The 288,358-nt window shown below is 41.5% G+C and overlaps 5 protein-coding genes across 5 annotated transcripts; 2 read left to right on the top strand and 3 right to left on the bottom strand.

The window, feature by feature from the left end:
- Nucleotides 1-131,404: 131,404 nt before the first annotated feature.
- Nucleotides 131,405-151,812, top strand: LOC117526010 (CCN family member 1-like). The gene is made up of 6 exons (XM_034187996.1): nucleotides 131,405-131,537; nucleotides 138,007-138,220; nucleotides 142,749-142,996; nucleotides 148,803-148,911; nucleotides 149,001-149,179; nucleotides 150,675-151,812. The coding sequence occupies exons 1-6, from the start codon at nucleotides 131,487-131,489 to the stop codon at nucleotides 150,978-150,980; spliced, it is 1,107 nt and encodes a 368-aa protein (XP_034043887.1). The 5' UTR covers nucleotides 131,405-131,486; the 3' UTR covers nucleotides 150,981-151,812.
- Nucleotides 151,813-151,865: 53 nt separating this feature from the next.
- Nucleotides 151,866-171,871, bottom strand: LOC117526009 (ATP-dependent RNA helicase DDX39A). Its single transcript, XM_034187994.1, has 10 exons — nucleotides 171,765-171,871; nucleotides 170,029-170,236; nucleotides 169,731-169,858; nucleotides 167,620-167,896; nucleotides 167,258-167,376; nucleotides 157,659-157,790; nucleotides 157,318-157,427; nucleotides 156,018-156,162; nucleotides 155,759-155,906; nucleotides 151,866-152,010 (listed from the first exon to the last, which is right to left on the bottom strand). The coding sequence occupies exons 2-10, from the start codon at nucleotides 170,234-170,236 to the stop codon at nucleotides 151,994-151,996; spliced, it is 1,284 nt and encodes a 427-aa protein (XP_034043885.1). The 5' UTR covers nucleotides 171,765-171,871; the 3' UTR covers nucleotides 151,866-151,993.
- Nucleotides 171,872-172,105: 234 nt separating this feature from the next.
- On the top strand, nucleotides 172,106-182,501 carry ten1 (TEN1 subunit of CST complex). The gene is made up of 3 exons (XM_034189085.1): nucleotides 172,106-172,305; nucleotides 176,426-176,583; nucleotides 181,851-182,501. Exons 1-3 carry the CDS (start codon nucleotides 172,217-172,219, stop codon nucleotides 182,000-182,002), a joined length of 399 nt encoding a protein of 132 aa, XP_034044976.1. The 5' UTR covers nucleotides 172,106-172,216; the 3' UTR covers nucleotides 182,003-182,501.
- Nucleotides 182,502-185,051: 2,550 nt separating this feature from the next.
- evpla (envoplakin a) lies at nucleotides 185,052-234,029 on the bottom strand. The gene is made up of 22 exons (XM_034189336.1): nucleotides 233,814-234,029; nucleotides 225,353-225,452; nucleotides 225,086-225,240; nucleotides 223,491-223,614; nucleotides 222,157-222,288; nucleotides 221,981-222,022; nucleotides 217,559-217,720; nucleotides 217,150-217,257; nucleotides 216,310-216,405; nucleotides 212,961-213,071; nucleotides 211,338-211,484; nucleotides 211,082-211,233; nucleotides 210,884-210,981; nucleotides 209,487-209,659; nucleotides 203,377-203,543; nucleotides 202,094-202,232; nucleotides 193,371-193,564; nucleotides 191,808-191,958; nucleotides 191,581-191,664; nucleotides 190,283-190,390; nucleotides 190,109-190,201; nucleotides 185,052-188,864 (listed from the first exon to the last, which is right to left on the bottom strand). The coding sequence occupies exons 1-22, from the start codon at nucleotides 233,852-233,854 to the stop codon at nucleotides 185,511-185,513; spliced, it is 5,931 nt and encodes a 1,976-aa protein (XP_034045227.1). The 5' UTR covers nucleotides 233,855-234,029; the 3' UTR covers nucleotides 185,052-185,510.
- A 17,113-nt stretch (nucleotides 234,030-251,142) lies between these two features.
- srp68 (signal recognition particle 68) lies at nucleotides 251,143-286,761 on the bottom strand. Its single transcript, XM_034189337.1, has 16 exons — nucleotides 286,674-286,761; nucleotides 286,192-286,258; nucleotides 282,827-282,940; nucleotides 280,393-280,588; nucleotides 276,787-276,869; nucleotides 270,397-270,506; nucleotides 270,165-270,244; nucleotides 269,928-270,068; nucleotides 262,793-262,891; nucleotides 262,590-262,654; nucleotides 258,003-258,156; nucleotides 257,775-257,869; nucleotides 256,949-257,078; nucleotides 256,794-256,869; nucleotides 256,626-256,678; nucleotides 251,143-253,572 (listed from the first exon to the last, which is right to left on the bottom strand). Exons 1-16 carry the CDS (start codon nucleotides 286,759-286,761, stop codon nucleotides 253,345-253,347), a joined length of 1,779 nt encoding a protein of 592 aa, XP_034045228.1. The 3' UTR covers nucleotides 251,143-253,344.
- Nucleotides 286,762-288,358: the final 1,597 nt, after the last annotated feature.

Raw genomic sequence — 288,358 nt, 5'->3', positions numbered from 1 at the left:
CTTATTATGCACTTGGAGCAAGATATACTAAGTCAAGCCATTGACTCAAGTAACTGAAAAGAAGTCATAAAAGTACAGATTTTTTTTCTTTCTATGTTGTTATTTATTTTTGGTTCCAAAGGTTCACACTTTTCTTTTACCTTTTTTGACAAGGAAGGACTTCAGTTCTCAGTTGAAGACTCTATGTTTACATTTTTACAAATAAGGACTTGATCTTGGAGAGACCATTATGTTTACATTTTACAGGCACTTTTTCCTTTAATTCTATCCACAAAGGAAGGACTTGATTTCACAGGTCTTTGTTTTTGAAATGTTTGAAAATATATCAAACTTGTTTTCAACATTCTGTCTTGTGATTTTTTTTTTTTAAATGCATTACACTCTTGTGTACATACAGTATGAGTAAACTTTAAGAATACTTTAAGGAGAATATTTTCAGTATATAAATAGTAAGCTACAAGTAATATGCCAAACAAAATTAAAGTATAAAAAGTAAAATAGTGAAATAACCAATGTGTATAACAGTATACTTTAAGTATACGATAATAAACTAAAAATAGGGACTCAAAGTATACAACTAGTACAATGGCAGTATATCGATAAGTGCACTTGTGGTATACTTTAAGCATAGGAGAGGGATATATCAACTACATAGGGATATATCAAGTGATAGTATATAGATGAGTGTACTTGTATATTTTAAAGTGTACTTTTGCAAACTTAAAACAAACTTTAAAATATACTTTTATAAACTTAAAATGTTCCAATTTAGTCTGAAAAAGTATTAAATTTGTGTACTTTCTAGTATACTAACAGTACACAATCTGTAGTATACTTACTATACTTATACTGAAGCATACTTAATAAAATGAACTTTAAGTATACTACTTTTTGCTAAGCAGCTAGCATATCATACAGTCAGCACTCACTACTAAATATCAGTTAAATTCCAGGGTTTGTGTTTACCAATGAGACATTTGCCTACAATATTGTGTCAGAAACAAGCAGACCACGAGGGCTTCATGTTTGTTTCTTTCTGTGTAGAAAATAATTTAAGAGGTACAGAGAGAGAAAGCAAAGTTGAGTTAGCTAATGCTAATGCAACAGAAAGCCCTGCACAAAACTTCACAAGTGTTTTCATCTTGACAACAAAATCAGATTGGTAGAATTTATGGAAACAAAATGAGACCACTGATGCAGTATGCTTATTTGTATTCCATGTGTCAAACTAACGATGCTAGGTGAGCCCGACAAACTAGTACTACAGTAAGAGAAAGATATGACTTCATATACATACAAAAAATAAGTGGTGAACAAACCTAAATGTTCATGACAAATACTGTTGTCTTGAATTGGACTATTTGCCCATAAAATGTCTTCCATGAGGGGCGGCATGGTGGGTTAGTGGTTGGCACTGTTGCCTCACTGCAAGAAGGTCATGGATTCACTTCCCATGTAGGGCCTTTCTGTGTGGAGTTTGCTTAAGGTCCTCCATGTTTGTGGGGATTCCTTCTATGTGCTCCGGCTTCCTCCACCATCCAAAGACATGCTGGTTAGATGGATTGGAAACTTTAAATTGACTGTAGGTGTGTGTGCGGATGTGGATATGTGTGTTTGTCTCTATGTTTCCCTGCTATCGACCACACACTATGGCATCAGATCGGTGCCAAAACGAGTCTCACGTAGAACGTGCATTCGGGCACATTTGTTCGGAGGAATATGTGACCAGTGTGCCCCCACTCTCTCGAAGTTGATTTCTTCTCACACGCGGTGGATTCTTGTTCTCTCGCTCGAAACTTGGTTGAAGGTTTTGGCACTATGGGGGAGGGAACCAGGGTTGGTACTAGTTCTACTGTGACAGGTTGTTTCTGAAGTGCGAGGTTTAATTGACAGCCCTCGCTATTTTAATGGGTTAGCGGCCCCTCACTTTTTGTTTAGGCATGACAACAAACATGGGATTCTCATGTGCAAAATGTGTCCAATGGCAGGTCATTTCATTTAACAAATAGCTGTGTAGGACAGGAAATAGGTAAGACAAATGGCATTTCATGTCTCCTGTGGCACATGATATGATTTGACATTTAATTTTATATTTTAATTAGTTTGGATTTGATCATGCCAACTCATTTTACCAAAACTTGATAAGGTTTTCTGTGAGTTAATAAAATGTAAAAGTATTCTTTATGATATATTCAGGAGTAATGAGGGCTTTTTGGAAGGCATTCGATTTAGATGGAAATTGATCACAAACATCCACAGGTCATAAAGCGTTAAATGAATTGGGGTCTGCATACCTCCTCACAGCCTGCAGTAATATGTAGCTAGAGGCAGATTTTGATAAAAGTGTGAGGGGTGGAGGGGAGGGGGGGAGGATGGGGGATTCAAAATAGCATTTGGTTTCTTTGAGATGCAGTGCACTGAGAGTTCTCCTTTTGCTGCTGCACATATGTGAGGTTAACCACCGTCCTATTACACCTGAACACTAACACCCATCTTAAATATCAAAACGGACCCAACAGAGAGCATGAAACGGTGAGTCAGTGACGACCTGAGCAATAACGGCAGGATATTCTCGAGATGTTTTTACCAACTGACAAAGAAATCAGGATGCCATTTATCATGACCCCAGAGTGTACTCATCTCCTGTGTTGCTGTCGGCCACAAGCAGCACAGAGGATATACCGGCTTTAACAGCTGTTGGTTCAGGATGCTCACAGAGGAGCAAGTAATAACCAAACACTTCAAAGAAGCTCCCTGTGGCACTAATGGCTGCATTACAGGCCTCCAGATCTGCTGCCTCTAACGCTGCAAGGTGACACTCATCCAAAACGGAGCAACTGACAGATTCATGAACAGATGTAAGTGAATAACTCAAATACTCCAGGACTGTCGCATAAAGTACAATTGTACATGTGGGTGATACAATGAATGGTTGCAGATATCCTTGTCATATATAACGGATGTATGCATAAACTCCATAGACTGTATGTATACTGGACAACCCCTCTGTGGTGTCACCCATAGTGATTCTGGACAGCAGATTTGAAACCGAAATGGGGCAGTATTATATTTTGCAATCTTGGCAGTGCCTGACTCCACCTAATTCATGGCCAAGCCATAAATACGTAACGGGATGGCACGCATACAAGACAGAAAGTGGAAAGTGCACTATCAGGACATTGAAGAGGAGCTGATAAAATGGTTCCAGGAAAGAAGGATGGCAGGTGTTTGCGTGATACATACAAGCATACAAGCAACATGGAAACCAGAACTTCAGAGCCTCAAATGCCTGGTATTTAAAGTTTTTGGAATGCATATCAAGGGTCCAGGTATTAAAATATATAGCTGGCATAATGCCTCAGTAACCACAGCATCAGTGCAGCAAATGTCACCAAGCTATCACCACCTACTAATCAGAGCTAACATACAAATTAAGTATTTCCTTGAAGCAGTCTGATCCCGCTGGGCTTCTTCTCAGCCATTTTGCATTTTAATTCCATGTTAGACACGTAGGGTTTAAGGGTTGCCTGGCTTTCTGCCTCCCTATATTAGGAAACCTGTGTCTCCACCTCAGTTGCACCTGAGTGCCTCCAGCTTGTGTCCTGATGGGTAGTACTAAGGAAAGGGCAGGGACTGGCCCACTCTCTCTGTTGAGTTTGGGTCCTTTTTGCAATCTGTCTGGGGACCTGTGTCCTAACTGCATTATTTCCTGGAGTGGCTGGTCTGTGGTCCCTGTGGTCAACTCACCACCTGGTCCCACTGCACTGCATATCCTCTACCACAGGGGTGAGATGATCTGCATGCTGTGGGGCTGCGCCAGTCTTTTGGGGACAGGTGGTGTTGATGTAACTCCTCACAGTCACTCACATGATCATACATCTTATTATATGCATTTCATCCTGTATGAAGAATTATAGTTTACCCTCACACATATGCACATATACATTAATTTAATACAGACTGACTAAATATGCCCTTTAACTTGTGCATAACTAAGTGCATCTGGAAAGTATTCGCAGTGCTTCACTTTTTCCACATTTTCGTATGTCACAACCTGATTCCAGAATGGATGAATTCATTTTTTCCTCAAAATTCTACACACAGTACCCCATAAAGATGATGTGAAAAAGGGTTTATTTGTTTTTTGTGTGTTTACGCGTGTGTTTGTGTGTGTGTGTGTGTGTTTTAGGTTTTTGCTAATTTATTACAAATAAAAAAAAATAACCTCGGATATCAAATGTACATAAGTATTTACACGCCTTTGCCATAAAGCTCAAAACTGAGCTCAGGTGCACCGTGAACACACACGCGGTCAGCTTTATATATTAGATGCATAACTGTGTAAAAAAAGGAAAGGCAAAAATTAAATAATACTAAAATTTCACTCAGTGAAAATACTGAAGCACAGAATATTTCAGTGGTCTGTTAGTACAATTTACAGCACAACACGCCATATTATCAGATAAAATATCTACACTCAACAAAAATATAAATGCAACACTTTTGGTTTTGCTCCCATTTTGTATGAGATGAACTCAAAGATCTAAAACTTTTTCTACATACACAATATCACCATTTCCCTCAAATATTGTTCACAAACCAGTCTAAATCTGTGATAGTGAGCACTTCTCCTTTGCTGAGATAATCCATCCCACCTCACAGGTGTGCCATATCAAGATGCTGATTAGACACCATGATTAGTGCACAGGTGTGCCTTAGACTGCCCACAATAAAAGGCCACTCTGAAAGGTGCAGTTTTATCACACAGCACAATGCCACAGATGTCACAAGATTTGAGGGAGCGTGCAATTGGCATGCTGACAGCAGGAATGTCAACCAGAGCTGTTGCTTGTGTATTGAATGTTCATTTCTCTACCATAAGCCGTCTCCAAAGGCGTTTCAGAGAATTTGGCAGTACATCCAACCAGCCTCACAACCGCAGACCACGTGTAACCACACCAGCCCAGGACCTCCACATCCAGCATGTTCACCTCAAAGATCGTCTGAGACCAGCCACTCGGACAGCTGCTGAAACAATCGGTTTGCATAACCAAAGAATTTCTGCACAAACTGTCAGAAACCGTCTCAGGGAAGCTCATCTGCATGCTCGTCGTCCTCATCGGGGTCTCGACCTGACTCCAGTTCGTCGTCGTAACCGATTTGAGTGGGCAAATGCTCACATTCGCTGGCGTTTGGCACGTTGGAGAGGTGTTCTCTTCACGGATGATGCGAAGGAGATGTGTTGCACTGCATGAGGCAAATGGTGGTCACACCAGATACTGACTGGTATCCCCCCCCAATAAAACAAAACTGCACCTTTCAGAGTGGCCTTTTATTGTGGGCAGTCTAAGGCACACCTGTGCACTAATCATGGTGTCTAATCAGCATCTTGATATGGCACACCTGTGAGGTGGGATGGATTATCTCAGCAAAGGAGAAGTGCTCATTATCACAGATTTAGACTGGTTTGTGAACAATATTTGAGGGAAATGGTGATATTGTGTATGTGGAAAAAGTTTTAGATCTTTGAGTTCATCTCATACAAAATGGGAGCAAAACCAAAAGTGTTGCGTTTATATTTTTGTTGAGTATAGTTCTGAGGGGATCCAAACAGAAGAACAACAGTCCTTCACAGGAGTTATTGGACAGCATTATCAAAATCCTGAACAACAGTAGTTGTGAATGGGAGTGTATAAATATCTACGCTGTCACCAAAAACTGAGATGTTGCAAGATAATTTACAAAGGTCAGTAAAATCTAAAATCAAAAACTGTGGTCGGAAGGCAAGATCTTAGAGGTCCAAACAAATATCAACTGATGTTCAGTGTCAACAAGCAGTTCAAAATATTGTTAACATATCAGTAATTGTTAAACAAATGCTCACACTAGAGGTGGGCGATACCGGGAATTTTGGTATTAAACCGATATCAAGTAAATACAGGCCCATTATCGCTGATATCGATACCAATACCAATACTTTTTCATATTTAAGCTTCATAGAGCCAAAGGATCCAAAAGACCTAGGATAGAATTTCGCCATACATTGTATGTGACAACAAAATACTTTATCACAATCAACATTTTTGTTTAAAAAAATATCACTCAACACAACTTAAAACAAAATCTCCTGAGGCTGAGGGCTGACAAACCACAATACAAGGGTTCACTGCTCCGTGTTGTGTGACACAGCGCAGCGCTGCTCTTACAGACAGAGAGTAGACTTTGATGAATCTGTGTGCGCAGCAGTCAGTGCGTGCGGGAGAGAAAAAAGCTTGAGTGTCGATCTTTTTACATGAGTATCGTTCAATATCAATACCAGCGTTGGTATCGATATTATCGATATTAGGATCGATCCGCCCACCTCTAGCTCACACTCATTCACTCACTCATCTTCAACCACTTACTCCAATTAAGGGTCACGGGAAACTGGATCCTATCCCAGCTGTCATAGGGCGTGAGGCGGAGTACACCCTGGACAGGATGCCAGCCCGTCATAGGGCAACATATAGACAAACAAACACATTCACACCTGCATGCACAATTTAAAGTTTCCTCTCCACCTAACCTGTGTGTCTTTGGATATGGGAGGAAGCGGGAGCACCCAGAGGGCATCTACGCAAACACGGAGAGAACTCCACACAGAAAATTAATAAATATTTGGCAAATCAGCATTGCCAAAATTAATGGCTTTGGGGCGCCGGAATATTAGCCCCTTGTGAAGTCTGAATATATCATCAGAGCAGTAAATTGATCAGTCCATGTGAACATCGTGCAGAACGCTGCTGTGTTCATGTATCGTCGGAAATTACAGGACTTTTTTGTTGTTTCAAACCCAGCAGTTGCTTCACAGCGTGAAGTATGTATTGTTTAGTTCTTTTGAAAGTGTTAATGTTTCATTATCAGGAAAATGAGGAAATGCTGCGGCGCATGGTTTTATTCATGTTACACAGAATAAAGACTTTCCTTAGAAACACTATGGCACAAGATCGGCTCATCTGGCTATGCGCTCCATAGAGAAAAAAGTGACATGGGACATTCCTGATTTTAACGCCAGAGTCACTGAGAAATTTGCCACACAGAAAGACAGACGAGCAAAGTTCTTATACAAATAAGAACCCTCCACCCCATTCACTCTTTTATTTCATTTACTCTCTCACACACACACACACACACACACACACACACACACACACACACACACACACACACACACACACACACACACACACACTTGCATACACACAAATACCCACATACTGACTCACACTCACCCACTTCAAAATTACATCATACTCTCTCCACACTCACTCACTCTATCACTACACAGTCCATCTTCAAAAACACACCACTCTCCCTGTGGAGTTTAGACAGAGGAGATTGATTCAATGAGTAAATCAAGGTGTAAACATAATGCCACTGTGGAATAAGAACTTACCTTAGAATTAGACACACACACCATATCTCTCTATCTCTCTCTCTCACACACACACACCATCTCTCTCTCTCTCTCTCTCTCTCACACACACACACCCATCTCTCTCTCTCTCTCTCTCTCACACACACACACACCCTCTCTCTCTCTCTCTCTCACACACACACACACCATCTCTCTCTCTCTCTCACACACACACACACCATCTCTCTCTCTCTCTCTCTCTCTCTCTCACACACACACACACACCATCTCTCTCTCTCTCTCACACACACACACACACACCATCTCTCTCTCTCTCTCTCTCTCACACACACACACACACCATCTCTCTCTCTCTCTCTCTCACACACACACACACCATCTCTCTCTCTCTCTCTCTCTCTCACACACACACACACACCATCTCTCTCTCTCTCTCTCTCTCTCTCTCACACACACACACACACCATCTCTCTCTCTCTCTCTCTCTCTCTCTCTCTCTCACACACACACACCATCTCTCTCTCTCTCACACACACACACACACCATCTCTCTCTCTCTCTCTCTCTCACACACACACACACACCATCTCTCTCTCTCTCTCTCACACACACACACACACACACACACACCATCTCTCTCTCTCTCACACACACACACACACACACACACACACACCATCTCTCTCTCCCATCTCTCTCTCTCTCTCTCACACACACACACACACACCATCTCTCTCTCTCTCTCTCACTCACTCACTCACTCACTCTCACACACACACACACACACACACACACACACACACACACACACACACACACACACACCATCTCTCTCTCTCACTCTCACGTACACACCTGTACACACCTGTTTGACACTGCTTCACACAACTTTTCAATTTGCAATCAGTCTGCAGCCTTAAAAGGTGCCATGTTGTGTGTGGTAACTTGCAAGCATGGATGGTCTAAGGCACATGAGAGGTAGAAGTAGAAGGCTCGGGGGAAGAGGAGTCCAAGGAAGAGGAGTCCGTGTGCGAGGTGGAGGTGTAGCTGGAAGGGCTCAAGTTACAGATGAAATTTGGACAACTGTGATTGATCATGTGGTAAATCATGGTCTTTCACTTAGAGAGGCTGGACAAAGACTCCAACCTGTTCTCAATAGAAACACGGTTACATCCATTGTCAGAGTTTTTCGACTGGAGAACAGGTAATGTTGCTTATACAGTATATACAGATATATCTGTAGTGATATACAGTATTTCATGTAATTTTTTCCACATGTCATGTATTCTTTATATAGAATCGAAAGGCTACCGGTCGGTGGTGGTAGACGCAGAATTTTGAATGCTGAGCAGGAGGCAGCCATTGTGAACATGGTTCTGGCAAATAATGCCATTAGGCTGCGTGAAATCAGGGCAGCAGTGATTGCAGATCACAGGGTATTTAGAAATGTAAATACTGTGAGTGAGACAACAATTACCCGTGTCCTCAGAAGGAACAATATGACAATGACACAGCTCTACAGAGTTCCCTTCCAGAGGAACTCTGATGCTGTGAAGGAGGCCAGATGCCAATATGTGGAGGTAAGGACACATTACAGTACTATACTCTTATGCCTTGGCATATCATGCAGTTACTGTCAACTGGAGTTACTGTTACTGTATGTAATTGTAATTTTGCTTTTTTTTTCTTTAGTGTATCATGGAGCTTAATGCTGAGGGGGCAGATCATAATTTCATCTATGTCGATGAAGCCGGCTTCAACCTCTGTAAAGTGAGGCGACGTGGGAGGAACCTCATTGGGCACAGGGCCACTATTACAGTTCCAGGGCAGAGGGGTGCCAACATTACTATGTGTGCTGCTATTTCTAATGATGGCGTCCTCTGCCATATTCCAGCTGTTGGCCCCTACAATAGTGAGCGCCTCATTGCATTCTTGAACACCCTGCATGACAGGCTCATCCCGCCTCAGGAAAGAGGGCTGTTGAGGCCTGGCATGCCACTGTTTGTAATCATCTGGGACAATGTGTCATTCCACCACTCTCGTGTGGTGAATGAGTGGTTTGTGGGGCACCCGAGGATGATGATGATGCAATTCCTTCCTCCATACGCTCCATTTTTAAATCCTATAGAGGAATTCTTCAGTGCATGGAGATGGAAGGTATACGACCACCGCCCCTATGAGCAGATGCCCTTGCTCGATGCAATGACCACTGCTGCCCAAGATATACGAGGTATCTTATAAAACTAACCGGCAGTTTTATAAAGAAAAAAACTATATGGATTTGAATGACGTGTGATTACACCAATCATGCTTGAACCCTCGTGCGCATGCGTGAGTTTTTTCACGTGTGTCGGTGACGTCATTTCCCTGTGGGCAGGCTTTGAGTGAGCACTGGTCTAGCCCTCTTGGCTGAATTCCTTTGTTTCACACGCTGCTCGAGACGGCGCACGTTGCTTTATCAAACTTTTTTCAGGACCTGTGAGGAATATCCGAGTGGACACTATTCAAGAAATTCAGCTGGTTTTCGGTGAAAAGTTTAACGGCTGATGAGAGATTATGGGGTGTTTCTGCCGCTTTAAGGACTTCCCACGGAGCGGGACGTCGCGCAGCGGTCCCAGGCAATGTCGTCTGGCTGTTTCGAGCTGAAATCATCCTAATTTAAGGCTCTGTTGACCCAGGACGTCGTGAGAGAACAGAAAAGATTCAGAAGAGGCCGGCATGAGGAGTTTATGCAGATATTCAATCAATCAATCAATTTTTTTTTATATAGCGCCAAATCACAACAGTTGCCCCAAGGCGCTTTATATTGTAAGGCAAGGCCATACAATAATTATGTAAAACCCCAACGGTCAAAACGACCCCCTGTGAGCAAGCACTTGGCTACAGTGGGAAGGAAAAACTCCCTTTTAACAGGAAGAAACCTCCAGCAGAACCAGGCTCAGGGAGGGGCAGTCTTCTGCTGAGACTGGTTGGGGCTGAGGGAGAGAACCAGGAAAAAGACATGCTGTGGAGGGGAGCAGAGATCGATCACTAATGATTAAATGCAGAGTGGTGCATACAGAGCAAAAAGAGAAAGAAACAGTGCATCATGGGAACCCCCCAGCAGTCTACGTCTATAGCAGCATAACTAAGGGATGGTTCAGGGTCACCCGATCCAGCCCTAACTATAAGCTTTAGCAAAAAGGAAAGTTTTAAGCCTAATCTTAAAAGTAGAGAGGGTGTCTGTCTCCCTGATCTGAATTGGGAGCTGATTCCACAGGAGAGGAGCCTGAAAGCTGAAGGCTCTGCCTCCCATTCTACTCTTACAAACCCTGGGAACTATAAGTAAGCCTGCAGTCTGAGAGCGAAGCGCTCTATTGGGGTGATATGGTACTACGAGGTCCCTAAGATAAGATGGGACCTGATTATTCAAAACCTTATAAGTAAGAAGAAGAATTTTAAATTCTATTCTAGAATTAACAGGAAGCCAATGAAGAGAGGCCAATATGGGTGAGATATGCTCTCTCCTTCTAGTCCCCGTCAGTACTCTAGCTGCAGCATTTTGAATTAACTGAAGGCTTTTTAGGGAACTTTTAGGACAACGTGATAATAATGAATTACAATAGTCCAGCCTAGAGGAAATAAATGCATGAATTAGTTTTTCAGCATCACTCTGAGACAAGACCTTTCTGATTTTAGAGATATTGCGTAAATGCAAAAAAGCAGTCCTACATATTTGTTTAATATGCGCTTTGAATGACATATCCTGATCAAAAATGACTCCAAGATTTCTCACAGTATTACTAGAGGCCAGGGCAATGCCATCCAGAGTAAGGATCTGGTTAGACACCATGTTTCTAAGATTTGTGGGGCCAAGTACAATAACTTCAGTTTTATCTGAGTTTAAAAGCAGGAAATTAGAGGTCATCCATGTCTTTATGTCTGTAAGACAATCCTGCAGTTTAGCTAATTGGTGTGTGTCCTCTGGCTTCATGGATAGATAAAGCTGGGTATCATCTGCGTAACAATGAAAATTTAAGCAATACCGTCTAATAATATTACCTAAGGGAAGCATGTATAAAGTGAATAAAATTGGTCCTAGCACAGAACCTTGTGGAACTCCATAATTAACCCTAGTCTGTGAAGAAGATTCCCCATGTACATGAACAAATTGTAATCTATTAGACAAATATGATTCAAACCACCGCAGTGCAGTGCCTTTAATACCTATGGCATGCTCTAATCTCGGTAATAAAATTTTATGGTCAACAGTATCAAAAGCAGCACTGAGGTCTAACAGAACAAGCACAGAGATGAGTCCACTGTCCGAGGCCATAAGAAGATCATTTGTAACCTTCACTAATGCTGTTTCTGTACTATGATGAATTCTAAAACCTGACTGAAACTCTTCAAATAGACCATTCCTCTGCAGATGATCAGTTAGCTGTTTTACAACTACCCTTTCAAGAATTTTTGAGAGAAAAGGAAGGTTGGAGATTGGCCTATAATTAGCTAAGATAGCTGGGTCAAGTGATGGCTTTTTAAGTAATGGTTTAATTACTGCCACCTTAAAAGCCTGTGGTACATAGCCAACTACAAAGATAGATTGATCATATTTAAGATCGAAGCATTAAATAATGGTAGGGCTTCCTTGAGCAGCCTGGTAGGAATGGGGTCTAATAAACATGTTGATGGTTTGGATGAAGTAACTAATGAAAATAACTCAGACAGAACAATCGGAGAGAATGAGTCTAACCAAATACCGGCATCACTGAAAGCAGCCAAAGATAACGATACGTCTTTGGGATGGTTATGAGTAATTTTTTCTCTAATAGTTAAAATTTTGTTAGCAAAGAAAGTCATGAAGTCATTACTAGTTAAAGTTAATGGAATACTCAGCTCAATAGAGCTCTGACTCTTTGTCAGCCTGGCTACAGTGCTGAAAAGAAACCTGGGGTTGTTCTTATTTTCTTCAATTAGTGATGAGTAGAAAGATGTCCTAGCTTTACGGAGGGCTTTTTTATAGAGCAACAGACTCTTTTTCCAGGCTAAGTGAAGATCTTCTAAATTAGTGAGACGCCATTTCCTCTCCAACTTACGGGTTATCTGCTTTAAGCTACGAGTTTGTGAGTTATACCACGGAGTCAGGCACTTCTGATTTAAAGCTCTCTTTTTCAGAGGAGCTACAGCATCCAAAGTTGTCTTCAATGAGGATGTAAAACTATTGACGAGATACTCTATCTCACTTACAGAGTTTAGGTAGCTACTCTGCACTGTGTTGGTATATGGCATTAGAGAACATAAAGAAGGAATCATATCCTTAAACCTAGTTACAGCACTTTCTGAAAGACTTCTTGTTATGTGTCGGACGCAGCTCGGAGAACCGACCAGCGTTTGAAGGACCCAGTATGAAATAAGCAGAGCACGGTACAAAGGCTAACTGAATTTAATACATAACAGTGATAATATAATAACAAAAGGTGCGGCCTGGCGTGGTGCGCTCCCAGCAGCGCTAACGGTCCGGAGCCAGAAGTTGTTTCGGACCCAAGGACCCCGCCGACACCCCCCAGGTGGCCGCAACAACCGAGTCTGTGAAAGAAGGAACCATTATGTGAGTCCACACTCTACACACAGAACACTTAAAGGTGTACAAACAGCAAACACTTCCTGGCTTGATTACTGATCAGCTTCCCAACCTGCAGGCATGGAACAATCAGTTCCCAAAACTCCACTGCAGTGAAAGCTGATACATGACTAACAAACAGCTCAATACAATAAGGTGTGAGGGACACCACATTTACTGACTGTATAAATGTTAGTCACAAAATCTAACGTACCTCAGGAAGTGTGCTGACGAGCGTGAAACCTCACCCCCTCCTCTTTCACAGACTGTGCATCAAACCTGGACGTTCTCAGCATCCGCTGTTGATGAGATGGCTCCCGAGACGACGATCTCACCCGTCTGGTCACAAGGTCGAGTCTCTGGCAAATACACACTGTGCACTCCAGTCTTAAATGCCAACATGTTCCAATCCATCCAGATGCACCACAGCTGTGAGTCCTGACGAGTCGCAGGTGATCAGGGTGAGGTCCTGACAGCCTCAGCAACACAGCCACTCAGTCCCAAACGCACGCCACCTGGGAGGAAAACCAAAAGACAGAAACAAACCGGCAGCCAGGCCCCCCCAGCCATATAACAGTACCCCACCCTCACGGGAAGCCTCCCGGCGACCACACACACCTGGCCCAGGAGAAACACCCCCCTCCAGGGACCATGGCTGGAAACCGTGTCTGCGTTCATCCTCCAACAGACTGGTTGAACTGGCTGCATCTTTGCCCTTGTTTCTGACAGTCTCTTAGCACAGGTGTGGCCAGGAGTTCCTACACCTGTGCGGTCAGCCTTTATCCAAACATGTGTAATTAGTCATAAAACAAAACACAAACAACCAAAACACCCCCCCCCCCTCCCCAGGGGACCGTCCCATCAAACCCCAGGGAAGGGGAGAAAAGAAAAACCCAAACTTGAGCTCACAAACAAAAATGCCAAAATACCCCCCCCCCCCCCCCCCCCCCAGAGGACCGTTCCATCAAACCCCAGGGAAGGGGAGAAAAGAAAAACCCAAACTTGAGCTCACAAACAAAAATGCCAAAATACCCCCCCTCCTCCCCCCAAACGACACGTAGGGACCAACACCCCCCAGAGGGCCTCCCGCCAGCTCCAGGAGTAATAACCACGGCCGAGGTCCCTCTGGGATCCAACGTCACCCACGGGGACTACCAGCGCCTCCCAGAGGACCACTCGTCAACCCCAGGAGACGCCTCCCCTCATGACCAATGGACCCAGCCCCGGCCGTCCACGGCTAGATGGACCCACAGCCCTTTCCCCCCCAGAGGACACCACAGTCAAACCCTGAGGGCGGAAACTGGGGGGGGGGGAAACAAAAAGATACCCCAAACCCCCCCCCCTCCCCTCCCGGGTGCAGAGGCTACCTGGGAAATGCCCAGCACAACCTAACTGCACCCCTCCAGCAATGCCGACACTACGGCACACCCGGCTGGAGTCAGAGGAGAAGAGAGGGCATAACAAAAAACAAAAAAACAACCCAAGTACCACCCCATCACCCCCCAGGGGACCGTTCCATCTAACCCTGGGGATGTGAAACAAAAAGAAATAAAAGAAAAAAACAAACAGACCAACACACAGTTGTTTGGGTCCCTTTTTTTTTTTTTTTTGTTCTTTTTCAGACAGGCTGCAGGGTCACAACCCCAGACAAATAGTGGACAACAAAAAATAAAATCCCACACAAAAACCAACTCAAAAAACACCCACACAAAATGAACTAACACAAAACAAATCAGTGAGTTATACCGTCAAGCTCAACCAAATGGAACACACCTGTTCCTACTCAAGAGCTTGACGGTAACGTGATTCAGTCACCACTAGGGGGAGCCAGAGTGCTAAAAAATGAAAAAAACCCTTTGGCGACAGAAAAAAACAAACGAGCTGCCTTTATGTGCGCAGCTGTGTGCAACACACAACCAAAATGTGCTCAACTAAATAACGCCGATGCTGATACAACAGACGCAGTAGTTACCTTTGTCCGGGGAAACGGGGCTACGACTGTAACACAGGAAGCCCAGCGACCCGTGCTAACAGAGCTCCGCCGTGCACGTGAACCCATTACAAACGCACTCTTGCAGCTCCCGTTTAAACCTCTTATCCGGTCGGAGTGTGATGCGAAGCCGTCGCCAGTCACACTCCACCACGACCCACGGATAAGGCACAACACAGGAACACGGCTGCAAGAGAGCACAAATCAGTATCCAGTAATGGGTTCTCAAACACGCACCTTCCGGGCGGAGAGCCCCGCAACTGATCTGGATAACCACTGAACGTCTGCTGCCGCCTTCCCGGCGCGTTACCGTCTCTGCTACCGCTGGGTCCGTGATGTTTGGCCAGAGACTACTGTTATGTGTCGGACGCAGCTCGGAGAACCGACCAGCGTTTGAAGGACCCAGTATGAAATAAGCAGAGCACGGTACAAAGGCTAACTGAATTTAATACATAACAGTGATAATATAATAACAAAAGGTGCGGCCTGGCGTGGTGCGCTCCCAGCAGCGCTAACGGTCCGGAGCCAGAAGTTGTTTCGGACCCAAGGACCCCGCCGACACCCCCCAGGTGGCCGCAACAACCGAGTCTGTGAAAGAAGGAACCATTATGTGAGTCCACACTCTACACACAGAACACTTAAAGGTGTACAAACAGCAAACACTTCCTGGCTTGATTACTGATCAGCTTCCCAACCTGCAGGCATGGAACAATCAGTTCACAAAACTCCACTGCAGTGAAAGCTGATACATGACTAACATACAGCTCAATACAATAAGGTGTGAGGGACACCACATTTACTGACTGTATAAATGTTAGTCACAAAATCTAACGTACCTCAGGAAGTGTGCTGACGAGCGTGAAACCTCATCCCCTCCTCTTTCACAGACTGTGCATCAAACCTGGACGTTCTCAGCATCCGCTGTTGATGAGATGGCTCCCGAGACGACGATCTCACCCGTCTGGTCACAAGGTCGAGTCTCTGGCAAATACACACTGTGCACTCTAGTCTTAAATGCCAACATGTTCCAATCCATCCAGATGCACCACAGCTGTGAGTCCTGACGAGTCGCAGGTGATCAGGGTGAGGTCCTGACAGCCTCAGCAACACAGCCACTCAGTCCCAAACGCACGCCACCTGGGAGGAAAACCAAAAGACAGAAACAAACCGGCAGCCAGGCCCCCCCAGCCATATAACACTTCTAGTGTAATGAAACTTATTCCCCACTGCTGGGTAGTCCATCAGAGTAAATGTAAATGTTATTAAGAAATGATCAGACAGCAGGGAGTTTTCAGGGAATACTGTTAAGTCTTCTATTTCCATACCATAAGTCAGAACAAGATCTAAGATATGATTAAAGTGGTGGGTGGACCCATTTACTTTTTGAGCAAAGCCAATAGAGTCTAATAATAGATTAAATGCAGTGTTGAGGCTGTCATTCTCAGCATCTGTGTGGATGTTAAAATCGCCCACTATAATTATCTTATCTGAGCTAAGCACTAAGTCAGACAAAAGGTCTGAAAATTCACAGAGAAACTCACAGTAACGACCAGGTGGACGATAGATAATAACAAATAAAACTGGTTTTTGGGACTTCCAATTTGGATGGACAAGACTAAGAGTCAAGCTTTCAAATGAATTAAAGCTCTGTCTGGGTTTTTGATTAATTAATAAGCTGGAATGGAAGATTGCTGCTAATCCTCCGCCCCGGCCCGTGCTACGAGCCTTCTGACAGTTAGTGTGACTCGGGGGTGTTGACTCATTTAAACTAACATATTCATCCTGCTGTAACCAGGTTTCTGTAAGGCAGAATAAATCAATATGTTGATCAATTATTATATCATTTACCAACAGGGACTTAGAAGAGAGAGACCTAATGTTTAATAGACCACATTTAACTGTTTTAGTCTGTGGTGCAGTTGAAGGTGCTATATTATTTTTTCTTTTTGAATTTTTATGCTTAAATAGATTTTTGCTGGTTATTGGTGGTCTGGGAGCAGGCACCGTCTCTACGGGGATGGGGTAATGAGGGGATGGCAGGGGGAGAGAAGCTGCAGAGAGGTGTGTAAGACTACAACTCTGCTTCCTGGTCCCAACCCTGGATAGTCACGGTTTGGAGGATTTAAGAAAATTGGCCAGATTTCTAGAAATGAGAGCTGCTCCATCCAAAGTGGGATGGATGCCGTCTCTCCTAACAAGAGCAGGTTTTCCCCAGAAGCTTTGCCAATTATCTATGAAGCCCACCTCATTTTTTGGACACCACTCAGACAGCCAGCAATTCAAGGAGAACATGCGGCTAAACATGTCACTCCCGGTCCGATTGGGGAGGGGCCCAGAGAAAACTACAGAGTCCGACATTGTTTTTGCAAAGTTACACACCGATTCAATGTTAATTTTAGTGACCTCCGATTGGCGTAACCGGGTGTCATTACTGCCGACGTGAATTACAATCTTACCAAATTTACGCTTAGCCTTAGCCAGCAGTTTCAAATTTCCTTCAATGTCGCCTGCTCTGGCCCCCGGAAGACAATTGACTATGGTTGCTGGTGTCGCTAACTTCACATTTCTCAAAACAGAGTCGCCAATAACCAGAGTTTGATCCTCGGCGGGTGTGTCGCCGAGTGGGGAAAAACGGTTAGAAATGTGAACGGGTTGGCGGTGTACACGGGGCTTCTGTTTAGAACTACGCTTCCTCCTCACAGTCACCCAGTCGGCCTGCTTTCCCAGCTGCTCGGGATCTGCCAGGGGGTAACTAACGGCGGCTAAGCTACCTTGGTCCGCACCGACTACAGGGGCCTGGCTAGCTGTAGAATTTTCCACGGTGCGGAGCCGAGTCTCCAATTCGCCCAGCCTGGCCTCCAAAGCTACGAATAAGCTACACTTATTACAAGTACCATTACTGCTAAAGGAGGCCGAGGAATAACTAAACATTTCACACCCAGAGCAGAAAAGTGCGGGAGAGACAGGAGAAGCCGCCATGCTAAATCGGCTAAGAGCTAGTAGCTGCGCTAAGCTAGCGGATTCCTAAAAACACACAAAGTGAATAATGTGTAAATAATTTAGAGGTGATTCAGCAGAAGGAGTGCTTTAGTTAAGGCACGTAAAGATTACACTGGGAAACAAATCGTAATCTAGATAACTAGATCAATCTAACTGCGCAGATTAAACAGCTAACAGATACAGAAAAACACCGCAGTGCTCCGGAACAGGAAGTGATACAATACCGCAGTGAGAGCCAACCATATTCCACTGTTAAAGGTCTTTTTGTAATGAAAGAACGTGCGCGCAAATTTGCAGAGTCGTTTCCGTGACGACGACGCAAATCTGTGTGCGCCGCGACAGGAAAAACACCTCCATGTTGAAAACTATTTGTAAAAGTCAGGCGGCTTTTGATGGCTTTCAACAAGTGAGTAACTGAGAAATTGTTTAACAGCTTGGGCATGTTCCAACTTGCCCGTTAAGTTTTCCAACGGAGGTGTTTTTCCTGTCGCGACCCCCCGCGGTCGGGTGCGGCCCGACATGCGACTCTGCCCGCACGTTCTTTCATTACAAAATGACCTTTAACAGTGGAATGTCCAAATAAACTCCTCATGCCGACTTCTTCTGAAAGTTCTCTGTTCTCTGACGACTTACTGGGTGAACAGAGGATGAAATGTGGAAGTTTTCAACTTGAAACAGCGAGATGACGCCGCCTCAGAGCGCAGATCGCCGTCAGGCACCGTGGGCTGTCCTTAAAGCGACACTATCAGACCAAAATCTCTCATCAGCCATTAAAATTTTCAACGAAAACCAGCTGAATTTATCGAATGGTGTCCACTCAGTTGTGCCTTACAGTTTTGAAAAAAATTTTATCAAACAAAGCAGCAGTCTCTGAGCCATTCCTAAACAATGAAAAAATCGACGAGAGGGTGGGCCACTCCTCACTCAAAGACTGCCCACAGGCGAATGACGTAACCGACAGGCGTGAAAAAACTCTTGCATGCCCACGAGGGTTCAAGCATGTCTGATGTAATCACACGTGATTCAAATCCATATGGTTTTTGAAAAAAATAATAAGGTCGGATACTTTTCTAATAGACCTCGTAGATGCAGAGGCATAGTAGAGAAGCTTGAATCTTCGACTGGACTGGGTTGCTTCATGTGAGGACGTTTCGCTTCAAATCACAGAAGCTTCCTCAGCTAAAATTCTTGCTCTGGTAGTCTGACTTCTGTCTTGACTCTTGTAGAGAAGAATAAACCAGAAGCCAACAAAAGCTGGAGTTTTTAACCTAACCAGACCCCTCCTACCGAGAGGCCGACTGCTATAGGCTAGTGACTAAACAATAGCTCAAATTAGCACCTATTGTGCACTCTCCTAATGATGGGATGGAAGCCTCCCCTGATGGCTCCCTTGACGACTCTCCTGATGACATGAATGACTCATTACCATGAACAAAAGACTGAAACTGCTTAGACCTGAGTACCCCATTGTAAACAGGGGACAAAGCGTGTCTGAGACCTGCCCCCCGGTTAAGGCTGGATTTCAACTGTTTTACAAAGAATGCTTCCTTGACACCTCTCTCAAACCATTTCTTCTCTCTGGCTAAGGTTTTAACTTCCTTGTCCTCAAACGTGTGGTTAGTGTCTTTCACGTGGAGATGAACTGCAGACTGAGGTCCACTGGTGCCCTCTCTGCGGTGCTGGTATAGCCTCTTGTTTAAAGGTTGCTTAGTCTCACCTATGTAGTGTTCATTACAGTTTTCCTGACATCTGATAGAATACACTACATTGCTCTGTTTGTAACTAGGGATCCTGTCCTTAGGGTGAACTAATTTCTGTCTCAAGGTGTTAACCGGTTTAAAGTAAACTGGGATTTTGTGCTGTCTGAAGATCCTCTGTAGTTTTTCCCCTACTCCTGCTAAATAAGGGAGAGACACTCCTCTTCTTCTTGTCTCCGTCTCCTGTCTATCTGGTCTCTTTGTTTTCTGGGACTTCTGCACTTTGTCCAGGGACCATCGTGGGTACCCACATACTATGAGGGCTTTCCGTACAAGTTGTTGTTCTTTAGCCCTTCCCTCTGCAGTTGTGGGCAACTGTAGGGCTCTGTGTTGAAGAGTCCTGATCACCCCATGCAGAGGCATGCCAAGGATGGATAAGGCATGCTAGAAGATTTTTCCCTAGGTGCATTGCAAGGGAAAATATTAAGTTTGATGTTGATGAGGCCAAGTGGCCTATTCGTCAAGAGAGAATAGACTAGAAGAGATTTTTTTTTTCTTGATTGTACAGAATTATTATTTTTATTTTCCTAATGTCTTACACAGTGATGGATTTTATTTTTTCTTTCATACTCTATATGTGGTTTCTGTTGGAATATTTCATTTGTTAGCCACAATCTAAAAAAGAAAAACAAGAATGAATACTGCAATCAATAAAATTTTCATCACAGCATATCTGATTCTGGATCTATTTTTTTTTTTGCAAGAAGGCAAATTTGACTACAAATGGCACTGACATGTAAGCTGCTCAGTCATTACTGTAGCTCAGTCATTAGGTACAATGACCAGTAATGCAGCACTGATTCACACTGAGTGCTGCATTTTGTATTTTGATGCCCCTTGTCTAATGACTGATTGGAAGCGCTTAAGCAACTTGTGTGCAAGTTGTGTTGTTTTAGGGCAAGATTTGCTTTTGGTGCATATTTTAAATGTTTTAGCAGAGTTAGAGCCTTTTGCAAGCAAAATGTGTCATTTTGACCAATGGTGCCACTGTTTAGGCCTCTGCGTTAACTGTTTTGAGAAATGTGGATTTTGAGTCGACTACTGCATCAAAGCAATCAATAAAAACTGTAATGGCAGTACAGTATGGTGTATGCCTACTTTGTGTGTTTGGTGACAAATGGTGAAATTGAGTGTTGTGTTTCATACTGTTCCTTTTCAAAGTACAAATAAGGCCTAATATAGCTGTAAATGGTTAACTCTATCTGTAAACTGCTGATTCTGAGAAGGGAATTAAATGATTATTGTGGAATTGTAGTAATTTTCCAACTTTTAATTTGGATGCATGTACTGGACTAGGCAGGGAAATCTATTGGCACACCAGCCCCACCAAGATTTTTTTTCACCAGCCGCCACTGGCACAGAGGATTCTCACAAGAGAAACCAGCACACTGTCCCAATTGCCATGGAAAAGACAACAAGAGATGACAGTGGGAGGTGAGAGATTGAATAGAGATAATCAGATATTCACTGTTAACGGGGGGAGAAACCCATGGAGGAAGAATGAGATGAACAATAGCTGCAATGGGTAAAAAGAAATAAAACCAAACACAAACAAAACTGCACATGGATCATAATGATGATGCTCTGGCGGCATTTTGAACCATTGAGTGTTTGTGACAGATAATTCTGAAAATAAATTGTGTTATTTCCTCATTTAAATCCTCTTTTTTTGGGGGGGGGGGGGGGGGGTGCTGGTGTGTGAGGTCGGTGGAACCGGGATGTCTTGCAAATTCTTGCTTTTAAATTTGGACAAGACTGAATGATGGTCCTTCTGTTGTGTGGGCCGCCAGAAGAGGAGGTACTGCTGGCCCACCACCAGAGGGCGCCCTGCCTGGAGCCCGCACTCCAGGCACCAGAGGGCGCAGCCGCCTCACAGGAGCAGCCAGGGTGACAGCTGTCACGCATCACCTGCAACAGCTGTTACCAATCAGCAGGGCTACACCTGCAACAGCTGTTACCAATCAGCAGGGCTACATCAGCAGGACGACGTCTCCACCTCTTTGCCGAGATATTGTTCTACCTGGAAGGTAATATTCTCAGCTGACTGCTTGACAGTAACCTTTTGTGATTTTTGTGAGTGATAACAGACCTTTTTTCCAACGAGAGGTGGAGGTAGCTTTCCTGCCGTGCGGATTACTGGGCGCAAACGCGCCCACCTTTAATTGTGTTTTTGTTCCTCGCCAGCAGTACCAGGTCCGACACGCGGAGGCAGTGACCACCTGGGAGTTTGGGACTTGGCGGCTCCAGTATTCCCGGGGTCTGGTGGCGGAGGAAATCGTGTGGTTCCGGTTCTGCTTTGGACAGGTGTCTCCTATCTTCGAGCCTGCCCACACGACACCTTTGTGAATTGATTCTGATCTATTGTTGTAATCTGTTGTATTTGTTGTGCACGTTCACAACAGTAAAGTGTTGTTATTTGACCTACTCCATTGTCCGTTCCTTTGCGCCCCCTGTTGTGGGTCCGTGTACCGACACTTTCCCAACACCTTCGTCCTGGAAGACATGCACATCAGTTTGAACAGCTAACGCTTAACCTAGACTCCTGCGGGTGGAGAGGGTGGAGGTGGGGACTGGTTAGATTTTGCCTCGGCCACCAGAACAGCCTGAAACAGCACTGACCCTAGTGGAGGTTTTGCCCAGTGCCACTTATTGTCATTTTCTCTTTTGCCAAGAATTTCTTTTAAGCTGCACACTTGTACTGCCATCCTCCACTGAAGATAAGACTGAGCTGAGTGGAATATCTCTACGGTTGAAGTACATTTCGACATAGTGATACTGATCAACATTTTGTTGTTTGGAATACTACAAACCTTGATACAAAAAATGCCCTATGAGCAATGTTTCGTCATACACAAATGCAGCACATGGCTGGATGCAGCTTTGTCACCTTGTGAGCTGTGAGCTCTGCTTGTGAAGAGACAATCGAGTCCCTGCTGAAAGACACGGATCCATCTGTTTTCACTGTGCGAGGTAAACACAGATGTTAACCCAGCCTCACACTCACAGCACAGTCACACAGATGAAAGATAAAGTCACCTGCATGCTGTCTACGGAGTAAAAGAGCCGAAACGCAGATCGATGTACTGGGTCCCAGGAGTGGGTGCAGTTGTGTGTAATGTCAGGAGTTGTGACATATGCAGTGTGTGCGCATGTGCGGTGAGAATGTTCAGATGAATTTGCATTAATCCATTCCAAGATGTTAAATTGTGCAATTATATTTAGCAACCAGGATGACTGGCAGTGCTAGAGAGAAAGAGAGAGAGAGAGAGAGGCTCACTCACTCATCTTCAACTGCTTACTCCAATTAAGGGTCGGTGGGGTGGGCACCCTATCCCAGCAGTCATAGGATGTGAGGTGGGGTAGACCCTGTGAGATCCCATCCCTCCTAGGGCCTTTCTTTGTGGAGTTTGCATGTTCTCCCTGTATTCCCTGAATTCCTTCTGGGTTCTCCGGCTTCTTCCCACATCCAAAGACATACAGATTAGGTGAAATGGAAATTTTAAATTGACAGTAGGTGAGTAGGACTGTGTTTGTCTGTCTATATGTGGCGCATTGTGACAGACTGCCGTCCTGCCCACGGTGTACCTCACCTCTCGCCTCGGGATAGGCTTCACGCTCCTCGTGACCCTACTTGGAGTAAGCGGATATAGAAAATGAATAATCATTTTCATCAAAAAATATGTTGCTCAACCCTCTCTGTCCTTAACAAAAAGTATATTAAGTTGATTTTATTAAATAAACTTAAGTAAACCACACGTCTGTTTCCTAAGTATACTTTATAGTATATAAGTTTACTAAGTGTAGTATTTCAAAAGTACTTGGGCCAGATTTAGTTTGTAAAAGCATACTTGTAAGAAGTCACATTTGCATACACAACTAGTTTTCTAAGAGTACTTATAGATAGTTATTATATATTGCCAGTGTACGTTCTAGGTTTATAGAAGTACACTTATCCAAAGGAACTTGTATTAAGTGAAGACGCTTGTTAAAGTTACAAGTAGAAGCCACTACAAGTATAATTGTTAGTTTACCCAACTATAATTCCATGCTACGCATGTTGGCCACTTCTAGCGTACTGTGTTCCCACGTAGCGAATCATCAGACGCAGTGACAAACCGGAAGTTGCTTGACAAAATGGAGCCGCCCTGAATAAGGTGAATACTGTCAGTATAAACCAAATTCACTTTTTTACACATTTTTACAAGGCCATCAAATATGGCCATCGGGTATTGCAAAGGCTTTTTGCCCGTCTGTCTGTGCTCAGCATAGGTCCAGTCCTATTACTACCACGGTCTTCAAATTGACATGGAACATTCTTGGGACACAGACCTTGGACAAGTTCAAACATGGCTAACCTTAATCTATTTTAAGAGGTTAAAAAAGTAACATTCTGTTTAAATATGTCCAGTTTTGTTTTTGAGTGGCGGGCATGACAGCCATTCAGAGTAGAGCTGCACCGCTATGTCAGTCACTTCATTTTGTGTGTGTGTCTATATATATATTTATTATTATATATAATATTATATAGATTAAAATATAATATATAATAATATATTATTATATATTATATATAATATATATATGTGTGTGTGTGTTTCTCATATATTATGCAAAAGCTAGCGAGAAATAAACACTTCTAAAACTGAAAACACTGTTTTTGGAATCTAATAACACCTCTGAACATATTTAAGACATTTCACTGACATTAACTTGGTGACGTCACAGTTGGTAGGTAGCTGCAAACCTCCATTTTGTTTGTGTGTAAATATATCGTCTTTGTCATATATTATGTAAAAACTAGTGAGAAATAAACACTTCTAAAATTGAAAACACTGTTTTTGTAACCTGATAACACCTCTGGAGTCATTTACAAGACATTTTGCAGGCATTAGTGTGCATGCTAACTTCTGCTAACTCAAAACTAACTTCCTATAGAGTTAAATTAGTCTCAGTAATACTTGCAAATGCACAGAGGGTGATCTACAAATATTCCTTGATTTGCACAGCTTCCACTCTTAAAACACATTGTTTATGATTGATTGATTGACTGATTGATTGAGGGGCTTTAATGAACATATACAATGTGTACGTAAGACAGTAGGATCGTATTATTTATTAAACAACTGCAAATTATAAAGAACACAATGCTCATACGGCTGAGGGTATTTTAGCATTGTGTTTTTTATATATATATATATAGTTCATACTTGTCAGTATAAACTAAGTATATTTTAAGTATAATATGTTTAGTATATATCTGATAAGTACAGAACAAGTAAACTGAAAGCATACTTGCTTAAAAACACATACCACTAGTAAACTTGAATAAACTTTTTTGTGAGGCTGATTAAAGGAACAAACGTCAACCTCCCGTTCTTGCTGACTTGACATCTTCTAAACCTCATCTGTGCACCTCAACCCACATTCACATACTACCCTCACAGGTTTTAAGATCAAAACAAGACATCCAGTGCAAGTATTTTTTTAAACAGAAAAACACCTTTCTCTTTTGCCAGATTGTATTTTCAATACTTGTTCTTTCAGCATTAGTGTGGCAGCATTTTGCACCCCACCCCCCAAACACACACACACACACACACACACAAATATCATTCATACAGATGCACAGTGAACTACTGTGTAAGTATGGGAGCATTTGTGCACAGTGTGTTGTGCAGTTTTGCATATATGTACTTATGCATACAGTATTAGTGCAGCTTTTGTGGTGCAGCTGCACTTTTAAGTCTGCATTCTGTGTGACTCAAGGAAGAGCTGGTGTTTACTTAAATACAGCTGAGAGAACAAGTGCTGACTCAGTGGCAGCGAGGTACTTCCAGAGAATCTTTGATGCTGAATAGAGGTGGCTCAGTGTCAATACAAGGCAAAAAGAAGCTTTTCCCTTTTCCTTTACTCAGTTAACACAACTTACTTCAGCAATGTTTGTATGAAACGCTCTAAATGCAAGTTACAGCAGTAGAACCTGAACCACAAAAGCTTGTGCAGATTACAGAGTTTCCGATACAGTATCACTATTTTGCTCACTGGTACAGTACTTGCTTGTGGGTTCCTGGGGGCACCTGTGGGTATAAAGTAGAGGTGGGCGAATCGATCCTAATATCGATAATATCGATACCAATGCTGGTATTGATATTGAACGATCCTCGTGTAAAAAGATCGATACTCAAGCTTTTTTCTCTCCACACGCACTGACTGCTGCACACAGATTAATCAAAGTCTACTCTCTGTCTGTAAGAGCACCGCTGCGCTGTGTCACACAACACGAAGCAGCACCCCCCTGGTATTATGGCTTGTCAGCCCTCTACCTCAGGAGATTTTGTTTTAAGTTGTGCTGAGTGATATTTTTTTAAACAAAAATGTTGATTGTGATAATAAAGTATTTTGTTGTCACATATAATGTTTGGCGAAATTCTGTCCTAGTACTTTTGGATCCTTTGGAGCTATGAAGCTTAAATGTGAAAAAGTATTGGTATTGGTATCGATATCGATATTGGTGATACTGGGCCTGTATTTACTTGGTGTTGGATCAATACCAAAATTCCCGGTATTGCCCACCTCTAGTATAAAGACAGGCAATTCTGGAATCCACCAAAGTGTGTGCCACATTTGGTCCAAATTGGGTTTAAAGTCAAAATGTCAACCCCAATGACGTCCTTAGTTTGGTTCTTAAATATAAAGTCACTGTCCTCAAAATCACAGTTGATAAATGATCTAATTATGGAACGCTGCCTAGACATGATTGGTTTATGTGAAATCTGGCTGAAACCTACCTTCATCCTCCCATTAAATGAAGCCTGCCCACCTGCAGAAACATTTAGTCGTGTCCCTCACAATACAAAGCAAGGTGGAGGCATTGCTTTAATTCATAAATCTGGGTTTATCTTAATGGCTCTTGGTAGTCCAAAATATAACTCATTTAAACATCTGACTTTCTGCTCTGTTCATAGGCATGAACACATATAGTCAAAGTCAGAAGAATGAATTTCAAGCATGCTACTTTGTCACTGTTTATAGGCCCCCAGCCCCATATTCTGAATTCTTAGATGTATTTGGTGAGTTTAACTCTAATTTGGCAACCCAAGCAGATAACATTCTGATTGTTGGTAACTTCAACATTCATGTAAACAAGCCTTCTGACCTCTACAAATCATTCATGGACATTATATATGAATTAGAATTCCAGCAATGAATTGAGGGTTCGACTCACATTAGCAGAAACACCCTGGATTTGGTCCTGGCTCCTAGTATTACCATATCATATACTGACATTGTGTCTCTTACGTTAGTAGTTTTACATCACTCATTTCTTACATTTACAGTCTCATGGCCTTGTCCACTGGGACAAGACACTTATTTATCATCATGGCATCACATCAACTCCTTAACTACAAATGAACTTGGAGCCAAACTGCCTGATGCACAGTAAAATCACCAGTGTAAAACTAACACTGACAGTGTTAAATTAACACTGCCAGTTCACTGGCAGTGGTAATTTAACACTGGTGATTTTACTGTGTACCTTAGCGTCACTTTAGACCAGATTAGATTAGATTAGATTAGATAGAACTTTATTAATCCCTTGGGAAGACTCCCTCAGGGAAATTGAAGTTCCAGCAGCATTGTATAGCAGCACACAGGAAAGAATCACACAGAGCATCAAACGTGAAAGTAAAAAACAAACAGTTTGTAAATATAAATATAAATACGCAAATATAAATACCAGATCATTCAGTAGATAGCCTGTGGACAGCATAAATTGAGCGCTCACGTGCACATTGGACATGATCCCTCCACCTACACCTACACCACAAGTCTCAAACTGATTCCAGAAAGGGCCAAGAGGGTGTATGTTTTCTTTGCAACCAACCACTCCGCCAGGTGATTTCACTGATTAACTGATTCCATCTGCTCAGAGTGATGTAAATCAGTTTTTCTTCTGTTTCTGTTTCTTCTGTTTGTTTGTTTTCTCATCTTTTGTAGAAAACCTTGTAATTGTTAGAATGGCCTAAGCAGTGGGTCACCCTCCCGAGTCTGGTCTGCTTGAGTTTTCTTCCTCAAAAATGCCAGAGGGAGTTTGTCCTTACCACGATCACCTGTGTGCTTGTTTAGGGGGATTGGTATGGTTAGACCTTGCTCGTATGAAGCTTCTTGAGGCAGTGTTGTTGTGATTTGGCACTTAATAAATTGAAATTGAAACTGAATTTAAAATTCCTTGACCTCTGTCAAAATAAATTCTTTCAGGGTAATTTTAAAACCAACTTAAATCGACAATGCCAGGTTCTGAAGGAATCAACAAAAAGACAGGGACACGTGACCTTGACCCTAATGATTGCCCTTGGTCAAATTTGACCTTTGACCAAATTTGAACTGACATCCCAGTGTATATATTTATATTTGTATATTTGTTACAAATCAGAATGAAAAATTTCAATTTTGACGTTTGACTCCAGTGACCTTGAACCCAGTGACTGACCTTTGATAGATTTGATCCTGCCTTGACAATACTAGAACTCACAGAAATACATATGTATGACAGGTTTGGTGGACATTAAAGTGAAAATCAAAATTTTGACCTTTGATTTCAATGAACATGACATTTGCCAAAACAATAGGGCAGTTCTGTCACCCCTTCATCCTTATACCAGGTTTGGTGATAATCCTGGTGACCTGGTGATTGAAATAGTTAATTTAAAGGGGTTATTTGTGTAGTTTTTCATCAGGTTAATATATTTAATTTCACCTGGTGTCTTAGTAACATATATACATACAAAAATTCCTGCAACAAGCCAAAACAGGTCCATTTACATTTGGTAGATGGGAATATGATACATTAAATAAGCAACTCAATCTTGCTTCTTTTCTATTGATGTGGTGCATCATTGCTAACCAAATTTTAATCAATTTATCTTCATCATATGTTATTTTAACTTGTTGACTTACAAGATGACAGTAGTTATTGTTTCTGAATTATTGTGTTATACATCTATTAATACAGCTGCATCCATCCATCCTACCATCTGCTCTCTCTTATTGTATTGTAAGGGTCACAAGCTGACATCAAGGCCCACAGGGTGAGAGGCACATTGGGTGAGAGGTAGGGTATACGATGGCCGGGATGACACATCTCAACGATTACTGACCAAACAATGTAATTTTTTTTCCCCAACATTGTCAGAAACTGAAATGTTGGTAATATGGTAACTCACTCCTCCTATACCTTAGTAACCACTGAGGCTATAAATCAAAATTTGGGTTTAAATTCCTCAGCAACGCTAAGTTTGTTCCCCCTCAGCATTTTTCCGAAAAATTACCCGAAATCCCCACTTTGACCTGTCGCTAGATTTGATCGTTGACTGAGCCTTTGCCGTATTCCGGTAGTACTTCATCAATACAATATATTCATCTTCATGTGCATAAAAGATAAACATAGCAGAATGTAAAGAATTACAGTTTAAGATTTATAATAGGAAAGCTTTATTGATCTTGACTTTGCAGACTATGCTGATGTTTGCGGAATCACTGGATAACCTGATTGAGAAGCTGAGTGAGGAATCTGAGGGTCTGCACTCTCAGAAATATTAACCCTAACTTTTAAGATTTATGTAATTTTATTACATGACTAATTCCCATTTACTTTTTTTTTTAGATAATTTTAATACAAACCTACCAAATAAACCTTACATGATGCATATTCATTACTGTAATAAATCCTATTTATTTGAAATGCATAATCCTCAGCTTTATCTATTTAGTATTAATAAAATATAATTACTCTAAATCAATAATAATGACAGTATTTATTTAAAATACATAAAGTATATTGTCTGAATTGCATAATAATTATGTTACCTATACAAGATAAATGGCATAGGTAACATAATTATTATGCAATTCAAACAATATACTTTATGTATTTTAAATAAATACTGTCATTATTATTGATTTAGAGTAATGTATTTTAATAACACTAAATACATAAAGCTGAGGATTATGCATTTCAAATAAACAGGATTAATGAATATGCATCATGTAAGGTTTATTTGGTAGGTTTGTATTAAAATTATCTAAAAAAAAAAGTAAACGGGAATTTGTCATGTAATAAAATTACATAAATCTTAAAAGTTAGGGTAAATATTTCTGTGAGTGTGGGTTTGTGATTGTTCTAGATCAAAACCAAGTTCCAGGCTTTCAGTGACTTTCTAGACTCAGCTATCAGAAGTGTATCTGTGTGCGGTAAAAGTGTTGAACGTGTTGAAACATAAACTTGTACACATTCATATCTCTGGGTCCTTTGCCTCTGAGATCAGGAAATTCCTGGGAAGAAATTCCGGAGGTGTTTGATGATATTGTTGCAGGAGAAAGAAGGTCCAAGTCTTTAGGGTCCCAGTGTTGCCTCTTACTGTATGGATGTGAGACTTGGACCAGTGATCTCAGGGTAGAAAAAAATGTCATTGGTACTAGAACTCTTCAGTAGATCCTCAGGTAACACTGCAAGGGTTAGGGTTAGGGTTATGGGTTAGGGTTAGGGAATCAACCCTTCCAGGTGCAAATCCTAATGTACACAAAGAATAGGGAACTTGAGGCACTGAATCAGGGACTTTCTTATTGGAAGGCAGGCATGCTCACCACACCTGCCACCAACCTTCTTGGTTCAGAGTAATGTGTCAAACAATGCAAAACTGGTGTTTGTTCAGGAGCATGAAAGTCCTTATCGTTTGTCTTTTCCTATTGACTGCTCAGCACAAGTTGTTCATTGCCCCAGTGAGACAGATGCTGTGAGAGGAGTTAAGCTCACGTTGGCAGTGAAGCTGAACGGGTCAACGCGTGTCAGCCCACTTTCATGCAAGAACATTACAACAGCTTCTTCTGACCTCCTCTAGAGACAGACGCAGCAAGAGGCAGCAGGAAAACAAAACTATGCATGTGTGGGCAAGCGAAAGTGAGCAGTCTGAGAATATAAGTACAACTGAAACACAGTTTTACTTCATAATTATATAAAGTCATTCTTTGTAAAGTGCATGACTGAACAACACTGCTGACAGGAAGCATACGGGATCCAGTAACCCTCATGTGGGTTTTATTACTTTTATACAAGTATAAGGGTTTATTACTAAAGTCTACATTGACACTGAGGTCCATTGGTGTCATTGCTTATACCCAGATTCAGTAGCATGAAGGGAGTCTGTAACTCTGATGCAGATTACTCTCCCAGCAAAGGGCAGCTGGTTAGGAAATTTGCAGGTTCACAGTTTCTTGTTTGTTTATTTGACAAGTAGTGTAACGAATGTCTCTGTTACTATTTTTGCAAGAGTCTATCTAGAGAGGAATGTAACTTCACCACCTCCCCAACCCCCCTTTTAAGAAAATATTGGAACAATGCTCAACTCTCATTGCCTGCATTACCTCAGGTTTGGCACCGGGGTCTTTGCCTAAGGGTCCTATCTCACTGGGCGCCACTGTTGGAGAGCAACAATTTATCAGAAAGATTTTCCCAGTTTAAAGACACATATGTGTGCTGTTGGAGCTGGAACTGAGCAGTGTGTCATTTATTGAAAGCATGGCATCATATTTCCTCAATGATCATGCGCTCTTCACAACAAGCACAGAGAACTCCCACCGCACATGCTTAGAGAGAGAGAGAGAGACAGAGACAGAGAGGTGGGGAGAGAGAGACAGAGAGAATGCTCCAGTTAAACAAAAAAAAAATGTTAAAAGCAACAGTGCTGTGCTCCACTCCTGCAGAGTTGTGTGCCTCAAAAAAAGAAAAAAAAAAAAAAACATAAAACGCATAAGTCTTGATGTCCTGCAACTGTGGCCAGGCTGGAAGCAGCGGCTGCTCATCTCCGATCGTCTCCGCTATATGCTCCCCTGCAGCTCTTGCGTGTGGTCAACTCCCCCTCCCACAGCTCTCTCATGAATCTTTCATGTTAGGAGTCACAGCGAGTGCATTTAGAGGGTTACGGGACACTAGCAATGGCTCTGGGAGCATATTGGAAGCATACTTGTCCACTCACCATCTTTGAAAAATTACAAATCCAGGCATGACGCTGGAGACACCCTGCTAATGAAGCAAGGGAAGAGTGCTACCCAGCAAACATCATGAGGGAAATCAAGTGATTTCCCTCACAACTGCTGTTCACAGACTGTCGCAGCCCATTCTTCTACTTCTTCTTCCTCTGGAGTATAAGTCATGTTTTTAACTAGTTTGGGAGATCCTACGACTTATACTCTGTATGATTTGTATACCAAAAAAAAAAATCATGTTCATTTTTAATAATAATAATAATAATAACTATTTATAGAGGACGTTCTAAAGAATCAAAGCACAAAACAAAAAAGAAAGTCTCTTCGGCTTTTATCACTCTGTCACCACAGCACATCCAAGATGGATCTACATTTTCATTTGGCAAACGTTTTACACTGTATGTCTGTCCTAACTCAACTCCATATTACTTGGACAATAGGCAGGGGTGTTCTTAAACTGGAAATTGTCTGATCTGGAAACTAGTGCACTAACTGCTTGTCCACTACGCATGCCCCAAAGCACTAAACCAAATAATCTCCAAACATAATAGGATAAATGCCAGTAATAAAAAGTACACTACAACAATGCACAGAAATAAAACATTAAAAAGGTGATATAATCCAGGGGGAAAAGTGCAACTCATACTCTGGTGTGACTTATTTAATTTTTCCTCTTCAAGAGGCATTTTTGACAAGTGTGACTTATACTTTGGAAGATACAGCATTGTTGTTGTTATTATTATTATTATTATTATTATTATATGGCTTGCTGTACAGTTAATTGTAGTAACAGATGAAAAAGAAGTTGGTGCTCCAGTATTTCCATTGAGTGTAAGTAAGTCCCTTCGGCTGCTCCCTTTGCACTTGGGGTCGCCACAGCAAATCCGAGATGGATCTGCATGTTGAATTGGCATAGGTTTTATGTTGGGAAGGTGTCGTAGCACGGACCCACAACAGGGGGCGCAAATGAACGGACAATGAGTAAGCCAAAAGGTAACAATTTAATGTTGTGACAACACACAACTAAACACACAAAATTTGTAAAGCCAATTAACACCAGGTGACGTGTGGGCAGGCTCGAAGATAGAAGACCCCGACGAGAGAGAAGCCGCGTCCCACACAGCCTCCACCACCAACGGTCTGAAGAACACCGGAGCCGCCAAGTCCCGTATCCCCAGATGACCTCTGTCTTCGGCTGTCGACCCTGGTACTGCTGGCAGGAAGCAGAGACAAGATGAATGAGTGTAAGTCCGCACACTCAGTGGTCCACGGTCTGTACACAGTTAGGAGGGGGAACCTCCACCTCCAAATCACACACTCGTGCAGCTCTTGATTAACCACTTATCTGTTTGGAGAGTGAGGCGCAGTCGTCGTAGTCACGCCAAACGCCAAAATCCCAGATAAGGCAACGACCACAGGACAATGGCTGCAAATGAGATCTAGATTAGTACACAACGTGTCAGTCAGCAGAGAAATTACCTCTTGGTAGTCGATTTCTCGGCGGGGAGGTGGAGTTGCAGTCCGGCTTAAGTAGTGGTGTAGATGAGTGACAGCTGGTGTGATGAGTGACAGCTGTCATTTCCTCTGCGTCTGGCACCCTCTCGTGCTTGGAGCCCGCACTCCAAGCAGGGCGCCCTCTGGTGGTAGTGGGCCAGCAGTACCTCCTCTTCAGCGGCCCACATAACAGGACCCCCCCCTCAACGGGCACCTCCTGGCGCCCGACCTGGCTTGTCCGGGTGTCTTCTGTAGAAATCGGCCAGGAGGGCCGGGTCCAGGATGAAGCTCCTCTTCACCCAGGAGCGTTCCTCAGGTCCATACCCCTCCCAGTCCACCAGATATTGGAACCCCCGGCCCTTACGACGGACGTCCAGGAGCCTGCGGACTGTCCAAGCAGGCTCCCCGTCGATGAGCCGGGCAGGAGGCGGCGTAGGTCCAGGTGCACAGAGGGGTGAGGTGTGGTGTGGCTTGATACGGGACACGTGGAATACAGGGTGGATCCGCAGTGAAGCTGGGAGTTGGAGCTTCACTGCGGCTGGGTTGATGATCTTGAGGATCGTGAATGGTCCGATGTATCTGTCCTTTAACTTGGGAGAGTCCACACAGAGGGGGATGTCCTTTGTCGAAAGCCACACCCCCTGCCCGGGCTGGTATGTGGGGGCCGGGGAACGTCGGCGGTCCGCATGGGTTTTAGCCCTCGTCCAGGCCTTTAACAGGGCAGAGCGGGCGGTCCGCCACACCCGGCGGCACCTCCTGAGGTGGGCCTGGACCGAGGGCACACCGACCTCTCCCTCCATCAGCGGGAACAATGGGGGCTGGAACCCCAAACATGCCTCAAAAGGGGAGAGGCCGGTAGCAGACGAAACTTGGCTGTTGTGGGCATACTCGATCCAGGCCAGATGGTGACTCCAGGCCGCCGGATGTGCGGAGGTGACACACCGAAGGGCCTGCTCCAACTCCTGGTTGGCCCGCTCTGCCTGGCCGTTGGTCTGGGGGTGGTATCCGGACGAGAGACTCACGGTGGCCCCCAGCTCCTTGCAGAAACTCTTCCACACCTGTGAAGAGAACTGGGGACCACGATCTGATACAATGTCCGATGGTATCCCATGCAGCCGCATGACGTGGTGAACCAGGAGGTCTGCCATCTCCTGGGCGGTCGGGAGCTTCGGGAGGGCCATGAAGTGGGCCGCCTTGGAGAACCGGTCCACTATCGTGAGAATCACGGTGTTGCCCTGGGACGGCGGGAGGCCCGTGATGAAATCCAGGCCGATGTGAGACCAGGGGCGATGAGGCACTGGCAGGGGTTGGAGGAGGCCCGTCGTCCTCCGATGGTCTGCCTTGCCCCTGGCGCAGATGGTACAGGCCTGGATGTAGTCCCGGACGTCGGTTTCCAGGGACGCCCACCAGAAGCGCTGCTGGACTACTGCCACGGTCCTACGCACTCCGGGATGACAGGAGAGCTTGGACCCGTGACAGAAGTCCCATACGGCAGCTCTAGCCTCTGGTGGGACGTACAGTCTGTTCTTGGGGCCAGTCCCCGGGTCCGGGCTCCTTGTCAGGGCCTCCCGGACGGTCTTCTCCACGTCCCAGGTAAGGGTGGCCACGACAGTGGACTCGGGGATGATGGTCTCGGTGGGGTTCGACAGCCCCGCTTTGGCTTCTTCTTCGTGCACCCGGGACAATGCATCTGATTTTTGGTTCTTGGTCCCGGGGCGATACGTGATCTGGAAGTCAAAGCGCCCGAAGAACAGAGACCAGCGGGCTTGCCTGGGGTTCAGCCGCTTGGCGGTCCGGATGTACTCCAGGTTCCGATGGTCCGTGAAAACCGTGAAGGGCAATGATGCCCCCTCCAGCAGGTGTCTCCACTCTTCAAGAGCCTCCTTCACCGCAAGAAGTTCCCGACTGCCGACGTCATAGTTCCGTTTAGCTGGGGTCAACCTGCGGGAATAAAAGGCACAAGGATGGAGAACTTTATCAGCCTCCACGCTCTGGGACAGCACGGCTCCTATCCCTGAGTCAGAGGCGTCCACTTCTACTATGTACTGGCGATCAGGATCAGGCTGCACCAGAACTGGTGCAGTCGAGAACCGGCGTTTCAACTCCTGGAACGCGGCTTCGCACCGATCCGACCAGGTGAAGGGGACCTTGGTGGAGGTCAGGGCAGTCAGGGGGCTAACTACCTGACTGTAACCTTTAATGAACCTCCTGTAAAAATATGCAAAGCTGAGGAACTGCTGTAGTTTCCTGCGGCTTGTTGGTTGGGGCCACTCTCTCACCGCCGCAACCTTAGCCGGATCAGGGGCGACGGAGTTGGAGGAGATGATGAACCCCAGGAAGGACAAAGAAGTGCGGTGGAACTCACACTTCTCGCCCTTCACAAACAGCCGGTTCTCCAACAACCGCTGTAGGACCTGACGTACATGCTGGACATGGGTCTCAGGGTCCGGGGAAAGATGAGTATATCGTCCAGATATACGAAGAAGAACCGATGCAGGAAGTCCCGCAAGACGTCATTTACCAAAGCTTGGAACGTCGCGGGGGCGTTAGTGAGGCCGAACGGCATGACCAGGTACTCAAAATGACCTAACGGGGTGTTGAATGCCGTCTTCCATTCGTCTCCCTTCCGGATCCGAACCAGGTGGTACGCGTTTCTAAGATCCAATTTCGTAAAGATTTGGGCTCCATGCAGGGGCGTGAACACTGAATCCAACAGAGGTAACGGGTATCGGTTGCGAACCGTGATCTCGTTCAGTCCTCTGTAATCAATGCATGGACGGAGTCCGCCGTCTTTTTTACCCACAAAAAAGAAACCAGCACCCATCGGGGAGGTGGAGTTCCGGATCAGCCCGGCAGCTAAGGAGTCCCGGATGTAGGTCTCCATTGATTCGCGTTCCGGATGTGAGAGGTTGTACAACCTACTGGATGGGTACTCAGCGCCCGGGACCAAATCGATGGCGCAATCATACGGTCTGTGCGGAGGAAGAGTGAGCGCCAGATCTTTGCTGAAAACGTCAGCAAGATCATGGTACTCCTTTGGCACCGCCGATAGATTGGGGGGGACTTTGACCTCCTCATTAGCCGTAGTGCCGGGAGGAACTGAGGATCCTAAACACTCCCGGTGGCAGGTTTCGCTCCACTGCGTCACAACCCCGGACGGCCAATCTATCCGGGGATTGTGCTTCACCATCCATGGAAAGCCCAAAATCACTCGGGAGGTAGATGGTGTTACATGGAACACCATCTCCTCCCTGTGATTCCCAGACACAACCAAAGTCACTGGTTGTGTCTGATGTGTGATTAATGGAAGCAGGGTGCCATCTAGTGCTCGCACCTGCAATGGTGCCGGCAGAGCCACCAGGGGGAGCCCTACTTCCTTTGCCCATCTGCTGTCCAGCAGATTCCCTTCTGACCCCGTGTCTACCAGTGCTGGGGCGTGAAGGGTTAAATCCCCACAAAGGATTGTTACTGGGATTCGTGCAGATTTGCGGGGTCTTTCCGCGTGTGTGTTATGGCCCACCCTTAGCCCAGTTTGTAAGGACGGGCATTGTAGTTTGACCGTTCAGGGCAGTCCTTCTGCATGTGCTCACAAGAGCCGCAGACAAAACACTCCCCGCGGGCCAGCCTCCTTTGTCTGACATTTGTTTTCACTTTGGCCCTGCTCGTATCCATAGCCTCCTCAGCAGGGGGAGCTGTAGCCACACGGAGCTCTCTGGCAGTGAAGCGTGGGGACGACGTCACCTTGTCGGAACCGGAAGGGGGAGGGACGGCTCGTGCCCGGTCACGCCCCCCGGCCTGCTCCCGACGATGCTCGTTTAAACGGTTGTCTAAGCGTATAACCAAATCGACAAGCCCGTCAAAATCCCGCGGTTCTTCCTTAGCCAGTAGGTGCTCCTTAAGGACCGGGGACAGTCCATTTACAAAGGCGGCGCGGAGCGCAACGTTATTCCAGCCGGACCTCGCTGCCGCGATGCGGAAGTCGACTGCATACTCGGCTGCGCTACGGCGCCCCTGTCTCATAGACAGCAGCACGTTCGAAGCGGTCTCGCCTCTGTTGGGATGATCAAACACTTGTTTGAACTCCCGTACAAACCCAGTATAAGACGTTAGGAGCCGTGAATTCTGCTCCCAAAGCACCGTAGCCCAAGCGCGTGCCTCTCCTCGAAGCAGATTAATAACATAAGCTACCCGGCTAGCGTCTGATGCGTACATGACAGGGCGCTGTGAAAAGACGAGCGAACACTGCATGAGGAAGTCTGCGCACGTCTCAACACAGCCCCCGTACGGTTCCGGAGGGCTTATGTATGCTTCAGGGGACGGTGGGGGGGGTCGTTGAACGACCAGTGGAACGTCTGATACAGGCCCAGGACCAGCCAGAGGAGGAGCTGCAGCAGCGCCCTGATCGCGCGCTTCCACCCTGGCGGCGAGAGCCTCCACCCTCCGATTAAGGAGGACATTCTGCTCGGTCACTAAATCTAACCGAGCCGTGAAGGCGGTTAAGATCTGCTGCAGCTCACTGAACATGCCTCCTGCTGACGCCTGCGCTCCTGGCTCTTCCATTGGCCGTTCACGCTCGGGCTGACGCCCCTCGGAATCCATGACGATTGGCCGAGAAATCCTGTTGGGAAGGTGTCGTAGCACGGACCCACAACAGGGGGCGCAAATGAACGGACAATGAGTAAGCCAAAAGGTAACAATTTAATGTTGTGACAACACACAACTAAACACACAAAATTTGTAAAGCCAATTAACACCAGGTGACGTGTGGGCAGGCTCGAAGATAGAAGACCCCGACGAGAGAGAAGCCGCGTCCCACACGGCCTCCACCACCAACGGTCTGAAGAACACCGGAGCCGCCAAGTCCCGTATCCCCAGGTGACCTCTGTCTTCAGCTGTCGACCCTGGTACTGCTGGCAGGAAGCAGAGACAAGATGAATGAGTGTAAATCCGCACACTCAGTGGTCCACGGTCTGTACACAGTTAGGAGGGGGAACCTCCACCTCCAAATCACACACTCGTGCAGCTCTTGATTAACCACTTATCTGTTTGGAGAGTGAGGCGCAGTCGTCGTAGTCACGCCAAACGCCAAAATCCCAGATAAGGCAACGACCACAGGACAATGGCTGCAAATGAGATCTAGATTAGTACACAACGTGTCAGTCAGCAGAGAAATTACCTCTTGGTAGTCGATTTCTCGGCGGGGAGGTGGAGTTGCAGTCCGGCTTAAGTAGTGGTGTAGATGAGTGACAGCTGGTGTGATGAGTGACAGCTGTCATTTCCTCTGGGTCTGGCGCCCTCTCGTGCTTGGAGCCCGCACTCCAAGCAGGGCGCCCTCTGGTGGTAGTGGGCCAGCAGTACCTCCTCTTCAGCGGCCCACATAACAGTTTTACGCCAGATGCCCTTCCTGATGCAACTCCACATTACATGGAGAAATGTGGCAGGGGTTGGATTTGAACCCGGAACCTTCTGCACTGAAACCAAGCGCAATAACCACTTGGCCACCACCCCTGTGGTATTTCCATTGAGTGATGCCTTTATATTTTTTTTGTTTGTTTATCAGCACTGTTAGCACTAATTAGCATTGATCAATAGCTCCACTGATGGTGCCATGGTTACTGAGGTAATATGTGGGTTATACCCACGTCCAAGATACCCATTATGAAAACCACAGCGAAGTCCAAAAAATTCTGCATTACTAAAACAACGCAATCAAAGTTGGTGTGTTAACCTTAGCTTGTTTGGTAACTGAAAACTGGGTGGGGGCGGGGCCTGTTTGTGTATCCTGATCCACCTCTATACCCATTTATGTGTTGGCTGGGAGTTTGACAGAGCTGGGCACTGCAAAGATGGCAACATCTGGAGCTGTCCCCTTTGAGATTCAAACTCACTGTTTAGAAAAACTGTAGGTGACATCACAAAGGGTTTTTGTCCAGTACAGTCTTCGGCCTTTGTACAGGTATGAACTCTGCCAAATGTCCTAGTTTACAACACATTAATTCACACTGGACGACTGCTTTAGTTTATACCGGTGTTATTTTAGTGAAAGAGCAATCTTGGTGACTAATTGTTTCTGTTTAAATGACCCCCTCTTCATTTTCTCCTTTCTATTCATTTTTTCTTCTTTGCAAATAAAGTACATTCTGAAATCTACTGTGGGTGTGTTACTGTTGTTAGCATGCACACATCTATTTCTGACATGTCAGAGATTGTCAGAAACAGAAGCATAATAACAGCAGTGAGGACAAACACACACCTCGTTACACGCCTGTGCACACATCTACACAAACAGTATTTGTCGCACACGGAGAGAAGTCGCACACCAAAATAGACCCACACAAGCATTAATTATGTAAAGTTCAAAACACATCATGGAAGCACAAACAATACACCCACATCTCAGTCACAAGGCTTTATTAATAAGCATATGTGTTTGTGTGTCTGTGGGGATGTAAGCTCAATACAGCACGACGCCACATCGCCAGAGTTCCATTGTCACTCAGACGGTTATGAACTCAGCCCCCCGCAGAAATCCACCTTTAATTAGAACAGCAACGCAGAGGCACAGCAGAGAGGGTCACCGGGGAAGGAACCAGAACACAGAGGTGTGTGTGGAAAATAAAGTCGTACTTGTGCAGAGAGGCACGATGAAAGGAAACGAGATGAACTGAAAAGGGGCGGCTTTTCTTCACCGAAATCTATTCAGTGCAGAGGGCAAATGAAAAGGTGCACTGATGGACTGGATGAGGCAGATAATACATCACACAATGCGGAATAATGTATGTTGGACACCACATTATGATCAGAAGGTCAGGATGCATTAGTTTGTGCATTTATAATGAAAAATGATGTTTCACTCTGTCACATCCTGAAACACTGTTTCTGGTCTTATTCATCAGCATTAAAGGGGTCGTGGGTCTAACATTGATGGTGACTGTAATGACTTTTGCATAGGGTGCAAGTGTCTTTGGGATGTGCTCCGGCACGCTTTACAATTTGAGCGGGTGTATTGTAGCGTGAGCATGATGCCAGTTTGTCTAAGTGGCATCTGTCCTTCCCTTTAAATTGGACAGACGTGTGCCGGCGTGTGCGTGGAGATCACAGCGGGCTGACCTGCTGTGTGTTCCAAAGGTTAGGAAGAAATTTGCAGATGGCAGTGTTAGGGTGCGATCTCACTGGGCTGCAACAGCTTGCGAACGGCATTTGTGCCAGAATTCGCGCAACGTTCGCTAGGTGTCGCTATCCCCTCACTTCAGTTGCAGGGCATCACTCGCATCGTGCCTGAATTTTGTACACTTCAAAACTGGTGAGGCGATAAAGGTCCTGGCAAAATACAGTGTCGTCGGGAGCGTCACAAAGCCATCTGTAAGTAGTCTCCGCGACTCATAACGTGCGAGAACTGTGAGAGAACTTTGTTAGGGGTTGACAGTGGATGAAACTACATTGTGAGTGATTGGAGACAAAAATGAGGATCTGTCGTTCCTCATGGGAGACATGCATGAGCATAGTGGAGACTACTAAAGGAACAGCTCTTCTGGAAGTGACCGAGCAAGTCTGCAATGTAACTATGTCACCAAGCCAAGCAAGTTTGCTCGGCTTGGTGACATAGTTACATTGCAGTTTGGTGGTGCTGCCTTTGATGCATGGCTCCGGGTTCTCCCACTTCACCGACAGGCGCACAGTCTCATGCACATCTTTGGAAGTGCGCTGCATGTCACCACCCATTGAAATTTCCGCTGTGCTTTCTGCTCCTGCGTGGCGCTGCGGTCACCCCCTGCTCCCATGCGGGCCCTTTGCCGCGGGCGCATGAGGAGACAGAGACCTGGTGCGCAGCCAAAAAACAGCAGTAGCCAAGATTCTTGATTGTGTTAAAATCCTCATCAGCTCTGCATTGATCTGGCATATGGCCCAATCGACGGAAATCCGTTGTAGCGACGGAGAACTTTAATCCCTGCTGATGTATGGGATAGCTGAGCACATTTTCAGCCTGACCCTGAAGCTTTAGAGTGCCACAGCTGTGGGAAACATCCTGTAAGAACCTCAAAAGCTACAGGCTGGTGGCACCAACACTGCACCTGGTGAAGTCTGTGGTGAGATAAGTGCTTGTCCATTTCTACCAGTAGTGAGCCCATTGATTGACCTGCTGTAGTTCACCTGGCATTTGGTTGGATGTATCTCCTCTATCTCGTACAGCTCAGCAAAATGCCACCTGATCATTCCACAGTCATTGTCTCATCACAGGTGGGAATGCTGTGAAATAAAGAGGACTACCTCAGGCCTTTGTGGACTGGTGCCAAGAAAACCATCTCCAGAAGGAAAACCAAAGAAATGGTGGTGGACATCCGTAAGCACAAACACTCTCCCTGCCTAATCTGTGAATATCTAAAAAAAATGGATATGAAGATGTTGAAATACTTAAGTACTTGGGAGTTAATTGCAATAAGAAACCAGATTGGACTCCAAGAAAAGCAGACTCAAGTCTTTTGAGGGTGCAGGTGGCACTCCTAGAGAGCTTTTATGACTCTGTGGTGGCATCACCTATCTTCTCTCTAGTGGTCTGCTGGGACAGCAGCATTTAGATTGCTGCCAGGAAAAGACTTAACAGGCTGGTTTAAGAAGACCAGCTTTGTCCTGGGATGCCCTCTAATCAGAGTGGAGGTGATGTCTGAAAGGACAATGATGGTGAAGATAGCATCCCTAATGAAGAGCATTTCCCGTCCCATACCAGACACCCTGACAGCTCTGGACAGCCCCTTCACTTCATCCAGCAGGTCCTTCCTTCCCACTGCTGTCAAGTGATAAGGTCACTAATATCCAATATCAGTGGACACAAAATGTACAATATGAATATTTTCTACATGCAGTAAAATGAATCCAACTCTCTGCCGTGAATGCAAATTTCCCAACAGCGGGATTATAAATGGATTATTTTGTTTTATTTACATTTGATGTCCGGGAGATGGAACTCTGCACATATTCAGTCAGATAATTCTATCATCCAACTTTGTTTGTAACGTAACATTTTTTTAAGACAGACAGTTGCAAAGGTCACAATTTAATTGTTTAATATTCAAGGCGCAAATACTTACGGAATCCATTATTTTATGTTTTACTTTTGCCAAATTTTGGTCAGCTTGAGACACAAAGGCATAATTTGAAGAACTGTATAAATATTTTTCCTTTTGCAAAGATGTTTTCAGTGATGATTGTCAGCAGGACAGCTCAATAAAACAATGGATTTCAATAGGGTTTTGTGGCGAGACCAGCCTCGGGTCAAAGAAGAGCTGGTAAATTATCTGTAACAGATGTAGAGACACAATAGCTTGTAATTATTTTTTAAATGTCTCCCAGTGATTTCTGTGTTGTTTGTTCTTTGGCGAAATACTGTCACCACCAACAGCATGCATGTAACCTTACAAAGGTTACGTGCATGCTCCATGTCTTCTTTGTGCTTTGTGGGAGTGTTACAGCGCCACACACAGGCCTGGCATATATACTACAGTGGTTTCAGTGGTAGTGCCAGTGGTAAGTCCAAATGAACTGATAGCAGGAGATAACATGGATAATGGGAAGTGACTGAGTACCTGTGTGATGGTTCTGAAGGCAAAATGGGGTCCAATCCAGTAATGTGTACCTAATGTAGTGGGCAGTCAGTGTGTCCTTGAGAACTTAACTGAAGGAACAAACAGGAAAAAGGTACAAATATGCAAACATACACATGCAAAGAAAATGTCAGGACATCATTATGTGGAGCTGGTTGTGGCTCGTGCTCAGCTAACCTTTTGGTATTTTCATTCTGTGTCTGCGTGTGTGTGTGTGCGTGTGTGTTTCCAGCAGATTCCATGCCACGGTAATGTTTATTTTGATAAGCCAGCGCTGCGGCTGCGGCCCAATCACTCTCAGCAATGCGGCGAGCACACAAAAGACATATAATGAGCAGAGATAGTATTGTGATGGGAAGATGAGAGAGACTAAAGGCATCGTGTGTGTGTGTGTTTGTGTATATGTATGTGTGTGTCTGTGAGGAAAGGGGGTGTCTAAAAGAAGAAGATATTCTAGAGGTGGTAGTGTGGGAGGAATGTTGTACTCCGGTTTGATTGTGTGTTAGACTGCTGCAGAGAAAGACGAAATGCGTGCGTGTCCAACAATCAGTCTTTACGATGACAGTCTGTTCTCAGTATTGTGTGTTTGTGTTCGTGCAGTGTGCACAAATACACACAACTTCATAAGAGGCTGATCAATAACCTGTTCAGGAGTAATGACATACCAGCAGGCACACGGTGGATCATAAAACACTCTCCAATACAAACTCTGTCAATCAAGTCCAAATCATTCCTGATATTTCTAAAAAGTATTTCGTCTATTCTGCATGTGGTACTTTGTGAAAATGCATGTAGTAGTGAAATGCATCCTGTACATAGTACCATGGTCTAGTGGTAAAAGCGTTGGGCTTGAGACCAGAGGATCCTCGGTTCAAATCCCAGCCTGACCGGAAAATCACTAAGGGCCCTTGGGCAAAGTCCTTAATCCCCTATTTGCTCCCGGTGTGTAGTGGGCGCCTTGCATGGCAGCCTCATATTGGGGTGAATGTGAGGCATTATTGTGAAGTGCTTTGAGCATCTGATGCAGATGGAAAAGTGCTATATAAATGCAGTCCATTTACCATTTACCAAAAGTTACTTAAAATGCTAAGACTTAAAATGAAACAAACTCAATATCCTTTATGTTTCCTTAAAAAACTGAATTGTTTTGAATGAACTACCTCATGGTTTTATTTGAACATCATATTGATGATTTCCTTATACATTGATCATTGTCCTCTGTTTATTCTTTTGGACTGTAAACCTGAGTTTGCCTGTTCTCCCATCGTGTCTGCATAGGTTCCCTCCAGGTGTTCTGGCTTTCTCCCACATCCATAGACATGTTATGACATATCAGGTGAATTGGAAACTTTAAATTGACCATACTGTAGGTGAATGTGTTTGTTTGTCTATACTTGGCCCTGCCTCACGCCCTATGACTGCTAGGATGGGCTCCAGCCCCTACGTGACCTTTGAATGAAATAAGTGGGTATGGTGAATTAATGAATAATAATAACTTTATTTAGATAGTGCTTTCAAGAATCCACATATCAAACAAAGTCACAAGCATTAGTAAAACAGACTCTTGAGACCTAATCTTGAAGATCTATGGCACACAAATTAAAGTGAATAACACAAGTACATTTGGGGCATGTTCAACTCTATTTGCTATTTAAAGGATGCGTAGTAGGAGCATGAGGCAAATGGGTCTTCTTTAGTCACTTAATTCATCTTAGATGTGTTTCAGGCATGACATGGAATAAACCAGAGTGTCACCTGTCATTGTCTTTAAGACACAAGTGCTCCACCTCCTGAGGCACTGTGAATGAGATGTGGAATTCAAAAGCAAGCACTTTGCTGTTGGTGAGATGTGCGATACACCACTGCTCCCAGAGGTAAGCATTTGAGAACCATTTCACCACAGCACCTCCTTGTTCTCCATATTAGTCTGCTTTGCCAACCCAGGAAGGAAGAAAACCAGTGTAAAAATATAGCACAAAAGGAAGGCATGAAAGTTTTATGTTTTCTATCATTTTGTACTTTTGTGTTCATTTTTGTTTTCAACATAGTACCCATTTGGTATTATGCTTTAAAGCAGTGCAAGTACATTCAAAGACTGTATGTGTTTCTCACATGACAGTGGTGATGGCTGTGAAAATTACAGTTACCTGAGCTGTTCATTGTGGTGTGCACTCCACGAACCTTGTTTCATGCTCATGAGAGACCCATAGAGTTGAACCATGGACAACTGTTATTTCTGGTGTATAGAAATAAATAGGCAGAATGCACAAATTATCATAATACATTGAAAATCCCATCAGAATAATGAGAGCGATGCAATAATCACATTCAAATTCTGCACATCCATTCTTCTGTTTTCTTAGATCAATCCTGCATTGGGTGGTTGGTGTGACCTTTTCCCAATATATTTTGGTGTTAAATGATCATTTATTTTTATGTGAGACCTCCACATTACCAAACTGCACATCAGGTATTTAAAAGAGAACGCAGTAAAGCCAGGGGAGGATGATAATTATTAAAATTATCCGGACATTAAATCATTGTGGTTTGTGGTGCATATAAAAACTAGAGTTATTGTGCAGTGTCCAGTAAATGTCTTTCAAGATGTGTTACAAATCCATTTACCTCCACCAAGAAGGTTGTGCACAGTGAATTTCACAGTGTTAAATTAACTAACTTCAGTGTTAATTCACTCTTTTCAGATCCTTGAGGCATTCACTTATCTCAGCAGTCACAGCCATGTCTCCAAGTCCTTGACCTTTAAGATCAAGAGATGCATGGGAAGAGTTTATTCAGTCATGAGGTCGGCAGATAGGGGTGTTTGACGGTGCTGATATGCTTGCAGGAGAATGAAGGACCAAGTCCAGATGCTTTCTGTTTTTCTGTATGATTGTGAGACTCGGATGCTAACCTGTGACCGAAGGCCAAGTCTTTATCAATCAATCAATCAACAATCAATCAATCAACATTTATTTATAAAACGCTTTACAGCACCAACTGGTGTCCAAAGTGCTTAACATTAAAAACACAAATTTACAAAAAATAAAACACATATAAAATAAAATTTTAAAACAACACATAAAAAAGAACATAAAAATAACAGAACATGTCACCTCCCCACTAAGTGTTAAAAGCCAGTTTAAATAAATAAGTCTTTAACTTAGATTTAAAAAGTGCTAGGTCAGGAATAGTACGTAACTCAAGAGGTAGCTCATTCCACAGTCTCGGGCCAGCTACCACGAAAGCATGATCACCCCAGCGTTTATATCTTGACCTTGGAACATCTAAGTAAAGCTGGCCAGACGCCCTTAATGTCCTACTGTAGGTGCGCAAAGTTAAAATTTCAGACAAGTAGGGAGGTGCAAGGCCATAAATAGCTTTAAAAACAAACATTAAAATTTTAAAATCAATTCTAAAACGAACTGGAAGCCAGTGGAGTGAGTACAGGATGGGCGTAATATGCTCACATCTAAAAGTGTTTGTCAAAAGACGAGCAGCAGCATTCTGCACCAACTGGAGACGTGCAAGAGACGACTGATTAATGCCCGAATAAAGTGCATTACAATAATCAAGTCTGGAGCTGATGAAAGCATGAATGGCTGTCTCAAGATCACGTCTACTGAGAAAGTGCTTTATTTTAGCCAAAAGGCGAAGTTGGAAAAAACTAGCTTTGACAACAGAATTTATCTGTTGATCGAACCTCAAACAGCTGTCAAATATCACTCCCAAATTCTTGACAGCTGGTTTTACATAGTTAGCCAAAGCACCAATGCACTTTAGCACTTTAGTACTACAGTAGTATTTTTCAGAGGCTCTTTGGGTACCACTGGAAGGACTTTATCTCAAATCAGCAGTTACTTGGAGAGACTCAGCTAAGGAGGTGACAATATGACAATGTGACTAGTTTCTCTGTCCATAATTCAGCACATAGGTGCCTCAGTGTTAAAGGGCTATTCCACAGAGCACCATTCCTACCCATTTAATCCTGAATAGCAAATTGGGGCACATTTTGAAGCATCATAGTAACTTCTTGATCCTTCTTTGCCAATCTTCAACAAACATTGTATATGTCGTAGTTATGGCCATCACTGGCACCAGATTTGAAATTGGGATCCAGTTTTTGAACTGTTCAAAAATTTCATCCTGATTCTTGAAATTGTTGATTGTACGTGGTAACTTCCGGGTATTCGTAGTCTTAATAGCTTCAGTCATGTTCGAACTTCTTAAATGGGGTATTCGTAGTGACTACAACTTGAAACTTGTTAGATCGTCCTCCATCAGGGGAAAAATTTTAAACCAAAGCAGCGTTTGTTGCTTCATTCTGGCCGAGGGCGCGGCTCCTTTTCTTTTGTTTTAGAATGGGTTACCAGGTCTGCGCATTATAAGCCAGCCTCTTAGGAGGCAAGCTGTTTCATGTCATTTTTGCACTTTTTTGGATCGTGGGTGATCGTAGTACAACAACATCCTGTGGAACAGGGGTGTTAAGGACCCCAGCAGCTGAAGAAGGCCAAGGGGATGCACATGTTTCACTGAGAACTGAGATGGCAGAGATGGTTACATTCTAGACCTGGGGATGGATCTGCTTGATTGTTGCCATCCACCAGCCACGGTGGATCAGTGATGTGGTGGATGTGTCTTGGCCTGACCTTCGGATATCCTAAGAGACAGGTAAATGTTAATAAAACCAAAAGTCCTGTTTACAGGATCAAAGCAATACGCATCATCAATGTACTCTGACTCTGGCTGCCTGAGTGGTTGGAATGTGTTTACCTATAATTAGGACGTTTAAATACAGAGCACCAATTTTATTACAAGTACTTACACTAATAAATAAAGGCTCTCCTTTTTCTTCGATCCTTATTGATTTTATCTTGATTATAGGATCAAAATAAGATAGACATACAGCTTCACAGAGAGGAACAGTGACTAAAATACAGCATAATGTTCTTCAGACATCAACGATCGGGATCAAAGAATGAAGGCTCGGGATCAAAGATCAGCGATCTAGAGCAAACTTCAGCTGTCATGTTCATGTGTCAATATCTGCCCCACTTCTAGTCACAGGGTGGCTGATATCAACATATGTGTTTTTACACAGCTGCTATAAGTACTTGTATAAATATGATTAACCAACAATGCAACGGTTGTCTTGGAAACTAACAGGAGAAAGTTGTGGTAAAAATAGATGTTCTTGTTTGGCTTCCTATTGTCATTCACACTCCTTCTCTCTGTTGTGAGGTTCAGAGGAGTAAAAGGTGCACATTGTGTGAAATGTGTCTGACGGAGCGATGGGATTTATTCAGTGAGCAAATCAAATCAAATCAATTTTATTTATATAGCGCCAAATCACAACAAACAGTTGCCCCAAGGCGCTTTATATTGTAAGGCAAAGCCATACAATAATTACGGAAAAACCCCAACAGTCAAAACGACCCCCTGTGAGCAAGCACTTGGCAACAGTGGGAAGGAAAAACTCCCTTTTAACAGGAAGAAACCTCCAGCAGAACCAGGCTCAGGGAGGGGCAGTCTTCTGCTGGGACTGGTTGGGGCTGAGGGAGAGAACCGGGAAAAAGACATGCTGTGGAGGGGAGCAGAGATCAATCACTAATGATTAAATGCAGAGTGGTGCATACAGAGCAAAAAGAGAAAGAAACACTCAATGCATTATGGGAACCCCCCAGCAGTCTAAGTCTATAGCAGCATAACTAAGGGATGGTTCAGGGTCACCCGATCCAGCCCTAACTATAAGCTTTAGCAAAAAGGAAAGTTTTAAGCCTAATCTTAAAAGTAGAGAGGGTGTCTGTCTCCCTGATCCGAATTGGGAGCTGGTTCCACAGGAGAGGAGCCTGAAAGCTGAAGGCTCTGCCTCCCATTCTACTCTTACAAACCCTAGGAACTACAAGTAAGCCTGCAGTCTGAGAGCGAAGCACTCTATTGGGGTGATATGGTACTATGAGGTCCCTAAGATAAGAAGGGACCTGACTATTCAAAACCTTATAAGTAAGAAGAAGAATTTTAAATTCTATTCTAGAATTAACAGGAAGCCAATGAAGAGAGGCCAATATATTTATTGATGTGAAAGAGAACATTTTTGGAGATTACACAATTAGTGTGAAGTGTGGTTGTGGAAAACACACGGTGTGTAGATGTCTGCTGATAGAACGTTAGCAATGGAACATTTCAGACAAAACCTGGTGGGTTGTGTGAAAAAATGATTAAGTAAGACAATGATGGATGAGTTCAGAAAAGTTGAAAACAGCAGTGAGTGAAAAGTGTGAGACTTTATTAAATTTAGTAGAGCAGGTAGCTCGGTGTGAGGAGTTGGGTAATCAATATGTTGACCTACGTTCAATTCTAGGTTCCATTACCTGTCTGTTTGGAATGTTATGGCATTTTACCAGACGATGACAATGAACAAATACCTTTATGATGTAATATTACTATGAAACACTGCCATATTAAAAAATTCAATTTTTATTGAAATCATGTCACTGTTGCATTTCATGTAATTAGTTTCATTTAGGTTCATACTGTGACTCATAGAATTAAATCTTGGAATCAAATTTTGTTAGCACAGAGGTATATAATACATACAGACAACATAATAAATATTGAACTGAATCATACATTATTTATTACACTGCACAGAATGTGTATCAACAATGTTGTTCACTAAGACATTATTAACTAATAGTATCTCTACAAGCATTTGTAAATAAAGAGTTATTTTATTATAAACCATAAGTGAAATTTATTGCACAAGTTACAAATGGTTGTCATGGTAACCAACAAACGTAGAGAAATGGGACTTTGAAAGGAAAAAATGACACTTGGTGTCAGTTCAGTGAGAACACAAAATACAAATAAATAAATACAAATGGTGGTTCAAGGCAGCACAGCAGCTTAGTGGTTAGCACTGTTACCTTACAGGAAGAAGGTCATGGGATTGATTCCCACCTGTAGCCTTTCTGTTTGCTTGGGTTCTCTCCGGGTGCTCTGGCTCCCTCCCATATCCAAAGACATGCAGGTTAGGTGGACTGGAAACATTAAATTGTCCATATGTGTGTGTGCGGGTGTGAATGTATTTGTTTATCCATATGTGGCCCTGCGACAGACTGGCATACTGTCCAGGGTGTACCCCACTTCACACCCTATGACTTCTGGGATAGACTCCAGCCACCCAGACCCTAATTTGGAGTAAGCAGTTGAAGATGAGTGAGAATTGATGGATCATATGAGATCATACTTTAGATCATACTTGAAATTAAATTGAAATAGTTTATTCAGTTTATTAATTTATTATCAGTGGTTGTTATTGGCTTTCTAATTGCAAGATAAAAGGCCAAGATAGGTCAGTTTGGAACAATGTGACACACGTATGTCAAGGAATCATTGTAGCGACTTTATAATGACTTTATAATGGGTTGTACGGGGTGTTGGTGGATGGCTAGTATCTCTGATGGGAGGATAAGGTGTGCTCTTTGGAGTAGTTCACCCACTTTAGTTCCCACCTGGCACCCATCTCTCACCTTTGGCTCCCGGTAGCTGTTTGCTTGCAACAGTGGCTACACCCCATGCAAATGTTTCAACTGGCCAAACCGTGGTGAGGGTAGCCAGCAGGTTGCCCCGTGGTGAGGGTAGCCAGCAGGCCTGTGTGAATCAATTCACAAATATCTATATTTATGGTAACAGTGTTTCCTGATCTTGGAACAATTCTCATGTAAAAGGATTCATATAGTAATATATATTCACCTCATAAATCACGAGGCCCCAATCGTCTTCTAGTCGTAATATCTACTAGACTTCTACTATCGCCACTTCATTTAAATATAAGCAAATAAAACAAAATAATTCATGTGATGATGGAGGTCATGGTCATCTTTGCCTGCAAAGTTCGAACATCAAAGTTTTGAACAGGGAAAGAGGTATTGTTTATGGAGCTGCCAAAACCCATGGGTTTCAGAAGTAATGGTAATTAGCTATGTGCTGTTCAGAGGGAACATAAAGATGAAATAAAGATCTCATCACTCATCTTCAACCGCTTTTCCGGTTCGGGTCGTGGGGGCAACAGCTCCAGCAGGGGACCCCAGACTTCCCTTTCCCAGGCCACATTGACCACCTCTGACTGGGCGATCCCGAGGCGTTCCCAGGCCATTGTGGAGATATAATCTCTCCACCTAGTCCTGGGTCTTTCCTAGGGTCTCCTCCCAGATGGACGTGCCTGGAACACCTCCCTTGGGAGGCGCCCAGGATGCATCCTTACCAAATGCCCGAACCACCTCAGCTGGCTCCTTTCAATGCAAAGGAGCAGCGACTCTACTCCGAGCTCCTCACTGATGAGCGACCTTCTCACCCTATCTCTAAGGGAGACACCAGCCACCCTCCTGAGGAAGCCCATTTCAGCCGCTTGTACCCGAGATCTAGTTCTTTTGGTCGTGACCCAACACTCATGACCAGTAGATCGAGAGCTTTGTCTTTTGGGTCAGCTCACATTTTGTCACAACAGTGCAGTAGAGCCGCCACTGCTGCGCTGACTCTCCGGCCAATGTCACGCTCCGTCATCCCCTCAGTCATGAACAAGACCCCGAGGTACTTGAACTGCTTCACTTGGGGCAAGGCCGTATTCCCTACCCGGAGTAGACAATCCATCGGTTTACTGCTGAGAACCATGGCCTCACATTTAGAGGTGCTGATCCTCATCCCAGCCGCTTCACTCTCGGCTGCGAACTGATCCAGTGAGTGTGGGAGGTCGCCGGCTGATGAAGCCAAGACAACCACATGATCTGCAAAAAGCAGTGATGAGACCCTGAGCCCACCATAGTGGAAACCCTACCCCCTGAGTACGCCTCGATATCCTGTCCATGAATATCACAAACAGGATTGGTGACAAGGTGCAGCCAACCTCCACTGGAAATGAGTCCGACTTACTGCCGAGCACATGAACACAGCTCTCGCTTTACAGAGTACAGAGATTGGATGGCCCTGAGAAGGGACCCCCTCACTCCATACTCCCGCAGCACCCCACAGTACCTCCCAGGGTACCCGATCATACGCCTTCTCCAAGTCCACAAAACACATGTAGACTGGGTGGGCATACTCCCAGGCATCCTCCAGGATCCTTGTGAGAATAAAGAGCTGGTCGGTTGTTCCACGACCAGGACGGAACCTGCATTGTTCCTCTTCAATCAGAGGTTCGACTATCGGCCAAACCCTCCTTTCCAGTACCCTGGAGTAGACTTTACTAGTTTGCATTGAGGCAGTGTCCCAGACCTCAACGCAATGTTGAAGAGACGTCTCATCCAAGACAATCCCTCCACACCCAGACCCTTCAGCATTTCTGGACAGATCTCATCAACCCCAGGGCCTTGCCACTGCGGAGTTGTTTGACTACCTCAGTGGCTTCCACCAGGGAAATTGATGAAAATCCTCCATCAGCTTCCAGCTCTGCCCCTACTATAGAGGGTGCTCTGGTCTGATGCAGGAGTTCCTCAAAGTGTTCCTTCCAGCACCGGATTTCAACCTCAGTTGAGGTCAACAGAGTCCCATCATTACTGTAGACAGCTTGGATGGTTCCCCATTTTCATCTCCTGAGGTGCCTCACGGTCTGCCAGAAACACCTTGTTGCCGACCGAAAGTCCTTCTCCATGGTTGCTCCAAACTCCTCCCACACCCACTGCTTTGCCTCCCCCACAGCAGAGGCTGCTGCCCTTCGAGCCTGTCGGTATTCATGTGAAGGAGCTTGTGGAAAGAACAGCTTTGCTGGAGCAACACATGGTAAATATGAAAGAATGGCTGGGGGAGACAGAAGACACGACAGTGCGGCTTGAAAGGTCTGTGACATTCTTATTCCACCAAGAGGGTAAGAGGCTGGTTCAAAATGCTGCTGCCAGACTCTTGACACAAAGTAGAAAGTTTGATCACATTACGCCCATTTTGGCATCCCTTCACTGGCTTCTTGTCTCTCTGAGATCAGATTTTAAGGTTCTGTTACTAGCCTATAAAACTGTTCATGGACTGGCACCTCCCTATCTGGCTGACCTGGTTAAGCCCTTCAGACTTCAGACAACTTTACTGATCCCAAAAAAGGGCAATTACGTTTACACTCCAATTACCTCAGACAAGATACAGCAATTAATCCACAGTTATTACTTGTTTACTGTAATAATGGCACACATCAAAATTAAAGACAACACATATACATTTGACATTGTTTATGTGCACTAAACTTGAAGCAGTCTGTCATCCGAATTGAGGTAAAGTGGGTGAAGGCCGCTGCAACTGGAGTCGCGCCGCCGCTAGCTTGGGGGAACGGGGACCTGGTGCAGCTTAAAAACCGTGCAACCGTGAGGGGTGGCGTGAGCGGTGGCCAGGATGGTGTAAAGAGATGGGGGAGCAGGACCCTTCCTGCTCCCCCATCTCATCTCCCCAGGTAAAGAGAAAAAAATATGGAGCATGCTTCAGTCTTGTCCATGTGTAAGTCTGTCAGTTTATTGTCTTTGTGGGTTGAGATAAGAAGGAGCTGAATAATCTCACCAGAGCCTGAAGACATTCCTCTGGAGGTAGACATTGGGCAATTTGTCCTTCAGGCTAGATAAGCCTGGAGTGTTGTGGTTGAGCAGTGAAAAACACTTTTAACAGTTCCACTTGCACAACCAAATCCCAATTATGAATTAAGAATATTCACCGGCCTCCGAAACCTTCAGCTTCAACTGCAAGGCACACATCAGCTCCAAGGTGTCATCCAATTTGCATCTGAGTTCAAGAGTCAACACAGTCTGAGAATGCACTGCCTTGCCAACCTCGTTAATCATGACGGACAAGCAAGGGGCCGTGGTTCTTGATGCCGCCATCTTGCCAGTTTTCCGGTAGATCAGGGCAGCACATAAGCCAAAAAGTACTGCTACCATGAGACCAAAAATGAATAAATCCTCGATGTCCTCAATGGAGAAAGGCGCCAGGCATGCAACACGCCAAGACCCCCAGGAGTCGAGGACATAGCCCGCAGGATACGTTCCATCTGGGCAGATAGGATCCCCCGGTCCTGGCCTTCTTGTGGAAAAAAATGGTGTCAATAACATTCAGTCACCAGCTGATCAATTCCATGGTTAGTCCAATAGTAGTGTTGGGAAAGTGTAGTGACACAGACCCACAACAGGGGGCGTAAATGAACGGACAATAGAGGAAGTTAAATGTGAACACTTTACTGTTGTGAATGTCACAACCACACACAGCAGATTATAGAATAGATACAAGTCAATGAATGAAGGTGTCGTGGGGCAGGCTCGACGATAGGAGACGTCCATCTGGAGATGAACCGGAACCACACGATTTCCATCGCCACCGAACCCGAAGGATACTGGAGCCGCCAAGTCCCGAAGTCCCCAGGTGGCCACCATCTCAGCGTGTCGGATCTGGTACTGCTGGCGGAGAACAAAGACAGTCAAGTGTGGGTGTGTATACACCCCGTAACAGTAACGGTGGGAATTTCCACCTCCACCTCAACACACACTCGTGCAGCTCCTGTCTCAGTACTTATCTGGTGGGAAGTAGGACGAAACAGTCACGACCCACGGCGGTCCTCTGAGTAGACAGCTGCAACACAATAGCTCTTGGAATCAATCAACACAGGCAGAGAAAGTACCTCTCAAAGGAAGTCGATATCTCGGCGACGTGGTGGAGGTGTCATCCTGCTTTTATCCAGGGTGAAGTGCAGATGATCGGTGACAGCTGTCATAGTTGATGAGTGACAGCTGTCACCTCGGCTGTTCCTGTAAGGCGGCAGCGCCCCCTCGTGCCTGAAGCCCGCACTTCAGGCAGGGCGCCCTCTGGTGGTGGGCCAGCAGTACCTCCTCTTCTGGCGGCCCACACAACAAGTAGTCCAATAGATCCAGAATCCAATATAATTTGAGGAATTCACAGTCTGGTGAAGTAGGGACTTGAAGGTTAAAGGCAGAGAACAGAGATAAGGGAGAGTGGAGGAGATGGGACTGCCCTCGTCGGAGTCCCAAGCAGCCCTATGTACCAGCTTGGGCCCTGTGTGTGCAGGGTGCAGGACTACTCTGTGTTCCTAGGGTGAATAAAAAAATCTGCGGGTCACAGAGCTTTCTCTTATCATGCCCCTGCTCTGTAGTACGATGTCCCTGCACACATAAGGCAGTTGGATTCTGTGGAGATTTTAAATCAAGATTTAAGACCCTTTTTTCCCCTGTTTTATCATTAGTATATTATGTTATGTGTTTTTTTTTTATTCTGTTTACTTTTTTTTATTAATTATTAATTATTTATTATTTTTTTTTTATCTTTTAATTCATTTTGTTCTGATTTTCCGTGTTGTGCTGTGCGAAGTGCCTTGAGGCGACCTTGTTGTGAATTGGCGCTATATAAATTAATAAATTTGAAAATTTGAATAGAAGTCCAGACGCAATATCCGGATACACGGTATTCCGGAGGGTTCTGAAAAAATTGGCAGGGTAGGATTTGATACCAATTTCATTTGTTCATTACTGACAATACATGAGGACATGGACATACAGACAGAGTGCATGGCTCGCTGGCTGACCCAACCCAAGAAGAGCATGGTTCCAACTATCATACTTTTTCTGGACTACTGCAGGAAAAAGCATGTGATTCAAAAGGCAAGGACAGAAAAAAATCTCTATGAAGGACAAACCATTTACTTCAATCAAGACTACAAAATGGATGTACAAAAGAAAAGGAAGCAGATGCAGGACATGATAAAAAATGATAGGAGAACATAAAAGTGCATTCCCTGTATCATGCACAGCTGGAAGTGTAAAAGTGAAGAGTCAGCTCTGAAGACATTCACTCCACTGATGGAGACTGTTCCAATGCTGAAGAACATGGGAATTCATGAGGATGAGACTGATACAGTCCAGAGGATGATGACACAAGCAGGGATTAAAGTTCTCCATCACTACGACAGATTTCTGTCATTTGGGCTGTGTTCATGCGTGACGCTGTCTTGATGCTGTCCTGATGTAAATCAAGGCTAAATGCAAAATCTAAAAATGACTGCGTTCAAACGTTCAAAAATCAACTTTTTGAATGTCTCCGTTTTCTTTTGTTTGTTTGTTTTTTCTCAAAGAGCAGAGTTTTACAAACATATTTTTAAACTTTTCTTTTCTTTTAAAGTCTGCTCTGAGAGTGTCTCTGTGAGTGTCCTCGCTGTGGTTAAATTAAAAACACAGCTGCAAGACCCGCAACACATTAGCAACAAATATTAATGCCGTTTTTCCCCAAAAATACACCTGACATCTCTTTCTGCTTACATCATGACATAAATGTACTGATAAAACCTTATTATCTCTCAATCAGGTCGCGCTTTCCACATAAATACACAAATTCTTGATTGTTCCTGTTCACAGACTGCAAACCAGGGCCGAATCCAGACGGAAAGAGGGTGTTGTGGGGGAGACGTGCACCCCACAACATCCCTTGATTAAAGGTCCACTTTGGAAGACATTCTTCATACTACTACTTATGATAATAATAGTAAGAATTTTAACAACTAAAATGTTTAAATCATTATTAATCTGGAATAAGCTATATAAGATATATATATATATATATATATATATATATATATATATATATATATATATATATATATATATATATATATATAAGATATATTAAGCTATATAAAAATAAAAAAAAATAAGTTTAGCTAATTTAACTTTTCTGCATAACTAAAGTGAGATGTGAAGCAATATCTTTTTTATGTTATGTCTGGTATTACTGGGTCTGTTTTGGGTACTAGCTTTAAAATAGGTCAGTTAGAATGAGGGAAGCCAAAAGTATTAAAGTATTAAATTAAGTATTGGTCGGGCTGTGCCCGGTGGTTCTGGTGGCTGCCTTTTCTGGCCCCTGTGCCCTTCCACTGCCCATTATCTCCTGGGGCCCTGCGTCCTGGACCCATTTCCGTCTGTTGCGTGCAGTCTGTTGGGAAGGTGTCGTAGCACGTACCCACAACAGGGGGCGCAAATGAACGGACAATGAGTAAGCCAAAAGGTAACAATTTAATGTTGTGATAATACACAACAAAACGTGCAGTAATCTTCACAGTCAATAAACACCAGGTGACGTGTGGGCAGGCTCGAAGATAGAAGACCCCTGACGAGATGGTAGTCGATTTCTCGGCGGGGAGGTGGAGTTGCAGTCCGGCTTAAGTAGTGGTGTAGATGAGTGACAGCTGGTGTGATGAGTGACAGCTGTCACTTCCTCTGGGTCTGGCGCCCTCTCGTGCTTGGAGCCCGCACTCCAAGCAGGGCGTCCTCTGGTGTTAGTGGGCCAGCAGTACCTCCTCTTCAGCGGCCCACATAACAGGACCCCCCCCCCCTCAACGGGCGCCTCCTGGCGCCCGACCTGGCTTGTCCGGGTGTCTTCTGTAGAAATCGGCCAGGAGGTCCGGGTCCAGGATGAAGCTCCTCTTCACCCAGGAGCGTTCTTCAGGTCCATACCCCTCCCAGTCCACCAGATATTGGAACCCCCGGCCCTTACAACGGACGTCCACGAGCCTGCGGACTGTCCAAGCAGGCTCCCCGTCGATGAGCCGGGCAGGAGGCGGCGTAGGTCCAGGTGCACAGAGGGGCGAGGTGTGGTGTGGCTTGATACGGGACACGTGGAATACAGGGTGGATCTGCAGTGAAGCTGGGAGTTGGAGCTTCACTGCGGCCGGGTTGATGATCTTGGGGATCTTAAAGGGTCCAATGAATCTGTCTTTCAACTTTGGGGAGTCGACACACAAAGGGATGTCCTTGGTCGAGAGCCACACCTCCTGCCCGGGCTGGTATGTGGGGGCCGGGGAACGCCGGCGGTCCGCATGGGCCTTGGCCCTCGTCTGGGCCTTTAACAGGGCAGAGCGGGCGACCCGCCACACCCGGCGGCACCTCCTGAGGTGGGCCTGGACTGAGGGCACACCGACCTCTCCCTCCACCAGCGGGAACAATGGGGGCTGGTACCCCAAACATGCCTCAAAAGGGGAGAGGCCGGTAGCAGACGAAACTTGGCTGTTGTGGGCATACTCGATCCAGGCCAGATGGTGACTCCAGGTCGCCGGATGCGCGGAGGTGACACGTCGAAGGGCCTGCTCCAACTCCTGGTTGGCCCGCTCTGCCTGGCCGTTTGTCTGGGGGTGGTACCCGGACGAGAGACTCACGGTGGCCCCCAGCTCCTTGCAGAAACTCTTCCACACCTGTGAAGAGAACTGGGGACCACGATCTGAAACGATGTCCGATGGTATCCCATGCAGCCGCATGACGTGGTGGAGCAGGAGGTCTGCCGTCTCCTGGGCCGTCGGGAGCTTCGGGAGGGCCACGAAGTGGGCCGCCTTGGAGAACCGGTCCACTATCGTGAGAATCACGGTGTTGCCCTGGGACGGCGGGAGGCCCGTGATGAAATCCAGGCCAATGTGAGACCAGGGGCGATGAGGCACTGGCAGGGGTTGGAGGAGTCCCGTCGTCCTCCGATGGTCTGCCTTGCCCCTGGCGCAGATGGTACAGGCCTGGACGTAATCCCGGACTCAACACGCCTCCCGCTGACGCCTGCGCTCCTGGCTCTTCCATTGGCCGTTCAAGCTCGGGTTGACGCCCCTCGGAATCCATGACGATGGCCGAGAAATCCTGTTGGGAAGGTGTCGTAGCACGGACCCACAACAGGGGGCGCAAATGAACGGACAATGAGTAAGCCAAAAGGTAACAATTTAATGTTGTGATAATACACAACGAAACGTGCAGTAATCTTCACAGTCAATAAACACCAGGTGACGTGTGGGCAGGCTCGAAGATAGAAGACCCCTGACGAGAGAGAAGCCGCGTCCCACACGGCTTCCACCACCAACGGTCTGAAGAACACCGGAGCCACCAAGTCCCGAGTCCCCAGGTGGCCTCTGTCTTCGGTTGTTGACCCTGGTACTGCTGGCAGAAAGCAGAGATATGATGTGTGAGTGTGAGTCCGCACACTCAGTAATTCACAGTCCAAACACAGTTAGGAGGGAGCACCTCCACCTCCAAATCACACACACTCGTGCAGCTCCTGGTCAACCACTTATCTGAGATGGGGTGTGAGGCGAAGCCGTCGCTGTCACACCAAACGCCAATCCTCCAGATAAGGCAACACTCCAGGAAAATGGCTGCAATAGAAGTTCAAGTTATTACACACACAGTGTTAGTCAGCAGAGAAATTACCTTGGTACTGGTAGTCGATTTCTCGGCGGGGAGGTGAAGTTGCAGTCCGGCTTAAGTAGTGGTGTAGATGAGTGACAGCTGGTGTGATGAGTGACAGCTGTCACTTCCTCTGGGTCTCGTGCTTGGAGCCCGCACTCCAAGCAGGGCGCCCTCTGGTGGTAGTGGGCCAGCAGTACCTCCTCTTCAGCGGCCCACATAACACAGTCGGCTGTATGGCTTCTGAGGCGCCAGAGTGGTCCACATCATATGGTAAGGTTCTGTACTTTTGTCTTGGCCCGCCACACCAGCCACAGTAGTGATCGAATAGCTGTGATCTGGGTCTCTGTGTGTGGATGGTTGTGTGTTTGCGACGTCACCTCAGTTCGGTTTTGGGTGCGCTCAAGTGGATCAAGACTCTGGTGTACTAGATTAAGGTATGGATGCTCACTAATTAGACAACAGACTGTTGCTGTCACTACTTGTTCATGTGTGGTTGTTTGTCCTGGTACGTTGTTTGGTTGGGGCCCTGTCTCCTTGGTGTCTCACTTCTCATCACTTCACAGTTATTTCCTTCACCACTTGTCTTTCATTCTTGTCTGTCTTTGTGTTGTTTTGGTGGTTGGCCCTTCCTGATAGAAGTTGTCAGCTGGCTTTGAGTAGGATGGGGTAGGCTAATGGGAAGGGCGGATGGGGGTCACACATGCACACCACGTTCACTCACGCACTACATACCTTCTGTCTTGCAAGAATAAATTTCATATATGTGTATTAATGTACATAAATTGTTCTGCCAGTGTGGCATTTACCATTACTATATATGCAGATGGGGGGGAGAAAACAAAGGTTGAATGCTGCAAAAACGGAAAGATGATAGGACAAATATTTTTAGAGAAAATAGCAATTTTAGCTACCCATTAAACAATGGACATTGTGCTGCAATGCACCATGGGACTTGGAGTTTATGGGGTTTCAAATGTTGTTATTGTGGTTCATATTAGTTTAACAGTGTTGTTAGTGTTATTGATTTATTGATTTTTGTAGTTCAATTGGTTTAGTCTGTTTAGTTAAGTGTCATGTTGTCATTACCATGAGTGAAAAGAGTATTGCTTTTGATGTCTACTGCCACCATCTCTGTTTGTGCATGTGTAAAAATTAAAAGCACCTGCTTGCAGCAGAATGCAGAAAAAACAAAAAGCTCTGTGTGTGTGCATATTGGTGACAGCTGACATTTGCTTTTGGCATGCTTATGTATTTTGGGTCAAGAATGAACAGTGCCAAAATGGAATACTGATAGGATTCATAGTTTTGGAGAAACTATGGTTAATAGCTAACATTGCTGGAGGAACACACCATTCCAGCAGGAGGCAGGAAGTCATCCTTATATTAAAAATGTGAGTGCGTACGTGTATGAGTTTATTTAGTAAGTTAAATGTAAGAACATAAGAGAATTATAAATATCTTACAAATACATGGATGACACAAGAAAGTGAAAGCATTTATTTCCATTGTGCATTTATTTCCATTGTGGCACAGTTAAAAACTGTGCCACAATGGAAATAAATGCTGTGATCAATCAAATTTCAAAATAGAAGTAATAATAAAATATAATAATAATAACACTGATAATAATAAGAATAATAGAGTGTACATCATAACAAGAACCTGAACAATTTATTTACAACATTTGGGCTGCGGTCATGCAGGTGTGCGTGACTCAGTCCGGACTGGATCCACCCACATTCTATGTGGTCGTCTGGCACTCGTGCATAGCTGTCCAACTGTCCCTCCCGACTGTGCCTTGAAGTTTGGGTTTTTTTTCCACTTCTGGCTGATTCTGCTTGATTCCTCTCATTCTTGCTATGTGTGACGGGGGTCTTACATTATCCAATTATAGACTTTTGATTTCGGTGTACCCGTGATTATGCGGACCTGATCAGGATAGGGTTCACAGGCCTCGCTGAACCCCATCCTGACCAGGTCCGCATAATCACGGGTACACCAAAATCAAAAGTCTATAACTGCTTTATTATATGGTAAACAAGAAAACTGGGAGTTTGTCAAACATACTAAAACTGAAAAATCAATCTGAAGTTTGAACTCTTTATTACTACTGTCATACTGCACCAACTGGCATCCCATTGATCGACTGGAGATGCCTGTTAAGTCCGTGACGAAGAGTCATCGGGCTTGTTTTCTTCTAAAGTTTGCCATTCACCTGTCTAGCTTCCACGTAAAATCGACAGAGTACTCCGTCAAGCATCCGTCTGTCATAAGTTTCAAAGTTGGGCGCTTGTCCCTTTTCAGTGATGTACTTGTGAAACAGGTTGGCTGCTGACTGTGTATTTCTGTGGGTGTTCTTCATATCTTTTTCATGTAAAATTTGTTTTAAGTCAGCGTCGCTAACAGATGCAAACCTGTCTTCTGCCATCTTGTCAACAAACTGACAGCCAAAGTAGGCGTTGTATCGCATTATCTGATTGCTCGTTATCGATAGAAGGCGTCGCTCAATTAGCTAGCGCTACGCTGCATGCGAGGTGTACTTGTTTCGCACGCGCAGTCTACTCGGCTCCAGCAGCGGTCAACTCGGCATGTGGTACAGTTCAGAAAGTGGCGAATGGGCCAATCAGAAGTTGGAAAAATCCCATACCATATAATAATTGTTAATATACATCCATTCCAGCATTTCAGGCCTGCATTACATTCCAAAATAAGTTTGGATGGTGAAGCATTCACCACATTATTTTGTTGCTATTCCTTCTCACAACACTTAAAAGATGTTTTGGCACTGAGAATACCAAGCAATGAAGCTTTTCAGGGGTAATTTTATCTCATTTTTTCATGCATATACATCTTAAGGTGTGCAATAGCACATGATAAACATTGCTGCATTTTTACCTCCGCCAAGGAGGTTATGTTTTCGGTCGCGTCCGTTTGTTTGTTGGTTGGTTGGTTTGTTAGCAAGATTACTCAAAAAAATCCTCAACAGATTTCAATGAAATTTTTACCAGGGGTGTATCTTGGCCTAACTTACAAGTCATTAAATTTTGGTAATGATCCGGAACACGATCCGGATCCAGTAATTTTTTTTAAGGATTCTTTATCATTGCAGTATAGGGCCAATTTTAACATTTTTGCAACTAACTTCATGAAGACGGGTCACAAAGACTGAACAAAAATTAAGTTACGACACAACAATAATTTAGCATTTGTTTCTCCTCATTGAATAAACTTATTAGAAAATATAAAAAACTTGTGTAGTTCATGCAGTTTCTCTTTATACATACATTTGCTGAAGATCTAAGGGTTTAACCACTGAATCTGAAACATGACGGTAGACGCGTGAAACGACGTGGAATAAGTCTCTTCGCCAAAGGGTATTCCATGTGACGTCAGTGACCCTATGGCCTTAGCAGAGGTTTGCGCTCTCCGAGTGCTTCTAATTTGTTTTGAAATTGTCCACACATTCTTTATTTCTATTCTGTTTCAAGACTGCATGCGAGCCAGTCCAGTATCCATACCCCTTTCTGCCACAGCCATGCCTTTGTAATGTTTTGAGGATGTGGTTTTGCAGCGTCTTGTTGGGAAAAAAAGCATCAACAAAAGGGTAAAAGATGTCTTGAAAGCTGTTGTTTTGTACCAAATCCAGATTACAATCACCTGTTGACCTCAACTTTTTGAAATAACATCACTGTTTAAAAAAATGTAATATCTCATTTACAGCCCAAATTGACCTAAACTGCCCCATCCCAACTTTTTAGGAATTCGTTACAGGCCAGAAATGAAGGAACTGATGTAAATTAACAAATGAAATGAAGTTGACCACACAGAATATGATCTTTCTTGTGTTCATACTGTGTGTAATGAACTAGAAATCAAAGTAAATGTAAAAGTCAGTGTTGTGGGGGTGGAGTGGGGGGCGTGTGATTTGGGGCACAGCATTGCTTTCTGTTTGGAACCGTGCATGTTCATGTTCACCGTTTTAAAGCAAAAACCACACTATGAACAGTGGGCACTGTTTTTTCCCATTTGGAGATAATGAAGGAGCTGTAAACTGTGTGCAATAGCAGCATGCAACCACTGCGTAGTGTTACTGACATATGACACAATGAAAATGAAAATTGCTGCCTGATGAGTTTTAAACTTCCAGAAACTTATGTGTAGTTATTCACCTATTTTATGTTTGTTTCACCTTGTCTCTGTGTTTCAATGCCCTGGAGCCTCATGTACAAAGGATGTGTACGCACAAAAATGTGGTACACGTCCATCTCCATGCTAACGTTAAGATGTATCAAAGATTAAATGACCGTGGAAATGTGCAGTGCGCCTTCATTTAAAGTTAGTAAGAAATATTGACTACATACTGTAGCTTAACTGACAGCTTGCATTCTGGCACTCAGGATATGCTGAGGTGCTTCCATCATCTCAGTCGTCCTTCACGTCATAGTTTCTTGGATCTGTAGCGCTTCTGCTTCCCAACAACCAGTGCCTAAGTGTCTTCAATAGCGCAACCAGTCACCATTTCATCTGAAGGCACCTTGACACTTGCATGAAATTGATCCCCACACTGGCATGCAATCTTGCGAGCCAATGAGTAAACTCATCATAAACTGTTGTAAACTGTGCGTGAACTATGTGCAGCTGCATGCCAGTGCACAAAGAAAATTTAGAAATTTCTGACATGCATAAATTTGTGTCACTTGCATGAACTAGTCAGGAACATTGCGCAACCTATTTCAAAACACTGCATGTGACTGCGTGTCACTGCGCTCAGGGCATCTGAACCTGAAATTAGATTATGAAGAGATGTTACATCTGTAATAAACATAACTTCACAGATACATTATCTAATTCATGAGAAGTTATGAAAATGCAACTGTTTTACCAATCGATCACGCAAAGACATTTGCCATTTGGTAAGTTTATGTATTTTGGGTCAAGGATGAACACTGCAAAAACAACAAGGTGATAGGTCTAATATTGGAATTTGCTCATTTTTTTTGGGAAATTAGCAATTTTAGCTAACCAATAGACAATGGATGTTGTGCTACAATGCACTATGGGAGTTTGGGGTTTTAAATGTTGTTATTGTGGTTCATGTTACTTTAACAGTGTTGTTAGTATTAGTGTTTGTTGTGATTTTACTGTTCAGTTGGTTTAGTCACTTTAGTTAAGTTATGTTGCCGTTGTAGTTGCCGTATGCAGTCTCATGTTGCTGACACCATGAGTGAAATGTGTATTATGTTTGATCTCCACCCTGTTTGTTTCTCAAATTAGAAGCACCTGCATGTGGTAAAGACAAACAGCTGTGCGTGCGTGCATGCAACTTCAATCAAGGACAAACATAGCACAGCTGGCATATGCTGTTTGATATGCTTATGTATTTTGGGTCAAGGATGAACGCCGCCCAAAGGGAACGCTAATAGGACTAATAGTTTTGCAGAGGCTATGAATATTAGCTAATGTTGTGAATTATATTTTGGACTCACACGTGTTTCCAGCAGGGGTCAGTAAATCTTCTTTATATTAAAAGCGTGAATGTAAGTGCATATAATTGTAAATACGTTAAAAATTCATGGATGACATAAGAAAGTGAAAACACTTATTTCCATTGTGGTGCATTTAAAAATCAAATGACAAAATAGAAGTAATAAAATAATAATAATAATAATGTGTATGTGATAGCATCCTAAACAATTTATAATACATTAAGACAGTAAACTAACATTAAAAATACATAATTAACAGCTATTGCTTGATGCATCAGGGATGACAGAGAGGAGGAGTACAGGAGCCTAGTGAAGGACTTTGCTGCCTGGTGCCACACAAACCATCTACAGCTCAACACCTCGAAGACAAAGGAGCTGGTCATTGACTTTGGGAAGTCCAGAACAAGTCCACGACCAGTTCTAATCAAGGGAGTTGAGGTGGAGGCTGTGAATTCCTATAAGTACCTCGGGCTGTGGCTGGACAGTAAACTGGACAACCCACACCAACAGGAAGAGATAGGCAGACTGCACTTTCTGAGGAGGTTGTGGTCATTTAACATCTGCAGGAAACTCCTGTGGATGTTCTTCCAGTCCGTAGTAGCCAGCATCCTCTTTTACACTGTGGTGTGCTGGGGGGCAGCACATCCAAGAAGGACACATCCAGACTGGACAAACTGATCAGGCAGGCTGGCTCTGTGGTTGGCATGAAGCTGGACTCTCTGGTAATGGTGGCAGAGAACACTGGACAAACTGCTAGACATTATGGATGATGCCAGTCACCCACTGCACACCGTCATCAGCAACCAGAGGAGCCTCTTCAGCCACAGACTGCTCCTTCCCAAGTGCAGGACCAACAGACTGAAAAACTCCTAATTCTGAAGTTTTGAACATTAACACACACAGATGCCAAACTGCATTATGGGTAAACTGAGCTTCAATTTCAGTTCAATTTATTCACTTTATATTGCGACAAATCACAAAAGCATCGCCTCAAGGCGCTTCATACAAAACAATTCAAAAAATAAAATAAAAGGAATTAAAAGATTAAAAGCATAGTAAAAGAGTAAAAAAGTATAAAGCATAGTAACATTATATATATATATATATATATATATATATATATATACATACAGTAGTGTTCAGAATAATAGTAGTGCTATGTGACTAAAAAGATTCATCCAGGTTTTGAATATATTTCTTATTGTTACATGGGAAACAAGGTAAACTGAGAGCTTTGCCTGAGTAGGGGGGCAAAGCTCTCGATTTACCAATCGATCTACGTTCCGATCCTCACCTATGGTCATGAGATTTGGCTCATGACCGAAAGACCGAGATCGCGAGTACAAGCGGCCGAGATGAGTTTCCTCCGCAGGGTGGCTGGGCGCTCCCTTAGAGATAGGGCGAGGAGCTCGGTCACTCGGGAGGAGCTCGGAGTCGAGCCGCTGCTCCTCCACGTCAAAAGGAGTCAGTTGAGGTGGCTCGGGCATCTTTTCCGGATGCCCCCTGGGCGCCTCGCTGGTGAGGTGTTCCGGGCAAGTCCCATTGGGAGGAGGCCCCGGGGAAGACCCAGGACATGCTGGAGGGACTACATCTCTCGGCTGGCTTGGGAACGCCTTGGGGTTCCCCCGGAGGAGCTTGGGGAGGTGTGTGTGGATCGGGAGGTCTGGGCAGCTTTGCTTGAGCTGCTGCCCCCTCGCCCCGACTCCGGATAAAATGGAAGAAAATGGATGGATGGATGGATGGATGGGTGGAAACAAGGTACCAGTAGATTCTCACAAATCCAACAAGACCAAGCATTCATGATATGCACACTCTTAAGGCTATGAAATTGGGCTATATAAAATAATTATTTAGTAGCGGATTAATCATTTGCTCTCAGAATCTGGTTCATGAAACCAACTTTAATTATTCCGGAATCACAGAGGAATTTTCTACAGCTGCAGCTGTTCTTGTGCACTTCATGACATGGAGAACACATTTGGAATCATCTCAAAGGTAATTATTAGTAATATTTATATTGTAACAACTTGGTAAAATAGTTGCATTTTCATTCCTTCTTATGAGCATCTGTAAAATTATGTTTATTATAGATTTAACATCTCATCATAATTGTTCAGATGTGCTGTGCTGTGATGCGCTGCGCTGATGCAATGACTTGCAGTGGCACAGAGTGTTTTTGAATTGGTTGCACAATGTTCACAGGTTGTTCACAATATGAATGTATGCCAGAGATTTTGAACATTTCAAAATTTTCTTTGTGCACTTGCACGCAGCCGTGCACAGTTGGGAAGCACTTCATAAGAGGAAAGCAATGGCAGATTGTAGGAAAAGTGTTTCCCTCTGCTGTGCATCAATGATGTTTAGCACATATGAGCACAATGAACACTAGTTACGTGCACCCCTGATTATATTGGAACTGCGAATCAGCAGACATTGTAGCTCCACTAGATGTTGGATGTGAGACACATACAGAATTTATATAGTGCACAAACACATTTGTACAGTCTGCTACCCCTCCATGTCTGAGCCGTCCATAAGCCCAAGCGAACTGTATTTGTAAGACAGCAAAAGGTGTTTCTTGTCTATATTAGTAGTTTTGGTTTTGGCACAAAGTCTGTACACCCAGTGACAGTGATGGAGCAGTCCATCTCAGCCAGGCTATAGAGTGCAGGTGCGGGGGGCGGGGGCTGGAAGCAGAGTGACCCACATCCTGTGAAGAGAGAGATTAATTTTATTACCAAAGTCCTCAGAAAAAGTAAGAGCGGGATGGGGGTAGAGAATCATTTCATTACAGAACCCTACAGCAGAAGCCCATCCCCGTGGTGACAGATCGCCACTGTGACCGCCTCTGATCTTCAGCAGGAAGCAGCAAGGCGCTCAGCGTGACACAGCCCTTTGATAAAGTCAGTAACACATCCAGAATGTTGCAGAGGAAAAAAAATCACTCTCATCTGCAGCAGTTCACTCGGAGAAGCTCAGTTTGATGATCAGTAAATGATCTCTACGTTTATACGAAAATAAATATCTTTTTTCTTTTCAAAACTCCAATCAACATTCAACAATGCTTCTCAGCCCTGCGCCTTATGCTGTCGACATGTGCTCAGTTTGTCTTCATTGTATTATGATCAGAAAAAGAAACAAGTCGTTTATCAGGAAAAGTTTTTTCTCTGATGGATCTATTCACTTTTCTGTCAAGCCATCTCCTCAGATCAAGCGCGCTGTTTTTCTTTAGTCCAGTGGGGGAGCTGATCAGCGTCTGGATTCATTCTGTTTCATTACTCCAGTCTGTCCCAGGAACCCAACAGGGGCGGGAGAGTGGCAGAGCTGCACATCCAGATGGCTGCAAGTGTCAGGAGGAGGAAAACGTAGCATACATCACACCGTGGTGACAATCCACGTGACAAAACGCGCTGTGCATAGACAGAAGGTAAGTGAGAGTTTGAGTTAGCTAAATAATATCGCTTCATGTACGTTGGCCAGAAGAAAGATCTGGGATACTAAAGCATGCACGCTTGCATTGAGGATGATCAGGGAGTGACGGGGAGGATTTCACAGCTCGAGGCTACAGCTTTAAAGCAAGAGCATTTAATTTAAAGCATCTGATGTATTTAATGTGCCTAGAAATGTTCAAAATCTAAACGACTGCTGTCTAATGTTTCGAAATAAATAAAAGTAACTCGATTGTGTGTCCGAATTTGTTGTTAATGGAGGCAGACAGTGAATCTGTGAATGACTCAGGAGGTCCACAATATTTCCACAAATAATGCTGTACAAACTACTGCACATTCAGCTCTGAAACTTTTGGTTTTGAAACATACTGATGAGGTATTAGTAGGTAACATCTTATTTTGGGTCATGCTGGCATCTTTTAATACAGTATACAAAATAACCATAATATAAAACTAAAGCCAGATGGGCCTATGAAGTTGCTTGTTGCTAGTCACTGGGTCGTGTTGGCCACCACAGGTACTGTGAATGCTGTACAGAGTGGCAGCAGAAAACTGGCATCCACCAAGGATGGGTTCTGGCACCGACACTGTTCCATGCTTGCATGGACTGGGTATTGGGTACAGCCGTGAAAACCAGTGGCTGTTGGTGAGGAAAGGTTTTCTGATCTTGACTTCACAGATGATGCTGAGACATTTGCAAAATCAATGGATACCCAAGATACTATTGTATTTTTGATGGATACCTTGAGTGCAGCCCTTGAAAAGCTGAGTGAGGAACTGGAGTGTCTGGGTTTGCAATGGTCCTGGATCATCCTTGCTGAAAATGACTACATTTATATAGCGCTTTTCCATCTGAATCAGATGCTCAAAGTGCTTTACAATTATGCCTCACATTCACCCATTCATACAAACACAATCACAAACCAATGTCAGGGTGCTGCCATGCAAGGTGTTCACTACACACAGGGAGAAACGTGGGGCTGAAGGACCATGCCCAAGGATCCTTAGTGAATTTCAGGTCAGGCAGTGTTTTGAATTGAGGATCCTCTGATCTCAAGCCCAACACTCAGAAGTGTCTTTGTTCACAGTGAAAGTGTTAAATTTGTGGAGAAGTTCACTTATCTAATCAGTGATGTTCATGCCTGAGTCCTCAGCCATTGAGACTAGGAGACACATAGGAAGTGCTTATGGAATCAGGAGGTCACTAGACAGAGATGTTTGGTGATGCTGATATCTTTTCAGGAAAATTAAGGTCCAATTCTTTCGGGACCCGGTGGTTGTGAGACCTGGATGCTAAACAGTAAGGTGAGAGCTGGATGTCCTTTTTGGGGGATCCTTGGGTAAGGCTAGAATGACTTTGTGCCAAACTGAAGGTTACTTGAAGAGGCTTCAATGAGGAGTTTCACCTGCATAGTGAGGTAGCATCAGCTATGACATTTTGGCCATGTGGTGAATTTCTTTTTTGCATGATCCAGCACACAGTTGCATTGGTGCTGAGAACCCCAACAGCTGGAGGACGTCAAGAGGGATGTGCACGTTTCACCTGGCTGCAGTAGACACATGATTATGTTTGAAAGGTGGTGATGGACCATTTGTCTGACTGAATGGTTGCCATCCAGTACCTGAGGTGGTTCCATGGTATGGAGAATGCCAAAGGACAGCACCAGTGCAGACCTGATCACCTTGGATCTTTTCCATTCCATGTCTGTCCTGCATCACAGTTAAGTGAAAAGTAGACATTACTAAATCAGCAATGACTTGGCCATAAATAGACCAAACCATTAGCTGGCAACTCCAGCTACTGTGTTGCATATGTACTCTTGACATGCCTCATACGCCACATAATCTAGCACACGCTCTCCACATATTCTACTAAACACCCGTCCAATTGGGAGGGCTAAAGATGCAGATTTCCAACCTGACAAACTGTGAATGCCACCACTCCTCCATCCACGCTGCTGCCTACTGTCAGCCCTGTCGCCATTAGTATAGGATCATTTGTAAGTTTGTGTTTGTTTTTCTTTTTACTTCTTCTTCTTCTTTTTTTTTTAAAAAGGGAAAAACTGACTTGATTTTGAAAGAAGATATCATAATCTTAAAAAATTATGGTGCCATTTTTTTCTTCACATTCTAAGGGTCCAAAATCCAAGATGGCATCCAAAATGGCCTCCGTTTAGCAATAATGCAATGTCTTTGCTAATACACAATTCAGTTCAATTTCAGTTTTTTCAATTTGTAGAGCGCCAACTCATGACAGCGTCGCCCCAAGGCGCTTCACACAAAACAACCCAAAAACAAATTAAAATGAATTTAAAATTAAAAAGCACAATTAAAAGACACAATTAAAAAAGTAAAAGAAATATTAAATATTAAAAGAAATAAAAAGCATAATAACAACAATAAAAAGCATTGTGACAAATATGCTAACTAAACGAGAGGGAGAACAGATGTGTCTTCAATCTGGCTTTAAAAGTGTCCACAGAATCTGACTGCTTTATTGACACTGGAAGACTGTTTCACAGAAAGGGGGCATGATAGGCGAAAGCTCTTTGCCCTGCAGACTTTTTATCCACCCTAGGAACACAAAATAGTCCTGCATCCTGCCAGCAACACAAGATATAATTACAAACAAAGTATCTAAATATAGCTTTTCTGCCACAAGGAAATCAATGGAATCATCAAATTACATAATTACATTACACAATTAACAGGATATACAAGGGTTGAGTTGTTCTTCTAAAAACTGTTGAGGTCTAAGGGTCTAAAAACATTCTGGACTCACATGCCATTCCAAGTCATTATAGAAACTGCATAATTTATTCCCACCCTTGAAAAATGACGGCTACCTATTTTATAAACACTATCCAATCAAGAGCCCGTGGATCCCCACGGACAACGTGCTAGCAGTCTGTATAATCTGTTTGTTTGCTGCTCAGCTGACAAATAAAGTAATGTCCAAAATCCACAGTTCTTGACTTCTTGTTCAATGAAAACTCTGTCATGTTGGGTAAAATACAGTGAGGCAAACACTGAAAAAAAGAGAATAGTTGAACCAACTTTAAAAAACACACACACATTACAGTTGGTAAAACCTGAATGATGTAAGTTGTTTGAACTTAAGTTTGTAAGTTAGATCAACTCTAGATCAACTCAAACTTACAAACTTAAGTTCAAGCAACTTAATTCATTCAGGTTTTACCAATTGTAATGTGTTTTTTAAGTTGGTTCTTTTTTCAGTGAATAAATATTCAATCCACTGTCAATTCTGCAAGTTTTCCCACCTGCAAAGAATGGAGAGGTGCGTATTTTTATTATTATTATTATTATTATTATTATTGTGGGTACACTTCAACTGTGAGAGATAGAATCTAAAAATTAAAAATTAAAAAAAATCCAGAAAATCACATTGTATGATTTTTTAAGTAATTAATTTGCATTTTATTGCAAACAAAAATGGCACCCTATTTTTTATGTTTAAGTAATATTCTAACAGAATCAGGTGAGTTTTTGCTTTTACTTAAAAAACAAAAAACAAAAAACAAAAAAACAAATTTTTATTTCATGACAAATGAGCCTACACTTCATCCCAGTTTGTACATGTGTTCTCCAACTGGGAAAAATGTGTATATCTAATCATCTCCATTCTTGCCAGTATTGCAAGTAATAATCTGCAGGCAGTGATGATGTCAGTGCCTCAATGCCAAACTCAAACTGTCTGGCTGTTGCGGCGATAAATATTCTCAAATGTGAGTTGTCTGACTGAACTATCAATAAAATGTATTTATAAAACTGTTCCATGCTTGATTTACATTTCCACCTGTATAAATAACAGCATTATGCTGTAGCTATCGACTATTTAATATGAAATGCAACTTCACATCAGATGAAAAATGGGTAAACCGTTATATTGGCAAATGACCTTTAACTTGTGTTTTCTACTGATAATGTGGGTTTTTTATTGGTTGTTGGTCTGTTTTGATAAGACCATGTGAGTCAACAATCAGCTGCCCTTTACAGAATGAGTTCAGAGAAAAATTAGCATAAGTAAACCAGTTTCACCCATGTGAATATCAAAGTAGCAGATTGCTTGCTTTTATCTGTTGAATTCTAATCGCTTTCCCTGTTTATATTTTTCAGCACAGCTGTCAGTCTGATTTAGTGCACAAGTCAGATTTTGTGTTTTCTTACTTCACTGTGGATTAAATGATGAAAAAAAAAAATCTCAGTTTGTATTCATGTGTTTACGTATTTATTTCCATTTGTTAAAACTATGGAAAACTAGCACAATAATGAATGTAGTCAGTTGAGTAATAGCATCATTTCATTCCCCATTCTGAAAGCCAAATCAGTTTGGTCTGATACCAGAAAACTCTATATCTCACTCATTCACTCACTTATGCCGACTGACTTCTTCTTTCTGCACATATTAGCATGACATTCTTTAGGGCCCCTTCACACAGAACATGACATTGGGCAAAGAAGCAAAAACTGGCAGAAAATCTGCAAACCATAAAATGAAATGGGGAACCACAAAACATTCCACCTGCTGTCGGGAGGGACACACAGTCGGACAGGTGTGCATGATACCTTGGCGATGGTTTCGTGCACTTGCACGCGCATGCAAAAACACAATGCGAGCACCTGGAAAACACACACCAAAAAAAATGCACCACAGTTTCTAATCCCTCTTATCAAGCAGACAATACAAGTATGATCCTTCTGTTCCTCTGTATATGACCCGTGGTTATAGATGTACAATCATGAAATGACATGAATGAATGTTGTTTCTGGGGGTTTTTGTTGTCATTTTGCCTTTGTTTTATTCTTTTCCCATTTTAGAGTTCTGCTTTAGTTTCTCTGCATTAGTCTTGTGTTAGGTATGTATTTATGGTTTGTTTCTCAGCCCGGTTTTATAAATCAGTCTAATCTTTTAGTCTATTAAACGTAGTTGGTCAACTACAGTTAGTCTACCAACATTAGCCATCTAATCACCGTTTCACATCGATGGCTAAACTTACAGATCAGCCATATGACGTTAGTTGATGATTTTCATGGGTATAATGGCCTCGCAAGCACTGTTGCCAAGAAACACCTCCAATGTGCGACAGTTTTGTTTACTCCCAGGTTGGTCGTTGTCATAAACTATCCAGCCTTTGTTTCGTTAACTGGCTTTATTAACATTTACGGACACATAGGAAATGTAGAAGGACGTCCTTAGCTCTTAGCCTAGTCCTTCTTCTTCTTCTACACTTAAGCCTTTTTGTACACACAACACTGCTCAGCGTAACAGCGACACCCAATGTGAAACTGTCACAAACACATCATGACAGTCGTCATCTGCTGCAGCCATGGTCAAAAGTGGAGGAAGCTCCTTTTGAAGGAAGACAAGTGATGTAGGGGTGTTCTTGAGAATTCCGTCAAGTGGTGGTACATGATAGCCGCCGTTTTTTGAAGTAAGACACTGATGTTTTGTTGACTAAAATAAGGTTAGCCTCCTCTGTACCAGGCTAAAAACTTTAGTTGGGTAATGCGAAACCTTAGCTGACTAAGCGCTTTGTGCAACGACTAAAAATTTCTCAAATAAGTGAGTTTATTCGACTAAACAAGATTAGATTGCTATATGAAACCAGGCCCATGATGTTTGTAGCTTCATGTTTCATTCAGTCTGCTGGCCTGTTTCTATTTGTTTGTGGGTGTAGTCCTGTCACCCTGTCTACCTCACAGCTGATTCACATCACATTCACCACACCTCTCGCTGTTCTCCTCGTTATGTGTCACTAGTTAAGTTTTCCACAGTGCTTCTTTAGTTGATGGATATGTCATTTCTGTCCATAGTGTTTTTTCATGTTATTCACTCCTGTTATTCATGGTCTAGCAAACACTTTCTGCATTGCATCTCACCCCTGCCCACCGGCTTTTTCCCCCCTTATTTTGAGTAATAAACCATTTATTTCTACACTTCCCGTGTGGTTGATTGTTTGCATTTTAGGCTCCATTTAACACAAATCATGATAAAAAAATATTCTACGTCAGTAGTGGACTCCATCACAACACAGACCCATTAGCTTTCTTCTCTCTCCCCCCCCCAATCAGGTCAGGTTAGTGTCATTAATCAACATATGTTTTTGCAGATCGGGTGACATGGATTGACTCTCATGATGGTTCAGGTGTGTGAGTGTTTAAAAATTTTTGATATAACACAATGCTAAAATACCCTCTTCCGTACGAGCATGTAATCATTGAAAGAGTGTGTAGAAAGAATATGACCTTTTGGCCCCTTAGAATAGGTCAAGGTTATCCATCTTTGAACTTGTCCAAGATCTGTGTCCCAAGAATGTTCCCTGTCAATTTGATGCCCATCAAGTGACATAATGGGAGACAAATGATCAAAAGTTGCTTTGCTTATGGAGAAAATGCATTTTGTCTTTTCCAAATTTAAAACCAATTTTAAATGATAAAAAGCATTTTGTAGGCAATGAAGAGAACATTGAAGATGGTGTACGATAATTCTGCCCGTGGGTGCTGACATATATAACACAGTGTCATCTGCATACATGTGAAGATTTGCATTTGAAACCACCTTATCCAAATCATTTCTATAAATAATAAAAACTAGAGGGCCAAGAATCGAACCCTGCGGTACACCAGAAGAGACAGTTTGAAATGTACATTTTTGGTCCTGGACCTTTACACATTGTGTCCTTTGCATTAGATAATTATCAAACTACTCAGCAGTGTGGTTTGACAGACCAATACAACACAATTTGTTTCAGCACTGCATGATCCACAGTATCAAAGGCTTTAGAGACATCAATAAAGAGGGCAGCACAATATAATGCTTGTTGTACTGTGTTGCTTCCTAAATCCTGATTGCATGGAACTTAAGACATTGGATTCAGCAAGGAAATCTTTCAGCTGAGAGCTTATTAAAGACTCTTAAACCTTGGCCAGAACACACAATTTTGAGATTGGACAATAATTATTTAAGTTTGAAGGGTCACCTCCCTTGAACAAAGGTGAGACATTTAGGAACAGTGTTTGTGGACAAAGACAAATTAAATAAATAGGTTAATGGCGGGGCAATAAAATCTGCTGCAAGTGTTAAAAAAAATGAGGATCCAACCCATCAGGACCTGCTGATTTCACTGGATCTAGAAGTTTAACAGCCCTTGACACTTCTGAAATTGTGAACGGGCAAAGAGAAAAGTCTGAAGATGAGCTTTCCTTATTTACAGTCTCAGGAATGTTAGGTATATTTGAATACTTTGTGGGATGAAGCAAAGATCCAGAAGCAATGAAGTGGTCATTAAAGACACAAAGGAAACAGAGTATGCAGCTACCTAGACCAGCCACTGACAGCACTGTGCTGCTCTATTCTGATCGACTGTTACCCCCGCCCCTCAAAAAAACAACAACAAAAGAACAGAATGTAACATTTAACTTCTTAAAATACCTCTTAAAATAGATCAAGGTTAGCCATCTCTGAACTTGTCCAAGGTCTGTGTCCCAAGAATGTTCCATGTGAATTTGAAGACCCTGGCAGTAATAGGACTGGATTTATGCTGAGCACAGACAGATGGACAGACAGACAGATAGACAGACGCAAAGTCTTCGCAATACCCCATAGCCATATTTGATGGCCTCGGGTAAAAACCCTGACCAGCGCATCAGACAGGCAACAGGAAAGCTTCACACACATTTAGAAAGAAGGGAGTGAGATGACAGCATATTTTATTTGGAAAGTTCTCATCAAACAGGTTAATCATCCTCATTAATCCACGTCAAGCCCTGTGATGTGTCCACTGTACGTCATCACAGTCACTTTTCCCTCCAAACTCTCGCAAAACTCTGTATGTCCGCTGTCATTGACCAAATGACCAAAATAAATGAATAATCTACTTCATTCATGCTAATGTCAACTGCCTGCTGCTGCCATTATTCACAAAACTCTGAACCTCCGCTGGCAATCACTGAAATTCAGACATCTGGGCTGATTGAAGTCAGGACAGACCTGCAGCAGATCAGAGAGGCCTGACATGACACCTGACACTCACGACACCATGAAGAAGAATGGAAGCCGCTAGAGCAGGGGTTGGACTGAAAGCAATAAGTCCTAATACTGAGCAAATCACAGGAGCGTGTCAGACACACGTGACTCTCTACACTGTGATGATGAATGGAAACTGATGCTTATAACAGTTTGGGCTGACAAAAACAGGGCCATTTAGCTCAATCCTCCAATTTTCAAGTGACTATTTGATACCGTTGCAGCACTTGGTAGTACAAAAGTTTAAAACACTATTCAAACAAGGTTAACAATATTAAAAGTATTTTATTTTATTTATTTATTTATTTTTTTTTGTAAAAGACAGAGACAACTTAGCCATTTTTCTGAAATTTTGGAATCCACCTGTGTGTGCCAAATTTGGTCCAAACTAGGTTGAAAAATCAAATTGACTAACCTTGACTTTTGCCAAAATTAAATATTCAAGCGCAATTTTGGGTTAAACCTTCACTGACATACCAGGGTTGGCAGGAATCATGGCAAGTAACTGACAAGGAGTAGGTACACAAACACACAGGCAGAAATGAGCTCATCCCGGTGATTGACCTTTGGCAGTTTTGACCTTGCTGTGCAGTTCCAGAACTCACCTCTGTATGTGTGCCAGGTTTGCTTGACATCAAAGTGAAAATCAATATTTTTACCCTTGACCTAAATGACTTTGACCTTTTCCCATACAAACCACTTGAAGGTAATTTCGGGCTCAACCTTCATCCACATACCAACTTTGGTGTAGATCTGCCCAAGTACCTAGGAGGGGTAAGGGAACAACATAGTACAACAAAACATCTGTATGATGTAAATATTCTCATTATCTAGTCTCCCAAATCATTTGTGTAACCTTTACATAGGTGGAAAACAGAATTAAAGTCATTAATTAAGCTGGGTTATCTTGTACGGGCTGCAGAAGATCCATCTGGAATACAGTATTTTCCTTTTGTTTATAGGAATGAAAGGTGCAATGCTTTTACAAGGGCTGAAGCTAAATCAATTAAAGAAATGAATACATTCAGAAAATCGTGGTATGTGGTCACATTAATATTTTGCATTTATTAAATTCAGTGAGGGAAACACTATACAGTAGTGTGGAAAAGGGAAGAATTTAACATTATATTTTGAAAAGCAACCAGCACTAAGGGATTTTTTAAGGGTAATGGCAGTCTTAAATAAAATTGAAAGTGTTTATCAGACGGGACTGGGTGTCGTATATTACTAATATGTTTAATGGGTGGAAATTAAAGTGAAAGAAGGTTATGTCTTCACATTAGAGTTTAAGGAGTCATAAATATGAGTACAGACAGTGCAGGCCTGAGAACCCATTAAAGCAGCTCATCACTCCAAATAGAAGGTATAAAAGTCACGTAATAAAGCGGGAGGGTGTGTGTACGCACAAATGTAATTACTTTGTACATGGGCTATAATAAGAATTCAAGAGCACTGTGCAGCTCACAGCACACACTGTGGCGTGTGTTCAAGCTGGACATATTAGTTTAATGACAAATGGTGACATAAAGTCTCTGGGTCCTCAGCCTGTGGGATCGAGAAACAGATGTTAAGAGCTTATGGGGTCATGAGGCCACTGAACAGAGGTGTTGGACAAGAATGAAATGCTTCCTGTCTGACTGTGTGGTTGTGAGACTTGGATGCTGACCTCTGACCTAATGCGATGACTAAATGTGTTTGATACCAGGTCCCTTCATAGGGTAACTGGAAGCTGCTGGAAGGACTTTGTATCAGACCCCTGCCCTGGTACTGCCTAAATTTGACCCATAACATAAATAACTCTTACTGTTGTAGAGCTGAACAACTTGAACACCCTGATAGCATCGATTGAACATTATAATGATTTATTTTCCTCGATTTGGAGTTGGACAAATTTGAATCCTAACACAGTTTGTTTTCCTCTGCAGAATTTACTGTGAGGGCTGATGTCTGTACTATATGTAATTAGTGGGGGGTGTTGTTGTTTTTTTACATAATGGATGACCTTACATGTGAATATTTTCAAAGTTAATTACCCACAATCACTGCATGATTAATGATTAATCACTGCAAACGAGCCAGGAGGAAAGCACCGAGATGAGCCATATATATATTTCAGCACTCCCACTGTACATGAGCATTAATCAAGTCATAAGCCAGAATTTGTCTGTGAGTGAAAATATTAAGGACAGAAAGGGCTTGCTGTTAGCACGTCATTGAGGGGTCATATCATAATTTACTGAGGCACGCAATTTATTTAATCATCTGTTTTATGTCAGTGACTGTAGGGAACAATGTAACCGTACAGTGACGGGCCAGTCAGCACCAAGTGGTCGGACACAAATGCAGGATTCAGGTTTCAGCTTCACAGAGTCTAATGTCAGGACTTGCGTGAGTCGGTACACAAACTTCTTTCTTGATCCAGAAGGAGCCGCATCACTGATCTTCGGCTGGGGATTTGAGTGCGTGGCTCGTGAGGACGAGCCTGATCGCGGCGCCGGTCAATCAGCCATCTGTCGATCGTTATGGCGAGAGCGATTAATGGGTTGAGATCTTCTGAGAGATAAACAGCAATCAGCCGATCCTTAACTTCATCGGCGAATCCTTGGATGAAAGCATCTGACAGCGCCGCAGTGTTCCACTCGCTTTGAGTGGCCAGGATGCGGAAGTCGATGGCGTAGTCCGTCACCCGCTCTCTGCCCTGTCGGAGGCACATGAGAGATCTTGCAGCCTCACGGCCTGGTGACGTGTGCTGATACACCTGCTTCAAAGCTGCAGTGAATCTCTGGAGCAATTAGCAGGTGTCAGAGCGGCAGTTCCACTCAGCGGTGGTCCAGGATGCAGCTCTCCCCGTCAGACTGGATATCATGAACACTATCTTCGCCCTGTCGGACGGGAGCGTAGATGACATCAGCTCAAAATGGAGTTCACACTGCGTAATGAATGGATGAATGTCTCCTGATTCCCCTGAGAATCGTTCGGGTGGGGAGAGCTGGTTACACATCACTGGGTTATAATAGGGTGACGGCATATCTGGAGCTGAACCCGGAAGTGGGTTAGCAATAGCTTCAGCTCCGGACGGCAGTGGGTGTGGCGCGTCCAAACGGCTCAGGAGCTGGCTCACCTGCGTGCTGAGGGATGAGAGGAGCAGGTCTTGTCGTTTGGATAGTTCACTGAGGCTGGTACGAAGAGTGAATAGTTTGTCTTCATGCTACGCCAGCTGGTGAGCTTGTGCGCGCAGCGTCAGACGAGTGGGATCTGAATCCGCTGTGTGCATTGTTGGCGAGATTGTTCTGACGGGCCAGACGGCACCAAGTGGTCGGACACAAATGCAGGATTCAGGTCTCAGCTTCGCAGAGTCTAATGTCAGGACTTACGTGAGTTGGTACACAAAAAGACAGTCCAAAAATAACAACAGTAACCAAAGCATTTGGCAGAGACAGGTTCCAGAAACAGGCGATACACGGTAAAGCAAAAACAGGACTGTGAAAACACTGAAGACAAACGCTCGAAAGAGGCACAAGGCACAACAATCTCGCAAGTGAGAGAGGAAGAAGGTGTGACTAATAAAGGGGATTTGAAATTGGAAAAAACGAAAAACAGTTTGCAAATATAAATATAAATACAAATACACAATATAAATACCAGACATTCTGATCAATACTCAGGTTAACTTTTCTTTACAAGTCAGAGGATGGATACATGAACAATTCCAAATCACTGAATATGTCTTGAACTTCATTTACAAGAAGAAATACACACAGTATTGTGCTGTATGGTAAATCTGTCTGGAATATTCACTTCTTAAAAATTGAGTAATCATGCAAAAAGTAGGCAGTGAGGGAAGCCACCAAAATGAAAAAGAAAATTATGATAACTCTGAAGTAGTTTTGAGTATCCATTCCTCTAACTGCAGAAACAAAACTGTTTGTTATTGTGCTCAGTCTGCTTTGAGACATCCTGAGAGGAATACAGGACCCAGGTGAAAACAGAATGAACAGGCTGAGCTCCGGCAGGGGTCTCCAGCCACTCCTGAATATCTTACATTTCAGCCACGCTTGACTAGCCAGGCTTGGTGTCTGCCAGCTTTTGGTTGTTTCAGCACACCTGACTTGAGTTAATTAGCTGTAGGCGAGACGGAAAACAAAGTAGAATATGCAGAGCAGCTGATCATCTGCAGGAGGAAGTCAGAACACCTGGGAGGTAGACCGACTCTGCTGGATTCTCAATGAGGACGTAACCACACAAATAAGTCGATTTAGCTTTTTTTTCTTTTTTTTTTTTTTGCTTGTTTAATATCATGAAATGTGTGGAGCTGTAGTAAACTGAGTTTGAAAGTCTTTAAGGCCTACACAAATAGGCGGCTATTGATATAGATGGTATGGTCAGTCACCTAGGGTGGCATCTTTTAGGGGACAGCATGAGTGCTTATTTTAAATGAACTTTTACTGATATTTTGCATGTTTTCTTTTTGGTTTTATTCTCTGGTTTATTTTGATGTGAAGCACCTTGTGATTTGCATCTTGAAAGGCGCTATTTTATATATTAAAAGCGAAGGGACCTCTGTATCCGTGTGTGTGTGTGTGTGTGTGTGTGTGTGTGTGTGTGTGTGTGTGTGTGTGTGTGTGTGTGTGTGTGTGTGTGTGTGTGTGTGTGTGTGTGTGTGTGTGTGAGAGAGAGACTTCAATCACAGAGAAACTGTGGAGAGCTGACATTTGCCATTTGGTATGTTTATGTATTTGGGGTCAAGGATGAGCACCACAAAAACAGAATGCTGATAGGACTAATATTTTTGGAGAAATTAAGGATATTGTTGGGAAGGTGTCGTAGCACGGACCCACAACAGGGGGCGCAAATGAACGGACAATGAATAAGCCAAAAAGTAACAATTTAATGTTGTGACAATACACAACTAAATACACAAAATTTGCAAAGTCAATTAACACCAGGTGACGTGTGGGCAGGCTCGAAGATAGAAGACCCCCGACGAGAGAGAAGCCGCGTCCCACACGGCTTCCACCACCAACGGTCTGAAGAACACCGGAGCCGCCAAGTCCCGAGTCCCCAGGTGGCCTCTGTCTTCGGCTGTCGACCCTGGTACTGCTGGCAGAAAACAAAGACAAGATGAATGAGTGTGAGTCCGCACACTCAGTAATCCACAGTCTGCACACAGTTAGGAGGGAGCACCTCCACCTCCAATCACACACTCGTGCAGCTCCTCTTTAATCCACTTATCTGGTTTGAGGTGTGAGGCGAAGCCGTCGCTGTCACACCAAACGCCAATCCCACAGATAAGGAAAGCACCAGGAAAATGGCTGCAACAGAAGTTCAGATTATTATTCAACGTATAAGTCAGCAGAGAAAATTACCTCTTCAGTAGTCGATTTCTCGGCGAGGAGGTGGAGTTGCAGTCTGGCCTTTATGGTGATGATGATGATGATGAACGAGTGACAGCTGGTGCAGAGGATGAATGACAGCTGTCACTTCTTCTGGGTCTGGCGCCCTCTCGTGCTTGGAGCCCGCACTCCAAGCAGGGCGCCCTCTGGTGGTGGTGGGCCAGCAGTACCTCCTCTTCAGCGGCCCACATAACAGATATTCTGTAACAACAGTGAGGGCCCCTTCACACATAGTACGAATGTGGTCGAATTGTGCATGAATTTGCACATGAAGCAGGAATCATACGCAATACGTGTAAAATCGTAGCTGCCTCCAACCCCTCGTACACCTGTTGGTACAACTATTTGAGCACACCAGCGGCTGAAAGACAGAGTGTGTGCTGTGAGAGCCCATTCGATCCCTCTCGCAGCAGATGTCGGCCAAGTTCCAGGTGACACACACGAACATCTACACCGTTCGCTTGGCACTTAGAAAATGTGTGGCCATTCACGCTGTCACCACGAAAACAGTCAGCAGACAATCAATGTCAAGCTGGCGGTGAAATTTGTCTAAGTGCCCCCACGAGTGTGAAGTTCACAAAGTACTTGTGTGGTGTCCCAGAGTGTTGGCTCCCCCACAACACATGTGTGCATGTGTTTTGCCCCTCCCCCTGCCAACACATGGCATGGGTCAAGGATGAACACTGTCAAATTGGAACACTGATAGAACTAATATTTTTGGAGAAATTACAGATATTACATAACAACGTGAACAATGGATGTTGATAATTACATTCTGGACTCACACACCACCAAATCATTTTAGAAACTTTGCATAATTTATTACCACCCTTGAAAAATGTCAGCTACCTATTTTATAAACACTACCCAATCTGGAGACCATGGATCTCCACGGGCAACACACTAGTAAGTAGTTAATTCACTAATAAGCTGTCCTATGTATTGTTGTAGACGCTCAGTTGCTGCCAGTTCTGCTTCAACTTTTCTCTTTTCTGTCAGCACTTTTCCGCGATGTGTTCAGAGACTTCTAGTGTTGGGGTTCAGTTTGGATGGAAGTGTCTCTGGGTTCTCTTTATGTGTGCCTGTCTCCTGTCATGTCTGAGTCCCTGCATGTGGAAGTGACCGTCATTGTGTCTCTATCTTGTGTGCGTGTGTATGAGTTCGTGTCTGGGTGTGGATGAACATGAGTGTGAGCGTGCATGTTTGTGGGTGTGTTTTTTTTCCTGCATTTTGACAGTTTCCTGTGGTTAGAGGGCTCCGCTCCTCAGGCTCTGATTGCGTTTTTCTCAGGTGTACTTTGTGTCTTATTTTTCACGCCGTGTTGTTATATTTCTTTTCCTTACCGTTTCACCAGCGCTTCAGGTTCTGTTAAGTTCTTGTTTTCCACTGTTATTTTTGATGTTTTTTTCACATGCTAGTTCTGTGCATCACTTTAAGTTCCCCCATGCTAGGGTCCCTTTATACAGAGGGTAGCGACAACTGAGAACACGGCGCCATTTTGGGTCCAATTGTGCTGAACTACTGAATAAAACTCTTATGTTTCCACATACAGCAACACATCCAGGTACAGGTACTATCAAAATAAATATAAAAATAGTTAAGCTATCAAAATGACATGAATTTAAAATTTATGATGACTTATTTAATTAATTTCAAGCCTGATATATGCTTTTGTAACTCTGTGTCATGATGTCGACATGCGTGACAGTTTGAAAGTTCTCTGTCGTTGGATTATGCTTTATTCTGGATTAATTTCACCTCCAATTCAAAGGTAAGCTGTACAGTTTCCTCTTTGTCCGACTCCGTGTTGTAAATTTGTGAACTTTTCTGCCAAATGTATGTGATCTCAAAATGTAATCGGTGTGTGCACTGCAAAAACTATTAAAATATGAGAGGAAAGAGTGAAAGCAGAAAAGTGTCAAATCACAGCCTTTTGCGCTGTCTGATTTAGCAGGTACATGTCCAGAATGCAGGTCCAAGTCTGAGACTCACTGCTGCAAAATACATAGTAGACAGGAGCAACAGGGATTCTAAATGTTTTTCAATGTTACTAGCTATGTAAAAAAAAACCTCAGAACTACTACTGAACTACTGATGCTTTTAAAACTTATCTGAAAAGCTAATCTGCTAACAAAAAACTTAGCTTTGATAATTATCGGTTATTGGATTAGCTGAACAGCGCCCACCACTGATTGTTTGACATACTGTCTCTCGTCTCTGCCACACCTGTGAGTTTTTCCATTTGCACTGTATGTGTTTGAATTGTGTCCTAATCACTTCGTTAATTTGTTCACTTTGTGTCTTGAAGCATTTTGGATTATCTTGTGGTTTTTGTATTCACTTCATTTGAAATCCTTTGCATTTTCACATTGTTTATTTGGTCACTTTGTCTGTTGAAGCCCTTTTTGATTTTTCATATTGTTTGTGAGTTTATTTTTCCTCACAGCCTGTTTGGAGGATTTTTGGGACTGGTTCACATTGGGAGTTGTTGTGTCACAGTTGAATGTTCACTGAGCGGTTTGAACATTAAAAACTTTTTTATTGGCACCGTACCCCTTTTTGTGTGGCTGTCTGCATCTTGAGTTCCAACCTAGTCCTTTAGTGGTTCCAACCATAACATCTATCATGCACTGTGCCGCGGGCATCTGGGGCCGCTGACAAAGATTTTTGTTTTCCTTCTTGAGGATTTGAATCCTCGCTGTCCTTTCATCTGTTATCTTTTCTCTAAATTGTGATTATTTGCTCACTTCTTATTACTTTCACAAATCTCACCTCTGCTATAGAGCCCTTTCCATTCTGGGCGTGATTAACTCATGATGCATCACCATTTTGTCGGGCAACGCGATGCAGACAAAAGCCGAAGCAGGAACGTTCAAAATGTCTTTTGAAAACACTGGAAACACCTCAGTTTCAATGACCTCATGCATGCTACAGCGATTCTTTGGATGAAGCAACATTTGCTCGCTACAAGCAGAAGCATTTAATGGCTTCAAACCATACGATGTAGAAGCTCGTGACTGGAGTTTGGATGTTATTTGTCATGACAAAAATATTTAAAGTTTTGAAAGTGATGAGTTTTGCCTACAATGTTCAGTTTTAATATTCCCAACATAGATTACCAGCTCAAATAAATCAAATAAGTGCATCACAGAAGCATCGACCCCTGACCCCATTGCCTAATCACATTATTAACCCACAACCACAATTAAAGTCTGAGGATTGAAATGTGTATATTTTTGATTATTTTAATGAAATTTGATGTTTAACGTTTGGGCTCCAGAGCAGACCAGTTAGCGGGTTAGCCTGTTAAAGAAAATCTCAATGTGGCCCTAAAACGTCATTGTACTTTAGAGATATTGTGAAATTTAGCTCAAATTAATTTAAAGACGCCTTCACTACGCTATATTTGGAGCGTCTTTAAATTAAATTGAGCTAAATTTCACAATATCTCTAAAGTACAATGATGTTTTAGGGCCACATTGAGATTTTCTTTAAGACTTCAAGAATAAAGTCATAACATAACAAGAATAAAGCTGAGAAAAACCTTGTAATTTTATGAGGAAAAAAAACTCAGAATATTACAAGAATAAACTCTGCATCTCAAAATGAGATCTGTGGAGCGCTTTGTTAAGTTGTATTTCAGTATAGGTTTTACAAATAAGGAAATACTTCATTTTTTTGGCCCATCTGCCCCACATGATCATTAGTACCAGAACTTTAAAAATAATATGTAAGAAAATGTGTCTATTCCAGAGGAGGAACCACATGGACTTCGCATGTAGTTCCAGTGATTAGTAGCTCCCAAAATCGCCTCTTTCATAAAGGAAAAGAAGGGTGGAACTGGCAGTCTGCAGGGTTATCGCTTCTCGTATAAATACAGCTTTATTCTTGTAATATTATGAGTTTTTTCTCATAAAATTATGACTTTATTCTCGTAATATTGCGACTTTATTCTCGTAAAGTCGTAATATTCTTTACGACTTTATTCTCGTAATATTACAAGTTTTTTTCTCATAAAATTATGACTTTATTCTCAAAGTCTTAAAAAAACTCAATGTGGCCCTAAAATGATGTCATACTAAAGCTATTACAACACACCAAATTATTTGTGCAAATGTTTCTGATGATCAAAAATAGGTGAAGGAAAAAAAAATCAGGGTCTGCAAAATGCCGTGGTAAATGGTGGGACAAATGGCCAAATTGCACCATTTTAAAGCTCACAATCGCCATATTGCATCTTATATTACTTTACTCATTCCAGAATTATTCACCAAAACACTTACCTGAGATAAAATGCTCAGTGATCACTTTGAAATGCCGTTTGCTTGGGTCAGGACTCAAATTTGCTCCACTGATCCGAGCTAAACCCAGCTGGCATCGCTCTCATGAGAGCTCCCCTGTCCTTAATCCTTGATGTACAATGACTATCAGAATGCCAAAAATCTTAGTGACTTGCCTGCATTTCCACAGTTTGTACACTTGAACACCGCGTATAAATGATCCATGGCTCAGAAGTACATAGCCTGCAGAATGAACTTTCCTGGCCCTGAATAAAGGTTCTGCAACATCACTTTTCAGGACGATGGAGACACATGCAAAGGTTTCATTGCCCTAAAATGGCCCATACGGGCCCTACGTTAGTGATAGCAAAATTAAGTATATGCTGTTTTTCTTTGCCCATTAGATGGTAATGTATGGTCTAAAACCAACTAAAATGGAATTTGCTTTGAACCCTTTTTTTTGCCCCCCCATCAATCTGACAGTGGGACACAAACATGCTGTCCCTCCGTCCGTGCATCTGTCTGAAATACTGTACTCCCTATAACTTTTCACAAGTTTACCAAATTTGCATCAGGGACGCATTCCTTGAAGGTCTAGGTCAAGTTCAATGATGAGTGCACTTGAGCAAATGTTGAAGGATACAGAGCCAAAACTATTCTGTACTCCCTATAACTTTGTCAGAGATTTGAGACAGGTTCATCAAATTTGTAGCAAACATTGCTCACTTCAAGGTCTAGGCCATCTTCAAAGATCACTGACCTTGACCTAATTCTGAAGGACGTAGAGCCAAAAATATCCACAACACTGTACTCCCATTAACTTTTCAAAATAACACAGGTTTACCAAACTGGGAGAAAGGATACGTCTCTTGAAGGTCTAGGTCAAGTTCAACGATGAATGACTTTCACCTGGTTTTGAAGGTTACAGAGTCAAAAACTGTATCCATGCAGGATGAGCACTGACCTCTCTATAACCTTCCAGGGATATCATTTGCAGCTAGGATGTATCCCCTAAAGTTCTCGGTCTAACTCCTACTGCAGCACTGTAGCTTTCATGCCCTTTTCACTCAGATTCCATCTCTTTCCCAACTTTTCCAAACTAATCAAATCATAGCTTACACACAAATAGTTCCTGAATGCCTTTTTTCTAGTGAAGTCTCCCCGAAGAACTTGGAAAGTAGTCTTCACAGTGATTATTACAGTACAGTATAAGATCCCTTGTTAGATTCTTAATATGCATATTTCACAGACATGAACAAGTGAAGCTCTTCAGCATCTCACCATGTCATTTAGGCCCTTCAGATTTTTTTAAGTAAATGCTTCAGGGAAGCATTAGCATGGCTAAAACCTTTTAGCTTTTTAAGCATTTTTCCTTATGTGCCTCTCATACGCCTGGAAGCTCCTTACCATCTAACCATCATTTAGGTCCTTCAGACTTTTTTTTTTTTGTAAAATGGTTCTTGGGAGCTTGAGCATGGCTAAAACCTTTCTGCTTCTGAGGGAACGCTGTCCCCCCAGACCCCACCTTTTTAATCTTTTTTTTTTTTTTTTACCTTTTAGCTTCTGGGGGGCTCCACCCCACAGACCCCCCTAATTACAGCCCTCTTAACCCACTGCCACTTTAAGCATTTTTTTTTAATGTAGATGTACAACCCCAATTCCAATGAAGCTGGGACTTTGTGTAAAATGTAAATAAAAACAGAATAAAATGATTTGCAAATCCTCTTAAACCTATATTCAATTGAATACACCACAAAGACAAGATATTTAATGTTCAAACTGATAAACTTTATTGTTTTTTGCGAATATTTGCTCATTTTGAAATGGATGCCTGTCCAGATTTTGTTAGATCGCCTACTGCAATCTACTAAACTCCTCTCTGGAAGGATTGTCAAGAAGGCACGGCAGATGCAACTCATATTTTCCGACGTTTATTTTCTTCACACACACTGTGCGCGCACACGCAGCAAATGCACATACAGCCGAGCTGCAGAAGCCTGATAACAGATTACACTTTGCTGGATCATAAGTTTGTTCACCAGCCAGAAAAATATTTATTATTCATTCATTCATTCATCTTCTACCGCTTAGTCCAATTAAGGGTCGCGGGGGGCTGGTGCCTATCCCAGCAGCCATAGAGCGCGAGACGGGGTACACCCAGGACAGGACGCCAGTCTGTCACAGGGCCACAAACAGACAAACAAACACAGACACACCTACGGACAATTTAAAGATTCCAATCCGCCTAACCCGCATGTCTTTGGATGTGGGAGGAAACCGGAGCACCCAGTGGAAACCCATGCAAACACAGGGAGAACATACAAACTCCACACAGAAAGGCCATGGGAATTGAACCCACGACCTTCTCGCTGTGAGGCAACAGTGCTAACCACTAATCCACCGTGCTGCCCAAAATATTTATCAATCAAACTCAATATTAGTTTGTTCGTTTGTTAGGTTGCAAACTGACAACGCGTGCCAGTCCTGACAATTAACCAAACTTGGGAGGTCAGACCATTATAACATCTGCTTCCTTTTGCAACCTGCGCATGCACCCCCCATACAGTCTCAGCCACTTATATAAATAAGTAAGATAACACACCCACATAACTACACACCTTGTGCGAGAATTATACTACATGAACTTAATCTAGTGGAAAGTTCTACAATGCCTGCAACATGTTTCAAAAAAGCTGGGACAGTGGTATGTTTACCACTGTGTTACATCAGCTTTCCTTCTAACAACACTCAATAAGCGTTTGGGAATTGGGGACACTAATTGTTGAAGCTTTGTAGGTGGAATTCTTTCCCATTCTTGCTTGATGTCTGACTTCAATTGTTCAACAGTCCAGGGTCTCCATTGTCCTATTTTGCACTTCATAATGTGCCATACGTTGTCAATGGCCGACAGGTCTGGACTGCAGGCAGGCCAGTCTAGCACCCGCACTCTTTTACTATGAAACCACACTGTTGTAACACTTGCAGAACTTGGCTTGGCATTGTCTTGCTGAAATGAGCAGGGATGTCCCTGAAAAAGACATTGCTTGGATGGCAGCATGTGTTGCTCTAAAACCTTTCTGAAAGGATGTACCTTTCAGCATTGATGGTGCCATCACAGATGTGTAAGTTGCCCATACCATGGGCACTAACACACCCCCATACCATCACAGATGCTGACTTTTGAACTTTGTGCTGGTAACAATCTGGATGGTCTTTTTCCTCTTTTGTCCAGAGGACACAACATCCATGATTTCCAAAAACAATTTGAAATGTGGACTCATAAGACCACAGCACACTTTTCCACTTTGCGTCTGTCTATTTCAAATGAGCTCGGGCCCATAGAAGGCGGCAGTGTTTCTGGATGTTGTTGATGTATGGCTTTCGCTTTCACTTTACATGGTAGAGTTTTAACTTACACTCGTAGATGTAGCGACGAACTGTGTTAACTGACAATGGTTTTCTAAAGTGTTCCTGAGCCCATGCGGTAAGATCCTTTACACACTGATGTTAGTTTTTAATGCAGTGCCACCTGAGGGATCGAAGGTCACGGGCATTCAATGTAGGTTTTCAGCCTTGCCACTTATGTGTAGAAAGTTCTTCAGATTCTCTGAATCTTCTGATTATATTATGAACTGTAGATGATGGAATCCCTAAATTCCTTGCAATTGAACATTGAGAAACATTGTTCTTAAACTGTTGGACTATTTTTTCACAAAGTGGTGATCCTCGCCCCATCTTTGCTTGTGAACAGCTGAGCGTTTTGGGGATGCTCCTTTTATACCCAATCGTGACACTCACCTGTTCCTAATTAACCTGTTCACCTGTGGAATGTTCCAAACAGGTGTTCTTTGAACATTCATCAACTTTCCCAGTCTTTTGTTGCCACTGTCCCAGCTTTTTTGAAATGTGTTGCAGGCATCCATTTCAAAATAAGCAGATATTTGCACAAAAACAAAAAAGTCTATCAGTTTTAACATTAAATATCTTGTCTTTGTGGTGTATTCAATTGAATATAGGTTGAAGAGGATTTGCAAATCATTTTATTCTGTTTTTATTTACATTTCACACAACATCCCAACTTCATTGGAATTGTACATGAAGAATGGGCAGGGGTGGCCTTGAACCAGGAACTTTCCACACGGGAAACAAGTTCACTTACCCGCTTGGTCACTACCATAAAAAAGCATTGTGTCCACATAGATTATAATATTATTATATTATATCACAATACCTGGGGATCACTGTCACGCAGGACCTCAAGTGGGAGCTGAACATCAGCTCCCACTTGGCAGAATCAAATTAAGTGTGGTGGTGGAGGCTACTGGTGAGAATTGTTTTTGTAATCAATAGTGGCCATACTGAGCCACGATAGTCGGCATGGCACCACCCAGGAAAACAGATAAACTCGAGGAAGATAAAGATAAAGACCTCATTAAACCGTATATCAAAAGACATGTCTAATTTAGACAAACTGATGGTGGAGATTAAAGAACTCCAAAATCTGGTTAAAGAGAAGGACAAGATCATTAAGAAACTTGAGCAACGTGTAGATGAACTTGAACAATTCACTAGAAAAGATGATGTTACAATATCTGGACTAGAAACAAAACATCGGACATATGCAAGAGTGGTGGATTCTGGTGGAGCTAGTGGGAAGGATGCACCACCTGAAGAACGACAATCATTGGAACAAGTTACAAACTTTTTATATCAAAAAGGTGTTGTCATCCATCAACACACGATATCAGACTGTTATACTATTCCAACTAAAGATAGAAAAAATAAACTATCTAACATTGTTATACGATTTACAAGCAGAAAATATAAAAATGAGTTATTAAGACAGGCAAAGAATTTGAAAGGAACGAGTGTCTTTATAAATGAGCATCTAATGAAAAAAAATGCAGATATTGCTAGGGAAGCAAGACTACTAAGAAAACAGAAACATATTGTTGCTACATGGGTCTGGAATTGTAGGGTGTGGATTAGAGTGAAAGAAGGAACAAATGGTATACAAATCAAAAACATGGAGGACCTTACGAAATACAGACCTGAATAGACAATCAAATATGACATCAAACATGGATCAAACATGGAAACAGATGATAAAATATATCAATCAATCAATCAATTTTTTTATATAGCGCCAAATCACAACAAACAGTTGCCCCAAGGCGCTTTATATTGTAAGGCAAGGCCATACAATAATTATGTAAAACCCCAACGGTCAAAACGACCCCCTGTGAGCAAGCACTTGGCTACAGTGGGAAGGAAAAACTCCCTTTTAACAGGAAGAAACCTCCAGCAGAACCAGGCTCAGGGAGGGGCAGTCTTCTGCTGGGACTGGTTGGGGCTGAGGGAGAGAACCAGGAAAAAGACATGCTGTGGAGGGGAGCAGAGATCGATCACTAATGATTAAATGCAGAGTGGTGCATACAGAGCAAAAAGAGAAAGAAACAGTGCATCATGGGAACCCCCCAGCAGTCTACGTCTATAGCAGCATAACTAAGGGATGGTTCAGGGTCACCTGATCCAGCCCTAACTATAAGCTTTAGCAAAAAGGAAAGTTTTAAGCCTAATCTTAAAAGTAGAGAGGGTGTCTGTCTCCCTGATCTGAATTGGGAGCTGGTTCCACAGGAGAGGAGCCTGAAAGCTGAAGGCTCTGCCTCCCATTCTACTCTTACAAACCCTAGGAACTACAAGTAAGCCTGCAGTCTGAGAGCGAAGCGCTCTATTGGGGTGATATGGTACTACGAGGTCCCTAAGATAAGATGGGACCTGATTATTCAAAACCTTATAAGTAAGAAGAAGAATTTTAAATTCTATTCTAGAATTAACAGGAAGCCAATGAAGAGAGGCCAATATGGGTGAGATATGCTCTCTCCTTCTAGTCCCCGTCAGTACTCTAGCTGCAGCATTTTGAATTAACTGAAGGCTTTTTAGGGAACTTTTAGGACAACCTGATAATAATGAATTACAATAGTCCAGCCTAGAGGAAATAAATGCATGAATTAGTTTTTCAGCATCACTCTGAGACAAGACCTTTCTGATTTTAGAGATATTGCGTAAATGCAAAAAAGCAGTCCTACATATTTGTTTAATATCCGCTTTGAATGACATATCCTGATCAAAAATGACTCCAAGATTTCTCACAGTATTACTAGAGGTCACTAGAAATGTGAACGGGTTGGCGGCGTACACGGGGCTTCTGTTTAGAACTACGCTTCCTCCTCACAGTCACCCAGTCGGCCTGCTTTCCCGGCTGCTCGGGATCTGCCAGGGGGTAACTAACAGCGGCTAAGCTACCTTGGTCCGCACCGACTACAGGGGCCTGGCTAGCTGTAGAATTTTCCACGGTGCGGAGCCGAGTCTCCAATTCGCCCAGCCTGGCCTCCAAAGCTACGAATAAGCTACACTTATTACAAGTACCGTTACTGCTAAAGGAGGCCGAGGAATAACTAAACATTTCACACCCAGAGCAGAAAAGTGCGGGAGAGACAGGAGAAGCCGCCATGCTAAATCGGCTAAGAGCTAGTAGCTACGCTAAGCTAGCGGATTCCTAAAAACACGCAAAGTGAATAATGTGTAAATAATTTAGAGGTGATTCAGCAGAAGGAGTGCTTTAGTTAAGGCACGTAAAGATTGCACTGGGAAACAAATCGTAATCTAGATAACTAGATCAATCTAACTGCGCAGATTAAACAGCTAACAGATACAGAAAAACACCGCTGTGCTCCGGAACAGGAAGTGATACAATACCGCAATGAGAGCCAACCACCAGTAGAGGCAAGCAAGAGAAGACATAGACACTAATATTGATGAAAGTATATTTGACTTAAAAACGATTGGTTGTGAGTATTATATGGTAGATCAGCTGAATAGTGAAAAACTTGCAGAAGACACCGTCACTCATACATATAAACAGCTGAAGCTTGTATTGTAAAATGTCACAAATAAAAGATTATTTAAATCAGTTTAAAAATAGATTTAGTATTGTTGCAATCACTGAATCTTGGCTTAAAGATGATCTCATGGATGAAGTTCAAACGGAGGGATATGAGCTGTATTTTGTAAACAGAAGATATAAAAAAGGCAGTGGTATTGCTCTGTATACAAAAACAGATCTGATGTGTACAATTGTTGAAGAAATGACAGTTATGAATGATGTCATAGAAATTGTAACAGTGGAACTTGTACATGAAACATCTAAGAATATTCTAATCAGTTGTGTATACAGAGCACCAGATTCTTGTGTTGTGAAATTTACAGATAAAATAATTGAATTATTCCATCAAATTAAAAACAAAACACTTTTTATGTGTGGGGACTTTAACATTAACATAGAAACCTCCAGTTGCCAAAGATTAAGTGATTTTGTGAATTCAATGTATAGTTTGGGGTTATTCCCCTTGATAACAAAACCAACCAGAATTACATTGCAAAGTGCAATGGTAATCGATAATATATTTACAAACAGAACAGATGAAATTATCAAGAATGGGATCTTCATGACAGATATTAGCGATCATTTACCAATTTTTCAATATTTAAATATAAAAACGGTTATAAACTTTAAAAGAGATAAGTCAGTAAAAGCCTTAGAGGCATTAAAATATGACCTTAAAAATCAAAATTGGGAAGAAGTTTATGTCAGTGATGTTAATGTAGCATATAACTCATTTATGAAAATATTGATGAAATCATACAATAAAAATTGTAAATTAATTGAAATTAGTAAGAAAAGAGTAAATAAACCATGGCTGACAAAGGGAATAAAAAATGCTTGTGCAAAGAAAAACTATTTATACAGGTGCTTTTTAAAATTGCAAACAAAGGAATCAGAACATAAATACAAAAAATATAAAAATAAACTATTAACAATAATTAGGAAACAAAAAAAAGATTATTACAGTGAACAACTAAATAAGAGTAAAGATAATATGAGGGTAACATGGGGAATTATAAAAAGTGTCATTGATAGTGATGGAGCGAAAGCAACTATTCCAAATTACTTTGTTAAGGAAAATAAAGAGATATATGATATAAAATAAGTTGCAAATGGGTTTAATGATTATTTTTCAAATGTAGGATCAAGTCTGGTGGGAAATAAACCAATAATAGAAGATAAATTACATACATTGGTACATACGGTCAATAGTATTTTCCTGGACAATGTGGAAAAAGATGAAATAAGAACTATTGTAAAAAACTGTGTAAGCAAAAGATCAACTGACCATGAAGATTTAGACATGATGACTGTAAAAAGTATAACAGAAACTGTTATTGAACCATTTACTTATATTTGTAATCTGTCTCTGTCAACTGGGATTTTTCCAGATGAAATGAAAATTGCTAAGGTAGTCCCATTATATAAAAATGGAGACAAACATAATTTTTCTAATTACAGGCCAGTATCATTGCTTCCACAGTTTTCTAAAATTATGGAAAAAGTTTTTGTGACAAGATTGGATAAATTTATTGAGAAACATCATATTTTAAATAATGCTCAGTATGGCTTTAGAACAAAACATTCAACAGCTATGGCAATTATGGAACTAATAGAGAAAATATCAACAACAATAGATAATAAGGATTATTTTGTAAGTATTTTTATCGACCTGAAAAAGGCTTTTGATGTTATAGACCACTCAAGATTGCTTCACAAGTTACAACAATATGGAATAAGAGGTGTTGCACATCAGTGGGTAAAAAGCTACTTAGAAAATAGAAAACAGTTTGTTCAGATAAATAATACCAAATCAGAATTGTGTAACATTATTTATGGAGTACCACAAGGATGGGTACTTGGACCCAAACTGTTTATTTTGTATATCAATGATTTTGTGAATGTATCCAATGTGCTTGGCAGCATTTTATTTGCTGATGATACAACGCTGTTTTACTCTGGATCAGATATACAGGAAGTAGCACAAGTGATAAATACGGAGTTGGAAAAAGTTAAACATTGGTTTGATATAAACAGATTGTCACTAAATATTAATAAGACAAATTTTATATTGTTTAATGATAGAGCGAAAAAACATAATGTGTCATTACAAATAGATGGAATGGATATACAAAGGGTAAAAGAAACGAAATTTTTAGGAGTCATGATTGATGAAGATCTTACATGGAAGTCACACATAAATTACATAAAAGGAAAAATAGCAAAAGCCATTGCTGTTTTGCATAAAGTAAAATATTCATTAAATAGTTATGGTTTATTAACATTGTACAATTCATTGATTGTCCCATATTTAACTTATTGTGTAGAAATCTGGGGATCAACATATACAACCTATATAAAACCTTTATTTATTTTGCAGAAAAGAGCTTTAAAAGTGATTAGTAACAGTGGTTTTAGAGATCCATCTAATCCATTGTTTATTAAGTATAGGATACTTAAATTTCATGATTTAGTCGATTTGAAAATATTACAATGTACCAAGTTAATAAAAATACTTTACTAACAAACATTCAAAATATGTTTGAAAAAAGAGTAAGTAGTTATACATTGAAAGGAATAGAAGTAGAATTGCAGTAAATGGTGTCAAATTATGGAACAATCACAATAAAGAAATTAAAGAATTAAGGTCGCTTAAATTATTTAAAAACATATTAAATTAGATGTATTAAGTAAGTATGAAACTATGAAATAAGTCAGTGGGCTGCAAGAAAGTAAAAAAAAAAAAAAAGTAAACCGTTAATAATGTTTGGAGTGTCTTAAGTTTAAATGTAACCTGTCAGAGATGTAATCTATTAATTAATGGTCATAATTATGAAATGGGTCAGTGGTATGTGACAAGTTAAAGAAATGCAATCTGTTAAATAATGTTGACTATGATGCTGGATATTGAAAGACTGTATTGTTAAAAGGGGCAGAAATCATAAGACTTGTTCTTCTTTCTGCTCCTTTTCATTCTGGTATTGTGGTGCTTTGTTTTTGCTTTTCTGTTTTTCTTTTAAATTAATTAAATAAATATTAAAGAATAAAAGAATAAAAAAATGTGTGAAATGCCAAGTGTTCCAGAACTTTTGAGTACACTTGAGAAACATTCTGTGGCATGTGTATTTTTAAGTGAAATGCATCATCCTGGTGTCACTCAGACAGCAAAATTAAGAGGTTATTTAATCAACAGCTGCCTGCTTGTTCAAAAATCATTGGAGATAACCCGAATTAAAGGAGGAATGCCACTTTTAACAACCTAGACCTCATTTCCGGCATAAAATACAGTTGTTTACTTACCAATATAACTTTGGTGTCATTATTAGCCCACGGTTCAAACGACGTGTTCAGTACAAATCTGAGGCAAACATTTTTCTTCTTCTACTAAAGTGAATTAGAACTTTTTGTGGTGCACAGCACCAATTACTGGACAGGAGGAACCTAGCAGTCAATGTGACTCACCGATTCCAAAATGCAGCTCTTTTCAACCAGACATGCGGTGCCGTGACATGTCAATCATCTGTGTCCAGTCAGATTTCAAGGGAGTCCAGTGCAACCCTGGCCTCCATTCTAGCTCCGCCCATGCCAGGAAGTGTTCAACATTTGACATTTCCTGTTTCACTGTGTACTCAAAATTTGGCACTTCCTGTTTCACTGTGGACTTGCCACTGACTTCCCACGAGATTCCATGGGATCTCATCTCTAAATCCAAGAAGTGTCAATCTAGGAAGTGTTTGACATTTAACATTTCCTGTTTCATTGTGGACTCAAAATTTGGCACTTCCTGTTTCGCTGTGGACTTGCCACTGACTTCCCACGAGATTCCATGGGATCTCATCTCTAAATCCAAGAAGTGTCAATCTAGGAAGTGTTTGACATTTAACATTTCCTGTTTCATTGTGGACTCAAATTTTGGCACTTCCTATTTGGGACCCCCTGTACCATAGAGCGAGATTTGCACTGCTGCGTGGTGCTTCGCTGGTATTATTATGACATGACTGCATGATAATATTGCCCACTCACAAATAGTTATGAGACTACACACATTACTGCAATGGGGACACAAGGCCATCAGGCCACTATCACATTTTTTGAAAACAGACCATCGTCTAGCAGGCTCAGAAAAAAAAAATCACAACTGAAATCTCACATAGCCATCAATACAAAATTGTATGTGCGGCTAATGTAGTGAAGCTAACAGCACAGCTAATGCTAATTATGTTTACAACCCCTGGCAAAAATTATGGAATCACCGGCCTTGGAGGATGTTCATTCAGTTGTTTAATTTTGTAGAAAAAAAGCAGATCATAGACGTGACACAAAACTAAAGTCATTTCAAATGGCAACTTTCTGGCTTTAAGAAACACTATAGGAAATCAAGAAAAAAAAATTGTGGCAGTCAGTAACGGTTACTTTTTTAGACCAAGCAGAGGGAAAAAAAAATATGGACTCACTCAATTCTGAGGAATAAATTATAGAATCACCCTGTAAATTTTCATCCCCAAAACTAAAACCTGCATCAAATCAGATCTGCTCGTTAGTCTGCATCTAAAAAGGAGTGATCACACCTTGGAGAGCTGTTGCACCAAGTGGACTGACATGAATCATGGCTCCAACACGAGAGATGTCAATTGAAACAAAGGAGAGGATTATCAAACTCTTAAAAGAGGGTAAATCATCATGCAATGTTGCAAAAGATGTTGGTTGTTCACAGTCAGCTGTGTCTAAACTCTGGACCAAATACAAACAACATGGGAAGGTTGTTAAAGGCAAACATACTGGTAGACCAAGGAAGACATCAAAGCGTCAAGACAGAAAACTTAAAGCAATATGTCTGAAAAATCGAAAATGCACAACAAAACAAATGAGGAACGAATGGGAGGAAACTGGAGTCAACGTCTGTGACCGAACTGTAAGAAACCGCCTAAAGGAAATTGGATTTACATACAGAAAAGCTAAACGAAAGCCATCATTAACACCTAAACAGAAAAAAACAAGGTTACAATGGGCAAAGGAAAAGCAATCGTGGACTGTGGATGACTGGATGAAAGTCATATTCAGTGATGAATCTTGAATCTGCATTGTGCAAGGTGATGATGCTGGAACTTTTGTTTGGTGCCGTTCCAATGAGATTTATAAAGATGACTGCCTGAAGAGAACATGTAAATTTCCACAGTCATTGATGATATGGGGCTGCAAGTCAGGTAAAGGCACTGGGGAGATGGCTGTCATTACATCATCAATAAATGCACAAGTTTACGTTGATATTTTGGACACTTTTCTTATCCCATCAATTGAAAGGATGTTTGGGGATGATGAAATCATTTTTCAAGATGATAATGCATCTTGCCATAGAGCAAAAACTGTGAAAACATTCCTTGCAAAAAGACACATAGGGTCAATGTCATGGCCTGCAAATAGTCCGGATCTTAATCCAATTGAAAATCTTTGGTGGAAGTTGAAGAAAATGGTCCATGACAAGGCTCCAACCTGCAAAGCTGATCTGGCAACAGCAATCAGAGAAAGTTGGAGCCAGACTGATGAAGAGTACTGTTTGTCACTCATTAAGTCCATGCCTCGGAGACTGCAAGCTGTTATAAAAGCCAGAGGTGGTGCAACAAAATACTAGTGATGTGTTGGAGTGTTCTTTTGTTTTTCATGATTCCATAATTTTTTTCTCAGAATTGAGTGATTCCATGTTTTTTTCCCTCTGCTTGGTCTAAAAAAGTAACCATTACTGACTGCCATAATTTTTTTTCCTGATTTCTTATAGTGTTTCTTAAAGCCAGAAAGTTGCCATTTGAAATGACTTTAGTTTTGTGTCATGTCTGTGATCTGCTTTTTTTCTACAAAATTAAACAACTGAATGAACATCCTCCGAGGTCGGTGATTCCATAATTTTTGACAGGGGTTGTAGTAGCAAAGCAGAAGAAAGTACTGCATGAATCGACTCTTCTAGGGTAGTAAAGAAAGATATGACAAGACCGATGCTGCAGGCAAAGGGCAGCACTGCAATACTGTGAACACACTTTAACACTGTTACAAGATTACTATGTCTGTGTATGTGAGCAGTGAGTACATGTCTGTACTTTGATCCTGTTTAATGTCTCTGCTTGAAATTTGGTCACGTAACTTTACCTCCGTGTTGGACCATGCACGCTTAATTTTATCACGATCGCACTACAGTTGTGAAAAGTTATTGGCGTGTCTTACAGCGAGCGGGTCAATTAAAAGAGGGTTGTTACATTAGGCTGTTTATGCTTGGCCACAACATAGTGCCATGAATCGTAGGCAGCACAATGAAACACATCTACAGTTGAAACTATACACACTCGTGATTTGCATTTCCAATGCTGTCATAAGACCTCACCAGTGAAATTATCAGTTATTAAGTTCATCACTGTATTATTTTGCACTGCACATTGCAAAATCTGGCAACCAGAGTTTGGCAACACACCCTGAAGAAAGGTGACTCAGCCTTCCCTATTGAAGCTCCTAATGTGCAGTACTCCACTCGAGACTAGACAAAAATAAACATTATTCTGTTTTAAAAGCCTTTTTCCAAGCATTTTCTTTTACTACGGGGCATTTCTTAAGGCATTCCCTCTCCGATCTGTGTGTATGCTTCCATCAATGTTTTGCCATCCCTCAGGAACTGTTAGGTTTATGGTCTTAGGTTTGCTGTCCAATTATTCGCAAGATATAAGTTTCTATAAACTCTTACTGAAAACCTTTTCAGAAAATGAAATGTTACCAAGGTTACAACTGAAAATAGCAAAATTCACCCTCTGCTCATCTTTGTTTGACACTAAGGCTAAAGAGCAGACCGTGGCCTTAAATTACTTCAGAGAGTCCACATTTCAATTTCAATAATTAACAATTACTCTTTTGAATTTCGAGCCCAGTGAAATGATTTCAGCAACAGGTCACTACATTGCAATGAAAAGAAAATTCAACCATGTTAAAAAAGTCTTCTTTCAATTTCTGATGATGTGATTCAGAAGACAGATGGCTTTGAATGTTGGGAATAATTTGACATCAACATCAAGATGACACACATCCAGTCCAAAAAAATCTGCTTGGAGGGTAGATTGTTTGTGATGTAGCAGGTTTACCATTTATCCCTGAAAATTAATTCTTTCATTCATTCATTTTGCTCTACATTATTATTATTATTATTATTATTATTATTATTATTCAGTGGTGGGCACAGTTCCGATAGTCCGATAACTGATAATTATCTTAGATAATGTTTTCATTATCGGATTATCTTTTTAGATAACTTTTAAAACCATTATCGGACTAATTATCTTGTGATAAATTTTTGTCTGATAATTTTTAGACCGATAACGTGGTAAATAAAGCTGAACAGCTACAAACATTTATAAAATTTAAAATCAGTTGAGCACTTACCTGTTAAATGTTTCATAGCTGATGTGTAGTTCTACCCTCTGCAAAACAGAGAAGGGCTGCTTCAAGAAGAAACCGCTTGATCCTCTGCAGGCAAAGGAGAACTGGTCCCAAAAAAAAATCTCATTTTTTTTTAACCCCATACTAATACAAGGGCAATATCACCTAAGTCATTTTTAACTTATTTTTAACTTGTATTTTTTACTTATGGTTCAACTTTTAACCAAACTAATTTCAGACAAGTTATTTAAATTAATGTCATGTCTGAAGTTTTATAAAGTGAAAATACCAGATATATGTTTTAGTTTTAAAGTAATGTGCTAATTTTTAAGGTTTTAGTGTAGATATGCTGTATCCAGGTGCATTATGGGTGATAGGGTAATCTCAGTATGTTCACGACATGAGAAATGCATTTGAAACACTGATCAGGCTCTACGGACAACAGCATTAAACTCTAGTGCCTAAAACTCTCATAAATATATTCTCTGGGTTTATAGATGTTGTTGTTGTGTCTGCGTTTATAACACGGATTATCTGGAATTTTGTTTTGGCAAGTTTGCAAGGTCTCTACTGCCATCTACTGGCCAGTAGTGTTCATGGCAGATATTCACCCTAAAGCTGGGAAGACACTGTATGATATTTTCAATCACTGTACTTGGCCACAGCTCAAACTGTACGAGAAAACCGTACGGTGTAAAAGTTCAGAGCGCACGATTTATGTTCTCACTCACATTGTACGTTCAAAAACCACACATCGGACTCATGTTTCCAGAAGCAAAACGTAAACAGAACCTTTTTTTCAGACTTAATTTACAAAAACTCTCGATGGGAGACATCAAAGTTTAAAAAAAAAAAACATTACAAGACAGGTCTGTGGAGGTTGGATGCTTGTAGCACTTCAGCAGCGGGATACCCTCATGACGGCTGACCAGAAAATCAAACAGGTTTGATTTTCATCTGACCATACGGTCGGCGATCAAAGGAGGTGGTCCTGAGATGTTAAACGCAGCTCGTTACTTCATGTATACTAAACAATGCAGGACGTGCGATTAACCTGAAACTCACTGCCATCCAAAAAATTCTCAGACGGTTATCTAATTACAACTTGGCTTCTCTTTTTTTTTTGAAAATGCCTGTTTTTACAAATAAAAAATGGAATATTATACAAAAGCACATTTATCTGTAAACACCAACACACGACACACGTCACATTAATGTGTTGGTTTACATAATGAATGACTCAACCAATCAGTGTTTAGCGGAGGCACAGTTTACCCAGAATCCTTTGTGATCTGTCTGTGTTTGTTACAAAACTTCAGAATTAGTGCATTATTCAACACTAAAAAATATATGTTACATTTTAACTTTGCACAAATGACAGAATTGACATTAATGGAGTTATTCTATCAGTATTAATTTTATTTATACACCAAACCATAACTCAGCATTGCTTTATTTTCCAAGACTTCTGCCTGATGGTCGCGTTGCGATTGAGTAGAGAGTTGGGCTTCATGGCTCCTCTCAGCTTGCATCTGTGCTGGAAGCCATGTAGTAAATAAGAGCTTCCAGCAGGGGGCAAGATGTTAATTTATAAAATGATAATGTTAATTTATTAATAATGTTAATTTATAAGATGATAATTTATAATGATAATTTATAAAATTAGCTACCTTAACCTCAAACTTAAAGGAAATCTCTACATCTTGATATAAATTAATTAAAAATATAAAAGCCAAGATGATGGGTTGCATAAGTAATGGAACGGTCTTGTTGTGGTGTGTCCTCTGTTCATGTCTGCGTCGTGTGTTTGTGTTTTCGGTGTCCAGTCCCCTGTCTGTTTCTGTGTCTATGTTTGTGTTTATTGTCTTCTGTCTGCGCCCCTTTTGTATTCACAGTGTGTTCTCCCCTGTCTTTGTCACTCATCTATGTGCATCCTCCTTGTGGTTTGTCCTCTGTCCGTGTCTGTGGTCTGTCTCTTCATTATTGCTGTGATCAGTCCTCTGTCTGTTTTGTCATCACATTTTCACCCTGTGGTCACCTGTTTTTCATGTTAAGTTCCCCCGGTTTGCACTCTGTTCACTTTTGAGTTTCATGTTAGCATTCTGCTTATATTTCTTTGATTTGGTTTTTGATTATTTTGCAGTTCCTGTTGTAGTGTGATTATTGTTTGCCTCTTATGTCCTCTTTATGTGTTCTTAGTTCTTTGTGTTGTCTCCCTGATTTTGCACTTTGCACGTTTTTGAGTTCCATGTTTGTTTTTGTCTTATGTAGTTGGATTTGTATTTTGGTTTTGTGGTTTTCTCTTGTGTTTTGTTGTCATTATGTTTTGTTCTTACTTACTTACTCTTTGTTAGATAAAAAGTACTGTACAAACATGATTAGCATTTATTATCTTTTATTACATCTGCTCTTTTTATCTTGTTCCTTAAATTCTGCAAACTGTTTCTCTCAGATATTCCCAGATAGATAGCACAGCTGCAGGAGCCAAGTCAGCCTGTTTACAGTTTGACATTTAGCAAGTTTCAGCAAAACCACTCACTAGTAGAGAAGCTTGAATCTTCGACTGGACTGGGTTGCTTGACGCGAGGACATTTCGCTTCAAATCGCAGAAGCTTCCTCAGCTAAAATTCTTGCTCTGGTGGTCTGACTTCTGTCTTGACTCTTGTAGAGAAGAATAATCAAGAAGTCACAAAAGCTGGAGTTTTAAACATAACCAGACCCCTCCTACCGAGAGGCAGACTGCTATAGGCTGGTGACTAAACAATAGCTCTAATTAGCACCTATTGTGCTCTAGTTAACACCCTCCTAATGACAGGGCAGCTGTCCCTCTCCTGATGGCTCCCTTGACGACTCTACTGATGATGTGAATGACTCATTACCATGAACAAAAGACTGAAACTGCTTTGACCTGAGTACCCCATTGTAAACAGGGGATAAAGCGTGTCTCAGACCCCCTCCCCGGTTAAGGCTAGGTTTCAAACGTTTCACAAAGAATGCTTCCTTGACCCCTCTCTCAAACCATTTCTTCTCTCTGGCTAATATTTTAACTTCCTTGTCCTCAAACGTGTGGTTAGTGTCTTTAAGGTGGAGATGAACTGCAGACTGAGGTCCAATGGCGCCCTCTCTGCAGTGCTGGTATCGCCTTTTGTGTAAAGGTTGCTTAGTCTCACCTATGTAGTGTTCGTTACAGTTTTCCTGACATCTGATAGAATACACTACATTGCTCTGTTTGTAACTAGGGATCCTGTCCTTAGGGTGAACTAATTTCTGTCTCAAGGTGTTAACCGGTTTAAAGTAAACTGGGATTTTGTGCTGTCTGAAGATCCTCTGTAGTTTTTCCCCTACTCCTGCTAAATAAGGGAGAGACACTCCTCTTCCTCTTGTCTCTGTCTCCTGTCTATCTGGTCTCTTTGTTCTCTGGGACTTCTGCACTTTGTCCAGGGACCATCGTGGGTACCCACATACTGTGAGGGCTTTCCGGACAAGTTGTTGTTCTTTAGCCCTTCCCTCTGCAGTTGTGGGCACCTGGCCTATTGTATGTAGCACAGATTCCATCACATACAATGTGGCCAAGCACCTCAAGTGGATTTTGGCTCCTCTAGTGGGTAACTCAGAACACCATGTGGAGAACACACAAGATTTTGTGAACAAGATCAAGGACCTGCAGCTGGAGGCAGATGAAACAATTGTGTCTTTTGATGTGACTTCGTTGTTCACCTGCATCCCCACCGCTGAGGCCATCTCAGCTGTGAGGCAGAGACTGCTGGAGGAAGTGTCTCTACTTGAAAGGACCAAACTCACACCAGACCACATCTGCCAGCTCTTGGAGATCTGTCTTAACACCACGTATTTCCTGTTTAGGGGGAATTACTACAGGCAGATTCATGGCTGTGCAATGGGGTCTCCGGTATCCCCCATTGTGGCCAATCGGTACATGGAGCGAGTTGCGAAGACAGCCTTGACGTCTTTCACGGGCATCTCTCCCAGTCACTGGTTCAGATATGTTGATGACACATGGGTTAAAATCAAGCAACAGGAAGTTGAGGACTTTACAGGACACATCAACTCGGTGGACGCCAATATCAAGTTCACACGTGAGGATGCCAGAAACAGCCATTTAGCCTTCTTGGACTGTGATGTTACGATTGGAGAGAACAGGCAGCTCCAGACAGGGGTTTACAGAAAACCAACTCACACTGAACAATATCTGCTCTTTGGCTCAATCCACCCCCTTGAACACAAGCTCGGGGTGATCAGGACGCTTCAACACAGAGCCCTACAGTTGCCCACAACTGCAGAGGGAAGGGCTAAAGAACAACAACTTGTCCAGAAAGCCCTCACAGTATGTGGGTACCCACGATGGTCCCTGGACAAAGTGCAGAAGTCCCAGAGAACAAAGAGACCAGATAGACAGGAGACGGAGACAAGAAGAAGAGGAGTGTCTCTCCTTTATTTAGCAGGAGTAGGGGAAAACTACAGAGGATCTTCAGACAGCACAAAATCCCAGTTTACTTTAAACCGGTTAACACCTTGAGACAGAAATTAGTTCACCCTAAGGACAGGATCCCTAGTTACAAACAGAGCAATGTAGTGTATTACATCAGATGTCAGGAAAACTGTAATGAACACTACATAGGTGAGACTAAGCAACCTTTAAACAAGACGCTATACCAGCACCGCAGAGAGGTCGCCAGTGGACCTCAGTCTGCAGTTCTTCTCCACCTTAAAGACACTAACCACACGTTTGAGGACAAGGAAGTTAAAATATTAGCCAGAGAGAAGAAATGGTTTGAGAGAGGGGTCAAAGGAGGCATTCTTTGTGAAACGTTTGAAACCTAGCCTTAACCGGGGAGGGGGTCTGAGACACGCTTTATCCCCTGTTTACAATGGGGTACTCAGGTCAAAGCAGTTTCAGTCTTTTGTTCATGGTAATGAGTCATTCACGTCATCAGCAGAGTCGTCAAGGGAGCCATCAGGAGAGGGACAGCTGCCCTGTCATTAGGAGGGTGTTAACTAGAGCACAATAGGTGCTAATTAGAGCTATTGTTTAGTCACCAGCCTATAGCAGTCTGCCTCTCGGTAGGAGGGGTCTGGTTAGGTTTAAAACTCCAGCTTTTGTGACTTCTTGATTATTCTTCTCTACAAGAGTCAAGACAGAATCAGACCACCAGAGCAAGAATTTTAGCTGAGGAAGCTTCTGCGATTTGAAGCGAAACGTCCTCGCATCAAGCAACCCAGTCCAGTCGAAGATTCAAGCTTCTCTACTATGGAAACCACCTGGACAACTGAGAGCCTACACAGAAACAAAACCACTCACTCTGTACCCAAGACTGGAATGATTCAGTTGATTGCAAATATATCTGCACATGACTAATAGCACGTTGTAACCGTGAACTCATGTAGCCCCCCACCCTTATTTTATCTTTGTTTTCTTTACACAATAAAAGAGCCTCGCGCAGAATGCCACAGTTGAACTGCACAAGCTGCCAGCCTCTGCTGTGTCTCCCCTTTGCAAAGCTCACTAAAGACATCTCAACTCTCTGAGTTCTTTCTTGTATGTCTAGGCGAGGTCAAACCTGACACTCTTACTTACCTAGATGTTTTTTAGCTTTAAGTCACCTTTTGGTTGTTTAGTTTGTCACGTTTGTTTCGACCCTGTCTCCCCTATTTCACACACCTGTTCATTAGTTCATTTGTGTATTTAAGCCGCACCTTTTTCCTGTTTGTTTTGACAGTTGATTCACGTTGGTCCCTCCTGTTGTTTGCATTTGTAAGTACTTTAAAATTATTGTCACCTCCTGTTTCTGCTGTGGTTAGTGTTGTGTTTTGTTCATTCATGTGTATCTTTGGCTTAGATTCCATTTTGTATTTGTTTTGGACTTGTTTCACCCACGTTCCATTTATGGCACTGGGTTGGATTGTTCGTCACTGATTGGATCATTAAATCACCTTGGTTTTGCAACTTACCTGTCTCTCTGCCTGCATATTGGGTTCACTCTGACATTGTTAAACGTAACAGCTTTAGTATAATACCTCTAAAAAAAACGGTTTTATTGCCAGTTTTCTTCAGACAAGTCAGAGGATGGATACATGAACATTTCCAAGTCACTGAATATGTCTGGGAATTTATTTACATCATATAGTGAGGAAAATAAGTATTTGAACACCCTGCGATTTTGCAAGTTCTCCCACTTAGAAGTCATGGAGGGGTCTGAAATTTTCATCTTTGGTGCACGTCCACTGTGAGAGACATAATCTAAAAAAAAAAAACATCCGGAAGTCACAATGTATGATTTTTTAATAATTTATTTGTATGTTACTGCTGCAAATAAGTATTTGATCACCTACCAACCAGCAAGAATTCTGTCTCTCACAGACCTGTTCATTTTTCTTTAAGAAGCCCTCTTATTCTGCACTCTTTACCTGTATTAATTGCACCTGTTTGAACTTGTTACCTGTATAAAAGACACCTGTTCACACACTCAATCAATCACACTCCAACCTGTCCACCATAGCCAAGACCAAAGAGCTGTCTAAGGACACCAGGGACAAAACTGTAGACCTGCACAAGACTGGGATGGACTACAGGACAACAGGCAAGCAGCTTGGTAAAAGACAATAACTGTTATGATTATTTATTAGAAAGTGGAAGAAACACAAGATGACTGTCAATCTCCCTCAGTCTGAGATTCCATGCAATATCTCACTTTGTGGGGTAAGGATGATTCTGAGAAAGCTCAGAACTACACAGCAGGACCTGGTCAATGACCTGAAGAGAGCTGGGACCACAGTCACAAAGATTACATTAGTAACACATGATGCTGTCATGGTTTAAAATCCTGCAGGGCAGCAAGGTCCCCCTGCTCAAGCCAGCACATGTCCAGGCCCGTTTGAAGTTCACCAGTGACCATCTGGATGATCCAGAGGAGGCATGGAAGAAGGTCATGTGGTCAGATGAGACCAGAATAGAGCTTTTTGGAATCAACTCCACTTACCATGTTTAGAGGATGAGAACAACCCCAAGAAAACCATCCCAACCATGAAGCATGGGGGTGGAAACATCATACTCTGGGGGTGCTCTTCTGCAAAGGGGACAGGACAACTGCACCGTATTGAAGGGAGGATGGATGGGGTCATGTATTGCGAGATTTTAGCAAACAACCTCCTTCCTTCAGTAAGAGCATTGAAGATGGGTCATGGCTGGGTCTTCCAGCATGACAATGACCCCAAACACACAGCCAGGGCAACTAAGGAGGGGCTCTATAAGAAGCATTTCAAGGACCTGGAGTGGCCTGGCCAGTCTCCAGACCTGAACTCAATAGAAAATCTTTGGAGGTAGCTGAGACTCCAAACCTGAAAGGGTGTTCAAATACTTATTTTCCTCACTGTATGTTTTAGTTTTAAAGTAATGCACTAATTTTGAAGGTTTTACCGTTTTGACATACATGCCACAATGCATTATGGGTAAATTAGGTTCCTGACATGAGTGGTTGGTTGGTCGGTACCACACAACTTACTGAAACATGTGTTGGGTTTTTTCAAATAAATCTGTATTTGTAAATATGTAAATGTTTTCATTTGTAAAAAAAAAAAAAAGCAATGTGAAAACTGAAAATTCGGTTTGTTCAGTGGATTCAGCACTTTTAGCGAATATGCGGCAGCAATTCTATTCACACTGCCATCTACTGGCCAGTAGATGGCAGTGTTCATGGCAGTACGAACAGCATTTGCCGCCATTCCCAAAGCCTGTGAATCAAGAGCGAAAAAGGAACAAAACAAAACCAAAACTAACAAAAGAAAAAAGTCAACCTCAAATTCAATTCAATTTAGTTAATTTATATAGCGCCAAATCACAACAAAGCTGCCTCAAGGCATTTCACACAAGTAAGGTCTAACCTTACCAACCCCTAGAACAAGTACAGAGGTGACAGTGGTAAGGAAAAACTCCCGCTGACGATATGAGGAAGAAACCCCAAGCAGACCAGACTCAAAGGGGCGACCCTCTGCTACTGACACACTTGACAATACAAATATACAGGAAATTTTGACCGTGACGCTTTAAACTAAATCCAAACGAAACATTCACAATGACTTGGCTGAAAGCAGGTATAAAACCGAACACAGTCAGACTTGTCCACATTTCCGCAGTACTTGCAGGATTTTGTTTGTCTTGACAACAGGTGAGAGATTTTGTTTGATGGGAAAGGTGCAAGATCTTGTCCACCTTTTCTTGACGATTTGTGACTTTTTTACTTTTTATCATTCGTCCAACTATCGCCGTTGCTGTGTGACCGTGCCCTTAGTCGTCTGTTTACTGATGCTCTGTAAATGAGTCATATTCATGTTTCCAAAAACAAAAATTTAAATTCTGCATGTTGTCAGATATTTTCTAGCAAAACTGCATCCTGTCCTTTGTACGACTTTAGCCTTCACAGTTGCTGCCTCTGCAAATTGCTCAAGGTGAACAGAACAGGACATTTTCCTTGAAGGCTGCTCTCTCTCTTCATTTTAAATTAAACATTCCTTTGCATTAGAACACAGAACATTCCTCTGTTGCATAAATTCATTTACATATACACTCATGTGGAGACACGCACTCATACAAGACTGCCAGACTTGTAAGAAGATTGCTCACTCTTTGATTTATTCACACCCTGCCACTCACTGACACTGGAAAGGGGAATTGAAATAACTACAGAACTTGGCCGCTTTTCCTCACACATTCATTCAAGTTAGAAATCCATTATAACAATGAAATCATATAATAATAAATGGTCTTGCACAGTTTGGAGAATATGGAATTCAGTAAGTCAGGGTTTTTTTTCTTTTAAAAAATTATACAGTTGAAGAATATTTGGCTGTGTTGGCTTTACATCAAAATCTCCTTTCTCAAAGGGCATTATCTTGACCATCTATAGCACTTTAGTCAAAAGTGCATGGAGCAAGAGCATTTGGGCCATTTCCAACTCCAAGGAAAAGACGACCGCAGTTATGATAGCAGTCCCAGCTGACAGCAACATCAGAAAGGAGCACAAGAAAACTGAGAAGTACCAGTGGCTGAAGGAACAACTAGAACAGATGTGAAAGGTGAAGTCCAGTTTGCAGATAATTCACGATCTGCAGCTGATTCACATTCTGGGGGTGAACACCTCTCCAGCAGAGGCACAATATATCATTCATCTCGGTGATGAACTATCTGCAGAATTTCAGGACCTCTGCAGGGATGCCATCTTTTCCAGGCGCTTTACCTAAAGCTGGAGAATCTAGGGTGTTGTTCAGTTTTGCAGCTGTTGGTTTACTGTGAACCTCTTCCAAAACAGGCACTCGATGTTCAGGGCGTTGTCAGAAACCACACTCTCTGGCATATAGCTCGGAGTAGTGTTCTGCACAGTGTCACATCTGCTGTGCCCGGTCCTGGATGACCTCACCTGTGGTGGACTTCAGAGAGTCCGTTTTCTTCTGTGCTGGGCTCAGGGCCTGCTTGATACCATCATACATTCCTCTGATGTTGCCTGTGTCAGCAGCAATCTGTATCTGGGAGCAGAGTCTGAGCTAATAGTCACTGACACAGCACTTGGCAGACTGCTAGGCCTCCGGGCAGCCTGGAGGACTTGCAGATTGCTTTTACTTGGATTGTCTCTGTACATAGTTACATATACACTTTTCCAAGTTTAAAACTCTGTTTTGTGTTTGTGTGATTTGGATTTCATTTCCATGAATCTATTGGTGAGGTTGCAGATTGCATTATGCTGTCACTGGCCATGATTTTAATTGTTTCCCTTCGGATTTTTGCTTCTTTGGTGATGGGGATTCATATACCTTGCCTTCTCTTGTGATAAGCAATCTGTATGATCCTCCATTTCCAAGAAATGAGGTTCTCAAACTTGTTAGCCAGCCCTGCTAACCAATAGAAAAACCAGTGATTCCTCTTCTTATTTCTTCAGTTGCACTACAAAATACTAAAGACAGAGTAAATTTGTACTTTTGGGCTACTTTATCAACATGGCAGTGCACTACGGCGGCCTCCATGAGGGTGCTCACTCCCATGTAGATGTGCACAGTGTTGTAAAATTCTTATATATGCTTAAATATAAATGCTTGAGTGTTACAGTGGACTCATAAATGCTTACGTTTTATTTTTTTGCCTTCATATAAAACGGCAGCTGGACAGTGCTGTCCTCGGGCACAAACTTAGCATAAACTTAGCATGCCTTCTTATTGATAATAAGCACATGCAGAGGCCCTTGCCGGTAGAGAAAATGTTCCAGACAGAAGGTTCTGTTCTGATATAAGTACACAGCTGTGAACGGATGTTTGTTATTCTGTTTCCAACTGTTTTCGCTGAGCTCATATCTTTAACTGTCCTGTGAAATTGGTAACATTATGCTCCTCGGAGCTCAATGTCTGTAACCACACCCCCTGGGGTGAGTTATGCTCTTGCAGCTTTAGGCCCCCCTGACACAAGCATGACTTTTGATTCATGCACTTGCACGCCCGTCATTGTGACGATCCCACCCTCTGTGTTCCCAGCTGGACACCGTTCTTTGTTCCACCACCTGCCATGTGCTCTGCACTAGACACTGTGTATATAAAATAATTATTTTGTGTTGGATTAATCAATTTCTCTGCAAATTGGCCGTTGAAAAACGCTTCCTGAATCACAGAGGACCACTTCAGCCATTCGAGCTGCAGAAAGCATTTTGAGCCGTGTAAAAAGGTAATTAATTATTTGTCATGTTTGCATTGTCATGGCTTGGTAAAAAAGTCATGTGTTCTTTCCTTCTTGTGTGCAGCTGTTAAAGTGTGTTTTTGATAGATTTAACATCTTGTTATAATCCTTCAGAGGAGCTGCGCTCTGATGCGATCCGCGGACATCGCCACTCCTCTGTTTACTTCTTCTTTACTCAACTTGACGAGCTGCACGTTGTGTTGGTGATAGATCACGCCACGTAACACAGCATTTATGCGTGAAGGAGTTTTTTGAACATTTCAAAATTCTCTTTGTACAATTGCACGTGCCGGCGTCCCTCTCACATTCAGTATACACCAGTTAAAGATGAGTTTACCTCTCCTGCATGAGACAGGTTGTGCAAGTGCGTGAATCAAAGTCATGCTCGTGTCAGGGGGCCTTTAGATGTGCTGACAGAGAGGGGAGGGAGGCCTCACCTCCCACAGACGTTCATATTCTGTGCGACTGTCGGCCTTCAAGATCTTGAATAAATTATTAAAAGACCATCGGAGACCTAAAGTGTTTATTTCACAGTGTTCAACAGGATATGGAACATTTTCTTCCACAACAATGGCTCATTCGAAACTCATGAAAACACATGGATTTGTTATTGTAGGTAATTATGCATTAATGCATAGATAGTAATAAATGCTATATTCTATTTCTGCAAATTAAATAAAGCCCCATATACTGCACACTGTAGCTTTAGCAAATGTCAAGAGTGTCGTACTATGTGGTAAATCTATGGAAGTAAATCTGTGCCATCAGAGTTTGAATTTGAATTTTTATGGTTGAATTTTTTTAGCATCAAAATAAGAGTTTGAAGTTGAATTTCTAAGGTTGAATTTGTTAAGCATCAAAATATTCAGCCTAAAAAACTTCAACCTAAAAAAAAAATAAAAATTTCAACCTCAAAAAAATAGAAAAGCAGGGAGAAGCAATCAATCCCTGTCTCAATCATCTAACATTCAGCAATGTATCACTTCTTCTTTTTCTTCTTCTTTTGATTTGGTCTCGGTATCACATGACCAATGGTGCAAAAACTTGATTGGCTGAATGTATCATGTCTTCTTCTTCCGATTTGGTCTTTGTGTCACATGACCAGTGGAGCAAAAGGTGATTGGCTGAACATTGGGCGATTGAGACAGGGATCAGTTGCTTCTCCCTGATTTTTTATTTTTTGAGGTTGAATGAGGTTGAAATTTTTTTAAGTTGAATTTTTTTTTTTTTTTTAGGTTAAGGTTTTTTTAGGCTGAATATTTTGATGCTAAACAAATTCAGCCTTAGAAATTCAACTTTAAACTCTAATTTTGATGCTAAAAAAAAAAATTCAAACTCTGATGGCACAGATTTACTTCCATAAGAAGGCGACCACTGAGGGAAGTGACTGTGACTGTTCTACAGAGCCGTTGATTTACAGGCTAGAGTTCCATTCTAGGTGTGTAATGAAATTTACCTGTCTGTGTCCTTGAACAAAGCAATTCATCCACATTGTCCCAGTCTACACAGCTGTAAATGGGTACCAGCCTTATGATGGGAAAATAACCTGTGATGGACTGGCGTCCCATCCAGGGGGAATCATAAACTCTCATCTACTTCATGTCACGGAATCCGCAGATAATCACTGGACAGATGAGCCTCGGGGCCTGGATAGGACTTACTGACTTCTTGCTACAGCTGTAACAAGAATGTGGCATCAGTTTATGAAAGGTGTCCAAAATTTGATGCAGAGACTCGTTTATTTGTAGTGACAAGTATAGGCTTTTTCTGGTGAAATTCTAAAACTGTTACCAAAAAAAAAACAAACAAAAAAAAAACGAAAATGTATTACTGGTGCTAAATCAGTGCTTTAGAGTTGTCCACATTGTCAATTCAATGATTTTAATTACAGCCTTGTGGAATGACCAAGATTGCCCAGATGTTTTCTGCCTCATCCAGTAAGTGTGTGATATTGATTCTGATTGCCATTAGATTGTCTTTTTATCTGCCAAGTCATATCAGATGTGCAACACCAAAAATATGCTCATTCAGCAGCCTTGATTAGCAAATAGCCTCTTCAGATTTTCACTTCATTTCCTCTGTAATTGAAATCTGATGAGCCTCAAGCCTCGTCCTTCTTAACGTCTCTACATATTCCAGTCAAGCATGCATTTGTTCTTCTGCAGTCCAAAAAAAAAATAAAAAAATTAGAAACAATGCTCCTGTGAAGCTGTCAGACCATGTACACTGAGGAACGAAAGAATTCCAAGGGAATTCCCCACTGCAGCTGCAGAGCTCCAAAAGCTGTGAAGGAAGCAGCTGGGAGCAGGCAGATGAAGCTAAGAGGGATCATTTTTCTTCATAAGATCCTCTGAGCAAGCAGGAGGAGAAAACACAGGAGAGGGAAGGGAAGGATGGAAGGAGGTGACATTATGAGGAGTGGGTTATCTGCTGTAGATTGCAATAAGCACCTGCTGCTGATGAAGAAGGCTATGATGGTGAAGAATTAAGTGGAGCAGTTATTCTGATGTGGTTATATCTTAATCTTTTCTTTTAGTCTTGTAATAAGCACAAACTGAAATAAACATGAGGGTAAATCCACCACATGTTCCCACAAAAACAAAAGGCTGTATGCGTTAGCAGCTGTGGCCAATGAAAATTCTACATAGGACTATAAAACATTCAGCAACTGCAGTTCATGAAAACCAAATCGTGCCACTGGAATTGCTTAGACAGAGATCCCCAGTGTAGAGAACCACACTGTTGTGTGGGCCGCCAGAAGAGAAGGTACTGCTGGCCCACCACCAGAGGGCGCCCTGCCTGAAGTGCGGGCTTCAGGCACGAGAGGGCGCTGCTGCCATGGACACAGCCGGGGGTGACAGCTGTCGCTCATTACCTCTTGACAGCTGTCACCCATCTACTCAACATCATCTCACTCCATAAAGACCAGACGTCATCTCCACCTCGTTGCCGAGATATCATACTTCATTGGAGGTAATATCCTCAGCCATTTGTGTTTCTAATAAGCTGTATATTGTGAGTGTTTGCAGGAGTACTGGTCCCTCTTCTTGTGGAGGCTGAGTGAATGCAGGACGGCACTCTTTTCCTCTGAGGGATCACTGTAAATACCTCAGCATTCTGAGTGAGAGGTGGAGGTGGCATTCCCACCGTTGTTGTTACTGGGTGTACACACACCCACACTTGACTGTCTTTGTTCTTCGCCAGCAGTACCAGATCCGACAGTCGGGGACGGTGATCACCTGGGAATTCGGGACTTGGCGGCTCCAGTATTCACCAGGTTCTGGGGCGGCGGAAATCGTGTGGTTCCGGCTCTTCTTAGGACAGACGTCTTCTATCCTCGAGCCTGCCCACACGTCACCTTTGTGTATTGACTGTTATGATATTCTGAGATTGTCTATGTTCGTTGTGCACATTTCACAACATTAAATTGTTATATTTTGGCTCATCTATTGACCGTTCATTTGCGCCCCCTGTTGTGGGTCCGTGTCACTACACTTTCCCAGCACACGGTAGGTAAAGGCCAATTTATTGTTGCACATGTAGTTATGACACTGTTTTCAACAACAGAAAACAAGCTTGGTTGTGACACAGGTTGAGGTCAACCACATGGGTGATCATTTATGACACTGGAATTCTCACGCTTGTCTTTAATGAGGGACTGGATGTACAGAAGCTCATTATACTGAAGCTATATGTATATATATAAAAAATATATAGATAGATATTAAAAAAAATTGCCTGATCTCCTAATTACAAGATCAAGGGAAACCTGATCTCATAATTACGAGATCTCGTACTTATGAGAATCTTGTAATTATGAGATCTTTTCTCATAATTACGAAATCAGGGATTTATTTTTTTGGTAACACTTTATATTAACTGCGCGCTATAAAGTATTAGTAAAGCATTTCAATCAATCAATCAATTTTTTTATATAGCGCCAAATCACAACAAACAGTTGCCCCAAGGCGCTTTATATTGTAAGGCAAGGCCATACAATAATTATGTAAAACCCCAACGGTCAAAACGACCCCCTGTGAGCAAGCACTTGGCTACAGTGGGAAGGAAAAACTCCCTTTTAACAGGAAGAAACCTCCAGCAGAACCAGGCTCAGGGAGGGGCAGTCTTCTGCTGGGACTGGTTGGGGCTGAGGGAGAGAACCAGGAAAAAGACATGCTGTGGAGGGGAGCAGAGATCGATCACTAATGATTAAATGCAGAGTGTCCATACAGAGCAAAAAGAGAAAGAACAGTGCATCATGGGAACCCCCCAGCAGTCTACGTCTATAGCAGCATAACTAAGGGATGGTTCAGGGTCACCTGATCCAGCCCTAACTATAAGCTTTAGCAAAAAGGAAAGTTTTAAGCCTAATCTTAAAAGTAGAGAGGGTGTCTGTCTCCCTGATCTGAATTGGGAGCTGGTTCCACAGGAGAGGAGCCTGAAAAAGTGAGCCATTTATAAAGTGTAAGTAAATGCTTAAGTAACTACTTGTAAAATATATACAAAGCTTTCTTTTTTATTAGCTACTCATTGGTAAGAACATAGCCTCCAATGGTAAACTATTAATAATGATCAACTTTTCTTGGATGGTTTATAGAGAATTGAAAAATTATTTATAAATGTTTTATAAAGACATTACAAATTTTGTTATTAATAATTATTAAGCCATCTATTTATGTTTATATATATATATATAAATCGCCTGATCTCCTAATTACAAGATCAAGGGACACCTAGTCTCATAATTACGAGATCTCGTACTTATGAGAATCTTGTAATTATGAGATCTTTTCTCATAATTACGAAATCAAGGGTTAATTTTTTTTTTTTTTGGTAACACTTTATATTAACTGCATGCTATAAAGCATTAGTAAAGCATTTATAAAGTGTATGTAAATGCTTAAGTAACTACTTGTAAAACATTTACAAAGCTTTCTTTTTTATTAGCTACTCATTGGTAGGAACATAGCCTCCAATGGTAAACTATTAATAATGATCAACTTTTCTTGAATGGTTTATAGAGAATAAAAAAAATTATAAATGTTTTATAAAGACATTACATATTTTGTTATTAATGTTGTGTGGGCCGCTGAAGAGGAGGTACTGCTGGCCCACCACCACCAGAGGGCGCCCTGCCTGGAGTGCGGGCTCCAGGCACCAGAGGGCGCTGCCGCCTCACGAGAGCAGCCATGATGGGTGATGGGTGACAGCTGTCACCCATCACTGGACACAGCTGTTCCACTCAGCACGGAGGTATATCAGCAGGACGGCGTCTCCACCTCAGTGCCGAGATATCGCCTTGAGATAGAGGTAACCTTCTCTGCAGCATATTCTGTGTTATCTGATAATACTTGTTAAACCTTTCAGGACAGCTGACTACCGAAAGCCGATTGCTTGGATAAGTACCCACCTTCCTGCTTTATTGTGACGAGAGGTGGAGGCGGCTTCTCCCCTCTCCGTGTTACTGGGTGCAGCCGCATCCACACCTGTGTGTTTGTTGCTCTCTCTTGCCAGCAGTACCGGATCCGACGAGCGGAGGCAGTGGCCACCTGGGAATTCGGGACTTGGCGGTTCCGGTACTTCCAGGGTTCGGTGGCAGAGGAGATCTGGGTGGTTCCGGTTCGACTTGGACGGACGTCTCCTACCTTCGAGCCTGCCCACACGACACCAGCAGAATTCGGCTTAACCCCAAATTGTTGATTATTGTATTGGTTGTGCTCGTTTCACAACAGTAAAACTTGTTATTTACCTTCTCCATTGTCCGTTCATTTGCGCCCCCTGTTGTGGGTCCGTGTTCCTACACTTTCACAACAATTAATAATTATTAAGCCATCTATTTATGTTTTTACCAATGAGTAGCTAATAAAAAAGAATGATTTGTAAAGGTTTTACAAGTAGTTACTTAAGCATTTACTTACACTTTATAAATGCTTTACTAATGCTTTATAGCGTGCAGTTAAGATAGTGTTACCATTTTTTTTACCCAGCAAATTCAATACGCTTCCGTAAAAAATAATCATTTTAATGAATTAATTTAAAAAGCAAGATCAAGGGACACCTGATCTTGTAATTATGAGATCTTTTCTCATAATTACGAAATCAGGGGTTCATTCAGAAGGAGAAACTTCGCACATATGACTGACATCATGGAGGCTTCCCTAGAAATGAATGGGTAGCCAGTTGTCACGGCTAAGTGCACGTGCTACGTGGTGAAGAATATAACTGCATTTTCTGCTACTAATTCTTGTGCTTATCTTTCAGAAACAACCAGAATAAATCATCCAGTCTGTATGATTAAAATGTATGTTTTTGACCTGATTCTGTTATGTTGACATTTGAGTAACGGCGTGAAGTTTCTGCCATAATCCTAAAACTCCTGTTTTATGATCATATTGTGTTCATGTATGCTTACACTGTCCAGTTCAATGTGATTAGACTCATATTAGTATAATATCCACTGTATTAGATTCAGGGCTTCTTTGTAAGACCACATTATGTGCTGAAGATATTGTACTCGTCACTCTACTTTGGACTAATTGTGGGAATAGTGTAACTGCTTATGCAGCCTGTTTGGTATCAGTGGAATGTCTAGACAAGATGTACCCCATCTATATTGTTGCTGTAAAACTAAGAGTTGTTTTAAATAAAACTCTGTTCTGAACGGTAAATCAGGCAGGGTGCAATCTGAACAGATTCTTTTGTGTCATGACTTCTTTGGTTCCACCTTCCCTGGGATCAACAACGCGTGGCGACTGGCGGACAAGGTCAAGGCTCTTGAGGGGCGAGTCTCCAACAGTGGAAATGAGACATAAAAACTTTCCTTTCAATGTCAAAGACATCTAAGATGCTGGTGTCCCCAACCCCTCCCCAACGGGGGAGGTGATGGTCTAGTGGTGTTGGGCTTGAGACCAGAAGATCCTCGGCTTAAATCCCTGCCTCACTGGAAAATCACTAAGGGCCCTTGGGCAAGGTCCTTAATCCCCTATTGCTCCCGGTGTGTGGTGAGCACCTTGCATGGCAGCACCCTGACATTGGGGTGAATGTGACGCATAATTGTAAAGCGCTTTGAGCGTCTGATGCAGATGGAAAAGCACTATATAAATGCAGTCCAACCCTACCCAACACCCAGCCCATGCAAACAACATTTAGATATAAGTCTGATCAATTTAAGGTTGGGTCTGGGAGCATGCGTTGGTGTTGCATGTCGCTGCATTCTCCACACTACATAACCGCCTCGAGTTCTGGATGGCAACCATCAGATACCAGCCAGTCCATCACCACCTCACGTTTTCAGGAATGGCAGTGGGTGGCAAGATAAGATCTCCTAAACTGCTTCAACACAGTATTTGCAATGTAGGTGAGGGCTACCTGTCAAACTACCCCATCCCAATGTTTGATGGAGATAAATGAGTAAAAGCGCCAGGAGGTTAAAATCAAAAACACCTAAAAGTCCTACATATGCTAAATACACCAGCTTGCATTATCCACGGTACTATATTTATTTTACGAAAGCAGACTTGGGTCTAACAGCTGGCCAAAGGCTGAGCTTCACCTTCCAAATGTGCAGAATAAGTCTGGAGGCTATGCAGCAGAGAAAAGTCTTTTTTTTTCCTCCTTCTCCCTGGTCTCCTGTCACTGGACCAGGTCGAGTCCCAGCTAACCGCTAATCAAGAGACCAGAGGTGATGGGAGACCGGAGCATGCTCCGAATAAAACCAGGTCGAAGAAAAATAGAGCAGAAGGTTTATTTAGCAAAGAACTTCATGAAGGTAAAAGGGAGGAAAACATACATCTATATACAGAGAGAAAACATTGCTCATAGCGCAGCCACCTACACACCGTCTGTCCAAGAGCTTCACAGCAGCAAGCAGCCAAGGTTTTCCTGAAATTAACTTTCTTTTCAAATTTCCACAAGCAGTCAGTTGATATTACTGATCAGCTTCCATCACAGCACGTGAAAACTGAAATCTGAACAGTGTCACACGCACGCCATCGGTTTGCTGACTGTTGGACTAGTGTATGTCTGTCCTGCTAATGGACACTTCCTGTCTTAGTACCTAATAAGAAGAAGAAGAGGAGGAATGTGTGAAGGGATCCTGTCATGGACGTGTATTATTTCATAATGTAGCATGTGGCTCCATCTTGTGGAGCTTGAAGGAAACAACACACACTGTGTGACATGAAAAACTAAAAAAAAGGTACACAAAACAAGATAGACAATGTTATTATACAGACAGATCTGTATATTACTGGTGACAGGGGCACTTAGAATTGGATTATTTTATACCATGTGCAAACAAAAAATTAGGTATTGTTCTGTACCTTCCATAGGAATCATGGAATAGAGACAGTACTAACAAAATTGGACAAGCAAAACAAGAGACAAAGTAGATGCTGTTCAGACAAATAATGATATACATCTGTACATGGTAAGGAGGAGCATTAGTACCATAAAATGCATTTAACCCAGCCTGGAGTTTCATCAAGACCACTTCAGGGGTGTTATAGGCTATGATGATATTGATTGCTGATTCTGCTACTATTCTGCTATACTATACTATACTACTATATTCAGAGACTAGATCAGACTAAGACAACCCCTAAGTACTATCATTTGGAGAAATGTATTGCTAAGACATCCATCTGTCCTTGAGCATTGTAAGCGCAACTCCTATAGCAGGTGGTGGATTTAACTGAAAGTTCATACTGTTGTGTGTTGGGGGGTTTGGCTGGATGTTTTTGTGTTGTTTTCTTTTCTTTGCTCTCCAGGTGGTATGCAAACTGGTTTTTGTCTGTGGAGAAGGTGCTGGCAGAAGAGTCCTTCACCCACATCAGCATTATTAGCTGCACCTGTGGAGGATGTTCACGTGTAAACTTAAAGACTTTCAGCTGAAGCAGATAATGAGATGGCGTTCTGCATTTAAGCCATGAGTGGTTCAAGCAGAATTGCCGGGAACTCGACCTTGTGACGTTCGTTTGTGAGACGCTGAGGACCGCGCCAGGGTTTGACACATCGTGCCTGTGAAGGAGGACGGGTGAGGGACACATGCTGTCAGCACACATCAGAGGTGATTATTGTCTGAATGATCGTTAATAGTAATTTGGCATTTTGTTACGCAGCATATTTGAACATTGATGAGAATTGTGCAGTTTGCTTCTCACTGCCGTGGCGTACGGACTGATGATCCTCCACCTGTTGTGAGAAGCTGCTCATTTACATAAAGCTTAAATTCAGACCTGAATGTGTTGCTGATAGTGTGTGCCTCTGAAAGATATTTGCTGTAGCTCTGTTGACTTACCTCACCTTTTCCATCCTACACAGAGTCAGTTTGTCGTGTCCACCTGGGGGTGTTTGGCAGTGAATCTGAGTCCAGAAACGCCGAGGCTTTGATCCTTTTGGGCGCTGGAGAGCGCGCCGTCCTTCACTCCGCCAGACAAACCCAATATTTATGTTATACACTAATTATTGCACCGGAGGGGAAATAAAATCGTTTTGTTTGTGGAACCGCTTTCTGGTTATTTAGCGCTGGGTTCGGTCAGACGTTGGTCCGCTCCTCAACCTGCGTCTGCACATAACAGTAGTTCCCGGCCATTCCAAAATGGACCCAGGGGCAGAAGCGGTTCCGTTTGCCGAAAGAGTTCAAGAACACTTGGAGAAAATGTGGGAGCAATTACAGCATCTCGCAAACTAAATTAAACAAACAGATGCCCACGTTACGGAGCTTGCAGCGCAAGCCGTTCCGCTTCCTGCTGCTCCAGCTGCGGCACCATCGATACCGGTGCAGATAACTCCGTCACCCAGAGATTCGGCTTCCGAACCAATCATTTGTCATCCGGAGCCTTATGCGGGAAACGTTGAAGCCTGTGCTCCGTTTTTGATGCAATGTTCTCTGGTTTTTGCTCAGCGACCGGCTTCCTTCTCTTCTGATGGTAGTCGTGTCTCATATGTGACAAATTTGCTCCGAGGTGACGCTTTAGCTTGGGTCACTGCATTGTGGAGTAATAACTCTCCATTGTTAGGATCCTTTAAGGATTTCTCTTGGGAGTTCCGCTTGGTTTTTGACCATCCGGTGAAAACAAATACCGTTGCCCAACGGTTGCTGAATCTCAGGCAGGGGAGGCAGAGTGCGACGGATTATTCCGTGGATTTCCAAATTTTTTCTGCTCAGTCCGGTTGGAATGCCGCAGCTTTAAGAGGAGTGTTTGTAGATGGTTTGAACGATCCATTAAAAGACGAGCTAGCAGTCCGTGATGAACCAAAAGATTTAGATGAACTAATATCTTTGGTTATTCGTCTAGATGATCGGATAAAGGAGCGTGGACGCGAGAGAGGACGGACATCAGAGTGGGTTTTTTCGTCTCGGGGCTTTCCCTGACACAGATCTGGGCTGCCTCTTCTTCGCCCCACTGAGACTCCTCCGACGGGACCTCTGGCTCCTCTTGCGGATGAGCCCATGCAGCTCGGACGAGCTGAAGCCGCCATATTGCCCCGGTCACATAAGCGTCAAGAAAGATAGTGATGACGTATCTCCAGGTGTTCTGGGACAGGCATAAAAATGGACACACAAAAAACAAACAAAAAAAACCCTTGGTTGTTTAGTTATTTGGGCTATTTTTGTTTTTTTTGTAAGGGGTTATAAATTGTTTGGGGATTTAGAGGCGGTTCTGGTGGAGTGAACGACTGGCAGTTCGGAGCTCGGCTGGACTCAGGTAATCATTTGTTTTCATTATTTGGACTTAGGTATTTTCTGTTTGAGGATTGGGTCATTTTGTTTTGTTGTTTTTTTATTTCCCTGCTTCCCTAACCCCAACCTCACATTGCTCTGAGACCGTTTTGTCTTTTGGGTTGTGGGGTGGTGCAGGTTGGTCACGCTGAGCGTTTCTCAGAAGACCTCTGCACCTAGGGGGGGGGGGTTGTCAGGGGCATTTATTTGGGTTTGGTTAGGGCCCGGTTCCTCTCCAGCCCCGGTGGGCCTTTGACCGTTCGTCATTGGTGTTACCGGGGTGTTGTGCAGCGGGAACATACCTCAGTCGGAGTGGTGGGCCGATCTGTTGCCGTTCGCCATTTCGGTAGTTCCACCCCTCCCGATAGGCTGGTGGTATGGTCGGGTTGGGGCACCGGACGTCTTTCCGGTTTTCTGCTGCGCTTCGGGGATGGGACCGGGTTAGTTTTTCCTGTTTCCTTCCCCAGCTTAGTAGTTTTGTGCCGTTTGCCAAAATTGGGCTAACGATAGGCTCTGGGAGTGATCTGGGGTCTTTCGGGGTGCTGGGGGGGGCTAACAGGGTTTGACAGTTGTTTTATTTTGCCCCCGGGGTGTTTTAATGAAGTCCGCCGGGGGTTGGATTTTTGTGTTGTTATGTTTCCTTCCAGGTTCCACCTCCAGGGTCGATGGGATGGTCCTCTGGGGGGGAATTGATTGTGGGGCCGATTAACCAAGTGTGGCCGGGTCTGGGGTTCCTGGGTTGTGGGGAGGATACCTCCTGGGGTTGATGGTACGGTCCTCTGGGGGGCGCTGTTCCTCCGTGTAAACCTGGGGACCTCTGTAAGATTCCGGTTTTGGTTGTTCTCTCCTGGAACTGGTGGTAAAGGTCTTCTGGGGGGGGGGGCTCTGCATATCGTTCTGGGGGGGGGGTTGATTGTTATTTTTCTTTGTGAATTTATGTTTGTCTTGTGTTGTTGGGGCTGTGTTGGGTTATTGCATTTGAGAGTTTTTCTTTTCTTCTTCTAAGACTGCTTTTTTGCATTTACACAATATCTCTAAAATTAGAAAGGTCTTGTCTCAGAGTGATGCTGAAAAACTAATTCATGCATTTAATTCCTCTAGGCTGGACTATTGTAATTCATTATTATCAGGTTGTCCTAAAAGTTCCCTGAAAAGCCTTCAGTTAATTCAAAATGCTGCAGCTAGAGTACTGACGGGGACTAGAAGGAAAGAGCATATCTCACCCATATTGGCCTCTCTTCATTGGCTTCCTGTTAATTCTAGAATAGAATTTAAAATTCTTCTTCTTACTTATAAGGTTTTGAATAATCAGGTCCCTTCTTATCTTAGGGACCATATCACCCCAATAGAGCGCTTCGCTCTCAGACTGCAGGCTTACTTGTAGTTCCTAGGGTTTGTAAGAGTAGAATGGGAGGCAGAGCCTTCAGCTTTCAGGCTCCTCTCCTGTGGAACCAGCTCCCAATTCGGATCAGGGAGACAGACACCCTCTCTACTTTTAAGATTAGGCTTAAAACTTTCCTTTTTGCTAAAGCTTATAGTTAGGGCTGGATCGGGTGACCCTGAACCATCCCTTAGTTATGCTGCTATAGACTTAGACTGCTGGGGGGTTCCCATAATGCACTGAGTGTTTCTTTCTCTTTTTGCTCTGTATGCACCACTCTGCATTTAATCATTAGTGATTGATCTCTGCTCCCCTCCACAGCATGTCTTTTTCCTGGTTCTCTCCCTCAGCCCCAACCAGTCCCAGCAGAAGACTGCCCCTCTCTGAGCCTGGTTCTGCTGGAGGTTTCTTCCTGTTAAAAGGGAGTTTTTCCTTCCCACTGTCGCCAAGTGCTTGCTCACAGGGGGTCATTTTGACCATTGGGGTTTTTACGTAATTATTGTATGGCCTTGCCTTACAATGTAAAGCGCCTTGGGGCAACTGTTTGTTGTGATTTGGCGCTATATAAATAAAATTGATTGAAATTGAATTGATTGATTCCCGGGGTTGGATGGGACGGTCCCCTGGGGAGGGTTTGGGGGGGTTTTGTGTTTTCTTCTATGTTGGGTTATATATGGGACTTGTTTGGGGTTTTTGTTGATGCCAGCCGGCCTTCCAGCCGCGGTGCCCTGTCCTGCCGTCTGCTTTCTGTCATGGACCCCGGAGGGAGGTGTTGTTCTTGGGCCTGGTCTGTTCCGGTGAGAAGGTCGCTGGGAGGCTTCCCGTTGATTGGGGGGGTACTGTTGTGTGTTGGGGGGTTTGGCTGGATGTTTTTGTGTTGTTTTCTTTTCTTTGCTCTCCAGGTGGTATGCAAACTGATTTTTGTCTGTGGAGACGGTGCTGGCAGAAGAGTCCTTCACCCTCATCAGCATTATTAGCAGCACCTGTGGATGATGCTCACGTGTAAACTTAAAGACTTTCAGCTGAAGCAGATAATGAGATGGCGTTCTGCATTTAAGCCATGAGTGGTTCAAGCAGAATTGCTGGGAACTCGACCTTGTGATGTTCGTTTGTGAGACGCTGAGGACCGCGCCAAGGTTTGACACATCGTGCCTGTGAAGGAGGACGGGTGAGGGACACATGCTGTCAGCACACATCAGAGGTGATTATTGTCTGAATGATCGTTAATAGTAATTTGGCATTTTGTTACGCAGTATATTTGAACATTGATGAGAATTGTGCAGTTTGCTTCTCACTGCCGTGGCGTACGGACTGATGATCCTCCACCTGTTGTGAGAAGCTGCTCATTTACATAAAGCTTAAATTCAGACCTGAATGTGTTGCTGATAGTGTGTGCCTCTGAAAGATATTTGCTGTAGCTCTGTTGACTTACCTCACCTTTTCCATCCTACACAGAGTCAGTTTGTCGTGTCCACCTGGGGGGTGTTTGGCAGTGAGTCTGAGTCCAGAAACGCAGAGGCTTCGATCCTTTTGGGCGCTGGAAAGCGCGCCGTCCTTCACTCCGCCAGACAAACCCAATATTTATGTTATACACTAATTATTGCACTGGAGGAGAAATAAAATCATTTTGTTTGTGGAACCGCTTTCTGGTTATTTAGCGCTGGGTTCAGTCAGACGTTGGTCCGCTCCTCAACCTGCGTCTGCACATAACACATACGTATATTGGTAAGACACCATCTGAAGATGTGCATGAAGTGAAATAATTCTGGTCTGATGTCTGTGGGTATGCTGGAATGTGATCCATGGAGAGGGATCTTATTTTATTTTACTCATTCAGTTATTTTTTGGCAAGTTAACAGACCTATGCAAAACAAAATAAAACATGTGAGAGGAGAGACACCACCAAAGCTCCCCGAGGTGAAACAGAGAGCAGTAAGGTGAACTTTCATATATTTGCGTTAGTGTTATTTTTATTTTTGTTTATTATTTTCAATTCAGTTTGACTGCATGTACAAGCACATTGTTTATGCAGCCCAGTCTCACGTTTTTTTTTCATTCTCCCTTTTTTTCATGACTTACTATTACTAACCCTAGTCCTAACCCCAACCCTAACCTTAACCATAACCTAACTCTACTCCTTCCCCCACCCTAACCATAACCACCCCAACCCCCCCACCCCACTTTTAATTTCATGCAGCATTTGTGCTGCCGTAATGAAAATGAGGCACTTTTTGTCACAATATCATGAACCAATAGATTAATGTATATTTCATGCTGCTGAATCACGACTTGCCGTAATACCAGGTTGTGTTTATGTGTCGTGAATCAGACTATGTAAGGCGTATCTGAATATTGCGCCATATAAACAGCAAGGTGGGAAAAAAAACACTGCCAAGTTTTTGGTGGTCCATAGTGCAGCTACTTTGTTTTCACACAATAACAATATGTTAGCACTGTGCCTGACCATGGATTATGGACATCACCCAAGGTCCCTTAGCGATTGACTAGTCTGGCTGGGGTTTGAACTGAGGATCCTTTGACCTTAAGCTAGATGTCATAACTAGTCAATGTCATCTGTGTTACTTTACACCAGATGGAAAATAGGAATTCTAGTGCTTCATGCATTTACACAGCAGATATAAGTAATTGAAAATATTTTTAGCACAGTGCTCCCACACTTGACTTTATACAGTGCAATATTTAGATGCACCTTACATAGGCAGATTCACGACGTGTATACACTCTGCTTGTACACACAATAAAAGTCAATTGAAGACAACAATTATACATGAAATAAAATAAAAAGGAATAGAAGATAACAAAAGCTTCATCTTCACTTCCTTCACTGCTTCACCTCAGGTAGCTTTGGTGGCTACTCTGCGCTCATTGTGCCAGTGGCACAAGATCATTAACTCCCCAGAAAACACCTTAGATACTAGCAGTGTGCCATGTTCCAACACACCCTAGCACTTGAATGTGATTACAGGTGACACTTTTTTTTTCTTTTTCAAAAACACATTAATAACTTGTGATGTATGTCTTCAGTATTGGATCTCTCTGTATAATCCTTGAGTAGCACAGGATGTCTTTACCCCAAAGCTTATCTATTCTTGAGTGTTTTCTGGACATTCTAATTATAAACCTGGTATTCAGATCACTCTTGGTCAATGGACCCTTTGGTGTTGCAGTGAAAATGCCACCAGGGGTAGCTATTGCTTCAAAGGCATTGTCATTCACTGCTGTTATAGTAGGTCTGTCAAGTCTGTCAGGTCATTAAAGAAAGCTGAGAGGTCTTAGTGCAGCAGATAACAGAGTGTTAACACAGGAATCTTTCAAATGGTGAAACAAACACCAAATTTGACACAAGATATAGCATTACATTGCACAGGGGTCAAAATTAAAAAATGCTCCAATCATATTTAAAACTATACCATATTATTTGTCTGATCATAAAGATTCCAAAAAGATATAGTTATTTCTATCTATGACTGAATGTTATGGAGTTATGGGGTAAAAACAACAAGTTTTTACCAAATTTGGAGCAAATTATTGGTTGAGCTAATAGGGTTAATAAATGGAATAGTTTTGACTGTCTTGAATGCTCGGTCTGGAAAGTAAAGGTCAAACAATGTCGACATCTATATGACACATTCCTTTTTAAAACCCTATTAGCTCAACTAATAATTTGCATCACTTTTTACCAAAATTAGAGCAACTTTAACTTTTGAACCCTGTTCAAACTGAAATTGACCTTTGTCACCATTCTTAAGGTTTTTACCCCATAACTTCAGTAACATTCAGTCACAGAAAGTCCAAACTATACCTTTTTGGAATCTCTGTGAGAAGACAAATAATGTGGTATAGTTTTCACTTTTTAAATTTTGACCCCTGTGTAATTCTTCAATTGACCCCCACCTGATTCCCTACTACAAATTCAAGTGGCCAATCAGTTTTTTCAAAAGAGTGTCTAAGGAGTATGTGTGCCAGTTTTGGTGCTTGCTTCCAGAAATGAATGATTGTTACAGTTAATTGCAAGCCTCTGCTTTTTAAGTGCACAGGTTGCCAGTGCCAGATTTAGCATACATCACAGCACATTATGTTCTGTGTGTGTACGTGCATATTCTTGGACTGGCTGTATCACACCTAGCTCACAAGCTGTTGGAAAATAACCTCCCTTCTTCTTGTCACTTCATATATGGTTGCAAACTAAGGTGCAACAAAGTTCTCACTTTACTTTTTCCACTGTAGCAGCAAAGAAAATAAATTAATAGATATGCTGTGATCACTTTCTTTCACCCCGCTGGAGCGACTACATTGGAATTGTGTAACAATTTTATGTGTGTAGAGTACCAGTAGGGTGTCCCAGTGCCTTTTGCATCTCTCATATTCCCTGTGATCATCAGGGCAACCAGACATAACAGAGGCAGTGAGTGGCTCTAATACTCCATCAGTAATTCTGTAAAAAAAACAAAAAACCTGCTAAATATTGTCTTGTATATCCCTCTAGGTTTTGCAGTTACAGTGCATCCAGAAAATATTCACAGTGCTTCACTTTTTTCACATTTTTTATGTTACAGCCTTATTCCAAAATGGATGAAGTTCTATTTTTTTTTACCCCTCAAAATTCTGCACACAGTACCCCATAATGATAGTGATTTTTTTATTTATTGATTTATTTTTAGATTTTTGTAAATTTATTACAAATACAAAAAACAGGAGCAGGATCCCATAAACATAACAAGTATATCAACATGAATGTACACAGAAGAAAAACTCTTCTCCTGAAATTATGATGCCATTTTTTGTATTCTAAAATCAACCATGAATGTCTTTTACAAAACAGCAAATACAGTACATCCACAAAGCATTCACAGCACTTCGCTTTTTTCAATTTTTTTTATGTTGCAGCCTTATTCCAAAATGCATGAAATTTTTTTTTTTTCCCCTCAAAATTCCACACAATGCGGCATAATGACAATGTGAAACAAGTTTGTTTTTGTTTGTTTGATTTTTGCTAATTTACTAAAAAATAACCCTTTAACATCCACACAACTGTCAATAGAATGCCGTAGATATCAATATGCTCTACCAAATGGTTGAGTTGACCATTAAAGGATTAACAAAATCTAAGAAATCACATGTACATAAGTATTCACAGCCTTTGCCATGAAGCTCAAAATTGTGCTCAGGTGCATCCTGTTTCCACTGATCATCCTTGAGATTTTTCTACTGCTTAATTGGAGTCCACCTAACGTAAATTCATTTGACTGGACATGATTTGGAAAGACACACCTGTCTACAAATAAGGTCCCACAGTTGGCAGTGCATGTTAGAGCACAAACCAAGCATGAAGTCAAAGGAACTGTCTGTAGACCTCTGAGACAAGATTGTCTCAAGGCAAAAATCTGGGGAAGGGTACAGAAACATTTCTGCTGCTTTGAAGGTCCCAATGAGCACAGTGGACTCCATCATATGTAAGTGGAAGAAGCTTGGATTCACCAGAACTCTTCCTACAGCTGGCCGCCCGTCTAAACTGAGTGATCAGGGGAGAAAGGCCTTAGAGAGGTGACCAAGTACCAAATGGTCACTCTGTCAGAGCTCCAGCATTCCTCTGTGGAGAGAGGAGAGAGGAGTTGTCCTTCTTCCAGAAGGACAACTATCTCTGGAACAATCCACCAATTAGGCCTGTATGGTAGAGTGGCCAGACGGAAGCCACTCCTTAGTGAACATGGCAGCCCACCTGGAGTTTGGCAAAAGGCACCTGAAGGACTCTCAGACCATGAGAAACAAAATTCTCTGGTCTGATGAGACAAAGATTAAACTTTGGTGTGAGTGCCAGCCGTCGTGTTTGGAGGAAACCAGGCACCATCTGTAGAGTGAAGCATGGTGGTGGCAGCAGCATATGGTGAGGATGTTTTTCAGTAGCAGGAACTGGGAGACTAGTGAGGATTGAGGGAAAGATGAATGCAGCAATGTACACAGACATCCTGGATGAAAACGCGCTCCAGAGCGCTCTTGACCTCAGACTGGGGCGACAGTTCATCTTTCAGCAGGAAAATGACCCGAAGCACGCAGCCAGGGTATCAAAGGAGTGGCTTCAGACAACTTTGTGAATGTCCGTGCGTGGCCCAGCCAGAGCCCAGACCTGAATCATCTCTGGTGAGATCTGAAAATGGGTGTGCATCGATGCTCCCCATCCAACCTGATGGAGCGTGAGAGGTGCTGCAAAGAGGAATGGGCAATGGGATCCACTCCAAGTGTTAATGGAGTTAATGGATTCATCCATCCACCAAGTCTCAAAAAATCAGTAATTTTTGCATAATGATGCTACCAAACAAACACATGAAATGATATCGTGCCCGATTTTTTTCTTAATGTAATTTTGCATGGAGAAATCTGCACATTACCAAGCATCTGGCACCTGATCATCTTTCCTGCTCTTCCCATAGCTTCATTTTTACCCAAACTGGTACATAATGAAACCTTTTATCAACTTATATTATTACTTGAGTGTGTTTTCTTCATTAAATCTATTTTTGCTTTAAAGAAATGCAATAGTCTGGTTTGTCTCCGTTCTAGAAAGCACTGTTTGGCAGCTTTGCCTGTCTCGGAATAGAATGAGGTTGTGCACCGGCTTCCTGACTCTCAAATAGAAGAAGGAAACCAGCTCAGGAAGCTGTCAGTCATAGATCAGATGGTGCGACCACGGAGTCAGTCATGGCCCGTCTATTTTTGTCTATTCTCTAAACGTACAGTGGGAGTACCGAACGTCCTGTAACTGCTTCTGATTTCTACGCTCATGCCGAATCAGAAGAATGGGAAGCTAAAGTGTAAAACCCAACCTCTTCAAATGAGTCATTGTTTTTCCACAAGTAAATGTACTTTCCTACAAGCAGGAGACTGCGAGAGGTTCCCATAATCAGACAGTTATAAATGTTCTTACATGGCGGTCTATCAGGACAAATAATCTGCAGTCAAGCAACTCGATATCAATGAACAGCTAGCGTTGTTGATTTCACAGATGACGCTATGACTTTTGTTGACTTAATGGATACCCTGATTCCAGCACTTGAAGCTGAATGAGGAACCTGAATGTCTGAATGTTTGTGTTTGTCCTGGACCAAGACTAAGATCCACGCTTTCAGGGACTTCCTGGGCTCAACCATCAGAAGAGTCCTGGTGCTACCTATCTGACTGAGTGTTTGTGAGATGTGGACACTAACCAGTGACCTAAGGTAATGACTGGATGTCTTTGGTACCAAGTATCTTCGTTGGATCCCTGGGTACTGCTGGAATGACATTGTATCAAACAAGTTTTAACTTACAGAGACTAAGATTAAAAGTATCTCTTGCGTTATGCGCTTCAACATTTTGGATGCGTGACCCCAACACAGAGGTGCCTCAGTGTTGAGGACCCCATCAACTGCAGAATGCCAAGTGAACACCTATGTTTTACCTCGCTGTGGCAGATAGATGGCTACTTTCGAGTGGTGGCGATGAACCGGTTGTCTGCCTTGATGGTTGCCATCTAGGACCCATGGTGGTTCTGTAGCGTGTTGGATGCGGTTACAGGTGCCACCAGTACATCCTCCCAGTCCCAAACAGTGCAGAACAAAATAACAAAGAAAACATTCAAATAAAATGATGCAATGTGCACATTGTTACAAATAATACTGCACTTTTTTGAAATTCCTCATGTGATTACTGTGCAGCTTAATTGGTGCAGAACTTGATCAGTAAGAAATAGTTCTGACTTAAACCCTTCCTGTTCCAAAGAATGGTCGAGATCCACCTTTAAATTATCCTCCACCCTCCTCTGTCAGTTCAAACAAACAGAGTATAATGACTGTGTGATTATACTCACGTAGCCTATATAATGTTTCTGGTATCTACAAGGTCTCTGTGTTCTAACTGTGTGCTTAGAAACATCTGACTGGACATCAATTCAAGAAAAAACAGACATTAAGGATGAAAAACATCTGCTCAGATTGCACGATGGATGTGATTTAATATAAGGCAAACCAAGCAGGGTGTTCACTTTCTCTTGTTATTGTCTTACTGTTTGCTGTCATTTTTGACCCTGGCACCTGCATTAGTCTGGAGAAAGACTATATTCCTTTGCTTTCCTGAGGCCAAGGTCACACTAATTATTGCTGTATGCTGTCTGGCCCACTCACAGACCAGCTGCACATATTTACTTATCGTTAGGAACGCGGCAGCCGCAAAAATCGGAGCGTGCCAAAGCATGACTTCAAAGAGCCTGCTGCATTTAAAATATATATATATTAAGCCCATAAAATAAACACAAGAGCAGCTGTGCAATTTTTATGAATGGCCGCATTCATCCCACCAATCACTTAACTTAAGGCCCCGCCCATTTTTGAATGTCTGGGACTGCATGTACATTGATTGGTTTGGCACACAGAAAGGGGAGGAGCATTTCAAAGGGTCAGTATAAATTTGGGCTTGGCTGCTTGTCATGAGAGAAACACAAGGACTGAACAGTTGACACTGAGAATCTTGTGCCGTTTTATCAGTGTTTGTGATTTGGAAACGGATGGCCCGCCTGATTTGCCTGATTGTGCTGACAACAGCCGTCACCGCACAGGTAAGCTTTAACCAAAATGCATGCAGCTTAATGTTGCCAATGTAACAAATGCAGTACAGTCCAGTCTGTAGACTTGTTTCAACTTAGAAGTTTAGAAAAAAATGCATTTAATTTTTGAATGAAAACAGTGGTTTTGCAATTGTTAATGAATGCAGCACAGACTGTGAACGACCTTTTGATTCTGAGTTGTAACTCTTGTCCCAAAACAGCAGGGGACCTACCAGGTGCAACACCAGAGTCACCCACCATATGACTTCACTAAATGTCAAAACTAGAGCCCGGTAAAATTGGTGAAACTTTTCACAAACATTATTTCTGATGATATGAAAACTTTTATTTTAATGAATAAGCAATGCAGAAAGACACATTGGCTGTTGAAAATGGTGTCTTTACAAAGTTTGTCCAGCAGAGGCCACTCCAACGGCATTGCTTATGGCATACTGTCAAGCATGACTGGGACCCCATCACCCCTTGGCAGTGTTGCCACAGTTACTATGAAAAGTTACTTTATTGGTCATTTTTTTAGTTACTTTATACATTTACTTCATTAGCAGCTTTATACAATTACTTTATTGGGAGCTGCTGACACCTTGTAACTAATAAGTAATGTAACTAATAAGGTAACTAGTAATTTAACTTGGTTACTCTTAAGATTGAGTAATCAGCAAAGTAACTAATCAGCAAAGTAACTAATAGTTATTTTTTTGAGTACTCAAGCTTACAAATAACCAACTTAGATGAATAGTTACTTTATTGGTTACATTCAGCAGCTGCCGACAAGTTGTTCACAGCTGCTAATGAAGTACCTGTCTAAAGTAACTGTAATATGTAACAGTATAAAGTAACCAATAAAGTAACTTTTCAAAGTTACTGTGGCAACACTCTTGACAGAGACAGAGGCAAAGTGACCAGCTGCCATTCATTTTAAATCACAGCAAGCATTTTACAGCAACAAGAGAAAAGTGGTTGCTGTGCCACTAGTTAGGCAGAATCAAAATTAATAAGGTCTATTTCATGCAAATACTGCATGACGTGGCACACAGACTGCCAATACAAGTGAAAGCAGTGTGATATATGTTGGTTGGTTGTTGGTTATATTTTTAGCTCTGTATAATAAATAAATAAATCTTAGGTATCATTGGCTATTTTAAGTATATATCAGCAGATATATCAGTAACGTACATTTTTTTTACTCTCTAATATCGGCATTGTATTGGCTCCCAAGAAAATCGGTATCAGTCGGGCTCTAGTCAAAATAATTCAAAATAGTCACAAGAATCTGAGTAATTAACCCTTTAATATCCTCACATTTTCCAATAGCATGTAGTAGATATCAATGTACAGTTAAGTTGACCATTAAAGGGTTAAATAGTCAAAAATAAAGTTACTAGTTTCTGTCAGACCTTTCTTTTGGAAGAGCATACTAAGACTGGCATAGGAGTTGGGCTGGCAATATGTAAACCGGAGTTTGATTCCTGGTGCAGTCACAGTACCTGTCTGTGTCCTTGGACAAGATACTTGGTCTGCATTGTCACCCAACTGTAATGGATTCTGGTCTTGGCTGGAGATGTAACTTGTGATGGACTGGTGTTCCATCTAGAGGGAGTCTTTTACTCTCATCTGCTTCACATTACACAGTTTTGTTTCTCCATGTAATGTGGAGTTGCATCAGGAAGAGTATCCAGCATAAAACTTGCGCCAATTCAACATGCAAATCCACCTCGGATTTGCTGTGCGACCCTGATTGCAAAACAAGGGAGCAGCCAAAGGGACTTACCTTTACTGCTCTAACTACACATAACACACCTGACTGAGGTGTTCTGGTCTGAGTAGGTCAGAGCCAAATGAAAAACATGCAGTACTTTGGGTCTTTGGTGAGACCAGGATTGCAAAACACTGCACACCGTAATTCAGGATTAAACACTGGCTCAAGGACAATATATGACTTTTTTCTACTTCCTGACCATCGCATATAAGTATTTTTTCAAGCATTTGAAGTCCATATGCCTTTCAACAGCACTGCAGCACTCTGAGGTAGAAGCTGACGGTCAAATACAGGGCCCTCCCAAACTACTGGACCGCTTGATATTTACACATTTTAATTTGTTTATGCCATTTCCAATACAAAAATAAATCAGGCTTCTCAATATAAAATTTGTAAAATTATCTTCTTAAACTCAAACTCAAAGTGAATCTCTACAACTTGATATAAATGAATTAAAAATGTAAAAGCTCAGATGATGGGTTGCATAAGTAACGGAATGCTTTGATATAATACCTTTAAATAATCAGTTTTATTTCCAGTTTTCTTCAGACAAGTCAGGAGATGGATACATGAACATTTCCAAGTCACTGAATATGTCTTGGACTTTATTTACTTCAGTTATGAAGAAATACAAACAGTATGGCACTCTGTGGTAAATCTGTGTGGAGTAGACAGTTCTCAAAAACTGAGTGACTGTGCAAGAAGAAGAGTGAGGAAAGCCAACAAGACACCCAGAAGAAGTTATAGGCTTCTGTGGCTGTGATTGGACAAACTGTACATAGTGCACATTTGCATTTTGTATCCCCAGTTATACAGCTTCATGATGAAGTGGTACAGAGGAGGGATTTCTTTCACCAAAACATCAAATCTAGGCTTATATCTCAGATGTCCTGTACCTTCTGGCAAATTGTAGCTGAACTTTCAGGTATAACCAGAGATGACTTGATAATAGTGTTGATATCGATTAAATCTCACCAATTCCTAAATCATTACTCAGATATTGTTTCCCAGCAAGATATATATTTTTTTTTTTCTTCATGTTTGGCTGCAGATGGTCCAAATCAGGAGAGTATGACATGTGCATACTGCCTACTTGTGAGCTGGGGCATTGTCCTGATGAAACAAGCCCTGTTTTTCAAGGAGTTTAATCTTGACAACTTCATGCAGTTGCATCACTAGGGTGGAAGTGTGATCTCTATTGATAGTTTGGGCCTTTGGGAGCTAGTACACAAACACAATGCCCTTTGTGTTCCAGAAAGTTGAGGTTATTCCCTTCTTTGCAGATGAAGCAACCTTGGTCTTCTTTGGAAGAAGTGAGGACCTCCAGTTCATGGATAGCCTTTTTGTCTCAAGTACAGTGTGGCGGAGCATTCATCCTGGGTTTGGAAACATTTGATGAAATAAATTAGATAGGTATGCTTCCAATCGCTCGGAGTTCTCCGTTGACATGATGAGCTTGGTGCTCTTTTGATCAGGGGTCAGATAACATGGCACCCACCAAGCAGAAACTTTTGACATTCCAAGTTGTGGATGCAGAATGTTCTCAACTCTCTCACAGGAGATTCCAACAGCATCAGATTAGTCCTTTGATTGATAGCGCAGTCAGTCACCTGTTGTCCATCAGCATGTGGCAAATGCGATCAGTGTTGGTGGGAAAATTTGTAGACTGCAAAGATCTTGGGTCGTCTTCAAGGCTCTGCCCGCTGTGGAACAGGATCCCATAAACATAACAACTACTGTATATCAACATGAATGTGCACCGAAGAAAAAGCCTTCTCCTGAAATTATGATGCCATTTTTTGTCTTCTAAAACCAACCATAAATGTCTTTTACAAAACAGCAAAAATAGTATTCACAGTACATCACTTTTTCCACATTTTTTATGTTAGAGCCTGATTCCAGAATGCATGAAATTAATTTTTTCCCCTCAGAATTCTACACAATGCTTGATGATTTGGAAAGGCATAGACCTGTCTACATATAAGGTCCCACAGTTGACAGTGCATGTCAGAGCACAAACCAAGCATGAAGTCAAAGGAATTGTCTGTAGACCTCTGAGACAGGATTGTCTCAAGAGGCACAAATCTGGGGAAGAGTACAGAAACATTTCTGCTGCTTTGAAGGTCCCAATGAGCACAGTGGCCTCCATCATCCATAAATAGAACAAGTTCAGATCCACCAGGACTCTTCCGAGAGCTGGCCGCCCATCTAAACTGAGTGATCGGGGGCCTTAGTCGGGGAGGTGACCAAGAACCCAATGGTCACTCTGCCAAAGCTCCAGCTTTCCTCTGTGGAGAGAGGAGAACCTTCCAGAAGGGCAACCATCTCTGCAGAAATCCACCAATCAGGCCTGTATGGTAGAGTGGCCAGACGGAAGCCACTCCTTAGTAAAAGGCACATGGCAGCCTGCCTGGAGTTTGCCAAAAGGTACCTGAAGGACTCTCAGACCATCAGAAACAAAATCCTCTGGTGTGATGAGACAAAGATTGAACTCTTTGGCGTGAATGTCAGGTGTCATGTTTGGAGGAAACCAGGCACCATCTGTAGAGGGAAGCATGGTGGTGGCAGCATCATGCTGTGGGGATGTTTTTCAGTTGCAGGAACTGGGAGACTACTCAGGATTGAGGGAAAGATGAATGCAGCATCCTGGATGAAAACATGCTCCAGAGTGCTCTTGAACTCAGACTGGGGTGACTGTTCATCTATCAGCAGGACAATGACCCTAAGCACGCAGTGAAGATATCAAAGGAGTGGCTTCAGGACAACTCTGTGAATGTTCTTGAGTGGCCCAGCCAGAGCCCAGACATGAATCCAATTGAACATCTCTGGAAAGATCTGAAAATGGCTGTGCACCGACGCTCCCCATCCAACCTGATGGAGCTTGAGAGGTGCTGCAAAGAGGAATGGGCGGTCAGAAGTGGATCGGGAGATCTGGGCGGCTTTGCTTGAGCTGCTGCCCCCGCGACCCGACTCCGGATAAAGCGGAAGAAAATGGATGGATGGATGTTTTTGTGCAAATATTTGCTCATTTTGAAATGGGTGCCTGCAACACATTTCAAAAAAGCTGGTACAGTGGTAACAAAATGCTTAAAGAACCTGTTTGGAACATTCCACAGATGAACAAGTTAATTGGAAACAGGTGAGTCTCATGATTGGGTATAAAAGGATCATCCCCAAAAGGCTCAGCCATTCACAAGCAAAGACTGGCCAAGGATCACCACTTTGTGAACAACTGTGTGAAAAAAAATTGTTCAACAGTTTAAGAACAATGTTTCTCAACGTTTAATTGCAAGGAATTTAGGGATTCTATCATCTACAGTCCATAATATAATCAGAAGATTCAGAAAATCTGGAGAACTTTCTACACGTAAGCGGCAAGGCCGAAAACCAACAATGAATGCCCGTGACCTTCGATCCCTCAGGTGGCACTGTATTAAAAACTGACATCATTGTGTAAAGGATCTTACCGCGTGGGCTTGTGGGCTCAGGAACACCTCAGAAAACCATTGTCAGTTAACACAGTTCGTCACTACATCTACAAGTGCAAGTTAAAACTCTACCATGCAAAGCGAAAGCCATACATCAACAACATCCAGAAACACTGCCGCCTTCTCTGAGCCTGAGCTCATTTTGAAATGGACAGACACAAAGTGGAAAAGTGTGCTGTGGTCTGATGAGTCCACATTTCAAATTGTTTTTGGAAATCTTGGACGTCGCGTCCTCTGGACAAAAGAGGAAAAAGACCATCCAGATTGTTACCAGCTCCAAGTTCAAAAGCCAGCATCTGTGTTGGTATGGGGGTGTATTAGTGCCCATGACATGGACAACTTACACATCTGTGATGGCACCATGAATGCTGAAAGGTACATCCAGGTTTTGGAGCAACACATGCTGCCATCCAAGCAACGTCTTTTTCAGGGATGTCTGTGCTTATTTCAGCAAGACAATGCCAAGCCACATTCTGCACGTGTTACAACAGCGTGGCTTCATAGTAAAAGAATGCCGGTACTAGACTGGCCTGCTTGCAGTCCAGACCTGTCGTCCATTGAAAATGTGTGGCACATTATGAAGCGCAAAATACGACAACAGAGACCCCGGACTGTTGAACAACTGAAGTCGTACATCAAGTAAGAATGGGAAAGAATTCCACCTACGAAGCTTCAACAATTAGTGTCCTCAGTTCCCAAATGCTTATTGAGTTTTGTTAGAAGGAAAGGTGATGTAACACAATGGTAAACATACCACTGTCCCAGCTTTTTTGAAACGTGTTGCAGACATCCATTTCAAAATGAGCAAATAGTTGCACAAAAACAATAAAGTTTATCAGTTTGAACATTAAGTAACTTGTCTTTGTTGTGTATTCAATTGAATATAAGTTTCAGAGGATTTGTAAATCATTGTATTCTGTTTTTATTTACATTTTATACAACATCCCAACTTCATTGGGGTTGTAGGTTTTTTTTATTTATTTTTAATAAATTTGCAAAAATGAAATGTTGTCATTATGGGGTGTTGTGAGTAGAATTTTAGAATAAGGCTGTAACATAACAATGTGGAAAAAAGTGAAGCGCTGTGAATATCTTCCTGAAGCAGTGTTTTGGGCCAATATAAACAATTTTCAGCAGGCTACGTTTCATTTACCCGAAGTTACACCATTATAGTCAACCTCTGCATTCATATGAGCTCCTGTACTCGTTCTTCCAGGTGACTGCTCGCTGCCCTTCAGTATGTGAGTGTCCTGCTGAGCCACTTGTTTGCCCTCCAGGGGTTAGCCGTGTTCCTGACGGATGTGGGTGTTGCAAAGTTTGTGCTGCTCAACTCAACCAAGACTGCAGTCTAATGAAGCCCTGCGACCATTACAAAGGCCTAAAGTGTAATTATGGAAACGATATCACCATCACCTGGGGTATATGTCGAGGTGAGGAAGAGGGAGTTCCCTTTGTTTTCTGTTTATTTCAATACACCAAGTCACTGGAGAGTGAAATATTTACATGTATGGTCAATATACTACATTTGTGAAATGTGAATTTTGTGCTACAAATGTGTGAGACTACAATTCCTGTGCAATACTGTAAGAGATCACACAAAAGATGTCACAGAAACCTGGAAAAATTTTATTACAAGCACAACCTGCTACATAACAAGCAGATTTTTGCCCTGCGTGCAGGTGAAGCGGTGACAACAGGGTATCGTTTTCACTGTTGTGTGTGTATAAGATAACTCAAAAGCAGTGGTGTCAAAAGTACACACATTTGTTACTTAAGTAGAAGTATAGATACTGCAGTTTAAAAACACTCTGGTAAAAGTTGAAGTATCAACTTGACCTCTTTACTCAAGTAAAAGTGAAAAAGTATGTGCTCCAAAACCTACTTAAAGTATAAAGTAACCTTAAAAAAAAAAAAAAAAGGGAGTAGATGCCACTATATGAATTGAAAGCTTAATTTAAAAACTGATTCGTTCTACATGTGGCCCAAGACCTAAAACCCAAAATTACCCCCCAACACCACCTGCATGCAAATGTTTTCAATTCTAGAAGCTCTGAAATGCAATCTGGGACTATTCCAGACAATAAACTGCAGTGAGTGCAGCATCCATTTAGTGAAGGAAAAAACAAACAAAAAAAACCCCCACAACTTTCCTTATTCAAATTCATTCCAGTAGTATTCTGCTCTTACTAGGATGCAGCAGTTTTCTAGTTTGGCAGAAAGTTCTGGAGAAAATCACTGAAGAAATTAACAAATTGAAAATATGGTTTGACCGAAACAAACTGTCATTAAATAAGACAGGGATGAAGTGGAGGTGTAAGAGTCACTAGGTGTTCACAGGAAACATTTATTTATGTATGTATGTATTTATTTATGTTCATTGTTAGTTGCTTTTATATTTTCTGTTGTGTTTCTATTCAGGTTCTTTTTGCCTCTTTCTCTAAAATTGTATATAATAATCATGAGATTATTAATATATAAAGAAAAATAAATTTAAGAAATATTACAATTTGAAAACAAATGCACCCGAACGTGATGACAGCTGCAGTTGCTTAATGCTAAGTTTTAACATTGAAAATGCCATAGACATGCTAACGCGTTAGCATCGCTCCCGTTTTTAAGTTATAAAATACATCTATCAGCTGTTTCAGAAGACCATAACATGTCGGTTTTAACATAGAAAGGTAATAATACTCACAGAAGTATGCTCTTTAGGGTTTTACCGGGGGAAATTAAGCGAAAGAAAGAAAGAATAAACGAAGCAATAGGTCGAAGCATTACTTCAATCTGCGAACCACTGCTTGGATTGGTTCACGGTTCAAAGCAAAGCCGTGCTGCAGAAAAGTTGATTACAGGCGCACATGACGTGAAATATATATATATAAACATTAAACTGAAGCCAAGAGTAACGAGGCTGTTTGTTTTAAAAATGTAAGGAATAGAAAGTACAGATACTTGTGTGAAAATGTAATGAGTAGAAGTCAGAAGTAGGCAGAAAAATAAGTAAAGGAGTAAAGTATAGATACCTAAAAAGTGTACTTAAGTACAGTAACGAAGTATTTGTACTTCGTTACTTGACACCTCTGCTCAAAAGTGGCTGGATGGATTTCTTTCACACTTGCTGGGAATATTATTTGGGAATAATATACCTTGTTTGTATATCTCAACAACCAAGAAGCCTCACTGGATGATCTGAACATATATTGATCAGCAAAATATTTGTGATTGATTAATATGAATGACATCATATAATGAAATCAAATAGTCAAAAACACCATTCCAGACATATGTATATTTACTTGTGTGTAGAGTGCATAGGGCAGGCATCACCCCTATGATGCCTTTTTACATCTTGGTTTTACAGCACCATAAACTGAAAGATGGTTATCCAACTGCGATTGGTTTTCTGGAAAGATTGTTACACATTCCAATAAATATTGTATAGTTGTATGCAAAAGTTTGGGCATCCCTGATAATTTTCCTTTATAAATCATTGGTTGTCTGGATCAGACGTTTCAGTTCAATATATCATATAGCAGACAAACAGTGATATTTGAGAAGTGAAATGAAGTTTATAGGATTTACAGAAAGTATGCAATAATTTTTTAAACAAAATTAGGCAGATGCATAATTTGGGCACTCCAACCAAAAAAATATATCAATATTAGTAGATCCTCCTTTTGCAGAAATAACAATCTCTAAACGCTTACTATAGCTTCCAGTAATAGTCTGGATTCTGGTTGAAGGTATTTTGGACCATTTTTCTTTATAAAACATCTCAGGTTTGTTGGTTTACGAGCATGGACAGCCCGCTTAAAATCACACCACAGATTTTCAATAATATTCAGGTCTGGGAACTGAGATGGCCATTCTAGAATGTTGTATTTGTTCCTCTGCATGAATGCCTTAGTAGATTTTGAGCAGTGTTTAGGGTCATTGTTTTGTTGAAAGATCCAGCCCTGGCGCAACTTCAACTTTGTAACTGATTCATTAACATTGTTCTCAAGAATCTGCTGATATTGACTGGAATCCATGTGACCCTCAACTTTAACAAGATTCCCAGTACCTGCACTGGCCACACAGCCACACAGCATGATGGAACCACCTCCAAATTGTACTGTACTTAGCAAGTGTTTTTCTTGGAATGCTGTGTTCTTTTTCAGCCATGCATACCGCCTCTTGTTATGTCCAAATAACTCAATTTTAGTTTCACCAGTCCACAGCACCTTATTCCAAAATGAAGCTGGCTTGTCCAAATGTGCTTTAGCATACCTGAAGTGACTCTGTTTGTGGCGTGTATGCAGAAAAGGCTTCCTCTGCATTACAGCATCATACAGCATCTCTTTGTGCAAAGTGCGCTGTATAGTTGAATGATGCACAGAGACACTATCTGCAGCAAGTTCATGTTGTAGGTCTTTGGAGTACGTCTGTGGATTGATTATGACTGTTCTCACCATCCTTCGCTTCAGCTTATCTGAGATTTTTCTTGGCCTGCCACTTCGGGCCTTAACTTGCACTGTGCCTGCAGTCTCTCATTTCCTCACTATGTTCCTCACATTGGAAACTGACAGTTAAAATCTCTGAGATAGCTTTTTGTATCCTTTCCATAAGCCATGATGTTGAACAATCTTTGTTTTCAGGTCATTTGAGAGTTGTTTAGAGGCTCCCATGTCCCCCCTCCTTAGAAGAGATGCAAAGAGGGAAAATACCCTTTCTCATGTTTGGATTCACCTGTGTAAGGAGGTCAAGGGTCAGCTCATTAGCGCATTAGCTTACCAAACCAATTTTGTGTTCCAATAATTAGCGCTAAATGTATTGAAATCAATAAAATGACAAGGGTGCCCAAATTTATGTATCTGCCCAATTTTGTTTAAATAATTATTGCACACTATGTTTGTCTGCTATATGATATATTTAACTGAAATTTCTGATCCAGACAACCAATGATTTATAAAAGGAAACTCATGAAAATTATCAGGGGTGCCCAAACATTTCCGTACAACTGTATATTGCATTACTGATTGCTATTAAACATAGTAAGAGGTCTTTTAATCTTGATCAAAGATGAAAGCAAAATTTTTCTATTTGATGAAATGATAACTTCATGGCACATAGATAGATTTAAGATATTTAATTGGTCTCTTGGCCCAGTGATTACTACCATGTTGAGGGGTGATGTCATTGGAGTCAAAGATCAAAACAAGATTTTCTAGTCATTTTAAGGAAAAAAAAGAATCAAAAGCAAACCTGGGGTCACCAAGGAAGCTAAACTCTCAGATTTGCTCTGTAGCCTCAGGAGTTAGTGAGATTTGAGTTATGGATGGATTTAGCTGTTTTTGGTTGATTCCAAGACATCACTTAAAAACAAAACCGACATCTCTAGACCAGTGGTTCCTGAGATATAGCATAACGACTACAGAAAGACCAAAAATGTTTTTTTGGACAGTACCAGTGTGGTGCTGAGGACCTTAATTTAGTCTCTCTTTTTTTTCACCATTAAAAAAAGTTCTTGGAAGTTTTTATACATCCTCAGTCAGTGCAGTGTCAGACATATCTGTGTGGGAGCACAAGGGGTTTCACAGATAAAAATACTTCTTCAGTTGACACTGTGCCAGTTGTGCTCCACAAACTATCAACAGATGGTGCTACCATGGTTGGGAGACACAGAGTCAGAATTTTCTTCACGTATTATTCCAGCGACTTTCCTCTGTCCTCTTTCTTTTATTGTTCACTGTCTAGAAGTTGGTAGACCCTGTTAATTTTAACACTTGAAAAAATAGACTAAAGCCTCTCCTGGTACTGCACAGTGAATTAAGTATTGTGAAGATATTTGATATTTCAAACAGACTACTCAGATACCCTTTTAACTAATTAGTTCATGGTTTAATACCCAGTCTGTGTGTTCAGTGTATGTAGAGGTCTGAGTAAGACCTGAATGCTGTCCTTGCCTCATCTTTGCAGCAAAATCTGAGGGACGAACATGTGAGTATAACAGCAAGGTGTACCAGAATGGCGAGAGCTTTCACGTGGGATGTAAACACCAGTGCACCTGCATCAACGGTGCGGTAGGATGCACTCCGCTGTGTGCCAACCAGGTGCCGCTAGCAACGCCTTCCTGTCCCTACCCGCGGCTGATCAGGATACCCGGACAGTGCTGCTTCAGCATGGACTGCCATAAGGGCATCTTGCACCTCCCACCCAAACACAAGGTTTGTTCAAAGTCCCAACATGCAACTTGTGTTTGGCATAGTTCCGTCTCAGTGGCAGTTGTGTTAACTGGTGTCAACATTAGCATTGTTTTAATGTAAAATTTAAGTGTTCAAAATACCCGTACTTAACAGCAATTTAACTTGTCTTTTCTGGTCTAATGACTGCACACAGCAAAATTCCCAACACCTGCTCTGCCTCGGAAAGGTTTACATGACCGATTATCACCGATTATTATCTATTCAGAGCTAAGTGAATGCAGGATGAGACTGGAACTCTGCCATGTGTGCAAGGATTTATGGGTCCTGAAAATGGGGAATTCTTTTAATCTCCATAACTGGGCTATTTTTGAAGGATTGATCATTAGAGGTGTTAGGTAAAGCCGATATCTTTGCAGGCAAACAAAAGTCCAAGTCTTTTGGGTCCTGGTGCTGCCCGTGTGGTTGACACTTAGCCGCTAACCAGTGACTGAAGGCTACAACTGGATGTCTTAGATATGAGGTGTTTTCGAAGGATCCCGCTAGAATCAAGCTCTGAATCAAACAAGCGGTTACTGAGAGAGACTAGGATGTAGGATGCAAGTCATATTTGTTGTAGTTTTGTCTTAGGGATGAACAGATTTTAAGATCTGTAAACATAAAAGATTTAATCACATTTCTGGCTTATTTATGCATTCTGCCTCCAGTTCAAAGGTCAGATGGTTAACGTTGGGTATATTCTGTTCATTCCTCTGTGGAGCAGGGGGCAGGCGGAGTATCTGACTTTTGGTGTTCATCAGGTGTGTGCTCTGGTTCCAGTTCTGTTCACTGCTTCCATGGACTGTAAGGTTGTGGACACCGGTGGTTAAGGTGCCTTTGTTTGCAACGAAAGATTTAGTAACCTTGACTTTGCAGATGATGCTGTGTTTGTTGCAGAACCAAAGGATATCCTGAATGTTGCACTTTACAAGATCAATGAGGAGTCATGGTGTCTGTGTTTCCTAGACTCAGCCATCAGAGGTCTACCTGCATGTGGTGAAACTGTTGAACCTGGAGAGACATATACTTATCTAGGCAGTTACAATCATGTCTCTGGTTCCTCCGTCTTTGAAATCGAGAGATGCCTGGAAAGTGTTTATGTATACACAAGGTTCCTGTACAGAGGTGTTTGGAGGCAGAGGCGTGACCACTGCCGTGGCTGGGGGTGGCCACGGCTAACCCTGGAATCTGATTGGCCAGCCCCACCAGAGCTGTCAATCAGTTTGTTCGATCACGGTAGCGTTTCAAAACCTTTCCCTTCCTATACAAAGCAACTTGTCAGAGATTAAATAAAACATCATTTGTATTTTGTCCAGATTTTAATGTTCAATGGGCAGATTTAACACTGAAATGGTTTTAGATACAATACAATAATTAATATATATTGTGACAAATCACATTTTCATGTTTGATATTTAATCCGATTTTGAAATATTTTCACACTTTTGTTTTTGTAATCTCAATATTTCAAAAACTTACTGCCTTGTTGCCAGTTCGTCGCCGCCGCCAGATTTTGTGCTCCCAATTTTGCGAAATGAAATCAATGAAATGTGGAGACCACAAAGTTATCCATAAACAAGATTTCATAATATTCAATATTATTGTTAAATATATTCATTGTAACAGTTGTTCATGTCCTTTTATTGATCTTATTCCAATTATACCCAAGGTTTTATTAATAAATTCATAATGTTTTTTTTATTTTGAGATTCATGTGCTGGCAATTATAACATACAACTCGACTTTTCTTTCAGATTGAATGACATATCATGGGCAAACACGGTGTTGCAAATGATAACTGCAACATAATTCTGTTGTCACTTCTTTCAGACATGGACTCAATTCAACTACTTATGCTCAGTTATTTCTACCCCTTCAGTGTAAATCACTGGCTGTTTATTCAGTCTGATTGATTGAATATAATCAATATATAGCAGATGTGATGTTTCAAACATTGTGTATGTGAAAATAACATGCATGTGTTACACATGCACATCAATGTTAGACAACATTGTAAATTCAACAACCAGCATTATTTGAGGCAGTTCAGTGATGCTTATTGTTATACAGTTGGATGCAAACGTTTGGGCACCCCTGATAATTTTCATGATTTCCCTTTTTTAAATCATTGGTTGCCTGGATCAGAAATGTCAGTTAAATACAGTAGTGTTCAGAATAATATTAGTGCTATGTGACTAAAAAGATTAATCTAGGTTTTGAGTATATTTCTTATTGTTACATGGGAAACAAGGTACCAGTAGATTCAGTAGATTCTCACAAATCCAACAAGACCAAGCATTCATGATATGCACACTCTTAAGGCTATGAAAGTGGGCTATTAGTAAAAAAAAAGTAGAAAAGGGGGTATTCACAATAATAGTAGCATCTGCTGTTGACGCTACAAACTCAAAACTATTATGTTCAAACTGCTTTTTTAGCAATCCTGTGAATCATTAAACTAGTATTTAGTTGTATAACCACAGTTTTTCATGATTTCTTCACATCTGCAAGGTATTAATTTTGTTGGTTTGGAACCAAGATTTTGCTTGTTTACTAGTGTGCTTGGGGTCATTTTCTTGTTGAAACATCCATTTCAAGGGCATGTCCTCTTCAGCATAAGGCAACATGACCTCTTCAAGTATTGTGACATATCCAAACTGATCCATGATACCTGGTTTGCGATATATAGGCCCAACACCATAGTAGGAGAAACATGCCCATATCATGATGCTTGCACCACCATGCTTCACTGTCTTCACTGTGAACTGTGGCTTGAATTCAGAGTTTGGGGGTCGTCTCACAAACTGTCTGCGGCCCTTGGACCCAAAAAGAGCAGTTTTACTCTCATCAGTCCACAAAATATTCCTCCATTTCTCTTTAGGCCAGTTGATGTGTTCTTTGGCAAATTGTAACCTCTTCTGCACGTCTTTTATTTAACAGAGGGACTTTGTGGGGATTCTTGCAAATAAATTAGCTTCACACAGGCGTCTTCTGTCACAGCACTTACAGGTAACTCCAGACTGTCTTTGATCATCCTGGAGCTGATCAAGGGGTGAGCCTTTGCCATTCTGGTTATTCTTCTATCCATTTTGATGGTTGTTTTCCATTTTCTTCCACACGTCTTTTTTTTTTTTTTGTCCATTTTAAAGCATTGGAGATCATTGTAGATGAACAGCCTAGAATTTTTTGCACCTGCGCATAGGTTTTCCCCTCTCCAATCAACTTTTTAATCAAACTACGCTGTTCTTCTGAACAATGTCTTGAACGTCCCATTTTCTTCAGGCTTTCAAAGACAAAAGCATGTTCAACAGGTGCTGGCTTCATCCTTAAATATGGGACACCTGATTCACACTGGTTTGTTCCACAAAATTGACGAACTCACTGACCGAATGCCACACTACTATTATTGTGAACACCCCCTTTTCTACTTTTTTTTTTACTAATAGCCCAGTTTCATAGCCTCAAGAGTGTGCATATCATGGTCTTGTTGGATTTGTGAGAATCTACTGGTATCTTGTTTCCCATGTAATAATAAGAAATATACTCAAAACCTGGATTAATCTTTTTGGTCACATAGCACTACTATTATTCTGAACACTACTGTATATCATATAGCAAACACAGTGATATTTGTGAAATGAAGTTTATAGGATTTACAGAAAATGTGCAATAATTTAACAAGATTCCCAGTACCTGCACTGGCCACAAAGCCCCACAGCATGATGGAACCACCTCCAAATTTTACCGTAGGTATCAAGTGTTTTTCTTGGAATAGTGTTCTTTTCCAGCCATGCATACCGCCCCTTGTCATGTCCAAATAACTCAATTTTAGTTTCATCAGTCAACAGCACCTTATTCTGTTTGTGGCATGTACACAGAAAAGACTTCCTCTGCATTACATCTCTTTGTGCAACGTATGCTGTATAGTTGAATGATGTACAGAGACACTATCTGCAGTAAGATCATGTTGTAGGTCTTTGGAGCAGTTCTGTGGATTAACTATGACTGTTCTCACCATCCTTCATTTCAGCTTAATAGTACTAGTTCTGTGCCTGCAGTCTTCCATTTCCTCATTATGTTCCTCACAGTGGAAACTGACAGCTGAAATCTCTGAGATAACTTTTTGTATCCTTCCCCTAAACCATGATGTTGAACAATGTTTGTTTTCAGGTCATTTGAGAGTTGTTTAGGGGTTCCCATGTTGGCACGCATTAGAAGAGATGCAAAGAGGGGAAACATTTGCAAATGGTCACCTTAAATACCCTTTCTCATGATTGGATTCACCTGTGTAAGGAGGACAATGGTCAGTGAGCTTACCAAACCAATTTTGTGTTACAATAATTAGTGCTACATGTATTCAAATCAATAAAATGACAAGGGTGCCCAAATTTAGGTACCTGCCCAATTTTGTTTAAATAATGATTGCACACTTTCTGTAAATACTAGAAACTTCATTTCACTTCTCAAATATCAGTGTGTTTGTCTCCTACAGTATATGATATATTTAACTGAAATTTATGATCCAGACAACCAATAATTTATAAAGGAAAATCATGAAAATGATCAGGGGTGCTTGAACCTTTGCATACAACTGTATATACTGTTCAAATCATATAAATATTGGGGGGGAAAACTTGATAGCTGCCCACACATTTCCCTCTTTGTAAGACTCTCAATGGCCCAATAAGGGTTGGCGGGTCCCAGAGTAAGTTGAACACCTCAACAGGGTTGACAGGTATGGAGTGCATAGTATTGAAAGGACAAGATCATCAAATTTAGACGACACTGTTGAACACTTTGCCCAACAGCACAAAAACAAGTGCATACAGGTGGCTTAATCTTCAATGTATGTAAATAATAGTTTTGGAACTCTTTGTAATGGAATTGCCAAATTAAAGGCAAATGTACAGGCAGACCAGTTCTTTGATGCTGTGGTTTATTCAGATGTCTAATCCACTATACCATGTGTATTATTTGAGCAAATAACTTATTTGTACCATAGCCTACTGTTCATTACAATGTTAAGGCTGCATGGCATTTTTTTCTGTTTTAATTGTAATTTCAGTGTGCCACCCTTCAACAGTTTGGCAACACTCCCCGTTTAGCAGTGCAGATACCCTTACAGAACAAATTTGCTTCCTGTATGATGGCACGGTTGAGAGAATTGGATGTGAACCTGTGACCTAAGGCAATGATTGGACATCTTTCATACCAGGTCTCTTTGGAGGATCCTTGGGTGCCGCTGGACTTTGTTAAAAATAGATATAATGGGACAGTCAAATGATGCATATCACTTGCACTGTGAGGGAACTTGTGTTGTTAGTTTGGCCATGTGGTGTGTTTGTGGATGTGATCCAGCACCCAGGTGCATCAGTAGTGAGGATCCCAGCAACTGGAAAAACTCAAGATGACGCAATTCACTTGGTTGAGGTCAAGACTACTTTTGAGAGATGGACCACTTGCTTGCGTGAGTGGTTCCTATCCAGGACCCCAGGTGGTTCCAGTGTGGTAGATACAGTGGTGTTTGGCACCAGCACATTTTCATTAACCGTTTAATTAAAGGAACAGCCACAGAAACATCCTTCAAGACTTTATTTTGGGTTGCATCATTTAATATCCGTCTTAGGCACATGGCAGCCTACATCACCACGCTCAAAGCAGAGCATGGTACGGGTAAAGACAGAAGCATCAACTGATTGCCCCACTATACCGTTTGATAACCTCGGTACTGATAGATGTGATAACACACAAATCTTCAGTAAACATTTGTCCGTCTTATCTCTCCTCATAGCCACTTCCACAATACCACCAGCCAGAAAATGACCTGCTGCCCGCCAGTAGGTTGGTTGAGATTAAATCCAGCAGCTGGAACAGCAAACATGGAAACAAACACTTGCATGGTGAGAGAAAGAGGGCAGCTGACTGTGGAATTCACATACTTTTTATGTATTGCTCTGGTTCACTGAGATCATCTTTCTTTTCCCGGCAGCGTGGAACCACCTGAAGGAGAAAAAGTGTCCAATCCAGACCAGTGACTGGTCCCGCTGCTCTCGTAGCTGTGGGATGGGCGTGTCATCTCGCATCACTAACAACCCAGAATGCAAGCTGATGAGAGAGACAAGAATCTGCACCATAAGGCCATGCAGCGGCTTTATGGTTCCCGTGAAGGTATAGAACAATGGAGTGTGGGATGAAGAAAAAGAAGGGGACATAGGTCATGCTAACATCAAAACATCTTATCTCTCACACTATGAAGCTGATAACACTTCTTAGGAGAGCAATAGACTGGCTTCATAGCCATCTATGGGTGGGGGAAAAACAATATAAATACTTCCTTGTCAGAGTAGCAACTGAAATCTGTTCCAAAGAACAACAAAAAAAATCTAGCTTAGACTTACTGTGCTGTTGGAGCTACAGCTATTTTTAATCAAAGGTTTAAAATCATCTTGGCAACAATAATAGTTTTTGGATGTTCTATATCTAGGAGGTGGGCAGTCGTGATTTATTCAGTGGTGTTTTCATGGCAGCAAGGCGCCTTCTTAAATATAGTCTCCTGTCGCCAGCATTCCTGCCAAGCAACTGTCCATAGCTCTGTGTGTGAGCTTCAGGGAAACATCGCAGCTATATTAATCCCCGTGTTGGGACACACCAACAGCTTTCTTTACTCTACTGAGGTCAAGCCCTGGTGGGAAGCATGGTTATTTTCAAAAGAGTACACCTCAGTGCTTCATTTTTAATGGGTCAGACACAGATGTGGGCACAGCTCAGCTAAAGTTAACTTCAGTAACAACTCATCCGCAAACTGGAAAGTTAACGCTGATAAGATGCTAAAACATTTAGCTGGGATTTTCAGGGTTTTTCTTTTTTTGCTCTCTGAAATAAAGAGCTGAAATTTTAGTATGAGTGAACATGGGGGATGACAAAGATGCACAAAAACATTTAAATGAATAAATTAGAGTTTACATTCAACAGTTTGCTGTTTAGGAATTACAGCCATTTTAATATTTAGCCTCCATTTTCAGAGGCCATAATTAGACAAACTAAACATATTTGACAGAACAAATGAACACATAGTTATAATGCTAGCAATGAAAGCATAGCAGAAACGTCGTGTAGTGTTACATGCTGGGGCGGTTTAGGCCAGCAGCCTAAATCCACGTAAACTCAGTCTACAAATTCCTAAATCCCACTGCCTCACCCCAATTCTAACAGTGAGCTACTTGCTGGCTTGAAAAGAGGTTTGTGGCCAGGTTATAGATTCACGTGACAATTGTTACTTTCCGATTGAGATGCAGTATATGCAGTTCTCTCTAAAACTGGAGGAGGGGGAAACTATAGCACAAGAATGATACGTAGCTAGTGAACGAGCCAGAAAAAGTATACGAGGTATTTTAATTTAGTTAAAAATGGGGAAAATCCTGCAGTGATTTGACTGGACAGGCCACTAAATATGAGGACTCCCCAGAAAACAGGGCAGTGTGGTACAAGTTTTACAAAATAAAATCCTTTTAAAATACGTTTATGGTTTACTTGATAGGCTGAAGCTAGGTACTTGTGCAGAAAACTGTTTAAGCAGAACGTGTAGAATTCAAAATCCAATCACTAGTCTTTTGTGCAGAATACGCCACTGAATTTTTTTTTTTTATTAAACATCCAATCACAGAAAGGGAAGATGTGCTCCCCAACCCAGAAAGCCCTGAAGCCCATCAAGCTATCCTATGGAGAGTGCTGGAGCGTCCGCCTCTATTGGCCCAAGTACTGCAGCGTGTGTACAGACGGACGCTGCTGCTCGCCACATCGCACACGAACTCTACCAGTGACCTTCCTTTGCGCGGATGGCGAGCGTTTACGGAAGTTGGCCATGTTCATCCAGTCATGTAAATGCCGAGATGACTGCGGTCACCTCAATGAAGTAGCCCTGCCGCAACAGCACTGGAAGTATGGAGACATACACAAATTCATCGACTAGACCCATTTATTCTGATTTTTGAGGTCAACCCATTGGGTAAAGCTGTCTGAAGGAGAAATTTTACGACGAGGGGCCTTGCTGTTGTTGTCCCCCCCACATCTGGCTCCAAGTGGATAATGACCACATGCACCAATTCTCACAACCAAGGCTGCAGACACAAACTGCTGCCAGTTTTATTGGTAACTGTAAAGGCTATCCTCGTTGCAGCGCATGTGACTGGAATGGACTTTAACATGCACTCTCCTGTTCAGACACGGGACCTAAATTTGAGTCCCCAAAGCAGGCCTGGCCTGGACAATCACAGACCAGCACAAGATGACACACTTGCACAGCAACAATGCACTTTGTTCACCTATAAGACAGCAGCGCCTGAATGTACTGTGACCGCTTAACCCAGAAACATTGCTGTGTCTGCACAAGAAGTGATGAAAACAGACTGCAAAAGACTTATTGTTGGTGAAATTTCCTACATAAATCTGTTGTTGGAGAATTTCTCAAATGAACTTTCGACATAGTTATTTTTGATTCATTTTTAATTACCTTAATTCACCTTTTTTGTCAAAGCAAAACAAAACTCTTTACATACGATATTGCCACTTCAAATTGTTCTTTGTCAGTCCTCATCCGTTAGGGGAAAAGTGTTTTAAATGATATTGCCGCCCTCCACTGGCAGGAATAATTATTTACAGTCCAGTGACAAAACATTTGCACATTACTGCAATGTATTTGTATACTTAAACTAAAATGGCCAATTACACAAACTGAGGAAAATTAAATCCAATGCAATTAAATAAGGTATAAAAGTTTATTTCTTTAACCAAAAAAAAAAAAAGTCCACTGTCTTAAACAAGGATAACATTAAAACAAACACTTCACCTATTAATTAAAAAAGAAAGCCTTTTTTTAAATCATTACAAATTTGCAAACACATGGGGGAACTTTAAAATATTTGTATTCTTCACCATAATACAGTAACACCAAGGAACACACGCTCTTCAGTGGAAACGTCAGACTCATCTCGACTGCTCAACTGCAAAGAGAAAGCAGAAAGGAACGGTTCGTTTTTTTTTGTTGTTTTTTTTAAAGAGATTCCAACATTTCAATGTGTTTATTGTACAGTGACTCCCTGTGCTGCTGCTAACAGCAAAACTGTAGAAGAGCAGGTGAATGAGCTGCTAATCCAGCATTTGGTTTGTTTGTTTGTTTGTTTTGGCATATTTGAAAAAGAGCCATGAAGCAAAATCTTGAAATTTTTGATTTGACTGTGTATTTTGATTATTCAAAGCATGAATAAATCCCTTTGTGATGAGTTCAGGTGACAGTATTTGCAGAAGCAGTCTTTCATCTGTTTGTTGATATTCCCAAGCTCCACATGCCGTCTCCTTTCCCTTTTTGCTTTCTATTTTTAAAAACAACTTCATGAGTCATGAAAACAAGGAACTCTGTCTGTGGCCCTGAATGGAAAACAAAGTGTCCAAGATTTTACATAACATTTTAAAATAAAATACTTAATTGTTGTATTAAGTTAAAATGTGAACAGTACCAGTGAATTAAAAATGGCATTTGTCAAAATCATAAAAACTTTAAAAAGTTCACTGAATTCTTTAAATAAATAAAAAAATAGTATGTCTCCATTGTTGAGTGAGAGGGGAACACTAATAATTTTATTTACAACCCTTTTAAGATAAATACAATATTCAACCAGTGTAAGACTTTTTTCCAGGAGCTGCGGACGTTCGGTCAGCTCGGCTGCACGCGTGCTTTAAGGGCAGCGCTTGGTTCAGTGCGAGCTCATGCATGCACAGGAAGAGATGACACAGTAAAGCATTATGGTCGTGCATGTTAATGGTTATTTCATTTCAACTGCCTCAATTAACCATATATAGTCACCAGAATAACTTGTTACAGCAGTGAAGTACGAGCAAACGGAATTTCTGACATCCACCAATCAAGTTCCAGATCACCTCCAAATTTTATTGGGGTCTTCCATGGCCGATTATGTATCCGTGGTGAAAATTTGGTGAGATTCTGTGGAATAGTTTTGACATAATCCTTCAAGGCCTACATAAAGTGAATTTTGATCCAGTATCCTGATCCAGATCACCTCCAAAATTCAGTGGAGTCTTCTATGCCCTAATATCTATCTGTGGTGCAAATTTAGTGAGAATCTGAAGTGGTTTTGACATAATCCTTCAAAGCGAATATAAATAAATAAATATAAATGGACTGCATTTATATAGCACTTTTCCATCTGCATCAGACGCTCAAAACGCTTTACAAATAATGCCTCACATTCACTCAGATATGAAGTAAGGTACTCACTACATACCTGGAGCAACGAGGGGATTAAGGACCTTTCCCAAGGCCCCTTAATCATTTTCCAGTCAGGCTGGGATTTTGAACCAAAGATCCTTTGGTCTCAAGCTCAACGCTTTAACCACTAGACCATCACCTCCCCGGGCTGCAGCTATCAATTATTTCTGGAATTGAGTATTCTATCGATTATTCAAGTAATGTGATTAAAAAGTACTTTTGTGTTTTTAAACAATATCAATAGTGGCAGGACTCTCCCTAAGGGCCCTTTCACACATAACACAAAAGACGCAGAATCCGGAAGAAAAGCCACGAACCAAACATGAAATGGGGAAACACGAACCACCGTGCGTGTGCACAAACAGTGCGAGCAGCTGGGATGTGTTGCACCACATCACGCTGCTGATGTGGAGAAAAATAAAATAAAAACCAGCCGTATAATTAGTGAAAATCACTGGGTTAATATAAAAAATAATAAAAGGGAATCAATATAGAAGCCCGCGGTTAAATAATCCTGGTTAAATAAAAAAAAAAAAGCCACTCACGGGATTTGAACCTACAATTTACAAAAGCTGTGATTACCAGACGGAAACTTTACCATTGTGCTACAATCACTGTCTTATAACACAAGCATAAGATGGCTAAGATCAACAAGGAGATAAACATATTGTTTAAAAAAAAAAAAAAGGAAAAAAGCGCAGTGATAACTGACCAAACGGCATTTGTTACGGCGTATTTCTGCTGATACGTGACTGAAAGTGGCGTATTTGTTGCACTGTTGGCTTGTCATATAGTCTTGCGGTGCGCTGCGCACAGGACACGCATGTCCTGTCAGACATACGTAAGATTCAGATCGCCTGCTGCATGTCCACATGAACTGACGGTCCGTTTCAGCTGGGACAGCCTGTCAATGTGCACACACACGCGCATCACGGTGGACAGTGTTCTGCAGCTGTGACATGCAGGACCAGAGATGTCAACAGCTGCTGCTGTTGGCAGTGAGCCACGCCCCCTATCCATTCAGCGCACAGACCAAGGTGTCACTCTGTGATCAGATGAGAGGCGCCTCAGAGGGGATTAGTGCAAAACACACGCACACGTGTTGTGTGGGGAGCCGGCACTCTAACACGCCACATGTGTACTTGGCAACGCCACAGTCGTGGGGGCACTTAGACAAATTTCACAGCCAGCTCGAAAGCGGTCACTTGCTCACCGTTTTCATGCTAACAGTGCAAATGGTCACACATTTCCTAAGTGCTCAGCAAGCAGTATTAGATGTTCATGTGTGTCACCTGGAATTTGGCCGACACTTGCCACAAGAGGGATCAAATGGGCTCTGACAGAGCACAGCCTTTTTGCCGCTTGTGTGCGCGAATCGTTGGAGCTAGTGTGCCTTGATTAGAGAGAGTGGCGTCAACTCAGAACATGGCACCATTTTGGTTCCAACTGCGCTGAATGAACCTTTAATGTTTTCCACATTTTTTAAAATCATTTAACTACATACAGCATCACATCTAGGTTCAGGTACTATCAAAATAAATATAAAAATAGTTAAGCTATCAAATTTGATTTATTTAATTTCGGTCTGTAGCTATCAATTAATCGAGCATTCTATCGATTAATCGAGTAATCTAATAAAAAGTACTTTTGCATTTTTAAACATCAACCTTCTAGGGCTCTCCCTAAGCAATGGCACAATGTCGCTACACCATCAAACAGATTGTCAAATTTAGTGTATCCCTTTCTGTTTTCCTGGGCAATTATTTTTTCACATCTTTACAAGTTTTGGATCTTTCCCGGTGTCAGGAACTCAGCCAAAGTCGTGCCAAAATCTTGACATTTTGCTGAAATGGTGATGGGATGCGGCTTTCTGTTTTTTGTTTTCCCCAACTTGTAAAATCTAACCATTTTTAAGTTTAAAAAAAAAAAAAAAAAAAAAGGTTGGTGGGCTGGTCCCTGCATTAATTTGCTTTTAATCTCTTTCTCTGCAATTCAGTAGATCCATTTCAGCTGGAGACTGAACATGCAAGCCTCAGTCACTTTTTAAAATTACTATTATTTTATTCAAGTTACCGTGTTTGTGACGTGTGTGTTGCCCAGAAAAGCTAAAATTAAAAAATAAAACACTCAGTGCGAGTCTGAGCAAAATACAGAAGAAAGAGTGGACTTTTACTGAAAGGATCTATCAGATAACTGCGGGGACAAATGCTGGTAAGGACACTGGGTTTATATAGTTGATTAATTTTTGACGGACTGGTACAGAACAGGCGTAGGACCTGACAAGTGTGTTGCTTCTTCCTACTCTTCCAGACATAAATGTCGATCATATTGCTCTTTGAAAGTCTCCACTACTATTATTTGTTTCCCTTTCTACATTTACACTTTATATATATTAAAAGATGTTCAAAATAAAAAAAATGGACATTACGGGACTAAAAATGGAGCAGTATTAAGTGAAAACTTACTGTAAGAGGAGATGTCGATCTCCTCTGGCAGCTCTGCTACATTGACCTCGAAACGGTCTTGGACCTCATTCAGGGTCTTGGCATCAGTCTCGTCCGACACAAAGGTGATGGCCAGGCCTTTGGTCCCAAACCTACCAGCACGTGCCACCTGAGGTACACAGAACAAAGTGTCTCCTGAGAACAAATGAAGGCTCAATCTACTACAATGAAATTAGGAATGGTGCAAAACAACAACAAAAAAAGTTATATTATCACTAACTCTGTGAAGGTATGTGTCAGAATCTTCAGGCATGTCATAGTTGAAGACGATGTTGACTCGCTCAATGTCCATGCCTCGGCCAAAGAGGTTGGTGGCAACCAGGATACGTCGCTGGAAGTCTTTAAACTGCTGGTACCGAGATAACCTTAAGAGAAAAACAAGCTATGTTACAAATAAGAATAATGTACACACACTACACAAAAAATATTTAGTGGGAATTCTTGGGATGGCACTAAAAAGGCTGTACAGCATACAGAGAGGAATTTCAAGATGACATTCCAATGATTTATTTCAAAAGCATGTACAAAAAAAAAAAAAAAAAGATCTCCAGTAGAGTTGGAGCTATGATATAATGAGTGGACGACCACAGACTGTGGGTGCACAGCGCTTTCTGACTGAAGACAGATAACACACATAAAACTAACGTCGACCAGACATCCACTGGCAATCTAACAAACAAGTACAAGACAAAAGGGTAAACAACTTTGCAACCACGGGGGAAAGCTCTCTGTCTGCTGTCCGCTCCAAGTTTTGAGCATGGACAATCAGTCACAGCGTGACGTAGACTTAAAGGTTGCAATTATAATCCAAGTATATCGTTTTACGGTGTTGAATGTACAATATGGTGTAAAACGTATAGGCACAAGTCGATAAGCCATACTTCAATACTGTAACAGACATTCATTGTTATTGATGATCACAAGAATGTGAAAACAAACACATACATTCAAGAATGACAACATAGTGTTCAAAACACTATGTCCATTGTATTTTGAGCAATATATGTTTGTTTGTTCACTGTTGATCCTCCAAAGCCCTTTGGCCAATTCCGCAAACGACTGGTACATGGATGAAGGTCAACCCCATGATCGTCCTTGAAGAGCTTGATTTGGCAAAGGTCATGGCCTTTGCAATCAAGGGTCAAAATATTAACATTCACCAAACATGGCACACATATAGGTGGGCTTTGGAATTACAAATGCTAGATCAAATTTATCAAAGGTTAGTCAGTGGGGTCAAGGTCACGTATCTGTTGGTCTACTCTTCCCAGGCCCTTTGGCCAATTTACAACAAACCAGGTATATGCATGGAGTTAAACCATGGAACTGCCCTTAAGAAAGTTAATTTGGCAAAGGTGAAGGTCACTGCAGTCCAAGAATTTTTAACCCAACTTGGAATAAATGTGGCACACATATATAGGATTCCAGAACTGTCATGACAAGTCATCTAGCAGATTCGTGCTCACGGGTACTACTGCCTTATAAAAGTTATATTTCACAGATGGTCCAGAAACACACACCTCTCCTCCTGTGCCATGCCCCGATGGATGGCGATAGCAGGGAAGTTCTGTTCCACCAGGAGCTGAGACAGAGCCACACAGCGTTGCACCGACTTCACAAAAATCACCACCTGACAACCAAAACAAACCACAAACAAATTTTTACCCAGAAACATACGTGAGACACAGAACTACTCAAAGCAAAAACAAATATCTAACAAAATCTGTCAGTATTAAGTACAGCGCATAACTGATAAAATTTAATATGCTTCAACATCAAGACTGAGGAATTTACTTACTGTTTTCCCACTCAAGCTATTTTGATGATAAACCACTAGTGCATGTCATAATTAAAACTATACCTGATTGAACTCCAGGACATCGAGCAGATCAAAGAGCTTGCGGTTCTTCTCACTGTCTTTCAGCTTGCAGTAATACTGCTGAAGACCGTGAAGTGTCAACTTGGTCTCATCATCCACAAACACTTCCATGGGCTACAAAGAAGACAAGCACAATATTCATCACATGTACAAAATGCAAACATGTTAAATACCAGCAAATAGAAGGATGAGGCAAAAACATGGGTGAAAAAGCTACATAAAGAGAATACAACTTGGAAAATGAGGGGAAAGACAGTCTTTAAAGTTCGAGTGACTTGAGAGAATTTACTCCTCAGCAGGGTTAGAGAAATATTTTTCGAGCCTACTGGTCAGTATCAGTAGCACTAATTTTGTTACTGGTCCTCCTGGTCCAAGGTAGTGGCCCCCAAGTATTTGGAAGCTCAGAGCCTATGACGGCAAGCCTCAGCATTGCATTAATCATCACATCATGTGCATTTATTCAATCAATATTGTATTTGTAAATCCATAGCATGATAGAAAGTTTTCATTTTGTGTTGAATGTACGAGGTCCGCGCGGCTTTCCATGACAAAATCTCTTGTTAAAAGTGAAATCTGCCGGAAAATGGCTGATGTCCAGCTCTTGTGATAACCAGAGAAAGAGCACACGACAGTCTCGTATCCACAGAGCCATCAGCTCAGAAATGGTCCGGTGGCTTGTGCCGCGTCTTCGCAGCTCGGAGCACGGCGCGCTGAGCGTCCTTAAAGGGGTCCTTAAAGCTGTACTACCAGACCGTATTCTCTGTGAAGCCCGTAAAATTTTCACCGAAAGCCAGATACATTTTTCGAATAGTTTCCAGGTGCCAGTCTCTAACAGCTTCTGAAAAAATTCTGATGGAAAAAAAACCCAAATCATTCTGCCATTTCCAGACAATGAAAATCTGACGACGGGGCGGGACCACTCCTTCCACAAGGCGTGCTCACAGGCAAATGACGTCACCGACAGGCGTGGAAAAACTCATGCATGCGCACAAGGGTTCAAGCTTGTCTGACGTGAAAACATATGAATCAAATCCATATAGTTTAAAAAATAAAAAGGTACGATACTTTATGGACAGACCTCGTATGTAAAGTTATAAACATTTTTCTACATGATCCTATGCTTTCATGTGAATGTACTGCGCACCTTATACTCTGTAATTCTGGCCTTGTGCTTGTCTTATGCCCAAACACAGCCTTTACTTAATCCACGTGTCTATTCTTGCTACGTGAGCTCTATAATATCTCTGATTTTTTTGGGCAACAATTTTATCTATTGCTTCTCAGACTAGTATGATGAAAATTTTATGAGTGGGTCAAGGGTCTGCAACCTTTACTGTAAAAAGAGCCAATTTTGTCCCCTCTTCCACAAATACAATTCTTCAAGAGCCACAAAATATATTTGACCTTAAAAAAGAATGAATAAAGATAACAGCTTATAATGTTTTTCTATAATTGCTCTTTTTGTTTTTTATAACTCCAAATCAGAAAAATTTGGATGATATGAAAAATGTGGTGGTGGGGGACCTATAATGATCATGACATTTACTTTAACTTTTATTTATTGCAGACAGTATAAATCCAACATATTTCATGTTGTGTGGTCAGCTTTATTTTATTTGTTTATATATATATATATATATATATATATATATATATATATATATCCATTACTACATTTTAAGGCCTGCAGCATTTTCCAAGGAAAAAAGGTTGGGACAGGGCAGTTTATTCTAAATGTAAGAATTAATCACGTTTACAGCCAGTTTTCTTGAGAAATGTCAGAGGATGAAAACATGAACATTTAAAACTCACTGAATATTTCTTAGACTTAATTTGCATCAATCATTCAGAAATACAAACAGTGTGGTACTTTATGGTAAATCTCTGTCAGGGAGGCAGTTCTCAAAAACTAAATGACTATGCTGGAAGGAGACAAGTGAGGGAAGCCACCAAGACAACTCTGGGAGATTTATATTTATCTTCATTTTACATATCATCCTGTTTTTTTTTTCTCCTCCTTAGTCATTTTGTGCTTGAACATAAAACTACATTAACTTGCAATCTAAAATAAATACAATAAAAAAATAAAAGCTTATTCAAGTTCAGAGTTCTCACCTGATTAATGTGAGAAGTTGCGCACTGAGACACTGCTCTGTTCATCCACACCCACACCCGCACACACCCCATCTCTGTGAACCAGCTGACTGAGCAGCTCCGCACACAGACACAGAAAGCTCATTCGAAAAATTCCACATTTTAGACAGTTTTCAGCAAACAGCCCATGGCTTTTTTCTCCGTCTTTTTCAAAAGCTGACTGTACGAATCAAGGCTGGACTGCGCACTATCCAAAACTCTGTAGTAATCTCAGAGTGGCTCAGCTATTAGGCACAATTTTGAGAAAAAAAAATCGTTGGACTTGTGAACACTTTATCACAAGACTGACAAGATTTTTAACTAGACATCGGTCTAGCAGGGGAAATATCTACTAGACATAGGCCAAAAATTTATGGTCCGTGATTTCGGACCACTGGATTTCTCTACTCCTGCTCAGCTACAAAATTTATACAATTTGACAAATGCTGTACCTCAGATGTCATTCAGCCTGTTTACCTGGACTATAGCAAGGTCAAGAGGAGTGACAACCCTGACCCAGCAGATGATGCCAAGGAGAAATGCTTTGCCCCTCTGATATGGCCACTTATGACACAGACAGCCACAAGTGGGCAAAGCTAAGAGGGGGTTGACCACAATCACCAGGCTTTGTAGTAGTGAACGGTATGGCCAAATGTGCATATCATGATATATTATAAACATCTGGCTGGATTTTTTCCATTATTTTATGTAGGGATTAGGGTTGGGTATCGAGAACCGGTTCTTTTCACGTATTGTTAAGAAATGATTCGATCCACCGACATCAATAGCCTTTTTGCTTAACGATTCCCTTATCGGTCCTTCAGAGCCACCGTTGTTTTTGAGGGTGTGTCGGGAAAATGATCATTCCTCCACGTTGATTATAGAACCTGCAGTGGGTCTGTAATCAACCGTTTCTGCAGTACAACTCCACTTTGAAGCGTAAACCACCAAAGCAATGCTTCGATCCGCTGGCTCGTTGGTTCTTTGATTCGCTGCTCTTCAGAAGCGGCACGTCTGCCTCTTAACCCCTCTCAAATCCATTAAAATACAACCCCTGGCAATAATTATGGAATCACCAGCCTCAGAGGATGTTCATTCAGTTGTTTAATTTTGTAGAAAAAAAAGCAGATCACAGACATGACACAAAACTAAAGTCATTTCAAATGGCAACTTTCTGGCTTTAAGAAACACTATAAGAAATCAGGAAAAAAATTGTGGCAGTAACGGTTACTTTTTTAGATCAAGCAGAGGGAAAAAAAAAATATGGAATCACTCAATTCTGAGGAATAAATTATGGAATCACCCTGTAAAGTTTCATCTCCAAAACTAACACCTGCATCAAATCAGACCTGCTCGTTAGTCTGCATCTAAAAAGGAGTGATCACACCTTGGAGAGCTGTTGCACCAAGTGGACTGACATGAATCATGGCTCCAACACGAGAGATGTCAATTGAAACAAAGGAGAGGATTATCAAAGTCTTAAAAGGGGGTAAATCATCACACAATGTTGTAAAAGATGTTGGTTGTTCACAGTCAGCTGTGTCTAAACTCTGGACCAAATACAAACATGGGAAGGTTGTTAAAGGCAAACATACCGGTAGACCAAGGAAGACATCAAAGCATCAAGACAGAAAACTTAAAGCAATATGTCTCAAAAATCGAAAATGTACAACAAAACAAATGAGGAACAAATGGGAGGAAACTGGAGTCAACGTCTGTGACTGAACTGTAAGAAACCGCATAAAGGAAATGGGATTTACATACAGAAAAGCTAAACGAAAGCCATCATTAACACCTAAACAGAAAAAAACAAGGTTACAATGGGCTAAGGATAAGCAATCGTGGACTGTGGATGACTGGATGAAAGTCATATTCAGTGATGAATCTCGAATCTGCATTGGGCAAGGTGATGATGCTGGAACTTTTGTTTGGTGACGTTCCAATGAACATGTAAATTTCCACAGTCATTGATGATATGGGGCTGCATGTCAGGTAAAGGCACTGGGGAGATGGCTGTCATTACATCATCAATAAATGCACAAGTTTACATTGATATTTTGGACACTTTTCTTATCCCATCATTTGAAAGGATGTTTGGGGATGATGAAATCATTTTTCAAGATGATAATGCATCTTGCCATAGAGCAAAAACTGTTAAAACATTCCTTGCAAAAAGATACATAGGGACAATGTCATGGCCTGCAAATAGTCTGGATCTTAATCTAATTGAAAATCTTTGGTGGAAGTTGAAGAAAATGGTCCATGTCAAGGCTCCAACCTGCAAAGCTGATCTGGCAACAGCAATCAGAGAAAGTTGGAGCCAGATTGATGAAGAGTACTGTTTGTCACTCATTAAGTCCATGCCTCAGAGACTGCAAGCTGTTATAAAAGCCAGAGGTGGTGCAACAAAATACTAGTGATGTGTTGGTGCGTTCTTTTGTTTTTCATGATTCCATAATTTTTTCCTCAGAATTGAGTGATTCCATATTTTTTTCCCTCTGCTTGGTCTAAAAAAGTAACCGTTACTGACTGCCACAATTTTTTTTCCTGATTTCTTATAGTGTTTCTTAAAGCCAGAAAGTTGCCATCTGAAATGACTTTAGTTTTGTGTCATGTCTGTGATCTGCATTTTTCTACAAAATTAAACAACTGAATGAACATCCTCCGAGGCCGGTGATTCCATAATTTTTGCCAGGGGTTGTATGTTAACCGTGAGTCACTTTTGTGTGGATTAAAGTCAGCAACTGGGACTCTTGTCTTGTTGCAGTCAAGAAACGAGAATTGTCCTCCGTTCCATTGGCACAGCTCCAAATGCTACGCATCTCTCTGCTGAGACAAGAGTCCGGTGTTACCAAATTCAGCACCCTTGCCGTGGAAACACCCCCTACGCAGGAACGGGCACCTCTTTCCAAATGTTGTAATACAGAGAACAAACTATAATCGACAAACGTTTTTTTACTCCCAAAAAAAGACACCCTGCATTCTTTATGAATTACATCCTGACGTGCAGCACAGCACAGCTGCAAGAGCTCAGCTCAGATGTATGGAAAGACATTCATGCCAATAATGTCTGAAAGGAAATGCTTTTGGCAAAAACTACAGATTTTTTTTATTTCTATTTATGTCCAGAGATCAAGGATCCACCATGTAGAGCTTATTATGTCTAGAGTTTAAGGATCCAGTGATCAATTTTACATTTATTTACTTTAAAACTCAATAAAATGTTGACACAGAAAACCTGTAAAGCCTACTTTTAGTACACAGAAAATTCACAAGAGGTATCGATAAGGAAATCGTTAAGGAATCAGATCGGTAAAAGTAATCGGTTATGGTATCGATAACATCTTATTAATACCCATCCCTAGTAGGGATTAAAGGAAAGAAATTTTTTTTTTTCCCCAGAGTCAAATCATAAGCTGTTCACCATCTACCTTTTTACACAAACCCTTTTCCGATCACATCCCAAAGTTAATTTAAAACAAGACGGAAACAGCTAAGAAAACAGCAAATTATTCTCCTGCTGAACAAGATCATATTTCACTCACTAACCACTGCTGCTCTTTTCTAATGCAGCATCATTACAGACAAACTTTAGCATACAGATTATTTAAATACTTCAGGATAAACACATTTTAAGGGAACAGCTTTTCTAGAGCTTTCACTTCATTCAGTACTTAAACATTTCCCATAATCCCCCGGCACTTCCCAGAATGCATTCACCAAGTTATGATGACACATTCTCTTAAGTTGAGAGGGTTATCTAGAGGAGGTGTAGCACCTATGATGAGCTTCTGCAGTGCCCCCATGTTGTCTTGTTGTCCATGATTCACGATGTGTGTTTACATTGTGCCCCATACTGGAACTCTTCTGAAACTGACCTCTCACGAATCACGGACTGGGGAAACGGCACGAAACAGCGAATTCAATACCAATTAAAATCTTGGGCCTGTAATCAAGACAGGAATTTTAAAATTTTTGGGGGGGGGGGGGTCTTTTTTCTTGAAAGTAGACTTATCAGCAGAAGGTCTGGGGGCTGCTCCTTTTTGATCAGGATATGTCATTCAATGCGCATATTAAACAAATATGTGGGACTGCTTTTTTGCATTTGCGCAATATCTCTAAAATTAGAAAGGTCTTGTCTCCGAGTGATGCTGAAAAACTAATTCATGCATTTATTTCCTCTAGGCTGGACTATTGTAATTCATTATCAGGTTGTCCTAAAAGTTCCCTGAAAAGCCTTCAGTTAATTCAAAATGCTGCAGCTAGAGTACTGACAGGGACTAGAAGGAGAGAGCATATCTCACCCATATTGGCCTCTCTTCATTGGCTTCCTGTTAATTCTATAATAGAATTTACAATTCTTCTTCTTACGTATAAGGTTTTGAATAATCAGGTCCCATCTTATCTTAGGGACCTCATAGTACCATATCACCACAATAGAGCGCTTCGCTCTCAGACTGCAGGCTTACTTGTAGTTCTTAGGGTTTGTAAGAGTAGAATGGGAGGCAGAGCCTTCAGCTTTCAGGCTCCTCTCCTCTGGAACCAGCTCCCAATTCGGATCAGGGAGACAGACACCCTCTCTACTTTTAAGATTAGGCTTAAAACTTTCCTTTTTGCTAAAGCTTATAGTTAGGGCTGGATCAGGTGACCCTGAACCATCCCTTAGTTATGCTGCTATAGACTTAGACTGCTGGGGGGTTCCCATGATGCACTGAGTGTTTCTTTCTCTTTTTGCTCTGTATGCACCACTCTGCATTTAATAATTAGTGATTGATCTCTGCTCTCTTCCACAGCATGTCTTTTTCCTGGTTCGCTCCCTCAGCCCCAACCAGTCCCAGCAGAAGACTGCCCCTCCCTGAACCTGGTTCTGCTGGAGGTTTCTTCCTGTTAAAAGGGAGTTTTTTCCTCCCACTGTCACCAAGTGCTTGCTCACAGGGGGTCGTTTTGACCGTTGGGGTTTTTCCGTAATTATTGTATGGCTTTGCCTTACAATATAAAGCGCCTCGGGGCAACTGTTTGTTGTGATTTGGCGCTATATAAATAAAATTGATTTGATTTGCTGAAGGCCCCCAGAAAACTCCAGGATTGCACTCCGGAGGGGTATTTTTTATTTATTTATTTTTTTTAGCTATGCAGAAAAGTCAAAATTAAACTTACTTTTATATAGCTCACCAATTAATCTTAGTCCAGAACCACAGTGCCCAGAGAATTACTGATTTAAACATTTTAGTTGTTAAAAATATTATTCTAATGTAAAATATACATTAAATGGGGTTTTCAATGTTAAACTGAAATGGCCACAAATTCTAATCCGGTTCAGATCTGTCATTCAATAAAGGATCCCACACAACACTCTACAATATGAAATATTGTAGTGTTTCACAAAATACAATATGACAGACATTCAGTCTTTTTAATAGATTTCTGAATTTTTGAAAATTCCTTCAATGTTATAGGGATTTTTCCACTTTTTAGATTTTTCCTGAATTTAACCACTGACCCATAGGTCAAAAATCAAAAATTGAAAATACTCAGTTCTTGCCCATCAGGATATGAATCCTCTTTAAAAATAATAAAATCATAATATGAAAAATTGTGGGTTACAGACTGTTCACAAACAAACAGGGGTGAAAACATAACCTCTGCCCAACTTCCTTAGCAAAGGTTAAAAACAAAAATTCTTGTCTGTTTAAACCCCCCCCAAAAAGCTTTTAACCGTAGAACAGGATAACTTGTCACTATTTATAATAAGTGTTTTTTTTTTTCTTTCCCCACAGAGCTTCATACAGTTTTGAGATGATCAGTTTATTTTAAATGTCCCACCACGTTCTTCAATAATTTGACTACGGTTAGGAAATTACACTAACAGCCAGGTTTGTCCATATTTTTCAGCTTACCATTAAACATCTGCCATGATTGTAATTTCAGTACTATAGAATTACTCTAAGGCATGCCATCTAAAAGTAGTGTTGACTAAATGAATTTAATTTAATGCTGTGAAGCTGTGTGGCCACTGGCTCTATGCCGCAGGAGAGTGGACAGTCTGAGACTGTGCGTCTCTCTGCATTAATGTATCATGCCACAGAACAGAGATGAGGCCCCATTCTGAACATCATTTTAGAGACTGGATCTGCAATTTGTGTGAACAGAATGATTCGAAAAATTTAACAAAAACTCAAAAATACAAATTTCTGCCATTGTCATGTTGATGGCCTTATGTAAATGTACACAGCGTTCATGTGCAAACCAGCCTTCAGAGACCATCTATGATGATGATGTGTGCAATAATGGGAAGTAGATACCACCCCTTAAGGTGCCCTGATACTTGCACGACTTTGATCCGCGCACTTGCACGCACATCATCGTGATGACCCCACCTGCTGTGTTCCCAGCTGGATGCCGCGCTTTGTTCCACTGGCTGCCATGCGTTGTATGCTGGAGGCTGCATATATAAAATAACTTTCGTAGTGGATTAATCATTTTCTGTTGGAGTTGGCTGTTGAAAATGGCTCTAATCGCTTCCGGAAACACAGAGGAGCGCTCCAGCTGCTGCTTTTCTCGCGTGTGCTTAATGAGGCAGAAAACGTATTTGGAGCCGTCTAAAAAGGTAATCATTTGTCATGTTTATATTGCAATAGCTTGGTAAAAATGTTGCATGTTCATTCCTTCTTGTTGCAGCTGTACAAGTACGTTATGATAGATTTAACATCTCGTTATAATCGTTCAATGTTCATGTGAAATTCACGTAATTAATGCATGATGGAGATTTTGAACATTTCAAAATTTTCTTTGCGTACTTGCACAAGGCTGCGCACAGTTTACACCTGTTTACAATGAGTTTGAGATGACTTTACTCTCATGCACAGCAGAGTACGTGCAAGTGCGCGGATCAAAGTCATGCAAGTGTCAGGGGGCCTTCAGTCACATTAGCTACAAGCAACCGAGGCAAAGTGACAAGCTCCCATATGTTTTCAATCAGAGTGGGTGTTTTACAGTGAAAAAAGACAAGTGGTTGCTATGCTGCCAGCAAGACAGGGTCAAAATAGCAAATGCAGAGCGACATGACATGGCGACTGCCAATCCAAGTGGAGGCACTCAACATGACATGTTGGTTGCTCCCCAGAACAAAATAATCCAAGATGGCAAAATACGTGCAGATACACCTGAATTTCATTATGTTTTGCATGTTTCGCATATTTTGTCAAAGTCAACGAGAATTAAACACTTCTAATCCAAACTCTGCCATAAATATCAATTGCTTGAACAACTGGTTTGACAGGACTTCAAGGCCACAGATTTGGATTTAAAGAATTCTTATCAATCATCTTTTGCCTGCTTTTCTCATTCATCCATTCCCTTCAACTCTGCACATTTAGCTGGATACAATAAAACACGTGACTGCATTAAGCATGCTGGCTTGAATTAACAGGATCATCTGGTTAACTCACATCCTGCATAAACTTGCGACACACAGGGCGGATCTCCTTGCTTAATGTTGCACTGAACATCATAACCTGCTTCTCATGCGGCGTAAGCCTGAAGATGTCTTGAACGTCGCTCCTCATGTCTGTGGGAAAAATAAAGGGGTCTCCAATTATTTCTATAAATCAGGGAATACGACATCATTTCAGGGAACTTTACAGTTACCAAATTATTTTATGTAAAACAAAAAACACTTCTAATTTACTGTTACGATGACATTAATTTCACTGACAACCCATCGACAGGAACATGGTCAACCACAGTCTGTGAACAAACAATCATGTATCATCAGTTTAGCATAACAAGCAATCTGGTTTCTGTTACTCACCCAGCTGTTCCAGCATCTTATCGCACTCATCAAGCACAAAGTGTTTAATGTTCTTCAAGTTCAGACACTTGTTGCGGATTAGGGCCCAGATTCTTCCTGGAGTTCCTACAACTATGTGGGGGCAATTCTTCTTCAAGACACCCTCATCATTCTTAATGGACAGGCCGCCGAAGAACACAGACACCTTTACGGTGGGCATATATTTTGAGAAGCGCTCGTATTCTTTGCTGATCTGGAAGGCCAACTCTCGTATGTGGCACATCACAAGGACAGATACCTGGTATAAAGGGGGACACTATTTTAGAAACAGCCCGATTGTGAACTGCTTTAAAAAAGAAATGTTTCCATCTACCGAGATTGACATCATTTTTGAGCATCGGTTTGCATTTAGAAAAAAGGGTTTTCCATTTTATAAATTTGTTTAAACATTTATTACAGCCCAACCGATATGGATTTTTGGGGAGCCAATACAATACCGATATTAGGAGTAAAAAAATAAATAAAATAAAAACACTGATATATATTCTGATATATACATTAATAACAGCAATGACTCCTAGCATTTTGCTATCAAACACTTATGACAAAGAAGTGTAGTTGAGGCTTCATGTTTACAGTTTAAACATATACTTCATTATAATTAACTAGAGATAACCAACGTACATCACACTGCATTCAAATTGGCAGTCAACATGTCAAATCACTCGGTATTTGCATACAACAAATGCAGCCTCGCTGGCAGCATAGTGTCCATCTGTCTGTCACTATAAAATGCTTATTCTGATTGGCAGCTGGTCATTTTGCCTCCATCTCTTGTAGCTAATGCAATCAAGGAGTGATCGTCCCAGCCATGCTCGGTAGGACTGTAACCAACGCCATTTAAGAGCCCTCTGCTGGACAGAGGGCAAAAATAGTGTAGCTACTGATACATTAGTGAAAAGCTCATATTGGCCAATATTACTGGCTAACCAATATATTGGTCCAGCGCTACAAAATATTAAACTTCTTTTTCAGTAATTAACACATCTGTGAGCAAGCTCAAAAAAATAATACTCCCCGCTCTTATTAGTCACTTGCATGTATTACATAATCAGTAATAGTAAATATGTTTGTGATTGTGTGCTACGATGATGTGAAGTATCACTACAATCCACCAACCAGTGTAGGAGGAGTTATGCTTACAAGACTCAAAAACCAACAGAGACAGACCGGATGACTCCAGCACACCCACCACAAACTTATTTGTGGGAGAGATGCTCCCAGTGTGCAGCACCCTCACATCGGTGTGTGAGTGTGACTGAAAAATCATTGTAAAGCACTTTGAGCTTCTGATATAGATGGAAAACGCACTATATAAATGCCTAGCTCGGCTTTCAGTGCTTACCAGTCGAGTGAGTATAAGAGAAATTGTGGAGAGCTGGGCATGTCCCAACTTGTCTTCTGGCACTCCGAAACGGAGGTGTTCCTTTGTCTCGCTTCATCAGCGAAACGGTTGTGACGCGCGAAGCCTCCGCGCAGCTTTCCATGACAAAATCTCTTGTTAAAAGTGAAATCTGCCGGAAAATGGCTGATGTCCAGCTCTTGTGATAACCAGAGAAATTGCACATGACGGTCCCGGCTCCACACAGCCATCCGTTTAGAAATGATGTGGTGGTTTCTGCCTCTCGATGGCGGCTCGGAGCGCGGCGCGCCGAGCGCCATTGTGGGCCGTCCTTAAAGCTGTAGTAACACTCCTTATTCTCTGTGAAGCCCGTAAAATTTTCACCGAAAGCCAGATACATTTTTCGAATGGTTTCCAGCTGCCTGTCTAACAGTTTCTGAAAAAATTCTGATGGGAAAAAAGCCTAAATCATTCCGCCATTTCCTCGCAATGAAACGACGACGAGAGGGGTGGACCAGTGCTCACTCAAAGCCTGCCCACAGGCGAATGACACAACCGACAGGCGTGGAAAAACTCACGCATGCGCACGAAGGTTCAAGCTCCATATAGTTTTTGAAAAAAATAAAAAGGTATGATACTTTTCTCACAGACCTCGTAATTGTTTGCAATGTGTGTGTAACCTGCTAAAACACCACAATGGGTAGGTATGACTCTTTAATGACCAACTCACCTGACCATCCACGGGTTCTATCTGCTGCAGGGTAGCCAACACAAACACAGCAGTCTTTCCCATGCCAGACTTTGCCTGGCACAGGACATCCATGCCCAAAATAGCTTGAGGAATGCACTCGTGTTGGACTGAAACATTGAAAAAGAAATTTTAAAAAGTGATATACGGACTACATTAATGACCTAGACATTAGACAGAGTTAAGTCAAATCTTTGCAAAGATTAGTGTATAAAAAGGGTGCAGTGACTGAGTGACTGACTTTAAAACAGGAAATAAAAACCGCAATACTGTTATTCACCTTCTGAAGGATGTTCAAAACCACAGTCAACAATAGCACGAAGCAGCTCTGGTTTGAGGAGAAAATCTCTGAATCCGGAGCTGTGGATGGACACGTAAGAACCCTTCACCTCCTTTTTGCCTGCTGGTGCTGCACTCTCAGACAGGCCCTGGGGCTCCTCATCCTCCTCATAGTCAAGGAGCTCATTATCAACGTCATTCTCAGCCATCTATATGGGGAACATTCAAATCAGATTCAGACACACACCTGCTTTTCTTCAACTGAAAACTTGATAATCATGTTACACCAGTCTGCATCATATATGCCAATAGGTGGAAAGAATATGCAAAAGTGGTGCTTTGTATTGAAAAATAATACTTACTTTTAGTTTGTCCAATTACTTACTGGCTCTGAAAATCAAGTTGCTGTGCACACAAGCAGTTGTACTGAAATAAGTAATGTAATGTAATCACTTGAATTAAAGCTAAAGGTTTACAATAAAGGCTTCAAAAATCATATTCAGCCTTAAGTACAGCAGATCAATTCATTGTTCTCACGCAAACTTTGTAGAATCAAAATAAAATAATTAGGTCAGACATTATGGTCAAGTTTGGTATCATCTGCAAAAATTTTACATTTAGTGGTTACAACCGCAGGTAAATCATTTATAAATGCTAAAAATAACACCGGTCCTAAAACAGAACCCTAAGACACTCCACTAGTAACACTAAGATATGATGAACTTGTACAGTTTATACAGACAGCATGCTTTCTACCTCTGAGGAAATTCTGGATCCACAAGTTTAATTTTCCAATTATTCCTGCTTTAGACAGCTTGCATGATAATCTAGTAAAAGGCACAGAATCAGAAGCTTTGCGAAAATCTAAATATAAAATATCAAATGGTAATCCATCATCATGTCTAGTACACTCTTCTAGAGTACACAGTAAATTAGTTAAACATGACCTTGCTTTCCTAAATCATGTTGCTCATCACATTATTTTCCAGGAAGTCAACTACTGTTTGTCTAATAATTTTTTCACAAAGTTTACAAACTTGAGACGTCAGACTTACTGGTCAATAATTTTTTGCAATTAATAATTACTTTTAATAATTAAATTATTTTAATGCGTCTTCTTTATCTGTTCGGTGGGAGATGTCACGAAAATGAACTCATCACCTGCATAACAAATTTAGCGTGTGCTTGAGTGGGTCACTGGACTAACATTAGCAGGCCGCGACCCTAATTTTACTCATCAGGGTAAATAAATTACCACTGTGGACGACAACATTAACCTTTAAAATACAGTCTGTAACTCCCAAGCGAATTAATTAACTTGATTAAATATTTCTTATTACAACTCAAATCGAGTCCGAAAGACACGGCAGGCACTCGAACACAATGGGCGCTTATCGCTCATTCAAACCACACAGCTAACACGCTAACAATTAGCCGCTCGTGTCGCACTAAACTAAACATCTTGATTGTTAACCAACGTTTAGGATACAACAGTCGTCTCCAACCCGTAATCTGCCTTTTTGTAATAGAAACAAAAATAACAGTCAGCAAGAACAAATTTGTTCACTGCGGTTGGCTTAGTATCTAAAGCTAACTTTGCTAACCATGCAAAAGATAGCTAACAAGTTAGCGATTTTACTTACTCCAACCGAACACTCCAAATATCTTTCCGTTAAACTGAACACGTGGTATTACGCGATGATTTTATATACTTTGAATTTTGATACAAAAACTCACCTCGACCGTCGATGCGATGTGTTTAGCGCAACTAGAAAAGACACACTACAGCTACGGTAGCTAGCAAGTACGGCGGAGATGGTACACGCATAATACATTCAGGATCACCTCGGAAATTCTAAACTTCCATGAGTCGCAAAAGGCCAGCGTCATTTTTATTTACTTACCATATCGCACTTCAACTTTGTTTAGTGATGCACTCTTACAAATTTAAACATTTTCAAATATAAGTGAATCTGGTGCAAAGACGTCCTGTTTAATATGTACCAGGATTCTTTATGATTTTGACTTTTTTATTGTCTTGAATCATTCCGACAACACCTGAAGGCATCAATAGCGCCCAATCCGCAGTGTTTCTGCTGCGTAGGAACAGGAAGTTGATTCAAAACATCCAGGCGCTTAGTTTAGTGTTTTGGGTTTTTTTTTTTTTAGAAAGAAATCTTTTTTTGAGGATGCTTCCCTCCACTGCAGTCTTTTATTTTCCCTGGGAAGTGAGCTGTGGTGCAGTACAAGAAGGAGACTCAGTGAGAACATTTGGCAGGTGGCTATTTGTACGGAACCGTAAAGCAACACTTACAGCCTGTTTTTACGTGAATTCCGGCCGCGCAGTGTTTTCATTGTAAAACAATTCAAAACAGTGTAGCAATATGGCCTGTTATGTAGCTTACGCACCTTTTGTAAAACTGGACTAGGTGGGAAATATGTTTCTTTTGTTTTTTTGTTTGTTTTTTTAACATTCCCAAATCTGACCACCATTTCTGGAAGCTCTTCTGGAATCTGAATGAGGCTCTAAACCAGTCTCTGCTGCCTAGCAACTTTGCAAATGATTCATTCATTCATTTTAAGTCGCTTATTCGGGTAGTTGTGGTAGCAGCAGCCAAAGCATTTCAACCATCAAGTTTTGTAACTTTTCCTGGTGCACCCAGACGTGTTCTCAATCCAGCTGTGAGATGTAACTCCTCCAGCATGTCCTGGATCTTTCTTGGTGCATCTTCCCATTTGGACGTGTCTGGAACACCTCCCTAGGAAGACATCCAGAGGGATCCTTACCAGATGCCCGAACTTTTGATACAAAGAAGCAGTGGCTCTACTCCCAAGTCTTTCCCAGATATTCTAGCTTTCCATCCTATCCGTGATTGTAAAGCCAGATACCTAACAGAGGAATCTCATTTACGATGCTTTTACCCACAACCTTGTTCTATGTTACTATCCAGCACTCATGGTTATAGGTGAGGATAGGAGCATAAATGGAGTGGCAAATAGAGGCTCAGCTGTTTCTTCATTGCAGTGATCCGGTGCAGTATCTGCAGGACCTCTGACGCAGTCCCAGTCCATCTATTGTTCACCCAAGATACTTGAACTCTTCCACTTAGGTCAGTAACTGTACCCTGACCCAGAGAGGACAATCCACCCTTTTCCAACAAAAGACCAGGGCCTCAGATTTGGAGGTGCTGATCCTCATCCCAGGTGCTTCACACTTTGCCTCAAATCTGCCAAGTGCAAATTAGAGGTCTTTTGAATCCCTCTTTGTCTTCTCACCTAGGACCATTTTGCCAAGGGAGACTCTACCAGGAACTAATGCTCCAGACAGCACAGCTCCCGGGATCACTGGAATCCACAAACCCCTCCACTATGACAAGGTCTCAGCTCAGAAAGGAGCAAATTATTTGATCTTTAAATGGTTTACGATTAGGATTAGAACAAGTGTTTGGGATATAATTTCTGTCAAATCTGGGAGAATGCTGGTACTGCGTTTCCCCACATGCACAACTCCATGGAACTCCTTGGATGGCAACCACCAAGACAGGCAACTGGTCTAACCCCACATGTGTAAAATAATCATCTGTTTGCTGCAGTCAGGTGAAGTGTGGGTGTCCCCCATGGCCTTCTCCATCCACTACTGTCCTCAAGACTAAGACACCTCTGTCTGGATCATGCACAGAGAAACACCACACGGCCAAAATGTCAACTCTAATGCTCCCTCACAAAGCAAGGGGTATTCCTTACCTTAGTCTCCCTAATAAGGTCGAGGTCAGCATTGATCCTGCTACTGGTAACATTGTAGCCCAATACAACCTGTGGCATGGGCAGGTGGTCGGCATCTAAACCGGTTCCCCACTAACATTTACTCTGGTGAGGAGGGTGGTATGACAAGATGAAAAAGACCTGTCAAAGGGTTGATGAACTTTTGGGGAGTCAACAACCATCATGTTTTATATATATATACGAGGTCTGTTAGAAAACTATCCGACCTTTTTATTTTTTGCAAAAACCATATGGATATGAATCACGTGTGATTGCATCAGCCAAGCTTGAACCTTCGTGCGCATGCGTGAGTTTTTTCACGCCTGACGGTTGCGTCATTCGCCTGTGAGCAGGCTTTGTGTGAGCACTGGTCCACCCCCCTTGTCGGATTTTTATTGCGAGTAAAATGTCTTAACAATTTGGAGCTTTGCTGCATCAAATTTTTCCAGAAACTGTGAGAGACAGCCAGGTGGACACCATTCGGAAAATTCAGATGGCTTTCAGGAACGATTTTATGGGGATCACACAGATTAGGGAGTGTTACAGCCGGTTTAAAGACTGCCCACAGCGGCTGAGAGCGTGCTGCACTCTGAGCAGTGATCGACAGGGTGAAACGACCAGATCATTTCCAAACTGAACGCTGTGTTGATCCGGGACATCGTCTGACTACCACAGAAATGGCAGAAGACGTGGACATCAGCACTTTTTTGGCACATTCCACTGTTACAGGAGTTTTTGTCATGGAAAGAGGAGCGGAGGAATGCGCCACAGAGCCGCGAATGGCGCGGGACAAAAGCACCTCCGTGTTGGTCTCACAGGACGGCTTTCAGATGGCTTTCGGTGGCTTTTCAGTCGTGTGACTATCCGAGAAATTGTGGATGAGCTGGACATGCCAGAACATGTCCTGTGAGGCTTCAGCACAGCGTTGCTTTGTGCCATGCGGCTTCATCCCGACGCGCGAATCCTCCGCTCCTCTTTCCATGACAAAAACTCCTGTAACAGTGGAATGTGCCGTTCATTTCCAAACTGAACGCTGTGCTGATTCGCGACGTCGTCTGACTACCAGAGAAATTGCAGAAGACGTGGACATCAGCACTTTTTTGGCACATTGAGACAGACGTGCGGAGGAATTCGCGTGTCGGGACGGAGCCGCGTGGCGCAAAGTAACACCATGATGAAGCCTCACAGGACATGTTCTGGCATGTCCAGCTCATCCACAATTTCTCAGATAGTCACACGACTGAAAAGCCACCGAAAGCCGTCTGAAAGCTGTCCTGTGAGACCAACACGGAGGTGCTTTTGTCCTGCGCCATTCGCGGCTGTGTGGCGCATTCCTCCACTCCTCTTTCCATGACAAAAACTCCTGTAACAGTGGAATGTGCCAAAACAGTGCTTATGTCCATGTCTTCTGCCATTTCTGTAGTAGTCAGACGACGTCCCGGATCAACACAGCCTTCACTTTGGAAATGATCTGGTCGTTTCAGCCTGTCGATCGCGCTCTCAGCTGCTGTGGGCGGTCTTTAAACCGGCTGTAACACTCCTTAATCTGTGTGATCCCCATAAAATCGGCCCTGAAAGCCATCTGAATTTTCCGAATGGTGTCCACCTGGCTGTCTCTCACAGTTTCTGGAAAAATTTGATGCAGCAAAGCTCCAAATCGTTCAGACATTTTACTCGCAATAAAAATCCGACGAGGGGGGTGGACCACTGCTCACACAAAGCCTGCTCACAGGCGAATGACGTAACCGACAGGCATGAAAAAACTCACGCATGCGCACGAAGGTTCAAGCTTGGCTGATGCAATCACACGTGATTCAAATCCATATGGTTTTTGCAAAAAATAAAAAGGTCGGATAGTTTTCTAACAGACCTCGTGTGTATATATATATATATAGAGAGAGAGAGAGGTGACTAATACAGGTGGGCACTTGGAACGAAGGGTGGCTAATACAGGTGGGCACTTGGAACATCCTTTCTCACAGTAAGGATGACCGGCTTCCATAATTTTTGTAAAATACATGAAATATTTGGAAGAACACTTCCAGTTCCAGACAACAGCTTTTTATACTTCAGTGAGTATTGTGTAGTAGCACAATTTTGATATGGTTCAGGCCCCATTCGGAAATAGTCCAGGCTCACAAAATGTGTGGAGGATCTATAAAAGCTGGTGACTGAGTGCATGGAGCCCTCGGCTTTTCATTTGTAACAGAGGTTACAGTTCTGCCAGAAGCACTTAATTAACATTCTGCATAAAACCACACAATTAAAATGGTTTACACTTAACATCAACCTTCCCATTCCACTAAGAATGCTGGTTTGCTAACATAGGATTGTACAGTAATACTGGATGGCAAAACATGATGCTAAATGGCAAACAGTAGAAGAGTACTTTAATTAAAAATTATATTGTCAGCGAGTGAGAAATGCATGACTGGAACACCATATCAGTGCTCACCAGCTTTTATAGCTAATGGGTTGTGTCACTACACTGTTTTTAGTGCAGTCATTTTGCCATGAAAATATGCTAAGTTGCGAATTCTTGAGATGCGCATACTTTACTAGAACTTACGTAAAAATAGCCTGTAGACGTTTGTTTATGGTTCTGTAAATAGTCACTGTTATTTGTTATCTTCCAGACTTGTGCGCTATGAACCCGAGGAGTCCAGAGCCACACTGTCAGCCAATCATGCGTCAACTGAGCACCATGTGGTCATACATACCATGTATGTGGAGCCCTTTGACCCCATAATGGGGGCCCAGTATATAGTTCTGGGTGAGATAGAGAATGCAGAGGGTAAGAGAGGTTTTTTGTCCCCACACCCACCTGTATGTTGTTTGACACTGAAAGATAAATGAAATGGCTCATCTCTTATGAAGCTCAGCAAGCTAATATCGATAACATCTGTCATAACAAGCAGCGTACAAACCTAGTGCACATACAGACCGTGATATGGCTGCATATTCCTGATCTGATACCCATGTTAACTAGAAAGAAGTGATGGCATATGAAGCTTCATAAAGTGTGTTCTGTTTTTACAATTTTTTAAATTTTGCCTCTGTACACAACCACAATTAGGCCGCAACCTGAGGGCTGGAAATGTGCCTAGAAAACAAGTTTTGTTCCCACCTCAGGGAGACTATGTGGTTTTAAATGGCCAGTAATGTATCTAAACTTGTCCTAAAAGTTTAACTGTGAAATCCTGCCAGTTTTTCTGAAAGATCTATTTAAAGTAGGTCATTTAGACCACTTTATGTTGCCTATTAGTACTGCATTATGAGCAAGGTCAGCGTAGTGTTATGAACTAGGAAGTAAAGGTGGGCGGATCGATCCTAATATCGATAATATCGATACCAACGCTGGTATTGATATTGAGCAATCCTCGTATAAAAAGATCGATACTCAAGCTTTTTTTCTCTCCACACGCAGTGACTGCTCCGCACACAGATTCATCAAAGTCTACTCTCTCTCTGTAAGAGCAGTGCTGCACTGTCACACAAGATGGAGCAGCGCACCCATGTATTGTGGTTTGTCAGGCCTCTACCTCAGGAGATTTGTTTTAAGTTGTGTTGAGTGATATTTTTTAAACAAAAATGTTTTATTGTGATAATAAAGTGTTTTGTTGTCACATACAATGTTTGGTGAAATTCTATCCTAGGTCTTTTGGATCCTTTGGATCTATGAAGCTTAAATATGAAAAAGTATCGATATCGGTGATACTGGGCCATGTATTTACTTGGTATCGGATCAATACCAAAATTCCCGGTATCGCCCACCTCTACTAGGAAGCTTTGTAAAATGGTTTCTTACTTATGACTACATCTGATTTCTAATTTATGTCATGGAAAAATAAATATATTAATTATGCAATGATATACACATTATATAATTAGAATTATACACCAAAGGATACAAAAACTTATATCACAGAGATCAGTTAAAAAGTTCATAATAAAAGTTTATTGACAAAAATGGAAGTTAGTTAGAAATTCAACTTCACTATCCTTATAATGGATTCCCATTACACATCTATGGGCTCCTATATTGTTGCTACCTTGTAGAGCAGTGTTGATGTTCTTACAAAAACATGTCATCAACTTCCAACTGATTAACTTCCAAATGATATGGCGGTTTAGTAATCATGAAATTAAAAATTCTTCTGAGTATTAGTCCTGGTATAATGCTCTACAGAAGAAATGCTGTACTAGTTAACAGTGAAAAGTAATCAGTGGTAAAATTGTTGCTCTCAGGATAAAGAAATGTTTCAAAAGCTACATCTTAAAAGTTTCTCTGGAATTTTTGAATTTCTTTAAAAAATTTCTTGATGTGTGTCACTCAAACTATATTATCCTCATCATCGCAGCGACTTCGAGCACATTTGCAGTTTACAACTTCCAGAACAGATTCTGGAGCTGGTGGCTCTGTCATCCATCTGATGGACAGCTTATTGTTTGGCACGCCTTGTGTGCTGAATCAGAGCATCCTTTGTAAGAGGCACACTTTGTTCACATGGCGATGATGTTGCAAGACAGAAGATTTTGTGTCTTGCATTGTTGATTCCGTTCGATTTAGGCTGCCCATACAGGTGGCAGACAAATGTTTCAAGATGTTCAATCAGTGACTCTGGTGGGATAAATTCATGACCAAGTTGAATGAAGGCACTGGTAAACTCCTCCTCTAAACTCCTCCTCAGGTCATGCAAGGAACTAACTCAATGACTGGTAACAAATAAGTCTATTTATTTCAGAACAGTCTCTATACTCCCTGATGGGTTTCTTGTCTTTTATATATATATATATATATCATGTAAACATAACAATTAAAATAAGCCCATCATTGTCATGCTTTTGTGCATTATGACTATACTAATTCCCTGCTTACTACTATTATACATTGAAATTGTCCCAAAATTTTTTGGAGCTTTTTTAAAATTTCATGAAGGATCAAACCCCCTGACCTGATCAGAATAATAGTAGTGCTATGTGACTAAAAAGATTAATCCAGGTTTTGAGTATATTTTTTATTGTTACATGGGAAACAAGGTACCAGTAGATTCAGTAGATTCTCACAAATCCAACGGGACCAAGCATTCATGATATGCACACTCTTAAGGCTATGAAATTGGGCTGTTAGTAAAAAAAAAAGTAGAAAAGGGCGTGTTCACAATAATAGTAGCATCTGCTGTTGACGCTAAACTGTTATGTTCAAACTGCTTTTTTTAGCAATCCTGTGAATCACTAAACTAGTATTTAGTTGTATAACCACAGTTTTTCATGATTTCTTCACATCTGCGAGGCATTAATTTTGTTGGTTTGGAACCAAGATTTTGCTTGGTTACTAGTGTGCTTGGGGTCATTTTCTTGTTGAAACACCCATTTCAAGGGCATGTCCTCTTCAGCATAAGGCAACATGACCTCTTCAAGTATTTTGACATATCCAAAGTGATCCATGATACCTGGTTTGCGATATATAGGCCCAACACCATAGTAGGAGAAACATGCCCATATCATGATGCTTGCACCACCATGCTTCACTGTCTTCACTGTGAACTGTGGCTTGAATTCAGAGTTTGGGGGTCGTCTCACAAACTGTCTGCGGCCCTTGGACCCATAAAGAACAATTTTACTCTCATCAGTCCACAAAATATTCCTCCATTTCTCTTTAGGCCAGTTGATGTGTTCTTTGGCAAATTGTAACCTCTTCTACACATGTCTTTTATTTAACAGAGGGACTTTGCGGGGGATTCTTGCAAATAAATTAGCTTCACACAGGCGTCTTCTAACTGTCATAGCACTTACAGGTAACTCCAGACTGTCTTTGATCATCCTGGAGCTGATCAATGGGTGAGCCTTTGCCATTCTGGTTATTCTTCTATCCATTTTGATGGTTGTTTTCTGTTTTCTTCCATGCGTCTCTGGGTTTTTGTCCATTTTAAAGCACTGGAGATCATTGTAGATGAACAGCCTATAATTTTTTGCACCTGCGTATAAGTTTTCCCCTCTCCAATCAACTTTTTAATCAAACTACGCTGTTCTTCTGAACAATGTCTTGAACATCCCATTTTCCTCAGGCTTTCAAAGAGAAAAGCATGTTCAACAGGTGCTGGCTTCATCCTTAAATAGGGGACACCTGATTCACACCTGTTTGTTCCACAAAATTGATGAACTCACTGACTGAATGCCACACTACTATTATTGTGAACACCCCCTTTTCTACTTTTTTACTAATAGCCCAATTTCATAGCCTTAAGAGTGTGCATATCATGAATGCTTGGTCTTGTTGGATTTGTGAGAATCTACTGGTACCTTGTTTCCCATGTAACAATAAGAAATATACTCAAAACCTGGATTAATCTTTTTAGTCACATAGCACTCTACTGTACAAATGTTTACTTTTTAGTTCACTCGAAGTGGAAACAAACTGAAAGAAAAATGGGACTCAGCTGGCGGCCTAAACGGTAAAGACATGGCTTGAGAAAGTCCTATACAGCCTCTTAGGTCCATTGATGCCAGAGCCTATCACCAGATTCTGTAGCATGAAGCTAGTGAGATTCTACGACTCCCCCATGGAAGAGATGCCACTGCATTGCAGGCTATTTTCCCAGCCAACGGTGGTGCCCATTTATAGCTGCGTGGACTGGGACAGTGCAGATGAAGTTCTTTATCCAAGGACACAGACAGGTAGCATGACTGGGAATCAAACGTGGTTATGTTGGTAGCCCAAGTACTTAGTCCACAACCAGTTTTCTTTTGAAAATTCAGGGAATGGGTATGTGAACATTTCCAAGTCATTGAATATGTCTTGGACTTCATTTACACAGAACATTAAGAAATACAAACTGTATGGTAAATGTATTTTGAAAGGACAGTTCTGAAAAACTGACTGCAAGAAGGAGACAAATGAGAGAAGCCACCAAGACACCCATGACAACTCTGAAGGAGTTACATGCTTCTGTGGCAGTGATTGAAGAAAGCATGCATTGTTCAACTTTTATCTGTTGTATTACCAGATGTACAGCTTCATGGTGGACTGCAACAGTAACGTTAAATGTTATTTATAGTTTGCTAGAAGGCACATGGGAAGACGAGATTTGATCTGTTTTCTTGTTGGACAATCCTCTGTGTCACCCCACCATGAAGATGTGACTGAAAAGTACGAAAGGCTCAAGTTGGCAGCCATACATGCCCGTGGAAGACTTCATCCACCATATTTGACAGATGATGTGGTATTCTTACATTTCTTTCCATCTCTATACTCTTCTCCTCCTATCATTGTGGTACAAATGAATTTTGCTTTCATCTGTCCAAAGAATGGTGTTCCAGAACTCAGCAGACTTGATGTTTTCTGGTAAAGTTTACTCTGACCTTCACGTTCTCGTGCATTCCTCGTGGTTTGTGTGGTTTGCACCTCTGTATTTGCATTCACGAAGGCATCTCTTGATTGTAGACTTTGATATGCCTTCTTCCCTCTTCCAGTGTTCTACACTTGACTAGATGTTGTGAAGGGGTTTTTCTTCATCAAGGAAATAACCATCATTCACTTTAGAAGGCCCAGAATACCACCGTTGCTTAGCTCACTACGTAGTGCATTCCTTCTTTTGTTTTCTCCAAGTTTTTAATTAAGCCACTCCTTTTGCTGTCTGGTTTTAGGGTCCTTTTTTCCCTTTATTCTAATTATGGCTTGCTTCACTTGATTAACACAACTTAGGCCTCATATTGATAGTTCCAATGAACAACTACAAAATGCAAATTCAATGATTGGAATCAACTCCAGAGCTTTAAACTTAATCTGCCATGAAATGACGAGGGAACTGACTACAACTAACAATAAAACTGCTTATTACCTCTGAAAAACAAGAGACTTTGTATGAAAACAGCTGTAATTCCTAAGTGCCTCACGCATTATCTTTGTTAACCCCACAAAATGCATGATGATTACTTCATTTCAACTCCACTGTAGTGGTGTATCAAGCCAAAATTACAAACACTGTCATTGTCCAAATATTTACATGCTTGACTGTAGCTATAACCTGCATAAAGACTTACTATGTCTCCTTGTTGCAGGCATTGGTGCGACGGTCCATGCCCGTGCCCTGAATTGCATCGATGGTGTGAACCTCGCTCTTCTACAGAAAGCCATCACTGAACAAAGAAGCTTCTTTATGGAGAGGGACAGCAAACAGAGTGATGCTCCATCACGCTCCGACGCCATCTGATCAGGGTCTGCGTCATATTTCCGAGTTGAAAAATGGATGTAATGGAGCTACGCAACAGGCTCTTCATCTGTAGACCAACATGCGCTTGACCGTTGCTGTGAGAGCTCAAGTTAATATTAAGAAAGTGTAAAAGATGCACTGAGCTTCTCTGGATGGTATCGATGCTTTTAAAGACAAAGGCAGATGTGAAAGTAGGGCACAGTATTTGTTTCATTAGATGAGCTGGTAAAGTGTGAGTGAACAATCTGGTCTTCCCACTGATGTTATATGGAGCTGAGAGTCAGATAATGGAATTGAATGACAAAGGAACACTGAGTGGACTTAAGCTTTGGTGATGGAGAAGAGTTGTGAGCACTAATGGACCCAAAATACAGCAGTTAACTGGAATCATCAAAACAAATATCACTTTTGGATGCACTGGCCTTGAAATTAAACCTGGCTTGTTTTAGTCATGCGATGTGGAATAAAGATGGAATTGAAAAAGAGTTCATGCTTGACAGAAATGAAGTTACTCAAAAAACTGAATGGGTCAGCATTTATGGTGGCAACAGGGGCGCCTACACAGTATTGGTCAGGTGGTTACAGTGTTATGACTGATTGGTATATAAGGCCATCTTGATACTCTTTGGTACACCATCAAAAACACAGTGAAAATGAACTGGACACACCCAAAATGGATTTGTACTATTTATAGGGTGCATAATCTGACTGCAAAGATAGGCACTGGGTGCACATTTGGATTTATGATCTTCATTAGTCATGGGCATGTTTTGACCATAACATGAAATAGACCAGTCAGAGGATAATATGTATTCCCCTTTAAGATCTGGAGTGCCAAAAAGCACACAGCATACTGCTATTGAGAAAGGAACTTTTATTAATTTCATGTTTGCATTTTAAATACATAAAAAATGAAGGATTTAAGGGCATAGGTCTTGTTTTTATATTAAAATCAGGTCAGATCTGGAAGTATGCGGTGGTGCCGCACGTCGCGACTTCCGCCACACTATGGAAACATCTTGGGTCCTGGATGGGAACATGTCCAAACCCGTCTATCTGTCACAGCCAGGTGAAACATGGTTGTCCTCTTGCTCATCTCAAACCGCTGGGGTCCTCAAAACTGAGGCAGCTGTGTGCTGGGTCATGCACGGAGAAATACGCTACATAGGCAAAATGTTGTAGCCAGTGTTCCCTCACAATGCAAATGATACTCTTTATCTTACTCTCCTCAAGCAACTGTTGATTTGACATAAAGTCATTCCAATGGTACTCAAGGGTCCTCTGTAGATACCAAGTCCCAAAGACATGTAGTCTTTGCTTTAGGTCACTGATTAGTTTCCAAGTCTCACAACCATATAGTAAGACATGAACCACCTTGACCCTAAACGCTTGGAATTTTATTCTAGTGCAAAGATATCTACATTACCAAAACCCTCCATCCAGCAACCTTATGACTCCATAAGCTGTCCCCAGGCAGTTGTCACTCTCAAATGCCAAGAACCCAGAGACATGAATGTCACTGCACTGCAAAAATTGATATCTAAAGTAAAAAACAAAAGACTTGTTTAAAGAAAATTTGACTTAATTTTTGTCTAAACAGAAAAATAATCTTGGCATTTTTTTTACATAAGAAAAAATGTCTTACTTTGGGAAAACGTATCTCATTTCTCCTTAAGTTTTTCCAGCTAATATCAAGCTGTATTTAACCAGCAACAAGGAAAGGCAATGGATTTCAAGTCATCCAAGTGTGATTGTAGGACCTTTGTGGCCGGGACGGCGGTGGGAACGAACCCGGACGGCTCGCACTAAAGACCATTCCTCTACCAGGTCAGCCAAAGGGGAATTCCCCATTAGCCAAGCTAGCGGGAACGTCTTTTCAATCAGGACCCGGGACTTTCATCCCGCTACATATCTCCCCACCATTTCTGACTTCGTCCCGAAGTCACAGGTGCATTTAAGCATGTTCTGTGACTACCCACATCCTGTTCGTGACGCCAGATTGTGACCGTAGGACCTTTGTGGCCGGGACGGCGGTGGGATCAAACCCGGACAGCTCGCACTAAAGACCATTCCTCTACCAGGTCAGCCAAAGGGGAATTCCCCGTTAGCCAAGCTAGCGGGAACGTCTTTTCAATCAGGACCCGGGACTTTCATCCCGCTACACAAGCAAAGGAACAAGATTGTTTTCCTTATTTTAAGACAGAGGCTAATCTTAAAATGAGAATTCTGTCTAGTTTTAAGGCACATTTTGATTATTCAGTGCCTAAACATTTTGCTAGTTTTGAGAATTCTAACCAAGTAAATTGGCAGATTTCTTTTGCTTAATACAAGACAATTCGGCTAGATTTTGGATTATTTGGCTTATTTTGAGAGGGACACCTTTTGCAGTGTGCCAAATGTCAATGTCTCTTCAAGTTTGATACTTTCACTGCACACAGATGCACTTCTAATGTCCAAGTCCAGGAAATCATTGAAACCTAGAATTCCATGATGGGCCAAGACTGTGCAGGTTTTCCTTGCTATCCATCATCTAAACAGATGATTTCACACATGATCAGGTCTTTAAGTTGATTTGAAGAGCTCTTCAGTAAAGCCGTCTGCTGAGGTGAGTGGTTGCAAGGAAAACATTTACCGACTTGGCACTTCATGGCACACTGTTGCCCACCCCTATCGTAGATCTTAGGCACTTCATGGCACACTGTTGCCCACCCCTAGCGTAGATCTTAGGCACTTCATGGCACACTGTTGCCCACCCCTAGCGTAGATCTTAATCTTGATTCAGGACAATCACAAACCCAAACATTCCGATGACAGCTTCACATGTGCTGCAGTCAGGGTATCCATTGAGTCCCCAAAGAAAATAGCATCATCTGTGATATATAGATCAGTAAACCTTTCAACCCCACCCAACATCCATATTATAAAGTTTTTATTCTACCCCCTCTTTTCCACTAAATCATCCAAAAAATGTGAATGCTGAATGATACTAAATTGCCTCCTATTCTGCTTGTGTGTGCATGTATGGAAAAACACAACACAGACTGAGAAATCATGTATTGTAACCACAAGTTATATTTATTGATAATCATTTCTTCATCATGTATCAAAGAAGATTGAGTTTAAAGAGAATTATTTTAATGACAGCCCAATGACAATGCAGAATGAAAACAAACAAGCAAACAAGCATAGCACCATGTCCCAGTATCCCCAAAACACAATAATATGAGGTTCAACGACTGCAAAATCTGATTAACATTTTATTTTAAATTGGACCAAAATTATTTCTGCCCACATTGGACATATTTGTCAAACAAAGCTCATCTTGGCAGTAGTTACTTTGGCAACACAAAGCACTTAGAGCGGTTACAATTTTTCTGAGTGAAAATGTACATTGTGCTTCATGTTTCTGTTTATATGACACATCTCTGTGATCTCTCATGTAGGACGGCAGTTTGGTACCTCATTTGACATGCCGCAGAGCAGATAACACCCAGCATGCTGTAAACATCTAGAATCTTGCATACGGTGAGGCAGGTAACATTGGTAATCCTGTCCTGGGGTCTTTCTTACAGCGGTCCAACGCTTGTTTGTAGTTGATCTTCTCCTTTGTGACCGGGTCTGTAATATCCTTTCTATAGGTTGTCTCAGCCTGCAGTTCCCTGAACATTGCGCTGTCGATCATTTTAGATCCAAGTGCATCAGCGATGCTTACTCTGCGGCTTGTGTCGGGATTGACCAATCCTCCAGTCAGGTGCTGTGCCTGCATGTGTTGAATGGCATTTTCCTTCATCAACCAGCCTTTCTGAATAGCCTCCCCACAAGACAAGCGTTCCTTGGTCACGGGGTCTTCCACACCGGTGAAAGCTTTCTGAGCATTAAGAAGCCTTTGAAGTTGACTGTCATCAATTAGGTCTTTAATTGATGCTTTATGAACTGTGTGTTTCTCTTTTGTCTTGATGTCAATGATGCCGCCTGTCGCTGCCTGAGCTTCCAGAAGTTTCATGGCGGTGGTGTGGTCAATCAGTTTGCACGTAGCGGCATTGCGGACTGTATAGCAGGTGTCAGTGTTAGTATCTATTATACCGGCAATTGGGTAAATTTCTCCTGCATAGGAGATGCTTGAAGAGGGTGATTTCAGGGATGTTGACTTGTGGAGAACTGAGTTAAACTGCGTCTGCTTGTTCTTGTCCCCCGCAACCATCAGGGCAAACTCTGAGATTGGGATCTTGCCATCTTTGTACCGCTGTAGATCATACTGTGTGAGCCGTCCTTCTCTCAGGGCATTTTTAATGGAGTACTGCTTGCCACTTTTGCGATCCTGGAGAACAGACGTTTCACCATCAGGTCCCATTGAAGTAATCTCCTCCCAGTCACACTCCAGCTCTTGCAGATGAACATACTGTTGTCGATCGATTAAGCCTTGCATGTATGCATCATAAGGAGACATATCCTTGCCCGTTTCTGGATCCAGAATGGTGATTTTAGTAGAGACATTCGTTTCTTTGGTCCTCGTCTCTGCATGCTCCTCTTTCTGCAGGCTCGTCAGGAGCTCTCGGATGGTGGTGTCTCGCAAATGGATCTTGTCCTTTTCATCAAGAATCTGTCGCTCTAGACGCTGCATGTCAGACTCTATCATTCGGCTCTTCTGCCTGTTAACTTGTTCTCTCTCACTCATAAGCTTACTCTGCTGCTGGAATGAGAGGGTAATGCCATGTCTCTCAGTCTCGAGAACCCTGAGTTCACGAGTGAGTTCATCTCTTTCCCTTTGTAAGGTATCTCTGTTGTAGATCAAGGTATTCTCCTCTCTTGAAGACCTGGCATTGGTCTGTAGAAAATTGATTTTACTAGAGAGACGTTTGCATTCATCCTCCAGGTCCTGACACATGTACCTTTGCTGAGATACTTGTTCTCTCATGCGATCCCTTTGAGCTTCAACGGCCTGATCTTTCTCAACACGAACAATTTCTTTGTACACGGTCTTCTCACCAGACTTCTCTTTCTGTAAGATCTCAAGTTTTGCTTTGAGGGTGCGGATATCTCTCTGTACACGCAGAATATTACTGGTTTCCTTGTCCATGTCTAATCGAAGGCCATTTGTTTTCTTCTCCAGTTTTGGATCACGCTCAACCTTCAGAACTTCCTCAACTGTAATACATTCCTCAACAGGAGGTGGGGCATTCTCCAGGCGCCTGATATGAATTATGAGCTCATTGAGTTCAGACTCCACTTGAATCCTCTTTTGGCGCTCATCAGACTCTTTGAGGATCCTAAGTAGATTTTCGATCTTTGTCCTTAGCTGCTGCACCTCGAGCTCCACCTGACGTCGACTCATTACTTCATCATCGAGGCTTCGGGCAAGCCTGTCGTGCTCACGAATCTGCTGCGGATCCTTCTGTAAACGCACAACTTCCTGCACAACCACTTTTTCCTGAGGTCTCTGTCTCTCCAACACAAGGTATTTATTTTGCAAGTCAAACACCATCTCTTCAGTTTTGCGCCGTACCTGCCCCTCATCCCGGAAATTTCTTCTCAAGCGTTCAGCTTCTTTCTCCACCAGTGGATCAGCTTCATATTTGATGACCTCTTTTGTGACAATTCTGGTCTCTACCTTGGATTTTTCAGCCTTCCAGTCATCTCGCTCTCTCGTGAGTTTTCTCACCTGGTCCTGCAGAGAAGTCAATCGGTTGCTTACATAATTAACCTGATCATTTAGCCTTTGGATCTCTCTTTCATTTTCAGGGCTTCTTTCCTCCTTAACCACCTCTTGAAATACTTCTCTTATCTCTATTTTGGGCTTTTCAGCATGAAGAATATTCACTTCAGATGTGACGCGGCTGATCTCACTTTCCAGATTATTGCGCTTTTTGATAGAATCTTGTATGTCTTTCCTTAACTGCTGTATCTGTAGTTCTGTGTTTGGATCAACCCTGTAAATCTCATTAACTATTTCCTTTGTCTCTATCTTTGGTTTCCATTGTTGAACGTCATTGTAGCGGTTGTAGAGTTCTTTGATTTCCTTTGCCAACAAGTTGTTTTCAGTTTTCTCCTCTTCCAAGCTTAATTGGAGTTTCTTAGATTCAGTAATGAGTTCGGGATCTTGTTCAACTTTTTTCACTTCCTTAATGACAACCTTTGGTGAAATTTGAGGAATCAATCTTTCAAGTGTATTAATCTGACTCCTTCTCTGGAAGATTTCATCATTGAGGCTCTTGCACTTATTGCTTTCATCAGAAATGTCAAGCTGAAAACCTTGCACTGCCTTCACCATGTCTGGGTTTCTTTCCACTTTCGTCACTTCCTTCACAACTACCCTCTCTCTGATGGGATTGGGCTTACTCTGAAGAATTGTGACCTCTGTCTTCATGTTCATGCTTTCTCCATCTCTCACTCGTATTTCATTTCTAATCCTTGAAATTTCATCTCTGGTCCTAGCAGCGTCTATATCTAGCTGAGGATCTCTCTCGATCTCAGTCACCTCCCTGGTCAGTAGTTTAGGTGGGGTGTTTGTTACAGTGTCCTCCACCATGATGATTTTCTTGTTAAATGTCTCAATTTCAGTCTGGACACTGCTACGCCTCAGAGATTCATCTTGCAGTGTTCTCCTAAAAGCCTCCAAATCAGCTTCCAGTTTTGGGTCACGGTAGTACTGCAGTACTTCTTTCTCTTCAATGCGCTGTACCCCTTTGCGGGTTTTCAGTGATGTCAACCTGTCTCTGAAATGGCTCAGGTTTGTTTTGACATGTGATGTTCTGCTTCTTTGATCCTCCAATTCTTTTAACAGATTGCTCGACTCAAGTGCATTCCTTTGCTGGCTTTCCAGTTGCACTTGTTGCTGGGACACCATTTGAACTTGTTCTTCATTCTGCAGCAGAAAAACATCAGTAAAAGAAAAAAGTGTGAAACTATATCTTGCAGTTTAGCTTAACTGTGTTTTACTGTAAATTTACAGTTATAATGGAACATTTGGGGAATGCTGCAACGTAGTTGTGAGTGGTATACAGCCACATGTGGTTTGGGCTAAACACATGATGCCAATGCTTTTTGACATACACAAATGTACCACTGCCTCACAACAGCATGTCATCTCCACTGCACAAGAAGCTTAAAGCATGATATACAGTAATGAAGAAGAAAAGTGAGTTTCATGGTTATGTGAAACAAACAATGCAGATGAATTTCAGCACAGAAATTTATGTGACGCTAACAGATTGAAAAGTCTTAGGCCACATCCAAATATGCATACTAACATAATCTATTGTAAGTTAGGCAACAAGTAGTACGTCATAATCTGTAGGGTATCCCAGTACTCAGTAGGCAGTACCTGGCTGATCTGTTAACTCCATAGTGAGCAAACAGACTACACTACACTATCTAATGATGCAGATGGAGCCTGGGAACCAAAAAAGAAGATAGAAGACACCCGTGGAAGCAGTGTGTCGTCATCCAAGTTTGTAGATGCAAAATACATTTTTTTGCAGCATACATGCATCATCTGTTAAAATATGGGTCAAAGGACAGGTAACATGGTGACAATGTAGTATCTCCAACTTGTGTCCCTACTGCTCAGTTGCTTATGTCTCATGCATTCTACAGTAATGGTAGTATGTACTAACCAATGTTAAGTACATACTAAGTTTTTGGATGCAGGGCTGGCGTTTGAATATTAAAAACAAAAATTGAAACTATACAAGTATACCACCAGATGCTTAAAGTATACAGTGAATCCTTTTTTTAAAATCATACTACCCACTACTACTGCAGCAGTAATCACAGGTGTCAAAAGAAAGCAGACAGAAATAGTAAATGGCCTGCATTTATATAGCACTTTTCCATCTGCATCAGACGCTCAAAGCTCAAAGCGCTTTACAAATAATGCCTCACATTCACCCTGATGTGAGGGTGCTGCCATACAAGGCGCTCACTACACACCGGGAGCAATAGGGGATTAAAGACCTTGCCCAAGGGCCCTTAACGATTTTCCAGTCCGGCTGGGATTTGAACCAAGGATCTTCTGGTCTCAAGCCCAATGCCTTAACCACTAGACCATCACCTCCCCCAAAGAAAGACAAAGAACATAGTAAAAACTTTCATGATCTGTTCTCTTACTTTTACAATTATATTCTTAGCCAAGGCCGTCTGCTTTTGGAGCTGGCTATTTTCAGCTGATGTTTTGGCGTAAAGATTTACTAGAGCCTTTTCCTGAAATGAAAGAAACAACAAACAATTAGCAGGCTCTATAATGTAATTTATTGATGTTTATAAAAATCCTTTATATATTACCTCTTTTTCAATAGCATTGGCAAGTGTGCCATAACGAGGCTTTGTAGCAACGCTGGTTCCAGCATCCTCTCGTGTGCTATTGAATTTGTCCACATTTGCCTCATATCCCTGCACAAATGTAAAGAAATAATGTTTCATTCTCATTTGTAAAAGATTTTCAGATTTATTTTGAATATAACACTCCTACAGTTGGGTCCATACAGTAAGTATTCTGTAATTTTGCCTTTGCACACTACCACCAATAGAGCTGAAATAAAACAAGATGTGCTTGTAGTGTGTACTTTCAGCTTTATTTCAAGCAGTTGAACAAAATATTGCATGAATTATTTAGGAATTATGGTTATTTCTGTATACCATACCTTCATTTTTGGATACCACAAGTAATTGTACAAAACTAAATGACATCATCATGTCTACAGATTATTTTCTTTGGACAAGTCAGGCAAGGGACACAACCAAATCAATAAATATGGTTTGGAGACAATTTACATCGATCATTAATACAAACAGCATGGTACTCTGTGGTCAAGCTGTCTGAAGTAGGCAGTTCTCAAAAACAGTGCTCAAGAAAGAGAAAATTAGTGAGGACAGCCACCAAAACTCCCATCACAACTCTATACACATTACAAGCTTACTTGATTTTGCCTATTGCATCACCAGTTATACAACGTCATGGGGGAGAGGTCCAAATACTTATGGACCCGATTACATGCTCAGCAATACAAAGTACAACGTGCAATAGTTTTTCATGTGCATAGCAGTGGTTCTCAATTTTTTTCTTTCATGCCCCCTTGTGGCAGTTTAAAACCAAGTCATGCCCCTTTTCTCAAAATAAATGAATATTTGTCAGATGTTAGCAATGTTTGGGGGAAATAGTAAGAGAACACACTATTTTACTTTATTAAAGGAACATCAGAGTCATCCACCATGGTGCACTGCCATTCAGGGTTTGAAATCTCATCGGGTGAATCACATCGGGTGACTCTTACGGGAACCATAAATGTCACATCTGATTCTATTTTCTGAACTATCTGTGTGTTGTGAACATTTTTTAATTAAAGCCAATTACACTTACAAGATGTGATCTCTGGATGAAGACACACATCCAGTTCAGATCCATGTTACACAAGTTTGGACCAACAGATGAAAAAAGTTCCTTGAGTCAGTATGATGTGAACATAGCTTAAATGTAGTTGGAGTCCTTCCCACGGTGGTACTTGCCAACACAGTTTGAGAACCTTTGAGTACCTTGAATAACCATTATGTTTTCTCCTGTTTATTTCATAGCTTTGTCTTACATTGAGTAAATTCTGTAGGTCGCGTGAGAGGTCTGACACTCTGTCCACATCAGCTTTCTTCCTCTTCAAGTCATCTATCACCCTCTGCAGTGAAATGTTTACAGAAGTTCAACCGTCTTACAATTTCACAAAAAATATACTTAAGCACCAGAGTAAGACACAAGGCATATCACAGAGTAACAGATACATGAGAGGAAAAGCCATTTTTGGTATGGTCAGTGTCTTACCTCTTGAGAGCTCTGCTTGGCATTGACATGAGAGAAATCATCACTGGCATTTACGGTGTTTGTCGGCAGATTGGACAGGTAGGAATTCAAGGATCTTGAGGTGCTCTGGAATTCCTGGTTCTTGAATGCAGATTCTTGTAAGATGCTTTCTCTGTGGGGAGCCATCAAATGCAATGGTAGAAAATATAAATAATGGGAAATGCCAAATTTGATATTTGAGAACCATCACGTTTTAATGTTTTCCAAAGCTATAGTATGTAAGCACTGCTTTAAAAAACTAAAGCACAATGCTCTGAAAATAAGTAAGCAAGTCCTATATAAGCTGTGAACATACCACACCCATTTTGGCATCTTTACACTGGCTCCCTGTCTCTGTGAGAACAGATTTTAAGGTTTTATTGTTGACTTATAAAGTTTTTCATGGACTGGCTCCATCTTATCTGGCCGATCTGGTGGAACCCTACGTGCCGGCCCGGGCTTTGCTGTCACAGGATGCGAGACTTCTCTGTGTTCCCAGGGTGAAGAAGAAGTCAGCAGGTCAAAGAGCTTTTTCTTATCGTGCACCCACTCTGTGGAGGCAGTCGGAGTCCGTGGACATTTTTAAGTCAAGACTTAAAACCTATTTTTATTCTCTTTCTTATGAATATTTTTTTTATCTGTTTTAATCCTTTACTTCTGTTTTTAATTATGTATTTGAATTTTTATTTATTTATTTTAATTTTTTATGTCGAACTGTTCTGTGTGAGGCACCTTGACACACCTTTTGTTGTGATTTAGCACTGATTAAATTGAATTGAATTAACCATAGTGTTGCCAACATGTATCCTCAGATACCACAATGTGAAGTGGATAGGAGTCTATGTCTCCCCCCTGAAAGGGATAGCAGCCCATCACAGGTTACTTCCCTAGCCAAAGCCGGTAATAGAGATGCATCCCTTCTTCCATTTGCTAAGATTAACAGTACTGCACCTGTGTGTGGGATCATACTTAGATAATCATGCCAGTGCCACATGGTAATGACGTCATCGAAGGCATTTCTTTACAATGCAAGTTGTACACTTCATCTCGGTCTTCCACAAACAGTTACATTAATGTTACACAAAGTCATCCCAGGAGTACCCAAGGGTTCTCCAGAGAAAACTAGGACCACAGACATTCAGCCCATTGGTTAGAGTCTCGCAACTATGCAGTAAGGCTGGAAGCACCAGTATCTTGAAAATATGGAACTTTATTCTCTTGCAAATATATCAGCCACACAAAACACCTTTTCTCACACGTGCTACACCCAGACATGTCTCTGCCTCATAAACTGAGCACCCAAGGACATGAATGTCACTCCTAAACAATGGTAATCTTTCAATACGTTCAACATTTTCACCACATTTTTTAAATAAGACAGCCTTGTCTCGCCACGATGATGCAACGGCTGATGAAAACAGCCTTTGAAAAATGCGGCGCCTGAATTGAGACACACCTTCAAGCCATTTCTGGCAGTAATCTGCTTATACAAACTGATGCAACTGATCTTATATTGCTCTCTGATATTGGAACATGACTTCTCACCTCTCCTTCAGCTGTTCAGAAACGTTTGTGTAGCGCGTCTGTAGCTCCGTGACCTTGGATTTCTGGTGGGGAAGGTCGGGGCAGAACTCCTGGTAGCCCTGCTGTAGGGAGCTGCACAGCTGCTCTGTGGTCTCCAGGTCCTGACTTAGCTTCCTCATGTCATTCTGAGCATTCGCCACAGACTTGCGCTGACGCTAAGTACAACAAAAACAAAAAAACACATTTTACACCTCTCACAATTAGCATAGTTATTCCTCCCCACAGAGAACAGGTACCCTGACAGTATTTAAATGTTAGCAGAACTGCACAAGGGGGGACCCAAATTTGAGTGGACTTTGTCTGTAGTGGGAAAGTACATGCATTCTTGTGTGATGGCTACTATGTGTTTCAATCTTCACAAATTGTGAGCTTGTGAAAAACTGTCAGATTTCATTCTATTCCAGTGCATTATGTTTTTCCCCCCAGAGACTGTTTCCAAGTACTACTGGAATGACTTATGTCAAATGGCTGCTTTGGAAGGCTCAAGGGAAATGTATCACTTGCGCAGTGAGGCAATGTCAGCAACACTTTTGGCCATGTGGTGCACTTCTTCAGGCAAGATCAAGTACAGGGGCTTCAGTGTTGAGGATTCCAGTAAGCAGAAAAGGCCTAGGAGATGCCCTTGTTTCACCTGGCTTACAGCAGTTAGGTTTCTACTTTGGAGAGGTGGGGATACACCAGGGTTCCCTCTGGGTGCTCTGGCTTCCTCCCACTTGGAAAAAGATATGCAGGTTAGGTGATATGGAAACTTTAAAATTGACCATAGGTGTGTGTGCGGATGTGAATGTGTTTGTCTGTTGGCAGTCTGTTTATGCACATGCACTGCATAAAAAGTATGCCTTAATAAAACAAAACAAAACCTGTTAGCTTTAGCTCGCTTGGAAATTACAAGATGGGGTGTAAATGGTAACTGGTAAATGGACTGCATTTTTATAGCGCTTTTTCATCTGCATCAGACGCTCAAAGCACTTTACAATAATGCCTCTGGTTATATTTTTGGAGTGAGTTTTAGTTATCTGTTTGAGTATGCATGTCAACTGGTTTGAACTGGTTTAATCTGATCAAAAACAAAGGAGATGGGTTCCACCAGGTACTGAACAACAGTGTGCTGAAGACAAGGGGTGGGGTTTTCCCTCTATCTACACGAGCCAATAAGTTTAGGTGTTGTGGGAATAAAACCCACCCACTGTACCGCCTACATTGTCTTTTATAAAAGCCACTTGTTGGCTTTGTTTGGGGTCTCTCACAAGATGGAACCCCTATGTGGGCTACATCTCTGGGGACCCAGGCCTGTTTTTCGACGTGACTTTGAATATATTCAAACTGAGGAATGGTTTGACTTTGTACTTTGTAGGAGACAGGATTACAATAAGAACCGGGTAGAATTAACAAGGGCAACATTTGAAGCTGAAAATGTAAGGTTTGTCTAATACAACCTGGACAGTTTCTCCAAACAACCACAGACACCTATAACTCCTTCAGAGCTGTCTGGGTGTCTTAGTGGCTTCCATCACTAGTCTCCTTCCAGCAAAACATGAAACAAGCTGGGTTCAGAATATTATCAGTGAAATACTAGTCAAAGTAAATGGAGGAATCACTGTGTGTTTGTTTGTTTCCATTTTCCATATTGTCCCAACTTTTTCCAATTTGGGGTTGTATATATATACAGTGACCATAACTTACATGTGTGCATCACCCCCATGAATCAGTTTTGGATATTTTGGAGTCCACCCTCATAATGCCATAATGTTTTTGTTATGGTGATTGTGATATTAATGACACTGGACCAGTAGATGCTATTTAAGCAAAGGTCCTGTAGGAAGACACATACACATTGTAATGATTTCCATTTAACAGAATTATCCACAGCATATAACGAGAATGGACAATATTCAAAGCTTCCAATGCTGAAGCTGCGGCGGGGAGCTGTGGCCTGAATGTCTTAGGTGCCTCAAGGGGCGGCAACCCTCGAACACTGTGGTGGACACTGGTGGTCAAGGAAGCCGTCCGACAGCAGAAGGAGTCCTTCCGGGATATGTTATCTCGGAGGACTCTGGAGGCAGTTGCAAATAACTGACAGTCCAGAAGGGCAGCAGCCTCTGCTGTGGGGAGGCAAAGCAGCGGGTGTGGGAGGAGTTCGGAGCAACCATGGTGAAGGACTTTCGGTCAGCATGAAGGTGTTTCTGGGGACCAAGAGGCACCTCAGGAGAACCATCCAAGCTGTCTGCTATAAGGATGGGACTCTGTTGACCTCAACTGAGGATGTAATACGGCCCTGGAAGGAACACTTTGAGGAACTCCTGCATCAGACCAGATCGCCTTCTATAGCAGGGACAGAGCTGGAAGCTGATGAAGGATTTTCATGAATTTGCCTGGTGGAAGTCACTGAGGTAGTCAAACAACTCTGCAGTGACAAAGCCCCGGTTGCTGGTTGATGAGTTTGGTCCAGAAATGCTGAAGGGTCTGGGTGTGGAGAGACTGTCTTGGATGAGACGTCTCTTCAACATTGTGTTGAGGTCTGGGACAGTGCCTAAGGAGTGGCAAACTGGGGTGGTGGTCCCCATATTCTAAAAAGGGGACCAGAGAGTGTGTGCCAATTACAGGGGCATCACACTACTCAGCCTCCCTGGTAAAGTCTACTCCAGGGTGCTGGAAAGGAGGGTTCGTCTGATAGTCGAACCTCTGAAGAGGAACAATGTGGTTTTTGTCCTGGTCATGGAACAACCAACCAGCTCTTCACTCTCACAAGGATCCTGGAGGGTGCCTGGGATTATGGCCATCCAGTCTACATGTGTTTTGTGGACTTGGAGAAGGCGTATGATCGGATACCCCACGAGAAACTGTGGGAGGAGGTGAGGGAGTATGGAGTGAGGGGGTCCTTTCTTATGGCCATCCAAACTCTGTAATCACAAAGCCAGAGCTGTGTTCGGGTGCTCTGCAGTAAGTCAGACTCGTTTCCAGTGGAGGTTGGCCTCTGCCAGGCTACACCTTGTCACGAATCCTGTTTGTGATATTCATGGACAGGATATCGAGGCGTAGTCGGGGTGAGGAGGGTTTCCAGTTTGGTGGACTCAGGGTCTCTTCACTGCTTTTTGCAGATGATGTGGTCCTGTTGTCTTCATCGACCTCTGACCTCCAACACTCACTGGATCGGTTCACAGCTGAGTGTGAAGCGGCTGGTATGAGGATCAGCACCTCTAAATCTAAGGCCATGGTTCTCAGCAGGAAATCGATGGATTGCCTACTCCAGGTAGGGAATGCGGTCTTTCCCCAAGGGAAGGTGTTCAAGTACCTCGAGCTCTTGTTCACAAGTGAGGTGACAGTGGAGCGTGAGATTGGCTGGAGAATCGGCGCAGTAGGGGCGGTATTGCATTTGTTCTACCGTACTGTTGTGATGAAAAGGGAGCTGAGCCAAAAGGCGAAGCTCTCGATCTACTGGTCAATCTTTGTTCCTAATCTCACCTGTGGTCAAGAGGCTTGGGTCATGGCTGAAAGAACTAGATAGCGGGTACAAGCGGCCAAAGCGGCTGGTGTCTCCCTTAGAAATAAGGTCAGAAGCATGGTCATCTGCGGGGAGCTCAGAGTAGAGCCGCTGCCCCTTTGCATTGAAAGGAGCCAGCACACGTGGTTCTGGCATCTGGTAAGGATGCCCCCTGGGTGCCTAGGGAGATGTTCCAGGCATGTCCATCTGGGAGGAGACCCTGAGGAAAGCCCAGGAATAGGTGGAGAGATTATATCTCGACACTGGCCTGGGAATGCCTCAGGATCCCCCAGTCAGAGGTTGTCGATGTGGCCTGGGAAAGGGAAGTCTGGGGTCCCCTGCTGGAGCTGTTTCCCCCACGACCCGATCCCAGATAAGCAGTTGAAGATGACTGAGTGATCCACAGCATAGTTTGCAAGACTGAGTTTAATTCCAATCAATCAATCAATCAATCAATCAATCAATCAATCAATCAATCAATCAATCAATCAATCAATCAATTTCTTTATATAGCGCCAAATCACAACAAACAGTTGCCCCAAGGCGCTTTATATTGTAAGGCAAGGCCATACAATAATTATGTAAAACCCCAACGGTCAAAACGACCCCCTGTGAGCAAGCACTTGGCTACAGTGGGAAGGAAAAACTCCCTTTTAACAGGAAGAAACCTCCAGCAGAACCAGGCTCAGGGAGGGGCAGTCTTCTGCTGGGACTGGTTGGGGCTGAGGGAGAGAACCAGGAAAAAGACATGCTGTGGAGGGGAGCAGAGATCAATCACTAATGATTAAATGCAGAGTGGTGCATACAGAGCAAAAAGAGAAAGAAACAGTGCATCATGGGAACCCACCAGCAGTCTACGTCTATAGCAGCATAACTAAGGGATGGTTCAGGGTCACCTGATCCAGCCCTAACTATAAGCTTTAGCAAAAAGGAAAGTTTTAAGCCTAATCTTAAAAGTAGAGAGGGTGTCTGTCTCCCTGATCTGAATTGGGAGCTGGTTCCACAGGAGAGGAGCCTGAAAGCTGAAGGCTCTGCCTCCCATTCTACTCTTACAAACCCTAGGAACTACAAGTAAGCCTGCAGTCTGAGAGCGAAGCGCTCTATTGGGGTGATATGGTACTACGAGGTCCCTAAGATAAGATGGGACCTGATTATTCAAAACCTTATAAGTAAGAAGAAGAATTTTAAATTCTATTCTAGAATTAACAGGAAGCCAATGAAGAGAGGCCAATATGGGTGAGATATGCTCTCTCCTTCTAGTCCCCGTCAGTACTCTAGCTGCAGCATTTTGAATTAACTGAAGGCTTTTTAGGGAACTTTTAGGACAACCTGATAATAATGAATTACAATAGTCCAGCCTAGAGGAAATAAATGCATGAATTAGTTTTTCAGCATCACTCTGAGACAAGACCTTTCTGATTTTAGAGATATTGCGTAAATGCAAAAAAGCAGTCCTACATATTTGTTTAATATGCGCTTTGAATGACATATCCTGATCAAAAATGACTCCAAGATTTCTCACAGTATTACTAGAGGTCAGGGTAATGCCATCCAGAGTAAGGATCTGGTTAGACACCATGTTTCTAAGATTTGTGGGGCCAAGTACAATAACTTCAGTTTTATCTGAGTTTAAAAGCAGGAAATTAGAGGTCATCCATGTCTTTATGTCTGTAAGACAATCCTGCAGTTTAGCTAATTGGTGTGTGTCCTCTGGCTTCATGGATAGATAAAGCTGGGTATCATCTGCGTAACAATGAAAATTTAAGCAATACCGTCTAATAATACTGCCTAAGGGAAGCATGTATAAAGTGAATAATAAAATTGGTCCTAGCACAGAACCTTGTGGAACTCCATAATTAACTTTAGTCTGTGAAGAAGATTCCCCATTTACATGAACAAATTGTAATCTATTAGACAAATATGATTCAAACCACCGCAGCGCAGTGCCTTTAATACCTATGGCATGCTCTAATCTCTGTAATAAAATTTTATGGTCAACAGTATCAAAAGCAGCACTGAGGTCTAACAGAACAAGCACAGAGATGAGTCCACTGTCCGAGGCCATAAGAAGATCATTTGTAACCTTCACTAATGCTGTTTCTGTACTATGATGAATTCTAAAACCTGACTGAAACTCTTCAAATAGACCATTCCTCTGCAGATGATCAGTTAGCTGTTTTACAACTACCCTTTCAAGAATTTTTGAGAGAAAAGGAAGGTTGGAGATTGGCCTATAATTAGCTAAGATAGCTGGGTCAAGTGATGGCTTTTTAAGTAATGGTTTAATTACTGCCACCTTAAAAGCCTGTGGTACATAGCCAACTAACAAAGATAGATTGATCATATTTAAGATCGAAGCATTAAATAATGGTAGGGCTTCCTTGAGCAGCCTGGTAGGAATGGGGTCTAATAAACATGTTGATGGTTTGGATGAAGTAACTAATGAAAATAACTCAGACAGAACAATCGGAGAGAAAGAGTCTAACCAAATACCGGCATCACTGAAAGCAGCCAAAGATAACGATACGTCTTTGGGATGGTTATGAGTAATTTTTTTTTTCTAATAGTTAAAATTTTGTTAGCAAAGAAAGTCATGAAGTCATTACTAGTTAAAGTTAATGGAATACTCAGCTCAATAGAGCTCTGACTCTTTGTCAGCCTGGCTACAGTGCTGAAAAGAAACCTGGGGTTGTTCTTATTTTCTTCAATTAGTGATGAGTAGAAAGATGTCCTAGCTTTACGGAGGGCTTTTTTATAGAGCAACAGACTCTTTTTCCAGGCTAAGTGAAGATCTTCTAAATTAGTGAGACGCCATTTCCTCTCCAACTTACGGGTTATCTGCTTTAAGCTACGAGTTTGTGAGTTATACCACGGAGTCAGACACTTCTGATTTAAAGCTCTCTTTTTCAGAGGAGCTACAGCATCCAAAGTTGTCTTCAATGAGGATGTAAAACTATTGACGAGATACTCTATCTCCCTTACAGAGTTTAGGTAGCTACTCTGCACTGTGTTGGTATATGGCATTAGAGAACATAAAGAAGGAATCATATCCTTAAACCTAGTTACAGCGCTTTCTGAAAGACTTCTAGTGTAATGAAACTTATTCCCCACTGCTGGGTAGTCCATCAGAGTAAATGTAAATGTTATTAAGAAATGATCAGACAGAAGGGAGTTTTCAGGGAATACTGTTAAGTCTTCTATTTCCATACCATAAGTCAGAACAAGATCTAAGATATGATTAAAGTGGTGGGTGGACTCATTTACTTTTTGAGCAAAGCCAATAGAGTCTAATAATAGATTAAATGCAGTGTTGAGGCTGTCATTCTCAGCATCTGTGTGGATGTTAAAATCGCCCACTATAATTATCTTATCTGAGCTAAGCACTAAGTCAGACAAAAGGTCTGAAAATTCACAGAGAAACTCACAGTAACGACCAGGTGGACGATAGATAATAACAAATAAAACTGGTTTTTGGGACTTCCAATTTGGATGGACAAGACTAAGAGACAAGCTTTCAAATGAATTAAAGCTCTGTCTGGGTTTTTGATTAATTAATAAGCTGGAATGGAAGATTGCTGCTAATCCTCCGCCCCGGCCCGTGCTACGAGCATTCTGACAGTTAGTGTGACTCGGGGGTGTTGACTCATTTAAACTAACATATTCATCCTGCTGTAACCAGGTTTCTGTAAGGCAGAATAAATCAATATGTTGATCAATTATTATATCATTTACCAACAGGGACTTAGAAGAGAGAGACCTAATGTTTAATAGACCACATTTAACTGTTTTAGTCTGTGGTGCAGTTGAAGGTGCTATATTATTTTTTCTTTTTGAATTTTTATGCTTAAATAGATTTTTGCTGGTTATTGGTAGTCTGAGAGCAGGCACCGTCTCTACGGGGATGGGGTAATGAGGGGATGGCAGGGGGAGAGAAGCTGCAGAGAGGTGTGTAAGACTACAACTCTGCTTCCTGGTCCCAACCCTGGATAGTCACGGTTTGGAGGATTTAAGAAAATTGGCCAGATTTCTAGAAATGAGAGCTGCTCCATCCAAAGTGGGATGGATGTCGTCTCTCCTAACAAGACCAGGTTTTCCCCAGAAGCTTTGCCAATTATCTATGAAGCCCACCTCATTTTTTGGACACCACTCAGACAGCCAGCAATTCAAGGAGAACATGCGGCTAAACATGTCACTCCCGGTCCGATTGGGGAGGGGCCCAGAGAAAACTACAGAGTCCGACATTGTTTTTGCAAAGTTACACACCGATTTAATGTTAATTTTAGTGACCTCCGATTGGCGTAACCGGGTGTCATTACTGCCGACGTGAATTACAATCTTACCAAATTTACGCTTAGCCTTAGCCAGCAGTTTCAAATTTCCTTCAATGTCGCCTGCTCTGGCCCCCGGAAGACAACTGACTATGGTTGCTGGTGTCGCTAACTTCACATTTCTCAAAACAGAGTCGCCAATAACCAGAGTTTGATCCTCGGCGGGTGTGTCGTCGAGTGGGGAAAAACGGTTAGAGATGTGAACGGGTTGGCGGTGTACACGGGGCTTCTGTTTAGGGCTACGCTTCCTCCTCACCGTCACCCAGTCGGCCTGCTTTCCCGGCTGCTCGGGATCTGCCAGGGGGGAACTAACGGCGGCTAAGCTACCTTGGTCCGCACCGACTACAGGGGCCTGGCTAGCTGTAGAATTTTCCACGGTGCGGAGCCGAGTCTCCAATTCGCCCAGCCTGGCCTCCAAAGCTACGAATAAGCTACACTTATTACAAGTACCGTTACTGCTAAAGGAGGCCGAGGAATAACTAAACATTTCACACCCAGAGCAGAAAAGTGCGGGAGAGACAGGAGAATCCGCCATGCTAAATCGGCTAAGAGCTAGTAGCTATGCTAAGCTAGCGGATTCCTAAAAACACGCAAAGTGAATAATGTGTAAATAATTTAGAGGTGATTCAGCAGAAGGAGTGCTTTAGTTAAGGCACATAAAGATTACACTGGGAAACAAATCGTAATCTAGATAACTAGATCAATCTAACTGCGCAGATTAAACAGCTAACAGATACAGAAAAACACCGCTGTGCTCCGGAACAGGAAGTGATACAATACCGCAGTGAGAGCCAACCACCAGTAGAGGCAAGCAAGAGGATGTTGCAAGAAAAGTGCTCCAAAACATTAATTATTTTAAAAGCAGATGTAGCTACCTGAATCTCATCAATGCAGCTTGGAATGGCATTTGGAACATCAGGGATTGGCCCATCTTCACACAGCCTGTCCTCAAAGCCAGATACAATGCCATCTACCTTCTTAATTTGACTCTCTAGGGCGAGAGATGCCTTTGCTCTACAAAAAAAAATAAATAATCATAACATAAATAAAGGCATGCCAGGGATAATTGCAAGGATGATTCGTGTGTCGTAATTTCAATGAGTACCAAGATCATTTTGACAATGTTTGCGCTATTCAAGGATGGGACATCCCACTAGTCTGATGTTTTTACATTTAAAAAATCTTCCAGTCAAACCAATATGACCTGTATATGGTCTGATCCATAAGTAGTTGGACAGTGCTGCTGCTTGTAATTTTGCCTCTGCATACCACCATAATGGAATTTAACTGAATGAATCAATCAAGATATGAATCACTCAAGCTATGCTTGTAGTGTAGACTTTTTGGCTCAAGGATTTCAAGAAATATTACATGAAGCATTTAGGAATTATGGCCATTTTTACACACAGTCCCTTCATGTGTACGAGTAAGTAACTGAACCAACAAGGATTATTGTTAATACAAATCATCATTTTTACAGATGGAGTTCTTTAGACAAGTGAGCAGAAAAGTCATGGAATGTGTCTTGGACTTCATTAAAATCAATCATGAGGCAGTTTTTAGCAAACGAGTGACCGCACAAGAACTAGACTCATGAGTGAGGAAACAAAGACACTGATGTCAACTCTGATCCCTTGGTCAGATTAGCTACAAGTGACAGACGCAAAGCGATCAGAGTGGGCATTTTACAGCAAAAAGAGACAAGTGGGTGCTACATCGCTAGCTAGGAAGGGCCAAAATAGACAAGGAATCTAATTCATGCAAATGCTAAACGAACATGCCACGGTGGTGACTGCCAATCCAAGCAAATGCAGCGTGACAGTTTGACGTACACTGGTTGGTTGCTCAACCAAAATTATCCAAGATGGCAGAATACCCTATGAAATAGCTATATTTCAACATAAATCTGATTATGCACTTTTTTCCTTTCATATCTCATAAACATTAGTGACAAATAACCTTCTACATCTAAAAGCACTGTTTTTGTAACCAGGTAATACCTCTGAAGTGATTTACAATACATCTTACAGAGATGTTAGCATGTTAATTAGCAATACACAAAGTGTACTGTGGCAAAATGGCAAAAAAATAAATAAATTGTGTCATTGTCCAACTGCTTATAGACGTGACTGTGTGTCAAAAGAAAACACAAGCTTACTTCTTGCCGTAGAGATCAGCAAGTGCGGCGATGCTGTCGTGCTTGTTGTTTGCAGCGCTGAGTTGGAGTGGCAGCGACGAAGACGTACCGCTGGACAGCAGGGGCTGCAGGTCAGCCTGAGCTGCAGCCTTCTGCCGCTCCAGGTCCTTCAGTGCCCTGGCTGCTTCCTTTGAGAGACAAATTAAGATACTTCAAACACGGGGAACAATGAATATTGCACATTTATCCTCCACAGCGTCAGGGCCAATATATGTATACGTTCAGGAACCGAAACACCACTGTGGTTACAGTCCATCACAGCAGTCTTGAAACTATGCACATCTAATTTTAAATTAACTATAACCTTCATTCATTAAGTTTCTGCCACTTATCCAGGTCCAGGTTACTGTGACAGCAGACCAAGCAGCTAATCCCACAACTTTCCTATCCTTGGGAAAGCTCTCTAATTCAGGTGTTCCCAAGCCAACTGGGACATATACTCCATTATCACATATTGCAACAAAAATCTGCCCTATACTCGTAAGCTAGCCCTTATGAGATACAAGAAAAAATAGGGCTGATAAATCAGACGCTTTTCCTGTCAATTTCACTGCCCTGGAAACTGGCAATAAAATCAGGTTGATACAAATCTTAAAACAGGGCGATACAAAAAAGACATTAAAAATGCCAGGCCTTTAGCCCCGCTTTTCATCCAATCAGTAGCCAGCATTTCTCAGCCCCACCAATGACACACCCCCATTTTGTGTTACCCTGGTGAGAAGTGCAGGATCCCAATACAGGATCCAGATCATTTCATTCAACCCAGATGTCTGATCAAGGTGAGAGAGTTTTAGCCTCCCTAGCAGGGAGAATTCTACAACTTGAGTCTCATACTGAAGTTGTGAGACATCAAGAAGTTAGTGAAGAGGACACTCATGACATTATAGAGAGACATAAGAACAAGACCACCACCAGGAAAATGGCGAGTGATGTGAACTTGTTCACTGAATGACTGAGTGAAACCAAGAAAGAGAAGAGAGGGCCCCTTGTTCTTTCTCCGGTGGAACTTGATAAATGGAGTTGAGGATAATTATATGGTTCTTGTCCACCAAGCTTGGCACACATATGTAGGTGAATTCTATCATGTCCCTTGTATCTGTATCAGGACTCGGGCTGATACAGATACGAGGGGCATGAGGCAGGGCATGATACATAAACAGACATGTGATAAGGTATACATATGTCCATGTAGGCATGTAAGCTATGCCTACTGGTTTTGGGCGCATGCGCATGCAGCGACCGGCAGCGAGAGTTTGATGTTCCGGCTTATTGTCTAAAATCTTTTTTCTTTGTTTTGTCTTGGAGTGTTTTATGTTCTCACTGTATGGTTATTGCTGTGTGAAGGACTATTCTGCTGCCAACAGAAATGGATCCGCTTTATTTTGTTGCATTGTGGCTTTTATTGTGTACCCTGTTTGTGAGGGATCTCACCGGAGCTGTCAATCCGACAGGGACACGTCATACTTATTCCAGAGATGTGTTAATGCAGTTGAACTGTGTCAGTCTGAACCGCGTTACGGATGTTATATTACCAGAATTTATTCCGAGGGATTTTAATTATCTGGTTTTTAACAAAGGTGATTCGATAAAGAAGAAGAGGAGAAAGCGGGGGAGATGAGGTGGTGTGAGGCTGCGTGTGCGTAAACAGCAGCTTACCAGGATCCCCTTGCCTGTCGTGATTATGGGAAATGTTCAGTCCCTGAGAAATAAAGTGGATGACCTTCAAGGAAATGTCCACTTTCAAAAGGACTTCAGGAACACTTGTGTCATGGCCTTTACGGAGACATGGCTTACTGAGGAAGACCGAGATGCCGATCTGCTCATCGATGGTTTTGGAGCTCCGCTTCGTCTTGATCGTCAGACTGAAGTGACGGGAAAAACGCAAGGAGGTGGGGTATGTTTGTATGTCAACAAACAATACTGCACCTCTGTGACTGTCAGAGAGAAAATCTGCACACCAGATGTTGAACTTTTATCTGCGTCCTTTTTATCTGCCTCGTGAATTCCCACAACTTTTTATAACAGTACTATACATTCACCCAAAGGCAAATGCTGCCTGTGCTTCTAGTACTGTTTTTAATGTTGTTCAAAAATTGCAGTCCATTTCACCTGATGCCCCGAATTTTATTTTGGGAGATTTTAATCAAGTCTCCTTGGAAAAAACCCTAACAAACTTCTATCAATATGTTACCTGCCCAACCAGGCGTGGCAAGACTTTGGATTTATGTTATGGGTCAATTAAAGACGCTTTTAAATCACTCCCTCTTCCTCCGTTGGGTTTTGCAGATCATAATTGTGTGCATCTTCTGCCAACCTACAAGACTTTTAAAGAGGGGAAAAGTACAAACCAAGGAGGTTAAAGTTTGGACTGCTGATTCTGAGCATTGTTTGCAGGAATGTTTTGACTGTACTGACTGGGACATGTTTAAGCAGTCCTCTGATAACCTGGATGAACTCACTGATGTTATATGTTCTATGTCACTTTTTGTAGAGACATGATTGTTCCCTGTAAGAAAGTTAAAATTTATCCTAATAATAGACCATGGGTCACTAAATCAGTGAAATCTTGTATAAAGAAAAAGAAGGAGGTCTTCAAAAGTAGACTCGGACCTTCTTTTAGTTACCAAAGAGCTTAAAATAGAGATTCCTAAAGCAAAACAGACCTATAAGTCTGAGTTGGAGAAGAGGATGGCTGCTCATAATCTTGGGTCAGCTTGGTCTAGTATGAAGGCCATTGCAGGCCTCCAAAATATGGAAAGCAGCACAAATATTACTTTAAATGGCTTCAACTCAGATATTGAACTAGCTAATGCTCTTAATTGTTTTTTTTAATCGTTTTAACACATCTGATTTTAGTAAGGAAACTCAGGAACTTGGTCTCAGGCTCCGTGACTCTCAACACTTCTCCCTTCACCAATGGGATATAGAAAAAGCTTTTCTTAGCACAAAGGTAAATAAGAGTCATGGTCCAGATAATATCTGTGGCCATTTACTTAAATCTTGTGCAAAAGAGCTGAGTCCAGTTTTTTATTATATTTTTAACTGGTCCTTGGAAACACAGCATGTCCCCAAAGTGTGGAAAGATGCTGTTGTGGTCCCAGTTCCTAAATCTAGTAATCCTACATCCTTGAATGATTTTAGGCCTGTTGCTCTAACATCAATTTTGATGAAGATTTTTGAGAAATTGGTACGGTCGGTAATGCTAAAAAATACTATGCATGCACTCGATCCGTTACAATTTGCTTACAGGCCTAATAGAGGAGTGGAGGACGCCACACTCACTTTGCTTAATCTGCTTCTCAGGCATTTGGAGGGCAGCGGGTGTCATGCCCGGCTTTTATTTGTTGACTTCTCTTCAGCTTTTAATACAATTCAACCCTGTATTTTAACCCAAAGGCTTTTAGAACATTTTAAATTAAGTAATAATCTCGTGGGTTGGATTTTAGACTTTTTAACAAACAGAACACAAAACGTTAGAGTGAACGGGATTTTATCAAACACAGTGTGTTCTTCTACTGGCTCGCCACAAGGGTGTGTGCTCTCACCTCTGTTATTTATTCTCTATACCAGTATGTGTCAGAGCACTTTTAAAAACAGGTTTATTTTAAAATACGCGGATGATACAGTGACTGTCAGTATGCTGCAGGATAATGAGAGTAGCCACGGTCCTGTAGTTGACCATTTTGTTAAATGGTGTGAGGACTCATATCTTCAGATTAATATATCTAAAACTAAAGATATGGTCATTGATTTTAGGAAGAATGGTAGCACACCTGGCAACACAACAATGAATGGTCAACCAGTTGGAATTGTGAAAACTTATAAATACCTTGGGACTATTATTGATGATTCGCTGAAGTTTGAGGCAAACTGTGAGGCGGTGTGTAGGAAGGGACATCAGCGCTTGTTCTGTCTCAGGAAACTGTCGTATTTTCATATTGGCCGAACCATGTTAACACTATTTTATCGTGCTTTTATTGAATCTGTTTTAGCTTTTTCTTTGGTGGTATGGTTTGGCAGTTTGACATTGAAGGATAGAAACAGACTGAGTCAGATCATTAAATGGTCCAGTCGGTTGATTGGTGAATCGCAGCTGAGTTTAGAGTCCCTGTACACTAAACAATTACAGCGGATAACCAACTGCATTATAGTTGATGACTCCCACCCCCTGGCTAATGAATTTCAACTTTTACCTTCTGGCCGTAGGTTTAGAGTCCCAAGGTGTAGAACAAAACGCTACAGGAGTAGTTTTGTCCCAGCAGCAATTGTGCAACTGAACAAATCTTAGTAGGTTTGCATATGGTTATATTTAGATATTTATATACTTATTTATTTATTTGCCCTTTGCACACTAGTTTTAAGCTGACCATCTTTTTAGTGGTTTTAAGGTTGTGAGTCCTTGGTGGTGTTTGTTAACTTGTTTTGTGTATGTTCTTTGTTAGTATTTTTAGTGTTTTTTATTGTTGTTGTTGTGTTGACTAACATGGACGCCTTTTTTCTGTTTTCTGTTTGCTGCAAGCCAAATCTACCTACGGGTACAAATAAAGTTACCTGAACCTGAACCTGAACCTGCGTCTTCCTCTGGCCTCCTTCCAATTGGATGTGCCTGGAAGACCTCCCTAGGGAGACAACCAGGGGCCATCCTCAACAAAACCTCAGCTGTGATATGAAATTGCGCAAACACCTTTGAATATAACTTGGAAATTAGGCAGGGGTGGGTTTCAGTGTGGCTTGGTTTCTGTGCAGAAGGTTCCCGGTTCAAACCTTTGCAATGTGGAGGTGCATCAGGAAGGGCGCCACCACTTTGTTGTCCACTAAGCTTGGCACATATACGAGGTCTGTTAGAAAAGTATCCGACCTTTCTATTTTTTTCAAAAACCTGATGGATTTGAATCGTGTGCTTGCATGAGCCAACCTTGAACCTTCATGCACATACTAGTGGCCGGCGATCACCTTAGTATTTCTCTGTTTTTCTTGTTGTTTAATGCTGGCAAATTATACAGTATTTTTTTTGTCTTTCTGATGCCTGATTCTGTTTTTTCTCTCTGTTTAAGGTGCAGCTCCATCCAGAGATGGGAGTTGTATTTGTGTTGGCGATCCTCCTGTCATGTGCGGCAATAGAATTTCTTGTATATTTGTCCGTGACTTGTTCTGTGACGCAGAGGGTCACCCCTTTGAGTCTGGTCTGCTTGAGGTTTCTTCCTCAGAGGGAGTTTTTCCTTACCACTGTTGCTCTGGGGGTTGGTAAGGTTAGACCTTACCTGTGTGAAGCGCTTTGAGGCAACTCTGTTGTGATTTGGCGCTATATAAATGAAAATAAATTGAAATTGAAAATTGAAATGCGTGCCTTTGTGTGAGGTGTGTGTTGTGCGCTCAGCGTTTTTTCATTCCAAGGAAAAAGACAGAACAACTGGAGCAGCGCAACTGCACCAAATTTTGCCAGAAAGTGGGCGACAGCCAGGTGGAAACTATTCTTATTATTCAGACGGCTTTCGGTGACGATACTATGGGCATCACACAGATTAAGGAGCGGACCAACCAGTTTAAAGATGGCCGCACAATGGTGGAGAGTGAGCCGCGCTCTGGTCAGCCATCAACATGCTGAAATGACCAGATCATTTCCAAAGTGAACGCTGTGGTGATGTGGGACCGTCGTGTGACTATCCGAAAAATTGCGGAAGAGGTGGACATCAGCACTTTTTTGGCACATTCCACTGTGACAGAAGATTTGGCCATGAAAAGAGTTGCAGCGAAATTCATGCCGATGGGTTCGGCACGAAGCTGCTGACGGAGCAAAAGTGCCACCGCGTTGAAGTCTCACAGGACATGTTGTGACATGCCCACCTCTTCCACCATTCGGAAGATTCAGACGGCTTTCGGTGGCTTTTCAGTCGTGTGACTATCCGTTCTAAATCACTACTGTAACAATTAATTTCAGTTTTGTCAAGAGTTAAAAGATGACCCTTCAAAACATCTGAAAATACGTACAGCCTAGGATGTAAAATTACAGAGTTCCCCTTTAATGTAGTCTGCCCAGTAGCTGTGTAGGTAACTTTCCTCCCTGCTCTCACCTCCTGCTCCCTCAGTCGACTGGCCAGATCACCAGTCGGGTCAGTTTTGCTCAGCGGAGTTCGCAATCGGTTCAGCATGTTCTCTTCAGTCTTGGCCAAGTCGGCATCAATGTTGGACAGCTGGTTAGCCAGGGCCAATGCTTTTGGGTCCATAGGAGAAGACGACACTGGGGCTAATTGAAGAAACAGGGAAATTAATTAATCAGGCTATCAAGTTGTTCTGCCTGACGAACGGCAACAAATCCAACAGGTCGTGAGTAATTTTAATGCGTGAGTCATTCGGTGTCAGTTAGCCTCTTAAGAGATCCCCACTTCCCCAATAAAGAGTGTAGCAAATGCCTGACGTCTTGCTGAAAGTTAGGACAACCACTTCTGTGTGCCAACACACATCAGCTCTCTCAGTGCGTGAGGATAACAAATGAAGCTAACCACCTACACCACCAAAGGTTATTTTCCAGCTGAGTCAACAGTCTTGAATTTAGCAGATGGCAACAATATGCTAGCATAGTACACACTCTTTTTTTGTCCTTGTTTTATCACTTTTGATGGCACATACTGTGGCAGTGTGTGGCTGCTGTCAATGCGATGGTGGACTTTTCCATGATTTTCTCTATGAAATCAGTGTAACATTTGGTTTACTGTCTGTGGCATACTGCCAATATGCAGTATTATTCCCCCCCAGAAACTTTGGAACCATAAATGGAATTGGTTCATTTACCTTTTCCTCCAAAATATGAACCTAAAAGCGAAAGCGTACTGATCTGCATTTTTGTTGAATTGCTGTCCCCGTATGAGATCAGGCCAGTCATTGGAGTTTACACAAACAACTCCACCAACTTCTGACAAAGGTTTAAAACTAGTTAAAAACTGCATGGACAAGATGGCCGCCAAATAGCAACACTACGTACAATGATTTCAAATCTGTACAGAGTGAAGTTTTATGCGATGCTGCCATTTGTGCAAAAATCAACCAAACTTAAAATGGATAAAACATTGAAGGTTGTCTGGCATGACATGTCACGCAGCATAAAAACAAAGAACAAAACAAAACAACACACTGTACAGTAAATTCAACCCAACAAGGGATGTCATCCAGTTAGAAAAAGTTAATGACAGAAGTTCACATTTACACTTTGTCCCACTGTGCTAAAGTAGCCAACGGCTGCTCACACATTAAAGCTACTTTATAAAGATTTGAAGAAATTTCAAAAGCCATGATGTCTAAACCGAAGTGTGAACTGAACCGTGACCACTGTGTACCATGAGGCCCTCATTTCCTGGAGACTTAAAGGTCTGAAGATGTCTTCTCAGTTGACATCCGTTTTTCTGAATTGCCCCACAATGACTCGGGCTGACACAAATCACTGAAGATGTATGTAACTGTAAATGGTAATGACCTGATTGTTGGGTCCTGGCGGTGTCTGTTTTGTGATTCTTCAGGGATGTTGCCAGAGAAGCTCTTCTTTTCTTAATGTCCGCCAGCTCTTTGCCCAAGCTAATGAATTGAAAATAACACACAAAGCCAATTTCTTAAAATACTGCATCGTGCTACACACTGTAGCTGTAAAATAATGATATTGCTTTGCATTACTCACAGGTCCACTTTGTTAATGGTGTCCGAATCAGGAGGTGGGATGAGGAAACAAACCCCTGGGAAGGATTTAGGCACCCCATCGGTGGAAGTAACAATCCAATTCTCATCCGGGATAGATTTAAGGGTGAATTTATCTCCTCTTGACAAAGAAGCCTTGATGACAAATGATATATTACACTTATTATGCACTCGTCAACTGATTTTCTGCAGAAATATCAGTGTAGAGGAATGACAGGAATTTGCCACATCATCTCCACCTTGCCTGTGTCCCAGTCACAGAGGGACTCTACGGTGATGGGTCTTGTAGGATTGATGCGCCGTTGCTTCAGAGGAGAGATGCTCGTGCTGCGCCTCCTCAGATCTGACAGCATCTGCTCACTGTTCTGTACAGCTTTTTCTTCCGCCTGGAGGGCAAGAAGGACAGACATCATTTAGGCATACAACTCCCAAAATCCACTTTGATTGATTGAGTTTATTCAGTAAAATAATGCACAAGATACAGATATAATGTACATTAAAATACACAGATAACACAAGAAAGTGAAAAACACTTATTTCTGTTGTGGTCCGCAAGCATGACTGAGCCCCACTTGTGGTTTTTTATCCTAAATTTTACCTTTAAAACACCCAGCGGTGTGCATAGATAACTAAAAAGTTCACATCAATGAACGCTAAACTGAAAAGTTATCTGTGATAACACTAAACCAATAAACTGCTGAAAAAAAATTAAGCTGAAGCTCCTGATAACTGCAAACTTTTCATATAAATTTAGTTATGTGGAGAAGATCCACAATAATAAAACAAAACATTTGGAGACAAGAATGAGGTGAGCAACACGCCACCTGTATCGGTTCATTATAAAACCAGCATTCAGCAATGAACATTAGTTTAATAGTTTGTTTTGAACTCAGTGGCGGCACCAGGAAATTTTTGTTGGGGGAGCTGGGGGGGGGGGGGGGGGGGGGGCTGGGGTAAAAGTTGGAGGGGCTCCATAAAATGTTGTCGAAATGAACAATATATAGTAAATTGCTTTATAAATACCAAGGTATATGTTTTAGTCACCCGTGCTCCTCTAAAATGTGGTATCAATGCACACACACATCACTTAGAATGATTGCAAGTTCAGTAAACTTGCACATAGGTATACAAACTGAATTCATCGAAATGGTCCTCAAGACAGTGCATGGAATCAACCTTACACAAATCGTCTATATCAAAGATTTATTGCCAATTTAACACTGAGGTTTTGGCTGAACAACAATATACAGCTTCTGTATATTCTATGTTAGTGCGCGACTGCGGCCAATGTGCTTGATGAATTCCTGCGCAAAAAGTAGTTCCCAGATAATATCAGTTATCAAGTTGTTCACCAATGAATATGGCTTTATACACCCTTCAGAAAACCATACACCCTGAGGCCGAAGGAAGGAAAGATAAGGTTGCTAATGTCAATGCTAATGCTAGCACATCAGAAAGACATGAAATTTCATTGCAGGTCTTTCATAAAAAATGCATGATCGTTGGCCAACAAAAAGGAACAGTTGTAATTTACCATATCTATGCAGCAAAACATGCAGGGCTTATGTTTCATTATGATTACTAAACGTGGCTGAATCCAACGATGCTGCGAGATGCTAACAGGCTACCACTACTGCAGGAAAACACTCCGGTAAGAGGAGAGGGTGACTTTATATACATCTAAAAAATGAATTGGTGCACAAACAGAAATGTTATTGGAAGATGCTATTCTTTGAAACTGGAATATTTATTTAAAAATGTACTGCAATTTATATGCACTTCAATTTTTGAAGACTGTCAATCTATAAATGATTGCGATCTTTCCCATAGTACCCCACTGTATTGTCAAAGCTTCCGTATACCTCAAGCTGGAACATTATCTCTGCATTGCTTTTCTTGGTGATGGCCTTGGGGTCCATGTTGTTGTTGAGGGAGGACAGAGATGCCGACAGTTGATCAACATCCATTTGATACTGGAAAATGACACAGAAAACATTCTGTTTGTCCATAATATACAAATAATGGATGGTAAGGAGTCCAACAAAGAGAAATATTGGATGAAGAAAAGTTATATTGGACTTGGCTATGCCTCGTCCAATATACTGTAACTTTTCTTCATCCAATATTTCTCTATGTTGGACGACTTGCCATCCATCAATTGTTATGTTCTCCACCCCCCTCCCAAATTAAGCAAACAACAAAGAGTCAAGTAAATTAGGTCAATTTATTTTGTTGTGAACAGCATATGAATGCTTCTAAAACATCAGTAGCATGCTTGTCTACCTTCTTAGTGTTTTTGGTATCCTTGGAGTTCGATATTTCCATCAGTTCCTCCTCTGTGAACTCAGCAAACCTCGCTGGCAGACGATTTTCTGCTGTTGTTGTCATGTTTGTTGCCATTTTTTCAACCAGCGTCTGTCAGCTAGTTCCTGACCTTCGTATGCTGCGCTCTGATTGGGTAGCTGTTGGCAGTAAGCTCTAATGCTATCGGTCAGTGGGAACCGATCCAATATAACTTTTGGTCCTAGCCTTTTTGGATCCTTTTGGATCCAACATAACTTTCTGGCTCCAAGCATGCCAAAATACAGGTAAATGATGGACAGAAAGGCTAAGCTGTGATTGGCTATTGCAATCTGAGTGGAGAACATAATGGATAATATGTGGCAAAATGATATGCAACTGCAATGTATGTTGTGAACTTAGACTGTATGCTCGACAAACCCTCCATAATGCTATCTATAGGCTTTCTGAAGAGCTGGTTTGAATCTCAGATCAGACAACTTCAAATATCATCATCTTGGCAGTAACTGATTCTACCTAATTCCTTGCCAACCCATAAATGGGAAAAGAAGTAGATTGTGAGCAAGACATGCCTGGCCTGGATGTGATGAATGAAGCCAATACAAGCTAAAACTAACAGGCTAATCAAGGTTTACGTGTTTTATTAATGCATATCTTGGTGGACTGGGTGGAGGTTTTATAACAGTGGCTTATGTGCAGGTTACAGAGTTACAGTGGTACTAACATAACCAAGCTATGGATACCTGCTAATTATTGCAAGCATTGCTCCCATAAATATTAAATAATACTAAAATTTCCCTTTATTGGAGTAAGAGGATATGGAAAATGAAAATTACATTACAAAAACAATATTTTGCACAACCCCAATTCCAATGAAGTTGGGACATTGTGTGAAATGTAAATAAAAACAGAATACAATGATTTGCAAATCCTCTTCAACCTATATTCAATTGAATACACCACAAAGACAAAATATTTAATGTTTAAACTGGTAGACTTTTTTATTTTTGTGTAAATATTTGCTCATTTTGAAATGGATGCCTGCAACACATTTCAAAAAAGCTGGGACAGGGGCAACAAAAGACTGGAAAAGTTGATGAAAGCTGAAAGAACATGTGTTTGCAACATTTCACAGGTGAACAGGTTAATTGGGAACAGGTGTGTGTCATGATTGGGTATAAAAGGAGCATCCCCAAAAGGCTCAACCATTCACAAGCAAAGATGGGGCGAGGATCACCACTTTGCGAATACCTGCGTGAAAAAATAGTCCAAAAGTTTAAGAGCAATGTTTCTCAACATTCAGTTGCAAGGAATTTAGGGATTCCATCATCTACAGTCCAAAGTATAATTAGAAGATTCAGAGAATCTGTAGAACTTTCTACATGTAAGCAGCAAGGCTGAAAACCAACACTGAATGCCTGTGACCTTCGATCCCTCAGGCTGCACTGTATTAAAAACAGACATCATTGTATAAAGGATCTTACCGCGTGGGCTCAGGAACACTTCAGAAAACCATTGTCAGTTAACACAGTTCATCGCTACATCTACAAGTGCAAGTTAAAACTCTACCATGCAAAGCGAAAGCAATACATCAACAACATCCACATTTCAAATTGTTTTTGGAAATCATGGACGTCGTGTCCTCCGGACAAAAGAGGAAAAAGACCATCCAGATCGTTACCAGCGCAAAGTTCAAAAGCCAGCATCTGTGATGGTATGGGGTGTGTTAGTGCCCATGGCATGGGCAACTTACACATCTGTGATGGCACCATCAATGCTGAAAGGTACATCCAGGTTTTGGAGCAACGTTTGCTGCCACCCAAGCAACATCTTTTTTAGGGACGTCCCTGCTTATTTCAGCAAGACAATGCCAAGCCACATTCTGCACGTGTTACAACAGCGTGGCTTCGTAGTAAAAGAGTGCAGGTACTAAACTGGCCTGCCTGCAGTCCAGACCTGTCACCCACTGAAAATGTGTGGCACATTATGAAGCTCAAAATACGACAACAGAAACCCTGGACTGTTGAACAAGTTGAAGTCGTACATCAAGCAAGAATGGGAAAGAATTCCACCTACAAAGCATCAACAATTAGTGTCCTCAGTTCCCAAATGCTTATTGAGTGTTGTTAGAAGGAAAGGTGATGTAACACAGTGGTAAACATACCACTGTGCCAGCTTTTTTGAAACGTGTTGCAGACATCCATTTGTAAATGAGCAAATATTTGCACAAAAACAATCAAGTTTATCAGTTTGAAGTTTAAATATCTTGTCTTTCTGGTGTATTCAAATGAATATAGGTTGAAGAGGATTTGCAATTGTTGTATTCTGTTTTTATTTACATTTTACACAACGTCCCAACTTCACTGGAACTGGTGTTGTAGTATATTTTCTATAGATAGCACAAAAAACAAAAAGGCAATATCTTTACGTTGTTTAAGGTAGTGCAAAAAACAAAACAATAAACCTTCCAAAATCAATTAACTTATTTATGTGATCTTTGAAAAGGCGACAAAGCATGAACGTTACTGCATATGTCCATATAGTTTTCCAATATTATCAAGTGAACAGTTTCCAGAAGTTTTCAACTTGAGACTTCATCTTGAAAGCAGCATTACTATGAGGCTGTTCAGGGACTTAGAAGTCGCTGCTTTGACACCAAATTACATTTAAACAAGACAGTTCAATCTCTAACACCACTCTGTGACATGTTTTTCTTTCTATGTATGCACACAATTTTTTCTCCACGCTCCCAGCAAAAACATAATAACATGGTGGGCTGGATAAGTAAGGGGATGGATGCATGAACATTTCTAAGTCCGTAGTGTGGTGGGCTTTATTTACATCAATCCTCCTGGAACTCAAAGGGAGTGCAGATTAATGTCATATTGTAGGATTGCCAGCAGACTTTACCTTTTTGTATTCCTCTACATTGTCCAGATGTGTTTCTTGACAAATGCAGAGATTAAGAAATTGTTGCCACTCGTTTCGCACATCATCCCTCTGATTCTGGAAATGCAAGAAAGTAAAAGTTTGATTTCATACTCAAGGAAGTCATTCAATATATAGTTTCTTTACAATGTAATCTTTTTCACTCTCAACACTGCATTTAATGTCATTCTTTGATTAAGAGAAAAAATAGTTGATATAGATTTAAAGGGGTCATATTACACACTTTTTCATCAAACTAATATAGGCTACCATCCCCAGCCACACATCCTATCTATTGTTTAATTCTGGGCTTACTTTTCCATCCTGTAGCTTATTTTGCCTCAAATTTGTAAACATAGCGGGCGTCACATTTCACCTCATGTTTACTCGCTTGTTAGCTGGGTGATGTGCATCGTGTTTCTCACAGCAGTTGATAGCTTGTTAGCTAGCACAATCAGCACGCGACATGTACAGTGTTCATGAGGCAGATAGACTACATGTAAGTTCAAGCACAGGTGTTTGTATTTTTTAAATTTTTTTCAGTAGGGGGCAGACGTCTATACGACATTACATAGAAAAAAATAAAGTTACAATCAATCTAGTATAAGTTTGCCAGATGCAATAGTTTGTCCTCATGATATGTTCTTCGAATTTGATGAGATACAAGATGATAGCATTTACTGTTATCGAGTTATTGACAAGATGTCTGGGATAGACTAACTTACTTACCCACCCATCTACGTTTTTGCTGTCCAAGCTTGTCCCAGTATTAAATGTTTTCAATTTCTACGAAAGCAACCTCTTGTGCATGGTGACAGGTACCTGTATGGTGGCACTGGCAGGATGCTTCAGTTCAAGGAGTCGGTCACCTTCATCCTGCAGTTTGTTCACCTCGCTCTCATGGGACAGCAGACTGTTGTTCTTGAAGGTCTGAAAGAGATCAAAAAGCAACATTATACTCAGCACTGATGACACATCTCAGTATTAACATGCAACAGTGCCCCGGGCCAATAAAGTCCAGTACAGGCCCTGAGACCGTTGGGTACCAAATGAACCAATTGGCTAAAGACACAGATAGGTAGCATGACCTGGAATCAAACCCATGTCTATTTACCATTAGCCCAGCTCCAGTCACATTGAGCTACCCGCTCTGTGGTCCCCACTGCCATTCCAATGAATGACAACACAGAGTCCAAGGAATTATCTTTTATTCCTTTTGTTCATTTCTGACCTCATACTGCCTGCGGACGTCAGATGGGTTGACCATGCGGTCACTCCAGTCCTGCTGCTTGATCTTTTTCTGCTCTTCTTCCAGAAACGCCATTTCCTTCTTGGAAGACTGCATGTATTCATACAGGCCAGATAGGTAGTGTTTACGCCACTTGGAGGTGTCCTAAAGAAAATAAAACTGTCAGAAAGACCACGGTTTCTTTGAAAATCATCAAACACTGGTACAGTTCATGTCATTCGTTTATCTAAATACTTTCAAACTTAACTTTTCCCAATACTACACACTTCATTTTTGTAAACAGTTCACTTCCATTAATTAAAATGTCTACTTAATTTACAAAAAAGGTTTTTTTTATAACAAAGACAGAGACTTGTTTCAGTTTGTATTTACCATATCAGATTTTCTTGTGTTTTGTGGTATTTCCTGTTAATTAATTAATAAAAAACAAATATTAGCATAGCCTTTCACAAGCCTCTCTCAATATTTTTGCTGGAATTTTGGCTCCTTCACTCTGACAGAACTGGTGTAAAGCAGCCAAAATTGTGGTCATTGTCAAGCACAGATTTGTTAAAACTGACTTTGGTGAGCACCTCAGATTTGCCAAGCTAATATGTCTGCCTTGCTGGTGTGGCAAAACAATACTGATTAAATAGCACACATATCTGCACCAGAGCAAAACAGGAACAGCCAAAAGAAAAAAAATTGACAAGTGCTTACTCAAACTAGGAAAAAGAAAACCTGATTTAAATATATATCAGTTGCACATGATCAGAATGTGTCCAAACAACCTAATTTTCTCATGAATCTCCTTTAAAAACATTGTTAAAATTGGTGTTGTTGACCACCTCACATTTGCCAAGATAATCCATCTACCTTGACGGACTTCTGTAAAGACGTTGTGTGAGGTAGAGATGCATTTCCCATTATTTAAAATCCTGAATGGGACCAATCTGACTTACAAGATGCACAGATGAGCCTCAGAGTGGCCAGAGAGAACAAGAGTCATCAGGAGATGACATATCTCCTAAGGTCACTGTAATCGACTGGTGTCAAGTACACCCTTATGGTAGATATGAATGAAATTGGTCAAAATGGTTCTTGATATAATTGCGCTAACAAGGGTGGCAATAACAATATCTTGAATATCTCACTGTGACCTTGACATTGACCCAAAGGTCACTGTAATCGACTGGTGGTGGGGGAATCACCCAAGTACACCCTTATGGTAAATATGAATGAAATTGGTCAACTGGTTCTCGAGATATCGCGCTACCAAGTGAAAATGGACAAACGGACATGCTGATTGCTCTACCCCCCGTATTTCATACTGGGGAGATTAAAAACAAAAGTATGGCACACGAAATGCTATTGCATGCAGCATATTATTGATTGCCATTGTTTGAATAATTAATTTGCATGAGATAAATTACTGAATGATTTTTAGCAACACGTACAAGATAATCCATTCATACAGCTGCATGATACCTCACTGAAAAACCAAAAGTTATTCTGTATTCAATAAATGCATTATTATATTTGCTATTATCAACCTAAAGACACAGTAATACTATCTTTCTCCCAGGTGTTATTTTCTACCTCAGGTCTGTGTGTGCACTCAGTTTGGCATATGGCAGATGTTTATCCTGTGCACATTAAGTAATCATACATGGGTGCTGATTATATCTTATGCACACACAGTGGCAGTTCGAGTGCTCGATAACGTGGCGTCTTTAGTATTTACTTCTCTACATAAACCACAGGTAGGCCATCAGCTCAGACTCTTCCTTCACTGCATAGACAGAGGAGCAAACCCTAATGTGTACACTGTTATTCTGTGATTCTTCTGCAATATGCTCCTGCATTACGCTGATGCAGCACTGTGTTGCATTTGCTGGGTTTCTATTACATATTTGCACAAACGTTAAACAATATTTTCAGAATGCCGACAAATCACAACAGTGAAATGACAGCATTGTCTTTGAGTGATTAAATGCCTCTGCGATAACTGTCATTCTAGTAAGGGCCATGTCACACTTAGTACTAAGGAGCAGGAGCCAGGCTGCATCAGGCGGAATATATATACAGTAGTGTTCAGAATAATAGTAGTGCTATGTGACTAAAAAGATTAATCTAGGTTTTGAGTATATTTCTTATTGTTACATGGGAAACAAGGTACCAGTAGATTCAGTAGATTCTCACAAATCCAACAAGACCAACAAGACCAAGCATTCATGATATGCACACTCTTAAGACTATGAAATTGGGATATTAGTAAAAAAAAAAGTAGAAAAGGGGGTGTTCACAATAATAGTAGCATCTGCTGTTGATGCTACAAACTCAAAATTATTATGCTCAAACTGCTTTTTTAGCAATCCTGTGAATCACTAAACTAGTATTTAGTTGTATAACCACAGTTTTTCATGATTTCTTCACATCTGCGAGGCATTAATTCTGTTGGTTTGGAACCCAGATTTTACCCATTTACTAGTGTGCTTGGGGTCATTGTCTTGTTGAAACACCCATTTCAAGGGCATGTCCTCTTCAGCATAAGGCGACATGACCTCTTCAAGTATTTTGACATATCCAAACTGATCCATGATACCTGGTATGCGATATATAGGCCCAACACCATAGTAGGAGAAACATGCCCATATCATGATGCTTGCACCACCATGCTTCACTGTCTTCACTGTGAACTGTTGCTTGAATTCAGAGTTTGGGGGTCGTCTCACAAACTGTCTGCGGCCCTTGGACCCAAAAAGAACAGTTTTACTCTCATCAGTCCACAAAATATTCCTCCATTTCTCTTTAGGCCAGTTGATGTGTTCTTTGGCAAATTGTAACCTCTTCTGCACATGTCTTTTATTTAACAGAGGGACTTTGTGGGGGATTCTTGCAAATACATTAGCTTCACACAGGCATCTTCTAACTGTCCAGCACTTACAGGTAACTCCAGACTGTCTTTGATCATCCTGGAGCTGATCAATGGGTAAGCCTTTGCCATTCTGGTTATTCTTCTATCCATTTTGATGGTTGTTTTCCATTTTCTTCCACGCGTCTCTGGATTTTTTGTCCATTTTAAAGCATTGGAGATCATTGTAGATGAACAGCCTATAATTTTTTGCACCTGCGTATAAGTTTTCCCCTCTCCAATCAACTTTTTAATCAAACTACGCTGTTCTTCTGAACAATGTCTTGAACGTCCCATTTTCCTCAGGCTTTCAAAGAGAAAAGCATGTTCAACAGGTGCTGGCTTCATCCTTAAATAGGGGACACATGATTCACACCTGTTTGTTCCACAAAATTGATGAACTCACTGACTGAATGCCACACTACTATTATTGTGAACACCCCCTGTTCTACGTTTTTTTTACTAATAGCCCAATTTCATAGTCTTAAGAGTGTGTGTATCATGAATGCTTGGTCTTGTTGGATTTGTGAGAATCTACTGAATCTACTGGTACCTTGTTTCCTATGTAACAATAAGAAATATACTCAAAACCTGGATTAATCTTTTTAGTCACATAGCACTACTATTATTCTGAACACTACTGTATATTAAAAAAACATGCACACAATTCGTGCCACATCTGGGAGAGAAATAGAATTGCAGATGTCAGCCAATCGAAAACACAGACTGCGCTCTGACCTGACTGACTGACCCTACTGATGAACCCAGATGGCTGTCAGAATTCAGTGAGAATATGTGACTAACCCACCTGTGTGTTTCTTTCTGCAACTCCACAGTCATTGGCCACTTAGATAAATTTCACATCCAGCTTAACAGACTGTTTTCGTGATGATAGTGCGAATGGCCACACAATTTCTAAGTGCCAAATGAGCAGTGTTAGATGTTCGTGTGTGTCAGCTGGAATTTGGCCGACACCTGCCGTAAGAGGGTTCGATGGGCTCACACAGCGCACACTCTGTCTTTCAGCCGCTGGTGTGCACAAATAGTTGTCACAACAGGTGTATGAGGTGTTAGAGGCAGCTACGATTGTACACATTTTGCATGCAATTCCTGCTTCATGCACACTTCATGTGCAATTCGACCAAATTCGCACTATGTGCGAAGGGGCCCTTAACATCGTCCACACATGCAGTGTCATGCATTTTCAAATGCCATGTGACTTTTCTTTTCGTCATGTGGTAAATCATAGTGGCAAAAGTGTCCCATTGCAGTTTTAGAACCATCTCATGTGAGTGTAATTATTTATTTATTTTTTTGGTGATATTTGAGAGGGTTTTTTTTTTTTTTTCTCGAAATGCACAATTCCATTAAGCAAACTACTATAAAATTGTACAATTTGGACAGTAATGGAACCCCTCCTAATTATTCACGGTTGTATTATTGTAAAGTGTATTTCTGGTTTAAAACTGAATAAAAATGTTTAGTTATTACTTATGAACAGCACTACTCACCAGCAGGTTGTTATATTCCTTCTTCAGGGCTATGTACTTTTCCTTAAAAAAAAATGCATCAAGGGTTAGAAGTTGCAGGAAACTTTTTTAATTAAGATGAGTAACAAGGGCAAGCGAAACATTACTTTTGGTGAATGTGAACACGAGTGTGTGGCTACAATGGAGACAACATTCACCTTGCTGCCAGCAGAGCTGACATTCAGCTGAGACTGGTACGCCTCGATCTCTTTATGGAGAATGTTGTGGGCAGCAATCTGCTTCTCTAGATCTTCCAAGGTGGGGCCGTACTCCTCCACATTCACCTTTTTCTGAGGATGCAGGCAGGAAGGACACCATTAACAAAACAGAGACATGCAGATGCATAATTCCACAAAAAAAGAAGGAAATTGTAAAACTGGACAAAAAGTATTAAGTGTGCAACAAAAGTAGCAGAAATACAAAAAAAACACCCCATAACAATCAACCGCATAAACCAATCATAAACCAAATTTCAAACCAGATTTCAACAGATTTCAGTTTCGCAGTCTCATTTGGACCCTGCGTGACATCGCGGGATTTGACCACTTATGGGGACCTCCGCTGCCGTTGCACCAAAGCAGTCGCAAAAAGTTTTTTTTTTCGGTTCCCAGTGGAGAAAGGAAGACGAGGCAAATGGGAGACATCATGTCGGTAAGTGTTAGCCTACACAGCTAACCAGAGTAGCTGCGTTCTCTCACCTGCAAAACCACCTCGACACGTTTGAGCTCCGTGTCATAAACAAACCGCAACATATGTCCACTTTCCACCACATCGTCACTTTTTCTTTGTATTTTCACTTTGTAATTTTGTAATTTGCCCAAAAACCCAGAGAAAATGCAGTGTTTCTGTCCACGGAAGTAGAGAAATTCCGTCATATGCATCACATTTTGCCCCTTTAGCGCCCGCCCTCAAACGAGACTGCGCTGCCCAACTGGGGGTTTGCATCTGGTTTCCACATACTGTCTGTATAATGTCCATAATATATGGAATACACACTCTCAACACAAAGAAATGCATTTCTTTATGGAGACCACAGCAGCCATGAGCTATTAATTGTCTCTGTTTTTTGTTTTTTTTTGCCATCTATTTGTGTGTTGTATACATAAATGTGTTAAACTCGCTCATAGTTTTGTTTGTTTTTGTTTTGCTTTTTTTACTTATACAACTACACCATTTGGCTATCAACAGTCAACCACCTGATAGAAAGCAGCTAGCTTGTTAGCTTTCCAAAGCTAGTTTCCAGGTACACCACATGTGCTGTCTCTGTAAAATCCACTGCAAAAAGTTAAATTAAATGAATTTTGATTTGAATGAATGATTTATTATTATTATTTATTTGGCACACAGATGAACAATTACAAAAAGTCATAAAAAGAACAACTTAGGCTAATGGTATACCCGTGTGGCCGAAGGGAGTAGGCAGAATTTCTTGTCCAATGACATTCCAGCTCACTTGTGGTATTCAGATGTCTGAGAATGTTACAGTACTTACTTTCTTCTCGTCAAAAACCGGACCCCATTCGATTCTGGGCATCCGAGACACGTCATCAATCTGTTCAAAGATATCTCGATAGACCTGACAGTCCTTCAGCCAACGGTCATGAAGACGTGTGACACTGCATGGAGTCATCAGAGAGCAAGAAGAGAAGAGCTTTTAGCCATCATTATAAGAAGCACTGTATACATATATATATATACATTAATTAAACACCTAATCCCAGGTTATCTAGCCTGTTAGTTTTAGTCTTGGCGACTTCAAGATGGTCATGCTGGTTCCACCCCTTTACCCATTTATGGGTTAGCTGGGCAAAGTCATGACTATCAAGATGGAAGCATCCAAAATCAACACACTTGAGCTTCAAACCCACTCTTCAGAAATCTGATGGATGAAGACATGGAAGGTGGCTAAAACAAACCTTTGAGTGATTTTAGTAACCCCTTGGCACCTCCTGCATGATAATTTGTATTCAGATTGGTCAACAAAATGTTTCTTGCATGGAGTTTTTCAACTGATTTTGGGTCATTTGGGGGCACTGAATCTGAATCTGGTGTTAGTTTTTGCCAATCACATCACGGTTTTGAGATATGAAAACATATTTCTCGTATCAAGCATTGAAGTAAAAGCTGCAGTCTTGCACACCTCTTCGGTGCCATAAGCGATATTACGGCTCTTGTTCACATTTTGCGAACCTGGTTTAAAATCTATGCTTTTAAAGCTCCTTTGGTGCATGATTAGTGGCGTCAAACTCGCGAGTGAATGAGCAATTTTTGTGTATTCCATCAGTACTGAACATGCTGATTGCAAAAAAAAAAAAAAAAAAAAAAAAAACATGATTGAGGAAATCTGAGCTCAGATTCAGATTCAGCACCCCAAAATTACCCCAAATCAGTTCTCAAAGTCCATGCAAGAAAAAACAAATGCTGACCAGTGTTATATCCCTTGTAAATAAATTGGTGTTGGGCACACCAGACTGTACAGTATGGAAGGTCAAGATAGGGGCCTAGGTTTCAAATTTTCAGTGCTTTTCAAAGAAGAACCTGTTAAATTTACTGATTATCCAGATTCAGGATGGAGTAGTTCACTCTTATTTTAACATTTTCAATTTATTTATTGCCCGAACTGCAAGACATGTGCATGTTGACCAAATGCTACAGAAGCCACGGAGCTCCACCCTGGGAAAGCCTTGGCAGAGATACGTGTTCACAGCATGCTGCAATCATTAAGAAGAAGGGTCTTTTAATGTCATTGTACACACAAAGAAATTTGTTGTTTACATGTAACCCATCTAATTACAGCTAGAAACAATCCAGCCACTAGGAGCAGTGGGCAGCTGCAGTCTGGCACCTGGGGACCAACTCCAGAGACACTGCCTTGGTCAGGAGCAGACTCAGTTTTTTTTTCTTTTCTTATTTCGAATATATTGTTAGGAGGAACCCCACGCAGACATGGGGAGAACATGCAAACTCCACACAGAAAGGGCAGGAAGTGATTCCACCACCTTCTTGTTGTGAGGCATTCGTGCTAACCACTAAGCTACCATGCCACCAGTTGTTTTCCTGTATAGGAGTTTTGCGATGACGACTCACTCATGCTCTATCTCCTGGGCTTGGGGGTGCTTTTGCTTCTTGACTTTGTCGAGGTCCAGGAAGAGGTCTTGCAGCAGGGCCTCAGCCTTGCCCAGCTCGTCGCATAACTCCTGCTGATGCTGGCAAGGCAGGTCTTTCTTGTCATTTTCTGCATCCTGGTGGACGTAATCAACATGCACATTATTAGAGAGAGACAGCTGTTCAACGTGTGTTTCTCTCAGCCGTTGAAGATGTGCTTGTGTGTGCGTAGTTGCATCGCATTCTCACCTCAGCCAATAAGGCCTCTGAGTGGAGGATGTTTTTCTCCACCTTATCAGCATTGGATTGCATCTGGGCTATCAGCAAGGCCAGGTCGTTGGTCGAGGCCCTGGAGGGCAAAGAGCAGAGGTCAAAAGGTCACTGCTTCATCCACAAGCACTACTATAAATCATATATATATATATATATATATATATATATATATATATATATATTAGGGCTGGGCAAATTAACACGTTATTATCGCATTAATGCATTAATTAATTGACGCCGACAATTTTTTTGCAGCCACTGCAAAGCTGCATTTTCTTATCAGCGGAGTACTTCAAGTCTTAAATGTCACCTAAATGCAGCACACACAGCTGATACCAGCAAATCATTCAACGAAACACACTGCAGCGTGAGGCTTCGGCAGACTACTTTAGATGCAACGCGTGGGAGAACAATAGATAAACAAAGGCAAGAGAGGCTCCCAAGTGTGACAACGGAATGGATTGCTACAGACTGCAGGCCGATTAGTGTTGTGGAGGACGTCGGTCTGAGAGACATTCTGAGAATCTCAACAAATGACAGCACATATGAGATTCCTTCATGATGCGCCATAAAGGAGACAACTGCAAAAGCCACAACTTTACAACATGCACCCGCTGTTGCTCTCACTCTGGACTACTGGACATCACTGGGTAACCATAATTTATTTTTATTGTATAAACAAACTATTGTATAAACAACTGTATAAACAAAATACTGTTGTTAAGTGTTTGCAGAACAAACCTTATGGCCCTTTTGTTCATATGGCAGAACATTTAAAATAAAATTGTGCTGTACACTACTTTTGAATTCATTTTTGGATTTTACATATAACAGTCGCGATAATGTAATATATTAATCGTGATTAATCATGGAAATCATGCGATTAAAATTTTTAACCATTGCCCAGCTCATATATATATATATATATATATATATATATATATATAAAATTAATTAATGTTAAAAAAAAACCTGGTTTTGTCTCCTGTCTTATGGTCAGTGTTGTCCCAGTGTCCCAGTTGTCTCAGTGTGCCCAATGTGTCCAAAGCTGTTTAGTTTTATAGATTTATTTCTTCTTGATGAGATATTTTATGTTCTGCTCTCATTGTGTGTGTGTGTGTGTGTGTGTTTATTTTTATAAAAATTTCACTGTCAAAAATGTTTGTGAATACTAAAATCAAACATAGTTTCCTTGTTAGAGTTTTTACACTAATCCAATAAGCGAAATTGACACGTCACTGGAAGGCAACAAACCTGACCCTGAGAAGATCCAGATCCAGAATAAATACATTCATTAGATTATTAAAATTATTTTCATGTGTGTTTTTACTTTCATATTTGGTAACAGTTTAATATCGTTTGTACTGTAAATTAACTTTATGTCAATTGGAAACTACAATCTGATTTCATTTGTTCATTTAATTTGATTACATTTGATTTGCAAAACCTTTTTGGGAACCTCCGTTTTTACACTTCAACTTATTCAGATTTCAGTTCTTTTTTTTCAGGGTTTTAGTCGGGATAAAACGCCAAAGCTAAATTATTGCAATACAAATTACCTGGAGCTTCAGCTAATCCCCCCATTCACACCACACCTGATGCATTCCTTAAACGCTAACCATGTCATCTGTCAGCACTACAGTGTACCAAAACCACAATGTAAACCAATACTTCAAACACCCAAAACAAGCCTCAGCAACAGCCTTGTTGTGTTGTGTTCTGATTGTAAACTTTTTTGGTAGAATGGCCTGAGCAGTGGGTCACCCCTCTGAGTCTGGTCTGCTTGAGGTTTCTTCCTCAATATCATCAGAGGGAGATTTCCTTACCACTGTCACCTGTTTGTTTGCTCTAGGGGTTGATAAGGTTAGACCTTACTTCTGTGAAGCACCTTGAGGCAACTTTGTTGTGATTTGGCGCTATATAAACTAAATAAATCGAAAATAAATGAAATTGAAATTGAACAAATGAAATCCATGTGAAAGTAAATTAGAGAACAGTTTGTAGCACTGTGTGGTCTTTTTTCTTAAAGAAGGGGATTAATAAAACTGTGATAAACTTAAACTGCATGCTGACCATGATTTGTTTTACATGATTTCTTCTTCAGCCGGTTCAACGTTACATGTAATGAAACACTGCAGTGCAGCAATAATTTGTCACTGGATGAGTTAAAGGAAAAGTCAATCATAATTTGCAGAATTTTTTGTAGGTTTTGCACTCAGACGTGACCTGATACAAAACTGGTTAATATGCATTTATTTCTAAATGTATTTTAAATCTGTCTCTGAAAATCATGAATACTACTAATAATGCTGACTCGGACTGTATGAGAGAGAGAGAAAGAGAGAGAGAGACATTGCACATAAATCACATCATTCGTGAATGCAAACTTTTGAAATACTGTTGTGCAACACAAAACCAAAAATGTTGGCAAAATACCAAAGTTGTACATGCTGACATGTCATTATTATCAGGTTGTCCTACAAGTTCCCTGAAAAGTCTTCAGTTAATTCAAAATGCTGCAGCTAGAGTACTGACGGGGACTAGAAGGAGAGAGCATATCTCACCCATATTGGCCTCTCTTCATTGGCTTCCTGTTAATTCTAGAATAGAATTTAAAATTCTTCTTCTTACTTATAAGGTTTTGAATAATCAGGTCCCATCTTATCTTAGGGACCACATAGTACCATATCACCAGGTAACTTGTTTCTTGGTTTGATGAATTGTCACATTAACCCGTAACCTTGTGGACTGATTTTTCTGGATCCTGGTAGATGAGTAATGTTAAGTATGAATGGTGCACATGGGACCCAAGAGGTTAAGATGCAAAACACACACAGGATCGAGTGGTAAACCATCAACTTTGTGCTTTGGCAGAGGTGTGAGCTCTACTGTGTGCCACAACAGGTATTATTTACCGTGCATCCATAAAGTATTCACGGCGCTTCACGTTTCCACATTTTGTTATGCTACAGCCTTTTTCCAAAATGGATACAATTTATTTTTCTTCTTCAAAATTCTACTGACAACACCCCATTTTGAAAACATGAAAAAGGTTTTTTTTTTTTTTTTTTTGCAAATTAATTTAAATTAAAAATTAAGAAAACGCATATACGTAAGTATTCACACCCTTTGCTCAATACTTTGTTGATGCACCTTTGGCAGCAATTACAGCCTCAGGTCTTCTTGAATATAATGCCACAAGCTTGGTGCACCTATCTTTTGTTAGTTTTGTCCATTCCTCTTTACAGCACCTCTCAAGCTCCATCAGGTTGGATGGGGAGCATCGGTGCACAGACATTTTCAGATCTCTCCAGAGATTTTCAGTCGGATTCAGGTCTGGACTCTGGCTGGGCCACTCAAGGACATTCACAGAGTTGTCCTGAAGCCACTCCTTTGATATCTTGGCTGTGTGTTTAGGATCATTGTCCTGCTGAAAGATGAACCATCTCCATAATTTGAGGTCAAGAGCGCTCTGGAGCAGGTTTTCATCCAGGAAGTCTCTGTACATTGCTGCATTCATCTTTCCCTCAATCCTGACTAATCTCATAGTTTCTGCAACTCAAAAACATAGCCACAGCATGATGCTGCCACCACCATGCTTCACTGTAGGGACAGTGCCTGGTTTCCTCCAGACATGACACCGGGCATTCACGCCAAAGAGTTTAATCTTTGTCTCATCAGACCAGAGGATTTTGTTACTCATGGTCTGAGAGTCCTTCAGGTGCCTTTTGGCAAACTCCAGGTGGGCTCATGTGCCTTTCACTAAGGAGTGGCTTCTGTCTGTCCACTCTACCATACAGGCCTGATTGGTGGATTGCTGCAGAGATGGTTGTCCTTCTAGATGGTTCTCCTCTCTTCACAGAGGAATGCTGGAGCGCTGACAAAGTGAACATTGGGTTCTTGGCCACCTCCCTGACTAATTCCATTCTCCCCCAATCGCTCAGTTTAGACAGGCGGCCAGCTCTAGGAAGAGTTCTGGTGGATCCAAACTTCTTCCATTTACAGATGATGGAGGTCACTGTGCTCATTGGGACCTTGAAAGCAGCAGAAATGTTTCTGTACCCTTCCCCAGATTTGTGCCTCGAGACAATCCTGTCTCAGAGGTCTACAGACAATTCGTTTGACTTCATGCTTGGTTTGTGCTCTGACATCTACTGTCAACTGTGGGACCTTATATGTAGACAATTGTGTGCCTTTCCAAATCATGTCCAATCAACTGAATGTACCCCAGGTGGACACCAGTTAAGCTGTAGAAACATATCAACAATGATGACGATCAGTGGAAACAGGATGCACCTGAGTTCAATTTTGAGCTTCATGGCAAAGGCTATGAATATTTATGCACATGTAATTTCTTATTTTTATTTATTTATTTATTTATTTATTTATTTATTTATTTATTTATTTTGCTGTTTGTTTGCAAAAATCTAAAAAAACAAAACCTTTTTTCAAATGGTCATTATGGCGTAGTGTGTAGAAGTTTGAGGGGGAAAAAATAATTTCCTCCATTTTGGAATAACACTGTAACATAATAAAATTTGGGAAAGTAAAGCGCTGTGAATACTTTCCAGACGCACTGTATTAGGCATTAAAATTATTACCATGAATAACACGTGTGCCATTTTGTTATATAAATCACTGGAGAAGTTACAGGACCTCCCAAACTAGTAAAAAAAATATGGTAATTGTGTCTCCAATTAGGCAACATCAATATTAAATCTATTCTGTTCAGAAAAGTTTAAAAGAAGTTACACAATTCTGTTTGTGTTGAGAAGTTGTCCTACAGTGACCAAAATTTAGATATGAACAGGCTCATTTCATACTAGTGTCACATATGTCACAGAGATCCATATTGACCTGATTGTTTAAAGGATGCATTGTCTGTTTTTTTTTTCCTTTGTTTTTTCCTATAAACTTCAGTATCTGTTCTTAGGACACGATATTAACTTACTAAAAAGGTATAAACATAACCTCTTTAAAACTCAAGTTGTTAAATGAAGTGTTAAAATAATAATGCCCTCTAAATTGTAACTATTCATTCAAATGAATTAATTAAATCTGTTATTAATTTTAATTGTTTTATTTTTTTGTTTTGTTTGTTTTGTTTTGTTTGTGATTTATGAACACGGTGTCCATAATCTCAGAGGGCAGCAGGGAGAAAGGTACTCTGATATTTTACTTAATTAAATGCATTAATACCACAGAAATAATCTGTTACAACTCAAAGATCTGCACTGAAACGTTATTCACTTTCAAAAATATTAGTATGAAATTCTGCTTATAATACAAAAAAGTTCAAAATATACAGAGTGGCTCATTTCAAAATAAAATATATTGTATTACTGAATTTAATTACTGAGGCATTAATGTGTTCATCACTTTAATAATACGGCTTGTAAATATGGACCTGATTTTAATGTGTTATATATATATTTAATATCATACAAACTGCAGGGTAGCTTGTCTCCCTGTGGCCCTAAAAGCTACCTTAAAATAGTAATGATGTATTTTCTGATTATATAATAATCTAAAAAAGTAACTAGCAAACTGTCAGATAAATGTCGTAGAGTTAAAATATATAAACAAAAATAGTAAAGTACAAGTACCTCACATTTGTACTTGGGTACAGTACTTTAACAGTACTTAGTTACTTTCCACTGTGGTTGGACGGCATAATTAACCAGTTGGTTTACTCTTAAGTGGGACAACCAGGTGAACTACATAATTTAGGAGGGTTTGTCTGCTTTTTTTTTTTTTGCAGGCAGCATTAAGATGACAAAACCTGTTCTACAAACACCAACAGCATCAAATAACACACAGCACCAGCACATTCAAAAATGAGCCCCAAAATAACAGGTGACATAAAATGTCCAAGATAAAATGGGTTGAAACTGGCTGAGGTGTGTTATTAAGTTTGGTGTTGCTCTTGGAAACGGTTTCCGGCTTCAAAAATAATAGTTAAAAGTGAGTGATCAGCCTCAAAACTTCACTTTAAGGAAACAGACGCCACTGTGCCTTTCATGGGCCAGACACAGAACAAGGTGGCAGCGTGCATGATCCTCAGTGTGCACGGTGCCACCTCACACACACACACAGACACACACCTCTGTTGCTACAGCTGCAATGACTCAGAATATCCGCTTTGAAAAAGACCTCGACATCATTGTGTGAATAAATCTTAATGGATTTAATTGGTGGAGGAGAGTTTTTAAGACGTCATAAATGAGCCGACGCCCATGAAACCGAAGGGAACCAGCTGAGCAGAAGAGTCCGGCTCTCGTCACACCTCAGCAGCAATTAGGGTGTGCGGTCAGGACGGCGGCGAGCACACAATGGTCACCGCCTGCCTTTGAATGCAAATCATGAAAGCACGGGGTCATAAAGGTCATGCTCAGTTAATAACCACTAAACCGCGCCTGGTTTAGCATTTGCTGACTCCTTATGAAATAACATGAAATTACAAATTGTTTCAAGAGGAATTACGCATTGCATTTGGCGAATAATACAGATTTGAATGCAGGGCGGAGCACAGCCAAACGGTCTCCACTCTGCCTCACTCTGCTCTGTGTTTCACATACAAACAGTTCAGGGACGTTCCAACATTTAAAGGGTTCATATTGTGCAACATCATTGACATTTTTCTTCCTTTTACAGCGGCATGTGGTTGGAATTTCATGTTAGATTTCTTTCAAATACCCCAATTCTATGACTGCAGGTGAGGTAACACCCCAATAGGCCTGAAATGGCTCATTTGCCATCGCTGTGACATATGTAGCAGAAGTCTATATGTGTGAGAAAATATGTAAATTCTGAAGGGGGAGAAGGTGTGACAAGCAGCAGCTCCGTTCCATTTCAAACAACACAGAGGCAGATTGGTTTGAGGAAAATTCATTTTATGTTTCATTCATTTATTTTCTTTAACAATGCATCACCTTTGTGTCTGTGAGCCATTTTTCTCAATCACAAACAGGAAATAATGGTGCACATACAGACCCTGTGCTGACACGTCGTGAAACTTACTAATCTGCACACCTGGAGTCCCTGCAGACCCCACCAGAACTTCTTGATATTTAATACATTTAACATAGTTTTTATTTATGGCATTCTTGCTGTTATCTGTAACATAACTAGATAATGTCTATATGGTGTTCAAGTATATGGCTAATAAACCACATTTCATTCTGATGGATTTTTGACTTTTTTTTTCCTCTCTCTTTTTTTGAAGAAGACTTTTTGATACAAAAATTCTGTACTTTCTCTCTGCAATTGCTCTGGTGCAAATAACCTGAATAAAAACTGCTCTGGCAGTTTTAGCAATGAAAAATTGACACTACGTACAAATGTTTTCTAGGGAGTCCAACCAGATACAATTATATCAAACTTAAGAGGAATATATTATGGGGTCCACAATAATTAATCAAACTGAATAAATAACTGCAATTGAAGATAACTCTATAGTGAAAATTCCATAAAATATCAGCTGAATAAGCGTAATGGTTTGGAAAATATATCAATAAATGTATCTCTGGGGTTTGTTTGGACCTTGGTGAGGGTTAAATACAAAATTCATGATTTGATATTTGGAAACACATTCCCGAACCACCCAGTAGGTGTCAGTGTTCAGCAGGTGGCAGCACAGCACATGTTCCTTTTTAGATAATTTCTGGAATTGTGGCTCAAAACATAGGTGTTTCTTGGGTCTGAAAGGCTCTGTTTTATATTTTGTCCTTTATTTGGCCATGTAGCAGACATCACGTTTCTACTTGTTGGGTCACATGAAGGCAAAGCCAAAGGGATATTACATAGGATATACAAAGCTGCTTTTTTGTGTGATGTGGTGGATTAAAGTTCACCAGATGTACCAGATGACAGCATTTAGTATTTTTGTGTTATTGCTGACACAACCTGGCTGGTATGGACCATCACCCACCCACAGTACCAGCACAATGAACATTTATTAATCAAGGTAAGCTTTAGGAGGGCAGCCAAAGATCCTCCGGTGATGCTCACTCACTAATCATTAGACATGGTCACTACCATCTGATTTTTGTTAAATCTTCCACACAGTCATGTTTGGAAAATGTATTCTTTAACTCAGTTTTCATTTTGAAACAACAGCCTGTTTTTTTTTTTTTTTGTTTTGGTTGTTTTTTTTTTTGTTTTTTTTTTTTGCACCCATCTATCAGCAGTCATGTGCTATTTCTAACAGTTCCAACATGAAAGAAGCATCCTACAGCATCTGCAACAACTCTGAACAACTAATCACATCAGGAAGCTTCAAATCCCATCCACCAGACCAGAGGGACAGAAGGAGGACAACAACACACACACAAAACACGACAAGCTTGGGAAGAAGAAAACACAGCGAGGTAAAGTATCACCATACATTCATCCAAACATACATCCACTCCTCAGGGCCAGGAACTGTCACACTCACTTGCTGGTCTTGGCCGAAGGCTTGTTCGTTTTCTTAAGCATCCTGGGGGTTGTGGGGGGAGAGGTCTAGCAGGAATCCCACAAACTCTCTCCCTTGTACTCCTTTGTGTTCCTCACTCAGTGTCTCCTCTCAAAGTCTAAGCAGACACACGGGCACAGGCGTTTAACACCAGCAACTCCACCCAGACAGGTTAGCAGGTGTGTCACCGCCCAGACTCCTCCATACAGGTAGACCGGACCAACCTGTTTCCTCCCTTCCTTTGTGTCACCTTTTATTGGGCCCCTGACACACACCTCTCTCTCTCTCTCTCTCTCTCTCTCTCTCTCTCTCTCTCTCTCTCTCTCTCTCTCTCTCTCTCTCAGGATACAGGGGCCCTTTTACTCTATGACCCCAAGGCGTATTTTGACCTAGTAATAGGTACCACTCAATAGTACTAAACAACACTTACAATCCAGCCTCAGTGCACCACAGCCTACACAAAAATGTATTATAACCTACTCAAAGTGGCAGCTATGGCCAGCTAGAGGTCAATGCTGGGTTACAAAAGGGTCAACATAAAAAAAAAAAATGCTTTAGCCATTTTGAAAAGTCATTCATCACTCATCTTCAACCTTCTTTTCTGGGTTCGGGTCACGGGGGCAACAGCTCCAGCAGGGGACCCCAGACTTCCCTTTCTGGTGCCACACTGGCCACCTCTGACTGGGGGATCCCGAGGCGTTCCCAGGCCAGTGTGGAGATATAATCTCTCCACCTAGTCCTGGGTCTTCCCAGGGTCTCCTCCCAGATGGACATGCCTGGAACACCTCCCTCGGGAGGCACCCAGGAGGCATCCTTACCAGATGCTGGTAAGCCCACCTCAGCTGGCTCCTTTCAACGAGAAGGAGCAACGACTCTACTCCGTGCTCCCCACGGATGACCGAACTTCTCACCATATCTCTAAGGGAGACACCAGCCACCCTACTGAGGAAGCCCATTTCGGCCGCTTGTACCCGCGATCATTTTGAAAAGTAGACCACATTATTTGTCTGATCAAACAAACTTCCAAAAATGTATAGTCTGTACTATCTGTGACTGAATGTTATAGAGTTACAGGGTCACAACAACAATAATGGTCAGTTTCTATTTGTGCAGGAGACAAAAGTTAAAGTTACTCCAATTTTGATAAAAAGTGATGCAAATTATTGGTCAGGCTAATAATAATAATAATAATAATAATAATAATAATAATAATAACAAGAGCAATCACAGGTTTCTGACGTCCGTCAATGCAGATCCAGATCACCTCCAAAATTCAGTGGAGTCTTCCATGCCCTAATATGTATCTGCGGTACAAATTTGCTCAGAATCCATTAAGTAGTTTTGATATAATCCTTCAAAGCCTGTATAAAAAGTGAAATCTCAATCCAGAATCTGGATGCGGATCTGGATCACCTGCAAAATGAAATGGAGTCTTCCATAGCCTAAAATGTATCTGTGGTGAAAATTTTGTCAAAATCCGTGTAGTAGTTTTGAAATCTTGCTAAGAGACAGACAGACAAATAAATAAATGCCAATGAATTTATTATGCCTTTGGCGGACATTATAGATTAGTTTTGACTGTGTTGAATGTATGGTTTCCAAATCCAATGGTCAACCACTATTGGATTTAAAGCCAGCATGGTCCTGCATGCACCACCCCCACCCCCCATTTCTAAAAATATGGTATCATTAGAAAGCTTAGGATGTCTAGATTACAAAAATAACTAGTAACAGTAAAAACACTGGGGTTCCCTATAAAATACGAGCACTTTTAGACGGCCCAAAATGTATATATCATTCGAAAGTGTGACTTTCCAGCTTTCATTTTGTGCAAACATTATTCAAAATGGGACATATATTGGCCATTTCACAAGTGTCTGACATCATATATGTACAATCCAGGTGGAACGTACCAATAAGTACAATGTGCTTCTTGTATCTTTCAGGCTTGTTGCATATCAGAGGGTATGCCTTCATACAAATTCCAGTGTTGAAGGTTGTAATGACAAACTCTTGACCTACTTCATTGTGTGGCCTCTTCTGCTTCTCACAGTCATTCTTTGACAGTTTGTATTCCGTAATAGGGTGGTTAATGCCAGAGTAATAATCCAATGATGTCATAAGGAGTCACAGTAGTTTTAATGTTACCAGTTACTTTTGTAATCTAAACATCTTAAACTTTCTAATGATCCCAAATTCATAGGGTTGTGTGTGTGTGTGTGTGGGGGGGGGGGGGTCACATGGGACCATGCTGGCCCATAGCCTAATTCTGTGACGTGCGTTCGCCCATTATATAATAACTCAGCATAATAGATGGTGCAAACTGTTCCTTCTTAAAATCCTGTTAGCGCAACCAATAATTTGCATCACATTAAAACAAAAATTAGAGCAACTTTAACTTTTGACACATGTACTGAAATTGATCTTTGTCACCATTTTTGGTGCCTTTACCTCATAAGTCAATAACATTGAGTCATAGTCTAAACTATACCTTTGGGGCATCTTTATGTTAAAAAAAAGAAATAACACTGGTCAACACAATTTTTCTTGCATGGAGTTTTTCAACAGATTTGGGGTAATTTGGGGACACTGAAACCAAATCTGGTGTTAATTTTTGGCATTCACATAGCGTTTTGTGAGATAGGAACACATATTTCTTGTATTAAGCATTGAAGCAAAAGCTGCAGTCTTGCACACCTCTTTGGCACGATAAACAATATTATGGCTCTTTGATCACATTTCACAAACCTGGTTTAAAACTATGCTTTTGAAGATGCTTTTGTGCACTATTAGTGCCATCAAACTTGTGAGTAAATGAGCAACTTTTGCGTAATCCATCAACAGGGAGCATGCAGATTGCAAACAAATGTGATGTGATAGAGGAAATCTGAGCTTAGATTTAGATTCAGCAAGATTTTTTTTTTTTTTTTTGCCCAGTGTAATGTGGTATACCCTTTAATATGATTGAATCAGTTTTTTTTTTAATATTGACCTCCTAACTGACTATTCCTGTCACTCTAGGTTGGATATCATACATTTTTGTGTTGGTCCTGGTATACTGAGGCTGGATTGTAAGGCCAAATCCCAATACCCTCCTTTTGCCAAATCACTTGTCCCCTTCCAGAGAAGTGGGTTGGGCAAAGGGAGGGTATTGGGACTGGGCCCAGGTATTGCTTAGTCCCCTTAAGTGGTACCAAAAACCTACTTGGACCACTGGATAAAAAGCATGAATGCAGTATTCATGTTAATGTCACAGTGACTGCAACATGAAACTCCAAAGTTCAAACATGAGCACACTGGAACAGGTTGAAACATTAAACAAGATGAAACGAGTTGAACAGAAAAGGAACACAAATCATTTCCAATATTCAAAGTCTGAAATCCAGCAGAACACGACCGCCACAAAATACCAGCAACATAACATTAGAACATGGCAGGGAGCGACTGGAAGACAGGAACTGAAATACTCTGAGGTCAGTCAAGCTAAATGGAGGCAGGTGTGATGACTATAATGAGGTGCAGCAGCAACACAACACACAAGACAAGATGAAAAGGTCACAAAACTACAAATGCACAGAGAAACTCAAAAACATAGTGAAACGTATTGACAATTCAAAACCTAAAGACACACATGACAACATACAGTATGTATATGTATATGTTAATATACATAGGTGTGTGTGCGTGTGTGTATGCAAGCAAATAGACAAAGACCAGAAAAGTGCACACAACAACATATATCATGACAACTAAAGCCCGAATGTCAGGAAAAGTGCTCAAAACACACAAACTAAAGCCACATACATTAAAAAACATGACATGGTAATACATCCACAGTAGTGGATGAATGAGGAACACCTGCAGGGAGTAAGTCAACATGTGTGACATGTGTATGTGTGCATGTGTAGATATGTACAAGTAATGTATGTATTTTCATTTTCTTATCTTTTTTCTGTATATTGTTTTAATTGTATATTAGATTATGGGTAACATGCAATATGTTGTTGAATTCTCCATAGGTATGCAAACATTGTTCAGTTTGTTGCTGTATTTATTGATTTCTTGAGACAGAAATGTCTACAGAGCACTTGAAGTCCAAGACAAATTTACCCTTGGGGACAATAAAGTGTATCGTATCGTATTGTAAGTCAACCAAACAAGAAATTAAAAAGATGCCAGATGTTTTCTACAGGGGTACTTGCGGGTCAGAAAATTAAAAATTACAGTTTGGAGGGTTGACACAGTTATATAGTCTGTAATGTTCTTGTTACCTGGTTAACTGTAATTCTATTGCCAGTGGGCATGAAGACAGAAAAGGCTACAGAAATGTAACATTTGAGCCCAGTGACCTTGACCTTCACCCAAGTACTTGAACTCTGGTTGGCCTTGCTGGAGCAGTTCTGGAATCCGCCAAAAAATTGTTTGGTAGAAAAAAAATGCCCAAAGGAGATTTGCACCTTGGGGTTTGAGACGATCTAAATAAATTTAATTAAATTGAATGTACACCTGTAACAGACAGCAGAAATTCATTTGGTGCTCAAGCTTTATTTTTGCATTTTCTGAAATCAACATAAGGTAAAATATAGAAATATAACCCACCTAATATTTGAGTGATTCTCATGTAGCAGGTTGCACATTGGCCAGGTGTCTGTGGTAAGTAATTTATTTGTATATACGTTTCAAGAATGGATGTCACAAAGTGTTTTACAGGAAAGACAATAAATAAATAAATATAGTGTAGTAAGAACAGAATAAAAAGTAGATAAAATAAGTTACACAAAGGTAAGCTTAAACAAGTAGGACTTTGGCTGGTTTTTAAACATCTCCACAATCTTAAAACCCATGGGAATAGTTCCAAGGTTTTGGCGCTATAACCTCAAAAGTGCAGTCACCTTTTGTTTGATATGTCAACAACCTTCAGACCATAGGGTCCTGCTTGTGATAGAAGGCTGCAGCATCTATAAGCAGGACCCCGACTATGTAAATCTCAGTAGGCGATCACCAGGGCCTGGTCTTACGAACTGGTATTAAAACATCTTGGGTTAAGTCAGGCCGAGATTCACTGAACCAGTGCTTCAAATTCAGCAACAGACTAAAAAATAATGGTACTATGAGCTGTTTTCATTTTCCCCATTACACAGTCTTTAACTAAGGGAAGTGCTAGACTAACGTTGTGTACTACGTACCTGCCGTACAAATAGCCTGAATGTTCTAGTCCTTTGTGCATGCACAACAGCCTGGAAAAACATTTTACCTTTGTGGTAGCTCCATTTTTGAATTCACCATTACATATTGTCTGGGTGTGAAACCTCTCTTCAAGGAAGAGAAGCATAAATTTCACCAACAGCAAAATATACCCTTGACTTGAGGAAATACGACTCAAAAGAAAATGCTGCAGTCGAAACGAAACAACATGACACCAAAAGGCAAACTAGAGGTTGCTTCTATATTAACAAGGAACACTCAACACTATGGGGTGAAGTTCAAAATCCAAAAAACAAAATTTTAATTGTGATGTTTTTCATCCATCTGAAAATGGTGCAGCGATTTCAAGGTGAAAACAGGAACCCTTCAGCTGTTAAATGCACGTTCTCAGCCCTTGCAGGCTTAATACTGCATGTATCTTGCGGCAAGATTTTTGTTCCTTCAAAATTGGCCAAAAATATTGAGGGACTGAGGGAGCAGAAATACAGATGTATTTTAAAAAATGCAGACATGCGAATCAATGAACAAAATGTTTTGAAACTTAACAGTCTCGCAGCACCTCCTCTGTTGTGAAAATATCTAAAATATAATAATATAATTCCATGTGTTCCTCAAATGATGTCATTACTATTATTTTATATGCAGCAAGTTAGTTAATAATATGATTTATCTTATAAAATACATGAATGGTTGCCAACTGTGTACACAACAAAATAAATGTGAGTTTTTTTTTTCAGATACAGGATTGGATTGCCCAAAAACATAACATCTCAAGAGGGTTCTGGCGATCTCAAAAAAACTACCTCTATGCCTTGAAGCACAACAACTGCTGCAAGACGTGAACTAGAGTAAGACAGGTCTATCTTTTCTCCCCATAGTATGCCACCAGTTTGTCTTTGACTAAGGTTTCAACACTAAATCTGAGTCTCAGTTTATCTCCCTTGGTACTGCTTCATTAAACTGGGTCAAAGACTTTAAAATAGATTCTGAATTTAATGGGTAGCCAGTAAAGAGCAAATAAATTGGTGTCATGTGCATCCTCCTGGAGGACCAGGTCAAGATTTTAGCAGCAGCATTTTGGACAACTTGTAAATGATCTGAGCAAGTTTAGTTCAAGCAAGTGAAGGGTGAGTTACAACAATCAAGACAAGATGAAACAAAAGCATGAATCAACATTTCTACCATTAAATACAAACAGTTTGGTACTGTGTGGTAAATCTGCTTGGAATAGGCAGTTCTCAAAAAGTGAGTGACTGCAAGAACAACACTAGCGAGGGAAGCCACCAAGACAGCCAGACAATTGAAGGAGGTGTAGGCTTCTGTTGTTAAGGTATATCTTCTATTATGCATTCCAAATATAAGGTGGAACTCTACTAGTATATACTAAGGTACATCTAAATATCTGTTTAAAAAAAAAAAGAGTAGAGCCACTTAGGTGCCTGGTCTTGAAAACCAGGGATGGTAGGTCATGTTATACAGCTTTAAAAAAAAACCCAGAGGCAAGCTTGATCTTTTTAATAGATCAATAGTGTTGATTGCATTCCATACAGGCATGGCTTGGTGCAGGGTTGACTGGCACACTCCTGACAAATCAGCCTGCTCACGCTGGAATGCCCGTTGCCAGGGACCCACACCAGGGGCCTCGTGTAAAAAGACTTACATGGATTTCCTACTGAAACATGGTGTACGCCAAAAACCCAGAAACTGGTGTAAGCACAAAAATATTCAGAGGCACTAAAGTGTGCATACACATGGATCCATGCACGTTCCGTTTGTGCACATGCACACGCATTAAGCTCCTCCCGTTCCACGCCCCTATTTAAAAATGCAAATCCATGTAAATAGGCCCTGGAGCTGTGATTCCCCCTCCTTCAGATCAATCAACATGAACACAGAAAAGACATTATACGAAGTGTGAGTTACACATGACTGGAAATGATGTGGACACACGCAGGAAAAGTTTATTTGGTACCCTGTCAAACGGAATAAACATGAAATAGAAAAATGTTAGTAGTGGTGTGTATGTGGGTTAGGCCGTAGCCACAGTGAGCTCAGCGCAGCGAACACACACACATGGAGGTTAAAAAAACATGTGGTGCTCCACGGCTGACAGTGTGTGACATTCACAACTTTACACACGTTTATTGACAAATACTGAACACAGGGAGACAATCGGGGGCCTGTTAAGAATCTGAAACTCCAGTGTCACTATCAAGGAATAGAAAAGACATGAATAATAATAACAAAAAACATATGCCAAAATGTGCCCATGCTGGTTTCAAATTATTCAAATTATTTTGTTACAAATTATTTATCTACGCAGCCATTCATCATGCACCGTGCCAGCCTCTAGCCTGTTCCCAACCCAACCTAATGCATTTGCACATCACATATGATTTGAACATTGATGGAATGAAATTGCACCCTATTAACAAAAATAAATTCACCATATAATGACACCTTTATAGCAATATGTGTGCAGTCAATGACTCCGATTACATTAGGGAAACCGGCTCTCACTGCAAATTGTGCTTTAATGTTGGAATGTGATGTACCTGTGATTCGGATGATTGCATTCCACACAGCTGGCATGGCTTGACGCAGGGTTGACTGGCACACGTCTGACCAATCAGCCTGCTCATGCTGGAATGCCCGCTGCCAGGGACCCGAGAGTGGTCAGCCCCTGTGTGGGCACAGACAACCCATGGCTCTTCACCATATTGCACTCTAGCCTGGCTGCAATGTTGTGTGCAACTCCAGTATCAGTGGCCTTGGTAACCAACATTGGCTTATAAGCCAGTTATCGTCATTTGCAAGAAAATCCTCATGTTCCCTGAATACATGCTCACCTCAGATTGCACCATTTGTAAGGTCCTCCTAACAATGCTAATGTAGCTGTTGTTAATGCCATTTTACACATTACTTTGTGCATGATTTTATATATTTGCAAGCTCTTGGGTGTATTGACTGTGTGTCTCTGGTGTGCACATCACTCTCGCGACTTCTTGTTTTCACACTATTGATGGTTCCCAACATCACCTCTACGTGTCGCTAGTGGAACAATAGCTGTAGAAACGTGCGTACGTCAGCTAGGATACTTGCGTGACGAACCGCACATTTCCACGATTTCACTTTTGATACATCTGATCGTTAACGTGGAGATGGACATACGCCACGTTTCTGTGCGTGCACACATTTTGTACATTAGGTTCCTGGTGACTACACTTCCCATTAAGCTGTACTTACATGCAATTATTTTGGTACTGATGATCTTGGAATCTGGAGTAGTTTAGAAATGGCTCCAAGGTACATTCCTGACTTGTGTAAATCTACAAACATCTTTCTCAGATGATTATTTAGCTCCTTGGACTTTCCCCATTGTACTACATGCTAAAGTGTGCTGTCAAAGAAACTGTTTTTATGTTGGCACAAAACTGTAGTTGTACCAGCTGTAGTTAATTATGAACACTAAGAGGAACTTAAGAAGCTTTGGCAAGTTGGAACTTTTAGCACCACTGAATTAATAAGCTCACTGGGTGTATGAATAGTTAAAATTATGCTGAACTGTGACATTATACCGACATTACGGCCAAAAAATACTTCAGTGTCTACAGTCAAGTGTGGAAAGGTCTGTGGACAATTCATTATGTGTAATACCGCATATAAAAGTTACAACTTACAGTATCACAATAAAAATTGTGTTAAATCATGAGCAGCATCCACTCACATGTGAGTCATTTGGGATGAGGGTGTTTCTACGCAGCCTGTCCACAATAGGAAGCGAGGAATGCTGCCGAGCAGCTTTCTTTGCTGCAGTGCAGAGAACAGAACAGCGAGTGCATATTTTTCATCAATCCAGTCATTCGGCGTATGTGGGTGCGTCCGCCTGCCTGACAGATACACCTACGAGCACAGCTTTTCACATTACCTTTCAGTCTCAAAGCAAGAGATACAGCAGAGGAGCACAAATTCTTTCCTTTGGAAGGTCAAACATTAATGTGAATGAAGGGTCAGGGGCCAAACGAAGAGTTAATTTGCAATATAAATCATTTATTTTTATTGAAGTTTGGAGGGAAACCCAATTATCATTTACCTTTGTCTTTATTTACCTTTTATCTTTTTCAGTTTCATTCAATGCATAAATTGCGTTTATCTGTTCTAACACACTGTACCTTTCAAACTTTTTGTATTGTAACAATGCTTATTTCCCTGCAGGGAAATACTGGATTGATGATGGATTAGGAGCAGGTGAGGTTCTCAGTGAGACAGTTTCCATTAAAAAAATGTAAGAAATTAGAAAAGTAAGCCATTTTTTCTGATTGTTTCACAGCGGTTTTGTTTTAAAAATCAAACATGGTCATACATCCACACAACCCTGTGGAAATGTTTTGTGTGAATTTAACCATGAAGGAAAAAGAAAGTGGGGGACATGGCTGACTGAGGCACACAGTGAATGTAATCAGTAAGAGAGGGTGCTTCCACACAAAAATAGATTAAATTGGAGAAATATACTTACAACCCCAATTGCAATGACGTTTTTGCAAATCCTCTTCAACCTATATTCAATTGAATACACCACAAAGACAAGATACTTAATGTTCAAACTGATAAACTTTGTCATTTTTGTGCAAATATTTGCTCATTTTGAAATGGATGCCTGCAACACATTTCAAAAATTTGGGACAGGGCAACAAAAGACTGGGAAAGTTGATGAATGCTCAAAGAACACCTAATTGGAAACAGGTGAGTGTCATGATTGGCTATACGAGTAAAAGGAGCATCCCCAAAAGGCTCAGCCATTCACAAGCAAAGATGGGGTGAGGATCACCACTTTGTGAACAGCTGCGTGAAAAAATAGTCCAACAGTTTAAGAACAATGTTTCTCAATGTTCAGTTGCAAGGAATTTAGTGATTCCATCACCTACAGTCTAAAATATAATCAGAAGATTCAGAGAATCTGGAGAACTTTCTACACGTAAGCGTCAAGGCCGAAAACCAGCATTGAATGCCCGTGACCTTCGATCCCTCAGGCAGCAGTGCATTAAAAACCGACATCATTGTGTAAAGGATCTCACCGCTTGGGCTCAGGGACACTTCAGAAAACCATTGTCAGTTAACACAGTTTGTCGCTACATCTACAAGTGCAAGTTAAAACTCTACCAGCACAGCGAAAGCTATACGAGTACATCAACGACATCCAGAAAGCCGCCGCCTTCTCTGGGCCCAACTTTATTTGAAATGGACAGACACAAAGTGGAAAAGTGTGCTGTGGTCTGATGAGTCCACATTTCAAATTGTTTTTCGAAATCATGGACATTGTGTCCTCCGGACAAAAGAGGAAAAAGACCATCCAGATTGTTACCAGCGCAAAGTTCAAAAGCCAGCATCTGTGATGGTATGGTGTGTTAGTGCCCATGGCATGGGCAACTTACACATCTGTGATGGCACCATCAATGCTGAAAGGTACATCCAGGTTTTGGAGCAACACATGCTGCCATCCGAGCAACATCTTTTTCAGGGACATCCCTGCTTATTTCAGCAAGACAATGCCAAGCCACATTCTGCACGTGTTACAACAGCGTGGCTTCATAGTAAAAGAGTGCAGGTACTAAACTGGCCTGCCTGCAGTCCAGACCTGTCACCCACTGAAAATGTGGCGCATTATGAAGCGCAAAATGCGACAATGGAGACCCCAGACTGTTGAACAACTGAAGTCATACATCAAACAAGAATTGGAAAGAATTCCACCTACAAAGCTTCAACAATTAGTGTCCTCAGTTCCCAAACGCTTATTTTAATGTTGTTAGAAGGAAAGGTGATGTAACACAGTGGACAACATACCACTGTCCCAACTTTTTTGAAATGTGTTGCAGGCATCCATTTTAAAATGAGCAAATATTTGCACAAAAACAATAAAGTTTATCAGTTTGAACATTAAATATCTTGTCTTTGTGGTGTATTCAATTGAATATAGGTTGAAGAGGATTTGCAAATCATTGTATTCTGTTTTTATTTACATTTTACACAACGTCCCAACTTCATTGGAATTGGACTTGTAGTTTCTGATTGTTGAACATCAGTTACATACTATAACTCAAATAACAGTCACAAATCCACACAAAGGACAGAAAGGATTTTGTAGAAATGTAGCCTAAGCAGACTTCTGTGTCATTTAGGAGTGGCGCAATACCAGTTTTTCATGTCTTAAAACAGCTAATCTATTAATACTACATGGTAACAGAAATCTGAATCTTCAGCCTGAACGTCACCTGAACCGTGAGTGATGATGTGGTAACTGTTTGGGTGTGTCACTAGTACTAGTACTACCTTGGACCTTTCAGGGATTGCTGAGTTAAATATGGACAACCTGCACCATAATAACAATTATTCATTTTCACTATTTACACACACACACACACACACACACACACACACACACACACACACACACACACACACACACACACACACACACACACACACACACACACACACACACACACACACACACACACACACACACACACACAGAGCGCATCTGGAAAGTATTCACAGTGCTTCAATTTTTCCACATTTTCTTACCCCATAATGACAACATGAGAAAAGTTTTTTTTTTTTTTCAAATTTATTAAAAATGAAAAACTAAGAAATCACCTTCACACCCTTTGCTCAATACTTTGTTGATGCACCTTTAGCAGCAATTGTAGCCTCAAGTCTTCTTGAATATGATGCCACAAGCTTGGTGCACCTATCTTTGGGCAGTTTTGTCCATTCATCATTGCAGCACCTCTCAAGCTCCATCAGGTTGGATGGGGAGTGTCGGTGCACAGCCATTTTCAGATCTCTCCAGAGATGTTCAATCAGATTCAGGTCTGAACTCTGGCTGGGCCACTCAAGGACATTCACAGAGTTGTCCTGAAGCCACTTCTTTGATATCTTGGCTGTGTGCTTCGGGTCATTGTCCTTCTGAAAGATGAATTGTTGCCTCAGTCTGAGGTCAAGAGTGCTCTGGAGTAGGTTTTCATCCAGGATGTCTCTGTACATTGCTGCACTTATCTTTCCCTCAATCTTGACTATTCTCCTAGTTTCTGCCTCTGAAAAACATCCCCACAGCATGATGCTGCCACCACCATGCTTCACTGTAGGGATGGTGCCTGGCATTCTCACAGAAAATTCTGTTTCTTATAGTTTGAAAGTCCTTCAGGTGCCTTTTGGCAAACTCCAGACAAGTTCCCATGTGCCAAGTAGTTCCCATGTGGCTTCCCTCTGGCCACTCTACCATACAGGCCTGATTGATAGATTGCTGCAGAGATGGTTGTCCTTCTGAAAGGTTCTCCTCTCTCCACATAGGAATGCTGGAGCTCTGACACAGTGAACATCAGGTTCTTGGTCACCTCCCTGACTGAGGGCCTTCTCCCCAATCGCTCAGTTTAGACAGGCAGCCAGCTCTAGGAAGAGTCATGGTGGATTAAAACTTCTTCCATTTCCAGATGATGGAGACCACCGTGCTCATTTGGACCTTCAAAGCAGCAGAAGTGTTCCTGTACCCTTCCCCAGATTTATGCCTCAAGACAATCCTGTCTTGCAGGTCTACAGACAATTCCGTTGACTTCATATTTGGTTTGTGCTCTGACATGTACTGTCAACTGTGGGACCTTATATGTAGACAGGTGTGTGCCTTTCCAAATCATGCCCGATCAACTTAATTTACCCCAGATAGACTCCAATTAAGCTGTAGAAACATCTCAAGGATGATTAGTGGGAACAGTATGCGCTTGAGCTCAATTTTGAGCTTCTTGGCAAAGGCTAAAGAACTTTTTTCACATTATCATTATGGGGTATTGTCTGTACAATTCTGAGGAAAAAATGAATTTCATCCATTTGGAATAAGGCTGTAACAACAAAATGTGGAAAAATTGAAGCACTGAATACTTTCTGGATACACTGTACGTCGGTACATACACAGGCACAAACACAATTTTTTCAGAGTACTATTGGCAATTATTCTTAAATTATTTGAATTTGTTTTGTTTATTGTGTTGATTCCCCGAAAAGCCGTATCTAAATAGCTTGTATAATTATTATTAATTATAATAATGAAAGCATAATTTTTCGGTATTATGTTACATTGGAGGACTTACAGGACTTCCCAAAAGACTTACATATTCACTCGAAAATATGGTGTGTGTGTGTGTGTGTATGTGTGTGTGTGTGTGTATATATATATATATATATATATATATATATATATATATAAATCAGCAAGTTATAGGAAAATTACAGTCATTCATAACAAACCTGTGTTAAATAATTTTTCATTGTACTTTCACTGCAAATTGTATCATAACCATGTCTGTTGTAACCATCATGGCACATTTGTGACATTTTTGTGTGTTTCTTGGGTATTGCAGGTACAATATTGTGGGGCAGGATCAACAGTTATGAAGTAAAACATCATTGTGTTAATTACGAGTCCGATGTTAAAATGTTGGAAGAGGTAACCTGCACTACAGCTTGTGATTAGAATCAAATACACCTTCACAACTGTTCATACCAATGAAATCACACAAAGTAAACCTAGACTCATTCACACCCTACTAAGGCATCTTACGCACTCTTACACACCCAACATACAAATGCCTGAAAATGCACCACATACTGTGCAGTCACGTTCATACATGTTTAGACGGTGACAATGGCTTTGAAACAAAGGAATCAAATGCTTATAGTTTTAATTCAAATTGCTTTAATTCAAAGGATAAAAAAAAAAAAAAATCAGAATTAGTCATTTTATATACCTTCATTTTCAGGTGCCAAAAGTAATTGACAAGCTGTTTGATGGCTCCGTGTGGTCTGTTCCCTCATGATTCTATGGCAAAGTAAGATGATAAACGATCTGAAGGTGATTAAAACGGTTGCATTTGCATTTGGTACCTGTACACTGGAATGCACAATACGAACTCCAAAGATGTGTCGATGCACAATGACGGCCATAAGTACACTGACAAACCTAAATAAACAGCAAAAATGCTGAGTGGGCAAAACAATGATTTGGTGCATTCTTAAAAAGGAGCAACACTAACAATAAAATGCAGTGAAAACAAATAAAGTGTATGATGGCAAAATTCAGGTTGTGATGGTAGCAGACCAAACAGTTCACCCCACACTTCCCTATCCTCAGCCAATTCCTCTAACTCTTACTGGGGTATCCTGAGGCATTCCCAAGTCATCTGGGAAATATAATCCCTCCAGAGTTGTATTCCCCGGGGCCTCCCCTAGTTGGGCGTGTCAGAAGTCCTCCCGAGGGAGATGACCAGAGGTATCCTCACCAGATGCCCAAAACACTTCAGCTGGCTCTTTTGAAGCAGCAGCTCTACTCTGAGTCCAAAAGTAAATTCTACCTTAGCGGAATTCCAATCAGATCTTTTTTATTAACGATACACTGAAATATGGCCAGATATTACAGTCATTGCAATTCCATTACCTTAGGATTGCCTCTCATTTCTGCTATTTGTATTGATGACCTTGTTCATTACCCAAAGATCATGACCAAAGGTGATGATACGGTGCATCCGGAAAGTATTCACAGGGCTTCACTTTTTCCATATATGTTACAGCCTTATTACCTCCGCCGTAGTTTCTAACTCCACAAAAACAAGGCAGAAAGGCTTGAAAAAAATGAGGGTGTAACATAGTCAAATGTTCTATCAAACAACAAAGTTTGGTGATGATCGGATCCGTTTTCCGGATCTGGTGATCCAGAATATGCAAAAATATAGGGAAGAAAAATAGAAAATGTGTCAGTGTGAGGTGACAAATGAAGCTAGAGATGCACAACTAACACCAAATTGTAGCTGAATCTGTACTGATTCAGTAAGGTGTCATCAGATTTGATATAGCTTCAAATGTTATGGCGCTAGATCCAGAAGAAAACCGCCACTGCAAAGAGGAAATCCCTCATGACAAACTATACACGGCTGGGGAGCACAATGAATTTATTAGATGAGGGACTATCATTTGGCATTATTACCTCCGCCAAGGAGGTTATGTTTTCGGTCGCGTTTGTTTGTTTGTCTGTCTGTTTGTCAGCAGGATAACTCAAAAGGTTTTGAACGGATTTTGGTGAAATTTTGTGGAGTGGTTGGAAATGACAAGAGGAACAAGTGATTAAATTTTAGTGGTGATCCGGATCATGATCCGGATCCCGATGCTAACGTGTTAGCATGTCTATGGCATTTTCAATGTTAAAAGTTAGCATTAAGCAGTTGCAGCTGTCATCACGTTCGGGTATATTTGTTTTCAAATTGTAATATTTCTTAAATTTATTTTTGTTTATATATTAATAATCTAATGATTATTATATACAATAGGGCCTTAGACATGGAGGTGACCAAGAACCCGATGGTCACTCTGTCAGAGCTCCAGCATTCCTCTGTGGAGAGGAGAACCTTCCAAAAGGACAACCATCTCTGCAGCAATCCACCAATCAGGCCTGTATGGTATCTTATCCCCATTCATGATTAAGACACCTCCACTTCACACAATACCTCTCCCTCAATCCAGAGTAGATAATCCACCCTTTTTCAACAGAGGACCATGGTCTTGGATTTGAGGGGTGCTGACCCTCATCCCTCTGCCTGAAACCTGCCCAGTGCATACCTTCACATCCAGCCATGAATTATCTTAAGTAGGTGTGTCATTGTCAAATCTAGTCAGACACCTTTATGAACGTAAATGGAGGGTTTTCGATGTGACCAAACGACATATCTTTGTGGCCACAGCAGGGTTCAAATATCAGATCACTCGAGACCAAGGTTCTACAAGGTCAGCTAAGGCAGCAGGAACATCTTGTCAACCTGGCCTTGTTACATATTTCTACAACATTTTTTACCTTATCCAGAGGTCACAAGTACATTTGAGCATGTTTGCTGACTACCCGGTCCACTGCCACATCCTGCCAGCAATTAACCAGATGACCTATCTTTGTGACCACAGCAGGGTTTGAACACCAGATCACTCATACTAGGACTCAGACTGGACTTCACCTTGTTACAATAAGATGCAACCCACTGGTAACAGTATTCAAGAACAGGAAGACCAGATTACCCGCTGTCATTGAGAGATTTGGACAGATTAAACCAAGATCGTCTAACAGAAATACAGTAAGAAGGAACATCTTCAAACATGGAGGTAGGATTACCACATGAGCATGTATGGCTGACAATGGAACTGTTTTTTTTTTTGCCCCATTGAAGTAGCAGACTTCTAAATTGCACACAACTCCACCCTTGACTCAAAAATGAAGCCAAACCGTATGCAACTAATGAATGAAGCTACAGTAAAGGCTTGTCTCAGCATATCTGTTAATATGTCAAAAAGACTGCCATTCTGTAACAGCTAATGCAGTTCTTTTTGTTAAACCCCTTCATTTTTACATTAAAGTGTGTAGACTACAACTTGATTGCACAATTTCAAACCCATGATGGTGATATAAAGCAAAATTACTAAAATTGTGTCAGTCAAAATATTTATGGATCTCAGTCTTATCTGCAGACATTTAAACCATTCCAGAAAGAAAGAAATGTCCATTTGACCAAGAATGGATTAAGAGGCGGACACAAGTAGCATTTGGTGAAAATACTTTTATTTAGAAGCCTGGAAACAAAAATCAAATTATTCTCAATTCATTGCTTGTTTTCCATTTGCCCATCATGAGAATTATTATCCAGGCTATCTAAGGTAAAGGGCCTGAAATCTTTCCAGGACAACAAATTTACTCACAATCAACATAAAGCAACGGGTGGTTGGTTGAAGATATCGATATACGAAGACATTTAGTGAATAACAGAAAACACAACAGTGAAAAGGGCTTCATGTGCCAAGTTACCTAGCTAGTGTTTAACCAGTTCTCACAGCCATCCAGGTCCCTCGAGGAAACAAGCTACTTTGGTGTCAAACAGATAAACGACAAAAACGGTCCCACAGCGGAAAATAAAGACAAACTGCTCAGCATTACAACACATCAATGGACACACTGGTGATGAAAGTGCAGCTCATTAAAATGAGCTGCTAAAAACTGCCTTTGTGATGGTAAAGTGTTGCTGACATAAAAAACAAAACAAAAACTTTAAACAGAGTACGATCCAGCGAGCTGCCCCTGTAGGTCTTATCGTCATCTCAGTTGTGACAGCCAGCCAGCTCTCCTACAGTAAAGCTTCACAATAAAATATTGCCAACTGAGGCGCTTCCTTAATAAAAAAATAAAAAGAAAAGAATAGCAAGGACAAAAAGGCTTCTGCTTCGGTACAGACTGTTGCGCTCAACTGCAATGCTGCTGAGGACGAGCACTCTGCGCCAAAATCACACTTTATGATAATACATATGATCTATGAGATGTTTAGACTATTTGACAGGTCAATAATACCTACTTTAACTCAATTTTAAAGAGGAAAATTACATTTGTACAGACTAATGATTCAATTTTGCATCGTTTTTCAAATCCTTCTCCTAGTGTCAGAGTCTGTTGGGACGGAGTGACTATCCGCAGCAAAGACTGGTTAAGTGTCTTGTGATTTTAAAAAATGGACCACATCCAATTTCAAGCTGCACAACCACTCTGCAGTGTTTGTCGATAGTCCTTGATACTGCACAAGCAGATCTATGAATAATATCCAGGAAAAAAACAAGATCAAAGACAAAGCAATCGAACAACATGTATCTTCTGCACAGTCAATCAATAAATCTATCATTTGGTGTTTCCCAAACTATATAGTTTTCATGGCATCACTTTTTAAGTAGATGAAGTAGGCGCAAGTACTGAACTCTGACTGAACAGTACCTGCTTGATACATGGAAAATTCCATCTCATATTTGTGGAAAGAGGGGGGGCAGATAAAGGCGCTTCCGTTAAAGAAATAACAAAAAAAAAACCTGAATTATGCCAAAGAGGCTTACCTATTTTCCGGACTATAAGTCTTTTTTTTTTTTTTACGAATTTCGGCGGTCCTGCAACTTGTATTCTGAAGGAACATACAGTACCAGTCAAATGTTTGGAAATACCTCCCCATTACCCTTTGGCTGATAAAAATACTTCATTGCCATCTATGGCCACAAAATGGTATCACCTACACACAAGCTGCTCCTGTATACTGAATGAGGTACTGATTCACACCCACCATTATGCTGGGTGTCAACCGCCATAAAACAAGATGATAATTTGAATAAAAAAAAAATGTTCTGTCTTAAGAGAATGAATACACTTAAATCATGCTGTCAAAATGAAAGACCACTCTCCGGAATTTAAATAAAAGAGGGAATATCACTTTCATACTTTTGACAACACTTGTTCAGTGTGTGAGACAACAAGAACAGCAACGGCAGGTCAGTAAGCCAAGTTTTTGCGTTATAAATAATGTGCAATAATGTGCTGGGATGGCAAATGTTTAATGACCTTGCACATTTACACCTTACCTATGATAGTCTGTCCAGTGGTGACAAAAAGCAGTTTACTTGCATTTTGTGCTCTTTACATAAGTTTGCTTATGACTGCTCATGTGGTGTTTGCATTATAAATAATCCTTTGAGTTTTCAAATATTTAAGCACTACAAGATTAACCAACCTATGACAGTCTGTTCAATGGCCAACAGAAGCAGTTTATTCAAATGCTTTGTGCCTTGTATAACAACATTAATTAGCTTGTTAGCTTCTGCCCACTAATGCAGCATTTGCATTATGAATAAATGCTGCAATTAAACTCGTTTTGCTTCTTGCCGTATGAAGCGGTAGCACTGTTTCAAAAATGAACGTGATATAGATCAGTGCAAGTTTTTTTTTTTTTTTGGTTGTCATTGTTGCTCTCCCCACCCTAATAAGACATTTTTGGACAGATGCAACTAATACTTGGAGGTGATTTATAGTCCAGAAAATATGGTGTTCTGAAAGGATTGCGACTTCTAAGCTGTGCACGCATGAAGAGCATGACATACTAACCTGTAAAACTTCAAAGTCACTTATCCATATGTCAAATTAAAGAAAGTAAAAGCCAGTATATTAGGAACCAATGTAAGCTGAATAGTCTTAGTCATGGTGACAGACTTGGATCATACTGCTACTAAAAATTCATTCAGTTACTTTTATATAAACTTACTACATTAGACCCAATCCCAGCCATCTGGTGCATTGGGTTCAAAATGTCGAACATTAAGAGTAACTGAAGTTACTGTTATTAACAAATGACCCAAGTTTAGTTTGCGGCTTGCTTGGGCTTCTGGCTGTCCCACGGAGGCGTCCAGAGGACGGCAGAGTTGTTTAGCTGCCAAAGCCAAAGATGCCTTTGATGTAGCCAGTCAGACCGCCTTTGCCCTTCTGCTCCACTTTGTCATCCAGCGGCGGGAAGGCCACATGGTTGAGTGCAAGGTCAAAGAACAGAGGTTTGCAGGGTATTGGCTGGAAGTCAGGGGGGAACTGAACCAGATTGGGCTGCTTTCCTATAAGGGTGGGGTCAAGGCCAAAGGTGTCCAGGCGGTCACAGAGGGGCTGAATGAGAGAAGACGAAGATTTTGGAATCAGGTAGGTAGACATAGATTGAAGCAATCTATATGCAGATTTACAGGAAAAACTTACTATGGACTTTTTCAGAATTGTGTGTAAAATGTAATTTTTGACACTTCTGGGGGCCCTGAGAATGAGTCAGTCATTTTTCTTGCCTGTAGGCAGCCTTTTGAAGAATCCTTACAACAAAATTAGACTTACTGAATAGTTTTTCTGCAATAAATGTAACAGTGTGGAAAAATGGCATGATTGGCCCTTTTGTGGACCCTGAGGGCTCTTAGAACAATAAGCTAAATCAGCATTACCAACACACATGCTCCGTGACTGTGTCAAATACTGGGTCAAAGTTCACATATACCCACTTTAGTAAACAAAGCATAGAAGCCGCATTACCAGAGTGTGTAATCTATAGTAAAACTCGCCTAAAGTGCCATTATATAAACCGGATATTCGCACTAACCAGACAAAAGCAAAAGTCCCACTGCTTTTGTATGGTTTTCCATGTAACAAAAACCGTATAAAACAGATTTTGTATAACAGATTTTCTTCACATAACGTGTCGTCCAATTATAATGCATTTTCATTACAAAACCTCTCACATATACTGGACAGAGCAGTCTGAACGTGCTCAGTAACAGAGGTATGAAATTAAGCTCAGCACCAACTCTGGCCGATTTGAGGAAAGTGGGTGCTGTATTTCTCGGCCGCTTGTACTCGCGATCTCGTTCTTTCAGTCATGAGCCAAATCTCATGACCATAGGTGAAGATCGAAACGTAGATCGATCGGTAAATTGAGAGCTTTGCCCCCCTACTCAGCTCTCTCTTCACCACAACAGTCCGATACAGCAACCGCATCACTGCAGATGCTGCACCGATCCGTCTATCGATCTCACGCTCCATCCGTCCCTCACTCGTGAACAAGACCCCAAGATACTTAAACTCCTCCACTTGAGGCAAGGACACTCCACCGACCTGAAGAGGGCAAAGCACCTTTTTCCAGTCGAGAACCATGGCCTCGGATTTGGAGGTGCTGATTTTCATCCCGGACGCTTCACACTCGGCTGCACTTGGGAGGAGCTCGGAGTCGAGCTGCTGCTCCTCCATGTTGAAAGGAGTCAGTTGAGGTGGTTCGGCCATCTTTTCCGGATGCCCCCTGGACGCCTCGCTGGAGCGGTGTTCCGGGCACGTCCCACTGGGAGGAGGCCCCGGGGAAGACCCAAGACACGCTGGAGGGACTACATCTCTCGGCTGGCTTGGGAACGCCTTGGGGTTCCCCCGGAGGAGCTGGGGGAGGTGTGTGTGGATCAGGAGGTCTGGGCGGCTTTGCTTGAGCTGCTGCTCCCACGACCTGACTCCGGATAAAGCGGAGGAAAATGGATGGATGGATGGGTGCTGTATTTCCGTGATTAAAAGACCGGCTGTTTATTTTTTTAAAACTGTGCTCAGAACCGGCACCCAAACGAGGCAGGGCATAATTCAAGGCTGGTGATTATTAACAAAATGCTGCTTGTTGCCTGCACTGTAATATGGTGTTAAGTTTCACACATATCCCTGGGTGTGGCGAACCAAAGAGCTTTAGATCACAGCCTCTCTGCGGGCCAGCAAACCAGCGGACAAGCTAAATCTGAGACTGCAAAGGCTGTGATTTGTCACTTTTCTGGTTTCACTCTTTCCTCTCCTGTCATATTCTGAAAGTTTTTGCAGTGCGCGCACTGATTTCATTTTGCTCAGGGATTAAATATGTTTGTCAGGAAAGTCCACAAATATGGCCATCTTCACAACATGGAGCCAGAAAAAGTCACTCAAATGACCCACAATTCATGGAGGAAATTGTACACGGTACCTTTGGTTTGGAGGTTAATGATCGTATAAGGAAGTGGAGCTTGTTGAGGGACAAATTAATCCAGAAAAAGCAACTCTTCCTGCAGCAAATTGCATAAAGATGCGATGGAGACCTTTAAAAGATGAATTGGCACATCGATGTTAAGTTTTGAGGGAGCGTGCAGCTGGCATGCTGACCTGAGGAATGTCCACCACAGCTGTTGCACGTGAACTGAGTGTACATTTATCTTCCTATAGGACAGGCCTCAGTCTGTGTACCCTGTGAGTTTTTTTTTTCATCTTTCAGTATGAGATGCTCATTAATATCTACATGCAGGGGGACATTTGTTTGTTGCCAATGTTTTGCTTCCCCAAGCGTCTGACAGTTTTAATGGATCGGGAATTGTCAACTTCAGCTGTCAGTAAGGACTTAAACTCTTTCTTAACAGGCTTCCATTCATTGTTTTTATTTTGTACTGTGGGAGCATTATGCCGTGTGAGTGCATAAACTAAACTAGGGCCACAGGTTCTTTCTTCTGTTTCCTACCGATTTTGTAGATTTTTTTTTTTTTCAAAATTCTTTCAATTCTTTCTAGCTTTCAAAATCTTCAATATTAACTGTGATGTCAGTGCTTATAGTATGTTTTGGGTAGTTGCAAACTTTGACCTGGCCCAGCATTTACGGCACTTGCTAAGATGCTTATTCAGGTACAATGAGTTTTTTTTTTAAAGTATTTTTCCCCTGTAGGCAGCCTCCTAAAAACTATTTATGCAAAATCATAGGAAAAAATACTGAACAACTTTTCTGCAATAAACAGTGTGATTTTTTTTTTTTTTTTTTGCCCTTCTTGGGGGTCCACAGGGATTCAAGCAGAAAGTCCAAATTACTATATCCCCCAAAGATCATCTGTAAATTTCAGAAAAAAAATCAAAAACTGCCCCCTTCAAAAATTCACCACACTGCATGCCACAAATCTTAATGGCATTAGTCTGATGGCCTTTGGCCCAAAGGAAAAAAAAAAAATCCACAATAAACAAATTATGTCAGACTGTGTGGCATCGAACTGAATCACTCCACAATAAAAAGCATAATCACTGAATCATTTCCTCAGACATTTACATGGTTGCTGCTCCACTGCTAAACATTTTTTCCATCTTAAAAGCTGTCTTGAATTCTGCCTTAAAAGTAGCTACACCGATTCCAAACACTGTCCTACCGTGTTATGTTTTATTTCTTGCTGAGCTGGAACTTCACAGGTCTCATCAGTGTCTGAAAGGCAAAAGTATTTCCTCAAGGTCATGTACAAAACAAAAATACTGACTGTGAATGGTTTATTTTTGCAAGTACAAACACAAAGTGTGCAAGAAATCATCTATGTTTTCACCTAAAATGGCAGCGGCTTGAAGTGAGTATTTTTCAGCGCTGACGTCAGCTATGAGCTCCTGAATGTCGGGGAGATCCTGCCGATAAAGTATATGTAACAGTGAAGTAAAAGTGCAGCTGCTTCCTAATTAGGAAAAGGATGCAGCGCGAATTCACCTTGAGGCTGTTGTTGAGACTCTTGGCCTTGGATTGGACCTCCCTGGCGTATTTCAGCACCCTCTCATACAGCACCAGCGCCTCACTCCACTTCTTCACCAGCACATAGGACTGAGCTATGAAGAAACACCTGTGATGAGACCAGAACGAGAGGATACAGCATTAAAGTCAACGTCACATTACATGAAACAAGTAGGTTTTTCTGACAAAAATTGCCCATTTCAAGATCATCAGCTGCTTTCTGCAGTCAGACGTCTGAAGAGAAACGACATCGCTACAACTACATGCTAGGCTAATGCAGTCATAATGCTGCATTCCTATGTTCATCATAGACTTGCCATCAACTGCACCTGGAGATGGAGTAAAGTCTCCACAGTAATATGGTGAACAAGAATTTGCTTAATACATCAGTTGTGAAGAGGTGCACGTAACTATAGCACAAATTTTACACCAGATGCTACTCCTGACGCAACTCCAGATGTACATGGACAATGAACTCGGGTGGCCTTCAACAGCTGACCTTGTCATTGCAAGGCTAACGTGCGCCACAATGCTGCACAAAAGTCATGCCTGCTTTGCCAATTACAGTAGAATCATCTGAACCAAAAGAATGAATTTTCTGTCCTCTCACTGTAACAGAGTTTGTTAGTGCAGGTGTGTCCACCTGAAGAAGTTTGAAATTTGTAAACATCCATCCATCCTGAGTGCAGCTCTTACAGCCGACAGAGTTTGAGAAGAACATCCGACTTTCAGGGAAAGCTGCACAGAAATGTCTCACTAATTCACTTGATTATCATTTGATTTAGAAGCCATTTAAAATATTGACCTGTAAGCCTTATAGACAAGCATTTTGAGGGACACCTCCTTCTGGAAGGTGTGGTCATCTTCCAAACCCTGCAGAGTAGACAGTTCAGCCAGACTCTGAAGGGAACAGTTTGAGAGGTGGGAGAGAAATAACAACATGAGAAAGATGAAAATGTGGACAACCTACAGCTACTTTAATTAAATATTCAATTAAGTCAGATTTTAAACTGTCAAAAAAAAAAGCTAGAACCTGTAGGATGATGTCATAGAGTCGGATGAGGTCCTGTGGGCGGGGCCCTCTCTTGTTCTCATCAGCCTGGGTTTCCTTCAGCTTAGCCTGCAGTGTATGTGCCATGCTATCATTCCTCTTGACCAGTGTGCACAGCTTGATGTAGGTCAGGTAACTGAGAGAGAGATACCACAGATACAGTTGTTACTAAAAGGATTTAATGCAATGGAGACACGCACACCCAAAGCACCTAAAGAGGTGTGCAGGACCAAAAATATATCACAGTAAAAAACCAAATGATCCGCACAGCCACAGCGCTCCCAGACAGAAAAATTTTTATTTAATAAAAAATAAATGTAACGTTTCAGGCAAGCGCCCTTCGTCAGACCACAATGAAGGGCACTCTGTCGTGGTCGTCCAGACGGTCTGACGAAGGGCGCTTACCCGAAACGTTACATTTATTTTTTATTAAATAAAAATTTTTCTGTCTGGGAGCGCTGTGGCTGTGCAGATCATTTGGTTTTTTACTAAAAGGAATTAAGACATTACAGATGTTATAACAGACTTCACAAGTTAAAGCAGCGAATAACTTTTTTTTCTATGTACAAATTTGGTGGCTGTAGCATCTATGCAGATAATGAAGCAACACTCCCTCTGTGCTCTGAGCTTTCCTATCCCCAGTTTACATTCTATCTGGCCATGTGCATGCGTTTAGCGAATTAGTGTCCTGCCCTTTGAAACTGCTGTCACTCCCTACATTTATGCTGCATTTACACATAACGACGACAAGTCACAAATCCCACAAAGTACACATTCTTGGCCGCTGAGCACAAATGTGATGATTTGAGGCAGAGGCGTCAGGTGTCCTCAGGAAGTGCTGCAACCTGTTACCACTCTTTACGATTAATGGCACGTGCTACTGGCAAATTATCAGGAACCATTACGCGCGGTCAAGAATAATGTTCCACGCTGTTGCGCGTTCTGTCACATTGTGAATGAGGCGAAATGTCTCCACACACACACCCATATTCATCCATCAGCTGCTGAACAATTCAGATCACTCCAGTTTGCTCCTCAAAATCCACAGCAGAAGAACTTTGTGATTGCATGCTTAGTTGGGCTCTGTGTCATGGAGTGGCACAGAAAGGAGGAGGAGACAGAGAACCAGATGTGTGGCTCCACACGGCTCTCGTCTTGCGCATTTTCCCAAACATCAAGCACAGCAGCAACAGGTGGAACACCTGCAGGAGCGGGCTGATGAGCACTGGAACAAATCTTTTTGCTGACTTGGTGTCACTGTCCTTCTTCAGCATACTGCAGCAATGAAACTGAATGCAGTGCAGCAGGGTTTAATTGGCGCACGTCAGAGAAGAACACTGTCACGCTCTATTAAGGATCACCACTAATCGAGATGGATCAACACGCTCAGTTGTGACCTCTACGACATAAGGTGAAATGAGGGTGGTGTGTAACATTCATGGAAGCTTTTTTTTTGACAGCCAAAAACATGCTTCACAAAAATCACGAATATCACGCACCAACACACACTATTAAGAAACCCATTCAGATGCGTTAAGTCACGTTAAGAATGTCAGGAATGTGCCAAGAATGATGCAAATATGACATTCGTAACGCGTCCTGTCTATGTGTAAACGCAGCATTACAGACAGCAAGTTCTACTCATTGCTTTACTGCTGAATTTTTTTCAAAGATGGCAGACAGCAAGCAGGTACTTTTCCAGAGGTAGACCCAAAAATCATAGGTAGAGGCTAAAAACGCTCATATAGAGAGCCATTAAACATGTGAAAAGGCTCCAACTGCTGTTCTTTCTGCTCAGTGCAGATGAGGGGGATTACTGAAATGTAACACTACTGAGACATCTGGTGGCAGAAAAATCCTTCATACCACCAGAAAGCAGAGGAGTTAAAAAAAAAAAATTAAGGTTGATTTATGCTTCTGGGTCAAATCCCACTTGTGGATACACAAGCAGCTGCAGTCTGCAAAGGCTCCATCTGTAGCTTATAGCCAAAAGTCTAACTGCACAATGATCACACAAAACTGCAAGAAGCATGATTGGAACCCCTGCACTGAATGACTGCAGTAGGAAGGTGTACGGTGTGTAGAGGTCAACCAGGATACCCCCAACCCCAGGGGTTTTTCTAGGAAAATTAAGCAAGAGGCGACATCAGATGCAAGGGAGAGGATTGACGGGGGTGGTGGGGACTGGGGTGGTGGGGTGGTGGGAGCATTTGAAAATCTGAGGTCAAAATGGGGCATTCTGAAGCTTTTTGAAGGACCAGTATAGTGACTTAGTAAGTAAGTAAGTCCCTTCGGCTGCTCCCTTGTTTGCACTCGGGGTCGCCACAGCAAATCCAAGTTGGATCTGCATGTTGAATTGGCACAGGTTTTACGCCGGATGCCCTTCCTGACGCAACTCCACATTACATGGAGAAATGTGGCAGGGGTGGGATTTGAACCCGGAGCCTTCTGAACTGAAACCAAGCGCATTAACCACTTGGCCACCACCCCTGCATAGTGACTTAGTAAGTAAGGTCAAGTAACTCAAATGGGCAAGTTATCACAGGCACAGAGCTCTGTAACACATCAGACTACATGCTTCGCAATCAAAATGGCAGCGTGAAACAGGGAGGCAGATTGGAACAACAACAAAGTGCATGAAATAGGACCTATTTACACATTCTTATGGTCATTTTGCCATGCTTCGAGTATTTTGAAAAAAAAATGCTGTTTATTACAAATGGGCTTGCCATTTCCTGGCATCAATGTTATGTATTTACTAAGGGTGTACCGATACATGCATTTTTATTGAACCGTTTCAGTATGGGACGTTCGGTTCGGTACAGGGCTGTGCACAGGTGAGTTCATGTTGCGTGTGTTTACATTCAGTACTGCCAACTTGGCGACTTTCCAAACCCTCTTGATGACTTATTTTCTCAAAAACGACTAGCAACAAATCTAGCTACTTTTCCTGGCATTACTGGAGACTTTTCTGATGTTTGGCGAGTGAAAGTGAAAGTCTCTTGTCAACGAGCATCAGCGGGTCTCCCCCTTCATCCGCTGCGTGCAGCAGCCCGTAAAGTGCTGAGCAGAGAGATGTCTACAATCCTCCTCACTCGACATGCTCAGCCTACTGACCTCGTTTGCTGCACTGTGATTAAACGTCCCCAGACTTTGAGAAGCCCTGGTCTTGAGATTTTATTTTAATAAATGATGGCCAATTTTAATGGCAAAATAAATAAACAAACCAAGAATCAAGTTTATTTGTGGTTCTAAATATTTTTGCAAATGGTTTTACTCGCTTCTGCTCTCCCACAATGTTTTTGTTTTCAAAACTTTATTTAAAAAGATATATTAACAAACATTAAACGGACAGTTAATAGAAAGAGATAGATAATAAAAGAAATTGTACAAAAGTAAAGGGATTCTTTAACATTAATTCTCTTTTAAAAAAAATTCCTTGTAGAGTGTAACAGTTTTGGACAAGTTAATTTTTCTGGCAAAAATATGAAGGTTGAATAAAATTGAACAGGGCTTCATGCTGGAACTTTACTTGTGGAAAGGTTTTGTTAAAAGCTGTTAACTGGGAATTTTTTTTTTTATATTTCATACATTTGTTGTTTATTTGAGAACATTTTATTGAACTTATAACCAGGCAGGACTTTGCAATTATTTTATTTTCCTGTTTGTATAATGTTACATTAAATTGTTGGTTTAAACAACAAGCAAATTTAGGTTTTGCATTTTCTTCCCATACTGTACTGAAAATGAACTGAACAGTGACCTCAAAACCGAGGTACGTACCAAACTGTGATTTCTGTGTATCGTTAAACCCCTAGTATTTACGGAAAAATCGATCACAGAGGGGAAGGCTGTATGCCAGGAATAGGGCTTTAAAAAAAAAATAAAATCCACCATTTCGGCAAGGGGATGTGCACTGCCCCTATGTCCTGCCAACCCTAATCACACACACACACATCTAAACTTTTCAACATCACAAGGTGAGAATGCTACAGAAAGAAGGGAAAACATCTCATAATGTTAAAGAAATGGAAGAAAGAGATCAAAGGACCCCCCCCTTGGATTTTGTTCAAGTTCACCTTGATCCACTGACTATTTCACTGCAAACATATTCACCAAATTTTCAGCACATTTTGTGTGCGTATGCATGTGTGAATGTGTGGGGGGGAGGAATCACAGATGATGCAAAGTCAAATCACTTTGAAAAACAGTTATTCCATAGAAGACTTTGCGTGTGAGGGAAACATCTTAAAGCACTGTGGATGCACAGAAAAAAAAAAAAAAAAAAAAAAAATCAACTTACAAATAAATGACAATTTTGTTTGCCGTTATGAAAATATATTTCTGGCCTGGCAGGCCTTCAGGCCTTTAATACTGTAGGTGAAACCCTGGAATGGAGTGTGGTCAGTATTGGGTGACTTTAAATATTACAGTCAAAGGTATTTGGTAGAAAAATGCATAAAAAGGATCATCTTAGTAGATAAAAATCCAACTGCCGTAAAACCTATTCTGTGTGACAGAACATGTGAGCAAAGCATTGAAACACTGTGGATAATCTCTGTAAGTTACCTGTGCAGGAACTGGAGGTTGGATACCTTGCCACTGTCTCCTTCAGAACTCCTCTCTCGTTGCTTCTGTACAGGCAACAATATGTTTAAAAATCATTTCTAGCTTTTTACTTGAAATGCCATTGAAGTTAGTAAGCTTTAAAACACAGTCAACCACATAGTTTTGACATGTTTTGTCACATAACCAGACTGAATGGGTCTTACTGCCTCATTCTTCAGCTCTTCTTTCACTGCCTGGATTGTGTCTCTGCACTCGGCCAACAATGTTTCATACAGATGCTCCTTGGTCTCCTCGTTAGCTGCCTGCACAAACAAAATTCAAAATAATAATACACACTGCTACGTCTGAAATGTACCTCCGTCACTGTAGCGGACCTTTCAAACTGTCACTGCTCATACTTCCTACTGTTTTGGAACAGCAGCATGCCCACTCAAGTTTTTCCTCTCTATTCTCATCTCTCCTTTTTTATTGTGATAATTCTGAAAACTGAAAAAACAATGAACTGTGACCAAAGGTTTTGCTCTGATCTACTGACTTTCAAAAGGACTTCAATTGCAAAATGAAGACTTTTAATTGTTATGTATATGAGGTTCTACAATACATGAAAATAATAATAAAACAGTACATCCCCTTGATTCTTTGTGTGAATATAAACTTTTAGGGGCAACAGTTTTTTTTTTTTTTTTTTTTTTACATTTTGTATTCAAATCTACAAATAAAAAAAGACTTAATCATCAGGCTGCTTATGCAATCAGGATTATAGAAGAAACAGCTGTCAGTCTGTTATGGTGTATCACATCTGACATGCAAATAAGGAAAAACTAAGTCAAGGTATGAGGTTTAACAAAAGAAACTTTTCAAACCATGTCAAAGGTTTCACAAACAGGAATGTAGGAGATGCAAAATATTTGGGTGGGGAAAGAGTTGTCTCTGTAATCATGTCAAGAGGAAATTATTTAAATATTTTAGACCTGTAGCCTCTGGAAATCTACAAGGTGCAGTGTTGTTGGTGAAAGAGATAAAAATCTTTGTGTGAGCTTTGACCAGATGTCATTTGATTTGCAACCAGAGATGCCTTTTTTCGCTTGCGGAACACTGTGGCAATTAGACTGATTCTCTCAGTGACTGATGCTGAGACTCTGCTTCATGCCTTTGTGTCTTCATGCCATAATGTCTAAATAGTCATCTTGGCAACTGCTAGTCTTATTAAATGTAACAAGATGATGGGTGAAATATGATGAACGTATAAGCAAACCCCCAACGCATAAGAAAAGTCATGCTTTTTTTTTTTTTTTTTTTGCATTTTATGTACCAGGTAGCAACATTATGAATTAAGGTAAGTCTAATGTTCCCTCATGGGAGGTGATGGTCTAGTGCAGGGGTAGGCAACCTGTTCCAGAAAGAGCCATGAGGGTGCAGGTTTTCTTTGCAGCCACTGACTCCACCAGGTGATTTTACTGATTAATATCACTTTGAGCAGATGGAATCAGTTAATTAGTGAAATCACCTGGTGGAGTCAGTGGCTGCAAAGAAAACCTGCACCCTCATGGCTCTTTCTGGAACAGGTTGCCTACCCCTGGTCTAGTGGTTAAGCATTGGGCTTGAGACCAGAGGATCCTTGGTTCAAATCCCAGCCTGACCAAAAATCACCAAGGGAACCTTGGGCAAAGTCCTTAATCCCCTAGTTGCTCCCGGTGTGTAGTGGGCACCTTGCATGGCAGCACCCTGACATGGGGGTGAATGTGAGGCATTGATGTGTAAAGCACTTTGAGCATCTGATGCAGATGGAACAGCACTATATAAATGCAGTCCATTTACCTCAAGAATTTTTTACAGGCCTGGTACTCACAAGGGAGGGGGAGGGGAACCCCAAATATTTTATTATGAAAAATTAAACAGTGTAACCTATGGATTTAGAACAAAAGAAAAACAAAAGATGCCATATCATGAACACAGTGAGCATGATTCAAAGTGCATTTTCACATTTTTTTTTAAATCTGATCAATTCAGGCAGTATTGCTCTGTGCTGATTTTCTTTCTTTTTTTTTTTCTTTTACTTTGCATATTGGATTTTTTTGTTTGATTCTGGAACAGAGTGGAAATCTTGGGTCACTGAACTGGGGGGGTGTTATAAAAATCTGAGGTCAAACTAAAAGCATTCGGGATATATTTATTTTACATATGTCACAGAGGTGTCAAACACTGTGTTGTAGAACTTTAACATATGCATTTTCAAATCCACTCCCAGGAAGTTAAAAGGTGGACACATTCTAGACCATATTTCCAAGACTTAACTTGTGCTGTGTATACACAGAACGACGACAAGTCACGAAGTATATATTCTTAGCCGCTGCTCACGAATGTGATGATTTGAGGCAGAGGCGTCAGGTGTCCTCAGGAACTGCTGCAACCTGTTACCACGCATTACAATTAATGGTATGTGTTGCTGGCAAAATATCATCAGGAACCATTATGCACGGTCAAGAATACTGTTCTGCGCTGCTGCGCGCAACAGCACATCGTTACGTTCTGTCACGTTGTGAATAAGGCAAACTGTCTCCACACACACCCCATATTCATCCATCAGCTGCTGAAGAATTCCGATCTCTCCAGTTTACTCCTCAAAATCCACAGCAGAAGAACTTTGTAATTGCATGCTTAGTTGGGCTCTGTGCCATGGAGTGGTGCAGAAAGGAGGAGGAGATGGACAGAGCCAGGTGTGTGGCTCCACGCGACTCTCGTAAATGGTAAATGGACTGCATTTATATAGCGCTTTTCCATTTGCATCAGATGCTCAAAGTGCTTTACAATTATGCCTCACATTCACCCCGATGTCAGGGTGCTTCCATACAAGGCGCTCACTACACACCGGGAGCAACAGGGGATTAAAGGCCTTGCCCAAGGGTCCTTAGTGATTTTCCAGTCGGGGGGGATTTGAACTCATGATCTTCTGGACTCAAGCCCAACACCTTAACCACTAGACCATCACCTCCCCTCGTCTCGCGCGTTTTCCCAAACATCAGGCACAGCAGCAGGTGGAACACCTGCAGGAGCGCACTGATGAGCATTGAAACGAGACTTTTAGCTGACTTGGCGTCACTGTCCTTGAGCATACTGCAGCAATGAAACTGAATGCAGTGCAGCAGGGTTTAATTATGCACACATCAGAGAAGAACACTGTCATGCTCTATTAAGGATCACCACTAACCAAGACAGATGAACATGTTCAGTTGCGACCTCTACAACATGAGGCGAAATGAGTGGTGTGTGACATTCGTGGAAGATTTTTTTGACAGCCAAAAACATGCTCCACGAAAATCACAAATATCACGCACCAACACGCACTATTAAGAAACCTATTCAGATGCGTTAAGTCACGTTAAGAATGTCAGGAATGTACCAAGAATGACGCAAATATGACATTCGTAACACGTCCTGCCTATGTGTAAATGCAGCATTAGGGCTTCATATGAAAATCGCTTTAGTCAGAGTTCCATTTATAACAAATGTTTTTAAACAGGTATTTAACTAATATGTGGAGCAGAAAACATGCCCCCTACCCACCCACTACCACCCCACTGAAGGTGTGATCCTTCATCTGTCACCTTTTTTAAACTGTACCTACGGATGTGCTGAAACGATTACCAACATCCACATTGATGGCTATTAGGCATTATATTGTTGCCATTTTTTGTTGTTGTTGTTGGCACAATAATTAAAAAAAAATGTCTGATTTGGCAGCCTCCCAGTCCTTTACTACTACAGGAGAAACACTGAAGGCAATTTGTAGACTTTACAAAATGTGGGGATTTTTACAGTACTACAAATCAAAAAGGAGGAAGCACTGTAGTAACTGGATACAACAGTAACAAGTGCAACACTGATAATTCAGCTGTTATTGATTTAATTCAAATTGCATTTCAACAGAGTTAGAACTTGCAAAATAAATATATAACAACATGTACAACTAAGTGAGAATAAACATGGACATAATTTAGTGTGGAATTTCAAGGCCCCTCACTCGTAGAAGGCAACCATTCAAACACAAATATTTCATACTACAAGCCATAGTAACTTAATACAAAGCGCAACAGTTTTAAGCTGGAATGTGTCTGTGGCCAAGCGAGAGACAGGTATGTGGTCTAACAGGATGCGGACACATTCCTGTCACATCCGCAGTCAGAAACCTCTGAGTTTCAGGGTTCCATTCTTTGTGAATGACAAGCTTGTTCTTCATCTCCAGTCACACCAAGGTCATGCTTTTACAACAGACCTTTATTGAGCTGCTGCAAATCTCTTTAGATTACAAACATGTTCATTTATGAAAGGCCAAGTAAATGAACACTGTCAGAATGTAAAAAGGTTTTTTGTAGAGAGATGGGATGTTGATGTGTTTTAGATAATGAGAGATTGTGAGACTTCGATATTGAACATTTGACTTATGACACAGTTATACTGAAATGTCTGAGACACAGAAAACATGCTACGTTGTACCGGAATGCAAGAAATTTATCTCAACAATAACTGATGTGCTTTAAGGCTGCTTGTATCCATCCAGAATGCTGGTGTGATTCAGTGCAAGACACACATGCCAACACCCTGACAACACCCAACACGACTGGCTCAACCTGCCAAGCATTCTCTGTTAAAGGCCTAATGAACAGATTACAGGAGGGAGGAGACTGCAGGTGTCTTCATCTCAGACCCAAAGCATTTCCTGTTCCCAAAGGCCAAGGGTGAAAGACTGTGCACAGTTTAATGATAAGAATTACACTTTGATTTTCTGATATATATAATTAGTTTCACCTATTTTGCTGAAATTACCTGCAGCTATATTATAATAGCCAAGCGGCCTCTGTGTGTCCGTATGTATGGTTTCAATCACAGCAAAACCGGGGAGAGGTGACATTTGCCATTTGATAGGCTTATGTATTTTGAGTCAAGGATAAACGCTGTGAATACAGAAAGTTGATAGGTCAAATGTTTTTTGAGAAATTAGCCATTTTAGCTAACCAGCAAGCAATGAACATTGTGCTGCAATGCACCATGGAAATTTAGGGTTTTGAGGCTTTAAAGGTTATTGTGGTTCATGTTAGTTTAACAGTGTTATTGATTTATTGTCTTTTTGTAGTTCAATTGGTTTAGTCAGTTTAGTTAAGTGTTATGATGCTGTTACCATGAGTGACTTAAGTGTCATGTTGGTACCATAAGTGAAAGGTGTATTACTTTTAATGTCTTCTGCCAGTCTCCGTTTGTCAAATTAAAAGCACCTACTTACAGCAGATTACAGAAAAGACAAAAAGCTGTGCAATTTTGATCACGCACAAACTGTGGAGAGCTGACGTTTGCCGTTTGGTATGTTTATGTATTTTGGGTCAAGGATGAATGGCGGCAAAACCAAACACTGATAGGATTTATATTTTTAGAGAAGTTACATACATTAACTAACAACAGCAGGGGTGGTGGCCAAGTGGTTAATGCGCTTGGTTTCAGTTCAGAAGGTTCTGGGTTCAAATCCCACCCCTGCCACATTTCTCCATGTAATGTGGAGTTGCGTCAGGAAGGGCATCCGGCGTAAAACCTGTGCCAAATCAACATGCAGATCCACCTTGGATTTGCTGTGGCGACCCCGAGTGCAAACAAGGGAGCAGCCGAAGGGACTTACTTTACATACATTAACTAACAACACTGATCAACGGACATTGACATTTACATTATGGACTCGCATGCCAATCCAGCAGGGGGTGATAAATCATCTATACATTAAAAACGCGAGTGCGTGGGCATGATTTTGTTTAGTAAGTTCAATGTAAGTGCATATTATCATTGTAAATACGTTAAAACTACAGGGATTATAAGAAAATGAAGACACTTATTTCCATTGTGGTCCATTTAAAAAATAAATGACAAAATAGAAGTAAAAATAAAATCATAATAATACTACTACTACTAATAATAATAATAATAATAGTGTGTATATAATAAGAAACTAAATTTATAAATACATTAAGGCAGTAATTAACAGGAAATAAAGGGTTGAGTTCTTCAAAAAACTATTGCGGTATAAGGTTCTAAAACATTCTGGAGTCACACACCATTCCAACTCATTATAGAAACTTTGCACAATTTATTACCACCCTTGAAAAATGTCAGCTACCTATTTTACTTTCTGTGTGGAGTTTGCATGTTCTCCTCGTGCTTGTGTGGATTCGCTCCGGGAGCTCCGGCTTTCTCTCACATCTAAAGACATGCAGGTTAGGTGAATTGGAAACTTTATAATTGTCCAGGCAGTGTAGAAGTGCTGGGTATAGTCCTGTGTGGCTGCAATGTACAGAATGCGGGAATGAGAAAAGCAACATACCAGAGATCTGAGTAGCAGTAGGTGTGACAGGTATGTCTGCAGGTTGTGCTGAGATTGTGGAGGGTGGGAATGAATGCAACAGTTTGGACTTTACAGAGAAGATCGCCACCTACTGAAGAAAACTAGCAGTTATCAGATACACAGTCAAACTGCTTCTGCAGGCCGACTGGTCAATTAAAAGAAATCTGCCAGATAAAACACTCTGCAAACTGGAGAAAACACTCTCTCCAACTCATGATGGTATTTACAGATTTGACATTCAGGACTGTGTTTCATCTCAGCAATATGCTACTATCCAAGCACAGCCTTAAGGATTAAACCTTGCCACATTACTGGCTTTGGGAGCTTACAGCGGTACTGACATCCGACAATGCTCAAGCAAACCACTAGTGGCATAACAGAACATAGATTATCAGTGAACCATGAGGACCTCCCCATGTTTCAGCAAGCAATAAGAACCATAGATTAATTGCAAAGTTTCCACAATATTGTCAAATACAGATGTACGGCCACAGTGATTTGCTTTTAACGTAGTAACTGCATAAAACCTGAAGAGTTGCAGTGACATCAAAACAGTTCTTGTGAACAGAGCCTTAAAAGCAGACAGCCTCTGATGCACTATGTTCCACTGGAGGCACAGAAAAGCATCACACATTCAGATGAGGTGGAAGTGTCACATTTTGAAATGTGGTGTCAAATTGATACCGAAAGTATCAACACTTATGACAACAGTAACAGGAGGTGTGACGTGGTTTATTGCTCAATAACCTATGATGGCAACAGTGATTTGCGTGATGTGCACAAAGTGACAAATTGCGCTGTATCTCAGCAGGCAACAGCAAAACAAACATGAATGCGAAAACAGGATAAAGTCATGACGTACTGATGAGTGTGGGTATGCACAGCTAATGAACAGTTCAACATCTTGTGAGCAAGGCACTTTAACACTTAAAAATAAGCAGAAATAAAATACTGACCTGTGCAACGGCAGCCTCATTGTCGGCCAGACCCAAAAGGAAAACGCGGGCCTTGTCAACCTTGACGGGCACTGTTCGCCCTCGCCACTCCACCTCGCTCATGGTGGCTGCCTGCTTGGTTCTCGCCTGAGTGATCAGAGCCTTGAGAAGGGGGAGGAGGAAAAACAAAAAAGGTTAAATGGATTTTCTGATACATTTTAGCATAGACTGTAAAGTTAAGAATAGTTTTTGTTTCACCTCCAGCTTTTCAGCCATCATCCCTCCACCACCTCCAGTCAATCTCATCTGCATCAAGTCATTGATGGCATTCTGATCACCTGCAGGACAAAAATCAGTTTCATTGTGTGGTTTGAACTTTGGGAGATGTACAGTCTCAAACCACCACATTAAGGTGATGGAAAGCATTTGGAATTAACACAAAAACTACTGAAGAAGCCCTTTATGCCCCATCATCGTATGTCATGCTCACCAATGTTGTATGCACAGTAGCGGATGTTGGGTGAGATCTCCTCCACACGCTGGCGATACAGCACTGCCAGATCCTCAGTAAAAGCACTGGCCAGCTTCTCATAGATGGTCCTGACAAGATGTCACAGATGTGTTCATAGACAAGTACCACAACTATGAGTATCATCAATTTTATAAAGAATACATGAGCCTGGAATTTGCAACTAACAGACACTTCATTCATATTCAGTCTTGAGATAACAGTCTGATAGTGGTGATAGAGGATGACCTCATACCACTGAAAATCTTAATTTGACATATAATCTGCATTTTGGAGCAATCATACAGATCGTGTCAATAAATAAGTAACAACACTGTCTAAATTTTTCTATTCCACATGAACGAAACAAAAGTGTGACTGGTTCTCACACAATTAGGCAACACTCACTGGACACACTACAGTTCTTGCAGGTGTAATTTATTTGTAACCAGAAGGCAACAAAGTGAAACAAAAATATCGCTGAGAGTTGGAACTATCAACTGCCGCTTCCAGAAAGAAATTGCAGAATAAAAATTACAGGGGAAACGATATGCAGAGATCTGTGAGTTTAACATTGACAGGTGCAACCAGGTCCTAAACTGATTATGAGGCCCACCACGCAGATGTTTATCTGTGGTGTCAAGCAGATGAAAAACAACAGCTTCCCCAGAGGACAGTACGTGAGTCAGTTAATACTTTAATTTACATCAGTCAAGAAGAAATACAGAGTATGTTAAATCCGCCTGGAGTAAGGAGTTCTCAAAATACTTAAGGGGTGTCTCAATTCTCTTTTTGGAGCGAGGCGGAGGGGTAGGCAGAGGGCTACAAACCCCTCCAAACGGAGTGACTCTGGATGCACACTCCATATAGAGGGGTAGGAGGAGCTTACCGCTGTCTCCACAGAAACAAACAGCGCCCAGAGCTGCACAAATGAAAGTGGCTTTCATTACAAATTACGCTGTTCAGGAAGTTATAACTTGGCCAAAAAAAAAAAAAAAAAACTTTACAGGCAACTGCCTATGACAGCAACGTCTATGATGCTGGATGCATGTTGCGCATATTGTCGTTCTGAAGAATATCGTTAACTTGTGTGCTCATGTGCTGAGGCGTTATAATGCATATATACACCAACGCTACGATAAGACACTTTTATATCTCACAATGGAGAAAATCATGATAAAGGATAAGCATGTTAATTTGTATGTTCATTAATCTTTGGATAATAGCGATCCCTGCTGTTGGATTTCAAGGTCTGTAACGCGTGTGTGTATTTTGTAAACAAACAGGGAGCCCTGAGCTCACTCATCTCCTAATAAGCTTTCGGGCAGAAAATGAGAAGTTTCATCAATGGGAGTAAGTTGGAAAATATATACACACACACACGTTTGTGTAACACATAACCTGACGTCCTAATAGACTGACATTATTTGTCAAGGAAATTTCTAAAGGAAATAGGATTGGATGTAAAAAATTGGAGAATTTGAAAAAGAAATAAGGTTAACAGAACTAGATGCAGCCCAGAACATACATACATACAGGTGCTGGTCATATAATTAGAATATCATGAAAAAGTTGATTTATTTCAGTAATTCCATTACAAAAGTGAAACTTGTATAATGTATACATTCATTCCACACAGACGGATATATTTCAAGTGTTTTATTTCAATCACCAATTAATGAATTCATTAATTAATTCCTGATCAATCAATTAATGATTAATCAATTAACAATATTAATTATTACTATTATTAATGACCAATTATCAGTATTATTAACATTAATTAATTAATACTATTAGTTATTATTATAAATTACAAATTAATTAATTATTAATACCACAAAATTCTCCGACATGATTGCGATGCATCGAAGAAATCTGCAACTTCTTCTATTTCTTTGCATTTATGCAGAAAGGCGAGAAAAAAGAGCAAACAGGCTACTGCAACAAGTTTTGCTTCGGTTGCCATGTTGACAAACAGTGAAGATGGCAGTTTGAGACGGGCAGTTTTTTCCCCTCCTAAGGCATACCCCTTCGCCTTACCCCTTGTTTTAAAGGGGTAGGCGTAGGGCCAAGGGGAAGGGGAAGGGGTACAAAAGAGAACTGAGATTGGGCCTTAGAGACCATGCGAGGAGGACATAAGTGAGGGAACCCACCAAGACAACTCTAAAAGTTACAGTTATAAAGTATACCGGTACAACCAGGGTTTTATTTAAAATAAGATGTGAAATGTCTGCTACAGTTTACCAGAAGGCACATGAAACCTGAGCCCAGAGCATATGATCTGTTGTTTTGTTTTAAAACCCTTCTCTGTTCCACTCCACCATGAAGCTTTGCCCAGTGATACAACTGTCAAATGATGCAACATTTCCAGTTTCACAAATCACATCCACAGAAGCCTATAATATCCAATCTTCAAATATGCTCCCATCACCCACCAACAGCTTTGAATTAAATAAAGACAGAATCCCAAAATTGTGCCATTATCCAAATTAGTATACTGCCCGTAGAAAGTATGTATTCCTATAGAAAAGTGGGAGCTTTATCGACAATCTTTGTTGAAGCTGTCACGTGAGAACATGCCATGTTGTGATAATAAAGCAAGAAGCGTCTGTGTGTCTGTGGGTCATATATCTCTCAGAGTGTTTGTGTATTGTTTATTTCTTTATTTCTTATTTATTTCAAAATTATCATAATAAAAGGATACACATCATTGTGCCATGCACAAGCCATATTCAAAAGTTGAGATTGATCTGACAAACAGTCAGAGAGACATGCGAGCCACATATCCACAGACACATCTTGCATTATAGATCGATATTTGTAGACCCAACTACATATCTGACAAATAAAACCTTGCAGATTAAAAACTGGAAAAAAAATTTAAGTTCAGCTTGCTTTCAGGCAGACTAATAGTACTAGAAAAAAAATAGTAGTTGTGCGCACATCCAATCCTGATTTAGGCCAGGTGCAGGATAATCAAGAATTGCAGACAAAAAAGAGGGAAAATCCGCACACTAGTACAAAGCTCCCAAAATCTTTTGACTAAAAAAAGCAATTAATTTTTAGTCAATTAAAAGAATAACAGTACTACACACAAGAAATAACACTGCTCACCACAACAGACATTACACCTACATTACAACATCTTAACACAGTGAGAATGAAGAGAATGAAACTACAAAACTAAACTACGAAACTACAAAACTACCAAGAAAATACAAAAAAGTACATTTTATTACAGACCCTAAGATAGTGTTTGGACGTCATATGCAACTGTGTCAAATTAAGGAAATTTCATATCAAAGAAAACTGCAACACACCATCCCTGCCAAACAATTAGGCATTATAATAAAACAATCAGCAGTCTGTGGCGCAGCTGTGCGCTGCAGCCTTCCACTGCGATCCCCATCCGCCACTCCTGCCTTGCAATTTTAATGCACACACCTTACTTCTACACGTTTAGTAAACACCTTCACCAATTTAGAGTCGGGGTCACTAGGCCGTGGTGGGTTTGCAGGGCTGGCTGTGGCACAGCGGTGTGCCGAGGCCACCCATGGCAGTCTGCCACCTGCCGTCTCTTGCCCTGCTTTTAATGCAACACTTTATCTTTGCACACTTAGGGGGTCGTACACAGCAAGGGAGATTAACTGTAACAACTATGGTGGGGTTGGTAGGTAGGGTGAGTGTGGCACGTGGAGTTGGCCCCGGGTGGCTGTGGATGTCTGGGGCTCTGCCTCACCGGTTCTGCCGTGGTCCCCTGGCCCTGCTCTGGGCCTGTGGGGCCCGGGGTCCTGTGGCCCATTGTGGGGGTGGGTGGTGGTGGTGGGGCGCGGATGTTGGCACTGGGGGGCTGGCGGCTGCTGGGGGATGGACGTCATGGTCTCCGCGGGATGGGTCTTGCTCGGGCGGTCTCCTGATCATGGGCTTTGGTGGCGGGGGTGGGAACCGGGGTGGGGGGGCTTGGGGGGCACATGGTTGCGCTGGGGGCCTGGCTGTCGGGGGGCCTTGTGGTCTTCCTGGCCCCGGGGTCGGGCCTCGCCTCTTGTCTGGGGGCTGGGCCCCGCCCTCGTGTGGCTCGGTGGTCCCTACCTTGTGTTTTGGATTTGGTTGCGGTGGCTCCTTTGCTCCCCATTCTTGCCGCCACTCGCTCCCGCCCTCGGCGGCCGTGGTTCTGGGGCTCGCCCTATTGGCGGGCCCATGCCGGCGCCTTGTGTGCTTGCCTTGGGTATGGGGCTGCTCCCTGTGCCTCCGTGGGGAGGGGTGTTGTCGGGAGTGCGTTCCGGCGCCGTCGGGCCGCTCCCCTGTTGGTTTGCTGTGCTGCCTGGTGGCTACGGGGGCTGCCTTTCCTGGCCCCCGTGCCCTTCCGCTGCCCCTTTTCTCCTGGTTCCCCCGGGGCCCTGCATCCTGGACCCACTTCTGTCGGTGCTTGCAGCCAGGCGCGTGGCTTCTGACGTGCGGGAGTGGTCCATGTCATATGGTAAGGTTCTGTACTCTTGTCTTGGCCCACCACACCAGCCACAGTAGTGATCGGATATTTAGCTGTGATCTGGGTCTCTGTGTGTGGATGGTTGTGTGTTTGTGGCCGTCACCACAATTCAGTTTTTGGGTGCTCTTAAGAGGATTAAAGTAGACCTGCATTGAAATAAATGCAGTCAGATCTTTGGACCAAAAAATGACATATTTACACGTAAGATCCTTCTGAATGTAGTAAAGTAAATCTGCAAGCCCAGATCTGTCATTTTGAACAAAAATGACAAATTTACAGCTAAAATTTAGCCCTCCGCAAAACTGTCATCACATCCGGGACGCTGCTGAGACGTCAGGGAAAAGACCCTATCCCAGTATGCATTGCGCGCGCCAACTGTAATTTGTGGATTTACGTCAGTCTGCATCTGCACCTTTTTCTTGTCTTACACGGAAGGATCTACTTTTTTTTAAAACTTCATATTGTCTTGCGGCACGTTTGGTGAGTACACATTTCTTTTATTTGTGCTTGAAAATTATTTTGGGGGACTTTTTCATACGCCCGTTTGATTGAGTGGTGTCGCACTGAAAATCCGTCTTTCCCCTCCGGTGTTACTGTCGCGGGGTACGGAGGCGGGACCCACAAAGAATCCAAGTCATTAAAAAGATATAAACCTCTCTCAGCGGCCACGGAACTCTGCGGCTCCGATTACCGAGACGTGCGCCGCTGCGGAAAGTCTGTTCTTGCAGCAACAGGTGTCACCGGCCGCTCCGCATCAAAACAGCGAGGGTAGTCTCTGGACTTTTGCCAAGTTGGCTGCACCTCCATTCAGTAGACAGAGATGTGGTGCCGGCTGCACAGCAGACACTGGGGCGATGTGAGCTGCCTGCTTCGGCGTTTAGCGAGCATGCAGACTCAGTAAGCACAGCGGGGGCAGAGAGTGAGGCGTCGGGGAAGAACGTCGCCCGCTGTCGATGTCACCGCTGATCTGAGCATGCAGAGCTGTATCTCACATTTATTGCTGCTTACTTTTGGATGCTGAAACCAGGATGTGTATAACAGTAACATTACTAACAGATAAAATCAATTTCAATGCGGGATCGGACTGAAGGCGGGAGCGCTCCGTCTTCTGCCGGACGTCAATGCAATGACCCGGATGTACAAACAGTTTTCGCTGAGGGCCAAATTTTAGCTGCAAATTTGTCATTTTTAAATGAAGATTTCTCCGCTGAATTACAAATTTGGGCTTGCAGATTTACTTTACCGCATTCATAAGGGTCTTATAAATACATATCAGCTATTTCTTTCTGAGATCTGACCACATTTATTTCAATGCAGGTCTACTTTAACACTACGGTGTTCTGGATTAAGGTATGAATGCTCACTAATTAGACAACAGACTGTTGCTGTCACTGTTTGTTCATGTATGGTTGTTTGTCATGGTATGTTGTATGGTTGGGGCCCCGTCTCCTCGATGTCTCACGTCACAGTTATTGTCTTCACCACTTGTCTCTCGTTCTTGTCTGTCTTTGTGTTGTTTTGGTGGTCGGCCCTTCCTGACAGAAGCTGTCAGTTGGCTTTGAGTAGGATGCTGTATGCTGATCGGGAAGCGCGGATGGGGGTCACACACACACACACACACACACACCACATTCACTCATGCACTACATACCTTCTGTCTTGTAAGCATAAATTGCATATATGCATATTAATGTTCATAAATGGTTCTGCCAGTGTGGCACTTACCATTACTATATATGCAGACAGGGGAAAACAAACAAAAAAAAATAAAGCAATCTATATTCAACAACAAATAAACATAGATAAAATCTCTTGTACACTGTTAATTATTATCAATTAAAAAAAATCTAAGCAGTTAAAATGTGCAGTAATGTTAAACTTACTTGCACTTGTTGAAGGCCTCCATAGCTCGCTTCCACTCTTGCAGCTCAAATTCCACCATGCCAGTCAAGTACGCTGTGTAGGCCTTCAAAAATAAATAAATGAAAGAAGGCATTTTAAGAGTGCTCAACCAATACATTGCCTTGTATGTGGGCTGCTTCACAGGACATTCAGTAATAACACCGAGATTGGCATTAAGGTCTGCCCATCACTTGTCCACAAGACAAAGGAAAATTTTCCTCATTCAGAAAATGTTTTATTTGTTCACTGGTATATGCAATGTGCCATTTCATAGCTTCCCTTTAACCCACTGTGCAGTTGCTTCCTAAAGCTATAATAGTGAGTGTTCCAGGGAGAAGGGGTCACTAACCCTGTTTCTGGAGAGCACCTGTATGTTTTCCATGTTTACCTACTCAAGTCACACCCATTTTTTTTAAGTGCTGTTTTCCAGCTCTTGATTGACCGAGCACACCCAATAGCATTAATTGCCTGGGAGTGGAACAGGGCAGATGCCCTCCAGGAACAGGGTTGGTAACCCCTAGATTAAAGCAAAAATGAATATACATACATATATATACATATATACATACATACATATATATACATATACATACACACACACACACACATATATACACATAGACACATACATATAACCCCGCAACCCGATCCCAGATAAGAGGCTGAAGATTTTCCCACAGCCAAATCATAAGCATTCGGAAAGCCTTTTGTGATCACATCCTAGGATTTAAGGTAAAACAAGGTGGAGACAGTGAATAAAATGGCAAATTGTTCTCCTGCTGAACAAGATTATATTTCACTCACTAAACATTGCTGCTCGTGTCTAATGCAGCCATCACATTATAGAAAGTCACACTGTCTATATACTTCAGGATAAACCCATTTTAAGGGGACAGCTTTTCTAGAGCTTTTACTTCAGTCAATACCAATTCAAATCTCAAGCCTACAGCCAGGATCTGAAATTTGGGGGGGGGGGGGGGGGGGGTGTCTGTTTTTTTTTTGGGGTGAAAGTGGACCTTTGTCAGCAGGGGTCTGGCGGCCACTGAAGGTCCCCAGAAAATTTGGGGGTTTTGATGTCCAGGGAAGCATTCTGGAGGGTTTTTGATGACTCACCCAGATTACCTCCAATTTAGTTGTATTGTTTAATGTGTGTTGGATTTGCATTTTCTTTTGCACATTTTTACCTTTTCTTTGCACTCACTCACTCACTCACTCACTCACTCATACCTACGGACAATTCAAAGTTTCCACCTAACCTGCATGTCTTTGGATGTGGGAGGAAGCCGGAGCACCCGGAGGGAACCCACACAAACATGGGGAGAACATACAAATGCCACACAGAAAGGCCACAGGTGGGAATTGACCCCATGACTTTCTTAGTGTGAGGCAATCGTTCTAACAAGCTACTGTGATGGCACCTATTCTTTGCCTTTAACCAAAATTGACATCACAACCTACATGTTTGTTTGATAAGCTTACTAACCACAAGGGCCTTAATCATTTTGATATCTTTAGCTTCCCTCATCCTAACTAGGGATATACCGATCCACATATTTTCACTTGCAATTCGATCCCGATACCTGATTTGGATATCTGCTGATACCGATACTATTCTGATACCAGAGCTCTGTTTGCTTTAATATTAATATTATCATTGTTGATTTTATATGAGGATATTTTGTATTCCCAGTTATACACCTTCATGATGAAGTGGTATAGAAAAGGATAATGCAGCAATTCTCCTTAGTGCAGCACTGTAGTTATATTCACTTCAAAGACAGAGCTTGTGATGAGTATGGTTTTCATTCTGACCACTAGGTGTAGTAATGACAGTTTAATATGTGATGAGACCCAGAAGAGAAGGTTGTGGTACAAACTACTTTAATCCAATAGACTGTTGTTATATTAGCGCTTGTGCGCAGAGTACTCTGCAAGTCATTCATGTAGAACGGTGTGGGGATTAGAGCATTTTACTGCCGACATCTAGGCTCCGTGTAACTACACGGATAACACTGAATCTATGGATAACCCTGCTGCAATGTCCGTAACTTTCCAAAAGAAGGGTGAACAAAGTCCCTTAAACATGTCCCAGATGTGACAATCAGAACAATAATGATATTTAATAGAGAACATTTCCACCAACAGCTGTAATCCTGTATGCACTGTGCAATTTTTTTTTCACAGCTTTATTCGTGACAATAATTTAATATTACAATAAAAATAGCTTGTGTAAATTTATATTTAATGTCTTGACTGAAACATGCTTCACACAAATGACAGCTATTTTTAGGAGAAAAGCCGGAAAAACTGTCGAATTTTCCATTATGTGTTAGGCAGCTTGCAGAATGCTATAAAAACGCAACGTTCCATTCATTCATCAAAAACATTTAAGGGTACTGCTCCAGTCGTCATGAAGGAAAACAAAACAAAACAAAAAAAACAACACAAACTGAATATTTTTTGGGCGTTTGGAAACAGCAAATGGTGCACTGTAAGAAGGTGAACTTGACCTCACCTCTCAGACTTTGTCCCTAACTCAGAGGTCTCGGGGTCACTCGGCTTGCCCTGGTCTCTCCCCAGTGGCTCTCAGACACCTTCTGGATTTATCGCAAACCAAAAAGTCTGTATCAGACAGGTCATCGGTCTTTGATGTGGACGGCATTAAAGTGTGGTTCAAGCCTCATATTCCTGGCTGAACCCGACCCGAAACAGACAGGCACTTTAATGTTTCTGACAAAACCTGCTATTTCCATCTGTATCAAATCTCTGCAAACAGGAAGAAAGCCATTACATTGTGTATTTTATTTATTTTTATTTAACAAAAATGGATGGCTGCCTCATGCGAAACAGACCTGTCAGCAGCACACAAAATAAATCAAGGCTTTTAATCTGACTTGTTATTGTCTCCTTTCATCCAGATCCATCATCACAGACACACTGGTGTCCAAATAAGATGTCCTTGTTTTGGAAATACTTTAATCCCTTATTGTATAAACTGTGACTAAATGTAGTGTTTTTGAAGAGGTCCCTCAGTGTAATATGGTGCTGCAGGTGCGTTTCCCATCCTGCTGCCAGTTTGTCCCACCATCAACAAAAAGGGAAGAGGAGAAAAAATAAAAAATGCTTATTTTAAAAGCTGAAAAAGCTTTACACCACCACAGCGCTCCATTTATTTACAATCAGTGTTCACTGTGATCTGTCATTCAGCTTTCTGCTAGCAATGAAATTGAATCCCATTAACGCACCACTGACAAAAAAAAGTGTCGTACTGATGTGACCAAACCAGACCATTTCAAAATATATGTCCTGATCTGTTGGGTACCCGCACTGTAGAAGGCATCAGGTTGTCCTTAGTCTGCTCGGAGAACAATTATGTTTTGGACAAATACGCATTGAATGCTTTGTACCCCACTTTGTGCACCACTGCACAGGAGTGCTCAATGTAACAACAGTCTATTGCTGGCAAATGCATGTTAAATTCATAAACTCTGTAACACTTGTTGCATTTGCTCGTGACAACACATTTTCCAGGGCAGCTGCCAAACTCCCCTGAATATATTGCAAACCATAATTTGTTTATCGTGTACCTGTGCCTCCAGTTTGGTTTTTGCGTCGACACGGGGACTCTCACAGAGCTTCTCCAGTTTCTCACTGTGCTTGGCAGCTTTGCGGAGTCGTGCCATGAGATGGAAACGTTTACGTGGCTCTGTATTAGCCTCCTGTTTCAGCTGCATGGCATAGCTCCATGCCCGCTCCGCCTCCATCAAAACCATTAACAGGAACCTGAAAGAGTGCAGCTATGACTTAATTCTTGTAAAATGCTGTATTATTCTATTTGGGCTTCAAACAGACTACACACTTAAAACTGTCACTTTAAGGCCAAGTAAGTTAGAAGTAAGTCTTCTTTTATTAAGATACTCTATGTCAGCATTCAATATACAAGACACCTGAAAAGGTGTTGCTCTCCTAAGACTATATACGTCAGCAGTGAATTGTGGACCATTAATAATGAATGTGATGGCAGAATGCAACTTGGCAACCTTCCATAATGTTAACAGCCTGCATCACTTTTCCTGCCACAATAAACAGCTGGGGTGAAAACTGAAGTAAACATCTTTAAAAACTACACAACAGAGCTGGTAATTATGAGTAGCATATAAATATAGGAATTCAACACCCCGGTATACTTCTGCAGTTTAACAGTGATACGATACATCTAGGTGTATCATTTTCTAGCCTTTTGTTAAGTGAAGATTAAAGCCATGGGTTAAGTAAATTTGGTTTACAGTGTGGTTATGAAGGTGCACCAAACAAAGGGTTTGAGTGGTATTCTTGATTGTCCCACAGCATCAGTCACGTGAGACTAGTGCTGGGTTGAAAAGATCAGTTCGCCGATTTTAAATCAATTCTCATTTTAATTCCCACAGCTTGAGTCACACATCCAAAGATATATATCTATATATCTATAGATCTATAGATATATATATATATATATATATATATATATATACACACACACACATACACACAGAGTTGTCCCTCATTTATCGCGGGAGTTATGTTCTAAAAACAACCTGCAATAAGCGAAATCCGCGAAGTAGTCAGCACTATTTTTTGCAATTATTATAGACGTTTTAAGGCTGTAAAACCCCTCACTACACACTTTCTACACTTTTCTCAAACAGGCATTAACATTTTCTCACTTTTCTCTCCTGTGTAAACACTCTCTTTTTCCTTCTGGGCGAGAAGATTATAAACAGACACACGCAGAACTCTCCCTTCCCTCACTGCCTCCGGAGGTACGGATGCGGGACCTGCAAAGAATCCAAGTCTTCTCTTGGTGGCCACGGAGTTCTGCGGCTGTGGTCAACATCCGCATCAAAACAGCGAGCGTAGTCTCTGGACCTGTTGCCAGATTTGGCGCAGCTCCGCACAGCAGACAGGAGGGCGGTGTGAGTGGTCCGCTGCTGCGTTTACCGAGCCCGCAGACTCAGTAAGCGCATCGGAGGCAGTGAGAGCAGTTCGCGGTGATGACGATGAGCTGTTTCCGAGGGTGTGAAAATGATCATTTCTCTAAATTGATTGTGGACCCGCTGGTTCTAATGAAGAACCAACGCATCCACAATTTATTCATCTCATCAGCCTCTGTCAAAAACATTTAAAGATGTCAATCATAAAAACTGGGACTCGTCTGTTGCGGGCAAGACAAGAGAATCGTCTGCTGTTTAATTCACACAGTATAGTGTTTGTTTAGTTTTTCTTTCGTTCCTCATAATGTGCCTTTTCCATGGGACCGCGCACAAAGGTTCTCTGGTGTGGACAGACTTTTCAGTCAGTCTTTTCCACCAGCAATCGCCGCGTCGCTGTGGGAAAAGACTGACTGAAAAGTCTGTCTGTGTGGCTGTAGGCGAGGTTCTAATGCAGCATGCTGCACAGCCAGAGCTGCAGACATGAGTGTTTGTAGGGGAGACCGGGACCATTTGCCCACGGAACATTTTTAAATTTATAACTCTCTGAAACACTATTTCCTGCGTTTTGAGGGCCAAATTTTGTGAAGTTACGCCATAGTTTGTTTAATCTTTGTTACAACCTTACTTTAAAGCCAAAAGAAAAGACATCAGGCCAAAACATGGAAGGGTGTAGAAATGTACCTGTGTCAGGGCCAATGAACAAGGTACCTCTGGTGCCCTCAATCTGTTCAGTAATTCTGCCCTTCAGTATGTTTGTAAAATAAAAATACTACTCTATCATTCTGAAAAGGGGATTGGTCTGTGCAATCAGAGTTATAGCCATCATTAACTACCAATACTTCATTAATTTGCTGTCAAATGTCAATATAATACTAGTATCACGTTGTATAACTAGACAATTAGGTAACAGCTCAAAAACGGTTTTAATAACACTAACCCAAATCAATATTGGATCGGATCAAAATAATCGATTCTGATTCGTAAGAATTGTAATCGAATTGATTCTTAAAGTTTGAATCGATACCCAGCTCTACATGAGACAGTAACTTACCTGCTGTCTGAAAGCACTTCAACTGAAATTTTCTTGCCGATGTACTTGTGCCTGTTGCCCATCTTGAAGCCCAGAGTCTTGCGCAGACGACGTAGTCGGCGGGAGCAGTAACCCCTGAAAATAGGTTCACACAGATGACGAGAGCAAATTGTGGTTCTTAGATTTACCTTAGAAGTTTCATTGCAAAATTTAAACCAATTAACCTTGTGATTCTCAACCCTGGTCCTCAAGTATCACCTAAACCACAGACTGTATATATACTGGACAAAGTCCAAGTGACATCACTCATAGGTTTTCTGTCAATATTGGTGCTCCCCAGGGCTGTGCACCAAGTCCACTCCTGTACACACTTTACACACGACTGCTCTCCCTCACTTCCTATGAATTATGTCACAAAATCTGACAACTGTGCTCGGACTCATATCAAGCGAGACTGCATATAAGGAGGAGGTTCAGCTTTTGACAAAGTGATGCAAGACACACAATATGGCCTTAAACATCAAAAACAAAATAATCATGGACATCTGAAAATCATCAACAGACCACACACCTCTGTTCATAAATGGGGAGCCAGTGGAGAGAGTGCCCTTTTAAATTCCTGGGCCTGACAGTGTCAGAGGATCTGTCCTTGGGCACTAACATCACCTCTGCTGTGGGAAAAGCTCAGCAACATCTCTTTTACCTGAAGAAGTTAAAGAGACTTAACATCCCTCAAAGGCTTATGATCAATTTCTACAACTGTGCCATCCAAAGTGTGCTGACATATGGCTTGCTTGTGTGGTTCTCCAGCTGCACTAAGGCAGAGAAGCAGGCAATCCAGAGGGTGGTGAAGACAGCAGGAAAAATGATTGGGTCTGACCTCCCAGCGATCTCCACTGTGTACATCTCCCGCCGCCTGCGCTGAACTCATAATATCATCAGAGACCCCAGACCATCAGATGCCTAAATGAACACTGCATTTCTCAACTCTCTTCACCCTCCAATATCTCACACCGGCTATAACTGTGAACTGGTCTTGCATTGATGCAGCAAATATTCCATAAGCAATATTCTACAATAACAGTCTTAATCTATTCTCCCTCCCTGCCATGTCAGTGTTAACATATGTGCCTACATACTGTACTGTTTACGTCACACTACTATTTTTGCACAAGTTACTGACTGTATGAATTGCTCTAAATGTAATTTCATTGTTACCTTGACAATGACAATAAAGTGTTGAATCTTGAATCTAGAGACCCAAAACACAACAGCTAACAACCGCATGAAGTAGACAATGAGCTACGGACACAGTCAGGATTGGCTCACCTGCTATCACTCAAAGTGACCAAGCCCCAATTATACATACTTTTATGTCTTATAGAGTCTGAAATTAATAAGTCAGAAAAAAAGAAAAATTCACCCATGTCATGGAGAAAGAAACTATCAACAGAGACCCTTAACAGTTATTGTATATGCCGTGTGCCATGTTTTCTGCAGTACAGAGTAGCAATTAATCAGCAGTACTGATGGGAATAATGCCGTTAAAATAACATTATTTTTCAGTAACGGCTAATGTAACTAATTACCGTTTCCACTGTTACAATACCGTTAACGTACATGTAAATGAGCAGAATTTAATTTTAGATTTATTTGATGGGCTGCGGCCTGCTGAGGTGAAATAAATGTCAAAAGCTTGAAAAAAAATGTATTATGTTCGATTGTTCTACAATTATAGGCATAGTAATGCTAATATCTACAATATGTTAAATTTGATGGGTATATTGTCTCACATTGTGCCACAGCAACATACACTGATCAGCAGCGCCACAAAGTATCACCATTGTCACAACATGTATTCCTATTATTCTGATACAAGTACAAAGTGCATTTGTGCACCAGAGCCAGTGTGCACAAGGTGAACATAAAAGCAGAAAGAAGCTGCAAATGCATGCAAGTCTCACCATTTTTTTGTTTATTTTTTGGTGGAGTGGTAATAATCCAAATCCAAGTCAGTCTGAAGCCATACTTGGACAGTTTTATCAGGTGAGATGGGGGCAATAGCCCCCCTGGGCTTTAGAATCAGCAAGAGCCACACAGGTGCAAAAACAGCATTTATTTCTAATATTTTGTTGTCAAACCCCTTTGACAAAGAAATCTAATTGAGGCTCAATGTTTTACAGTTTAAAACCTAAACTTTATTATAAATAACTGTAAACATAGCCAAGAACCAACAGACGAACATCACAATGTTGTCACTCAGACTGGCAGTCATTGCTGTGTCACTTGCATTAAATAAATTCCTCGTGTATTTGGGCACTGCCAAGCTATAAAATAAATATTGCTGATAAATATCTCACCAAATTTGTTAAGCGATTCAATTAGAAGCCTCACTTTCATAAGTGTCAATTTATCTCTTTTTAATTAGCCTCAGGATTTTTCTTCACATCACGTTTTCCATCCTGAGATATTCTGTGAGAGCAAATTCATATAATGGAAATGCCTTCTGGGACATGACAGCCGCTTTGACATTGTATATTCTACTAATATAAGAATATACACGAATGAGATTCATTTCTCTATATGCTCCAGATTCCAGTGTCGTGTTTTCAGATTTGTTTCAACTTGGTCAAGAAATTATTGAATAATCTTACTTTCACCCTGGCTGGCGCGGCCGTTTCATTTCATTTGTTTTATTGGGAATTTTCGCAGAGAAGCACCCCATAAAAGCAGCGCTGCTGGTGGATGAAGAGCAGTTTTTAATACTAATATCTTTAATATGATGCGAGTGTGCGAAGCTCTTACTTTCACCCCTGATTAGTTCCCATCTTTAACTTAACTTCATAATGAAATTAATTAAGGATCAGATCTTGCATCATGGCAGGCATAGTGTGTTTGACAAACTGATGGTATTATTGTCTATCTGGACTAGAACCAACAAATTCATTAAAGTCTATTTTGTTTGGACAAATATTGGCAGTACAGATATGGGACTGAGTTTTAATAAATGTAACAGCACAGAAAATGCAGATTTATGGTTAAACTCTCTTGAAAACCTTGATCATGTCCACTGATTTCTATTTATGCTTGGTTGTCTGACATGAACCAAGATGACGGCACTCTGGCAACAGCCAGCGAATGAGCGGATCCACCTAGTGAGTAAATAGAAATTGATGGCTGCAACACTCTCCGCCATGATCCATACTTGTTATCAGCAAGTATAGAAAATGGGTGAAACAACTGTGTAATAATGAATAATGAGTTGGTCTTTCACAACTTTGTCAGTCCACATAATGCATCTGGTAAATGGAAGCGCTGTGCAGAACATCGAGCATCCAGATTGCTAACAGCAGTCTATAATTTATGTTCTGGTGGACACAGCTCACCTGTATCTCTGATAGTCTCCATGCCTGAGGCCATGCTGCTGCTGGGACTCCTTGATGATTTGCAAGACTGCGAATCATTGTTAAGAAATACCTTCACTATATTCATACTGGAGTCCAAGAGGGCGAGTGTCATTCATTTAACTGTGAATATAACTCATCATAGCCAGCGAAAAGACGAGGATAACGTGAGTGCACCAATGAATGGAACATGCTGCACATAGGGCATGATTAGCCATTCAACTAGATCAAAATATTTAAACCATTTACAAGTGACCAAAGCTATTGCATGCACTAGCAATAGTTAGTGTATTTACAGCAAATTTTTACAAACCGTATGTGATTTTTATGCCTGCCTCATACAGTACAACGTGACATTATGACACGTAGCCTAAACGCTGTAGCATTAAGCTAACCTAGCTAGCTAATTTAGTTTCTACTCTGACAAAAACCCCATGCTACCCGTACAACTTTATGAAGGATACTTTCCAGTCCAAGTCCACCATCTGGTAAATTTTCTTTATTTTCTTCCACTGGTGCAACTTTAACTTCATTTTGCTTGTCGGCAGCCATCGCTACTCCCTAACAAGCAGCTGAGACTGCTGCGCTTCTTTTTGTGGTCCGCTGGGGAGCGTTCAGTTTCACGGTTCTTTACCGCCACCTTCAGGTTCGGAGTGTGAACCTGTGCTTATGGTTTGCCCTCGTATTCTCCTATTTTCATCCAATAAAATAAATAAAATCTAGACTTGAATCGCCGCCCGTTTGCCTTCTGGTAGACTGTCAAAGTGGTAATTGTCCAAATACCTATGACCTGGACACACAAGTTCTCTGAGAATTAGTTTTGGTGCTAATACATTTTTCATGTTTGCTTCAAACTGCTAAAATTGTTTATCAGAAAAAAATAACTGTTAAGAGTCATAAAAGAAAAACCTAAACATTTCAATGTGATGAAATAATTTGCCATCTTTATCCAATATAGGAAAATGGTGGACCTCCTCTTTGGTCTCCCTCTTCTCCTCCTGCCTGGTGGCTCCATCCTCAGCATCCTTCTCCCTATATACCCTGGGTCCCTCCTCTGCACATGTCCAAACCATCTCAATCTCGCCTCTCTGACTTTGTCTCCAAATCGTCCCACCTGAGCTGTCCCTCTGATATGTTCATTCCTAATCTTGTCCATTCTTGTCACTCCCAAAGAGAATCTCAACATCTTCAGCTCTGCCACCTCCAGCTCTGCCTCCTGTCTTTTTGTTAGTGCCACTGTCTCTAAACCATACAACATAGCTGGTCTCACTACTGTTTTGTAAACTTTCCCCTTCACTCTTGCTGATATTCTTCGGTCACAAATCACTCCTGCCACCTTTCTCCACCCACTCCACCCTGCCTGCACTCTCTTCTTCACCTCTCTACCACACTCTCCATTACTTTGAACAGTTGACCCCAAATATTTAAACTCATCTACTTTCGCCACTTCTACTCCTTGTAACTGCACTATTCCACTGGGCTCCCTCTCATTCACACACGTACTCAGTCTTGCTTCTACTGACTTTCATTCCCCTTCTCTCCAAAGCATATCTCCACTTCTCCAGACTAGACTCAACTTGCTCTCTACTCTCACTACAGATCACAATGTCATCTGCAAACATCATAGTCCATGAGGACTCCTGTCTGATCTCATCTGTCAACCTGTCCATCACCACTGCAAACAAGAAAGGACTCAGAGCTGATCCTTGGTGTAATCCCACCTCCACCTTGAATGAGTCTGTCATTCCGACTGCGCATCTCACCGCTGTCACACTATTCTTGTACATGTCCTGCACTACCCTAACATACTTCTCTGCCACTCCAGACTTCCTCATACAATGCCACAACTCTTCTCTTGGCACCCTATCATAAGCTTTTTCTAAGTCCACAAACACACAATGTAACTCTTTCTGTCCTTCTCTGTACTTTTCCAACAGTATTCTCAGAGCAAACATTGCATCTGTAGTGCTCTTTCTCGGCATGAAACCATATTGCTGCTCACAGATCTTCACCTGTTTTCTAAGCCTAGCTTCTACTACTCTTTCCCATAACTTCATGCTGTGGCTGATCAGCTTTATGCCTCTGTAGTTACTGCAGCTCTGCACATCACCCTTGTTCTTGAAAATAGGAACCAGCACACTTCGTCTCC

Source organism: Thalassophryne amazonica, chromosome 15, assembly GCF_902500255.1.
Source record: "Thalassophryne amazonica chromosome 15, fThaAma1.1, whole genome shotgun sequence".
Taxonomy (NCBI): Eukaryota; Metazoa; Chordata; class Actinopteri; order Batrachoidiformes; family Batrachoididae; genus Thalassophryne; species Thalassophryne amazonica.
Note: the sequence above shows the minus strand (reverse complement) of the source record. Positions and strands in the feature narration are given on the sequence as shown.

Coding starts and splice junctions, on each gene's coding strand:
- LOC117526010 (XM_034187996.1), top strand. CDS start 131,487: ATGGCCCGCCTGATTTGCCTGATTGTGCTGACAACAGCCGTCACCGCA. Junction 142,997..148,802: donor ACCTCCCACCCAAACACAAG/GTTTGTTCAAAG, acceptor CTCTCCTCATAG/CCACTTCCACAATACCACCA. Junction 148,912..149,000: donor TGGAAACAAACACTTGCATG/GTGAGAGAAAGA, acceptor TTTTCCCGGCAG/CGTGGAACCACCTGAAGGAG.
- LOC117526009 (XM_034187994.1), bottom strand. CDS start 170,236: ATGGCTGAGAATGACGTTGATAATGAGCTCCTTGACTATGAGGAGGAT. Junction 169,859..170,028: donor TTTTGAACATCCTTCAGAAG/GTGAATAACAGT, acceptor TCAATGTTTCAG/TCCAACACGAGTGCATTCCT. Junction 157,428..157,658: donor ATGTCCTGGAGTTCAATCAG/GTATAGTTTTAA, acceptor TTTGGTTGTCAG/GTGGTGATTTTTGTGAAGTC.
- ten1 (XM_034189085.1), top strand. CDS start 172,217: ATGCTTCCCTCCACTGCAGTCTTTTATTTTCCCTGGGAAGTGAGCTGT. Junction 172,306..176,425: donor TCAGTGAGAACATTTGGCAG/GTGGCTATTTGT, acceptor GTTATCTTCCAG/ACTTGTGCGCTATGAACCCG. Junction 176,584..181,850: donor TGAGATAGAGAATGCAGAGG/GTAAGAGAGGTT, acceptor TCCTTGTTGCAG/GCATTGGTGCGACGGTCCAT.
- evpla (XM_034189336.1), bottom strand. CDS start 233,854: ATGCTTAAGAAAACGAACAAGCCTTCGGCCAAGACCAGCAA. Junction 223,615..225,085: donor GCCCAGGAGATAGAGCATGA/GTGAGTCGTCAT, acceptor GACTCCATGCAG/TGTCACACGTCTTCATGACC. Junction 193,565..202,093: donor GCTGCATTGATGAGATTCAG/GTAGCTACATCT, acceptor TGTTGTACTTAG/CGTCAGCGCAAGTCTGTGGC.
- srp68 (XM_034189337.1), bottom strand. CDS start 286,761: ATGGCTGCCGACAAGCAAAATGAAGTTAAAGTTGCACCAGTGGAAGAA. Junction 257,079..257,774: donor CTTGTCTATAAGGCTTACAG/GTCAATATTTTA, acceptor GTCTCATCACAG/GTGTTTCTTCATAGCTCAGT. Junction 256,870..256,948: donor GTCTCAACAACAGCCTCAAG/GTGAATTCGCGC, acceptor CTTTATCGGCAG/GATCTCCCCGACATTCAGGA.